This window comes from Gopherus flavomarginatus, chromosome 3, assembly GCF_025201925.1.
Source record: "Gopherus flavomarginatus isolate rGopFla2 chromosome 3, rGopFla2.mat.asm, whole genome shotgun sequence".
In the NCBI taxonomy this organism is placed as follows: Eukaryota; Metazoa; Chordata; order Testudines; family Testudinidae; genus Gopherus; species Gopherus flavomarginatus.
The window spans coordinates 121,677,477-121,908,662 of record NC_066619.1 but is presented as its reverse complement, the minus strand read 5'-3'; the positions used below and the strand labels follow the sequence as shown (position 1 = coordinate 121,908,662).

The 231,186-nt window shown below is 43.7% G+C and overlaps 1 protein-coding gene and 1 long non-coding RNA gene across 15 annotated transcripts; one reads left to right on the top strand and one right to left on the bottom strand.

The window, feature by feature from the left end:
* Nucleotides 1-8,792: 8,792 nt before the first annotated feature.
* SUSD1 (sushi domain containing 1) lies at nt 8,793-151,189 on the top strand. 13 transcript variants are annotated; one of them, XR_007772988.1, is made up of 24 exons: nt 8,793-8,931; nt 17,307-17,438; nt 19,094-19,249; nt 20,011-20,163; nt 22,476-22,649; nt 25,609-25,788; nt 31,963-32,142; nt 33,689-33,868; nt 38,381-38,560; nt 52,549-52,643; nt 54,157-54,343; nt 55,386-55,480; nt 55,693-55,879; nt 57,989-58,083; nt 59,943-60,132; nt 63,981-64,075; nt 66,792-66,978; nt 80,121-80,214; nt 81,402-81,657; nt 85,800-85,839; nt 90,397-90,490; nt 108,725-108,973; nt 111,533-111,714; nt 146,021-147,056. XR_007772988.1 is itself a non-coding variant. In XM_050943052.1 (22 exons), the coding sequence occupies exons 1-22, from the start codon at nt 8,829-8,831 to the stop codon at nt 151,173-151,175; spliced, it is 3,174 nt and encodes a 1,057-aa protein (XP_050799009.1). In that variant the 5' UTR covers nt 8,793-8,828; the 3' UTR covers nt 151,176-151,189. The 13 variants fall into 13 exon arrangements, 5 of the variants coding, with proteins under 5 accessions (XP_050799009.1, XP_050799010.1, XP_050799008.1 ...); XR_007772987.1 differs by having other exon boundaries at nt 110,788-111,714; XR_007772990.1 differs by lacking the exon at nt 146,021-147,056 and adding an exon at nt 126,074-126,789 and having other exon boundaries at nt 110,788-111,714.
* On the bottom strand, nt 81,693-89,695 carry LOC127046349 (uncharacterized). Of its 2 annotated transcripts, XR_007773000.1 has the most exons (3): nt 87,576-89,695; nt 83,277-83,419; nt 81,693-81,877 (listed from the first exon to the last, which is right to left on the bottom strand). It is a non-coding gene; the product is annotated as an uncharacterized LOC127046349 (long non-coding RNA). The 2 variants fall into 2 exon arrangements; XR_007773001.1 differs by lacking the exon at nt 83,277-83,419.
* Nucleotides 151,190-231,186: the final 79,997 nt, after the last annotated feature.

The following is a 231,186-nucleotide window of genomic DNA, read 5'->3' as shown; positions in this document are numbered from 1 at the left end:
AAGGGTGTCCCAGATCTACCATTGGTGAAAGTGGGAGCAGATCCATTGTCTCAGTGGAGTTGCAACCATTTACACGAGCAATGGCTCAGGCCTATACAAAGCTAATCTTATCTGAAAGGTGACAAAACGAGAAGGAAACCATGAAAGCATGAGTTGGCATAATGAAAGTGAGGACAGCTCTCCTTGTTTCAAGAAGATCACAAGGTTATCAAATAGTAGATGTCTGTTTGGCAGCAATGCAGAGTGATTGTGCACTGCTGAGATACAGGTCTTCTTAACGAGGTAGCTCAAGAATGTAAAGGCTTGGGTAGTAGATGACTATTGTTTGCTGCTGCGGCTCTGTCTAGTACTACTACTGCTTGCGTTGCTCAGTCTAGTTACATCTTTGCTTAATGACCGGTTAAAACATCTAGGCTTCACTCCGGGCTGGCTCCAGGCACCAGCGCAGCAAGCTGGTGCTTGAGGCGGCCCATGGAAGGGGGCGGCATGTCCGGGTCTTCGGTGGTGGGTCCCTCAGTCCCTCTCGGAGGGAAGTACCAGCCACCGAATTGCTGCCGAAGAATGAAGCGGCGCGGTAGAGCAGCCGCCGATCGCAGGGGAGGGGATTCTCTTTTTGCAGCTTGGGGTGGCAAAAAAGCTGGAGCAGGCCCTGGCTTCACTTGTCTATTATTTGATCCATTGACCTTCACAGGTTCAGCTATCTGGCTGGCCCTACCTCACCAAGATGGATCTCTACTTTTCTTAATTAGCCTGGTATTTTTTCTGGCCTAAAGTCAATTTTCTTGCGCAAGTTGCTTAATCTCTGTTTCCCTCTCTAATACCCTTCCAGGAGTTTTGAGGATTCGTTCATTGTTGTATAGTGATGTGAGGGTGATACTGTAAAGCAGTGTTAGTACAAATGAGAATTAGGTCCATGTAAGTAAAAGTAGGCCTGAGCTTCCAAGCCTGGAAGGGATTCTGGTCTATAGTTTTGGTTCAAGTCAATGCGTAATTTAAAGATCTTCAGAAAAAGCAAAGCTAATCTGTCCTATATTTTTCCATCTCTGAAAATGTATCTTTTTAAAGAATGGCATTCAACAAGTAGTTGCACAAGAAGGGTACGAATCAGTGCCTCAGCTCCATCTTATGCATCCAAGGACCCCTATAATTCTCCTTGGTCATATGATGAAGTTAATATTGCCTGGAAATCCTTCCACGCATCTAGTAGTTAGCCAACTCTAAACTCCCCTCCCCACCCCCAGAGTGTTTGTCTCTGAATGAGTTGTTTCACTATGGACTGTCAGTCACAGCAAAATCATTTTCACATCATTCTTTCTTCTTGCATCCAACCACATCACCCCTCCTCAGAGTGTCGTAGCACCTTTCACCAAAGGCAGGGCCTATTAGGAACGAGGAGTGCTATGAGACTGTCTTTAGCATATTTTCTAGCATGTTCATCCTGTTGAAAGGTGCCATAGAGTGGCAGTTTTCTAGGGTTTTTGCTGGTGGTTCTTCAGCTTTTTCAGAACCAAATAGAAATTTACCTTGACAAGTGAAATTCCACAATTTGAAGGAGAGTCCCACTTTTGTGGATGTGTCTATAACTGAACCTATGTATAGAACATGCCTAATAGAGAGACAAGGTGGGTAAGATGTTTTATTGGACCAACTTCTATTGGTAAGAGAGACACGCTTTCAAGCTTATATGGACTTAGGAAGGAAGAATCCCATGCACTGCTACAGGCTGGGGACCAACTGGCTAAGCAGCAGTTCTGCAGAAAAGGACCTGGGGATTACAGTGGATGAGAAGCTGGATGAGAGTCAATAGTGTGTCCTTGTTGCCAAGAAGACTAACAGCATATTGTGCTGCAGTAGTGGGAGCATTGCCAGCAGATTGAGGGAAGTGATTATTCCCCTTTATTCGGCACTGGTGAGGACACATATGGAGTATTGCATCCAGTTTTACCCCACCCCCACTACTACAGAAGGGATGTGGACAAACTGGAGAAAGTCGAGCAGAGGGCAATGAAAATGATTAGGAGGTTGAGGCACATGGCTTATGAGGAGAGGCTGAGGGAACAGGAGTTATTTAGTCTGCAGAAGAGAAGAGTGAGGGGGGATTTGATAGCAGCCTTCCGCTACCTGAGAAGGGGTTCCAAAGAGGATGGAGCTTGGCTGTTTTCAGTGGTGGCAAATGACAGAACAAGGAGCAATGATCTCAGTTTGCAATGGGGGAGGTCTTGGCTGGATATTAGGAAACACTATTTCACTAGGAGGGTGGTGAAGCACTGGAATGGGTTACCTAGGGAGGTGGTGAAATCTCCTTCCTTAGAGGTTTTTAAGGCCTGGCTTGACAAAGCCCTGGCTGGGATGATTTAGTTGGGGTTGATCCTGCATTGAGCAGGGGGCTGGCCTAGATGACCTCCCAAGGTCTCTTCCAACCCTAATCTTCTATGATTCCATGTATCCGCTCAGCGAGAAAGCAATTGTTCAATACTAGAAATACTTTTAAGTCTGAGTGTGGAACACTCTCTCATTGCCACTCTGCTTTTTCTCCCCCTGCCATTATAGATAGACCCACTGTTGATAGAAGCGAAGAGTCTTGTGGAATACTGTAAACTATTTGAAGATAAACACTGTTGTCAGCATTGCAAATAATATCAAAAGAAGACCGGGTGACCTTTTCTTTGGCTGGAAACATCAGTCTTGTGTCTTGTAGCTTATTACTGGGTATGAATGTCATCACCCACAATCTTCTTCTCCTGATTATCAGTAAATGTATAAATAATATAGTTATATGTAATTGAATTTGAAAAGACCAAAGCACTTTATTTGTAATCATCCAGCCAAATGAAGGCAGCTGTCTCTCTACAAAAAATGAACGCATAATCTTGGGAAGCTGAGCCCTCTGCTCAGCTTTCTGGCTAACACTGTGTGTAGAATCAGTCTAACAGAATAACAAATAAAGGGTGCTTTCTCTTTGAGAGGTAATAACTCTATCCTGGGCTGAATAAACTGAGGGTGAAGGCTGAGCTGGTTACGCAGCACACAAACTCTGCAGCCAAAGGTCAGTTTTATCATTTCAGGATATGAGTATTACAGAGTTAATGTAAAACACTTTCCCTCCCTCCCTTATCTAGCTTCCTTCTCTTCTCCCCCTTTCCCGGAAAGTCAGTAGGTGTTTCCTCCCCCTAATAACAATAATACCTATTGTCTGTATAGCGTTTTTCTTCAGTAGACCTCAAAGCAGTTCATAATCTTTTAATGTATTTATCTTCACAACATCCCTGTGAGGTGGGGAAATGAGGGACAGAGTAGCTAATGACTTGCTGAAGATCACATAGGAAGTTTGTGGCAGAGCAGGGAAATCAGCTGAGGAGTCTCAAGTCCTCTGTTGGTTCCCTCTTCCTCTCATAACTACAGTTACTTTTCTTGATGATGTGTTTCAGAACCGAATAGGAACTAGAGACTGGGATTCTACCACAGTTTTGTTATTTGCTTTACATTTAAAAAAGGAGTTGCCCCAGTGATGACAACCTTACTGTCCCATAGGGAAGGGAACAGGATGGGATAAAGGCTCCTTGTTAGCTGAACAGCCCAAGATACAGGTAAAAGCTGTTCAGTCTTGATATTGATGATTTTGCTTTTAATTGCTCATACTGCTTTGAATCTGCACAGGCAGCACAGTTGCGAAGCTCCAGTGACACAGGAATCACGTCTTCCTCTCTTTTTAATGATTTTATCACCTGCAAAGGGGTGCCTAGATGTGCCAGGGTTCTGCACTCATAGTTTAAGGGTATGGCTACACTCAAAACTTCAAAGCGCTGCCGCGGGAACGCTTTGAAGTGTGAGTATAGTCGCAGCGCCAGCGCTGGGAGAGAGCTCTCCCAGTGCTGCACATACTCCACCTCCTCATGGGGTTTAGCTTGCAGCGCTGGGAGCCGCGCTCCCAGCGCTGCGGCACTGTTTACACTGGCTCTTTACAGCGCTGTATCTTGCAGCGCTCGGAGTGTTTTTTTCACACCCCTGAGCGAGAAAGTTGCAGCGCTGTAAAGCACCAGTGTAGCCAAGGCCTAAGGCCCCACCCCAAAGAACTCCTAAAGAAAACAGAATACAAGTGTAGGAGAGGGATAAGAGATGCAATGGACATTCCCTCCAACTCCGTATGTATCCAGTTATCACCAGCTGGTTCTTGTCCTGGCTGCTATTAGTTGGCAGTTTTTTGTGGGCACCATGGTATAGCAAGGCTTGGGGAGAAGAGGTTAGTGGCCTTATGGACTGGCATGAAAGGACGGTGTTCAAGGAAGTGTGAATATGGTATTGCAGTCATGATCAGAGTTTGCAAACATCCAGCAATGCTCATTTTTGTCCTAGTTATAGAAGTGCAATGGCACCAACAGCAAAGTGTGATGAAACAGCAGTGTAGCATTAAGGATATTTACATAAATTGGGAATAACAAACAGTTGAAAGTGACAGTGTTGAAGCTGTTCTCTTAAACTATTCTAAGACCGGACAATTTCTGCGTGTTGCCCGCACAGAAACAATTGATGTCAAGACTTAGGCCCTTCACTTATATGGTTTAAAAAAAGGGACTTCGCTAAGTCACAGTTTACACTGACACTTGGACCTTATTTAAAATATTTTTTTTAATCATGCTGCATTATTCTGCAAACATTAGGCATGAAAACACCCATATGAGACCTAAATGATCCTCATTTCACAACTGGGTAAACCGAGGCACAGATTATTTTATCTGTCACAGTGGATCATTGGCAGAGCAGGCGTTCAGTCATCTCATCTTGTGCTACAACCAGTAGATAGCAGTTCTTTCTTGCTTTGTGGAACCATTTCCCCTGATTAACAGCAACCATTACCAAGCATCATCACCCAGAATGCTTTTGGAGTGGGATGTATGTTCCAGGCATATTCTAATATCCTCTTTATCTTTAGGAATATGTTGCAGAAGAATTGAGAAGCGAAGGGGGTTAATCAGATTTATAATTTTATAATTCACTCCTACTATCTCTGCAGAGGTGTTTCATTTTTTTCCATCATGAATTCATTTGTCAGTAGCTGACAGGCAGGGGGGATACAGATAACAACAGAAAATTGCATCTCAGAGTGCAGAATAGAAACACTGCAAAAGCAAATGTAAGTGGTGATATTTCCTCCATAGTGAAAGTTATGACAAGAAAACCACTTTCCACTTCACAATAATCATTGAAGCATTTTGATTAGAAGCTGAAGGGGGCCAGCCGTTTTTCAGTTGTTACTTCTGGTTCAACACGCATTATTGCTTACTCTGGTAACTAAAGGGGGAGCCAGAAGCCAATTCTTAATTAAGCTGATTTTTGAATAGACCAGAAGGGCACCATTTGGTCTCCATGTCAGATGTGCAGAGTGCCGGCCATTGGGTTACGGTTGTTCTCTTCTCAGCCAGTCAGAAAGCAGTGATTTGATAGCATCATGAATGGGTGAATGATCCATTCTTGGAGGTGACTTACACTTATTCAAATATTTGCCATGTATTACAAAAAATTTGCTGCAATAGTCATCAGAATCCATTTAATATTTCCGGTCCTCAAATGTCAAAATAGTATAATCTGTGCAAGGCATTCTTACAGAAAATGTGATTTATATATTATATGACCATTTCCCTCTGGGAAGGAAATGAAGAGTGAACATAAACTGCTTAGGATGTGTTACTCCTGCCTGCTTTTTTGAGTTTCAATTATCTCCATTTAGAAAGCTGCAAGGAAGCTGAACAGAGAAGTTCCAGGAGTGTCTCAGAATGAATTTAATTACTCTGACCATCTTAACTGTTTTCTGATCACACGGAAGAGAAATACAAGGCAAGCAGTGCAGATGCCTTCTGAGTAGTGAGATTTAATGCTATTAGGAGCAAAGGGAAATGTATTTACAAATTGGATCCTTTTAAATATGATAGTGAAAAGATAAAATCCTTATCCTGTTCAGATCAGAAAATCCATGCAGATGTTTTTCTGAACTTTTATTCGGTAGCTGTAGAGATGGATTTTAAACTATATAGGACTTGAATCGACCTGAATTTTGAGGTTCTCCCAGCTAGGAGTGGGAGCAAGGTAAGAGTCCTGAGACATAGAACACAGAAATGTAAGACTGGAAGGGACCTTGAGAAGCCATTTAGTCCAGTCATCTGCACTGAGTCAGAACCAAGTAAACGTAGTCTGTAGGAATTACCTGTGCACTCTGATGCCAAACTGGGCCCCAGTTGTGAAGTTTCTGGTTTCAGTTTGCCCATGGTTGGATCATGGATCTAATCTAAAGTAGGTTTCCCCCCCCCACCTGGTTTGATTATCCTCAAACAAATTATATCCTAAGGACCACTTACTCAATCCCCACTGATCCTTATTCCTGGCTTGGTTGTTTACTAAATGGTTTAATTGAATTTCTTTAGAGACTATTTGCAGAAAGTAAGGAGGAAAATGTGTGATGACAGCAAATAGGCTCATAGTTTTGCTGATTTTCTGGTGAACAATATTTTCCCATTTGCTAGACTGTTTCTAATTTCACTTTCATAATATAGCTATCATTTTTTTAAGAAGGAAAAGGTGGAGACTTATTGGTACAATAGATAGGCTTGCATCCTGCATAAATACAAAGAGTGGGGGGACAAAGTGCAAGTATCACTTTAATCTAATTAGGCAGAACAGTTCTGTTGAAAACATTATTAAAAGACTAGTATTTTATTGGTTTTCAGTATTTATTATGCTGATATATTGCTCAGCACTGTACAAAATGCAGAAAACAATGTCCCCTCTCATGCAGCTTATGTTAAAAACATAATGAAGGGCCTGATTGTCAGACCCACAATTTGAATAGCACCTTATTCTGCAAATAGTCCTGGTGAGGTAAGGTATTCAAGGTGAGTAAGGGCAGCAGAATGTGATCCTATGCAATGGAATAGTGACAGCTTCAATAATTAAGTCAACATGTTACACAATTTTGTATTACTGCTATATTTATGGACATTCAGCAGTAAATCAAACCAATAAACAGCCTCTTTGTTCTGGAAAACTGGATTTTCTTTGGACAATCTGGGTTCAATTGAAATGCAGGCTTCACTATTAGAAAAATGTCTGGGTTGTGAGGGCTGAGCAGAGCCTAGGGGCTAGGTTATATCATTTGAACTGAAAAGTGATGGTAGATTTGATGACATTGGCTTTATTTTCAGGTGATTAATATTAAAAGTATTTAGAACTTGAGCAATTCCTTTAAGAAAATTACTAGACAAAAATCAGAATTTCTGCAACATTTATATAACTTCCCAACTCGGGCTGCCTTTTCTTCAGCATTGCTGATAGTAGGTAGCATTGGAAAGCCTCTTGTAGAGATGCAAAACAAGTTTTAGGTATGTTTTAGTCAGTCAGTATTCAAGGGCAAATGACTTTAAAGCAGCTGCCTTGTAGCTTAAGCAGGGCCAATGCTAAATTCCAATATGAGAGGATACTAAAAAATTCCCACAATTTTATATTAGCACCAGTGGGAAATTTCTAGACAGTGTCCTTAAGACCTATGGATTCATGCTGAAGAAAAGGGGTGAAAGGCGCTGGAGCAGGTGGAGGTAGTGACTTCTGTCTCTGCCAATTCTACAAGTAAGTTAGCTGTACCCACAAAATTGACTAAACACAGAATGTCACTGAATCTGTATGCAGTTTTCAATCTCATTTATAAAAGGGGTTGTGAGAAGCCAAAGTCAGACCATCTAACTGGCATGATGACCTGCTGTCTACAATCGTACATAAAACAAGCATTATTCTCAACCACCCCTGCCTCTGCCAGTAACGAATAATCCCTTTGCAACTGCACCCATCAGGCCAAATATAGCCCTTATCAGCCAGGCCACTTGTGCGACAGTGGGACACAGGCCATGAAGTGGGAAGGCGGGAGCAGGGAGGAGAGAGGCCCATGGGGGGCTGGAGAGAGGTTCTAGGGGTGGGGATGTGAGGGCTGCGAGGTGGCACAGCAGCCTCAGGGCGGTGGGCATGTGAGGGCTGGGGGGTGGCACAGCAGCCTTAGGGCGGTGGGGGGGGTGTGAGGTGGCACAGCAGCCGCAGGGCAGTGGGGATGTGAGGGCTGGGGGGTGGCACAGCAGCCTCAGGGCAGTGGGGTATGAGAGGTAGCACAGCAGCCTTAGGGCGGTGGGGATGTGAGGGCTGGGGGTGGCACAGCAGCCTTAGAGTGGGGGGGATGTGAGGGCTGCGGGGTGGCACAGCAGCCTTAGGGCAGGGGGGGGTATGAGAGGTGGCACAGCAGCCTTAGGGCAGGGGGGGGTATGAGAGGTGGCACAGCAGCCTTAGGGCAGTGGGGTATGAGAGGTGGCACAGCAGCCTTAGGGCGGTGGGGATGTGAGGGCTGGGGGTGGCACAGCAGCCTTAGAGTGGGGGGGATGTGAGGGCTGCGGGGTGGCACAGCAGCCTTAGGGCAGGGGGGGGTGTGAGAGGTGGCACAGCAGCCTTAGGGCGGTGGGGATGTGAGGGCTGCGTGGTGGCACAGCAGCCTTAGGGCGTGGGGCTGTGTGAGAGGTGGCACAGCAGCCATAGGGCCGGGGGGGGGGACGGTGAGAGGCGGCACAGCAGCCCTGGCGGTGCAGAGGTCAGGGCTGAGCTGGAGCAGCCCTGGGCGGCGGGGGGAAGCGATATGAGAGCTGGGGGTCAGGCACAGACGCTGTGGGGGTGGCGCGGGGTGGGCGGGCCCCGGGCGGGGTCGCCTTATATGGGCCGGCGTGGCCGCCGCCCGGGAGAGCGGGGCCGGGCGCAGCAGAATTCCCGCCGCCCCGTGGGGCACGCGGGGAGCGGCCGGGAGGGACATGAGCCCGCCGGGCACCGCAGCGGGCGGCGGCAGCCTCGCAGCCCGGCGGCTGCTCCTGCTGCTCTTGCTCCAGGCCGTCCGCCCTGCGCAGGGACAGCGGGGTAAGTGGGGCGGGGAGGGGGCTCCAGGCTCCCCTGCGCACCCCCTTGTCTTGTACCACCCCCTGTGGGCTCCCATGTGCACCGCCACTGTCTTGTACCCATCCCCTGTGGGCTCCCCGGTATCTGCCCCCTGTGGGGCTCCCCTATGCACACCCACTGCTTTGTGCCTACCCCCATGGGCTCCTCTGTGCCAACTCCCTATGGGGTCCCCTGTGCGCACCCACTCTCTTGTACCCATCCCTATGGGCTTCCCGGTACCTACGCCCTATGGGGCTCCCCTACACACACCCACTGCCTCTGGGCTCCGCTATGCACACCCATTGTCTTGTGCCTACCCCTTTTGCACACCTACACCTCCTTATACCCATGTCCTCTTGGCTCCTCTAAACACACCCCCTCTGAACTCTCCAATGCACACCCACTTCTCTTATACCTACCCTTTCAGGATCCTCTGTACACACCCACTTCTCCTATACTCATCCCCTCTGGGGTCTCCTGAACATTCCTACCCCTTCAGATGTACCCTATAGATTCTTCCCTCAAAATACATACTCTTCCAGCCCCTCTTATATATACCTCCTACTCAACCATAGATACTTTCCCTTCCTAAAAATCCTTCCTCACACCCTATACATAGCGCCTACTCAACCCTATAGAAACTCAACCCTGATACACCACCTCCCTTGATATACAACCTCATACACACCTCTATTCAGTCATGTGTGTCCCCGTCCCTCTCCCCCACCAACCTCCTGACACACTGCATAGGTGGTTGTATACATGCTCCAAATATATATGCTCCACATAGATGGTTGTTCTTCATGCTCCTCGTAAACCAAACAACTGTACACTTGTATATACACTGCATGACTTGGTTTAATTTGCATAATACTGTATATGGTCATGATAACTTATACAAATGTTGGCAAAGTATAGAAGAGACTCTTCCTCCCGTATTTGTCAGGCATTCATTTCTGGTAGTGCCTCCTTTACACCAAGTTGTGGTCATAAGAAATGAAACTACTTCCAAACTTTTGATCACAACTCTTAACTATAATTACTCCTCTGCCCCCAGAGCATTTCTAATGTGCACATTGCTTGTTCAACTTGCTGTGGTTATCTGTGAGAATTTAAGTGGTGGAGAGGATGAGGTCTGATAATAGAACCCCCTCCAAGCTGGTGAAGATACAGGCTGGTGGTATTGTAGTAATAATAATACTCAGCTGTTGTCTTCAACCATAGATCTTAATGCACTTCAGTAATAAACAACAGTCATAATCAGGATAAGAGTAATTCTGTTTTTGTACCAAAATATTTTTGCAGTGTCAGGCAAAACTTCATTTCAGTTACTTATTTTTAAAAAAACATAATTCTCATTTAATTATTTTTTTGGGGAGAGGGAGTGGGATGAAGGAGTCTTCTGAAATAGTTTAGCAATATTTTTAAAAGACTGTATATTTATATGGATTATGAGAACCTCTGCCTATATATTACATAGGGTTGTCAAAATAAATAACCCCCAAAGTTTGGCAGGGATATAAACCTTCATGCTTCATGGCCTAAGACAGCTTCTAGCCAAGGAAGTTAGGAAGAAATTCCTCCCCTAACTCCCCCTCCCCCTGCCCAAAATAATTCTATAATTTTTCACTTCGGGGTTTCTTACATCTTTTTTTGAATCATCTGGTACTTGGCACTGCTGGAGACCGGATGCTAGATGAGATGGACCACTGCTTTGATTTAGTATGGCACTACCTATTAATATTATTTCCCCTCTTCCACAAAAAGCTGCATGCAACAGTTTTCAGGTGGTTTCCCTACAAGTAAAAGGATGTTGTTTTTTAAAACAAAGCTACAGATATTTATTTAGGGAAATTTTTCTCCTTCACTGTTTGTTTCCAAGTAATTTTCTTTCTGTTGGCTCCTTTATAGGACTTTAACTGTCAGCTGTGAAAGCATGTAGGTTACTTTCTGATTTGATGTTTATAATTTTGAATTGATTATGCCGCCACTACATAATTTTGATTCCATTGTCTTTTTCTTTGTTTTATAAGAAAAATAATAGCTGTGTGCTAACGTTTTTCTGTATTGATTTTTTTCCATTTGTTCCTTTTGGAACTTACTCCTGCATGAAGGACAGCTGAGGTTACTAGGATTTCTAAACAAAAATGTTATGTTATTTGTATGAGCAATTTCTCAGCATTGACTGTAATACTAATACCAAGTTTTTAATGGAATGATGGTTCTACCGAGGATAAAACAAAAAAAACCTGTGCTACACAGTTCACATGATACAGTTGAGAAATGTACAGTGGGGAGGCCAGATTTCCCCTTCCAGAAGAAAATGGTCTTAGTTAAATTAACCTAGAGATATTTAAATTGGAGGAGTTGTGACATTGACAATAAAGTAAAGGATTTATTTCAAGACAATGAAAATCTACATATTGGCCATCTGCTATGTGTAATCATGTATTACAGTATAGGACCAAAATCAGACCTGGTGTGAATATTCCTGATTCTATCAAGAGTATGTCCTTTCATCTGTCTATACTTGGCCCATTTTTACATTTTTCAGAGTGTAGTGGCTGTTCCAGGTTTTCAGTTTGCCTGATCTATGACTTTTGAACAGACTGAATTCTGGGGTTTCAGTACAGACTGTTGAAAAGCCTCGGTGGTTTTTAAAGTGTGAAGAGAGCTGTGTTACTGATTTCCATTACTTTTAAACCATCTTCCCAGTCCTTGTGAGGTTCTTCATGTCATATAGTGAAGTATGCCTCTTTTCAGAGGTGAGCAGTAAATGAACATCAGTAGATATGTGTTTGTTTCAGAGCAGTACTGCCTTGATATATATTTTTTTTAAATATATATAGTGAACTGTATATGTTTCACCTAAGGGACAGCTAATTATATACGTTCATGGGAGGTGGTCTCCTAATGATGTTCAAATGTATTTTATTGATCTCATTATGTTCCAGATCTTTATGGTCCTGATCTAGCTCCTGCTTAAGCCAATGGGAATCTTTTTATTGACTTCACTAGGGACTGGATTAAGTTCTGTATCTAGCTGCTTTCAGTGGAGGTCATTGACTAGATTGAAGTGGAAAGGTGTGGGTTTTTTTGTGTGTGTGTATATGGACATTGTAAGAGGTGAGCAAGTGATAAAACTTTATCGTCTGATACAGAGAATGAGAAAATAAGCAGTTTTATCTAATATGACAGAAAACTGATGAAAAAACTCCCTGTTTCTTATCAGCAGATTGAGATATTGTGGTTAGTTTTTGCTATCACTGTTTCTAACTTAATTTAGTTTTCTAATGCACATTGGTTGCAAATGCACATTGATATGTTTTTGCCTCCCATGCTTATTTGGTTTAAACAAAAACTAAATATTTTATAAAGGCAGCATCTTAGAAGTAGGAATTTTGTGGTATTTCAAAAGAATTTTAAATGTGTTTGAAATGCACTGAGTAAAGAATAAAACACTACTGCTGAACAGGTGCTTTTTGTATAGCATGATATGGCAGTGTAGAAAGCAGGTGAAAAACTGGTTACATTTTTCATTCTCCTTCCTCTTGAGGCTATCTTTATATGTTTAGAAACTATACTCGGAAATACACAGAAAACTTAATAAGAGATGTTTGAAAATTACTTAACTACACATTCAGTTCATCCTTTCATAAGAACTATACCACCCCTAACAGCAAAGTTAATCTCATTTATCTTAATAAGCAAATGCAATTAAGCTTTCAGTTTATTAACAGTATCTTGAGAAAATGTCAACTCTGCACTCCTCAGGCGTTGTTTTTAAAATGTTAAACATGTTTGTGTACATGAACTATATAAGTGCAACCTGTTTGTTATGATTTTAATCGACTAGAAAACCAATTTATATATATATATATATATATATATATATATATATATATAAAATATATAAAAAGTCATGCAAAAAAGAGAAACACATAAAGCAAAATTGTTATGAATAAAAGAAAAGGTACGGGAACGAATTACACAATTCTAGATTCTAACATATATAAAGTTCATACTGAATTATGATAAATGTCCTGTTCCTCTGAGCCGTCTAGATGATTCAGAAGTTATGACCACATTTTTAAATGGTTTTATTACAAGCCGTTTCCCTAAGGGCAGTATTCTTAGTTATTTTTATGAACAACATTTATAATAAATATTTACATAGTCAGTTTACAGAAATATGTAGTTTAACAAACATTCCAGCCAATCACATTCAAATGAAAATGTAAGAATATCAGAATGTATATGTTATGTTGTTAGAACACCCTTTTGAACGTATGTATGGGCATGCCTGAGAAATAAAAAATAAATAGGCAGAATGTAGAAAAGAAGATAAGAAAATAATCACAAGAAGGAAATACTATTAGATAGAGCTAATGTACTAGTCCATTCAGAGTTGATCAGCACCACAAAGTACTGCAGGTTTATATGCGAGCTGGTGAAGTACTAATGGCTGGTGATGGTTAGCCCTATGGAAGGTTTTCTGCTGTTGATCCGCGTATATGAGCTATTAGATCTACTCGTAGTTGTGCAGTTTACTGGCTCTCAAAAAGGTATTGTGACGTTGCACTCCATATGCTTATAAATGTGAATATGATGTAACTGGAGTATGCTTTATGCAAAAGGTCTCTTGTGTCATTACAAAACTTACAATCTGCTGAGTGTGTTCATCATGTTTCTTTGCATGTATTGTTTCTATATCTGGAGTCAGGAGAATAAGATATAAACTTGTATTGCTGATGTTAACATACTAAGTGGAAGCCATTAAGGGTGCTTCAGAATCAGTGAGCTGTAAATGGCTCTGTTTACTTGCAAACCTTCCTGGGTACATGTGGGCCAGCCCAGGAAGAAAGAAGGCTGTGGTCTCAAAGGACATGTGACTAAGTCACATGATGCTGGAATCCATTTTAAATCTGGTACTTTTCCATTTAGAAGGAGGGATGGAAACCTAGAGAGACAAAAGATTCCCACCTTATGCCAAAGCTATAAAAGGGGGTGGAGCAGGACAAAGGGGCTGCCAGTCATGAGAGAGCCCCTGCTTACCACCTGATATGTCGCCTGGAACTGACAAGGGCTGTACCAGGGGAAAGGATTTGGCCCAGATTAGGAAGGAGTCTAGTCTGTGAAAGAAGCTTATTGGAACATCTCTGAGGATGATATGTTACCTGTAATCAGCTTCTTAATGGTTCAGCTTAGACTTGCATGTTTTGTTTTATTTTGCTTTGTGACATACTTTATTCTGTCTGTTATTACTTGAAACCACTTAAATCCTACTTTTTATACTTAATAAAATCACTTCTCTTTATTAATAAACCCAGAGTAAGTGATTTATACCTGTGGGAGCAAACAGCATGTGTCTCTATCAGTATTACAGAGGATGGACAATTTATGGGTTTACCCTGTATAAGCTTTATACAGAGTAAAACAGTTTTATTTGGGGTTTGGATCCCATTGGGAACCAGGTATCTGGGTGCTGGAGAGGTAACCTGCTAAGCTACTTTTTGGTTAAAGTCTGTTGCTTTGGGGGCATGGCGCAGAACCTGAGTCTGTGTTGCAGCAGGCTAGCATGTCTGGCTCAATAAGGCTGGGTTCTGGATTCCCAGGCTGGCAGGGAAAATGGGCTCAGAGGTAATTTCAGTACATCAGGTGACAGTCCCGAGGGGGTCTCTGTGACCAAACCCATCACAGGTATATTTTGCAATTGTTGTTAACTCTGTAAGGCAGTCATTCTCAAACTTTTGTACTGGTGACCCCTTTCACATAGCAAGCCTCTGTGTGCAACCCCCCTTATATAAAAAAGTGTTTTTAATTTATATTTAACACCATTATAAATGCTGAAGGCAAAGCGAGGTTTAGGTTGGAGGCTGACAGCTTGCAACCCCATGTAATAACCTTGCGACCCCCTGAGGGGTCCCGACCCCCAGTTTGAGAACCTCTGCTGTAAGGGAATCAGTACTTGCTATGATCTGGGCCTTTCATGTAGTCCGTATAATCTGTTGCCTGTCAAAATGGCACTAAGTGACCATTGAAACGCAGTAATGGAAAGCACAGAAAGTTGGGAGGTATTGCCTAGATTAGAACACAAATAGAATTCAAAGGGGTTTGTCACAGTTGTGAGCAAAGATAATTCTTTTGAGTTCCCCAGCTAATCCTGGGGAGTAGGTTTTCATGACAGCATGTACAAGAGACTCAGTCAGATCCCAGTGTATATGGTGGATAATATTAAACTGAAGTGCCCTGGTATGATGGTTCATCAAGTTATCATAGAAAATGTATTTTTAAAATTACCTATCTGCATATGATATAGTCATACTGAATCATTGTCAGAAAGACCCTTCAGACTTGTGTTGGGTTCTAGGGAGTTGTGTGATGCCCTAGAGGTTTGCCTAATTGATTTAGTATAGTATAGAACAGACTGGATGGTTTTCGGGAGCTGTTTTACATTTTTGCTTTACTGTAGTAAAGAAGCTTATGTCAGTCTGATGTTCAGGCAAGTCAAACTCATGCTGAAGCTGTATAAAAGTCTTTGTTATGGTATTGTTCAGAACATCACGCAGAATAAAATGCCATGATTTAGCTTACCCTTGCAAAACTGAAATAGAAATTTACTAACCCTGGAAAAAATTACTCCTCTATTCTGTACCATGATGTTAGTGAGGAAAAAAATAGTTAAAAGAAAATTACTTGTCCTGGGCAAGTAGCCTAGTAGAATTTTCGAATACTAGCCACTTATACCAGATAGTATAAACAGTAATATTATGAGGTGCTTCTGTAATACACACAATACATAATAGATTAATAAAACACTCTGGATCTTCAGAAGAAGCTTAAGCCACCGTGCAGCTAGAGGGGTCTAAGAGAGACTATTTGGAATATTTTCCTGAGTTCATATTTTCTCTCTATTTATGGTCAAAGAAGTGTCTTTGTGTTCGGGCAAATGAACTCAGCTAGCTAGGAGGTAGTGGACATGAGAAGCTTGCTTTAGTGGCACTACAGGTTTAGTGAACATCCAGTGGCAGACATTTACAAAACTTTTCTTAAACATTACATTTATCTCCAGACTTCTTCTCCTTGTCCAGATCTATTCTGCCACCAACAATCTTCTATTCACTGAACTTTTTGAAACTTTGCACTTTTAGAGAGAATTAAGGGATTGACTCCGTGTACACAAATTTGCAGAGGGACAATAGGGTTGAGGTCTGTTATTTCTCACCTCTATTTATTTATTTATTTATTTAAAAACATTTTTGCTGTTAACAAGCATCTCTGGAGACACAAATCCACAGTTTGAAAACTGCAGAACTAAGCATCTCTGATGGTATCTTCTAGACTGAGCTCTGAGTCCCATTGGGTAGATAGAAAGATTAACCTAAATAATCTATACAGAAGCCCTTGGAGCCCCAAAGGATTGGGTCCCTAATCCATGAGCTATTGGAACTCATTTACAAAACTTTTCTTAAACATTATATGACTATATTGTCTCGTGATAGAATTAGAATTTATAATCCCTATTCCATGATGAGATATCTTTGAGTTATAATATGTCTTAATTAAAACTATCTTTAGATAGGATTTTTTCCTCAAAAAGAATTTTATCAAAAAAACTGATTTAAATAAAAAAATCAGATTTTGATATTTTTTTTTAAATCATTGATTTTTATTCACCCTGCTTCGGAGAGAAAGAGGCTCCTTTCCCCACAGTCTCTGGTGACACTGTCCATTCTGACAGCTCTCTTGAACATCTACCTTACCTATCAGTTCTCTAAGTTTGTTGAAGTTTTTTTGAAGTCCTTGTTCTTATTCTGCTGCTCTCACTCCTTTCTTTCCTTAATTCATGAAATCTATTGTTTTATGGCCTCTTTCACCCAGATTGCCGTCAATCTTCAGATTGGTAACCAATCCTTCCTTGTTAGTCAGAATTAAGTCTAAAATGTCTGTGCCCCTGGTTACCTCCTCCACCTTCTGAAACAAAAAGTAATACAACTCTGTGGATTAATTGTGTAACATGACTGGTTTGCACAATTTGATTTAAATGTGAAACTCATAAACATTATTAACTGGATTTGTGCCAACTACTCTCATTTAGCAATGTCTACATAATGCCACGTTCCTTGTGCTGTGATGTTCAGTTCATTCCCATTTCTCCCAGTTTTCTTAGGCTGGGCTGTTTATAATTGGCCGAAGTTTTGCTTCAAACCAGGGTATGATATGGGACTTGATTTCAATTCAAAGGAATCAATTTAAAGTTTCATCTATTTATTGAACTCTAAATGCTGCCTTCCCCGTGCACTGAGATGATCCACAAACTAAATTTTTGGCATTTTTTCGTATTTATTTTCTTTAAGCTGCAACAAATAGTTCAGTCCCAGATGTCTGTGCCACTTGCCATGCTAACGCCACGTGTCAGCAAAAAGAAGGCAAAAATGTCTGCATCTGTAACTATGGATTTGTGGGTAATGGGAGGACTCATTGTCAAGGTAGGCTATGATTTATGAATGTGTGCAGTTGCTAACAATCTACGATCTGTTACTGCGCAGCAAGGGTGTAAATCTGCAATGCTCTAGCTTGCCCCACACTAAGGCCTGGTCTACACTGTGGTGGGGGGGATCGATCTAAGTTACACAACTTCTGCTATATGAATAATGTAGCTGAAGTCGACATACTTAGATCTACTTACCGCAGTGTCTTCAATGTGGTAAGTTGATGGCTGATGCTCTCCCGTCGACTCCGCCTGCACCTCTCGCTCCGGTGGCGTACGGAGTCGACAGGAGAGCACTCAACAGTTATTTATTGTGTCTAGACTAGACGCAATAAATCAACCCCTGCTGGATCGATCACTGCTCATTGATCCAATGGGTAATGTAGATATGCCCTAAGTGGCCGAGTGGACTCTGCTACAAGGCACTAATGTTCTGCAGTGTACTTTGGCATACTGCTGTGCAGTCAGAGTGCACTGGGGAACTTTCTGTGTGTGGCAGCATGGTCTACAAGGCCAGTTAATGTGCAGCAGGCTAAAGTGCTATAGGTTTAAACTCTGGATTGCCAGACATGAACAGACAGTGTAGACAAGTCCTTACCGAAATATTTGGTCCTGGATGATGACACCAAGTTCTTAGAATAAGACTTATGTTCATACCAAACAGTCTCTCCAAAACCAAGAATGCCGACAGATTCTTTTTTCAAATCTGTTAACAATGGCAGGGGTAGGGAATGTTGAGTTGGATTTCATCAAATGCATTTAAAAGAAGTGATGATTTGTAGCCAGTAAACTATCAAAACAAATACTGGTGATAGTGCGTTTACCTTGTTTTTTAAATTCTAAGACGTTTGACTTGGAGACTGTCAACTTAAACTTGATCCAAAATCTGTTTTGGGAGGGAAAAAAATCACAAAATCTAATGACATTATAAATGTTTACATGATTGTTTTTAAAAAATATAATTTCAGTGGAAATTTAAAAACAAATACTCCCATTCATCATTAGCATCCCAATCATTACTTCACTGAGAACCAGAAAATGAAACTGACTATAAACAAAATTGAGATGGAGTTTACTGATTTTCCAGTTCTCTCATCTTGGATGATAATTTTTAAAATTCTTCCAGTTCTAATATTCATAGGTAGTGTTAATAAATTTTTTTATTTGTTTCCAATATATAATTATTAAGTTGGCACTGTCTCTTTAATATTTGCAGTGTTGTAGCTGTGTTGGTCCCAGAATGTTAGAGAGACAAGGTTGGTAGGATAATATATTTTATTGGATCAACTTCTGTTGGTGAAGGAGACAAGCTTTTGATTTGTACAGACCTGAAGAAGAGCTCTGTGCAACTTGAAAGCTTGTCTTTCTTCACAACAGAAGTTGGGCCAAAAAAAGATATTACCTTGCCCACCTTGGCTCCCCTTTCATATTGTGTATCACACACGGATGGAGCAGTAAGTGAACCGGTCACGTCCAGTGACAATGACGATAGCCAATATTAGAACGACAGATGTGAAGTACTGTAGCTGATGGGTGATTATTTACAGAGTTAACAAATTAGAAAAAAAACATGGTAAGGAGAAGTCTGACTGGTTGACAGTGACAGATTTAATCTGATTTTTAATCCCTGACATGTTTTGAATATATCAACAGATAAAGATGAATGCCAGATTGGAGCGAGCAAGATCTGTGGCGAGCATACATCATGTCACAATACGCATGGAAGTTTTTACTGCATTTGTCTTGAAGGATACCATCCCTCTAACAACAACAAGACATTTATTCCCAATGATGGCACGTATTGTACAGGTACATACAACAAGTAGGATCACATGCTAGGGATCTGGGACTTTATAATCTATTTTCTGTCACAAACATGGCTGTTTCTTTGCAATCACATTAAGATTTTATTTTTGAAAGTACAAAAAACAATTATTGGACACCTGCACCTAATGTACTTCCCAAACTTGCAAAAACTTGCAACCATATCTAGCCCTCATTACTGCAAGTTAGTCCTATTATGTTTTCTGCTGTCTTCCACTCATTCTTGTTCTGTTAATGTGAATTATTGATATAAAGCTCAGTTTGTACAACAGCTGTGCTAGCAAAATGACACCAGAAATTAAGATAAGAGGATGATATTCCTTCTTTCCACTTCCCTATTTTAACTTGCATGTCAGTTTATTATATTTTGTTTACTGTGGAATATTCTCCTTCAGCTGAAGGGTGGACTTCCATGGCACAATGACTGTTCAGGTTTAATTGATCAAAAATACGGATACTACTGGGTATTTCCTGGTCAATAGCATGAAGTAGACTGGAGATGATAATGTCTGTTTGCCATTTAGTAACTAAAAACTGATAGTAAAGTTATAGATTTTTGTGTGTAAGGACCCAATCTTCTATGGTGCTGAGCACCTCCTGGAAGTTAATAAGCCCCTGCATCTTCCCGTGATGCTAGCGGGAGTTCTGGGCGCGTTACACCTTCTAGGATATGCCTGGTACATTGCAAGACTGGGCCCTAAAAATCAAACCACTTAAAGATTGTAACATTTGATCTGGGTTTCTAGATATAGATGAGTGCCAGCTCTCAGGTCTGTGTGGTGTCGGGGGACGATGTGTGAACACTGTTGGAAGCTACAACTGCTACTGTATGGAAGGATATAGACCAGAAAATGGAACAGAATTTTTTCATCCAGCTGGGAACATTGTTTCATGCAAAGGTGAGAGCCTATGGATGTTATTCATGCTAACAGATACAATCAGATCCATCACAATATTACAGTTCCTGCACTAACCTACCGTTCTGAATTTCCTGGGTTGTAGTCCTCTATGTGTTACCTTTTTGTTTTTGCAAATTTAGCGTGTCTCATTGATGCTTGAATGATAAGGTTGACGATGGCTATAGATCGCAATAGGCTCTCAGCAGTGGTTTGAATGTGCAAGGTGGTGAAATGAAATATGCCAGGAAGGTGATATAATTAGTTTCTGAGTAAAGAAGAAATCTGCCCCGTCCTATTTGCATAATCAGATTGCCTCAAGGGGAAAGGGAGAGTGGGATAAATAGCTGGTGAATAAGATCAAGTGAATAAAATAAGCCTAGGAAAGAGGAATAAAATAATAAATTAGCCATTTGATAACATATTGTGCTGTATGCAAGGATAAACTACTCTGGGTTTATTTGGGTTTTTTTCGCCATAAAAAGAAATTAATCTGAACTTAAAATAAATGCTTCTTTGTCTTCCCTCTTCTTCTTTTCTCCAGTATCAATTAAAATTGCAGCTCCATAGCTGAGAGACGCACAACACTAGCAATCGTCAGTATAGCTGTCATGCACTCACGTTTCCAAGTGAAGTGAACAGTTAGTGATTATGGAACTAACTTGCCACTATCTAGTTCTCTCGTTTACATAGTATTGCAAAAATTTGGCAGTTGTACACAAGGGTACGCTTTAGTATATTGAGTTAGGCTGAAATTTCCTACTTGAGTGTTTCAAGGTAGGCACCTCAATAAGTCGTCTAATTTTCAGAAGTGCTGATCACCTGCATATCTCATTGACTTCACTGGCACCCTGTCTGAATAACTTTTATATAGTCAATTAATTTATTTGTTTTTTTTTAAAGCAGTACATATATTCCTCATATTCTAATAGTAGACTGTCTCACAGGAAAGCAGGGTCACTCAGAAGACTGTAACAAAGAAATATAGCCACTACAGGCAATGAGCTTTCATTGAAGGGCATGTCATTTAACTACAGCCATTGTACAATAAAGCTTCCACCCTTAGCAAATGCTGCTTCCTCTGTCACATCCCTGGGAAACCGCAGCCGCTCAGTTCTTCTATTTTTGTGGTTGATTATTCCTTGGTGGAGATTTAATACTTGCTGTGGCAAAATTAAAAACATGATCCAGCCAGGTATATTGTGGACCTGAAATTTCTACACCCGCCACGCAAGGATAGTTCTGTTATCTATACAATAAAACCAACCTCCAGACAAGATCCAATGATTGAAAGTTGAAGCTGGGCAAATTGAGACTAGAAACAAGGTGCAGTTTTTAACAGTGAGGGTAGCTAACTATTGAAACAATTTACCAAGGGTTGTGGTGGATTCTCCGTTGCTGTAAACTTATACATTGGGGTTGGATGTTTTATCTAAAAGCTATGCTGTAGCTCAAACAGGAATTATTTCAGGCAAGGTCTATGGCCACCGTTATACGGGAGGTCAGACTTTATGATCGCTGTGGTCCCATCTGACCTTAGAGTCTGTGTACCACTGAGTACCTCCAGTACCTCACCCGTGGTATTGTTGATGGCCCAAAACCTGCATTCATAAAGACACATCTCGATAACTGAATCAGAGCTTTCCCATTCTGTGGCCCAGCCATCCTGTTAGCCCCAGCTTCCTTTTCCTCCTCTACTGATACCTCAGGTTCCACACTATCCTCAAGATTCACTGATTCTGTGTTGGTAGTATCCGGTTCAGCTCCTCAGAAAAGGGACAGAGATGTTGATTGAGTTCTTCACTTCTTGTACGGCACCCATTAATTTGTACCTTGATTCTGAAGTTTGCAAGGCAATGAAGGGGCCTACTGGTAAACCTGATTACCTCTGGCCAAATTTATATCATTCTGAATGCTCTCCTCACTCCAGGTGCCCAAGAGGGTCTTGATTTCCTCTTGAGACTTTGCGCATCAGATTCCTTCCACCAACTTCTCCCCTGAAAAGTGATAACTAACTAGGGCTCATTTCAGGAAACGGAAGCATGACCATCAGAGGAAATTCAAGATTCATTGACCCTCTCTGTTTAGTTACTGTGGTAGTTGTAATTGTGTAATATAACATGCATTCCTTAGTATTCAGATACCACATTCTGATCTAACAAAATAGTAAGAGACTAAAGATTTCCGGCTTCATACGTGGAATAACTTGGAGAATAGAGTGAAACCAGCTTTAAATTACAATACATGGCCCCAGGCAGATTATGTTTTAAATCTGTGCTTTTGCAGCAATTGTATTCTCTTTTGTTTGCCTGCAGAAATTAGCTGTGGCCCTCTAGAGATCACGCATGGACACATCCTAGGGAACTACACCTCTGTGCTGGGGAGTGAAGTTCATTATGAGTGTGAAGAAGGGTTTTACAGCGAAGGGGGAAACGTATCTATTTGCACCAAAGATGAAATCTGGGAACCCTCTGTCATAAGCTGTAAAGGTGAGATGGACTCCACAGGTTTGCAATCCTTCCTTGACTAAAGAACAAGAAAAAAAAAATACTGTATGTGAATGACAACAGAGCAATATGCCACCTAGAATGACAAAATGTTTTCCGCCACAAGAGTTGGCTGATCTTGAAAAAGCATGATCAGTTATTCCTGATCTGAATGTGGCTATTTCTGAATTTGAAACTGTTGACAAGGCTAGCCTAAGAAGTTATGAAGTTAGCTCCCACCTGTAACATGTAATATGCAATGCAGCTGTGAATTATTGTCTCAATGTTTGAGGAGCAGCTCATGCTAGCGTACTCTTGTGGCTCACATTTGTGGGTCTGTATCAGGGGCATGTTTATTTAACTGCAGTTATGGAAATAAAAGGGCCATCACGGCTGTTAATGTACAGTGATTTTGAGCAATGAAGCTGGCCCTGCATTCACATTTTAACACATTGAGCACTGTGCTTCTGTGGTCTATAGCTCAGAAAGTATTCAAGATTTCGGTGGCATTTTGCATACATGCGTCACAAATAGTCTTTTCCAAAGACAAGAACATCAGTTGAGAAGGTGTCATTGGCGTAAGAAAAATCAATGGTTTCCCATTAAGTTATGTGACGGCTTCTTCTAAGCATCCCTGGAGCTGTTAATAGAGTGTCAGGCCATCTGTGATCTCCCGCTATAGCTCCACCGTCTCCAGAACGGAAAAAGGCTCTGAGCAACCTCCTACAAAAGATTTTTGTTGAGACTAGGCTGTCATCAGATCCTGTTAACAAATGACATCTCATGTAGCTCACTAACCTTTCCATTTGGCATTGGTGACAGAATAACCAGCTCCATCAGATTTCACACTAAAACATCATTACTTACTAATGCAGAATTCTGTATTTCCTGGGATAACTTGGGCATCCTTTCATTGGGTATGTGAAACTTGAAGTGCTCATTGGCAGCAGGTAGGAGGAAGCAGAAAGCTCAGTTACTAAAAAGTCAGTTAATGTAGGTGAGATTTTTACCTCAAAACAGCAGATTTCAATTTCTGATCTGTGTTTTGTTTTCTGGGACAACTTGTTGGTGTCTTATGAATAAAGATGCTAACAGTAATGAAGCTGGAAAAGGTTAGGTATAAACACTGAAGGTAATTTAAGGGACAGAAAAAGAGCTCCAGGAAACTGAAGATAAACTTGTTCTTAATTGTTACAAGTAACAAAATGTGAGGCAATGGTATCACATGGGAAATCTGTAATCACGGTCAGAGTTTTTTTTCAAAGAAAAGAAGAGCATGGCATACACTGGTCCTGTATTACGATCTACTCAAAGAAATCCCCATTTGTGGGAGGCAACTCTAGTGAAAAGCCAGTGCATTTGGCATTTTTAACACAGTTGAACTGTGTTTTGGACCCATTTGGTATCTTGCTTTCAGTCTCAAGTCTTTTTTTTTTTTTTTTTTTTTTTTTCCATTTGCTTGAGTCTAACAGAAGTCCAGCTCAGGGTTGGGGTTAACACCTAATAATCAATTGAAATAAGATTAGCGCTACAACAACTGAGAGCTAACCTCTGAGAACCTGAGTAAGAGATAAAGGTGAATATCTTCAGGATATATTTTAAGGCCCCGATCCTGCAATGAAGCTCTGCGCTGGTGCTCTCCTGCCACCCACAAAGTGCTCATTGCCGGGTTGGAGCCTAAAGCAATAAATAACATGTAACTCTTTGCAAAATGTACTTATTACTCCGATTAACATATCCCAGCTGAGCTCCTTCCCGCTTCCTCAGAATATGGTTTTATCCAGTACATTTCTGACATGTCTCCTGCCCTCCCCAAAATAAATTGTTTTCCATTTCGTCTAGCCATGGAATACAAACATGTGGTGTTCATTTTTTGATAAAAGCTAGTTTCACTAGCAAGAGCTGCCTTCTCCTGACATAACTGTTCACAATCTGAAAAGATGAACTATTTCCCCTTTTTATTGCAATTGTCCCTTCCTGAACTGCCAGTAAGAATTTTTTTCTTAGATAATTCAGCAAGTCTGTGAATAGCAGCCCTGGCTTCTTCCGTATTAGCAATGGAGCCATTTAAAACGTTTTTTAGGCCTTTAAAATTCCACTGGTGACTCTTTTACCATATCAAGTGTAAAATGTTTCCTCAACTGTTTGCAATCTGTTCCTGCTCCGGAATACCAACAATACACACATTTTATTCCAAAATTAGATTTCAAAGTATTTTCATATGATGACTTCACAGTGAGTGTAGGTTCAACGTTGCCAGATCTCACACCAGGCCATGATCTCATGCTGCTGCTGCTGCTATTATTTTATTATTAATTATTTGTATTACTGTAATGTCTGGGAGCCCTAGTAATGGATCGGTACTCCATTGTGCAAGGTGCTGTACAAATACAGAACCAAGTTTCACATCAGGATCTTTTAAATGGCACAGGTCCTTTTTTCTTTTCTGATTTAAACAGGTGGATGACAATGTAATTTGTCTTGGAAGCCTATGACTTCCTTTTGGAGTTAATGATCAGGATTGATTTGAAATTACAGCATAGTTCTGTGAGGTTAGGGGACATTTTTGTGCATGATGGTAGTGTCCAGGAAGAAATGAGGACAGTCTGTTACACTCTAACAGATGGAAACCTAAATATGGTAGCCCCCACCCTTTTTTTTTAAAGGCTTCCACTAAAAACGAATGAGTGCTGGGCATTAGATCAAAGAGATGGACTCTTTTGTGCCACCTTGTGCTGTATTTTATGCCTTTGTGTAATGCAGATTCAGTACAATGGAGTTGTTTTACACTTCAAACGATGTGTAGCAGAGCATGTTTTTATAAGTGTGAACTCATTTAGATTCTTGTTTTAAGTGGAAAGTCCTCATGCTGTAGCCATGAACCTCTTATGTTCTCACATTTCTAATGTCCTCATGTGTTTTTTCTCCCTTCCCGCCACCCCCTTGTCTATCTTGTTTGTAGCTGTGGATTGTGGAGTCCCACCTTCTGTCTTGAATGCATATTCAGATCCTGTAAGGAGGACCACCTATGGAAATGAAGTTGCTTATAATTGCCTGCATGGTTATGTTATTGAAAGTGGTAACCAGACTGCAGTTTGTAATGCCAAAGGACAATGGGAAGGTGCTGATCTGGTGTGCAAAGGTAAAGAAAATATACAGATTTCTGGATGATGAAAATTATTTCAGAAATAACCAACGGTAGCTGTCGCCACTTAGAGGCAATCAATGAGAATTCCCCATTGCCTGGTTCAGAATTTCACCTGCAGGCTCTAGCAGCATTTACAGGACACTCACAACATAAAAGTCATAAGTTAAGTAGTTTTCTTATGAGTATTGTTAATAAGACCTTAAAATATAAAAACCAAATGACTTTAAAAACTAAGTGTCACTTTCTCAACTGGTGTAAATCTCTGTAGCTCCAGAAATCTACACTGACTTACACCATTTTAGGATCTGGCACTGTGGCCCAGTTTTTTTAAAGGTATTTAGGTGTTGCTGCACTCAGTGTCACGACTGCTAATGGAATTAGGAGCCTACATCTCATTATCAAAAGGATTTAGCTACTTAAGGGTCTAAATCCTACTATCAATATAATTTAGACTCCTAAGTTTCTAGGTCCTTTTTGAAAATGAGATATAGGCTCCCAAATCAGTTAAATTTTTCAAAGCTGAGCACAGCAGTGCCAAAATACCATTAAAATCTGGGCCTAAATCTACTTTTGCTACTGTTTTTTGTTTCCTTTTTTTGTATTTTGTTCGCTAGGTAATGAAACTAGGTTAGTCTGTTTCACTTTTTGATTCTTTGGCACCTGAACATTGTTGTTTTTGTTTGGATTTGCTAAAGTTAAATATTTAAAATAAACCTTGTTTTAATGGAAGATGCAGGAAAATATTTTTTTGGCTTAGTACAGACTACGGATCTGATGTGGCTTATAGCCAGATCTTGCAACTGCTTATGTATGTGAGTAAAGTTACTCATGTGAGTAGTCCCATTGACTTATATAGGTCTGTTCATGTAAGTGAAGCTATGTTCATGTCTAAGAATTTGCAAGATCTTGTTGTAAACCAGGAATTACTTTGATATCCTATCACCACCACCCATCACTCTGTTAATGGGAAGCACCCTGCCTCCCTCTAGCCAATCCTGGCTCCCCTTATGCTATGTCTTCATTGTTAACGTCCGTCCTCCTCCCCTCCCGATAGCTATCTCAATGTCAAACCCTACTGGAGGTAGACAAGGCACGTAGTTTTACCTTGAGGTAGCTAGCTGAGGTCATGAACTTGAGTAGCTGCATCAAGATAAAACTGCTTTGTCACCACTAGAATTTTACATTGAGACGAGTCGTTCAATGTAAGAATACACCTCTTTGCCATTTGAGACGTAGCCTTAGGGTATATCTGCATTGGAATAAAAGGCTAAAAATTGCTATGTAGATGTTCAGCCTCGGACCAGAGTCCGGGTTCTGGGGCCTTCCTCTCATGTCTATGCAGCAGTTTTACAGCCCTGTCGCCAGGAAGCCCAAGTCAGCTGATCCTGGCCAGCTATGGATGTTTAATTGCTGTGTAGAGGTATCCTTAGAGGCTCTAAAATTGACCAATAGCGGCCCTCCTAAGTAGGCTGCCACGTGGAAGGTTTTGCACCTCCAACCTGGGGTTATTGCTCACTCTTCTGGGATGTGGCATGTCAAGTTCATATTAAGGTGAAAAACAAATGTAAACAAAAAAGAATTCCAGTTTAGAGCCACTCAGAGGGTCTTTATGAACTCTTATTATTAACTGATATTCTTTTATGCTTAATTATCATCTTTTCTCAGTCTTTAATTTTGCACAGTTGCACTCTGCTAATCACTACATGATTAATATCTCATGGAACTGATTCTGCATAGCTAATTCTTCTGTTATTTGGTATCACATTCAGTCTATGCATGAATGCACTTAGCCAATATTTCAGTCTGACTGTCTAAAAGTGCCTCTATTTTTGGAATCTGCCTCAATATCTTTGTTTTAATTCAGGGTTCAGATCCTTAAAAAGCATTTGATTGATTTCATAGACAGAAAACACCGCTTTCTCACATCTACATTTCAGTCTTGCTGGGGATGGCGGATAACTGGGTGGGGGGGGGGATGCATGGGCTTGAGGCAAGGCTTGCTTATAATTCCTCCTGTCCAAAACCTCAGGTGACACTGACTTTTTTTAGAAGACTGTCACTCTGCTTCAATAATGTCATCTCAGACTGAAGGCTCTGAGATTGAACATTTTGCTTATAATTCAGTAGTTCTGGAAGAGAAGCTTATTCTACTGTTTCACAGCATATACATGCTTACCAAGGTAGAGACAGAAAGATAACTATCATAGTGGGATTGTTTTCCATTGCTACATATTTTTTTTTTTTAAGTTTCACTTAAAGGTTTTATACTGTAAGTTGTTTTGGTCATGATTTCTGTAAACTTTATCTAATTTTTACTTTAAACCTATTTTTCAACGAATAATTTAAGTTTTTTCCTTGCCTCCATCTGTGAGCCTGAGGAAAAATATCGTTTAATTCTTAATATAGCATCCCATTGTTCATTTTTTAACGAAGTAAAGGATAATCCTGCATAGTAGTGTTGGATTCACTCTGGATTTCACATCGTACTTTAGCTTCAAATTATATTCTTCCATTCACTTGATCTTTTCTCTTTTATTATTTTAATTCCATAATTTTATTATGAAGCACCACAAAATTGCTGAGTAAGTGAAACAATTTCAAGTTATTACCACATTTATTTTCTAACGATCTCCACAGAGACTTGAATAACCCATGGGGGAAATTTTCTATGACTTTTTCTTGTCCTGGTCTAAAGCAATTCTTTCTTTTTAAAACTTGAATAAAATGTGCTTGCAGTGGAAAGCAAACCTCTCGATGCTTTTATAATTTTTCAGATGTTGGGATCATCAAAACAGCATGTCTACTGGGATGGAAAATCTCTCCTCAATCTGGAATAAAAGTAATTGTATATCCCAAGGACTAGATTCTCAGTCTTGTCCCCACTGCCTTTGTGCTGTTCAGGTGGTACAAAGGGAGCAGAAACTACCCACATCTCCTTAGCTAAAGGTTCGCCTAATGTGGAGCTGTCATAGCTGGCTCCTGCACCAATGGCAGTCTCTGGTGCAGGGGGCATGGAAGGAACAAACACTCTGAGCATCATTACTAGCTTTTGTAGATTAGCGCCTGGGTTTCTCTAATCCACACTGGGGCTGGGGCAGAGCCAGGCAGAGAATCTCTATGCTGTTGCTGACAATAGAAATATCTAAAGGAATGGATACTTTGTGGGACACCTGAGGCCATGGCTACACTTTACAGTGCTGCACTTTACAGCGCTGCAACTTTCGCGCTCAGGGGTGTGAAAAAACACCCCCCTGAGCTCTGCAAGATACAGCGCTGTAAAGCCTCAGTGTAATCAGCGCTGCAGCGCTGGGAGCGCGGCTCCCAGCGCTGCAAGCTACACCCGTAAGGGATGTGGTTTATGCGCAGTGCTGGGAGAGCTCTCTCCCAGAGCTGGCGCTCCGACTACACTCACACTTCAAAGCGCTGCTGCGGCAGCGCTTTGAAATTTCAAGTGTAGCCATACCCTGGGAATCTTATTGGAAGACATTAGTGATAGATCCAACTGTTAAATGTTATTTGGAGAGCCTTACTTGTTAATGGGTTATTCTGTGCTTCTTACCTTCCCCTGTTATTCCGTCATGGTATAGTGTTTTTTTGTTCTTTACTATCTATTTATTTAGGAGGTATCAACAGGTTTACAAATCTTTGGCCAGGTAGATATCAGAAACAAAACAGTAATCATTACAACAGTGAGCTTTTCTTTAGAGAAACATTATACAGGAATATAGTCATCAGCTCTCTCTCTCTTTAACAAGGTGTTGTTTTACTAAATGAGCATGATTACAACACTTATGTCCTGTCATTTCTAGTCCATTGTGGAATACTGTATTGCTACTTATTTTGTGTATTGCAATAGCACCTAGGAGCCCTAATTGACGAGTAGGGCCCAGTGTGCTCGGAACAATACAAACTAAATTCCTGCATCCCAAATGCTGATGCTGTTGTTTGTCCTTATCTGTACAACACCAAGCACAGAGAGGTCCTGGGGCTCTTAAGCGCTATGGTAATACAAATAAATAATGATAATTAGGGCTGTCAAGTTATTAAAAATATTAATCGCGATTGATTGTGCCGTTAAACAACAATATAATACTATTTATTTAATTTTTTTGGCTGTTTTCTGCATTTTCAAATATATTGATTTCAATTACAGCTCAGAATACAAAGTGTACAATGCTCATTTTATATTTTTATTACAAACATTTACACTGTAAAAAACAAAAGAAATAGTATTTTTCAGTTCACCTCATACAAGTACTGTAGTGCAGTATCTTTATCATGAAAGTTGAATTTATAAATGTAGAATTATGTACTAAAAATAACTGCATTCAAAATAAAACAATGTAAAACTTTAGAGCCTACACATCCACTCATTCCTACTTCTTGTTTAGCCAGTCACTCAGACAAAGAAGTTTGGTTACAATTTGAAGGAGATAATGCTGCCTGCTTCTTGCTTACAGTGTCACCTGTAACTGAGAACAAGTGTTCGCATTGCACTGTTGTAGCCACCGTCACAAGATAGTTACGTGTCAGATATGCTAAAGATTCGTATGTCCCTTCATGCTTCAACCACCATTCCAGAGGACGTGATCATGCCAATGACGGGTTCTGCTTGATAGCGATCCAAAGCAGCACAGACCGATGCATGTTCATTTTCATCATCTGAGTCAAAAGACACCAGCAGAAGGTTGATATTCTTTTTTTGTTGGTTTGAGTTCTGTAGTTTCTGCATCGGAGTGTTGCTCTTTTAAGACTTCTGAAAGCATGCTCCACACCTCGTCCCTGTCGGATTTTAGATGACACTTCAGATTCTTAAACCTTGGGTCAAGTGCTGTAGCTATTTTTAGAAATCTCACATTGGTACGTTCTTTGTGTTTTGTCAAATCTGCTGGGAACACAGGCGCTGACTTCCCCTCTTTCCAGTGGGTGCTCGACCCTCCCCCCCACCCCTGGTCCCGCCCCCACTCCACCTCTCCCACAAGGCCCTGTCCCTGTTCTGCCTCTTCCCACCACTTCCCCGCCCTCATTCCACCTCCTTCCCCAAATCTCCGCTTCGGCCCTGTGTCTTCCCCACCTCCTCCCCTGAGCGCGTAATGTTCCCGCTCCTCCCCCTTCCTCCTGGAGCATGCTAACACTGCCAAGCAGCTGTTTGGCGGGGGCTGGGCGGGAAATCCTGGGAGGTGTGGGGATGCGACATGCTCAGGGGAGGAGGAGGCGGAGGGGGGGTGAGGGGAGCTTGGCTGACGATGGGTGCAGAGCACCCACAAATTTTTCCCCGTGGGTGCTCCAGCCCCAGAGCACCCACAGAGTCGGCACCTATAGCTGTGAAAGTGTTCTTAAAACAAACATGTGCTGGGTTATCATCTGAGACAGCTATAACATGAAATGCAGGTAAAACAGAACAGGAGACGTACAATTCTTCCCCAAGGAGTTCAGTCACAAATTTAATTAACACATTCTTTTTTTAACGAGCGTCATCAGCATGGAAGCTTGTCATCTGGAATGGTCGCTGAAGCACGAAAGGGCATACGAATGTTTAGCATATCTGGTATGTAAATACCTTGCAACGCCAGCTACAAAAGTGCCATGCGAATGCCTGTTCTCACTTTCAGGTGACATTGTAAATAAGAAGCAGGCAGCAGTATCTCCCATAAATGTGAACAAACTTCTTTGTCTTAGCAACTGACTGAACAAGAAGTAGGACTGAGTGGACTTGTAGGCTCTAAAGTTTTACATTGCTTTGGTTTTGAGTGCAGTTATGTAACCAAAAAAATCTACATTTGTAAGTTGCACTTTCATGATAAAGAGATTGCACTACAGTACTTATATAAGGTGAATTGAAAAATACTATTTCTTTTATCATTTTTACAGTGCAAATATTTGTAATAAAAATAATATAAAGTGAGCACTGTACACTTTGTATTCTGTGTTATAAAAGAAATCAATACTTTTGAAAATGTAAAAAAAATCCAAAAATATTTAATAAGTTTCAACTGATATTTTGTTGTTTAACAGTGTGATTAATTGCGATACATTTTTTGACTTAATCACGTGAGTTAACTGATTAATTGATAGCCCTAATAGTAATGATAACATTTAGTATCAAACCCTGTGACGTGTCTTCGCTTGTTTCCATTGTCAATTTTACTTCTTTCTTTTTTCCCCCAGAAATAGACTGTGGCAGACCTTTGTGGATTCCACACGCAGAAATGATCTGGGACAACTCCACAACTCTAGGAAGCATGGTGTACTATAAATGTAATGAAGGGTTTCATTTAAGTGGAGAGAAGAATTTTTCACAATGCACAATAATTCAGAAATGGGAAAATATCACTGGTGTATGTGAAGGTAAATATGTTTCAGTGCAGGTTCATATTCTTTTCCCTCAGATTTAAAAACCCTTCATATGAAATTCAAACAAGAGTTTCTTAAAGTTTCATTTTATTCTGAAAAGTGACTAAAAATTAGGCTTGACAGACTTCAGTTAATATTGACAGATAATGTCAATGCTGATTTGTAAGTGTTTTGAGGGTTTTTTAGATTTTAATTGATTTAAATGTTCATGATTGTGGGAAATTATGGGAGGGCCAGACGATTATTTAATGACAGATGTTGAGATTCAAAAAGTTAAAGATTTGTTCACTGTTAAATTGTACATTATTAATATCATATGTCAAAATATGCAAAGTAAATATCCTTAAATCAACAAATCATACCTCTTCTTACTATTTGTTCTCCAGTCCAGTCAAGGCTACATGTACCCCTGGGGGTATGCAGAGTCTTCCAAGGGCATATCAACTCATCTAGATAATTGCCTAGTTTTACAACAGGCTACATAAAAAGCACTAGCAAAGTTAGTACAAACTAAAATTTCATATAGACAATGACTTGTTTATAATGATCTATATACTGTACACTGAAATGTAAGTACAATATTTACATTCCAGTTGATTTATTTTATAATTATATGATAAAAATGAGGTCAGCAATTTTTCAGTAATAGTGTGCTGTGAACACTTTTTTGTATTTCTATATCTGTTTTTGTAAGCAAGTAGTTTTTAAGTGAGGTGAAACTTGCTGTACACAAGACAACTCAGACTCCTGAAAAGGGTACAGTAATCTGGAAAGGCTGAGAGTCACTGCTCTAGTCTATTTGTAACAAATCTAATTCAAAAGTCTGAATGCCAGGATTTTAACTCTTAAGAAGTTCTCAAGTGGCATTTTTCTTTCTTTGTCTATATTTGAATTTCAGTTATTATTGATGGAAATATTTTTCTTTGGTTGTGTGTATACAGTGAAATTGATGTTTACTGACATTTACCAGTACAAATCTAATCCTTCCAACCCTACTAATAATTGAATTTTATTCCTAAACAGATATTTCTCCTGAATATCCCCAAGTCTGTATCTGCTGACATTAACAATAAAAATAAATTTTTGTTTTACTACTTTTTGCTCTGGGTATGACTCCAGAACCAGAACAGCTGTGGGACAAGGAACTGGGTTCTTTTTTGGCTCACATATCAACGGACTTGTTCATGAAGTTTCAGTTGCAGGGTTCTGTTGCAAAGGAAGAAGGCGACATGCAGAATTTGTACTGTTTGTGGTGATGAACCAGAAGCAAAGAACCCAGGTAGACTTTCAGTCCCAAGCTGAATGTGCAAGGCTGGCAGTTAGTTGCTTAGAAGTAAAAATATGTTTTTTGATTTAAAGGAGTCCTTGAGAAGAATCCCATAATGTCATTTTTACAGTTAGGTTTTGTCTTTCCTAGTGGATTTACATTTCACATGCTCCTAATGCTTCACTTTCAGTGACTATGTTAACTAATATGTTAACTAATTTCTTAACACTGACTAGTAAACATTTTTTCCTGAAAATTGTTTTTTTTTTTCAGTAACAGACTGTGGCAGACCTCCTTCAATCCCCAACACAGACATGATTTGGAACAACATTTCCCAGCTGGGGAGTGCAGTGCACTATCAATGTAAAAAGGGATTCCACAGCATAAATGGGAGGAATATGTCACGTTGTACTTATAATGGATCCTGGGAAATTCCAGATCTAATATGTAGAGGTAAGAGTGTAATGAAATCCTCTGCTTTTAATTGTAGATGTGTTTTAAATTCAACTTCAAACTTTACTCTTGGGGGAATTCTGCACCACTGCGCATGTGCAGAATTTATGTTCCCCACATATTTCTTTGCTTCCCTGCAGAAAAATGACTTTCTGACAGGGAAGCCACAAGAGGGGTCATGCGACTCTCCCCAGAAGTACGTTTCAGGTGCCCAGGGCAGCCAGCAGAGAAGTAAATCACTGTGGGGTGGGAGGCGGGACTGGGGAAGAACTAGTTTGTAGCTCCTACCTTGCGCTGGGCTCAGCTGGTAGTCCGGGCTGGTTTGAGGAGGACAGGACTTTCTCTTCCCCTTCACAACATCTGGGGCTGGGTCAGACCCACCCCCGGATTTCTCCTCCAGCTGCAGGAAGTTCTGTAAACTCCCTCTCTCCCCTCCCTCCTCACCCCCAATTCCTGCACCGATCGCTCCTCAGCTGCAGTGGGAAGGATCTCTGTACAGGGAGCTGCTCCCCTGTCCACCCAACCTTCATGCATCCAGACCCCTTCATACCCAGAATCTCCTGCTGAGCCTCACCTCCCCCACACACACACACTCAAACCCGCCCCCCTCCGATGAGCTGCACTGCCCATGCATCTGGGCCACCCCAACGAGCCACGTGGATCCCCACCCCACTGAGTCCCACTCTCCCAGCATCTGAACCCCCCGCCTGAGCCCTATCCCCCTCATACTCAGACCACCCTCCCTGCTGAACCCCAACCACCTTCACCTGGACCCTCTTGTAGAATCCCATTACCATTGCACCCAGTCCCACCCCCCAGCAAGTGCCTGTGCATCTGGATCCCCCACACATCCGGATCCCCCACACAGCTGCCCACACCTAGATTCCCCCACACAGAACCCTCTCAACCCACATCTGGATCCCCTCCACACCTGGATCCTTCCTTGCTGAGCCTGCCTGCTACCTGGTGCGCCCAGTATGGAGGGGCAGGGCTCTGGGGTGTTTTGGGGGCAGGCATGGTCATTGTGCTGTGTCAGGGTTGGGTGCAACCTCACTGCTGACTCTGTGCCCGGTGATCTCCCACCTCTGTGCAGCCAGTGGCCTGTGCTCCCCAGTGCCATGCTGGAGCCTCCACATTTATTTGACAAATAAAATGTGCAGAATTTTGAAGAATTTTCAAATATTGTGTGCAGAATTTTAATTTTTTTGGCACAGAATGCCCTCAGGAGTAAAAGTTGTGTCCTGAAACTAGGATAGGTGGAAAGCTAAAAAAACCCTGTTTTTGTTTACTTTGTAGGGATTAATCCACAACATGTTGAGGTGTCAGGCTTACATGATGCACACATGGCAGTTCTAAAAAATGTAAGCACCAGGCTAACTTGCAGCAAGATGTTATGGCCACATTCTTTCTTTACCTTCATCTTTGTTTCATTTTTCATTTTAAAAAGAAATTGGCATAACTACCAAGTCTGCATAGTGAACTTATGATCTGCAAAAATTTATTTTAAAAGCCAAAGTATTTTTTTTTAGCAGCATATAGAAGATCAGAAAGAAACCTTTTGTATGGGCCTGATCCTGCCACCTTTACCCCCAGAGGAGTAAGGGCAGTAGAATCACAACCTGTTTTGTACACTAGTAACTAAAAGCCACAACAGACTTCTAGACCCTTTGTGCCAAGTTTCAGCCTGAAGGGATTTTCTCTATCAAAGAATTAGCCTCAAAAAGAGATGCTTATAATCAATGTTGTCATCTAGATTTAGAGACTGCCTTTGTAGTAATATAGTGCAAGATTAACAGATGTTTTAGACTTCAGTTTTTTTATTGAACATTGCACTCGTTTGTGCCATCAGGGTAGAGGTGTCACAAATCCTCTCTCAGATTGTACATCATTATTTGCTGTCTGTTGCAGATGATGTTTGTCTACCTTATAATGTCAGCATGTTTTCCCTAAAGACTGGAAATGTGCCTGGGACTGCTACAGCTTCATAGGCCTCCATCCTGCAGAGATGTACATACATACTTAATTTTACACACTTTGGGTAGTTGCACTGAAGTCAATACTGTGATGCGTTGCATCACAAAGACCCCCTTGGGACTGTCACCTAATGGTGCTGAGACTATCTCTGAGCCAGTTTTCTCTTCCAGCTTGGGACTTGAGTACCCTGTCTTGTTGAGCCAGACACACTAGCCTGCTGCAAACACAGACCCAGCTATGAACCATGTCCCCCACAAGCTGCAGACTTAACACAAAACGGCTTAGAAAATGCTCCCGTCTCTCGCACCCAGACACCTAGTTCCCAATAGGGTCCAAATCCGTTTTACTCTGTATAAAGCTTATACAGGGTAAACTCATAAATGGCTCGACCTCTATAATACTGATAGAGAGAGATGCACAGCAGTTTGCTCCCCTGGGTATTCATTACTTGCTTTGGGTTAATTAATAAGTAAAAAGTGATTTTATTAAATATAAAAAGTAGGATTTGAGTGGTTCTAAGTAATAACACACAGAACAAAATAAATTACCATGCAAAATAAAACAAAAACATGCAAGTCTAAGCCTAATACTTTAAGAAACTGATTACAGGTAATATATCACCCTCAGAGGTGTTCCAATAAAGTTCTTTTACAGACTAGACTCCTTCCTAGTCTAGGCCCAATCCTTTCCCCTGGTACAGCCCTTGTTCCAGCTCAGGTGGTAGCTAGGGGATTTCTCATGGCTGCAGCCCCCTTTGTTCTGTTCCACCTCCTTTTATAGCTTTGGCACAAGGCGGGAATCTTCTCTCTCCCTGGGTCCCTACCCCTCCTCCTAAATGGAGAAGCACCAGGTTTAAGATGGATTCCAGTATCATGTGACATGGTCACATGTCCTGTGAGACCACAAGCCTTCATTCTTCCCGGCCTGACTCACAGGAAGGCTTGCAAGTAAACAGAGCCATCTACAGTCAATTGTTCTGGTTAATGGGAGCCAACAAGATTCCAAACACCATTAATGGCCCACACTTTGCATAATTACAATAGGCCCTCAGAGTTATATTTCATATTTCTAGTTCCAGATACAAGAAGGATACACTTGCTGGTGGATTCTCTGCAGCTTGAGGTCTTCAGACCACAATTTGAAGACTTCAGTAATTCAGGCATAGGTTAGGGGTTTGTTACAGAAGTGGATGGGTAGGGTTCTGTGGCCTGCTTTGTGCAGGGGGTCGGACTAGATGATCACATTGGTCCCTTCTGACCCTAGAATCTATGAATCTATACAAATAAGATGACGACACTCAGTAGTTTATAAGCTTTGTAATGATACCTTATAAAAGACCTTTTGCATGAAGCATATTCCAGTTACATTATATTCACGCTCATTAGCATATTTTCATAAAATCATGTGGAGTGCAACGTCACAAATACGACTACTCACAGTGTGTAAAGTTAACGAGGTGTATACATGTTTGCAGGATCAAGATCTTAACTATGTTCATCCACAACAAAGGGGCTTGAATCTGTAGTCCACTCTCAGGCAAGATGGGAGGCACAAGTGCAGAATTTAGCCCAAGTAGTTGTTCCAGAGAGTTTAAAATAAAAAAGCCTTTCTCTGGAATGCACAAGGATCATTTGAATAATGGAGAAATTTTAAAGGAACAGCTCTGATAGCTTTGGCTGAGCTAGGGGGAAAAAGGGCAATGCAAAGCTTAAAAATATTTCACTAACATATTTTAACATTCCTTTGAGGTTACTGATGACTTTCAGAGGAAATGAAATGTCTGCTTCAGTAATGATGCCTTTCAGATGAATATGATCTTAAGGTTCCATGTAATTAATAATTCCCATTAAAATGAGGAAAAATCCATGCACAGCTTCAAAATTTCTATTATTTCTTTCCATTTTCAACTGCCTTAAGGGGAAGTGGACTTCATGGAATGAATAACCTAATTAGAACTGAGAGGGTGGTTTAGAAATACCCTTTGAGACTATGCTTTTAGATAAATAACCATGTTTGCCCATTTTTCTTGTTGCAATTGCAGTGAAGCTCCCTTAATTTGCATTGTCAGTCTGTTGAAATCCCTGGTAGCAAAAATTTTAAATTGAATGAGAGATGTAATTAAATACAAAATCTCTGTTAGAATAATTGACATTATTCGGAGTCATTGGTGCTAAGCATCTCTCAGGATTAGGCCAGAGCAAGAAACTTCTGCCGATAGCTGGCTTTATATTGACTGTGAAGGTGTGATCCTTTTGGCCTGTCTCCTTTTTCACTGGGTATAGTCATTCCATTCTTGTACTTCTATATACATGCACAATTCCACTGGCAGAGGGCAGATGACAAATCAGTATGATGTCATGCTGCCTTTGCAAATGTAGGCACACAATTGCGCTTGGACCTTACGTCTCCTATTTTAAAAGAGCATCACCATTAATTAAATGTAAATTTGTCACAAGTTAGTATAGAGTAACTTATTTGAAAATGGCTTCTTTCCCAAGGAATATGAACATGTTAACTTCCTGTTGTTTTTCATTGCAGAAGTAGACTGTGGCATTCCTCCACCAATACAACATGCTGAGCTAGTATGGAATTCCAGTTCAAGTCTTGGAAGTGTGGTGCAGTATTCATGTCAGAAGGGATTTGAATATGCTGGTGGAAACAATATTTCAGTTTGCACAGAGGAAGGTGTTTGGGTAAAAAGCACTTTAACATGCACAGGTAGAGTGTGAGCTACTCTGAGAAACAAAACTTTATTTTTATTTAGTAGCAGAATAAGGAGAAGAAAGTATCAAACCTGAGCTTTATTCTTTGAAAATCTCTCTTCCGCCTTTCCTCAGATCTAAATTATGTTTGTGGGCCAAGAATATGACATACAGTAGTTTGGAAAGACTTAAAAAGGTTTATTTTTAACAAGGTGGAAAAGAGTGAAATAACACCCTCCCAAATCTGTTTCCTTCTGATTGAGAGGATTCCACAGATTCTTTTGTTGCACTCTTGCTGCTATAAGTTAGGGCAGAAAGTGTATTGAGCCAAACTTGCATACCTCAGATGCATTACTTTGAACCATACAAGACAATGGTATAGTATAATAATGCATATCAAGTAGTGTTAATGGCACTATAAAATGTATGAGCCCCTTCGTTTTCAGTTTCAACCTTTTTTTGCCAAAAAATTCCCAGGTTTTACAAAAATATTATTCTTTTTTTTCTGATTTTCACTCTTTTGATATCATTCAAATATATAAAAAATAACTTGTTTTATTAGGAAAATACAATACATGGCATAAGATACATGTTTGACAATAATACATTAGTCTGTGTGTATGCAAAGCTGCTTGTTGAAGTCAGGCTATGTATTGGTCTAGAAGATACACACAATAAACAAACAGGCCTGTACGAAAGCACTGAAGTGCGTGTGCATCTGAACGTACTGATGAATCTCACACCCACCACATACACATTTTAAGCTGTTAGCAGATAATGGTTTAAAGATTTGACACACTAAAATGGGAGGAAAATGAAAATCTTTATCAGAATACGTTTCAGAACACGAGGAAGTATTTGAAAGTTTTAAAAAAGCATAAACAGGAGAAAAGGATGAAGTTGAGTGTATGCGCTGCAAATGGTGTGGTCCAGTTTATTAAATGTAAATATTTAAAGGCTAATAGTTCTAAGTCTACAACAGTAAGCTATTTATTCAAATGAAAAGTTTTATTTGGGGATTAGAGCTCTATTGTTTTCTTAAACTCAGAGGTGGCATTGTGTTTTGAGTTCTGTCTTAGTTCTGCAGCAAACCACATTGATGAACGGAATTCAAAGCATTCATCTACTGAATACTTTTTTCTCCTGTCTTTCTGTTCACCATAATAAACCCTGATATTTAGCCAGAAAAATTAATAGTTTTTTGCACTAATTTTCACCTGTTTTTGTTGTTGTGGTAATAAACACTGATAAATTCCCAGGAAAAATTAAATAAAATAAAAACTGAAAACGAAGAGCCCTAAAAATGTATCTTGTGTGAAGGGTAGGGAAAGGGCCCATTGGATATTTCAAATGAAAACTTAAAATGCTTTGTTTTTCTCTTTTGTTGAATGATGTCAAATGTTACAAAGTAAAAGGGCAAGAAGGAATAATAGAGTAAAAAGCATTTTCATTCACAATGTGTATGTGTGTTAGAAATGTACCACCATGTTTAAGTCATACAGTATACTTTATTTCCAGTCTCCTTGAACATCTTCTCCTGTTACACATTCACCCTGCTCTTTGCATGGCTCTGACTTTCAGCTGGGTTTCACAGTTCTACTTTCACCTTTGCTTCCTGTCACTTGCTCACCCGAGACCTGGTATGATACCTTATCCTTTCTGCAAACCTGGTCACAGTACTAAGACACCCCCTACACACTCCCCCATAATGCCTTCTGGTCTGGCTGTCTCCCTTCACCCTAGTCCCAGAGAACTCCTGCATCTCTCTCCTAGACAGTTATCAGTATCCACAGACCATATTTGGTATCTGCTGGTACCAGTGTTCCCTCTAATTTTTTACATCCATTTGCAGAATGAATTTTGTTTGTGCACCAATATGGAGGTGATGAGGGGATTGGGGTGTGGGAGGGGGCTCAAGGCTGGGGCAGAGGGTTGAGGTACAGGGGGTGAGGGCTGTGGCTGGGGGTGAGGGCACTGGGGTGGGACCAGGGATGACGGGTTCGGGATGTGGGAGGGGGCTCAGGGCTGGGGAAGAAGGTTAGAGTATGGGGGGTTGAGGGCTCTGGGGTGGGGTTCGGGATGAGGGGTTCGGGTTGTAGGCTGCCCCGGGGCTGCAGTGGGGAGAGAGGATTCCCTCCAGCTCTCTCTCGCCGCAGAAGCTCGGAGAAGGGGTGCCTCTCGGCAGGGCTGGGTTGTGTCGGGCCAAGGGAGGAGTGCCTCTCCCCGGCTGTGGCAGCTTTGGCGGGGCTGGGCCAGGGGAGGGGCGCCTCTCCCTGTCTGCGCGGCTCTTGATAGCCTGCTGCATGGCCATGCAGCTTAGAGGGGACTTAGGCTGGTACTGATAATTACTATTTGATATTTGGATAAATCCAAAAATTATGGATTCCACCTATCTAATCAATTTACTTGTCTTTATCCAGAGAAAACAAAGTCTAAGTGACGTTTCCATTAAAAATAAGATCTTATCAGAATGTTAATAATAATAATAATAGTTAGCTTTTACATAGGCGCTTTTCATCAGTAGATCTCAAAATGCTAGACATTTCGTTTGACAACGATTAACGTTATATTGCTTAGAAATTAATAAATTAAACACATGTATATGAAATGAGAAGTAACTGCTTAGGAGTAAAGCAAGCAAACTCTGAGACAGAATCTATGAAAATCTATGAATCACTGGCTGCGTTGTTACATTCACTGTTACTGTACAGGGAAAAGAGTGTGTGTGTGTGTGTGGTGGGGGGAGGAGGGGGCTCCCAGAGCACTTCATAAAAAGGCTGAGGTCCTGCTACTAGGAAGTAAATCTGACTGATAACACAGAAGAGAAAATGGCCATATGCAAAGCACTGCAGAACACAGACAGTGAACTGAAACCTAGAGGAAATACAGTTTGTTCTTTGCTCTTGTGATTTTTAGAGCTCTAGGGTGTTAATGGTAATAATAGTGATGTGAGTTTTGAGCTGACTGTCTAACTGTCTCTCTTAAGGCGCATCTCAGATTGTTTCACTGCAACTTTGTGACAAAACTTTTCAAAATAGTGACACAGTCACATAGGACCATAAGCAGGTCACAGGCCTTTTGTGTCTGGAATGTTGAAAGAAAGGATGGCCCAGTGGTTAGGGTGCTAGCCTGGAACTTTAGAGACCTGTGATCAGTACCTTGCTCGGCCAGAGATTCCCTTTGTGATCTTGGACACATCACTTAGCCTCTCAGTGCCTCGGTTTCCAATCTGTAAAATGGGATCATAGCACCGCCCTACCTTGCAGGGAAGCAGTGATGATGAATACACTAAAGCTTATGAGGAGCTCATATATTACAGGAATGGGGGTTAAATAGATACATAAGAGATAAATAGATGTTGGTATTACACCCATAGACACCTGCCTCAGGATTATTGTCAGGGCACCGTACAAGCACAGAGATGGAATTGGGCCTTGCCACAGAGAACTTGCTAAATCAATATACAAAGGGAGGAGTGGAAGGGCATATTTCTCAGAATATAGAGATTATGATGAACAAATACATGTTTTCTTTTTTAAAGTGTTTTATTACATAAATAAATATGAGCAGCAACCAAATGCCACATAATAAGGCCATTTCTTGTAGGCATTGAAACAAAAATATGTTTTGAAGGATTTGGAGGAGAGAGGGTAGTTGTCTGATGGATCTGTTCAGGGAAGACACTTCATGCTATCTGCATTGTATATGCAGCAAAGTATCCTGTGGCACCTTATAGACTAACAGATGTTTTGGAGCATGAGCTTTCGTGGGTGAATACCCACTTCGTCAGATGCATGGAGTGGAAATTTCCAAGGGCAGGTATATATATGCAGGCAAGCTGGAGATAATGAGGTTAGTTCAATCAGGGAGGATGAGGCCCTGTTCTAGCAGTTGAGGTGTGAAAACCAAGGGAGGAGAAACTGGTTTTATAATTGGCAAGCCATTCACAGTCTTTGTTTAATCCTGAGCTGATGGTGTCAAATTTGCAGATGAACTGAAGCTCAGCAGTTTCTCTTTGAAGTCTGGTCCTGAAGTTTTTTTGCTGCAGGATGGCCACCTTAAGGTCTGCTATAGTGTGGCCAGGAAGGTAGAAGTGTTCTCCTACAGGTTTTTCTATATTGCCATTCCTAATATCTGATTTATGTCCATTTATCCTTTTCCGTATTGTCTGTCCACTTGGGCCGATGTACATAGCAGAGGGGCATTGCTGGCATATGATGGCGTATATTACATTGGTGGACGTGCAGGTGAATGAACCAGTGATGGTGTGGCTGATCTGGTTAGGTCCTGTGACAGTGTCGCTGGTGTAGATATGTGGACAGAGTTGGCATTGAGGTTTGTTGCATGGATTTGTTCCTGAGCTAGAGTTACTATGGTGCGGTGTGCAGTTACTGGTGAGAATATGTTTCAGGTTGGCAGGTTGCCTGTGGGCGAGGACTGGCCTGCCACCCAAAGCCTGTGAAAGTGTGGGATCATTGTCCAGGATGGGTTGTAGATCCCTGATGATGCGTTGGAGAGGTTTTAGCTGGGGACTGTACGTGATGGCCAGTGGAGTCCTGTTGGTTTCTTTCTTGGGTTTGTCTTGCAGTAGGAGGCTTCTGGGTACACGTCTGGCTCTGTTGATCTGTTTCCTTATTTCCTCATGCGGGTATTGTAGTTTTGAGAATGCTTGGTGGAGATTTTGTAGGTGTTGGTCTCTGTCTGTGGGGTTAGAGCACATGTGGTGTACCTCAGTGCTTGGCTGTAGACAATGGATCGTGTGATGTGCCCGGGATGGAAGCTGGAGGCATGAAGGTAGGCATAGCGGTCGGTAGGTTTTTGGTATAGGGTGGTGGTAATGTGACCATCACTTATTTGCACCGTGGTGTCTAGAAAGTGGACCTCCCATGTAGATTGGTCCAGGCTGAGGTTGATGGTGGGATGGAAGCTGTTGACAGATATCATCTTCCTTTCCAAATGCAAACGGATGGACATCATACCAAATGGACTAAAGGTAAAAAATCCACTGCTATCTACATACTACACAGACCACAGTGAGAGATTATGCCACACTCTATCAAAGAAATTGAGGAACCACCTGATCAGCATCCTATACAGCAAACAGGAAAACATCAAAAAAGAGCTCTCCAACCTGGAGACTCTTATTAATAACCAAACTTCCATACAAACGGACTTCACTAAAATAAGACAGGAGATCTACATTACTCACTTCACCTCTCTACAAAGGAAAAAGGACTGTAAGCTGTCTAAACTCCTACCTGCCTCATGGGGCCACAACCGTGGTACATCCAACCCACCCAGCAATATCGTCAATCTCTCCAACTACACACTCAGCCCAGAAGAAAAGTCTGTCCTATCTCGGGGACTCTCTTTCTGCCCTGCCACCCCCACCAACATGATACAGTTCTGCGGCGATCTGGAAGCCTACTTCCGCCATCTCCGACTCAAAGAATACTTTCAGGACAACACTGAACAGCGCACTGATACGCAGGTACCTTCCCACCAACAGCACAAGAAGAACAACTCCACATGGACTCCTCCTGAGGGTCGAAATGACAGTCTGGACCTCTGCATTGAATGCTTCCACCGACTTGCACAGGCAGAAATTGTGGAAAAACAACATCGCTTGCCTCATAACCTAAGTCGTGCAGAACGCAATGCCATCCACAGCCTCAGAAACCACCCAGACATTATCATCAAAGAGGCTGATAAAGGAGGTGCTGTTGTCATCATGAACAGGTCTGACTTACCAAAAGGAGGCTGCCAGACAACTCTCCAACATCAAATTCTACAGGCCACTTCCCTCAGATCCCACTGAGGAATACACTAAGAAACTGCACCATCTTCTCAGGATACTCCCTACACTAACACCGGAACAAATCAACATACCCTTAGAGCCCCGACCAGGGTTATTCTATCTACTACCCAAGATCCACAAACCTGGAAATCCTGGACGCCCCATCATCTCGGGCATTGGCACTCTCACTGAAGGACTGTCTGGATATGTGGACTCTCTACTCAGACCCTATGCCACCAGCACTGCCAGCTATCTCCGTGACACCACTGATTTCCTGAGGAAACTACAATGCATTGATGACCTTCCAGAAAACACCATCCTAGCCACTTATGGATGTAGAGGCTCTCTACACGAACATCTCACACACAGATGTAATACAAGCTGTCAGGAACAGTATCCCTGATGATGCTACAGCACAACTGACTGCTGAGCTCTGTGCCTTTATCCTCACACACAACTATTTCAAATTTGATGACAATGTATATCTCCAGATCAGTGGCTCCGCTATGGGCACCCACATGGCCCCACAATATGCCAATATTTTTATGGCCGACCTGGAACAATGCTTCCTCAGCTCTCGTCCACTCACGCCTCTTCTCTACCTACGCTACATTGATGACATCTTCATCATCTGGACCCATGGGAAGGAGTCTCTGGAAAAATTCCACCACGATTTCAACAGCTTCCACCCCACCATCAACCTCAGCCTGGACCAATCTACACGGGAGGTCCACTTCCTAGACACCACGGTGCAAATAAGTGATGGTCACATTACCACCACCCTATACCAAAAACCTACCGACTGCTATGCCTACCTTCATGCCTCCAGCTTCCATCCCGGGCACATCACACGATCCATTGTCTACAGCCAAGCACTGAGGTACAACCGCATGTGCTCTAACCCCTCAGACAGAGACCAACACCTACAAAATCTCCACCAAGCATTCTCAAAACTACAATACCCGCATGAGGAAATAAGGAAACAGATCAACAGAGCCAGACGTGTACCCAGAAGCCTCCTACTGCAAGACAAACCCAAGAAAGAAACCAACAGGACTCCACTGGCCATCACGTACAGTCCCCAGCTAAAACCCCTCCAACGCATCATCAGGGATCTACAACCCATCCTGGACAATGATCCCACACTTTCACAGGTTTTGGGTGGCAGGCCAGTCCTCGCCCACAGGCAACCTGCCAACCTGAAACATATTCTCACCAGTAACTGCACACGGCACCATAGTAACTCTAGCTCAGGAACAAATCCATGCAACAGACCTCAATGCCAACTCTGTCCACATATCTACACCAGCAACACCATCACAGGACCTAACCAGATCAGCCACACCATCACCGTTCATTCACCTGCACGTCCACCAATGTAATATATTCCATCATATGCCAGCAATGCCCCTCTGCTATATACATCGGCCAAACTGGACAGTCGCTATGGAAGAGGATAAACGGACACAAATCAGATATTAGGAATGGCAATATAGAAAAACCTGTAGGAGAACACTTCTCCCTTCCTGGCCACACAATAGCAGACCTTAAGGTGGCCATCCTGCAGCAAAAAAACTTCAGGACCAGACGTCAAAGAGAAACTGCTGAGCTTCAGTTCATCTGCAAATTTGACACCATCAGCTCAGGATTAAACAAAGACTGTGAATGGCTTGCCAATTACAAAACCAGTTTCTCCTCCCTTGGTTTTCACACCTCAACTGCTAGAACAGGGCCTCATCCTCCCTGATTGAACTACCTCATTATCTCTAGCTTGCCTGCATATATATACCTGCCCCTGGAAATTTCCACTCCATGCATCTGACGAAGTGGGTATTCACCCACGAAAGCTCATGCTCCAAAACATCTGTTAGTCTATAAGGTGCCACAGGATTCTTTGCTGCTTTTACAGATCCAGACTAACACGGCTAACCCTCTGTATTGTATATGTGATAAAACACTGTGCCAGAAGGGAACAAACACATTGCCATGGAAAAAGCCACTCATATCCACATAGAGGGCGGAAAGCATGGTCAGACTGGAGGAATTTTAGAAAAGTTACCAAATGAAAAAAGGATATAAAAAGAAAACTATAAAAATCAATCCTAGACATAATTCCTTCTAGTCTATTTAGTGGCAAAAAAGGGGGAGAAAATGGAAAAACAAAAATTTGAAATTTCAGAAATGTTTTAGTTTTTGAAAACTAAAACAAAAATCTCAAAGTGAACAAAAATTGGTGGTTTTTGTTATGAAATTTCACAAAGTGAAATTGAAACACTTTCACAAAAATGACGTTTCTGTGTGAACGTTTTTACTAAACCCTGTTTTTTTAATGGGAAAACTTTATATGGGAAAAACTTTAACCAGCGTTATCAATAGTGAGAATTCAAACTGCGACACACAGCATTTCGTACGTGCGGGTTGTTTCTTAGATTAAAGCCTTTGTCCCTGCCAGGACAAGGGGCTGCTATGATATGACCAGGGCACTTTGTCTTGTCCATGTGGCCATACCTGTGTATCACCTCTGAGTCATCCATTTTGGAATCTGTCAAACTTAATCAGCATTTTACCTTGGATTTTCCCTCCCAACAGAGAGAGCTTCACATTGCCATGTGTCACTACCTGCAATAGGATTCCATCAGAATCCTCTTTGATCCCTGACCCCAGGCTTTCCTTCCCTGATAGTTGTACCCACTTTTGCTGCCTCACATGCTCCCTGGTAGCCAGGCAAAGTCTTTGGTCCTAGCTTTAAGCCTACACCCTCTTAAACTGCAGATAGGTTCTTCCCACAGTACACTCTAGCAGTCCAGCTACTCTCCCCATTCACACCTGTGGGTTTGCCTGACAGCTGGAATCCTTAAACATCTGCAATGTCTATTCCAGGTCACAGGGCGAGTTACGTTTTAAAGACTGAGTAAAGTATCATTACTTGTATGTTTGCATCTATCATTATAGCAAAGGGCTGGTGTGTAAACGTGGTCTATTTTCATGACAATTTTGCAAGGCTGTTGACAGTGGTTTCTAACCCACAACGAAGGGGTTAGTTTTCCATATTCCTATTCAGATTCTTCCGTGAGCCTCTTGCTACACACCTAATTTTTATTCCCAGCTGTGTATAAATAATTCATCCTCATCAGTACGGAATCAAATTAAAAAAGGTGTCGCTTAGATCTGAGGGCACTGATTCCACAGCCCCAGCTTTCTCAGGAGTCAGATCCCATCAAACAATTAGAATAATAATAGTGAGATATTAAAAGGATCTGATTGGTCCAAGTTCTCATAAAGGGCTAATGTGAAACGTTAAATCCTGATAACTTTTTTAGTGGCCTGGAAAATCACAGGTGGAATCTGCGTTTATGGGAGCCATTGTTTCTTAGATCAAAGAGATAGGATCCAACTACAACAAAAAACAAAACCGTCTATATTTTTGTTCAGCAGGCTACCTTAGCTTTTTATATTTGAAGCCAAGTTAATTATTACAGAATTTCTGATTGCAGATATCAATTCTTAATGTCAGAAATCTCTTTCAGATGGGTGGAGGCCATGCATGGTAGGCCATGCAGTTCAAGCCAATCTAACCCAGTCCATTCTGACGCCATTATTTTTTGTATGATTAATATATCTTTCCATTGTGAACATTTGCTCCAACATATGAATTACTTTGCCCCTACTGTATCCTGGTAACATTTTTAGACCAAAGGAAGTAGTAAATCATTAGCTCTCCTTCTGTTCCTTCCTGCATGACTGTCTCTGCGTATAACTTTGCAATTTTTCTGTGAGCTGTCTGCACATTTAGTTTGTGGAGGGGGAAGTTCAGCTGAATTGTGGAAGTCCCCTTGCAGCTTCATAGTTAGGGTTCTGTTGAAACTTTATAATAATAATTAAACATGAGAGGTTCATAAGAACTTTTCATAATACACTATAAAAAGTTATGGACAATAGATATGATGTCTCCTTGTAAATAAATCCTGTCATAAACACCCCTAACTCCAAAAAAGTGAAGAGAAATATGGAGAAGAAAGTTTCTTGGTTCTATGGTAATAGGTGCGCTAGAAAAGTTTGGATAGACGTTATCATTGAACCACTGTTTTCTATAATTCTGATTATCTTCCTTGAAAGTGTGTGTACTACAAGGTAGTAGCAGATCGCATCTGTTGCGTATCATTTGCAGAAGAAAGTATTTGTTTTTCCTCTCTGTCCTAAATCCTGTGAATGTGTGGAAGTGGCTGAGGGAAAGCTGTTTTTATGCCTGAATTCAGTGTATGGATGTTCTTTTAGCTGCTTTTAGAAGGGAATGTAATGGAAGTGGAATTTGTTTTATGCAGGTGTTTCTGACTGGAATGGGCTTCAGAATCTTCTACTGATAAGCCACAGGTTCCGGTCTGGCTCCGGTCAGTCATGGCCCCAAGTTGCTACCATCTGGGGTCTGATTGGTGACACGTAAAAGAGCTGGTGGTCTTTAGGCATGTTCCTAGTAGACCGTTCTCTGCATCACAAAACCATCAGTTCCTTCGAATGGCACTAGTCGGCAGTGTCATTGATGGTCTCAGCAGGCAGAGAAATCAAGGATTGCATTGATCAGGGAAACTGAGCTACCCTGAGCTATAAAATCGGTCCCCTTAGAGCAGCAGTTATCAAACTTCATTGCAGTGTGACCCCCTTCTGACAACAAAAATTATTACACAACTCCAGGAGGGGGGACCAAAGACTGAGCTCACCCGAGCCCTCCACCCCAGGCGTGTGGGCCAAAGCCCTGGGCAGTGGGGCTTGGGCTTCAGACTTGCTGGGGTCCAGTAGCTAACACCAGCCTTGGTGACCCCATTAAAATGGGGTCACAACCCACTTTGCGGTCCCAAGTCACAGTCTGAGAACCCCTGCCTTAGAGCATGGCAGCCAAGGTGCGTACACTGGCACTATACTTGCCCTTTAGGTGGCGGCAGTGTTTGAATGGAAAGCAGGCGAGTGGAGAGAACATGGTGGACTGTTATCTGTCTGAAGACTCAGCCTTTCCACTGGATTCAGGGGAGCTGGAACAGTTCGTATAGTGAGGGTGCTGAGAGCCATTGAACCAAACTATAAACCCTGTATATGATGGAAACCACTTCAAGCCAGGGCGTGTGGCCATGGGTGGCAGGTATAATAGGCCAGAGGAGGCTCTGCCTCCCCTGGTGCTGCCGCAGCGACCAGACCCCTGGTTGCAGGGTTTGGCAGTGAAGTTTTTGCATTATTATGCCCCATACAAGTTCCAGGGCAGCTGAGTAGCACGTACCGCCTCTTCAGCCGCCCAGAACTTGCATGGGGCATATCAAAAACGGTCTTCTACAGATGCTTTTCCCCTGGGCAGTGGGTGGGTTGGGTCTGGGGAGGAGAGACAGGCATGGCTGCAGCCAGTCCCGGGTTCCTCCGGGCAGGGGAGGCTTGGGGCTTCGGTGGCAGAGGCAGGAGGCTTGGGGCTCTGATCGTGGGAGTGGAGTATGCAGGAGGTCTTATGGCTCCAGCCATGAGGAGGGCATGGGCAGAAGGGGCAGAGCTGGAGGCTCCATCCGTCGCCCATGGATGCAGCAGCACCCCTATTTCCAGCACCTATGCCTGAGTTGACAGTATTTGCCATGGAAGTTCCTTCCTGTACGGTGGTTTAAAGTGAGCTCTCTGCTTTCTGCCAGAGAATTTAGAAAGTGCTGGAAAATTAATAGATAAGATCCTAGTCTAAGAGTTATTTCCTTCTTTGTTTCTCTTGTTCTCACTCCATTTCTTTTCTTCCAGCTCCCAATTTCATCTTCAGGTCATTTTTCTCGTTCTTTTTGTTTTTCTCCCTCTTATCTCTTCCCACCAGATCCCTTCCCTGGCTTTTACCAACCTTTGTGACACTTCCTGTCTTTGCCCTCTTCCTGTATTCTCTCATGACCTCTGACTCCTCCAGTACTTCCCTGCATGCCCTGGCCCTGGTCCCCATCCCTTTACCTCCTGTTTTCCGAAATCGTCCACTTGAGGTGGATGTTGGGCTGGATGCAATGGATATGAAGAGGTTTACGGTACTAGCTTTGCTTCTGAACTTTAATTTTATGGAACAACAGTGTCATCCAGTGGCTTTCTACATTAAGGACAAGTTCAAGTTCCTTTTCTTAAACTAAGGGAAATAATTCCTTTCGTTTTTTCCTATTTCACGTGGGAGTCTGAATTGAAGTGGATATTAAGCATGTTCAGTCCTTACTTACATGCTATAGCCTGCTATGTTTATTAATCACAATACATACATATACTCTCTTGTCTAATGTATACTATGTCTTAGTATCACATGGTACTGGATAGCATATTTCTTACACTAATTAAACATCAATTCCTGTACAATTGCACAGAAACAAGGTGGCCATTAAGAGAACACCTGCAGTATACAAGAGAAAGAGATGAAAACTACTATCTTTTGAAAGCATATACAGTTTGGTTATTTGTTGCTGAATAAGAATAGGGCTTGGATTTTCTATGGATTGTTGTGATCTTTTGGATACAATTATACTTGAATACAGCTGCATAAAAAGGTTTTGTGCCTAATGTTTGGTTAGTTTTTCAGAGAATTTCAGTCATCTTATCTAAAAAAGACATCACAAATAGAAAACACTCAACAAAGAGAAATTACCATGGCTAGTGGGTTGAGTGTTTTTAGAGCAGACAAAAGCAGTAACTTCTATACAAGGAGAGATTTTAAAAGAAGGTATTATGCAGTCTGAAAAGGAGAAATGGATGAGGAACTTTAGTAGAGGAATATAAAAATAACAAATTGGGATAATGAAGGCTATTCAGACACTTGTGTTTATGCTCTTGCACAGGAGAGAAACAAGGGGACGTACTAAATTATAAAATATTGTATTGGGAGTATTGCACAGCTCAGGAAACTGCTTGGTTAAAACAAAAACCAGGTATGGAATTAGGATCTCAGTACCCATCTGTCTGAACCTCTAAATCTGAGGATAGGAGTTGGGCAAGGAATGTTCAAATAAGTGGGTCCAATTCTGGACCATCTGTAGTAATGGGATGCAGAATCTTTCAGTTCTAAGTCATGGGTTTGAGCCTGGCCGAGGATGGTAGTGACCAAGATTTGCTGCTTGGATAAGTATCCTTCTTGCAGTGCATGGAATGGCAAGTTTGTCTGCAATTTAGCAGAGAGGCCAAAGCTTGAATAGGCATGGAGACTAAGTCGCTGTTCCATCTTCGTCAGAGTTATTGGGGGGAAGAGTATACTGGTGGGGAAACTTGCATTATTGCTGCTCGTGCTTTCCTATGCTCAGGCCGGTCTGTGGCTTAAAGAGAGGACTACTGGTTCCTGGGCTGTCATCTTGGCATCTTTAAAATGTAGGTAATTTCAGTTTTCTAAATAGAATAATTAATTTTTGTGAAATGGCAGCAAACAATTAAAAGGAAACACTTTGATACACAGTGGATAACTAATCTGTGGAACTCAGTGCTGGATGATCTAAGCGAAGTGTGGTTCAATTATAGCATAATTTAAGAATAACCATACTGGGTCAGACCAGTGGTCTGTCTAGCCCAGTATGCTGCCTTCTGACAGTGGCTGATTCCAGATGTTTCAGAGGGAATGAACAGAAAGGAGCAATTTGAGTGAACCATTCCCTGTAATCCAGTCCTAGTATCTGGCAGTCAGAGGCTTAGGGACAGTCAGTGAATGGGATTGTTTCCCTGACCATCTTGACTAATAGCCATTGATGGACCTAGCCTCCATGAACTTTTTTTTTTTGACCTGGTTCTCCTTTTGGCCTTCACAGCATCTCCATGCAAAGGTCTAATCTTGAGTTTGGGATGGGTCCTTTTTCTCCCTCAACCTCTGTTTCAGGGCTATGCATCACTAGGGATGGGGGAAGAACATATTAGCCCTAAATACATGTCTTGTTTAATGTGAATTTTATTAATGGTTCTTTTTATCCCTCAGTTCTCTACGTAGATTATCATAGACTGATTCCACTTATCTTTCTCTTTTTCTAATCTGCTTTTTCCCCCAGTGCTTGCAGCTCTTGATAAGATTTTCTTTACCCAAATACTTATAATTCTGAGCTAGTTTCTCAGTCCTCAGTACACACCATTGGTAATTAATGTGGTGAGTTTCCAAATGTAGGTGTATGTTAACTTTGGTTATTTGTTATTTCTATATCTTTTCAGTTTATCTAGCGTGACTTTAATATTCCCTCCTCCCCCTACAGTGAAGGCAGCCATTGGAAACGTGTCTGTATTTAATCAAACCTGTGTGAAGTGGAGAAGGAGCACTAGAGAAACCAACTTGAAGGTGGTGTATTTGGTAAGCAAGACAGAGTGTTCGTGGTTTCTCCATTGCAGGACTGTCCCTTGGTACATTGGCACTTTGGCTGAAAATGGTATTTTCCACACTGCTTTCTGCTGACTTCCTCCCACTTAGTCCCCAGTCTGCATCATTTCCTCCTTCCAGAAAATGTCCTTTTTGTGCTCATTTGAATGCGGTGATGAAAGGAGATCAGATGGGCGGAAACTCCGCAGGCAGAGAACGAGTGGCTCCAGGGTTGGAGCCCAGGGGGAAGGCCCCTTGAAAATGTGGCCTTTAAAGTCCGTATTTATTTGATGGGAGTTATGGCAGTAATTATTTGGTGAAGTTACTGAAATGTTTGCAGCAGGAGGACTCCTGTGAAGCAGCAGCAAATCAATTAATATGGCAACAAACATACTGTGATGGACACCAACATAGGGAGTCATTCTCAGTGCTGTGACACACCAGTCCCTGAGGTGTTTGGTAGTGTTCTGGGTATACCACGCAAGAGCTGTAGGTGCGCCAAGCGCTTCAGGTATTAGCCTTTGGTGGGTTTCAGTAAACACTTGCAGACTGTGGTTTATCACAAAGGATCACTTTATTTTTTGCCTTATATGTGCTTTCCCCCCATCCCTCCCCCCTAAATAAACAGTGCAGTTACTCCTGGCTTTAAGATACAAATAAAAGATGACAAATGTAAGGCACAACAGATCCCAGTCAAGCCTCTAAGGGCAGTGCAGTGCAGGAGCATCAAGTTGGTGCTCCTCAAGCCTAGCCCAGGAAAATTCACTCCAGGTTGCCTCTCTGCCAGAGATAATCATGCACTGGCCTGCAGATCCCCCTGCCAGAGTTCAGTCCTTTTATCCAGCTCCTATAATCTTGCTCAGATCCATCCCCACAGGCCACTCCCGGTTATCCACATCCACTGCTACCACTGGTAGCCCCTTACCAATGACCGGTTGCTTCTGAGACTGGCTGTCAACCTGTCAGTCCCTAAACTGCTTGGCTTTCTCTCCACAGTCAGCTCCAGGCTGTTGCCTCTAGCTCCTGCTCCCAAATAGACTCTGGCTCCCTTTCTTCAGAGTCCTGATGGCTGAATGTTGCCCTGCATGTTAACACGGTATCCGGTAATAGGCCAGTATGTTCATTTCAGTATGAAAATGATAGAGAATATAGCAACGACTTAATTAAAAAGCAGTGAATCTGTTAACAGGGCAGCACAATGGTTAATGCAAAAGAAAATAAGGAGCAAATTGATTAGTATAGTAAAAAAGCAATCAATATGGCAAGATGAATATAGCTGCAAATACAGAATTGAATCCATGTGTAGAGATGGGGACTTGTTGTTAGAGTAGAGATTTGCATTGCATAGGGTAAGGTGATGGGATGGTGAGAGATGATAAAATGAGAGAATATGCTGGTGGTTGCATGAAGTTACTGAAAACCCACATGCTGACTGCAATACTCGCATTCATAAAATACACAGCAAGGGCTGTAGAACTCAAATTTTGACTTTCTTTTCCTTCAAAAGTTTCATGTACAAGGGCGAAGATGGCATCAAAAGGCATTTTTTCATGAAGCAACGTTTAACTTCACGGCAGAGAAAGAAACTCCAGAGCTGTGTCTAGACCTAAAAGCAGGCAGTAACTACACTGTGAACATCACTGTATTGTCTCCTGAGCCCTCGAGACCAGTCACTGTAACAATCAATACAGTTGGTAAGTGTCATACTATTTGAGTTACTTAGCTGTTAGCTTTAAGGGAAGGCAACTCCCAGTAAATATGCTCATGTGGCTGATTCATTCTGGCTCTAGTCAACTAGGTGAGGGATTGCCAATGTGAGGAGTAATGCATTTATTGGATTCAAAGCTCTAGGTGACGTGGTTGCTGGAGAGAAGCTGCATGAAGGACCATAAAGTATGGTCAGGCCAAGTAGGCCTTGAAATGAAAAATAATGAGATACGGTCAGGCTAATTAGTTGCTGGAGGGAAGCTGTGTGGAAGGGACCAGGGGATATATGGTCAGGACTTCAGTTTTCCACTGTTTGGCACTCTCTGAGGTGTACAGAAATACATTGTCTGTAGTGCGCTTTATTGCTTAAATGAAACTTGCCATATTTTTGTGTTGGCAACCATACATTGAATGTAAATACGTATGCAGAGGATGAAACTACTGGAAAATATTTTCTGGTATAAACATTTGGGGTTTTTTTTTAAATCTTTTTAAAAATATGATAAATGCAATTCATTTAAGGGAAAAAAATAACTTAGAATTGCAGGGTGTAGTTTGGGTCCAACATTGTTCTCTCTCTGTGTGCTTGGCTCTCCTATTGTTAATAGTGAGACATAAGTGCATAAAACCAGAGCAAAATATCAGAGTTTAAATCCACCATACAGGTCTGAGGGGAACATTTAGAGACTACTGAGGCAACGTGGCCCACTGGAGAGTTAGGTTCTGTTCCCAGCCCTGCCATTGACCTGCTGTGTGATCGTGTTACTTTGCTTCTTAGTGCCTCGATTTCGCCTTCAGCTCTCTGTCTTGTCTGTTTGGATTGTCATTTCTTCAGTGCCAGAGCGCGCTCGTATTCTGTGTTAGTACTGTGCAGAGCACAGCAGAGCTTCTAACCGTTACTGCAAATAATCAATTGTAAATGACAAGAACATCAGGTTAGCTTTTAAATGCAATAAGGAGGAAATTTATCTCTGTGCAGAACAATGTTTTTTGAGAGGCTATGACTTTTCCTTTTCTTCTGTTCTGTAGAAGAGGAAGGATTCCACAATGTTTCAGTATTTAATGATACCTGTTTGAAATGGAAGAGACATTCTGGAAGAATTGGGGTGAAGGAAACCTATCTGGTGAGTGAGACATGTAATTTTTATTAATAGCTGAAGAGAAAAGCAAGGATTTGGGATTAAAGATTTTAGTGGAAGTTTTAATAATCCTTAAAAAAAAAAAAAAAGCTATGAAAAAAGTTAGTAATTTGACCTGATTTTTAAACAGCTGTGTGAAGCTCCTGAGTTTTTCTGACGATCTTATAAAAAATTTGTTTGGTTTATTTCTGTGACAGTTTCACATACAGGAACAACAGGGATACTTGGTGAAATCCTCCCATGAAATGATGATTAACTTCACCACAGAGGAAGAGAACCCAGAGGTATGCCTGCCTCTACACCTGGGCGTAAACTACACTGTATCTATCACTGAGGCATCTACCAAGCTTGTTTTACAAATCCCCATAGTGCTCCCAGCAGCTGGTAAGTGCTGTTCTTCTGGACATTGTCTCATTGTTTCCTTGTACTCTTCCATCAGTTGGTGTCCATCTGGTGTTTCTTATACTTCAGTTGTAAACTCTTTGGGGGCAGAGACTGTCTTTTGTTCTGTTTGTACAGCATCTAGCACAGGGGTCCCCAACGTGGTGCCCATGGGCGCCATGGCACCCGCGGGGGCATCTTAATGCGCCCGTGTCCTGGTCCCCGGGAGAGCACCCGCCGAAATACCGCAGCGGCATTTTGGCGAGGACACCTCTTGATGTCGGCGCTTGTCACCGACAAGTGATGTGATCGAGAGGCGTCGCTCCCGAATTTCGGTGGGGATGCCTCTCGCTGACGCCGCTTGCCGTTGACAAGTGACATCATCAAGAGGCGTCGCTCCTGAATTTCGGCCGGGACGCCTCTCGCTGACACTGCTTGCCGTTGACAAGCGACATCATCGAGAGGCATCGCCGCCAAAATTCGGCGGCATTTCGGCGGGTGCTCCGCCACAGTGGTCCTTCGGCTGGTGCCTGCCAGTCAAAAAGGTTGGGGACCACTGATCTAGCACAATGGTGTCCTGATCCTGGAGCTCCTAGGTGCCATAGTCATACAAATAAATTATTATAATAAGAGTAGTAGGTTAAATTCCTAGTGCAGTGACTGTGCATAATAACAAGCTTACTATGTTTTGAATTCTGACTATTCCAATGAGAGACATTTGAGGTTCGAAATCTATGAAGCAATCAGTCTTACATTGTCACATTAAGGGGGTAAGTTCCTCTCTTGTTGCTCCTTCTCAAGACCCATCAGAGTTATCGGAAGATGTGCAGGAGCATTAAGAGGATATCTGATTGCCTTGTCTAAATTAGGGATAAATACTGTACGGTCTGTATTCAGGCAAAATGCCCATTGACTGCCATGAATGATTTGCTTGACAAAGTACTGGAACATTTGTTCTTTTTGATTTGCATTTTCTTTGGGCTCTAAAACATCTTTTTACGTGATATGCAAAATATCCTGTGAATTTACAGTGCTGTAGAAGCGTGACTGTTAATAACAACTCATCACTAAATAGATAGCCTTGTGGGAAGAAGGATGAAAAGGATGCTTTAAAAAACAAACAAGAATGAATGAATGAACCCAGATCGCAAGCACTGTTTTAAGTCTAGACATCGCCCCTTCCTAAAGTGATTTCATAAAGGTGGTTTTCTTTAAGGTTTCATAAGCCTCTTTTTCCTTTTTGCAAATGTTTCTGGGAATGCACCATTTCCTAATCCAGTCTTGCTTTTTTATTGCCATATAATTTGTGTTAGCCGATGTAGTCCTCATTGTAGAGCTGCTTCATACACCAGTTTAAAGATCTATAAACCAGTCACTCTTGTGAGATCCAAAAACAGTCACTCTGCTGCTTGAGATCAGGGAGCATCTCTCTAGTGGGTGTCAGTAGTTATAGATCAGACACGTTCTTGCTTTCCACCTTCTAGAGGACAATGTTGTTACATGTACATCCACATGAAAGTGAAGTGCATTACCCTGAATACAGAGCACAGTATGCAAATTGCATACATACTGCACTCGTAAGAATGCTCAAGGCAGAGTGAAACAGCTTCCCAATGCCTGTTCAGACTGGATTGGCCTCCAGTATAAGAAGGATCGAGTCTGTATGGAGAATCCTAAAACAAGATACACCATGCTTATCTAAATGGTAAATGCCTAGATAGCAGTAGTGTCGTCTTCTTATGAAATGAATCAACTGTAATGTCCTCTTTCAGGACTTTCTAGCCAATGGAAGTGAAACTGTCATACACTAAAAACCAAAACCTAACTGTTTGTTTTCGTTTTCATTATTCATGGCAGTCTGTGCCAGATTGGTACTCAGTGAAATAATCTCTAGCGCTGTACTTGCTCCTTCACTTTGATCTGATATTCATAACTTCAGGAGTCTACAGGGTGAAATTAAAACATCCCTTCTATTTTTTGTATGCCCTATTTTATCCTTTGTAAGAGACACATCACAAAGCACATTAGAGAGGGTGAGATGAATGGTACTTTTAGCTTATTGTAAAGATAACAGCAAAAGTTTCCCTTTGGTGTTTGTTTTTCTGTCTGCAGAAGAGGAATTGCTCAGCAATGTCTCTGTATTTAATGAAACCTGCGTGAAGTGGCAGAGAAAAGGTGCAAGAGCTGGGACAAAGGAAACATACACAGTAAGTGAGACAATTTCTGTGTGTGTCTGAGGGGGAATTTTGGAACTAATCTGGGCAGCTGAACAGCTTTGAAGATTTGTTTAGCTGGGTCTGCTACAGTGTTGAATGAAGGGTAAATTGTTTTCTCTTTCTTTCCAGTAAGAACCATATAGCACTTTCAGTGAGGCTGGGTGAATGATTGAGGGGAAAAAATACATCCCTGTCATCAGGTTGGGTAAAGAGTTCACCAAACTTTGACTGAGGCCTAATGCTTGAGCCCACCTCTGTTCAAATATGAAAAGTTACAGGGAAATTAACAGCAAATATAGTACCGTTAGATACTATAGCATTGGGAGAGAGTCATTTGTTATATATTTTGTGCTGCAGAAGTGCCTTGAGGACCCAGTCATGGACCAGGGCCTCATTCTGCTAGGAGCTGTATAAACATACGGCAATAATTTTAATCATTTTAGTAAGTGGGAAGAAATTAAGGCCCTGATTCAGGAAATTGTCCGTATTCAGCAGAGCACTTAGACGCATGTTTAAATCCCATTGAAGTCACCGAGAGGCAAAGCGGCTTGTCCAAAGTCATGCAACAAATCTGTGTCAGAGCCAGGAACAGAATCTATGTCTTCCAGCTCCCAGTCCCCGGCGCTAAGCACTAGATCACATTTCCTACCACACGTGGATGTTGGGAACATTTGTTTTGAGCAATGAAGGAATATACTGAAGCCTCACATCCAGTTCAGTAGATTAATCTGAAGAACGTGTTTTAGTGTGATGCATTTTATTTGTGTGACTTTTTGAAAGGGCCTGTCTTTGGCTCTAGGTACTTCTGTAATATTTGAATATGCAAAAATAACAATAGAATGGGAAATATAAAGGCATAGAAATGAATTGCCCAACCGGGATAAATTAAACTAATAATTTGATGATGTAAATCCTACATTCAGGCAATGGCAATATCCCAGTGAAAAGCCCAGATAAAAAGTTGATTTTTTACAGCATGTTCAGGTGGTTAAAAATTCCCATCTCTAACAGACCAGGGTGGGCATAAGTTCCAAAGTTGGGGACCATTCCTGGAAAATGACCTGCCACTATCCTTCTCTCTTATACACCACAAGGACCATTAGCTTGAGTGCATTCGTTGCTCACAACTGAGGTGGGGAAGAGGTAGTGTACAAAGTAGTCTTGCCTGAAACTATTAGGGTTTTATAGGTCAAAACCAATTCCTTAAACTGCATCGAACAGGTAATAGGCAGTGAGTACAAACTGAAGACCACTGGGATAATGTGCTTCCTGCACTTAGCTGAGCAGTTCCATTTTGCACTAAATTCAGCTTCCAAACAGGTTCATTTAGAGCACTTCTTAGCAGTTTAGTCTGGAGGTGATAAAGGCATAGTTAAGTGTAACAGTGTCTATGTTGAGTCTCCATCAGATCACCCTCATCCATGCCCGAATCTCAAACCAACCCTGGCCATTCATTTCACTGCCCCAGCCAGGTCAGATGAGATGGAAGCTTGGAGTTCCCTGTTCTTCACCAACTGCTGATGCTTCTGTGGACCAGGGAGAAAAATGTGCAAAAGTACAGGAAAATTAACAGCAGATATAGTAGCGTTAACGTTGGGGCAGAGTGGCTTATTCTGATTTGTATTGCGGTAGTGCCTAGGACAAGTGCCAATTATTTTAATAATCGTTTTAGTAGGTGGGAACAAATTAAGGCTCTGATTGAGCCGACCATCTCTGCTCAGCAAAGCTCATCAGCTCTTCAGTCCCTTTAAAGCAAGGATAAGTAGGCTGCTGTGACTTTAATGAACCAGCATTCTGAATTTTGGAGCTCCACTGCTAATATAATCATCTTTTTTTAAATCCCACAACAGTTTCATATATTGGGACGAAGACGGTACCAGAAGGAATTCTCTCGTGAAATGATATTTAACTTCACAACAGATGAAGAGACTCCAGAGGTGTGTTTAGAGCTGAACTCTGATGCTAACTACATGGTGAACATTACTACAGCATCCTCTAAGGGGACCTCGGCCCTAATTACTATAGCAATTAAGACAGAGGGTAGGTATGATGCTTTGGAACATTTATAACTCATAGAGATAAGTCAGTGTGCGAGTCTCATTTCATTTTTTGGAGCCCAGAAAGTGGATCAGAAAACATTTTCTCTTGCTGTCGCATACTTTGTACCTGTCAACCTTTTGAGGTCCAAATGTGAGATGCAAATGTTAGATGAAGACTAAAAATTAAAATGAAATGCAAATGATCCAGGAAGCTTAAAATTAAATGAGATTAAACCCATTAACAAAAATCACACTCTTTACAACCTTGTGCTTCTGATGTAAGTAATTACTATTGATCGTACGTGGCGCTTATAAAACACCCTGTAACCAGGGGCATCAAAACACTTAACAAATAATGAACAGATCTCCTATCTCCTTGCTTTGTGTTTTAATCACAGTATCATTCCTTTTCACCAAGAGACTGAGACAGGAAAATTTAGCCTGTTGCATTAACACACCTAACTCTTGGAGGAATGTTCGTGGGAAGGACAGTGCAAACCCAGAAGGCTTTAGTATTTGTAAGCTTCCAAGACATTCTGCAGATGTGGAGCTTGTCTGCGTGATACAATAGTCCATACCAGAGGAGAATAAATTATAGTACGCACTAGTGTTCTGCACACTAACTGGCCTATCGACCCTGTTGTTGAGCACTAAGAGTTCCCTATGAACTAGATCAGCGCACGCTCAGGAACTTTTTGGTGTGCGCAAACACACAGGCCAGTTAGTGAAGGACATGCTAGTACACATGAGAATTTATACCTCTCTGTTGTGGACTAATGCACAGCATAGACAAGCCCATAAAGAAACATACCTTGTGCCTCCACTTGATCTTTAGAAAAGAGAAAATAAGATGGAAAGATTTGAACCTGCCAACTGTGTTACAAAGGCCATGTCTACACATCAGTCAAACCCATGGCTGGCCTGGGTCAGCTAACTCAGGGTAGTGAGGGTGGAGGGTCCCAAAGCTTGAGTTCCATCCCAAGCCTGAATTTCCACAGAGCAATTTTTAGGCCCAGTGCCCGAGCCCGTGAGCCTGAGTCAGCTGACCTGGGCCATGCCACGAGTCTTTTATCCCTGTGTAGATGTACCAAAACTTTCTGGCCATGACCTTGTAGCTCAGCACTTGGAACTTGTTTGCCATGTCAGCCTCCATCATATGACTATACCAATCAGAGGGCAAAAAAAGAAGTCAGGGTAAAATGTTGAACATTTTTTGTTCTTTTTAGCTGAATTTCACATCTTTCTCTCCCCGTCAGCAGTCCTTTTGAAGCTGCTCTGGAGAGAACTGAAGCCTTTTAAAAATAGTTGTTTGAACATCATGTTTTGTCTTGCTGCTGGAAACAGATGTCAGTGAGGACAGACTTGAGTGTTAGTGTTTAAATTGGTGAAAAAGGCCTTAATTTCATTAATGAAATAAGATAAGCCCCAAAGGAAAGGAGTACAAGGCATCTATCTTGAAAGGGGAGCGTAGGGCTGGAAGAGACCTTGAGAGGCGATCAAATCCAGCCCCCTGCACTGAGGCAGGACCAAGTAAATGTAGACCATCCCTAACAGGTGTCTGTCCAACCTGTTCCTAAAAACCTCTGATGATGGGGATTCTACAGCCTCCCTCGGTAACCTATCCGGTGCTTAACTACCCTTATAGTTCAAAATCTTTTCCTAATATCTAACCTAAGTCTCCCTTGCTGACGAATAAGCCCATTACTTCTTGCCCTACATTCAGTGGACGTAGAGAACAATTGATCACAGTTCTCTTTAGCAGCGTGGTGGAGGGAGGGGCCTCATGTATTTTCCCTCCTGCACATTTTCTCAGGTCTGGGACAGGTGGTTATGCAATGGCTTCTCTCTATCAAGAGTTGGGGACACTGGAATAAGATTGTTCTTTGTCCCACTCAGCTAACCTGTGTGGTGAAAGATGTAACAGAAGCTTCTGAGGGTGTAGCAGGAATGGCATAAATGCCTTGTGTGGTACTTGAACATCAATAAATTTGTGTACACCCACACATTGTTGCCATATTTTTAAGCTGCCTGGCTTAAGTAATCAAAAAGGAGATACAGAAGGGCCTCAGAGTTATGAACACCAGAGTTACGAACTGACTAGTCAACTACAAACCTCATTTGCAACTGCAAGTTTGCAATCAGGCAGCAGCAGAAGGAAAATAAAGGAAATATAGTACGGTACTGTGTTAAGCGTAAACTACTAAAAAAATGAAGGGAAAGTTTAAAAAAAATTTGACAAGGTAAGGAAACTGTTTCTGTGCTTGTTTCATTTATATTAAAATGGTTAAAAGCAGCTATTTTCTTCTGCATAATAAAGTTTCAAAGCTGTATTACGTCAGTGTTCAGCTGTAAACTTTTGAAAGAACCACCATAGCATTTTGTTCAGAGTTAAGAACCACCTCTGTTTCCGAGGTGTTCATAACTCTGAGGTTCTACTGTAACTGACATTGTTCCCTTAACTCACATCTTTATGCTTAAGAATTGCAACAGCGCATCTTTTTTTTTTCATAGTGTATGTGCTGCAAAGGCTCAGCATAACTCTATACACTAAGGATACAGTATCAGAATTTCTTAGCCCTTGTTTGTCCAAATGGTACCCTCAAAAATCTAAGTTTTTTTTGAGTCTGACTGGGAAGTAATGAATATTATTTTAAAATAACCTTACAGATAAGCTGGTACTCCATGCGCTAAGTGTTATTGAGATACTGTTTTGAGGAATGTAACCTAAATGAATAGTACTGTTCTTTCAGTGGAAAAGTAGGTCTTAGTTTCTAAACAAAACTGTTGTGCATGTTGTGTTTTGATCATCAAAGCCTGAAACATTTGATGTTTAATATTTTGTTTATTCACTGGAGGAAGAGGCTTTTTTGGAATATAAGTAGTTCGAGGAATCCCTGCCCCCAACCCCAAATTTTAGGGAAAATGAGGGTACAGCCAGATTTTCAAAATTGCTTATCACCCATCAGGTCTCACTTAGGCACTTACACAAGTGGCCAGGTTTTCAAGATGTGGGAATACTTGGATATAGCCGGGTACTGAGCACTTTTGAAAATATGACCCCACTTGTGGTTGATGAGCAGTCTTGAAAATCTGGCTCATAATGTTTGTCATCTGCATTAGTGGTGCAAAGAGATGAGATGGGCTGAAAGCAAAATTCCCACTTTACTCCAGTACCTACCGAATTGCTCCTCTGGGAAGATATCTCCAGCAACCAATGCCCTTGTACCACAGCAACAGCCAATTGGCACTTTCAGCTCTGCAGTAACACACGTAGAATTTACCACTGTCAATAGCGATTCCTTTTGGAAATGCCACAAAAGCCCTGGTGTAATTTGACAAGAAGCCAGGTACCCATCATTCCCTCCTACTGGTTCAATGAGAACTGCTTCTATTGGCTGTGTCATTTTGGCCCATATGTAGCAGGGAGCAGGTTTTGAAACAGAAATATTTGACTTGTGGTAGATGCTGTTCCCCCAAAGCCGTTGCTTACCACTATTACTTTGATTGTAAAAGGAGAAAAACCAAGTCACCCTTATAAAACTACACCCTCCCCTAGACCTTAGGCAACTGATGTTTACCTTAATTTGTGGGGAGGCTTTAAAATTCCTTTAATACTACATTCAGGTTTTTTTAAAACCATAATTTCATTTTAAAATTTTATACCCGATTTACAATATTTGGGCACTCAGAAAGGAATGAGGTTCCACTCCCTCCAAACGACACTGGATCCTTTAAAGTAAAAACAGACTCAGACTGTGTCATTTTAAGCGTCGTGATCAATAATGTTACAGGAAAGTTTTAAAAATGTTTTTAGTTATGAGGCTTCCCCCTTTCTCACTCTCTCTGCAGTAAAGGAAGCCTTCAGTAATATGGTGATACTTAACGACACCTGCTTGAAATGGAGGCAAAGCCTAAGGAGAGCTGGTAGGAAGGAAATCTATTCAGTAAGTGATACATATTTTGAATGTTTTATTTTAAAAAAATCAAAATCAAGCAAATATTGGCAAACCAGAGTCATCTTATGTTGTTGTTTTTCGGGTCTCCACTCAGAGCCGGCTCCAGGCACCAGCTCTCCAAGCATGTGCCAGGGGCGGCAAGCCGCAGGGGACGGCCTGCCAGTCGCCGTGAGGGCAGCAGTTAGGCAGCCTTTGGCAGCATGCCTGCAGGAGGTCCACTGGTCCCACGGTTTCGGCAGCAATTTGGCGGTGGGTACGTCAAAGGCGCAGGACTGGCGGACCTCCTGCAGGCAAATCGCCAAATCCGCGTTACCAGCAGACCTCCCTCAGGCATGCTGCCAAAAGCCACCTGGCTGCCGTGCCTGGGGCAGCAAAATACATAGAGTCGCCCCTGTCTCCACTCTTCTTGCATGGCATTGAGTCACAGTGACCGGGGAACCTAGCATGCAGCATCGTAAGAAAACTGAACAGGCCAGTGGATCATCATTTGAAAAAGATTACACACAACCGTGCTTTTTGTTGTTTCTTGCTCACCTCTGTTTCGTGCTTGTTGTTCTTCCTTTCTGCAGCTATTCCTCGTTCTTTACACAAACTCAAACAGGGCAATGTGCCTTGCCATGTAGTCTCAATGATCCCCTCACCCTGCTGTGAACCCTCCACTGAGGCTGTCTGTGGTGGGCCCGAGACTGGCTGCTCTTATCTAAAGTTTCCACAGTTAGAGATTATCCAGAGTTTATTGCATCCCTCTAACTGAGGGACAGCCTGTAAGATTTAAACAGAGCGTGCAGTCTATTTTTTTTCTTACTCAAAAAACTGAGACTAGATAGAACTGTGAAATTGTTTGTTTTGAGTTACTAACATTGTGACTATTTGGCACCAGAGCAGTGGAAAATATGCATGACTACAAGCGTACATACAAGCCCAGCTGTCTATAACTTGGTCCTGAGAGAGACTGGGCATTCTCATTTCATGTGGATATAGCATACTGGAACTTTCAGAAAACCTTTGACGAGGTCCCTAACCAAAGGCTCTTAAGCAAGCTAGACAGGCATGAGATAAGAAGGAAGGTCTTCTCATGGATCAGTAACTGGTTAAAAGACAGGAAACAAAGGGTAGCAATAAATGGCCATTTTTCAGAAGAGAGAGAGGTAAATAGCGGTGTCCCCCAGGGGTCTGTACTGGGACCAGTGCTGTACAACATATTCATAAATGATCTGGAAAAAGAGTGAAGTGGCAAAATTTGCTGATGATACAAAATTACTCAAGATAGTTCAGTCCAAAGCAAACTGCGAAGAATTACAAAGGGATCTCGCAACACTGGGTGACTGGGCAACAAAATCGCAGATGAAATTTGATGTTGATAAATACAAAGTAATGCCAATTGGAAAACATAATCCCAACTACACATCCAATAAAAGTGTGTTCAGATTGGCTATTACCACTCAGGAAAGAGATCTTGGAATCATTGTGGATAGTTCTCTGAAAAAATCCATTCAATGTGCACCCGCAGTCAAAAAAGCTAACCATTTTAGGAACCATTAGGAAAGGGATAGATAATAAAACAAAATATCATAATGTTTCTATACAAATCCATGGTATGCCGACACCTTGAATACTGCATGCAGTTCTGATCGCCCCATCTAAAAAAGGGTGTATTAGAATTGGAAAAGGTACAGAGAAGGGCAACAAACATGATTAAGGGTATGGAACAGCTTCTGTATGAGGAGAGATTAAAAAGACTAAGACTTTTCCGCTTAGGATATGATAGAGGTCTATAAAATCTTGACTGGTGTGGAGAAAGTGAATAAGGAAGTGTTATTTACTCCTTCTCATAACACAAGAACCAGGCGTCGCCTAATGAAATGAACAGGCAACAGGTTTAAAACAAACAAAAGGAAGTACTTCTTCAGAGAATGCACAGTCAAGCTGTGGAACTTGTTGCCAGGGAATGTTGTGAAGGCAGAGAGTTCAAAAGAAAATTAGATTAGTTCCTCAAAGATAGGTCAGTCAATAGCTATTAGCCAAGGTCGTCAGGGGTGCAACCACGGGATCTGAGTGTCCCTAGCTTCTGATTGTCAAAAGCTGGAAGGGGACAATGGGATTGATCACTCAACAATTGCCTCTCCTGTTCATTCACTCTGAAGTACCTGGCATTGGCCACTGTCCGAAGACAGGATAGTGGGCTAAATGGGCCATTGGTCTGACCCAGTAAGGCTGTTCTTATGTTAACTTCAGTAGGATTTGATAGTAATTAACACCTTTCAGGATCAAATGATAACTGCACAGCATGCAAGTGGGTCCACTTTTGTAAATGTCCTGTTTCCGCAATGAAGATACATGAGTAGGCTGTTGGTTCCTGTTAGCTGGCAAACTAGCAGTTTTGGGGCTGGGGTTTGTTTACCAAAAAAAAAAGGGGGGGGAGAGGGAGAAATGAAGTGCAAGAATGAGCTTTAGCATAGTTCTGTTAAAGTTTATCCACAAGCATGCTATGTCTTCATAAAACCTGGAAATGTTTTGATTATAGTAACGCTCAACAAATTTAATACGATACATTTCTATGCTCATGTAGATTTTTAACAAGGATATGGTAAATTACTTTTTCATAAAGTTTATGATAAATGGTTTAGTTAGACTATCTCACAAATTGAACTCACGCGAAGTGTCAAAGCCTTCCATTTTCAGCACTGTAACTGTTTCATTACAGTTTCACATACAGGGTCGACGCTGGTATCAGAAGGAGTTCTTTCATGAAATGGCCTTTAACCTCACCGCTTATGGACAGACTCCAGAGGTGTGTCTTGATTTGCGCCCAGGCACCAATTACACTGTGAATATTTCCATGGCAGCTTTGGATCTTTCTGTGCTAGTTTCCATGACAACTCCAATTATTGGTACGTCCTACTTTTTTTTTTTTTTTTAACAAGATGACCGCTTGAGTGTGAGTGCGTAGCCTAAGTGGCAATATTGACGACTGACTTGAACTTAAAGTCTCAGCATGGATTGTTGAAAAACTCCTGCCCTGTGCTCAAACATTGTAATCCAATTGTTACAGATTTCATGCTGTTTCTTGTTGAGTCAACAAATCCCAAAGCACTGGGACAATGGCTGTCACGTGTTTTTAAATGTTACTTCAGCATCACAGGGTAACTGGAGAGAAAGGATGGGCCAGTGATTGGGATTCTAGCCTGGAACTCTGGAGACCTAGTTCAATCCCCTGCTGTGCCAAAGACTTCCTGTATGACCTTGGGAAAATCACTTAGTCTCTGTGTGCCTCACTTCACCATCTGTACAACGAGGATAATGGCACTGCCCTACCTCACAGGGGTTGAAAGATTGTGAGGTACTCAGATCCTGCAATAATGAGGGCCCTATGAGTACCATAGACTGATATCGCTACCGATGGTGATATTAAAAGGTATTCCAGCAAAAAGGCACTGCTGGCAGAGGAGGAGAAAGAGCATGTTATGCTTCGTGTTTTAATTGTAATTTGCTTCCAGAATTTTTTCCATAAAGAAAACTGCACTAATAAAATCTGCAGCCTTTGAGCTTATTTTGATTCCAGTTAAACTGGTTTAAATTAGGACATTTTTGTACCATTCCTATGCTGAAAAGCTTCTGGGTTAGATTAAAAAAAAACAACAACACAGTGAAACACTAGCTTTGGTGTTGGCAGCAGACGGGTGGGACAGGTGAAACCTAGCAAGTGCTTTGAATTCTGTAACTATATTCGGCCACTAGGTGCAGCTGTTTATCTGCTGGATACCCAGTGAAGAACTAGGGAGCTGTTTATCTGATATTCTCCAAATCATGAATACTTCAGTACTTTTTTAATAGTAAATCTTAGCTTTTAAGACGTCATAGAAGGGGGAAGAAATCTCTTCCTTCTGTGCAAAAGTTATTGTGTAGGGCACACAGTGTTCTGGATCACTTTAGTGATGAACAGCAATTATTGGATGATTTTTGCTTGAAAATTGCCGAGTTGTCATTCAAAAGTAGTGAATTGTTGTATCGGGTCATGTGTTTTGTTAGAACAAAGCATGTCCCGGAATTTGATTGATTGAGATGCTTTTGAATATCCACAGTTATAACCTGTAGGCATTACACTTTACATTGTCATCCTGTAAGAGTTCACAAGCTGTGCAAGAGAGTTCATTACTTGTTCAGATGACCTGTACAGAATACTTTCTAGCAGGTGCTGCATGAAACGGTGTTGATGATTTGGTATCTGACATGTTTCTCTTTGAGTTGAGTTAGTACTGAATAAACAGTTCTGGGTGAGGTATCTGTAGAGCGCTCCCTGAGTACAAATTTATATCCTTGGATGCAGATATATATTTATATCCACACAGAGCTGCAGGTATTTGGTGGAGAGGCATAAAAATTTGGTCATGTCTGCTTATCAAGTAAGATCTCATTAAAAGGCCCATTTTACTTTTTTATAAGAGTAATGGGGTTTGAGTCACTTTTTATTTAGCTCCCACATTTAAATTTTATAAAATTACACAATTTAGGATTAATAAAACAAGCCCTCAGATGGCTGTACTTTGGTGGTGATGGAGTTATCCTAATTTGTATGCCAGTTTAAGCTTGTTAAAGTGCTTTGTGGCCCTTTGGGATCAAAAGTCCTATGTAAATGTAAGATACCTCAGACGATCTAATGCTGTAAGATAGCTGAAAGACTGAAACAAATGTTTTACTGTGGATGTACTGTAACTGGCCTAACCTTTGTTGTCGGGTGATGTAGCTGCTGGAGGTTTCATGCTGATTTCTTTGGGGGAAGCATAAGGAAGTATGGCCCTCAAGTTACCCACAGTTAACAAATGTTCCTAGTGAGACATGGTTTTACGTTTTAGAACATAGGATCACATCTTCAGCTGGTGTAAATTTCCATACCTCATTAACTTCAATAGAAGTTTACTGCAGTTGAGAACCAGGCCCATAGATTCCGTAATGCTAGAGGCCCTCGTATAGAGACACATCATTGCATGGTGACCATATTCCTCTATGGAGGAAATTAATAAGGTTGGAGAGTGTATTTCTTGTGAACCTATGCCGTACAGTTACATGTTAGTGAAAGGTTGTTTTATGCTAAGACAAAAAAGAGAGAGAATCTACAGTGTTGATAAATGTCTGTTAGGAAACCTATGTTGGCTTCTGATATCCTGAATGAGATGATTCATTATGCCCATAATGGGATGTGTGGCTACACAAAACATGGAATTCAGCAGCTAGCTACTTTCCTTACTGTAGGCAGCCTGGCAAGCAGATTCCTTTTAAAATAAGTCTGTGATGAGCATGTTATTGTTCTCATCTCCTGGCCATAAAGATTCTCTATTGAGTGCTTCATAGAGCACTGAAATTCTGTTCCTTTCATATTCCTTACAGTATCCTTCTGAGGCTGCCTTTTCTGCCCTCCCGGCTTGCATAAGAGGTTTTTACTATGTGCTCACGTGAAATGGGAGGTCGAGTCACGAAAAATGGCTGGGCAATCATTGACCAATCGCTGTTAAAAGACTAGTGATGTGAGCGTTCTGTGTTCTGGCAGGAAGGACAGTTTGTGTCTGTTTCTCCTGCTCCCTTCCATCACATCCCCTCCTCCCCAAAAAAAGGCTGTTAAGGTTGTACTGACTCTGATTCATTATTTCTCTGTTGGAGTTACTGATTGTGTGTAGTCCCAAGTGTGCTTTTCCCTTTTATAGATCATTCGTGAAGAAGATATCCTAGGTAAAACATTGTTGCTGACTATTTCTGAATTTAAGAAATGTCTTTTTTTATAAACACTCACTGCCATTTGAAAAATGGCTAGGGAGAATTTAAGAAATACTGGTCTTAAATGAATAAGCCACAGAAAGGATATGTGTTACAGAATCATAGATGATTAGGGTTGGAAGAGACCTCAGGAGGTCATCTAGTCCCACCCCCTGCTCAAAGCAGAACTAACCCCAACTAAATCATTCCAGCCAGGGCTTTATCAAGCCGGGCCTTAAAAACCTCTAAGAATGGAGATTCCACCACCTCCCTAGGTAATCCATTCCAGTGCTTCATAGAATCATAGAATATCAGGGTTGGAAGGGACCTCAGCAGGTCATCTAGTCCAACCCCGTGCTCAAAGCAGGACCAATTCCCAACTAAATCATCCCAGCCAGGGCTTTGTCAAGCCTGACCTTAAAAACTCCTTAAAAATCGAGACCTCCCCCATTGCAACTTGAGACCACTGCTCCTTGTTCTGTCATCTGCCATCACTGAGAACAGCCTAGCTCCATCCTCTTTGGAACCCCCCTTCAGGTAGTTGAAGGCTGCTATCAAATCCCACCTCACTCTTCTCTTCTGCAGACTAAATAATCCGTTCCCTCAGCCTCTCCTCATAAATCATGTGCCTGGCCCACTAATCATTTTCATTGCCCTCCACTGGATTCCCTTCAGTTTGTTCACATCCTTCTGTAGAGGGGGGCCAAAAACTGGACACAATACTCCAGATGTGGCCTCACCAGTGGCAAATAGAAGGGAATAATCGCTTCCCTCGATCTGCTGGCAGTGCTCCTACTAATGCAGCCCAATATGTCATTAGCCTTCTTGGCACAAGGACACACTGTTGACTCATATCCAGCTTCTCGTCCACTAATCCCCAGTTCCTTTTCTGCAAAACTGCTGCTTAGAAAGCATGCTAGATTGTCTGGCACAAAGGGTAGTGATCAATGGCTCCATGACTAACTGGCAGCCGGTATCAAGTGGAGTGCCTCAGGGGTCGGTCCTGGGGTCAGTTTTGTTCAACATCTTCATTAATGATCTGGATGATGGGATGATTGCACCCTCAGCAAGTTCGCGGATGACACTAAGCTTAGTGCCCGACAATCTAGCATGCTTTCTGTTCACCTTATAGTCCATTCATCCAGTCCATACTTTTTTAACTTGCTGGCAAGAATACTGTGGGAGACCGTATCAAAAGCTGTGCTAACGTCAAGGTAAATCACATCCACCACATTCCCCATATCCACAGAGCCACTTATGTCATCAAAGAAGGCAATCAGGTTGGTCAGGCATGATTTGCACTTGGTGAATCCAAGCTGACTATTCCTGATCACCTTCCTCTCCTCCAAGTGCTTCAAAATGGATTCCTTGAGGACCCGCTCCGTGATTTTTCCAGGGACTGAGGTGAGGCTGACCAGTTTGTAGTTCCCCAGGTTCTCTTTCTTCCCTTTTTTAAAGAAGGGCACTATATTTGCCTTTTTCCAATCATCCGGCACCTCCCCCAATCACCATGAGTTTTCAAAGATAATGGCCAATGGCTCTGCAATCACATCAGCCAACTCAGCACCCTCAGATGCATTGCATCTGGCCCCATGGACTTGTGCATGTCCAGCTTTTCTAGATAGTCCTTAACGTATCCTTTCACCACTGGGAACTGCTTACCTCCTCTCCATACTGTGTTGCCCAGTGCAGCAGTTTGGGAGCTGACCTTCTCTGTGAAGACGGAAGCAAAAAAAAGCATTGAATACTTCAGCTTTTTCTGCATCATCTGTCACTAGGTTGCCTCCCCCATTCAGTAAGGGTCCCACACTTTCCCTGACCACCTTCTTGTTGCTCACATACCTGTAGAAACCCTTCTTGTTACCTTTCACATCCCTTGCTAGTTGCAACTCCAATTGTGCTGTGGCCTTCCTGATTATACCCCTGCATTCTCGAGCAATATTTTTATACTCCTCTCTAGTCATCTGTCCAAGTTTCCACCACTTCTTGTAAGCTTCCTTTTTGTGTTAAACTCACCAAAGATTTCTCTGTTAAGCCAAGCTGGTCACCTGCCATATTTACTATTGTTTCTGCACATCAGGATGGTTTATTCCTGCACCCTCAATAAGGCTTCCTTAAAATACAGCCACTTCTGCTGGACTGCTTTCCCTCTCTTATTAGCGTCCCAGGGGATCCTGCCCATCAATTCCCTGAGGGAGTCAAAGTCTGCTTTTCTGAAGTCCAGGGTCTGTATTCCGCTGCTCTCCTTCCTTGTGTCAGGATCCTGAACTCGACCATCTCATAGTCACTGCTGCCCAGGTTGCCACCCACTTCTACTCCTCACAATTCTTCCATATTTGTGAGCAGAAGGACAAGAGGAGCACAGCTCCTAGTAGGTTCCTCCAGCACTTGCCCCAGGAAATTGTCCCCAACAATCTCCAAAAACTTCCTGGATTGTCTGTGCGCAGTGTTGGTGGGAGTTTGTGCTGAGTGAATAGATGCCTCCTTCTGATAAAGAGGGTGCAGACTGCCCTGTAAAAACATTATTAATCTGAACATACAACAGTTTCCTGCCATCTAGAAAAGTACATTTTAAAATGCCGAGGCAATAAAACATCTGTGTCTGTGAGCCTCTTGAAAAAGCATAAGGAAAGGAGAGAAGATACTTGGAAATCAGTATAGTTTTTTAACATTCTCCATGCCAGACTGATTAAAAAATGTTCTTTATCTGCAGAATAGCTACACTTAAAAGTCATGGCCAGAATTTTCAAAAACACTTAAGTGTTTTGAGTGTGTCTGTTTTTGGGTGCTCAACTTGATACGCGTTAAAGAGACCTGATTTTCAGGTGCACTTCTTGAAAATCAACCCTCACTAGTCTCAAATTGGGTAACCAATATCACTAGTTACTTTTTGAAATCTCGGCACATGATCTCACTTAATGTTGTTTATTTTTTTAATGTGCCACAGCTGTACAGGTATGTAAAGAATTAACATGGTCCCTGTCCTACAGAGCCTACAGAGTAAATACTGTGCAAATAATAAAAAAAGAAGGCAAATGCACTTTGGAACAGAAGCTTAAGAGCTACAGTATGTTTCTTGCAACAACAATAGCACAAGGATGGTGAAATGAGGAGGAGGTTGCCCTTGGAAATATTAGCAGAATGCTATGCAAAACAAGTGTGTTTGAGAAGACATTTGAGAGGCAGAGGTGGGGAACATTTAGAGACACTAATTAAAAAGGCAGTCCCAACATACAGTAGGAGGAGTGTGAAAGAAGGTGTGAAAATGAATGTGTTCATGGTTTGTTCCTCCCTCATTGTGCTGCAGCCATCACATTATCTTCCAGGCTTTGTGCTGTATAACCTTGAGTTATAATTTGTTTTTTAAAATTGTTTTTCTCGGATAACATTTATTTTCTTGTAACATCCTGAGCACATCTTTATAAATACATCTTTCTTATAAAGATGGGGTAAACAGCAGGCATATCAACAGAGAGCAGCCAGTGTTAATTTTTAAGGAGCACCATCAAGGTTTTTAGACCTGAAAGCCAGACCTTCTGGCTGTATTTTGACTTGTAGGCTCCTTGTCTGCTCCAATGTTTTGGCTTCAGAGAGTAGGAATTTTTGCATAATTGAGTACTCTGTCTGTTCACTAAAGAGGAACAAGCAGGCAGAGTGCAGGGATAATATGACATGTATGTGTGCTTCTGTCAACATGAAGAAACCCAGCACCTCTGCCTGGTCACCCAGGAATAGTGGTGAGATGTTAGTCCACCGGCAGCCCTTGTTTAGGGGGAAAGAAATGAGAGATTCTTCAGAAAGAGACCAATTTAAGAGGAAATTTTAACCCTTAGGCCACTAGCTAACCACCAGTTGTTTAACACTTTGGAGACTGGCCAGTTTCCTAAGGTTTAGAATGAACCACTCTGTGTTGGAACACAATGCTTGTTAGGAAGATCCCTGGTCACAGGGAAGTGGAGTTACTGTGTCTGAGTTACTAAAGGGGAACATTTAACTTCCCCTCCAATGAAAACATGCATATTGGGTTCTGTAACTCTTCCAGTATTTTCTTCCCACACATAACCTCTTTTTAAAAAAAAGAAAAATAGAAAATTGCTGTGAGTCAGGGTATGTTCCTACTTTACACTCTGCTTCTTGTTACTTGCTACAGGTATTTGTATATACCAGTTACAGGGTTTGGATAAAGATATTGCAGGAGCTTTTGAGTCCTCAGACCTCTCAGATGCCCTTCTGGCACACAAATATAGTGACCCCTCACTCTTCTTATTAAAAATTATTTACATCAGAAATGAATAATCATGAAACTGAAGGTCTAGAAAAAGGTATTTGCCCTAAAGGAATGAATTCCACAGCATTATGTTTCCTCCATGAATAGTTTTGTGGTGCCCCTCTCATTTCTGGGTTTTTCTCACATATTGCATCCTGAAATGGAATTCTGTAACCTTAGGGGAAAAGAAAACAGCTTACCATTGTTCCACTCATGTGCAAGTAGGAATAGAGTCAGACTAACTCACCCAACTTCCCTCATGGTTGGGGGATCTTAAATTTGTTTTTCTTTTTTCAAATGTTAAAAATTTCTGCCTTCCACTGAGGGAGGAAGGGATGGTAGGAAACATGTGGATTTACTGTGGATATTCCCTGCTATTTGTGCTATCATGACAGACCCCCGGGGGTGATGAGTTACAGCGTATACCTTTTAGAAAACAAGAATGACAGAGAAATGATTTTCTGTTTCAGTGATGCAGGCAGGGGGATTGATGACAACCAGTAATATAAATGTATGTGTTTTTATGTGACAGGGATTTAGTCTCCAATCCTGCAAACCTGTGATATATTTAACTTTAAATAAGTGAGTAGTCCTATTGAAGCTCATGGGACTGCTTGAATGAAGAAAATGTAAGCACATGCATAAACTGTTGACAGGATCGGTGCCATAAACTAGCCCAATGCTGTTGTCTGAGAGGTTGTATGTGCAGTCCTTCCTCTATATATAAACTTAATCTCCTTTCAGTGTGTTGTGGGGTTTCTACAGGTCTCTGTTTTGGCCATTTCTCTTTCTGTGTCCTGTCATTGTTATGCTGATAACTTGCAGATTTACTTCTGCACACCTGACCTGTCTCCTCCTAGCCAAATCAAAATCTCAGTTTAGTTTTCTGACATCTCCCCATAGACCAACTTTCTTCTTAAACACAGCCTGGCCAAAACAGAACTCCTAATCATTCCCCCCAGTCCTCCAGGATACCACCACCATCCTTCCTTTTGCCGAGGCCCATAGCCTGGACATTTTCTTTGACTTGGCCCTCTCTAGGTCTCCACTTCCAGGCCACATCTAAATCTTTGCATTTCTTGCTGCATAACATCTCTTAAGATACTGCTTTTCCTCTCTGTCCGCACAACTAAAACTCTCATCCAGGCCCTTATTTTTCCTGTCTCTCCTGCTCCAGTGGTCTCCTCTCTGGCCTTGACAAATTCCATCTTGTTTCAAATTCTGCTGCCAGGAGCATTTTTCTGACTTGTGACATTGATCCCATCTCTTCCCTCTTTGTCCCTCTCCAGCTTCACCTTCTTGTCCACATCAGACATAAACTACTTGTCTTCACTTTTAAGGCCTCCACAGCCTAACCCTGCCTTACCCAGCATTTCACACATGGGACCCCTGCAGTTGTTCTGCAAATGATTTGCAGTCTTGATTGCAAATTTTAAAATAATTTGCAACAAACCTCTGTGTTTTTTCCCCCCTCACTCGTGGGAGAAGCTCTCCATAAACATTTGCAAAGCCACCTTGTTGTTCTCCTTCAAATCCCTATTTAAACTCTTCTCTGTCATGATGCCTATAAATAAATGATTAGGCAGCTAGTGCTCTGAGACCACTGCTTTTCATGCTGACCAGTAATGTCTCATTAGTTATTTGTGCTCCCTCATCTGTCTCTCTCTCTATCCACCTTTTCTCTCTTGTCTCACATGGATAGACTGTAAGCTCTTTGGGCCTGTGTGATAAGTATTGTATAAACATAACAATGGAGTCCTAGCCTCTGGTCTCTGCTACAATACAAATAAGTAATAACAATAAAGTGGAATCAGCCAGTTTAACTTTCACTGATGCAACTCAGTGAAATGAAAAAAGGAAACCAACAGAATATAGTTAATGACCCCACTTCCCTCACCCCCGGAAAAAAAAATTAACATTCCATAAGATGGTGTTAAAAACACAGATAAGGGTCCTCTCCCATTACACTGTTGTTAAAAATCAATATATTTGTCTTAAGTGACTTAGGGCTTGTCTACATCACAAAGTTGCAGCGCTGGTGAGGGGGTTACAGCCCTGCAACTTAGGAGGTGTACACATCTGCAGGGCATCACCAGCGCTGCAACTCCCTGTTTGCAGCGCTGGCCGTACTCCCGTTTTGTCTCGGGTGTAGAGGATCCAGCGCTGGTGATCCAGCGCTGGTAATCAAGTGTAGACACTTACCAGCGCTTTTCTTGACCTCCGTGGAATAAGCAGGTATCCCAGCATACCTGAGGAAGCCTCTCCTTCAAGCAGGTCTCTTTCCCTGCGGTTTGCAGGGGGGTCCGGGGAACGCGAGAGCAAACTGCGGGGAAGCTGGTCTCCTTCCCCGGTTTGCTCTCGCGTTCCCCGAACCCCCTGTGCAAGCAGGTCTCCTTCCCTGCGGTTTGCTCTCGCGTTCCCCGAACCCCCGAGCAAGCAGGTCTCCTTCCCTGCGGTTTGCTCTCGCGTTCCCCGAACCCCCGAGCAAGCAGGTCTCCTTCCCTGCGGTTTGCAGGGGGGTTCGGGGAACGCGAGAGCAAACCGCGGGGAAGCTGGTCTCCTTCCCCGGTTTGCTCTCGCGTTCCCCGAACCCCCCTTGAAGCCGCCCAACAGCGCTGCAGTGTGGCCACATCTAACACCACTTGCAGCGCTGGTTGCTGTAAGTGTGGCCACTCTGCAGCGCTGGCCCTATACAGCTGTACTAATACAGCTGTAACAACCAGCGCTGCAAAATTGTAGATGTAGACATACCCTTATTAAAGTTCATTTTTTCCTCTCTTCTAGTGGGCTTTTTTGGTCATCTCCTCAGAAGATTCTGTGATAGTGGTTTTCTTCAGGTTAAAAATTCTTTGCCCTTCAGCATAACATACATGTTGTTACATACGTTGTACTTATAGTCTCTCCTCATAACCAGTGCTATTTAATCAGTACTGCTACATAACCCGTTCTTGTACCATTAGTACTTACTCCATTTCTTTATTTTAAATGTGAAAATGTAATAAAAAGATTTTTATTTGAATCAAAATCCCCAAACAACCGTAAAATCCTTAAAACAATATGTTTGCAAGAAATGTCAGTTATGCAAATGGCATTATTTCAGCAGAGAATTATTTTCAGTTATAGCTGGGCCTGAACGAGAACCCTTGATTTGATTTCCGTGAACTTGAGGAAGGATACCATCTGGATGCAAACCTTGTGGCTCAGTTGCATCACTATTTTTAAAGCATTATCAGCAACAGAGAATGGCATCTAGAAAAGCAGAGAAAACCAAACAGGACTGCTCTAGTGCAAATGAAGAATTTCTAAAAGGGTGGTAAGCCAAATCATAGAATATCAAGGTTGGAAGGGACCTCAGGAGGTCATCTAGTCCAACCCCCTGCTTAAAGCAGGACCAATCCCCAGACATATTTTTGCCCCAGTTCCCTAAATGGCCCCCTCAAGGATTGAACTCACAATCCTGGGTTTAGCAGGCCAATGCTCAAACCACTGAGCTATCCCTCCCTCCTGCATATGTTCATTTTAAATAAAGGCGTATTTAAAATGAGGCACAAAGAAAATAATATCCTTTTAAATGGAGTCATTATGACTGTAGTATGTATAGTAAAGTGAATTTCAGTGCTGTCCTAGTCACATAATATTGGTGGAGTGCAGAAGATCAGCTAATCAGAAAGACCTTAAAGATTCCTACTATCAAGATTTGGTAGTATAATGAAACTGACATTGTTCATCACATGTGTAGTGATTAGTCTGTGCAGTCCTAAGGCTTCAGTTGTAAACCGCGTCTGTAAAAATGTCAGAGGCCTCTGAGATTTAAGACAGGAACAAATAAATTCGGAATCTTAATCTTTTTTAAAAATTGGGCCATTCCTGTGAGAAACATCTGCTTGATAATGAACAGGTGAGTCACATCAATATCATCCAAAAGCTACCAAGTTTGATCTGGGGTTGTGTGCTCAAATGGTATGGACGGCAACGCTGGCTTTAGTTTTTTCCATGGCCGAGTTCTACGCACCGGTTTGGGGAAGAAGCTCGCACACAGACCTGATCAACATCCAATTAAATGTGGCTCTGAGACATGTAAGTGGCACCCTGAAGACCATGCCACTGCCTTAGATTCCAGTCCTCCAAAGTCCTTTCTTCAACCATCTGGTGAGAGATGGCTATGTTACACGAGTACAAAAAAGTTCTTGCTCGTCCAAAGTTCTTTGTTCACCCACCTCACGCTTGCCGTAAGTCCTGCTGGCCATTCTGGGTGTTTGGAGAAGCTCTTCTGTCATTCAGCTTCAACTCAGAAAACTCCTGGTGGATGCAATGGGCAGGCTCTGACATAAACAACAAGCACCTTGTACATGATCGCACCGTCGAACGACCTGGTTTCTTGCTCTGCCAAAGATAGTAGATGACCATCAACCATATTAGGACATTACACGAAAGATGTGTGCACCTGATGCACAAATGGAGAATCAAGGATTTACCACAGTGTGAATGCGGAGTCTTCCAAACCATTGAACATGATGTGAACCAAACCAAAAATGTCTTGTCATTTCCAGGAGGTATAGCCTCAAGATCTGTGCTGTTTTCCTATTTCACTGGCAATGCTATTACATGTGCTTTCTGCTGTGTTTTGGCTTCCAGCTAACACTGTGACCCAGCTCAAATATTCTTGCCATAAAAATGAAACTCATGGTGAAGTTCCAAATTCCTGGCCTACCCAGCACTGATTCTGAGAGGGGTATTTGGAGCGGGGTTTGGTTGAAGATAGGGATGGAAACTGGCACTTTTAGGTTTGTGTCACTGCAAAGTTTGAAGAATGCTGCTTCAAGCTGGTGGCCTGTAATCCTGATAGAATGTTTTTATTGTAATTTACCTGAAGACCAAGACGGGTAAATGTTAATGGTAAGCCACTGAATTTGGGGCTGCAGCTTTTCACTCTTGATCAGGAATTTTCCCACACAATGGCTGCCTTGCATTAGGTGCTGCCATTGTGTCTGACTTCATGGAGGTGGTCTGAAGGCTTTATTTTTCCCATGGGGATTGTTAAATTTTGATGTTCTGCAGGCCTGATACTTGACTTATTTTTGCACGCATTAACGTTTTGGCAACATGTATTTTTCTTAATGTCCTGGTAATCAAATACTGCACATGGAAGAACTTCCTCATAAAGTCCTCCTGTTTTCTGGGGTGAGAATTTAAACCAATTTTTAAATTTTGGATTGTTGCTGCTTCACATCTTATAAGGGCAGTCTGGAGAGACTTAGATGTGCTTAAAGTTTTAACAACTTGTATTTCTGACCAGTTACCCAAAGTGGCAAAGACTCCAAACTTTAAAGGCACTTGTTGCTGGCAGATTTGCAACTCTTCAAGCCACATGCTAGGCCTGGTAGTTACTGGTTAGTGCCCTAAAGCTGTTTTCCGCTTTACACTGCCTGTCTGAAATTTAATACAAAGCTCAGATCGGCTCGACATTTTAGGCCTTGTGCACTTCGGCGAGGATTAAAAAAAAATTAAAATCCCTAATATTTTCTCCAGGCAGAAAATTGAATTAAAGCTTCTCTTGACTGTGCTGGATGTCAAAGGAAGGGAGGGTACAAAATAGGAATCAAAGAAAGCTACTGCAACAGAATTTTTTTTCCTACCTTTGAGTTTTCCAGAAGTTGAGGGGGCTTTTGACAGTTCAGGGAAGTACTTGGTGAAAGTCTCCTATGACAGCTTAAAATATTTGACTGAGGTGTTCAAGGTCTACAAGAAGTAAGGTTCAAATCTCACATATTTGTTTTCTCAGGTTGAGCCTGCTGATATGCAGTTCAATCAAAATTAAAATCATCTCCAATATTTGTTAACCAAAAACATTGTCTGTACATTTTAAAGTATTTTGTATTCAGATTTGAATCTAAAGCCCAGCTCTATCTTTTAGGGTTAGCATTTTAGTTACTGTGCTGTGTGAGAAAAAGCTTACTACCCTCACACTTGGATTATTCCTCAAACTTTTCTAACGTACTGATTCTGTTTGCTTTTTAGATCCTCTATTCCCAGAAATAGAGTTTGTTACAGTACAAGGGCCTGCACCAGCACTCAGCCTACGAAAAGCAGAAGATAGAAATGGACCTATCAGGTCTGTGGGGTTTTTTTTTACATGCTCCCGACTCTCTCAAAATATATTTTTAAAGTACTGATCATTTAGATGTTTGTGTATTTTAAACTGTCTTCAATTAGATTATTTTATTAGCGATGGGACCAAACCAGAAAGTTTGAATCCAGGTCCCATCTTCACTGTAATTTGTGATTGTTCAGATCTGGAGTTTTGCTTTGGGTTAATCTCTCCTTGGGACCACAATTCTGTCCTCAATTACTCTGAATTTATGTTGGTGTAACTCCATTGGCTCAGTGGAGCTACCCCAGATATTCATTGGTGTAACTAAGAGCAGTTTATACTTGTCATGTGCAAACCACATTGTACAGCTTGCAGGAAATTCTCTAGTAGCCAGGAGGAAGTTAAGAAAGGTGGTCTATTCTCCAAATCCTGATAAACAGAAACACCATATTCATTTACTGGTACCAAAATAATAAATACTCTTTGGAGTAGTGAGTGTTAACTCTGCTGACATATGTTGGTAAGTGCCTGGGAAATGAGAGAGACGAATTACTGTAACTTGTGTTATAGTAAGGCAGGAAATACTTGGAAATGAAAACATAGTGCAGGAGCCAAAGCACAGTGTAACAACAGTACAGTGCATGTACTCTGTGAGTTGCTCTTTTTTGTGGGAGGACATCACCCTCTGAACTTTTGGTGAACTCGAGGGACAAGTTTCTAATTAAAGTCATAGATGGGAGCTCTCGTCACCTTCTTGATACTGGAAACAGCACCTTTCTGGGAAATCAGGAACAAGTAGGTTTTAATAGGTTGATAAAGTCTTTCAGCTCTGCTTGGGCTGCAAGGAGAAAGTTGCGTGTTGGATGAATTGAGCAAACACGCAGTTTGTAGTGATTCATAGTTGGCAATTCTCATACGAAAATACTAAATTAGCATGCCCAGTCATGTTAAATCTGTGTGTGCAATTTGGAAAATTAGCCTTATAATAGGCATATATAGTCTGTTTTATACAGAGGGCAATAAATAGCACATATATAAAGGGAAATATTTCACCCACACATGGAAAGAGTTCACCCGGGATGTTAGTGATTTGAAAACTGTTAAACAAAGGGCCAAAATATTTGGAAGACTACATGCAAATATGATTTCTCACTGGTGCTTAGTGCATGGAAATGAATGCTGATGGTTGCTTTTCTGTTTCATTCTAGTTTTTATCAAGTGATTGTGCTTCCCTTGGCCTTGCAAAGCACATTTACTTGTGATTCCCTGGCTGCTGTGACTTTCTTTAACAATGCCACTGATGCTGAGGGGTATGTGGCAGCTGAATTCCTCGCCGAGGATGTTGCTGACAACATGCTGATCTCTCTTGGAGACAGACATTACTACGGGGCATTCTATAATGCTCCCTTAAAGCAGGGGAAAGATTACTGTGTGGTACTGAGAATTATAAGCCAATGGAATAAGGTAATGGGTATTTTAAATAAACTTTTCTCTGAGTCTTTGTTGAATGAAAGAAGTTTTAATTGGAAAACGAGGGAAAATGTTTAGCTTTTTGTTCTGTTTTGATGATATTGTCAGGGACAAGAAGTAGATGATATAAAACTTAAATTGAAATGTCCTGAAGTAGCCATTTTAATTGCCTGCAGATCTCTTCACCATTGTGATGCAGAAGCGATTCTGGATGCTGAAATATAAACAAAGGAAAGGATTAGGGATTTAGTGCCAACTTCTGCCTTCAGGGATGGGTGCACAAACACCACTGATTCATTGGTAATTACAGGTGCCTATAATTTACAAAGGCCATAATTTAGCCTTAGGGAGTGCTAGTATCTGAAAGTCACTCAACAGTAACATGATTCTTTCTTTTGAGTCAAGTGCTTTTACTGTGAGGTATTCTGTCCTTCCAAGTGACACTACAAGATGACCAGACTTTCTTTAATGGAGTTTTTTGTTTTACTTGCATTTTAGCCTTATAAATAACAGGGAATGTCAACTTTGGGCAACCCAGGTTTTGTGGGAAGACTTGTTGCGAGGGCATATATTGATACTAATTCCTTTATTGAAGGGGCAGGGTTGTTGAATTTTCAACATTTGAGGAGAAGGAAGCCTTTTTAGTCACTGAAGTTAAATAGGGCTGTGTAATGGCGTGAGAATCACCCCTGCGGCACCTCCTGCTGGCGTCCTGGGAATTAGCTCTTTTTTCCAGTCTTGGAGTGCCCTCTGCAGGCCGACATCTACTGCCACTGGGCCTCCCGTGTCCCTCCCGGACCCCGGTATCTGGGGTGCTGCCCCCTGGCAGTAATCCCTCACTCTCATGGTCTCCCTTCACCAGGGATCCCAACCCCCTAATCCCACCTTGCCTCAGCTGGTGGCTACTGCCAGTCAGCTATGAGTCCTTGGTCCCTGGGGCAAACTGCAGTCTAAGAGCCAGTCATCACAGGCAAGGGGGTAGGACCTTCTGTCTTCCTTTGCCACCCAGTACCTCAGGGGTGGGTCTAGGACCAGGCCGTGCAGCCTGGGGAGTCGCCAGGCTGGAGCTCCCCTGCTCCTCTGTCCTTTCCCCATCCCTGCTTCACTCCACGTACCTTTACTATCGACAGCCAGGCCCTGCTCCCTCCAAGACTGGAGAGACAGAGACTCTAGCTCCAAGCTAGCAGCGCTTTTGTAAGGACCTGCTGTGCTCTGTTTGGGGCGTGACCCCAGCAGTGTCTGCTTTCCTAAGCAGCCTGGGCTTTTCCTTGCAGCCCCAGCACTCTCCCAGGGCTGGCCTTAACCCTGTCAGGGCCAGAGCGGGTAACCACCCCTCTACAGGCTGTCAAGTGATTTAAAAAAATTAATCAGGAGATCTAAAAAATCAGTTGCAATTAATTGCAATTTTAAGCTCATTGTTAAACAATAATAAAATACCAATTGACATTTATTATAAATATCTTGGATGGTTTTTCTACATTTTCAAATATATTTATTTCAATTACAACACAGAATACAAAGAGTACAGGTCTCACTTTATTTTAAATAGTTATTACACCAGACCAAAGAATTTTAAATAATGTGACTAAATTCCTAAATTGCTTAACTTTCACATTATTGTTCTTGTGAAGTCACATTTCAGCATCATACACCTGGTCTACACTAGACAAATTACTCATTCCTGACAATGAATGTCAGCAGTGATTAATTTTTCTAGTGTAGACCAAGCCATAGAGTATTCCAGGTAATACAGGACCTGAAATTTCAAAAAACAGAGCTTTCATGTCTTTTTTTTTTAATACATCATAAAGTAACCAAAAAAGGCACAATCCCATTCTTTTCCTTTTGCAGGTCACCTTTAAATATTCTCCTACAGTTTTGAAACCCAAGCCCCATAGCATTGTACACGAGAACCAGAAAATGAAAAGGGCTTTTAATAAAATTGCAACCTATGCACCAGTCCAAGCTGAGTGAAATGTGAAAGACTGAGGGAAATGTGAGGGACATCCACTTATGCTAGCCAAATGTCATGCCACCTGATCCTCTCCAACAGGGAATGCTTGGAGAGCATCAGGGAAGAAGCTAGGAGAACTGAGATAATGGAGGAGTACCATTTTTCCTAATGATAAATTTGGCAGGTGAGAAGTGCGAATTCTGGAGAGAGATGGGGCTTGGGAGATAGCTACAGATTGCCTGACAGTATCATGAAAACCTCCCTTAAGTAGAACAAATTGTCCATCTCTGGATGTGTCCTTCTCAGTGAGAGAGTGGTATTCTTTAATTAGCTCCAACCCATCTGGTGCCTGTTTCAGGCTCCACTGATTACTTTATGGATTCCATACCTCTCAACCTGCCAAGGCCCAAAATGAAAGACACTGAGAAAATAATAGTGCTTGGAGCTTAAAATGATGTGGGATTCATTTCTTTAGCCTAAGTAAAACCTTCTACAACCCCCATTTCATCATTCAGCATTTGTGGAGTGAATATGTAATAAAAGCAACAGTAAGTCTGCAAGGGATGGAGGTAAATTTGATATTCCAGTTAGAGGATTTTGTAGTATTTAGTACAGGCATGGAAACGGCTAGGGGTAGAATGTTGAAATTTGAAACATAAGGAACCCTAATTGAGGGGAAAATGCCTTTAACTGTTCTGACAACTGGTCTTGAAAAATTCATGTTGCGCACACGTGTGCAGTAGATTGCTTGTGTTTTCTCTCCTAAACTTGGAAAGTGCACTGCTGTGGAAGGCTATACTGTCTATGGGTGCATGACTAACTTCTCTACATAGTGAAAATGGCAGTAGGTAGGCTGAAGCAAAGAGTCCATTAGGATCTCTTGGCTCAATCCTAGGGGACCTTGTTAGGTGTGTGATATTAGAGGAGGTTGCCCCATACAGAGTGAAGTCCTGCAGGTCTGTTCTTGTTCATTCTGTACCCTATCTTTTATGCTTTTAAACAACTAGAAAATCCCATAGCAAAAACTATATTAAATATCAGTGAGGTTGTATAGAAGCTCATAATAAAGCCCCAAACGAAGACTGTCCCTTTGTGCAGATGCATCATGATTTAGGGCATGTCTACACTTACCTCCAGAGCGATCGATCCAGTGGGGGTTGATTTATTGCGTCTAGTGAAGACGCGATAAATTGACTGCCGAGCACTCTCCCGTCGACTCCGGTACTCGACCAGAACAAGAAGCATAGGCGGAGTCGATGGGGGAGTGTCAGTACCTCTAAGTACATCGACTTCAGCTATGCTATTTTTGTAGCTGAAGTTGCATAACTTAGACCGACTTAGCTCGCGTTCCCCTCTCCTCCAGTGTAGACCAGGCCTTAATCTTTAATTACCTGATAATATACCATTTATCCACTGCAATAGTATACTTTTTTGTCTAAAACCTTCAATAAAATATATGTAAATACCAGAGTCCATGTAAGTCATTTATATGTAAAGTACATAACACACTTCATATTAAGTATACACCATGGAGTAGTACTGTACCTACCATTCATATGTATGTTTGAGGGTGTGAGATACAGAAGAAGAAAATAGGGAAGAGAACACATCAAAAAAGAGGGGAAAACTGATTAAACAAGAATTTATAGAAAGTCTGTCCCTAACGATATTTTGGATCATAATGAAAATTAAACTAGTGTAAGTACTGTATTAAAGTTTCTTTAAAAATTATAAGGTGCTAAATGTGTATTCAGAGTGGAGAAAAACGTTGTGTAATATATTATTTGCAAAACAGTGAGTGACCATGTAATTAACCACTGTAAAGGAATCTGTATATGCGAATAGGGGGCAGAGTTAAGACTGCATGTGCAGCCTTAACGTTGGTATTTCCTAACTTCTTGAATGCTTAACCATGCAACTTTATAGCCCCGTCACGTAGGGTTTTTAGATATCTGTTCTTTTCTATCCGAAAGATGAGAGCTAGACTTTCCTCAGAGTTTTCTCTTTAATCTGATCTTTATTCCCTGTAGCCTTCTCAGGAAAGCTTGGTGATCTAGGAATCCATTCCCACTGTAATACATTTTAATGTTTCTTGTCTGAATGCCTTTGCTGATGGTGTAGGCTTGTTGATTAAATACATATCCTGGGAAACCAGTGACATTGGTTATGTTTTACTTTCCAGGTGAGGACGCAATCTTGTGCAGTTTGGGCACAAATTGAAGGTAAGGCAGTTTTTCATCTTATGAGAAAACAAAAGTTGTCATTGCATTGCCTGGCTATATCTTGGCATAAAACTAACAATTTCTGTGGCTTTTGTTTAATTCCCTGCTAGCAGTGAAGTCTAGCGGAGCGTTACAAAGGTTAGATCAGGGTTTCTCCACTTCTGGATTGGGACCCAAAATTGGGTTGCCAGAATGTTTCAAAGGGTCACGTGGCAGCTCCGGTCCCACAGGACTGGCTTGGCTCACCTCTCTTCTCCAGGCCCTGCACATTCGAGGGTCCTAGCGCCACTCAGGTTTGACCCAGCCATCATGATGATGGGAGTCCAGGTAGGCCAAATTTGAGTGAGTGACCCTGCAACTCCATGAGCCAGGTCACAACTCCACTCACACAAATTTGGTCCAGCCAGGGGGGCGGGGCCAAACCTGAGTGGCGCTGCAACCCTGGAGCAGAGAGCCAACCCCAGCTAGCTTGGGGGAGGGAGGCAGGGCCCAACCAAAACCACCCCGGGGCCTTCACCCTCAGACTATTTACTGGGTTGCGACAGGCCATAAACATTTACAAATGGGCCTGCTCCAGCTGCTGTACTCCTCCAACCTACTGACATTCCACTGAGGCCAATAGATGGGGAGAACATTGCTGGAATTCTCAGCAGCTTTACAGGTGTGCTACGTTGGACAACATTAGTGCATTGAACAAACTGGTGAAAATGAAAACACCAAACAAGAAACATAAAAAGTGTATTTTCTGCTCTTCAAAATGTCTGAACCCTTCAATTACTGTTTCTCCAGTATAGTTACTGGAGAACTGGCCTGTTTCTCCAGTTTGCTTTAATGCATGAAACAAAGAAATTATCCTCATAGTGCTATCTCCCAGGAATGAAAGGGCAGGCTAGTAGTAAGTGCTGCAGAGAGGTGGTGACTGGCATCACCTGTTATTTGAGTGCCCGTACAAGCAGTCTCTGCCCTGAGGAGATTCAGGCTGCCTCCTCCAGCTAGTTGGTAATATAGCTGTTTCTTTTCTGTTGCATCTCAAGCAACCAGTGTTGATAGGAGAAAAACAAAGAAAATGAAAGGCTCTGGATTCTCCAAACAAGAAATCTCTTTGAGTAAAAGGAATTCAAAAAAGCAAAGCAAACTTGTTTCTTCCTTCTCTCGCTCTGAAATTGAGGGAGGAGAATTTGAGTTCCTCACTTGCCTTTTTGGTACAATTTTAATCAGGGAATTTTAATGCAGACAAATTATTTAACTAAATGAGTCGCTAAAGCTCTGGAACTTTCATTCTTCACTGGTGTAAGTTATCCGTGGGAAAACTATATTTTGTGAAGTATGAAAGCTTTTATGCCTGATGCAGAGTAGAATCTAAGAGTCAGAAATATCCCAAAAATTCTAACTGGTGGTTTTGATCTGTCAGTACCTAGTAAGACAGAATTATTGCTGGAGAATGCAGTGTTGTTGTAGCTATGTTGGTCCCCAGATATTAGAGAGACAAAGTGGGTGAGTTAATATCTTTTATTGGACCAACTTCTGCTGGTGAGAGAGAGAGAAGCTTTTGAGCTTACACAGAGCTCTTCTCTCATTGCTGGAGTGACATTGCTAAAATCCAGTTTTCAGACAGGATAAAATGTCCATTTTCTTCCTCTCTGTCAGGCCCCTTCCCAATGATTCTATTTCTAAAAATACTGTATTTTCAGGGGCATCACATCTGTTTGTTTGTTTTTTTCCTTGTACACACTTACCTTTTCTCCCATGAATTGAAGAAATTCTTTCTTGCCACACTTAAGATCCTCTGCAGGCCAGCAATAGCCTCTGCAGTACTGGCTCTCAGAAGCTTGGCCAGCTTCAGGGACTTGGCAGCTGTGGACGCTGCCTGTTTTTCTAAAGAGTATTTTTCCTGTTGGTAAGAGCTGCAAAATAACTAGAGCTAGTAGAAACTTTTGCACCAAAAAGGTTTTTTGATTAAAAATGCTGTGTTCATCAAAATGTGTAGAAAAACATGTCTGGTTTTGATAACATTTTGTTTAGGGGGAAAAAACCTGAAATGAAGTGTTTCAGCAACATTGAAACATCCTGTTTTTTGACATTTTTTGAATGGAATGTTTCTGGTTTTTTGTTTCTAAACCACTTTTTGAAACTAAATTAATTGATTTTTACATTAAAATGAATTTTTAAAAGGCTGAGATCAGACAAAAATGTTTTGGTTTGATCAAAACAAAATGTTGCTACCAAAACTAATTTTTTTTTTAAATTTTGTTTTATGGGAAATTTCAAAATGGCTCGTTTTTCTACTATTTCAGAAAGGGGACAGTGTTTTGAAATTGTGGAATTTCCCATGGCATGGAAATCTGGTTTCTGCTCGATACTAAAAATAACTATGCAGCCACAGAAAACTACCCCTTTCTCATATCTCTGTCTTCTGTCCACCCCTAGAATACCACTACAACCCTCTGGCGTGCAGCTGGATTTTTCTCTTTGGGTGGTGGCAAAGGAGAATTGGAAGATGGGTGAAGGAATGGGGCTTGTCTTTATACTCTGTCTCCACTTCCCCCTAGATAGGCCAGTCTTCCAGTCAACCAGTATCCATGGCCTTATGGGATTTGTACAACTTGAAAGGCTGTGTGAATTTTGAGAGGCTGAGTTCCTTAAGGCGTGCTTTTTCATTCCATTTTCAAAACAGAGGAAGATCTAGACATTCAATACAACCATGGACAGGGGCGGCTCTAGGTATTTTGCCGCCCCAAGCACAGTAGGCAGGCTGCCTTCAGCAGCTTGCCTGCGGGAGGTCCCCAGTTCCGCAGATTCGGCGGCACACCTGTGGAAGGTCTGCCAAAGTCGCGAGACTAGCGGACCCTCCGCAGGCATGCTGCCGAAGGCAACCTGTCTGCCATCCTCGCGGCAACCAGCAGAGTGCCCCCCATGGTTTGCCGCCCCAGGCACGCACTTGGCATGCTGGTGCCTGGAGCTGCCCCTAACCATGGCTGTTTAGACCAGATTTCTCTGTGACAGAGGCCTTCTAGTGAGGCTTTGATTATAATCTGTTAAATTGCTGTAATAAAGAGTGCTAGAGTAGTGATGGACATAGGCTTCCAGTGTTATAGTTAAGAGTGATCTGAATAAAATCAGAATGTAGTGATTTTAACTCAAATATAGTAATACAAAGGGGTGAAGTCTTTTTTTTTTTTTTGGTCATGTTAGTCTGTTCCATGGATATTTGATTTTTATATATGAAAACTGGTTTTGTGATGAAGTAAAGGTTTATGTATTTTTTTAAGTTCTGACCAAAATTGAACATGTGCAGAGGCTGATCAAATACTGCACATAAGATCTTAAAACCCCGATTCTGAAATTATCACTGGTAGTCATTTTCCGTGACTACAAGTAAGCACTATGGCTGCAGACCCTGATCTTGCAGTCTCACATGTGATTAAATGGAACTGCACATGTGCATAAAATTATTCATACACTTAAGTGTTTCCAGCATCAGGGCGATAATTCATGAGGCGCATGTGTTTCTTGTGCATGTGTAGAAAATAAGAAGTGGCTCATGCAGTCAGAGCAAAGAGTTATTTGCATCATTTTGATAGAGTTGACTCCTGAAAAGTTTGGTAACAAATGACAGCTCCTTCACACTTATTTCTTCTGAAATACCATGATGGGGAAATGGCTTGCTCTTATCCTGATTGAAAACTTCAGGGGCCAGTCAGTTAATGTATTTATGCAGATTATTCATTCCTCTTCTCCTCAGGCACATGTCAGTTTTAGTTTACCCACCCTCTCAGTTCTCATTAACACAAATATTTGAGGGATTTGTTCATGAGCTATAGCAGTCTGTTCTCCCCAGGTGTGATTCCGTGGTGTTTATATTGCTGTAGGTACCATCCTGAAAACAGAAATAGTACCCAGATTGCAAGAATTTGGAGGAGAGGAGTTCAGCCGTTTGATGACGGATTGGTTAGTAGCACCGGAGCAGAGGCGGCTCCAGGCACCAGCACACCAAGCACATGCCTGGGGTGGCAGGCCGCGGGGGGTGGCTTGCTGGTTGCCGTGAGGGCGGCAGTCAGGCAGCCTTCGGCGGCTTGCCTGCAGGAGGTCCACTGGTCCCGCAGTTTTGGCGGCGGGTACGCCGAAGGCACGGGACCGGCAGACCTCCTGCAGGCATGCTGCCGAAAGCCGCCTGACTGCGGTGCTTGGGGTGACAAAATACATAGAGCCGCCCCTGCACCGGAGACACCCTTGTCTTATGACTTTGACTGAAACAGATGATGGTGTTAGAGGAAAAGGATCTTGATTTACTTTGACTGTCAAAAGTAAAAAAAAAAATGGGGGAGAGCAGGAGAGTAATAGACAGGAAAATGTAATTCCTTTTGAGCAATACACCATTAATCTCATTTCTTCAGCTGGCTGCTGGCCATTGGATGTTCAGCTCAATTACTGCTTGATGGAGCAATAAATCCAGAATAAGAGTTTAACTTTGATTTAGGCAGTGAGTCACAAGACTGTGCTGCACCATGGCACCATTTTGGTTATTTGTTTTTGAACTATTGGATGTTTTCCTTTCAGATTTATCACCCACTCTGCAACATATGACTCTTGCTGGATTAGGGTCGGTCACTGCTGTCTGCCTTATACTGTTCTTGTCCTTCTTGGCAGCACGGTATGTTACGTTAACTATTAACTTCAATTTGTAGCTCTCTTTGTAGGGGAGGGGTTGCATGTTTTGTTTATCGACCAGCCTCCTTTGTTTAAGGCTTATCAGGTGGTTAGAAGCTACATGAGCCACTTTCCCTGAACTGTAAGAGATCCATGCATTGAACTGACTAGCTGATAAACTACAAGCCCTTTTCTCCTCAAAGTTTTATGGGGATCATCAGCAAAGATGGGGGTTCATCTAACTAGGAGAGAGAATGGGAAAGCAGGTCTCATCAAAGCTTCAGATCAGAGCAGTTTCAGTAGAATGGCAGATAGATAAATGAAGTTATACTGGTGCTGTTCTGAGAATAAAGTAGCCGTTCTTAATGGCAACACTGCTGTCATGTCCATACCCATGACCTGTTGGTTCGCCTACAGTCATCACCGTTAAAAACATCCTAATTTTGTTGTAAGGAGCCATCCAAAGGAATGGTAAAACTCAGTTGCTTAGTAGAAGTGGGCCTTTAATGAAATGTTGAACAAAAATTATGGTAAAATATTGGGGAGATTGTTAAAGTGGCTGCTTGGAACATGGGCTGGAGATAATCCTTCATTCAGGGACAGTAGCTTTAAGACTGCTCTTCTTCCAAGGTAAAACACATTATTTTGTTCCGTAATCCTGTGGGGCGGGGAGCAGGTTTATGGGTAAAACCCTCCTTAATAAAAATTTAATTGTACCTCTAAATATGTCTTTGCCCAAATCTTTTTCTCTCTGGAATTTGCCGTTCTTCTTTCTTACATATCACATGAGAGGCCAGTTGTTGGTGATTTCTGGGTGGTGAGATACAGCACTCTGATCAATTAAGCTGCTTATTTGGCATTCAGAAATAGAATGGCATGAGAGAGAGTTTCATTTCATAAAGAGATGGGGAGCAAAAGGGAGAGGGATTGGGGTTGGCTACGTTTTAATTAGATTCTTGTAATCTAAATTCCACAGCGAAGGTTCCAAAGCCTGGCTGTGGTCTTGGCAGTATTTCAGGAGGAAAGCGATAGCCATGTTCCCTTGGCAGCAAAGCATTACCATGAACTTCACAAAGCACTGCAGGTTTTTTAATGTTTTTGGAAAGGGGTGTTGGGCCTAAACCAACCTTCCAGGTAAACTGGGCTAGAATCATTTCCATCATGTGCTGCCTTCTGACAGAGGGGCCACTTGCAGCAGCAGAAAGTCAACCCAAGGGGTGTTGTGGCAGAACAAGGAGTTGGCAGTTGTCTCTTCACCAGGAGCAGTGGACCAGAGTAGATCAAAGGAGAAGGAGAATCACCTGACATTCCCTGAGCAGCCTGTTTTCATGGGGCCTCTGTTAGAGGTTGAGGCTGGCCCTTTCCCAAAGGAATGTCTGAGAAGGGGCAGAGATTGGAAACCCCATATCTCCTCTGTCCTGGTTACCCTCCCAAACTCTGGGTATAACAGTCACCATGTTCATGGGTAGCAAGTATCCTTACTTTTTGTAAGTATCCATCTACTGCATTGTCTATCTCCTGGGAGAAAGTGAAGCACTGGGAATGGGAACAGTAACAAAGTTTCTGCTCCAAGTGCTTGCTTCTGTCGATTCCATTCTAGGTGTGCGCATCCATGTGCATGACCATCGGAGATTTTTGCCTTAGCAGTACCCGTAGGCCTGGCTGTGGTGCCCTTCGGCGTGCCGCACTCACACCGCGGTGTATCAGGCGCCGCTGGCCCACGCCCTCTCAATCTCTTCTTACCACCCGTGGTGGTCAGTCAGAGCGCCTGTCTTGCTTGGCAAGAGCTAGCGGTTTCTTCCATTGGACTTCAGGCCTTAGTTTGATTGTTGTTAGTATTAAGTAGTTGTTAAATTGCAGTTGAATGCTCGGTCCTTCCTCTCTGCTAAGATGGAACAGGTCAGCTTGAGGCAGAGAAAGTTTGCCACAGCTGTAACCCTTGTATTTTGCTGTCAGTGCAGCAATAGAAGCAGCAAAAGCATAGCAGTGCTGACTAATTTCATACAGCAAATGAGCGTTTTGTGTGATTTTATCTCTTGCTAGCCTTCATTTGGTGTTGGTGTAAGCCTGCCTTGACATAAGTAATGTGCCTCATTTCTTAGTGGGTGTAATTGGGAAGGTGAATGGAAGGTTAAGTTGTAAAAAGGTGCTTGACAAATAGTATGCTGGAGTGTGGCTGTCTGTGCTAGCTAAGATAAGCTGCAACACCTCGATGCTAGGGACTGTGGGCAAGATAAACACAGAATGTAACGTGTGAGCATGCTGTACAGGGATTGGTTCCTGCAAGTAACCAAGCCAATCCAAAAATGTATGGTGTAAAGAATTGCAAGTGCAATTTGATGTGTAAATAGATATAAAGGAAGAGTTTGGTGTAACTCTGGATGTGTGATACCCCCCACCCCCTATGCTTGAGTCTGATCACCTCAGCGTACCTTTGCTGCATGCCAAATAAAGGAACCTGAAGTGTTCTCCCAGAACTGGATAAGGGGTTCTGGAAATGGTGTCAGAGGGAGTTGCGTTATTATTTCTGTGGCTTCTAACACCAGAGAGAGCTCCCTTTTAATGTAGGCCAGCATCATCATGTAAGTGCCAAGTGGCTTTGGTGTCCGAATGACAGCGGACCAGGTTTTGAATTCATTCTGAAAACTGTTTATGACTTCACTGGGGCTGTTCGTCTGAATAACTGCTCACCCATGGCAGTAAGTGCTTTCCGAATCTGGCTCAGAAAGAGAGCTTGCACTCTGAGGTGTTTACAGATGGTAGTCTCATAGGGAATAGAGAATATACCTTATTTTTTCAAAAATAACTTTAAAATATGCATTAGCCCAAATTTTCTTATTATTAGAATGTCCTGTCCTTCTCTCACCTCCATCTGTTACTTACTCCTGACATCGGGCTGTTTGCCAATGCCCCTACAGACACACAAGTTCAGTGGCAAGACTGCAGCACTCTTGTAAGCTGTTTGTATCTGAGCTCTGTTGGTGCCAATGTTAAACTAGGGCGGTGCTCTTCACAGGACATTTCCACTCTTCGAGTACTCCCCTTCTATTACTGGACAATAGTAGCAAAGTTTAGCATGTATATAGTGCCTTCCATCTTCAGAGCTCTATAGAAACCTTCTTGCCTCTTTATCTTATAAATAGAAACTAGCTCTCCTGTAAGTTCTGTGCTTGAATTCTTATTTGAATATTTGTTTACCTAGATTTTTTTTTCCTTTCTCCCTCACCAGTTCTTATCTCCACAGCACAGTCCATATACCTCCAGCTGCACTGGCCAAAGGAGTATCCTATGAGACTACCATGGATGCTGCAGGAGGGGGTATTGCATCATCTTTCCTAGAGATTGAAAGTGTCTCTCTTCTGTAATGCATTCATCCCCCATTTGCCTAGAAGATAGGAGAGAGACTCCAGAATCTTTGTTACATCAATACTGCACTGCCATTTACTGTATCTGCACACCTTACACCAACGACTACATGAACAGTTGGTGTTTGAAATGGATAGTGGGATACTCAGGCCTTCCTTGATTTCTTCATTACTTTTAGCGCAGTTTAGGACTTTCACCAAGGTGTGTATGTCAGAAGAAACATGCTTTTAACCTCCTAGAAATGTGGGTACCCTGTATAACAGCTGTCTTGGAGTATGTTGTTGCTGTTAGTAATATATAGTTCATATGAAAGAACAAAATTATTTTAAGGCCAGACAGTATTCTGATACCCTTACAATGAGTAAACTTTACTCCACAAATGGTCCCATTGATTTCAGTGGGATTACTCAAAGAGCAAATTGCTATTTGAAAATCAGTTAGGTCCATAATCTGTTTTAGAATGTCAGAGAACGCTAGCCCCTCTGCCCACAAGTTAAAACCAAAAAGCAGCTGCTGCATGACCAAATAGAAAGCTCAATCAATTAAAAGTAAGTGTAGCTTCAATAAAAAGTTTTAAAGTGTTATAGAGTTGAGTAATCACACTTAAATATGTGTTACTAAACAGACGTGTTCAGGAAATATTAAGGATTACTGCAAATAATCTACAAAATCCTACATGCACCTGTATAACATTGATTTAAGTGCAGTGTGCTAATCAACTATGCAGCACTAATGGTTTGTGATTTTTTTTTTTAATACGGCGTTACATGTCTTCAATTGCAATTTATTTCATCTCTATACTTCTGTCATAATTTACAGTTGTGGAGACTCAAGATCACATGTTTAATGTAACATCTGGTTAATATAACCTGATACAGATAAAATTCTGTGATGCATTCAGGAATAGTGAATTTTTCCGGTATAAGAAAGTTTCAAGTACTTTTGATTTTACTTCCGTTCCTGTTCAGAAGTCACTCCAGAATGATAGCAAAATCATGCTAACTAGTGAAATAAAAATATCTTAGTTTTTAGCCCTGTGTTGTCTTGTTTTTTTCAAGTTATGATTGTTTTTGATGGATGTTTGCTTTCGTACTCTGTATCAGGGTGTACAGTAATCTGTTTGTTTTCATGTTTCTGGCCACTCTTTGCAGGGTGTTTTAGGTTTAGTCACACTCTCTTTGTTTTTGGTTGTGCTGTTTTTTAGCACTAAAAGAGGTTAAAGTATTACAGACTTCAGGAGTCTGTTGCTACTGGCTGAGGCAAATTGCAGTTGAAAATGACATAGGAACCTTTTTATTCTCAGCTTGTGGATACTGGTGCGGGTGCAGATGTGGTGTGGATACTCCTGCGGGCATTCTGTGCGAAAAAATTTTTGCACACAATATTTTAAAATTCTGCTAATTCTATTTGTCAAATAAAAGTGGAGACTCCACCATGGCATTGGTGAGCACAGGCCAGTGGCTGCATAGAGATGGGAAATCATTGTGCAGCTCCCCCCAGGACACGGACTCAGCACCCAACCCTGACACAGCACAAGGACCAGGCATGCCCCGGAAACACCCCAGGGCCCTGAGACATGCACCAGCTGTGGGCAGGCAGGCTCCAACTGTGGACCGATTTACTGTGAGGGAATCCAGGTGTGGGGCAATCTGGGTGCGGGTAGCTCAGTGGGGGATCCAGGTGTGGGGGAGATCTGGATGTGCAGGGGCTTGTTGCGGGGTTCTGGGTGCAAAAGTAATGGGACTCTGTAGGGGGATCCACATGAAAGTGGTTGAGGCTCAGCGGGGGGATATCTGGGTATGGGGGGTTCATTGGGGGGGTCCAGGTGCAGAGGGAGTGGGGCTCATTGGGGAGGAGTCCTAAGTGCATGGGGGACAAGGCTCAGTGGGAGGATCTGTGTATGAGGGGGTCTAGATGCATTGGCGTTGGACAGATGGAGGAGTAATTCCCTGTACAGGGATCCCTCCCCTTGCAGCTAAGGAGCGATGGGTGCAGGGAGAGGGAGTTTGCAGAGCTTCCTGCAGCTGGGGGAGAAATCTAGGGGTAGGTCTGACCAGCCCCGGATGTTGTGCAGGAGAAGATAAAGTCCCATTCTCCCCAGTCCAGCCAGGACTAGCAGCTTAGCCCAGAGCAGGATAGGCGCCACAAGTCCTTCCCCAGTCCTGCCCCCCTGTCCCACAGTGATTTACCTCTCTGACAGCTGCCCTGGGCACCCAAAACATATTGCTGGGGAGGGTCACATGACAGTTCTTGTGGCTTCCCTTTGCTTCCCAGTCAGAGACATTTTTCTGTGCAGAAGCTAAGAAATCTACGGGGCATGTAAATTCTGCACATGCACAGTGGCACAGAATTCCCCCAGAAGTAGAAATTCTCAGAGCAGTTCACACCTATTTAATGCAATAGCCATACTTCGATAGCACCTTTTTAACTGAAAATCTCAAAACATTTCAGAATCTGCCCTTATAATAACAAGTCTCCAACCATCAGCAGCTCAGTAAGAACTCCCTTACTGTGCCACTGATTGGAAGCTGGTAATTTGTTCCTTCACTAATTAAGAACAGAAGAGCTTAATTATTCTTGTTGCATTATTGTTACTTCATTTTGTTTAAATTTAACTCAAACCCTAGAAATCTTTTCCATTACTGAAGATAATTAAGAACAAAATGAATGAAAACATAGGCTACATAAAGTATGTGCATAAAATCTGCTTTGTTTCACCTGGGTTCCAATCTTATGGGAGGTGCTGAGCAGCCTTAACTCATACTGAAATCAGTGGGAGTTCACGGCACAGCCTCTCACAGAATAGGACCCCAAAAGACGCACAGTGCACTGTGAAAGAAACTGTGTATACTTCTGTTGAAGTCAACAGATAAATTAACATTGGCATCAATGGTGCAGAATCAGGAACATAGAGGCAGTATGGTCCAGTGGATAGGGCACTGGACTAGGACTCAGGAGACCTGCCTCTAGCCTCCTGTGTGACTTTGGGCAAGTCACATCACCTCTCTGTGTCTGTTTAAAGTTTAAACACTTTAAGGCAGGGACTGCCTCTGTTTTTTAACAGTACATAGCACAATGGGGCCCTGATTTTGTTAGAGAGGCACTACTATCATGCAAATGATAAATATTTATAATAGAGGAATAAACCAGTTTCTATAGGCTTGTGCTGCACAGCCTGAAATTGTCATGACTTCTACTGGAGAAATAGGAACATACTCAGCAGCTCATAGGATTGGGGCCTATTACTGCTGTGATTAACCAGAACATAAAAAGGCTGGACACATGTTCCATCCATAGAATGTCTGTTGAAAGAAGAAAAATCACATGGTTTTTGCCCTTTTATACGTATGGCCATCCAACATCTTGACAGATGAAAGGAAACACGACAAAGTCAGTCAATCAATGGTGCTTGACCGTAGTGTGAGAGATGAGCCCAATGCGCGAGCGGCAGACCTTCCCACGGTGGCTACAAGTCCACTTGCCAGATGGAGGTTGGAGCGCACCCTGCTTCCTGGCTCGCCTGCGGGCCTCAGCCTGGGCTATCTGACGGCTCTCCATGATACCTGCACCAGCCTTCACCCAGCTTCTCCAGACTGACCAATTGTGGGCAGAATTCTCCCAGTTGTCAGTGGAGATGCTGAATTTCCTGAGACTTTGCTTGACCTTATATCGGAGTTTTGTCCTTCCCCTGCATTGCGGGCAGTTCTTGAGATGGCCATAAAACACAGCCTTTGTCAGAGGATCTTGAGGCATATGCTCCATGTGTCCTTGCCAGCAAAGCCTGGGAGCATCCAGTGTAGCCTGCAGGCCAGTTCTCTCAAGGATCATGTTGTTAGTGATCCATTGGTCCCAAGTGACTTCAAGGATTTTTCTGAGATAGCAAAGGTGGAAGCTGTTCAGTCTCCGCTCCTGCTTGGAGTCTCACAGCAGTAAAGGAGGGTACTTAGGAGACAAAATGATAAACAGACACTTTTGTGTCCAGGGTTAGCAGCTTATTGTTCCAGACACGTGAGGTAAGATGAAGAAGTTGGAAGGGAGCTTTTTAGCCACCTTTTCTATGGCCTTCCCTGAATTGGGGTAAGCAGGCCACCCCTAAATAGGGCTACCTGGACATCTGAGCCACTTCCGAACACCTGGGTCCTTCCCCACCAGGACGAGTGACCATCGAGCACAGACCTTCGACATGTACACCAAGGCAAAACAAAGAGGGAAGAAGTTGCCATAGGCCCTCCATGTTTTCTCTCAGCAGGGGCTATAGAACTCCCAACTGCAAGACAAAGGTCAACTCCAATTCTAGCCGGAGCTCCACTCTGAGTTGAACTGCGCCTTTTCAAGATGGATGTGATCCCAATAGTGTGGCTCATCCTCTTTTGTGGGGACATTTCCTTCACCTAATGGGTTCTGCTACCGTGCCCTTGAGCGGCATTGGGGTTTCCCAAGGGGAGAGAGGTTTACTGACTGGCACCTGTCCATGCATCCGGTGGCAAATCCCGAAGGGAATAGCCTCACATTACCCTTTTGTAGAAGTATGAGTACGAGGGGTAAAATCAACTAGACACGCTAAAATAATTTTCAGTCACTATAGCAAAGGTTAAAACATTCATCAGATGGAAACAATGTATTCTTTAATTCAGCTTTGCATAATTGGCATGAAAATTTCCTAGACCAAGTACAAAATCTACTCACCTGTCTTTTACCATGAGGATACATGTTGTTTTACTTGTATGCCAAAAAGAAATTACTGGGAGCCAGCAAGAATTTTATAAAGCTCCTTTAATGGATGTAGCAACAGTTCTCATTCCTGTAAATGCTCTCACCTCTGTTCTACTAAAGCTTCACCTTAACTTTGGTCATGTGCAGATAAATAACATCAAAATATAGCACTTGTCCTCTTCAGAGAATTTTCCATACATTCATTAAACCCTTCTGATTTTGGAGCCTTTCTTTTTCATGAACATTTTTCAATTGCTCTGAAGTTTTCTTAACCTTTTAAACCCAAAAAATTATATATTTTGGCTATGCAGCATTAAATTAAATAAATGATGATATATACTAAAAATAAGTTTGAAAAAGTTCCACCTAGAAGGACCATTGTTTGCCAATCACAATCATGTGAACCTGGACTCAACAAATTTACTTTTCTGTGTGTTATAAAAATAGCCATGTTGAGTGAAGCAAGTATGGTCTGGGTACAGTGCTAATGATAGCTGAAGGTCAGCTCAGTTAGGCTTCTGTTACGTGGGTTTGTGCTCTTACACTGACAAATATTTAATCAGAAATTTGATCTTTAACCTTCCAATTAATTAGTTTTAGCTGAAGATTTGGTATTTTAAAAAAAGGAAAAGATAGCCCCAAAGGACATATTTGAAGGAGTTGTGGACTTTTGTAGCGCAGCATTGTATGCATAGCATCATTACAATCTGTTTCCCACTCATCATAACATTGAAATAATCCCAGATGCCACAATGCCGTGGTTCCCATGGATTCTACATACATTTCCATCGGTTCTTCACTATCATTTTCCAATTATTAATACGTAATGGCTTTTTTGCCACAGTTTTTTTAATGAATTTCTTGATCTGATACCCAGCATATGAACTCCACCTTTATATACGTTAAGGCCATGTGTTATAATCTTGGATCCCAATTATATTAAAGCCCATTGAGATCACCCTGATTACAACACTTCTTTCTAAAACTCCATTACCATGTTTTAAGTAGATGCTTGGTGTAGATGCAGTGCATATGCTTGCATCACTACAAGAGTATTTTAAATTTGTTTTAAGCTGCAAACAACAAATTGTTTGTAGTTGGCTGTTAGCCTAGGATAAACAGTTCTGTGTAAGCATCAGTTACCTTGTTTCTATCATCTCTTTTATGCAAGAGGTATCTCATGTGGGCTGTTGTAAAACTTTAGCTTTTATGTGAGCTATTGTGACTAAATGTCAGATCATAACTTATTGATGCAAGTTTAATACTTTCTGCGATAGCTCACTGGCATGCCTGTGGGTTGGGTTTCTTTATTATAAGTGTAATGGAGCCAGCAATTCAGAGACAGAAAAGTCTGGAAGGTCTAAGTCAGTTGTACTTAGGGAGCAGCTATTAAACATAGTGTTGCTGGCTAAAGACGCTGCACTCTGAGTAAAAAGAGGTTTACGTCAGTAGAAAGTTTTGGAAGTAAGTACGCTCTATGACTTCTTGGGAAGTAGGAGTTTTCAGCTAAACTCTGCTTTATACAAGTGGAGAGCTGGAAGCATTTTCCAAGAGACACTGTTTGTCTCTGTACCAGAGCTTAAGATTTCCTGGCTTCCATTGTCACCTTATGCCATAATGTATAGAGTGGACTCTAGCTGAGCTCTGGCACAAGTCCCCGACCCACATGCCAGTAAATCCTCCACATAGCAATCAACAACTCTCCCCAGTTCCAGCAGTCAGACAGCCCCTCTATCCCAGAACCATTCATTCCCCATCTCCACGTCATCTAAGCAGCCAGCACCCTCTTTCAAACACCCCAGGCCAGGCTTACTCCCCCAACCATCCTCCATTGGCATCCACAAGCCCCACCACCCAAAACACACCTCTTGTTTCTTGCCATGATCAAAATCCCACAATCCTTTGCCCCAGCAAAGGACAGTGTGATACTATGGGTCATCTGATTTAAAAAAAAATTTTTATTACAAACCAAGGAAGTTTGAGAAGCCCTCGTGTGTGACAGCATGCCTTGGAGACTTCACCTGCAGGTATCCCACAAGCAGCTGCAGAGTTTTTGCATTACTTTGTTCCAGAGAGAGCCACCAAAATTCAAATCCAATTTCAGAGTTCAAACTCCCCTCAAATTTGTGCACTGGTGGATTAATTCAGCCCTGTCTCTAAATTCAAGTTAGACACAATCTCAGTGATTAGAATTAGTGGAGATAGTAAAAAATGGTTTAAAGTCTTATGAGTTACATCAACATCCCTCAAATCTAGACTACTGCAGTAACACCCAACACCCCACCATAACAGATGCCAGGGTAAGGTTTCCAGAAGGTTCAATGTAATTCGCTGCCTGTGACACTGAATGGATAGGGGTAAGCAACTAGCAGGCTCAATGACCCAAATTCAACTTTTAAAGACATTAGAAAAGTATATAAATGGTAATTAGGGCCATTCCTTATAAACAGCTAGCAAAGCCATGTTAGACAGACTTAGAGCTTTGAAATGCAAACGTGTATTGTTTGAGAAATAGAGGCAACTCCTAATTGCATTTGTATGTGTTTACTTATATCTTGTCAAGTATCAGAGGGTAGCCGTGTTAGGGTATGGCTACATCTGGAATTTCAAAGCGCTGCCCCGGCAGCGCTGCGGGAGCGCTGCCGTGGCAGCGCTTTGAAGTGTGAGTGTAGTCAGAGCAGCAGCGCTGGGAGAGAGCTCTCCCAGCGCTGCATGTAAACCACATCCCTTACGGGTGTAGCGTGCAGCGCTGGGAGCCGCACTCCCAGCGCTGCTGCCCTGATTACACTGACGCTTTACAGCGCTGTATCTTGCAGCGCCCAGGGGGGTGTTTTTTCACACCCCAGTTGCAGCGCTGTAAAGTGTGAGTGTAGCCAAGGCCTGTGTCTGGATCTGTAAAAGCAGCAAAGAATCCTGTGGCACCTTATAGACTAACAGACGTTTTGGAGCATGAGCTTTCATGGGTGAATACCCACTTCCTCAGATGCATGTAATGGAAATATCCAGGGGCAGGTATATATATGCTAGCAAGCAAGCTAGAGATAACGAGGTCAGTTCAATCAGGGAGGATGAGGCCCTGTTCTAGCAGTTGAGGTGTGAAAACCAAGAGAGGAGAAACTGGCTTGCCAATTACAGAACCAGTTTCTCCTCTCTTGGTTTTCACACCTCAACTGCTAGAACAGGGCCTCATCCTCCCTGATTGAACTGATCTCGTTATCTCTAGCTTGCTTGCTAGCACACATATATATACCTGCCCCTGGATATTTCCATTACATGCATCTGAGGAAGTGGGTATTCACCCACGAAAGCTCATGGTCCAAAACGTCTGTTAGTCTATAAGGTGCCACAGGATTCTTTGCTGCTTTTACTTATATCTTGTTAGATGTTAACCCATGCAACCACATTAGCTTGTGGATGCTAATTCACTTTCATGTCTTAATTACCTTATAGTATGCTTGTGGATGGTCAGTTAACCTTAAGGTCAAAGATGTAAGATATTGCAGAAAATAATATTACTTACATTATTTTAAGCTTAAGTTATCTGTGCCATATTGGAATGCCTTGATAGTTTAGTTTACCTGTGTATACATAGGAAATAGGGATTTTCACTCCAAAGCAACGATGTGCATTACCTCTTCTTCATTCAAGAAATGCCTGCTGTGTTGACTTCTGTCAAGAGGCTATAATAGCCTGCCAGGGATCTATAAAAGAACTCTAGGGCCCCAGTTCTACATCTCAGATCTGCTTAAGCATGGTCAGGGGAAGCTTGAGTTGCATATTGAGTTGAAGGCTCTATATCCAGGAAGTTTAGGATTTGCTTATCCATATGTCTAATGTCTATGATTTTAGAAAGTGGCGTGTGATTTTGGGTGCCTCCTTTTTGGGTGTCCAACCTGACACCTTAAAGTGGACTGATTTTCAGAAAGTGCCGAGCATCTGCACTATGCAAATCAGGCTCCTTTTTAAGTTGTCAGGCATCCAGAATAACTAATTGCTTTTGCAAATAGTGGCCTGTATCTTTGAAATTTCAAACAGTTGAAATAATCTCTCTCTAAAGTCCTGCAGACTCATCCTCGTGGAGGTGCTAACATTAAGCACAGGCATAAGGTTTTGCAAGAGCAAAGTCCCTTGAGCCCATTTGTATCAGATTGACTTGTGTAAATATTTCCCTCTGTGTTAGCACTTTCACACTGTTTTATATGAAACTCTTTCAGCGGTTTAGCAGTCCATCCTTTGTATTCAGATGCAAGCTATTTGAGAACAATTTTTCTCTTAATTTTCAGTTACATTTTATTGATTTATGAAAACGATCATAGATAAAGACGTGTAATGCACCGATGGCTTTCCAGAACCAGAAAACTGGTGAATCAAAGGAGAGTGATGTTCTGGAAATGAGAAGTGACATTTTATTAATCCACCTCTCAGAGATTAACAAGAAAACAAAATTCAAATTGCAGAGCTAAATTCAGGCCTTGAATAATTAGGTGCAGCTTGTTAATACAATTGTTCCCACTTACACCAGGTCTCAAATCTAACTCCATCAACATCTAAACAATTCTCAGAGGATTAAGAAAGGATTTAGTGCTGCACAGGGCAAGTAAAGGTGTTGGATGTAATCCATTAATCCTTCTGTGGCTGCAATAGCATTTGGTTCTCTCACGTACCCTGGCGATGGCTGAGAGGTGCATCTGTTGAGTCTGTAGATGGACACACTTGAGGGACAGATTCCCTGTGGAGGGTCTTTAGGACAGAGAAGCAGGAAGTCAGCTGAACTATTCAGCAATTTGCACCAGCTGAAGATTTGCTTTTGTAGCTCTTCCCCTCTGGTGGAATGTAATGGCAGAGTTCAGAGGCCAAGGCTGGTTCTCGCATTCAGCTGCAAGTCAGAAATCCAGACAGACCCCATGTTTCCCTAGAGGCACAAGTTTATCTATGGCCTTGCTGCCTCAGCCTGACAGAAGATGCAGCGGAAAAACCATTTCTATAGCATGCGCTGCTGCAAGGTGAACCCCAGTTCAGGAACCATAACGTGATGTTTTGCTCCAGCAGTTCCAAGCACACACAACCCAGATTTAAAAACTAAATCTCTCAGAACTCACATGGATAAACAAGAGGGTTCTGTCATTACAGTTGGATACAGATAAATGAGAATAGAGTGAAACTGTACTAAGGCTAGAGATGTTAAATTCAAAAGGAGATAGTGTTCAGACAAACCATCAGGACAGCAAAATGTGATCTTGTCAGAAATTGACTTTTATAGTGGACTCTTAAAAGACACCTGCAAAGGGGAAAAAAATGAATTTCTGCCTTTTTTCTTCTTTGTGGCATATACAGAAGATGTAATATGTTTTTTGTTTTGTTTTAAAGGGGTGGGGGAGGAGCTCAACTGTTTTTTTTTTTTAAATTAGGAATTCAGACTCTGTCCTACCCTGTTTTCTGATTTTCCTGGAAGACTCTATGGCCAATTGGAAAACTGGCAGGTTTATATCGCATCACACATCATGGACGTGAAACCTAATTAACTGAGGGAGGACATGATTTTTATTCAGCCTGTTTAAAGGCTTTCTTTTCGCTTGTTTTTTTAATCACAGCTGAACAAACAATTGGGGGGAAGAAAACTCATTGGTAAGAGATTCAAACACCCTGTCCCTTAAAAGGTCAGGGCTTGTTGACACACAAGTTGTGCCGCCTTCAATAATTATAGTTACAATGGTACAATCCCTGGAGTGTAGACTGGTATGCCTGTATAGAGGTGCTGACACAGATACAGTAAGATGTATATTATGAGCAGCTTTATACCAATAAAACTGCATCCACGCTGGTATAAATAGATCAGTTTAAAAATCACATCCCACCTGAAATGTTTATGCTGATGTAAAATCTGGGTGTAGACCAGGCTGGAGAGAGTACGTAGTGTGGGATTTTCGAAGACATTCTCATTGGCCCAGCTCTGCTCTCATTGATGTTAATGGTAAAACTTCCATTGACAGAAAAGGGAGCAGAGTTAGGCCAATGCTGAGAGTTTCTGAAAATTTCACACTGTCTCTGGAGCCTCTAAAAAAGACCTCCAGCAAACTTACTCGATGGTCTGAGTATTTCTAAGGTTAAAAAAACCAAGTGTGTGCGCGAATAACCTTTCAGGTCCTCTTTATACGTCATAAAGGCAAAGAAAGCCACAGGCCCCTTTTCTTTCCTCTCTTCGTGCCACTTTTGGAATGAGGCAGTCTGTGCCAACCATTCTATTTCAAATACTGAGTCCTCAGATACCAACTCTGAAACTTCATCAGATAACTGCAGCTTCTGTTGGATCTGGAAACACCAAGCTCCTGGCTGTCACTGTTAGTCATTAATTTTGTTGTGTATAATTTAAACCCTCAAGTCCTGCAATTATTGTCACCAGCAAAACTTTGATGCCTTTTCATGAGCACTGAGTAACCTGGGAAAAATCCCAGTTTCAGTGTTTGCCTTCCTCAAAGGTTGCAGCTGTTACAAATCTGGCTGTTGACCAGTAGGGAATCATACCTTATAAAGGGAGTCCTGGGAACTGTAGGATCGATTCTCCCCCTGCCTTGTCAAGCAGAAATCACTATAATTGGTTCAGACTTTCCGATTCTCACTTCTTTATCCAGCTTGTCCATTATATGCTGACTTTTTTTTCTTTCCCTTGTCCCCTTAACAGTGCAGTAAACATCCCTTCATAACTCCTTACTGTCTCTCTCCACTCTCCTATCCATTATAGTGACAGCAGGCTATGTGGGGAATCTAGCCTGTCATAGATTAAACCCATGCACTATAGTACATTTCATATTCAGAAGGTCTCCCAGTCAGAGAGGCATATAAGGTCCTTGGCAGCCCCTACTCTGGTCCTTGCGCTTTCCTATGCTCCTTTGGGATTTAAAATAAGACTCATTGAGTAGCAGAAGAGCGATATATTTACATGCACAGCTGCATGAGGACATGGGTATGCAAATACATGTGTATCCTCTCTCTCTCAAACCTAGGAATCTCCTGTCATTATCATGAAAACTTCAGCTCTAAGCAGCTTTTACATTGAAAAAAAACTCAGAAGACAGAAAGATGAGACACTTCCCACAGCCTGGCACTGAGTCTTTATCTTCTTTCCCCCCAGCATGCTTGGGATCTGTGTATACATTTGCCCCTGTACATACACATGACCTTGGAGATAAGGATGTCTCTTTTGTTAAGTCTAGCTGACAAATGGAAGTTACCTTTTACTTAATCCTGGCATTTCTTGATGGCGCTTTCTTGTCAGTTTACCTGTCGCCCATAAACCCCCTCCTGTGAGATGATGATCTCTGCAGTCCATTTATCCAGTTTAAGCCATTTTGGCAGCCAGCACTTCACCCACTACTGGATTTTGAGATAAGCTTTTCCAATAAGGCTTTAATCTAAGGATCAGCTCCTGGAACAAGCCAGAGTGCAGCTCACTGCTGTGGGCTGGAGGTAAAGGTGGAGGTAGGCTGAGTTCCATAGTTTGTAATGAATTGAATTTGGGAGAGGAGCCTGGGTAATGCACCATCAGCAAACAGAGACATACTTGTTTTTTCTAGTGGCGGTTGCAAGCATTTCTGTAGTTGGGGTTTGCTTTCACTGCGTGGCTTGGTTGGGTCACTAGCACCACCATAGGAGTCATCGTTTAAGGCAAAGAAAAGAAGCTACGCAGAAGAAAAAAAAATCCTCTCCTTCAGAGCCCCACAGCAAGTTCATTTAGTATGAGGCAGTTTCTCTGTACTGGCGAGAGAAAGCGACAACCACCATATGAACCATAGCAACAGGTGAAATGGTGCTGAGCAGCCAGAATGGTTAGGGCCTTCCTTTCCAGAGGCTTGTTAAAGGCCTTGGCTACACTGGCACTTTACAGCAATGCAACTTTCTCACTCAGGGGTGTGAAAAAACACCCCCCTGAGCACAGCAAGTTACAGCGCTGCAAAGCGCCAGTGTAAACACTGCCCCAGCACTGGGAGCGCGGCTCCCAGCGCAGCAAGCTAATCCCCACGGGGAGGTGGAGTGCCTGCAGTGCTGGGAGAGCACTCTCCCAGCGCTGGCGCTGCGACCACACTCGCACTTGAAAGCGCTGCTGCAGCAGCGCTTTGGAGTTTTGAGTGTAGCCAAGCCCTAAGTCCACTAACCCTACTCAGAGCAGCCCCTGTGGAAATGCAGGTTAAAATACCCTTAGCCCATCTATTAAAGCTCATAATGTTGCCAATGGTGAAACTAAACCGGTGTTAGCAGTGGTGGGAAAATCTTGCCAAATTTCTCTAGCATAGATAAGGGAGCCCTTTTGGCCAACATGTTTTGTTTAACAATGTTTTCCTCAGACTTGTTACCATGTCCTCTCTGGCCAGAAAGTGGAGAGGACAATTTTTTTTTTTTTTTTGGTCCTGTCCAGGCATTCAACTCTAGATTACACCCAGCTCAATATTAACCAGAGGGCAACTGACAAAACCCTGGGAAACATCATAGAGAGTGCTGGACAATGTTAAAAAGCTGTGGATCCTTGTATTGCAACAGCCCTGCCATGGTCTTGGCCCTTCGGTGGCCTCCGTGGAGATGTTATGAAGGTTATCACAAAGCTGCAGACCTACAGAACTATAAGTTATGCCAACTCTATTATACGGCAATGACACACAGGAGTTGAGGAAGGCCAAAGAGCACTGGATTATCATTTTCAATTCCTGTTGTCTTTGTCAGCTGCTCCATATTAAGTGGCAGGACAAGATTAGAAACAAGCCTATTTGTAGCCCAACCCAGCAATTGCCTCCGTCAGCACTGGTGTGGTTTCAATGGCTTTTTTGGTATAGTGTATTATTAGGACAAAGATTCTAATGTACTTTTACCTGCAAAAAATCCAGCAATCGTGTGGTCACCAAAAGCCAGTGACAGACATAGACTGAACAGCCAGCCAGACTGTCCTAATGACCTAGCTAGAGAACAAACCAGGTGGCCCTTGATCTGCAAGAAGGCTCTTGAATTTGCTGTGGTGAGGAGGAGGCATTGTATACAATGCTGCTGCTGTCTCCAGCAGATGTGGGACCTGCAATGTAAAGCACAGGTACTTTCCCATACAATTCCAGGAAAGAATAGCGTATTGCCAACCCCAGTTGTTTAAAAATCGCAAGACAGGTCCCAAAACATCACACGATTAGCTTAAAAACCATGAGATTAAAGGAAATTTGGGTGGTTGTTGGTTTTAAGTGTCACATTTTCAAACTTTTTCTGCAAGCCTGAGGGCTAGAAACTTACTACTTTTTTAAAAAATGAAAGCTGAGATTTTCAATTATCCTGTCTCCTGGAGCTGGGGCTTAAAAGTACATCAAAGACCACGAGACTAGTGATTAAATTGCAAGTTTTGGAAACACCGAGAGCCAGTGGCTCTGATTCAGCAAACACTTATGGACACACTTAACTTGAAGTATGTTAGTACTCGCACTGAATTCAGTAGAACGACTCCATGCACTTAAAGTTAAAGCTCTTTTCCCACCATGTCCCTTACACATACCAAATGCGTTAGGCTATTAGAAACCAAAATAATTGTAACAATCTAAGGGGGGGTTGTTTGCTTGCTTGCTATTTATGTGTGTTTATATTTTGCACTTGATTCAGCCTGGACAATGAAATTAGCCATTTTCAAGATTTCTTCTTCAGTCAGAGATCGGTTTCATCTCTGGGATCTCCTGCACTAGCAGAGTGCTGCAACATTTGGATTGCAGATTTGTTTGTGTCTTGAATGTTTCAATTGGTATTTATTTTAAAAATGAACTTGTCGAAACAACTCCATAGGGCAGATGTTTTTACAAACAGCAATGACTGATTGTACAACTCCTACATTTTGGACCAGATTAGACCTGACAGAATCCCCAGCTATTAAAGATGAAACTACAACCAGAAAAAGCAAAGAAAGTAAAGTTGATTCTTCAGTCAGCACTGTCAGGTTTCTTGTGCTCATTAATTATTCTACATTCACTGTTTTCCCCTGTAGTTAGCAAAAACTATGTCAGTATCAGATGTTCTTTCTCCACTATGTGCTACAAAACCTCCTTTTGTAATGTTTCGGTGGATGATTAACTGGGATTAGTTATCTCACACAGAGTCTTATTGTGATTATGAACTTTATCTCTTTTTGTCATTTCACAATCAGAATGACCACGTTCCGTGGAACGCATCAACATTCCAGACATATGCCAGTCTCTCCCAGTGTCCTCTGACTCATCCACACCCTGTCAATGCTAAGGGCAGGTCTACACTACCCGCCAGGTCAGCAGGTAGACACGATACATCGATCCCCAAATGCACTCCCCGTTGACTCCGGGACTCCGCCAGGGCGAGAGGTGGAAGCGGAGTCGACGGGGGAGCGGGGGCTGTCGATCCCGTGTCGCGAGGATGTGAAGTAAGTCAATCTAAGTTGATTTAAGATATGTTTACTTCAGCTACACTATTCTCGTAGCTGAAGTTGCGTATCTTAGATCGATTCTCCTCCCACCCCATGTAGACCAGGCCAAATACTTGACACTCGCGTTGTGCCCTTCAACTGCGGATCTCTAAACACTTTACTAAAGGGGAGTAAGTGTTGCTATATTGATTTAACAGGTGGTGAAACTGAGGCACAACTAGGTGAAGGGACTTGCCAGGGGTCACAGAGGGTATGTCTACACTGGGCCATCCTAGGCAGACAGACAAACTTGGACTTGCGAGGCTCACCCTAGCATGCTAAAAATAGCCGTGTGGATGCTGCGGCTTGGGCAGAGACTCAACATCCACAGAGCTATTTTTAGCATGCTAACTCAAGTCCTGCTAGCTTGTGTCTGTCTAGCTGGGCTGGGAAGCTCCCAGCTGCAGTCTCAACATACTCAGTGTGAAAGGGCTGAGACTAGAATGCCAATCATTTAACTCTCATTTCTCTGGTTTAAGCACTGATTATTACTGTCTCCTTCTGAGTGTCATATTAATTGTCTTTTGTTGCTTTAACTCAGAGGTGGGCAAACTATGGCCCATGGGCCACATCCAGCCTGTGGGACCGTCCTGCCCGACCCCTGAGCTCCTGGACAGGGAAAGTCATTCCCAGCTTCTGGCAAACAGAGACTAGGGCCACATATGGGCCAAAGTGGAAACCGCAGGCTTGGAGAAGACCCTCCCTTGCCCCTTATCCAAGCGCCCTCCCCCTTACCATGCTGCTCAGAGCAGCAGGAGCTCGCAGCCTCACTGCAAGCAGACACGCTGCCCGTGCTGCCCGGCAGGAGCGATGGACCAGAGCGCTGGCAGTGCAGTGAGGTGAGGCTGTGGGTTAGGGAGGACAGCGGGGGAGTGGCTGGGGCTAGCTTCCTCGGCTGGGAGCTCAGGAGCCAGGCAGGACGGTCATGCAGGCCGTAGTTTGCCCACCCCTGATATAAGCTATTTATTGTTTTAAGATATGTTTTATCTGAAATGCTTTTGTTCTGAATAAAGAATACTTTGCTTGATAGGGGTTGGCAGGTCACTGGTTAAACCTGTCGTTGCCCCTGGGAGAACAGGACTGATGCTAAACAGAAGAATGGCCATATTGAGTCAGAACAATAGTCCAGTAGCCTCTCTTCTGACAGTGGCCAATGCCAGATGCTTCAAAGGAAAGGAACAAAACAGGGCAATTATCAAGTGATTCATCCCCTGTCCCATTCCCAGCACCTGGCAGTCAGAGGCTAGGGCCTCTGTCCCTTTCCTAATGGGTCCTAACATTGTTGGCTTTTTTGACCAACGGTGCATATTCAATGGATGTTTCGGGGAACTACTCACAGTGACTCCAGAGTAATTGTGTATAATCTGAAAATTTTGCCACCTGTCTCCCCCTTTCTCCAGATTATTTATGAATATGCTGAACACCACAAGTCCCAGTACAGATCCCTGGGCAATACCCCTATTTACCGCTCTCCATTCTGAATGAGTTGCAGGAGTCTGCAACCTAACAGCCCAGAGCGGGGAGGCAAATCGCAGCATTGTGGCCCCAAAAAGATAATGATTGGAGCCCTGAGGCACAAGAGGGATGCTCTTGAGCTAGCCACAAACATTCCCCAATACAACTGATGTGAAATACTAACCTGACTAGGTCTGTGCTCTGCTGTTTTTCAAGTTATTATGAAGTGAGCCAATTGAATGTCTTTCCATCCCATGATTATATATCGTTCCTGCTGGGGAAAGTTCTTTAATATTCTTTTCATCTGCCCCCCTCAGGTTTGTCTCAAAGTTCCTGAAGGGATTCCTTAAGAAATAAAAGCCCTCGCTCTTGTTGTGTGTGTCACTTTTCAAGTGGCGCAATGTCTGTCAACTGTAATTCATTGCAGTGGATGATTTCTCCGACTGCCAATTCATACTGTGACCCGTTTCCTAGGCTTTAATGTTATAGAAGTTTACAAAGTCATGCTGATATTGAAGGGTAGTGTAACTTCACAGTGACTGATGAGTTTACCCCACTGACCTTGAAAACAAAAATTACCAGGGAAAAGAAAGCTTAGAAGAGAAAAACAGGAACAGACCAAAAAGCCATATTTTCAAAAATTAGTATCTCATTTTTGCCTACAAGATGTGTGGGGACAATTGTACATACAAAACATGTTTGCACACACAGCTGGTTATTTGCCCACAGAGATACCATTTTCCACCAGGTCTGGGCTCGTGGATGCACATGTGGCAAATATGACTATCTCAGGCCAGGATTTTTGAAAATTGGACCCAAAGCGTGTCAATTGAACAGAGCATATTAAAAAATCCTCCCTGTTCTTAGGAACTATAAATGTTATTTAACACACTCCAAAGAGAAGCAATTAGACAGCCTGTCAAGTCACATTTAGGCCTAAATTAATGTTCTGTTTATTAAAAAAAAAAAAAAAAAAAAGCTGATGCAAACCTACAACCACTGGAAGTGTTTCCATTAAATTTATTGTTCAATTTAACAAAGTTGTTTTTTTAATGCCTCTAGTGTTTATAACCCACAACTGCAGTGCTGTGCAGTGGACAAGTACACCGCTACCTTGATATAACGCCACCCGACATAACACAACTTTGGATATGACACGGCAAAGCAGTGCTCCGAGGGGGCGGGGCTGCACACTCCGGTGGATCAAAGCACGTTCAATATAACACGGTGTCACTGCTAACGCGGTAAGATTTTTTGGCTCCCAAGGACAGCGTTATTTTGAGGTAGAGGTGTATTCCCAGCTCTGCCATTGGCCTGCTGTGTGTCCTTGGGCAACTCAATTCACCTCTCTGTGCCTGTTTCCTTTGTCTGACCTGACTATTTCCTGTGGGGTTTTCAAAAGTGCCTGAACAATTTAGGAGCACAAGCAAATGGGATTATATGGGGCAGGGAGTGTCTCTCACTGTGTTTGCATAGCACAATGGTCCCAAGTCGCTACTGAGCCTTTGGATGATGATGTAATATCAATAAATATTAGCTCTGTACAGCCCCTGAATCAGGACGAACTTTTCGCAGGGCACCTTCCTAAGCAGGTGCCTGGCTCACTTCCCCTTCAAGCCCACTCTGGGGGAAGGTGGATCAAGGAGCTAGGGCACAGACCTTTTGTGTCTTTTGGTGCGTGGATTCTGACGCACAAATGATGAATTAGCTGTTAGGTAAGTGATGTCATCACTCCATCACAGCAGCAGCAACAGGAGGAGGGATAGCTCAGTGGTTTGAGCATTGGCCTGCTAAACCCAGGGTTGTGAGTTCAATCCTTGAGGGGGGCCATTCGGGGAACTGGGGCAAAAAATCTGAGGATTGGTCCTGCTTTGAGCAGGGGGTTGGACTAGATGACCTCCTGAGGTCCCTTCCAACACTAATATTCTATGATCTGCAGCCGTCAAGCATGCCTATCCACCACTGAGATGATAGGGCAATCAATAAATAGATGTTATGCTGTTTGTTCCTGAGTGCCACAGAAGCATCATGGGCAACTCAAGGAGGTCCCCATTAAAGATATGAATTAAAACACTTGTAACCACACTGCACCCTGTTGTAGCAAAGAAAGCTCTTTTGGTTCCTGAGGTGGTTCTGAATGGGCTGTGCTTGCAAAAGCTCATCTGGAGAAACCTGGGGACACAGACCTTAGTTGTCTGCCTGTCAAGAAGCGTGATCTCTACCCAAAATAGAATCACACACCACCAGTTGCCACTGCTCATTAGAAAAGTTGTGTCTGATCTATTTTCAGAGAGGTTTGACTATTTCAGAAAGGGGGCATCTTGTGAGACCTGGGACAAGTCTCTCAGTCCCTCGGTTATATTACCGTGAAATTGGGGATAATGGTACTTAGTCTGAGAAGGTGCTGTGCAGATAAATACATTTAAGATTGAGATGCTTAGACTGCTACAGGAATGTGGGTGGGGTGTCTCACTACCTTAGACAGAACCACTCAGCATGCTGTTCACTCACTCCAGTGCCCCCAAACATGCTTCCTCCCCCTGGCATTCAGCATCCTTCCTTCAGTGGGACCTCCACAAACCTGTCACTTCAAAGATCACACCCAAGCATGTCCTGGCCTGGAGGAGATGCTGTTGTCCAAGAGAAGGAGCTTTTTTAAAAAGTGATTTTCCTTTCAGCCTTGGGCCCAGGGTTGTTTTTCCTGTGGAGGGGAGTGATATCAGTATGAGGCATTATATTCTGGTGCAAGTGGAACTGGCCTTATCTTGAGGCATCATTCAGTGTAATGGTTCCCATTCTCTTCTGACCAGCGCTTTCATCACGAAACCATCCCCTTCAGGAGTGGTCAGGATTGTGTGACATTCATCCACCACAGAGAGGAACAAAGACTCCCTATTATCTGAAGAAATCACATGAGTGGGCTTTAAAAAAGATGGTAAAGCCCGGGTGTCAGATTCAACTGAATGCAACAGTGCCAAGAAATCCCCTTAGATATGATCAGTGTGACTGAAGAGGCCTGTCGCTGTCTCCAACAGTGTGTGTAATCTTTGGTGAATTGATAAGCAATCCAGCTGAAGAGATCCAATTCTAACCCAAGACAGAACGATCGTTAGCAGTTCCCAGAAGGAGTTTGCCAAAACTTTTCCCGAATATGCATTTTGCAATGTTTTTTTGAAGTAAGGGGAAAAAATGCATCAAGAGACTCAGGCTCAGGGTGGGGAGGAGGAGTTGCGGTGGGAAAAAGCTGATTAAAGGGGGGGTGAAGGGAGCCATGAGGGAGAAGGGCTGCAACCTTGTTTCTCCCAAGAGATGCATTTTGCAAATAAGCCAGTGCGGTTGGGAAGCCATGAAAGGTTTTACGCCCATATGCAAATTGCAGATCATTTCCTCTCATTCATAGAATATTAGGGTTAGAAGAGACTTCAGGAGCATAGGCAGCGAGTTATATTCCCACGTGGTGCCTGGTAGAAAGCCCTTGATTCTGACTGCACAGAATTCAGTGTACACACAGCACCCCAGGAGGATAAAGGGCTGAGTCAGTGTGTGCTTTCCAGAGGTCTGGGTATTTCAAACCAATTTTTGGGTGCCTGGCTCAAAACATCATTAAAAACACAGGATTTTCAGTGGGAGGGTGCTTAGCACTTTTTAAAAATGAGGCCACTTTAGGGTGTTTCAAGGTGGGCATCCAAAAACAGAGCCATCTAAAATCATTGGTTAGTTCTGAAAATCTTGCCCTTAACCTGTGCCTAAATTCCCTGTCTCTAAACTGGAGGTAATATGCACCATCCCTGCCTCACAGGGCGATTGTGGGGATAAATACATTGATGTTTGTGAGTTGCTCAGTGCAATGTAGATCCTACACAGACAGAGAGAGCATAGAGCCTGATTCTAATCTCACATCAGAGGTGAACCTGGAACGACTCCACTGATGTCAACTGAGTTACATGGGGGTAAAACTGGGCATGAGACCAGAATTCACCCCATTAGAATTTGGTACCAACTAATCCAGAAACTGTTGAAAGGGTAGAAGTTTCAACAATAATACAGAAACGGTAGACATGTTCAATAAATGTTCTGTATTTGCGAGGGGGAGAGGAACGGATAAGTTAATGTGATCCTGGAATGCATAAAAAAAATCAAGGGTGGCAGTAGAAAGGTTATTTTTCCTCTATATTTGGCACTGGTGCCACCGCTGCTGGAATACTGTGTTCAGCTCCAGTGTCTACAATTCAAGATATTGATAAGTTGGAGAGGATTCAGAGAAGAGCCCTGAGTATGATTAATGGATTAGAAAACCTGCCTTTAATGATGAGCTAAATATACTGGAAGCTCCTGGAGTCTAACAAAGACAAATATTTAACAGTGGGCTTCAGCAGAGATGCTACCTCTTCAATCTAGCAGAGAAAGTTGAAGCTAGACAAATTCAGAATGGAAATAACTAAGGCATAAATTTTTAATGGTAAGTGGAATTAATCATTGGAAAAATTCACTGAGGGGCATGGTAGATTGTCTACTGCTGAGAATTTTTAAATCAAGAATTTCTAAAAGATCTGCTCATGGAATCATGTTGAGGAAGTTCTATGGTGATCACAATGGGCCTTCCTGGCTTTGGCATCTAGGAAACTTGGTTAAAAAGCTCAAACACAAATGTACTATGCTACAGTCCTCATCAGCCAAGATGAAAATATAGCTGCTAAATCCGAAGAGATTTGTGGGAGAAAGAGCCCAGTCTGGGACAATACAGCTGTGATATAAATGGGATGAGGGTGACTTGGTCAGGAAGTAGAAGGCAGCTGTAATTTGGACTCTTGTGGCATTCAGTGACTGTGCAAAATAAATGAAATTTACATCAGTTTGTAGGGACCAAAACTGAGCCTGAGGCAGGAACAGCTCCTATTGAAGCCAATGCATAGACCCACTATATTTGGCACTGCTGCAACTGCTGCTGGAATACTGTGTCCAGTTCTGATTTCCACAATTTCAGGAAGGATGCATCTTATTGGAGAGGGTTTAGAGAAGAGTCACGAGACTGATTAGAGGATTACAGAATGTGCCAAAAAGACTCACTCAATCTATTTAGTCTGTAAGTACTGTTAGAAACTAACAGGTCCTACATGGGGAACAAAAAAATTTATAATACAAGGCTCGTCAATCTAGCAGAGAAAGGTCTAACACAATCCAGTGGCTGGAATTTGAAGCTAGACAAATTCGAACTGGGACTAAGGCACACAATTTTAACAGGGAGGGCAATTAGCTCCTGGAACCCGAATTTCCACCAAGGGCAGCAAAATGCTGCCCCGCAAATCCTGCCGCCCTAGGCGACTGCCTAGGGTTGCCTAGTGGAAGCACTGGCCCTGCACGTTACACTACTTTGCCTTTTATACCTGACAGGCCTAACTCTGCACTGAGTTATACCCAGTGTAAATTTAGAGCTGCTCCAATGAATTCAACAGGGTTGTTTTGGATTTACACCAGTGTAAGTCAGAGCAGGATTTGGGCCAATATTTGTTACAGTTGAATTTGGCTCAGGGACTTCCCTAGGATTTCCATGGCTTACCACAGGCTGCATTAAATTTGCCCCATTGGCCCTACTGAGTGGCTTCATTGAGTTTTGTTATTCTGGATCAGTGTGAAGGGTTTGGCTTTGCAAGGCACAGAACAACAGTGCCTTGGGGAATCATAGAAGATTAGGGTTGGAAGGGACCTCAGAAGGTCATCTAGTCCAACCCCCTGGCTCAAAGCAGGACCAATCCCCAGACAGATTTTTACCCCAGTTCCCTAAACAGCCCCCTCAAGGATTGAACTCACAACCCTGGGTTTAGCAGGCCAATGATCAAACCACTGAGCTATCCCTCCCTCCCCTGGCCATGCCATATGCTATGGCCATGACAAACCCAGGGGCAGTCTGTTTGGGTTGTTGAGGGGCCACAGTCCAGAAGGACAGTGGGTAAAACTGAGGGCTTGTCTATACCTAAAACGCTGCAGAGACATCGCTTTAGTGCTTCAGTAGAGATGCTACCTGCACCAACAGGAGCAATTCTCTCATTAGCATAGGTTATCCACCTCTCGAAAGGAGGTAGCCATGTCGATGGGAGAATTCTCCTATCAACCTAAGCTGTCTGCACCTGGGGTTAGGGTGGTTTAACTGGGTTGCTATGGGGTGTGGCTTTTTCATACCCCTCAGCGATAGTTATTATACCAGCCTAATTTCCTAACATAGACCAGGCCTGAGCTGTTGAAGGGAGTTCAGCCAGGAAGTAACCAAGAAAGGATATGGCTCAGTGGCACCTGTGTTCTGGCGTTTTGCCAGAAGCTGGGAATGGGCAACATCAATCTCTTGATGATTGCCTGTGCTGTTTATTCCCCATGGGGAACTTGGCATTGGCCACTGTTAGAAGACAGGATACTGGGCTAGATGGACCTTTGGTCTGGCCCAGTATGGCCACTCTTATGACCTAATCACTTTGTTTTTTTCTCTTCTGTTTTCTAAAGGTTTCTCAATTATCACTTTTGTCTGAAGTCACATCTACACTTCAGGTGATACAACAACACGGCTACGTGTGTCACAGTAACCCTATCTTCCAGACACACACTACAGTGCTGAAAAGGAGGTTTTCCATCACCACAGGAACACCACCTCCCAGAGCAATGGTAGCATTCTTCATTCCACCCGGCTGCATCTGTACTGGGGGTTACGTCAGCATAGATCCGACATTCAGAAGTGTGGATTTTTTACCCTCCAACTAATGTAGTTATGCTGACCTAAGCTTTAAGTGTAGACCAGGCCTTAGTCTGGTAGCCCAGGGAAAAAGGCTGCATTTCTGTGGCTTTCTGTTGAAGAAAGGTAACCTCCCCGGGCCCAGTTCTGTTCTCATTTATACCAGATTGATGGCAGAGCAGTTGCTCCGGATTTGTTCCAGTGCAGCAGAGGAGGATTTGGCCCCAGCAGGATTCCTGTCTTATATTCTGTGTAATATTATCAAAAACCCTTGTGCCTTATTTATAAGGCATTATTGATACCGAAATGGAGAGAGGTTGCTGGTCATCTGGTAAGGGCCCTCAAAGATAGCTTTAAACTGGATTATAAAAAGAAGGGGAGCAGCGGTAGGGACCTACAGTACCTGGTCGCTGTTGCTCCTGCAGCTGACGGTGGCAGACAGGTGTGCCAATATTAATGAGAATCACATCAGGACTTGGAGGCTGGCCTGGGTCATCACAGATCAGCACAGTAACAACACGCATAAAGCTTTACCATCCTTCTATCTGTCCATCTCACTGTCTCTCACACCTGTGTGCTTTGGGGCAAGTCACTAAGATCACTGCCTCAGTTTCCCCCTCTTAGGGAAGGCAAGAGGACTAACTAATGTTTGAAGCTTGGTTAATGTTCCATCAGGACTGTTATCATCATCATTATTACTACCACTCTGCTGGAAGTTTAATGACAGTGCAAACAGACTGATAGCTCACTGGCTGCAAATAATCAGTATCCGAGATAATAAGTGACTGACTGATACAAATTGCAATAGACTCTAAACATCTCAGACTAAATGGAGCATTGAGAAATCTGTTGGTTACTATCAGGAATGGTGCCTGGGTCAGGACATGTTGACCCAACATGCCCCTAAAGCAGCATCAGCAGGGTGTATGCCAGTGGTTCTCAACCTCTTTACCATTGTGGGCTGCATCCAGTACTACCTGTATGGCCCTGAGGATGTCACATGGGCTGCAGCTGTGTGCTGATTGGGCCACGGGTTGAGAACCACTTTTTTCCTTTCTTTTTTACATAAAGCTTTCTTTTAAGACCTGTTGGAGTTTTTCTTTACTTCAGGGAAATTGGGTCTGTACTCACCAGGGAATTGGTGGGAGGAAGAAATCAGGAGGAGATCTGTGTGTTGGATTTGCCAGCCTGATTTTGCATTCCCTCTGGGGGAATAGGAAAGTGCTTTTGGTTTCCAGGACTGGGAACGGAGAGGGGGAGTCACTCTGTTTGGATTCACAGAGCTTGTGTCTGTGTATCTCTCCAGAAGCACCTGGAGGGGGGAAGGGAAAAAGGATTATTTCCCTTGGTTGAGAGACTCAAGGGATTTGGGTCTTGGGGTCCCCAGGGAAGGTTTTTCAGGGGGACCAGAGTGCCCCAAAACACTCTAATTTTTTGGGTGGTGGCAGCAGGTACCAGGTCCAAGCTGGTAACTAAGCTTGGAGGTTTTCATGCTAACCCCCATATTTTGGACGCTAAGGTCCAAATCTGGGACTAAGGTTATGACATGGTGTAGCAGCGGTTGGGATATAGACAGAATCCAGAAGCCAGTAGGAATATTATATTTTTCTTTTCTCTGCTAAGGGCTTTTTAGCAGAGAGAAACAGTTTGGTTTTAAAAGGGAACCAGAGAGAATTTTTTTTTTCTGCTCTCTCTGGCAGTTTGTGGCTTGCATAATAAGCAAGAAGCCATTAAGAGACTGTTAAGGGTCTTTTGTCACACAATAGCACTCCCATTGAGAGTCATTACCAGCACTATATATATGCAAATAAAGTGGTTTTTCTGGTTTCCTTTCATTGAACATTAGCTAGAAAAAGAAAGGAAAAATACATACAAATGGTCTCTCTGTATTAAGGTGACAAAATACAGGGTCGATTGCTTAAAAGAATATTGAATAAACAGCCTTATTCAAAAAGAATACAAATCAAAGCACTCCAGCACTTATATTCATGCAAATACCAAAGAAAAGAAACCATATAACTTACTATCTGATCTCTTTGTCCTTACGCTGTACACATTTTGTAAACCAGAGAAGGTTGCAGACATGCCAAGTACTGCAGCTCCTGTTGATTTCAGTTTGAGCTGTGGGTGGTTGGCACCACGGAAAATTAGGTTCTAAAGAATTCGCACAGGAAATGTGTGGCTGACTCAGAAAGTGAGTGCTGAAACCTCATCCAGTCCCATAGCTACAAGACCATCTTTTCCCATGTCATTTTCACATAATTCTCAGAAATGCCTTATGAGAAGTGGCCTAGTACTATAGTTTCTCACAGAGGCAAAGGCAGATGATGCCTCAGTAATACACCACTTAGGATATGTCTATAATTGCATTTAGATACCTGGGATTGGCCCATGCTAGCTGATTTGGGCTTAGGCTAAGGGTCTGTTTAATTTAATTTAATTGCGGTCAGGCTGCAGTCTGAGCTCTGAGACCATCTCACCTGACAAGGTCCTAAACCTCAAGCTCTGACCCAAGCCCAAGCATCTACACCACAATTAAACAGCCCCTAGGCCTGACACCCAGAAGCCTGAGTCAGCTGGCACAGGCCAGCTGTGGGTTTTTAATTGCACTGTAGACATAGCCTGGGTGTTACCAAGTGCCAGGGCTTCAGATTTAACCATGTTTCAGTTTATTATTCACAGGCCAGCCGATGGGGGGAGGGGGCAAAAGGGGCAATTGTGAAGGGGCAGTGGAGCTGGGGCAGGGCTTCCTGACTGCTTTCACACCACGCCACTCCCAGAAGCAGTTGGAACACCATTATGGCCCTTGCTCTACAGGGAGGCAGGGGATCTCTGCATGCTGCCCCCATCCTGAGTGTGGACTCCTGCAGCTCCCATTGGCTGGGAACTGCAGCCAATGGGAGCTGTGGGGGAGGTTCCTGCAGGCAGTGGAGACCTCCTGGGCCTCTCACCTAGGAGCCACTGCCAGAGGGGTTTGCTGGTTACTTTCGGGAGCTGCCCGAGGTAGGTGCCGACCCCCTGACTCCCTCCTGCACCCCAACCCTCTGCCCCAGCCCAGAGCCTGCACCCCACATCCCCTCTGCACCCTAACTCCCTCCCAGAGCCTGCACCCCACATCCCCTCTGCACCCTAACTCCCTCCCAGAGAGTGGTGGATCTGGGAAGGGAGTTTGGGTGTTGGAGGGAGTTCCGAGCGGGGGCAGGCAGTTGGGGTGCAGGATGGTTTTGGGGTATGGGCTCCAGAAGGGAATTTGGGTGTGTGAGAGGACTCAGGGCTGGGGCAGAGGGTTGGAGTGTGGGAGAGGGTGAGGGGTGTGATCTCCTGCCGGGTGCTGCTTACCTCAAGTGGCTCCTAGGAAGTGGCGACATCTCTCTCTGGCTCCTAGGCAGAGGGGCGGCCAGAGGGCTCTGCCTGCTGCTGATGTCCACAGGCCAATGGGAGCTATGGAGCCAGCACTCGGGGAGGGGGGAGCGCACTGAGCCGCTTTGGCTACCCCTGCACCTTGAAGCTGGAGGGACATGTTACTGCTTCCTGGAAGCCAGACAGACCAGGCAGGGAGTCTGCCTTAGCCCTGCTGCATTCCTGACTGGACTTTTATCGGCTCAGTAAGCGGTGCTGACCAGAGCCACCAGCGTCCCTTTTCGACCGGGCATTCTGGATGAATACCAGATGCCTGGAGTGGCAGCCTTAGTAGATTTATTAACTGATGCCACGATCTGTGTCACATTAATACGCAGAAATCCCAGCTGCATTTAGCAAGTCCTCTAAAAATGAGCTGAATGATTGAGCTTGCCCTGGAGGACCAGGGTTCAGGCTTTCCTGCTACCCTAATGTAGGGAGAATACAATAGAGTAGTGGAGGGTTTTCCAGGCTACTGTCACCAAATGGTTAATTTAAATATGATTAAACATATCTTACTGAGACATGGTCAAGTTCGAGCAGGCCTTTGGTAAGTGCTAACTTTCCCAGGGCCTGTGTGACCAAGGATGTGGTTGTAAAATAACCAGTAAGTTAGATAAACAAAAGGTGGGAAGTACCTTGACATCTTTTTGAACTCACTGACTGCGTACATGATGGGTTGAGTCATGGCTTGCACTTAATTGCTATGACACCATGACCAAAGGAGATCTAATCTAAACAGCCCTCCTTGGAGACTGTTAGTGTTTCGAGGGGCTTCAGTGCCTCCACCCTTAAAGTAAATCTCTCCATGTGTCACTTTTTCTAAACAGCCTATTCATAGTCTGCAGAGTCATTTTTTCCTTTGGGGACGGGGTGGGATGCATGTACACAGGTTTATAGAGCAGAGTTCTGTATTGTTGGGAGTCAAACCCAATGGATTTAAGTAGATACAGAAGTGGTGCAAGATCAGAATCACCCCCAGTAGGATTATAAGTGTCATATTTCTAGGGCCAGGCTGAGACTTGGATTTTCAGTGGGGCCTAAGGGCATTAGGTGTCTAAATCCCAGTGACTTTTAGTGTGGCTGGGCATCACAGCTGAACTCCACAATGGGGTCTAATCTTATTGCTAGCAACCTGATACAAAGCCAGCATCAGGACGCCATGGCACACACTGATACCTGACTTTGTGCATGAGTGCTCCAGGACAGCAGGGGGCTTGTAAGCTAGTACTTGTGGGGGTTTCGGGTATGTCTACACTAGAAGCACGGTGTGCTGCTGCAGCATAGACATGAACTACAGCCAGAGGAAGGGTTCTTCTGTCACTGTGATACATCCACTTCTCCAAGACAGGTAGCTAGATTGATGGAAGAATTCTTCCATGGACCCAGTGGTGTCTGCACTGGGGCATAGGTCAGCTTAACTGCATCACTCAGGGCATGACATTTTTCACAGGCCCTAGTAATGTAGTTTGCTTGACATACCTTTATAATGCAGGCCAGACCTGCGAGCATAGCAGAATGTGAGGAAGGCGTGACTGCTGTGCTGACTGCTCTGTGATGTGACGATACAGCTTTATCTTGGCTGAAACCACCCACTGCACCCCTTGCAGAGCAGGCTGTGCAAGGTGAGTGGTGTGACGGGTGTTGGCAGAAAGGAACTGGCTCGGTGGGGGTGGGGAGAGGTAAGGCCATGCCTACAGTACAGTACAGTTTGCTGGCATATCTATGTGAGTCGGGGTGCGATCTCTGACTGACACAGCTGGGCCAGATATAGTCCCTCATGTAGATGCAGCTGTACTAGCAAACTGTGTGTTTACTGGTAAGGCTTGTTTCACGTGGGGAGGAGGACGGAACAAGCAATGCCTTTAAAAGATCAGCTGTGCTGGTACAGCTGTATCTACACTGGGTATACAGTGGTGTAGCTATGCCAGCAAAGTGCTCCTAGTCTAGATCTGGCCTAAGAGAGCAGGCAGCTTGGCTAGCAGGAGACCAGAATTAATTTGCATGCTGGGGAAGAGCAAAGGTTTGGGCAAGGACATTACCCTGCTCTCAGGTAAAGTGCCTGGGGATCTTGGATGAGGAACAGAGACTCCACTTTTAAGGCTTCCTATGAAACACACCCCTCACCCAATAAACTGCATGGAATTCAGCTCACCTACCTGGGAACAATGAATGGCTGAGTCAGCTGTGCTGGGGTCAGATAGAATCTACTGCTACAGCTGCCAGAACATCCTGGTGTCTCTACCACTGTTTCCTTCTCTCAATAAACTCTTATAAGAGTGCATTTGTTTTTTTAAATCACTACAAACCCAAACAAACAACAAACAATCCTGCAGCAAGTCATTGGTGAGGTGGCCACTAGTGCTCACAACAGAAAAGGCCTAAGATGCTGGTAGGTTGATCACCAGTCTGTTCAGATTACTGGAAAACAACAGATCTTTTAAAGACATTTTGAGTGATGTCTGATATACTGAAAGCCAATCCTCACAACCTCCTTCCAGACTAGGACCTGGCACCTCTGCTTCCTACCATGAAAACCTGAGGAAGCCAAAAGCCAGTGAATCCAGAACAAAAGGCAGGCTGAACATCCTGGGCTACCCGAGTGATGCTACAAAGGTTTCCTAATTGAAAACAAATAGCAAAGCTCTAACAATTTAGCACTGATTGCTGCAGCATGTAGATTAGAGATGAGTCAAAGTGACACTCTGCGTCTGACACTCCTGAACTTAGGGGAAAGTGAAATTTTGATCTGGATCCTAACTTCGCAGCTATCCAATGTGGCTGTACGGGGCTGTGCCCAAACCCTGGATCAGCACTCGGTGAGGTTTGGTGCTGAACCTGAACTTTACAATGACAAAATAAAACCATAGTCAAGAATCTTGACAGACCTGCCCGTAAAAAAGCAAAGGAACTGGACTGTGTGTTGCTGACAGAGTGCTAACCTCCGAGCATCCACCTCATTCTGAAGAAGTCCTGTAGAATTTACTAGGAATGAAAGCAGCAATATGTAATAGTTTTCTATAGAAATTCTCTACTAAACTGAAGGGTTAGAGTAATCAGTTTGACAGATATTTTTTAAATCATTGCATAGAATTCTACAGCAGGCATCTAATGCTTTATGTGAAGAGTGCTTCAAGCCTACAGAACAGGATTCTAAAGTCCTGCAGAATGCATATTATTTTCTGAGACTGGGGGAGGTAATATTTTATTGGACCAACTTTTGTGGGTGAAATGGACATGCTTTTGAGCTACGTGGAGCTCTTCTTCAGCTCTGCGTAGCTCAAAAGCATGTCCCTTTCACCAATAAAATATGTCTCTCACCCACCTTGTCTCTCTAATACCCTAGGATCAACCTGGCTATAAAAACACTGCAAGAATGTTCTAATACATTCTATAGGATTTTTTCATAAGGCTTACCTTCCAGGATTCCATTATGGGACACAACTGTTTCTCAGCCTCTCTGTTGGACTTTTATTTTACCCCCTGACATACTGGCCTAGCTCAACAGGATGTGAAGGCAAATATACATGTCCATGTTGCACAGCAGGCATGGATACACCGGACTGTGTCTGTAACTAATTATAGAGGCAGCAGGAACCTTGCAACAGAACAGGAGGAGCTTGGCCTGGTTATACATTGTCCTGGATCTTGTGTAGTTATTTATAACTGTGCACAGTGGGTGTAAAATACTATCATGGTGAGAATGCAGATTTATACACAGTATACTATGGTCTGGATTCTCTCCTGTTACATCAGTTTTACACTGGTGTAGCTCCATAGACTGCAGTGAAATGACTTCTGATTTACATGGTTCTGAGAGGAGAATCAGTCTCATGGCCCCAGTCCTCAGCTGATGTAAATTGCCATAGTGCCATTGACCTCAGTGTTTCTTAGACTGTAAACAGCTTGGCGTAAGGATTGTGTCTTATTTATTTACAGCACCCAACACTCTGTTGGCACTTAACGAGTATTATAGCATATGAAGCTATGTAACTCTTTTGTTCTCCATATACTGCCCCCTTGCATTTCCAGGAATCTGCTGCAGGCAGCTGCCATTTTGGGTGCAGTTCAGATGCAGCCAGTTACAGAGGCACACACTGCGTATTCTTTCCAGGAGACTGTGCTTGGAGTCTTTCCTGATAATTGCTTCACTTAATCTAAAACAAAAGCCCTTCTCACTGGAAATATATAGTCACTCATTGTGCATGTAAAAAACATAACCAGTAACCATAAGCTTTGGAAGGCATCACTGAGTATTTATAACAATATTTCTAACATGCATTAGGCAGCAGCATAAGGTAAAACTAGGAGTTCACCACTGAGATAAGGCTATTTGCCTAGGTCAAGGATAATTCAACTTGGATGGGTGGTTTTGTTTTCTTGCCTCTATTGTTTTCTGTGCTCTTCAGGATTTTGTATTTTTGCTTTCTGAGCAGAACTTTTCTGTTGTTGTTGTTCTTTCCTGCTGTGGACCACTGAAGGCAGACGTTCTTAGTTCCTGATATGCAGAAAGAAATTCCAATGTGCTAAAATGCGATAACCTGAGAACTCTGCTTCCCTCAGCATATCCTGTTGTTGTAGATAGCATGGGCCTGATTCTGGGTTACACTGGGGTGACTCCATTTCTTTCAGTGGGGTTATTCCCAAGGTATAATATACCAGAGGTCAGAACCAAGTCTGCTAGATGCTTGAACTTAACTCATTTCCCCTGATTTTTAGTTGTGGACTGTTTGTCTGGTTTGGAGTCTAGTTGGTGTAGATTTCTCCCCAGCCCCCAACTGACATAGACTCTGTACATCTATTTAGCTGGTCTATGAATGTTTTGCTATTTAGAGATTTACTGGAAATCTTAAGGCACATAAAGTCCCTCAGGAGAAAATTCCTTTAACTTTTAAAAATAGTAAGGGTTCATTATTGCTTTAAAGCAGAGCAACACTGTTAAATTAATGCGTCACTGAAAACTGTAAAGTACTGATGCCCTGGCCCCTGGCTAGAGAGAGGAGACACGCTTCAGCTGTTCTCATTGCTGGAACAGCCCATTGGCACCAGAGGAGAACTGATAATTTAGAGCAGCCTATGTCAGAGATCAAAGTAGCCTCCAGCCAGCCCTAGAATCTGTTGGCTGCAGAGATGGCAGGCACTACTGAATACAAACAAGCAAGCAAATAAATCATACGTAAACACAGCTACCTTTGTCCCCTCCCCCAACTCATGTTCTGAGCACAGGTTGGATGGGCCTGAAAATCAAGATCCAGGCACCTGGGTCATAGCTGAACATCAATGTTGGACTGGTATTTGGAAATCTCTAGGGTCAGTGTGGAACACAAAAGGAACTCTCCTGCTTAAATTCAAGGCTCCCTGGTCTGTTCCCTCCCCCTCAAGTTCCAAGGGGTCCACTGATCTGCAAAAAGCTCTGTGCATTGTCTTACACAATCTACTCCTTGGGACGTGAATTCCACCTGCAGATTTTTTTTTTGTCTCCACAGAGAATAGATTGTGCCGGCGAGGCGCTGCAATTGCACCTTTCACCCACTAGGGGCTGCTGTGGCACCAGAACAGAGGGCAGCTGGCTCAGGGCTGAAGCAGCCAGCCTCAGAGAGGGAGGGGCAGAGGCTGCCTTCCTCACAGTGCCCTGTCTGTAGGGCCCGGTGAGGAGACATGGGATATGGGGCGACACAGGAGCTAATGGGATGACAGCATTGAACCAGGGGCTGAATTGGAGTGGAGGTGCAGGGACACTTGGGGACAGGGGCAGATGTGCCTGACTGAATGGGAGAGGCTAGGGGTCAGTCAAGATCTGCATGGGGGAGGCTTCCAGCTCCCTAACACTCCCTCCCCCTCAACAAACAAAACAAAAAGCCCCAACCTGTTCCATACTGCTCCAACCCACACCCAAACAACCCTCCATGTTCACCCCCCAGGCTCCTTCCCACCAGTTCCTTCCCTCAGCTCCTATGTCACCTCTGATTCACCCCAGCTGTTGCATAGCTTCTTAAGGGTGCAGGAAATAGGTTTCTGTATTGTAGTTCAGATGAATTACTTAAAATTCTATATTAATATGCCTAGTAAGGAATCTATTTGTCAAAACACATTTTTTGTTGTCTATATTGTTACAGACATACTTGCTGACAGGTATTTTGAAATAAATTACCAACATAACTGAAACTGGAATGATCATATGTTATTTTGACAAATAAAAATATGTAGAATTTTAAAATATTGTGCGCAGAATTTTTTTATTTTTGGCACAGAATTCCCCCCACAGTAATGTTCATGCTGTTTTTTTAGATCAGAGGCTCTGCAGTGGGATTAACTCTTTGCTGGGATGCTCACTCTTGCCTTTCAAAACTTTGAAAAAACTCATCTTTTTGCTACATAGGCTATAATATTATGGACTATTACTCCAAAAAGCTGACTTGCAAATACTCACAATACTAGCTCTCGCAATGTAAAATCCTAGTGGAGACAAGGCCTGGATAGTTTTTACCATGATATAGTTACGCGACCTCAACTGTAGACCTCACACCCCATCTTGATATAAAAAGTGTGATTTAAAAAAGTTACAAAACCATAGAGGCCACTTTTAAAGGTGACTTGTAAAGGGGAGAAACTTGGTTTGTGCTCTCTCTCCTTATTTGTGGAAGAAGGCCAGGCTATTTAAAACTCCTTGGGCTTTTAGTTCACTGAGGGGTTCCCCCCCCCCCTTCAACGTTATTTAATACAAACATCTGACAAGCAATTTCTAGGAAAGATCTCTTTGTTAACATTTTGACACCCTTTCCCTTCAGTTAAGGGCTGAAAAATTTTCCACTCCAGTTCCTTGGCCCTCTGGGGAGTCCTCTAGCAAAAACAGGGATGGCCTGTCTTAATATTCATAAGGCAAAAAACCAACAGAAAAAAACACCTAAGCAAACCAACCTGTCAAGCATTCTTTATAAACAATATAGTAAAAAGGGGAACAAACCAAGTTCTTCTTCCATTACAGGTCACCTTTAACACTCATCTGGAGTATTTAACAGTAGCAGTAGAGCCACTGAACCTTGTTTTGGTTTTTTACAAAAGAAGCTATTCTGAACTGTGAGGTGCTATTACTAACTGTTACATATGTACAGAGGGCCAGATGGTTCTGCAGTGTAAAGAGGTGTAGCTCCATTGAAGACAATAGAAGTATACTGATTTATGCCAGCTGAGGATCTGGCCCCCAAAATGTTGTGGAATGTCAGGAGCCCTCTCATATTTTCTTGATAGTCTGTAAACTATCAGCAGCGAACTGACATTTCTGAAATAAAAATCACATCTCCTAGCAAGCTGGCTTCCTGAGCCTGGGCATCCCAAGTGATCTCCCACATGAGTCACTAAACATTTCAGAAAAATAATTTTAAAATGTAGATGCGGAAATAGCCAGCTGAGAATCCAGAGGAAGATTGTATGCCAGCTTGTAACAATGGTTCATATCTATAAACTCTGCAGCTATCATTCTCCCCCTTATGTTGTCCTTTGAGGGATACTAAAGAGAGGATCTAGCCCGCCAGAGCAGAGATTTTCATAATCAGTGGTAAAGTATACCCCTCCCCCACTGTCTGCCTCTCATAGGTTAACTGGGTCACACCTGGAGATGAAAGACTTATGTAATCGTTTGGAAAAGGAGAACTGAATGACTCCTGGGATTCAGAGCCTTTCACCTCCTGGCCACTGGTTTGAAGCCAGTCCAGAGTGGTAGAGAATGAAGCAGTTCAGTGGTTTTTAAAATGAATTCGTTGTTTTGGATTCAGTTCCTATTGAACACCTGTCCCCATTAAAAAGACCCACAAATGAAATTGGCACTCATTAGCACCAGTGTCAGGAGAGCCACTGGAGCAGTCAACGACTGACTGGGCATGGAGAATGAGCAAGTCTCACACTCCTTTCAATGATCATTCCAGGTCAGGGAGGAGGCACAAGGGTAGGGCAACGTAGGGTAGCTGCCATGCCCAGTGCTGTGGATAAATCGAAGACTTCAGCCTTCTGAGTTGCTAGGCCAGCGCACGCACGCGCACACACACTTCACTTAAGTAATTGTTCAGGTGCAGTGAATTAGTTTCTGCAATGGATGAGGGGAAAAAACCCACTGTCATTTCAATTGAGTGATAGCTTGTTCAGAAACAAGTGACAAATTACCCATGTTGCTTGTTGGACTGTCAGCCGTTTGGGGAATTTTCCTTGTGTCTGCCGGTACCCTCAAAGGCTCCATTGTTCACCAGTCTCTCCTGACTGCTCTGCTGCTAAGGTTTGAAAATATATTTTACTTGTAACACTTTACATGTCCGTCTCCTGTGCGTGGCTCATTTGCTCAATGATGTTCCTTCTGGAATGGACTCCTAAAGTCCTTTGTAGTTTAGATAACAAAATCTGGGCCCACTCCTGCGGTCATCCCTCTGGCTTCTGACTGTGGTAGGACTTTTGCTTGAGTAAGGAATGCAGGCCTGGCTGTTCTGTTAGCCTATGCATAGACTAGGAGCATGGAGAAGGGTACATGTGCACACGTTGTAAGGTAACATTCAGTAACTTAAGCATGGGCAGCATGTAATTGAGGCTGGGGGAGGCTAAGCCTCCCCAAACCTCTGCTAATGCTCCCCACACCGGGGCTGGGCTCAGAATATCTTGGATGGCTGGGACTTGGGCTCCTCTGGACACTGTGGGGGGCTCCTCTGGCCCCAGCCAGCAACAGCAGGAAAGCAGAGCCTGAGGCAGAAGGGGCCAGGCAGGGGGGTAGGCTCCCTGAGGGGGAGAGGAGGTTCATGTGCCTCCCATGAGCTCATGACTTCCACTTTTTCAATGAGATGTACAGAGATCCATGCATTTCCTTATGTTTTACATCAGTGGCTCTCAAGCTTTCCAGGCTACTGTACCCCTTTCAGGAGTCTGATTTGTCTTGAGTACCCCCACATTTCACTTAGCTTAAAAATGACTTGCTTACCAAAACAAATCAGGCAAAAAACACAAAAAAGCACCCTACTGAAAAATTGCTTATTTTCATTTTTACAATATAATTAGAAAATCAGTCAGAATATAAATATTGTACTTACCTTTCAGTGTATAGTATTTATAGCAGTATAAACAAGTCATTGTCTGTATGAAATGTTCATTTGTATGACTTCACTAGTGCTTTTTATGTAGCCTGATGTAAAACTAAGCAAATATCTAAATGGGTTGATGTAAGACCTTTGCATACCTCCAGAGTTACACATACCTCTGGTTGAGAACCATTGTTTCACATAACCTCGGACTCTTAATGCACAACAAAGATAGGGTATGTCTACACTGCCCTGCAATTCGGACTATGGGTATGCGAATAGTACCGTGCACCCATGTCCTGCGCTGCAACTATCCCGTGAGGACATTGCAGCTGTGAACTTAAAGGTCCCAAGTTTCAAATTACTGTGGTCCTCTCTTCAAAGACATGTTGGTGTGCACTGTTATTCATGCCCCCTTAATCTGAACTGCAAGGCAGTGCAGACATGCCCATATACTTGACATAAGAGACCAGTTCCTCACCCAGTGCAAATTGTCATAGATTGAGACAGTGTCACAACGACTATAATTACTGGACTGGTTGCTCAGGCTCAAGATGGGTGATGAGTTCACTACTCTGCCAGACAATGAAAACATTTGTTTGCCCTCAGAAGCCTTAGTGATTGCCTGGATTATTGGGCGGATGGAGCACTCACCCCATGGCCAGTATTTTACACACTGTTCTGGAGCCGCCTTAGGTTGGGATTGTCCAAATAATTTGTCAGTATTTTTGTACACTACTTGCATCTGTGTCCCTTATTATGCTTAGAGCTGTGTCTGTGAATCTCATTTTCATTTCTGCCACCTTGCCTGTTCCAACCAGAGACCCTCTAGCAATGAGAGTGCCTTAGGGGGTACTGATTTTGTAATGCAGACCCATGTCCCCTAGGGACTACCCAACTCACATTAAGGGTTAGTCTATGCTACAAGTCCTATATCCGTGCAACTGCACCGCATCTGTTGAAGATGCTCTATGCTAACAGGAGAGCACTCTCCTGTTGGCATAATAAATCCATCTCTGTGAGTGGAATAGGAACTCTCCCACCCAACATAGGTCTGTCCACATCAGCGCTTAGGTCGGTGTAACTTACGTTGCTCAGAATGGAGGGTGGCTTATTCACACCGTTGAGTGACAAGTTATACTGAAGTAAGTGGTAGCGTAAACTTGGCCTAAGTTGTGCAGCCTAACAAAGCTCTGGCAGCTGCGCTGGAAGACTAATGGCACCACAACACTAAGCAATCCATAGCCCTACGTGTAACACAAAGGGGACTGATCCCAGAGGGAGCTGAACGCCTCCTTCCAAATGCAGACCAGTCTTCAATCTCATTGACATCAATAGAGTGATTGTTTAACACCTTGTAGAATTGAACCCTTAAATTCTAAAGAGCCAGGGATTGATTTTCCACTTCATAGAGTCACAGGGCCAGAACCACCAAACCATCTAGTCTGGCCTCCTCACTAGCACAGGCCCCTGACACCACCCAACACCCACACACTAAACTCTACAACCAAAATGAGACCTGAGTCTCACAGGCCATAGGCCACTCAACTTCATTACATTGGTTCTTCCTTGGTGTGATGCCAGTTAAAGCTGTGCAGCTGTGCTAAGGTGAAACTGGTATAATGGAGTGGAGCACCAGGATCCTAAGTAGCATCATTACTATGGCACATTGGCTAGGACATGCTTTATAAGACATTTAATCTGCCATCATTAGCCAAGCATACCATAGATAATTTTTTATATTTTAATAGCGTTAACCTTCTGGCTACTCTCATTCATCGGCCTACACGATGGTTAAACAGGGGAATGTTCTGTTTCTAATGTTCAGCGAAAAGCATTTAGGGAGCTGAAGATCCAGTTCAAAATGTTTAGCTAGACTAACACCACTTCGTGCTTCTTTGGCCCCTTCTATCCAAAGACAGCTCACACACTGCCATCATTAAGGCCTGAGTTTGAAAGCTTGAATGGGACTTAAGTGGTGCTTGTGTCAGGCTTCTGCAGAGAAATGAATCCTCACCTTTGTGCACAACTCGAGGAGCAGAAGAGTTCTGCCTTCAGTTTTCCATGCTCGTGTTCCTCATTCAAACCTGTATCTGACTTTATTTTCTGAACGTTTCCTTGTACACTTTAATGCAGTGGTCCCCAACCTTTTTTGTCTGGTGGGCACCAGCCGACGAGCCATGAAGGACTGTGGTGGCGGACGAGCATCCGCCGAAATGCTGCCGACAAGTGGCAACGTCAATAGGCGTTGCCGCTGAAATACTACCAACAAGCAGCAGCATCTGGAGGCATCGCCTCCGAAAGTCAGTGGCATTTCGGCAGCGGCACCTCTGGATGCTGCTGCTTGTTGGTGGCATTTCAGCGGATGCTCGTACGCTGGCCAGTATGCGGGCGCACTTAGATGCCCCGGTGGGTGCCATGGCACCCGTTGGCACCACAATGGGGATCCCTGCTTTAATGCACCCACACTACTAGCTCCATTACCTAAAAGTGATCTTCCCTCTACTAGGCCAAAAGGCCCAGCATCATAAGCAGCTGGCTTGCACAATATGCCCCTTGCTACTATTGAAGATCTTGGTATGTGGAATTAATATTTATCTGTCATCATAACCTGCCTTTTTCTTGCTCCATAATCTTCCACTGCAGCTCCCACAGTTGTATGGGAGGCAACTGTGATCACAGAGATTACTTTACCTGTAGCTCGTTTAGGAGGGGGACAGTGTATAAGGGAGAAATCTCCTCTCCGAGCACAGACATTCTGGATACATAATGATTAATAGTTTATTTGTATTACAGTAGCACCTAGAATAGTGGTTCTCTCAGGATCTATTTGTAAACCTTGATGGCTGTTGAGACCCAGTAAATAGCTTTAGTGAAGAGGAAAAAAAAAGACTGAATATTTCTTTCCACCAATATATAATATACTATTACATTAATGTGTACTAAATACATATACTTGTGTACCATAGTGATGGGTCCTGATCTGGGGGCATGGGACACACTGGGCTCAATTCCCTTCCCTCCCACCCCGACAATGTTGCTACTCCAGCATTGTAATGCCTTTTAGGTTTGGACTAGCTAGGCCAGACTGGTGAGAGTAGCACGGCAGCGTGGAACATCGAGTCACAGATCCAATTCCTCAGATTTGGCTTGGCTGGCCCCCCACCATAATAGAGGAGCAGCTGGGCCAAACATGAGCAGCATTGTGACCCCATGCACCAGGTCGCAACGTCCTGAACCGAGCCCAGCCCACTCCAGACTACAGATGAAGGGCCTGCTGTTTCAGGGTGGGCTCTGCAACCCTCCTCCAGGGTCTCCTACCCACACCTCTGGGGGACAGAAACTGTCCCCGTCCCCCCACCCCATGAACCTTTAACACAATCTTGTGACCCAATTTTGGGTCACAACGCACAGGTTGAGAAATCCTGACCTAGAGAGACTAACCAAAATCAGGGCCACACTGGACTAGGCACTGTATAAATACATAGTAACCAACAGCCCCAGCCCAAAAGAGTCTATAGTCTAAATAGATTTCAGAGGCCTGGTCTACACTAGGGCGGGAGGGTCGATGTAAGATACACAACTTCAGCCACGGGAATAGCATAGTTGAAGTTGACATATCTTACATCGACTTACCTCTTGTCCTCATGGTGCGGGATCAACTGCCACGGCTCCCCCCATTGACTCCGCTACCGCCGCTCGCCCTGGTGGAGTTCCGGAGTCGACAGGATCGCTACCCGCTGATCCAGCGGGTAGTGTAGACATACCCAGAGTGGACAGACAAAGGAAGTAGTCATATCCTCATTTTACAGAGAGGGAACTGAGGCACAGAGAAGTGTAGCCTAATGGCTAGGACACTGGACTGGGACTCAGGGGGCCTGGGTTCTAGTTCTGGTTCACCTGCTGATTTCCCCAAGGATGATCTTGGGCAAGTCACTTCCTATTTACCTGCTTTGAGAGCCATTGATGAAATGTGCTATGTAACATCTAGGTGATACTACTACTACTTGCATGCTTGAGGGATTTGCTCAGTCAGGGATTAATCCAAAGCCCATTCAAACCTCTGGGTTTTGGATCACACGCCAAAATGACCTAGCCGAGGTCATACTGCAAGTCACCTGGATCTTCTGAATCTCAGGTCAGTGCCTTAACCACTAGCTCTTCCTCACTCTCAGGATAGGGTGAGAAAAATCAGCACAGGGGATGAGGGGTAGTAGGCACCTATATAAGACAAAGGAAATAGTTGGACTGGGTCTATAAAATCAGGACATCTGCTCTCCCTGTCTCAGAAAGGATTAAAAGAGGAAGTGCTAACCCATGTATTTATTTTCAGTCTGGTATTTTAAAGTTCTTTCCCTCTAAATATTGCTCTTTAAATCCTGCAGCCTTTATCCCTCAGCTCTTGGACTTATAGGATCCTTGTTAATGAATCTCCAAGGGCTTATAAACATTTCTGCACCTCATTATTTGTCTCTTTTGGACACAAGCCTGCTTGGGGCTTCATTAACAAAGATTATCTTTGTAACCATGACTAATTCCTCCCAAAACACTTCCTTTGCTCATGATTATTTTTAAGTTAAAAATAAATCCCAGCTGCCCATCTTTGCTGGAGCTGGTGCTAAGTACAATGGCAGCCTGATAAGATCATTGCTGTGCTGATCACATGTTGATTTGCATCATGGATTCCAAAAGGGTCTTATTTAGTTTTAAGAGCATAGAAGAATTTTCTTAGTTGGCAGAGCTGTATGGGAAATAAAGAGCCAATCTTATCTTGTGCTTACATGCTGGCTTGGATACATGAACAGACCACATAAACATGGGAAAGCAGAAGAGAGAAAAAAAGAATTTATTTCAGTTCAAGTATTTTTCCTTGCCATATAACTTAGAAATAGGTTGGTGTTTGCACAGCTCATTCTGAAGCTACTTCTTACAACTGCTTTTATCTAAACTAGCCTAAATTGAGACTGAACACAAAGCTACTCCCACTCTCCCTCTTTAGCGAAGGGCTTGTTGTAGCTGTTGTAAGTTTTGATTTGCTATTATTTTAAAGAGCGAGCTATTCTTGTATTTAGTAAAATGCAGGGATAGTTTGAGGAGGTAGAATGTAAATATTGAGCTGGAATTTGACCAGGACAACAATATTAACATCCCTTCACCTACCAAAAGCGTCATCAAGTCTATCTTGTTGCAAGATACTATTACAGGCCTCTGAGATCTTCTTCCCTCTGAAGCAAGGAGGCGCCAACTCCATGCAGCCGACTAGCTCTCAGTAGAACACCAGCAAGTACTCTGTAAACCAGTTTGGGAGTGACTGAACTAGACATTGTCAGGGAAGACACAATGCAAGTCCTCAGCATTTGTGCCAGTTTAGCTCCCTACACTTCTAGTTTGTCAAGCTTCCAAGCTTTTTTAGACAAGCTAAGTGGTGTAGCTTCCTCATTTAGAGCCAGTTCCTTCATGTTTTCTACCATCTGCTGCGCTGCTGGAGAATGCCAACAGCACACACTTAATGAGAGGAGCATGTAACAGCACATTTGAAATTAAAATCACGGGAATAGCCAAGCAATCCAGGGCAGGAGGCAGAGAAAGAACCTGTGATGTGTATCTTCAGTGAAGATACAATCTTGCTGAACAGTTGCCATTCTCTGTCTAAATCTCTCTCCATATAAAGACATTTGAATCACATCCAATGATGACAATCTGTCTCAACAGCTGCCTTTGGCAACAACATAGCTATTAGAGGACAGAGCCCTAGTTTTCTTGCCCCTGCCCTCCTCCATGCAGAGCTCAGAAGCAGGTCTTCAAAAGCTAAGTCGTAGCTCTGAGATGACCTCCCAACAGTTTGTTCGCACAACGCAGCGCACTTCCTATACCAGCTCCCTGTCCCTTAGCATAACCCCCTGCACATCCATGGGCAAGCTTTTTAAACTGTGGGATTCCTGGACAAATAAATGTTATTGTACCCCAGAAGCTGTGGGAGGCGGGGGTGTAGATATTTGATCACCGCTGGTAGCAGGTGCTCAGTGGTATTTCCAGTTTTTAAGAGGACCCTTTGTGAATTCCATGCCAGACCCTTGAATACAGCAAATAGGACATTGGAACAATGAATGTCTTGGTGTGCAGTTGTGCTATTTTACTAGGGCGATGTCCCATCAGTGTAGTCTAGAGATCAGAGCAGAGGACTGGGGGTCAGGTTCTCTTACCTGTCCCTTGCTTTGTGCCCTTTATGTGCAAAACCTTGCTGACTGAAGTCCACAGGATCTGAGATTGCTCAACATCTCTGAAAGTCATGTTCTACTGTAGGTGGCTAAGCTTGGGCACCCAAAGACAGAGGCCACATTCTTGAAAATTTCTCCCTATAAGACCCCAAGGTAACATAGCAAGTCAACAGCAAACCTGGGAAAACAACCCGACTCTCCTGACTTGCAGTCTGATGCCCCATCCGCTGGAGCAGGAGTCTGAATAGACAGGGAATAGGCAATGGGACAGAAATAGCACACATGGAACAGAGACAAAGGGCCAAGTTCTTTCCTGGTGTAAATGAAGCTGCAGCTATGTCCATTTGCACTGGCAGGGAATTTGGCCCAGCACACTCAGATCATTAACCTGCAGGCATGGGAATGGATGGGTAATAAGTTGTCATACATCAGCCACATCCCCATTGCATACATGGTCCCTTGCCTGCTGGTCGTGTAGCACACAACACCTACCTTGTGCCCTGTACTATACATACTAGTTCATTTGTGGGCAAGCATGTCATGACAGCCAGATTCCCAGTGCCACACGTTGTCTTGGTGGCCTCATGCTATTGCCCCAACAGGGCATACCAGTACAGTGCTTTCTGGGAGCAGGGGAGTGGCCTTTATCTGGTATGTTTGACAAGGCTTGCACCTTTCCCTGATACTGCAGGTCACACGAGGCATGGACTGTTAGGGAGTTCTATAGAGGCATTACTTCTGCTGCTCCTGAGCTTCAACTACCCCTGTGGTGAAATCCCAAACTGGCATTTGGCAGTGCACAGTTGTGTTGCCCAACCATTCAGGACAATAAGGGTGAAGAATCCCTTATCGGATGAAACTAAAGTGGGAATGTTAAACACTCCACATGTAAATGTCCAAAGTGGAATTGGGCAAGAATCCTGAATCAGGGGGTTCCCCCCAAGCTTTTCCCCTCCAACATAAGGAATCACAGCAGGATTTGTTTAGCTGTCTGTTTGAATTTGCCTCCAACAACTAAAAGCCCAAATCCAAAGGTGCCAATTTTGGATTAACCTCAGGGACTTCATTACATCCTTGCATTGCATTGCATCCCTTCAGGCATGAGGGGGAGACAGCTGGCTCTGAGCTTGCAGTATAGAGCTCAACAGAAATCTATGCACATCCAAGAAAACGTTCCAAGTTCCCTACTCAGAGGAACCCTAAACCTAGCAGCAGGGAGCCATAGCTATAGGAACCATAACCCTAGGGTGGGAAGTCCTACCCAGACAAACCCTAACCTTAGGTTAAAGTGCCCCAGCTATACAAACCCTAACCGTACTCCAAGTGCCCTACCCATGGGAACCCCATCCCTAGCTCCAAGTACCCTACCCATAGGTACTCTAACCCTAGGGTGGGGAGCTGTGTTCCCTCTAACCTGCATGGTCAGGTGGCTGCCCAAGAGTGATTCAAGTGCTGTGCACTTGATTAGCAGAGCCATGCATATCCTGCAGTGGGTGTTCAGGTGCCTCTCCTCCCAGCTGCTTTGCAGCCACGTTGCTCCGGCAGCTGCTTCTGTGGCTGTGCAGAGCGAGGGGCACTGATGTCAGGGTGTCCAGCTTCCCCTGCCCCTACACCGCATTTCCACAGAGCAGGGAGAGGGAACAGGGCTCAGGACTCGCAGCAGCTCTGAGGTCAGAATGAACTTTCCAGGCCATGAGTGCCTTAAAGAGACACCATGCAGTCTTTCCAAGACTTCCCCAGAAGCCAGCGCATGTGCTCTCGCACACATATACACACTATCTCTCCCCCTTCCCATGTACCTTATCTCTGCAGAGCAGGGGAGGAGGGACAGGGCTCAGGAGCAGGAGAGCTTTCAGTGAGTGCCTTAAAGAGACAGCGCATAGCACCTCACAAAATTCCCCAGCAGCCAGCACAGTCTCTGTGTGTGTCGTGTCTTTCATACACAGTCTTTCACACTCACCTCCCAACACATACTTGTATTATTATTGTTGTTTCTTCTTGGTACTTCCTGAAGTGCACATATAATCTGGGTAATTTTATTCTTTCAGAGTGTATTATTTTAGTTTTTTGACTGGTCTGTGCATTTCATAATTTTTATTTTTCTTACACTTAAATTTAATTCTTTGAATAGTGAATTCTAAAATGTCAAACCTGTCCTGGCTGGAGTAATTATCCCTATGGTAACTTAAATATACATTATATCTCGGTTTTTTGTTTCTACTGGTGGCACACATCTGCACATTACCTCAGTGCACATAAAATGTATTCCACACATGGATGGAAAAAATTAAAGGGAAAGTGGGTGGGGACACCCAGAGGAACCCCAACCCTAGGGCAGAGTCCCACTCATAGGAGATCCAACGCTAACCCTAGTTCCAGGTGCCCTACCCATCAGGGCCGCCCGGGGAGGGGGCAAGAGGGGCAATTTGCCCCAGGCCCCGGGCTCCGCAGGGGCCCCCACGAGAGTTTTTTGGGGCCCCTGGAGCGGGGTCCTTCACTCACTCGGGGGCCCCAGAAAACTCTTGCGGGGCCAGGCCCCAGAGCTTCTTCCGCTCCCGGTCTTCGCTGACAGGGGAGCCCTTCCGCTCCGGGGCGGAAGGACCCCCCACCATCGCATTACTGCCAAAGTGGGACCTACCGCCGAAGTGCAACCCGCTCTTCGGTGGTAATTCGGCGGCGGGGGGCCCTTCCGTTCAGGGACCTGCCGCCGAAGTGCCCCGAAGACCCGCGGGCGGGGGCCCCCCGCCACCGTATTAGCGCCGAAGAGCGGGCTGCACTTCAGCAGCAGGTCCCGCTTCAGCGGTAATTCGCCAGCGGGGGGCCCCCGCCACGGGTCTTCAGGGCACTTCAGTGGCAGGTCCCAGAACAGAAGGGCCCCCCGCCGCCGAGCAGGGCCGGCTCTAGACATTTCGCCGCGTGGGGGCCCCCTGCCGCTTGCCGGTCCCATGGCTCCAGTGGACCTCCCGTAGGCATGGCTGCGGAGGGTCCGCTGGTCCCGCGGCTCCGGTGGACCTCCTGCAGGCATGCCTGCGGATGCTCCACCGGAGCCGCGGGACCAGCGGACCCTCCGCAGGCACGCCTGCGGGAGGTCCACCGGAGCCGCCTGCCGCCAATGGCCCCAGGAATCCTCTGGGCGGCCCTGCTACCCATAGAAACCCTAACCCTAGGGCAGAAAGCGCTATCTGTGGGAACCCTAACCCTAACTCCAAGTGCCCTAGTCATAGGAACCCTAAACCTGGGCAGGAAACCCTACCTATAGAAACCCGAACCATAGCTCCATTTCTGATACCATAGGATCTCAAACCATAGCGTAGTGAGCCCCACCCATAGAAACCCTAACCCTATGGTGGCACATCCCACCCATAGGAGTCACAATTCTGTCTCCAAGTACCTACCCATAGGAACCATAACCCTACCTTCAAGTGCCCTACTGCTTCCATACAAACGGACTTCACTAAAATAAGACAGGAAATCTACATTAATCACTTCACCTCTCTACAAAGGAAAAAGGACTGTAAGCCGTCTAAACTCCTACCTACCTCATGGGGCCACAACCGTGGTACCCCCAACCCACCCAGCAATATCGTCAATCTATCCAACTACACACTCAGCCCAGAAGAAAAGTCTGTCCTATCTCGGGGACTCTCTTTCTGTCCTGCCACCCCCACCAACATGATACAGTTCTGCAGCGATCTGGAAGCCTACTTCCGCCGTCTCCGACTCAAAGAATACTTTCAGGACAACGCTGAACAGCGCACTGATACACAGGTACCCTCCCACCAACAGCACAAGAAGAAGAACTCCACATGGACTCCTCCTGAGGGTCGAAACAACAGTCTGGACCTCTACATTGAATGCTTCCGCCGATGTGCACAGGCAGAAATTGTGGAAAAACAACATCGCTTGCCTCATAATCTAAGTCGTGCAGAACGCAATGCCATTCACAGCCTCAGAAACCACCCAGACATCAAAGAGGCTGATAAAGGAGGTGCTGTTATCATCATGAACAGGTCTGACTACCAAAAGGAGGCCGCCAGACAACTCTCCAATACCAAATTCTACAGGCCACTTCCCTCAGATCCCACTGAGGAATACACTAAGAAACTGCAACATCTACTCAGGACACTCCCTACACTAACACCAGAACAAATCAACATACCCTTAGAGCCCCGACCAGGGTTATTCTATCTACTACCCAAGATCCACAAACCCGGAAATCCTGGATGCCCCATCATCTTAGGCATTGGCACTCTTACTGAAGGACTGTCTGGATATGTGGACTCTCTACTCAGACCCTATGGCACCAGCACTCCCAGCTATCTCCGTGACACCACTGATTTCCTGAGGAAGCTACAATGCATTGGTGACCTTCCAGAAAACACCATCCTAGCCACCATGGATGTAGAGGCTCTCTATACGAACATCCCACACACAGATGGAATACAAGCTGTCAGGGACAGTATCCCTGATGATGCTACAGCACAACTGGCTGCTGAGCTCTGTGCCTTTATCCTCACACACAACTATTTCAAATTTGATGACAATATATATCTCCAGATCAGTGACACAGCTATGGGCACCCGCATGGCCCCACAGTATGCCAATATTTTTATGGCCGACCTGGAACAACGCTTCCTCAGCTCTCGTCCACTCACGCCCCTTCTCTACCTACGCTACATTGATGACATCTTCATCATCTGGACCCATGGGAAGGAGTCTCTGGAAAAATTCCACCACGATTTCAACAGCTTCCACCCCACCATCAACCTCAGCCTGGACCAATCTACACGGGAGGTCCACTTCCTAGACACCACGGTGCAAATAAGTGATGGTCACATTACCACCACCCTATACCAAAAACCTACCGATCGCTATGCCTACCTTCATGCCTCCAGCTTCCATCCCGGGCACATCACACGATCCATTGTCTACAGTCAAGCACTGAGGTACAACCGCATCTGCTCTAACCCCTCAGACAGAGACCAACACCTACAAAATCTCCATCAAGCACTCTCAAAACTACAATACCCGCACGAGGAAATAAGGAAACAGATCAACAGAGCCAGACATGTACCCAGAAGCCTCCTACTGCAAGACAAACCCAAGAAAGAAACCAACAGGACTCCACTGGCCATCACTTACAGTCCGCAGCTAAAACCCCTCCAACGCATCATCAGGGACCTACAACCCATCCTGGACAATGATCCCAAACTTTCACAGGCCTTGCGTGGCAGGCCAGTCCTCGCCCACAGGCAACCTGCCAACCTGAAACACATTCTCACCAGTAACTGCACACCGCACCATAGCAACTCGAGCTCAGGAACCAATCCATGCAACAAACCTCGATGCCAACTCTGCCCACATATCTACACCAGCGACACCATCACAGGACCTAACCAGATCAGCCACACCATCACCGTTCATTCACCTGCACATCCACCAATGTAATATATGCCATCATATGCCAGCAATGCCCCTCTGCTATGTACATCGGCCAAACTGGACAGTCACTATGGAAAAGGATAAACAGACACAAATCAGATATTAGGAATGGCAATATACAAAAACCTGTAGGAGAACACTTCAACCTCCCTGGCCACACTATAGCAGACCTTAAGGTGGCCATCCTGAAGCAAAAAAATTTCAGGACCAGACTTTAAAGAGAAACTGCTGAGCTTCAGTTCATTTACAAATTTGACACCATCAGCTCAGGATTAAACAAAGACTGTGAATGGCTTGTCAATTACAAAACCAGTTTCTCCTCCCTTGGTTTCCACACCTCAACTGCTAGAACAGGGACTCATCCTCCCTGATTGAACTCCCTCATTATCTCTTGCTTGCCTGCATATATATACCTGCCCCTGGAAATTTCCACTCCATGCATCTGATGAAGTGGGTATTCACCCACGAAAGCTCATGCTCCAAAACGTCTGTTAGTCTATAAGGTGCCACAGGATTCTTTGCTGCTTTTACAGATCCAGACTAACACGGCTACTCCTCTGATGCTAGGGGCTTTGGAGATCAAATAGCGAGGAGACTCTCCCTGCTGCACACAGGAGAAAGGGAAACTTTGCTGATTCATTCAAAACCACAGCTCAGTAAACAAAGGGCTCTGCAGTAAATAAATATACACAAATGAATATGCCTTTACCTTTTCCTTTACAAGTTCTATGGTAGTCCAGGGAGGGCCAAGGGAAAGGTTGCGCTGAAAGCAGTCTGTGTTTTGATACAAAGATTAGAGCAATACTTCGCTTCTGTAGATCTCAGAAGTCTTTACAAGAGTGGGTGAATTTCAGATAGGGAAACAGAGGATAAAACATTTGTCTAAGCTCCCACATCTACTGAACAGCAGAACTGGGAACAGAACCTGTGTCATTGGCATTCCAGTAGCTGTATCCTATGTATGGCACCATACTACCTCCCTCACAAGTGTTGCTGTTCATCACATGACTACTATCACAGCAAGTGATGAGATCATGAAGGAGATGCATATTTATTACTAGGGCCTCCTTTTTCCAAAATTCTGCAGATTAGTAAAGTTCTTGAGAATGCACTAACCGTCACTGAATTTATGCTAGCATTTTCTTGTATTATAGTAGTATGTAGACACCCCAGTTGAGAACAGGGCCCGTTGTGATAGGGGCCATGTATATACATAGTGAGATCATTCCTGAAGAGCTCACAGTCTAAGTCAACCTTATTTACACAAGGCCATACATTTTAAGTGACTAGCCTCAAACCCCAGGGAATTTACAGCAGAAGTGAAAGTTGAACCCAAAATCCCAGTCTAGTGACCTAATCTCATTCACCTACAACACTGCAAAGCATGAACTGCCTCAGTCATCTCAATGACAGATCAACTCAAACCTATTAAGGTTTATGGTACCTATTAATAGCTTAAAATGTCAGCATTGTTAAAGTTATCAGCAGTGAAACAGTTAACACAAACATTCACTGAATGTGTGTGTGTATGAATTGCTACTGGAGACAGTGGCATATTGCGCTATTGCAGTCGGAAGGCTGGCAGGTCTCAGGGGATACTGAAGAGTGGAATTAGGAATTTAAGCTTCCCAAGACATTTCAAGTCACCTTTATCTTTGCCCACAAACAGCCTCTCCCCAGCACTAACAACCTTGAATTCCAAAATTCCAGTTGACCTTCTGTACCTACCCAGGGTACCAGATTCCCCAGATTTCCACTACCAAGGTCTGTCAACCTCCAGTTTCTCCCATGACAGCTTCCAGGATGCAGTTTTGTATTGGCAATGCAAAAATCTGTTGCAATTAATATGAATTCAATTTGGTATGAAAGTACATGAGGGACATGGTACGGTTTGCATTACTCATATCTTTGTCTAGCATACCTGAATCTGCCACATGATTCCCAGTTTGCCACAGAACTAATCAGCAGATTGTTGTCAAAACCAGGGGGTTGTGTCACAGATTTTAGGTCTAATTCACTTCAGAGTACAAGGGTCTTGGTCTACAACTCTGTCATGGTGTCTACATGGTGATTATAGCTAACATTTAGGATACCAGTTTGAACTGGGCCCCTGTCTGAGGGAAGTCAGAGGTGAGAAGTATAAGAGTGAAAAAAAATGTATGTCAGTGGAAACAAAGATTTTCCCTGGTATATTTCTCTTGTTGGAACTAAGCCTGCATGTTAGCCTCAAGGCAGAGGCTGGGTGTAAGAAACATTCTAGAAGAGAAAACATGTCCGTCACACTCCTCTAAAAAAGCCCTCAGCAGTCACTTTTATGCCACTGTATGGAAACCCACACTATAAAAAGACCCCCTCAAAACTCTTCTTTCCCCAATGTGAAAGAAATACTTATAAATAAGCCAGCCATTCCCAAATGCAACTTTCCTACTTATTTTCTTGTAAAAAGTCACTCATTAGGAGGGTTGGGTTTTTTTGTTTTGGTTATCTCCTCTTGTTTTCTTCATAATACCATATACCTTGGTATATCTCCTATGCAAAAGGAAACAGTGGACTATGGAACATTGGGCCAAATTCAACTCTAAACTCTCATTAGCATTACTGCCACCAGCGATGAATTTGGTCCCATGTGTTATTTGCAGGGTTCTGCAAGGATTCTTAAAGAAAACAAGACATTCCCTTAATGCAAACACTGACAGGGACACTGCAGTATGAAAAGAAGCTATTATTAACCCTAACCAGTCATTAACTGTATCACTGACGGGGGTCATGACTGCTTCCATGCAGAGTTAAGCATGGAAACACTGGACTTCAGAAAGCACACACCAGATATGCTGGGCAACAGCACAGGTGCATTTTGCTGGCATGTTACACCACAGTGAATCATTTAAAACCAGAGTCTATAAGACTGAATTTCGACTAGGCCACACTGATGCAGATTAGGAAGTGAATGTGGATTGTAGTAAGTATGTATCTGAAGACATATCAAAACATCTGTTTTCCACTGTGCTGCATTTCCCCAAGGGATGGTGACCAAGCTTCCTAAAAGCAACACACTTTATGCCTCATCCGAAACTACTTTCATATGTGTGCATTGGCACTAATACAGCCATGCTCCTCTAGAATCTGTCCAGCTAGCAAACCGGGCTCCAATTCTCCTTCACACATATTGACATTTACTGGAAAACAGAATCACAGGGGAGGTCTCACACAGCCTCTTTACCATTTGCTTTATCTGTCATCTCCACCTGTCACCATTTCCCTTCCCTTTAGAGAGTTTCCCCTGCTATTGTTCAGTTAAACAAAATTTCTCTTCCTCCCATCCCCCAATGTTTGGCCTCGATTATCCTCGCTCCTCTTTCACTCCAGGTTGGGTAGTCTATAGCAACCTGCAGAGATGCTATAGCCTTTCACAGACCTCTGCTAGGCCAGATGTCCTGTTGTTTCTAGTTACTGTCTCCCATTTTATTCCCTACCTGTTAGCTTTTGATACCTTAGTTGTCATGAGTTTAAAGGGGGAGGAGGAGGAGGAAGACATTTAAGGTCAAATTTATAAAAATGTGGGTCTAAGTTCAATGCAATCTGAGCACCACCAATGCGTATTGACTTCAGTTAGAGTTGGAAGCAGTGAGGGTGGGGTACGAGTAGGTAAACTAACCTAAACTCTATAATCTCCCAATGAGAAGTGAGTAAACTGTTTACCCTGGACTCCTGGGTGAATATGCTGATCACCTCCCAGGCTGGAGTCCGAAGTGCACGCACAAGTAATAGCATGCATCCTGGTGGAAGTTTCTTTTTAAATCCAAATTTTCAAAATTGCAAAAACAAAACATTTGATTAAATCTGTCAATATTTTCTCCATTTTTCCCAAGCATTACATTTTGAAATTGTTTTGTTACAAATGCCACCAAAATTTTTATAGTTTAATATCTTAGTAGTCCCTTCTTTCCCTCAGTCTTTCAACTAAGTCGAGACACTAATTTATTGCATAGAATCACGTCAACCTCTAATAGCTGAGGTCGGGATAACAGCCTGCTTACAAATATGGAATGGTGTTATGCCATTAGGTCACATGGGAAGGGGTTTTGGAGCTGAAAATCCTAGGTTCAGTCTCTGATGAACGAGGAGTCCTTGTGGCACCTTAGAGACTAACAAATTTATTGGAGCATAAGCTTTCGTGGGCTACAGCCCACTTCATCGGATGCATGCAGTGGAAAATAGAGTAGAAGATAAATATATACACAGAGAGAACATGAAACAATGGGTGTTACCATACACACTCTAACGAGCACTCTTGCCCGCTGGTAATAGCTCACCTTAACTGATCACTCTCCTTAGAGTGTGTATGGTAACACCCATTGTTTCATGTTCTCTCTCTGTCTATGTATGTATATATAGATATATATCTTCCACTGCATGCATCTGATGAAGTGGGCTGTAGCCCACAAAAGCTTATGCTCCAATAAATTTGTTCATCTCTAAGGTGTGACAAGTACCCCTGTTCTTATCATCAGCAGGATAATGATGAATGTGACCATTGTGACAGACCGATCATATCCTGAACAAACAAATTAAGATAGCTTTAATGAGTTAAGCTTAACCTTAACCTTACTAAATTAAGGTTAACACCTTTGGGGTACATTGTATTAAAAATGCAGTTGTGTATGTTGTGGCTTTGAAGGTAAGTGTGGGGGGGATGCTAATGAACTTTCTCTGTTATCAGCCTTTGAAGCCAGCTCCCTGAGGAGATGTGTATATACTAGTTCAAACTGAATTCTCCAGAGACCAACAAAGGCAATACATTTGGATACAAACCTGGGATTTAAGCGGACTCAGGGCCTTCTTCCTGACCCAGTAAACAGACAGGACCCTCCCTGGTCCACAGAGGGCCTCAGTCTTTAGGAGTGGATTGGTCTGAGACCCCCATGAGACTGGATGCTTGTTCTGAGCTGAAGCTCTGAGGAACTTGTGACCACTAGAAAGTCCCTAGTGTGGGGTCCTGAAAGGCCATCTATGGCTGAGGTCAGAACAGATCCTCAAGCTCACCACTTAAAATTTTCAGCACCCGTGGTAAATGGGAGTCTGACAGCTATCATGTTCCTAATTCTGTGCTGATCATGCTTTCTGAAGACAATATCCTATATAGCCCATCAAAAGCAACTATTCATTGTTGTGTTGGCACTGGGATAGCATCTCTTGTTCTATGGCTGAATGTTTTATTTCCAGTTATTCTATATATTTATCAGATTTGTCAGGTCATCATTTCATAATCACTGCTGGGTTTCTTTCAGAGCCAGTCAGAGAACAGAAAATTGCACCATGAACTTATCTGCCTTTTGAGTTTAGTAAAGCAACAAGGCATTTTGCTTTTTGCAAAGTCAGTTGGAAATGTGATTCTTCTCATTGCTCTGAGTAAGTTGGAGTTGTGGCGTGGAGGGGTCGTACGTGCACACATGTTCCACTCACAGTTCTAGCAATGAGCCCAACCAGCAGTGCTGGCTCGTAAGGAAGAATTCCCTTGAAATTGGAAATAAGAAAAAGCAGGAAACCCTCACTTTAAATTAAGGATGCTTTTGGTTTTGAAAGGCCTGAGCTAGCTTTCTTTAAACAGTTAGTGGCTCAGGGTCTGATCCAGCAAAGCTGGACTCAGCTCTACTCTGAAAAGTCTGCTCCTATTGAAACTAATGGGAATTTTGCTTTTGATTTCAATACGAGCAGGATTGCATCTTAACGCCAGCCAGGTAAGAATCAAAAGCAGATCTTATCAAGAGTGGGATAAAACCTAGTCCTATACCATTTAAAACCAGAATCAGCCTTTGACTCCATAATAAAAAGGCAGAATTTAAATTTTAGGAACTTTCTAATATCAATACCTTGCATTTATATAGAGTCTTTTAGAAAGTATTCTCCCTCCCAAGCACTAATTCTCACCAGTATCCTTTCTAGGTATATAAGGTTATTGTATCCATTCCACAGAGGACCATACTAATGCTCACAGTGAATTAACTGAATTGCAGAGGCAGGACTAAAACTTGCCCTCCTGCTTTAACTTAGCTGGCAGAAGAGTCAATTGATCTTTGATTTAAATACCAGACTGACATTTCTCAGAGAGGGAAGAGACCTTTGCATTTCCTATTTCACTGAACTAGCTACACATGAAGGGGGGTATTCAACACCACTACACCGTAGTACTTGTGAAAAACAGCAGCTGTTCGCCTACGTTTTCTTATGTGATAATAGCTTTGGGGGCTTTTTAGATCACAACAGGTTTATGCATAAGTAAATAAACTAGTCCGTCACTCTCCACAACCCAGAGACATCTTGTGCCCATTATAACAGGTCTGCAAGTGAACAGACTAGTTTAGAGGGAGTTCCCTAGCAACAGCAAACCTCAAGAGAAATCACGCACTGAGAAATCATGCTGGATTTCCATCTGCTGGAGCTCTGCTCACAATTGTCCATGCACAAGCTGCTCTAGGAGCAGCTGAGTTATTAAACATGTGCCCCTTAGATATCAAATAGAAGCCAAATAAAAGTAGTTATAAATTACCCTGGAGTCAATTAAAATGTCTACCATGTTGTCCTCCTTCATCCTCTTCTTTTTCTACATGCTTCCCCCACCTCATCCCCACCCCCTGCTCTAGCTGTTGGCTGCAATTTAAAGTTTTAAAAATCCTTTATCTTTGTTTGGACAGCAAGTCAGGGAATATAGACCTTGGCTTCTGGTGTTAATGCAGATCACTGCATCACATACTGGCCAGCAGCCCATTGTGCCCCAGCCACCAATTTCATCAGCTCCCTTTCCCTTCCCCCTCCCAGAAGATTGCCCTAACAGCATAAAAATCTTTTGAAGATTTTATTGACCTTGAGCACACTATTCAGCATCCTTGTGATTCAGTTTACCCATCTGTAAAATAGAGTTTTAAATACCTACCCCAGTATGAAGTGCAAGGAGATTAGATGAAAGGTGCTATATATGGTAAAGTGCAACCTATTACCATCACCATGTAAGAGGAAATGTTTATTGGTTACATTCTGCACTTGCTCAGCCTATAGTTAAACTGCATGCTTGCCATGGTATAGCGTCTGCACAGGTAAACCAGAAAAAAGGCACAAAACAATTGTCTGCCGTTGCTTTCACGGAGGAAGGGGCAACTGACAACATGTACCCAAAACCACCTCTAAATATTTGTGTCTCATCAGGAATTGGGAGCTTAACCCAGAATTCCAGTGGGTGGTGGAGACTGTGGTCTGCAGAAACTGTGGGATAGCTATCCACAGTGCACCACTCCATAAGTCAATGCTAGCCACGGTAGTGAGGACACACTCCGTCAACTTAATGCGTTTAGTGTGGAAATACGCAATCGACTGTATAAAATACGTTTCTAAAAATCGATTTTTATAAAATCGACTTAATTTTGTAGTGTAGACATACCTTCATCAAGGGAAGTTTGAATTGCAAGACTGAGGTCCCAGTTATGAGGGTTTGCCTTGAATAAGAGATCTGGACATTGGATTATGACCTATTAACTGAATTCTAAAGGCACTCTTTGCAACTACAAAGCTCACCATCTCTGCTGTGAATCTGAACCTCAATGGATTGAACTCATGTCTGTATGTATACTGATCTTTTAACCGACTCTCACTCATTTTTTAATAAATTTTAGTTTAGTTAATAAGAATTGGCTGTAGCGTGTATTTGGGTAAGATCTGAAACAGTCATTAACCTGGGAGGTAATGTGTCTGATCCTTTGAGATTGGTAGAACCTGTTCTTTTATATGATGAAATAAGAATTACAGAAATTTTCATCATATTTAATGTGAGTACCTGGATGGAGGCCTGAGGCTGGATCACTTTAAGCGAACTGTGTTGTTTGGACATCTGAGTAACAAGTAAGGTAATAAAGAAGCTGTTTTATGCTGGCTTGGTGAATCTAAGTACTGGAATATCCACCAGCTTCATGGGGATTGTCTGCCCCATTTTTTGCAGTTCACCCTAATTGAGTGACCCCCAACTGGCTTCCCACTGGGACCCTGGTCACATCACTCACAATGCAGCTTATGGTGAATGAGCCCCCAAGCAGGTTTCTCTGCAGGACAAGGAAAAATAATGAGATGCAGACAGAGTAGGGTGACCAGATGTGCCCATATTTGGGGATTTCTCTTATATAGGCACTTATTACCAAGTATGAAAAAAATCAGGACAGGGATGCCTGTGGGGGGTGGGGGCAGGGGAGAGAGGGGGCAGTAAATCTGGTCACTCTAAGAGAAAGTGATTGGGCCACCAAGAATTCATTAGGCATGATGCTAAAACTGAAGGTCACAATATAGCCTACATTTCTTAGTTGCTCACTATGCTTTAGAACTTAAATGCAAACAGGTTGCGGGGAGGAGACTCTCTTAGTTTTCAAGCTTCTGCCTCCATATTGTCTCTGGTACTTATTCATTCCCATAATATTTGAGTACCTCATGATCTTTAATACATTTATCTTCAACACCTCAGTGTGGTAGACAAGTACTTCTATCCCCATTTTACAGATAGGGAAACCGATTAAATGACTTGCCTAAATTCACACAGGAAAACACATGGTAGAGCACAGAATTTAACATGGTTCTTCTAAGTCCCAAATTAGCATCTTAGCTTCTGGAACATCTTTTTCTCTGTAGTCATCTTCAAAGCTGAATCTAAAACAATGTTACCCCACGTTTTTCCTGACCCTTCCCTTTTTGTTTTAGCATGTATCTTCATCTATCCCCATTTGCATTATGCAAGGTATTAGAGAGCCCCTATCATGGTTTGATAGTTATCTGCTCTTCTCTGAGGAGTTACCAGGGCACAGAATCCATTTGCTATGTGATGGAGGCACAGCTGGGAAGCTGCTGGATGCCCTCTGCTCTCACTGAATTCAGTGAGAGATGGGGATGCTCAGCAGCTCTCAGCAACTCATGGGATGAGGCCCACAGTGCATAATAGCCTCTCCCTTGGGACTGCAGTAGAGGAAACTCCATTATGGAAACTTCACAGGGTTTCCTATCCTTCAGGCCAGTGGCTCTCAACCTTTCCAGGCTACTGTACCCCTTTCAGGAGTCTGACTTGTCTTGCGGACCCCAAGCCTCACCTCACGTAAACTACTCGCTTACAAAAATCAGACACAAAAATACAAAAGTGTCACAGCACATTACTGAAAAATTCCTCAATTATAAAATAAAAGCATAAATATTGTACTTACATTTCAGTGTATAGTATATAGAGCAGAAACAAGTCATTGTCTGTATGAAATTTTGGTTTGTACTGACTCGCTTGTGCTTTTTACGTAGCCTGTTGTAAAACTAGGCAAATATCTAGATGAGTTGATGAACCCGATGGAAGACCTCTGCATATCCCCAGGGGTCTTTGTACCCCTGGTTAAGGCTTTAGGCTGCGTCCCTCTGCCCCGCAAACATAGCAGCTAATCGGCAACTATGTTGCTAATTCTGTAAAAAATTATTGATGGCTTCCAGGCAACAGATGCATTTTCTGAGTAAGAGGTAGAAAAAATGGCTATATTTATTATGAGTCTGTGTCTTCATACCTGTCTTTTCCCTCCTCATAAGTACATGCACTGTTTGCCCAGCTCCGCTTGATTTATAAGCTGGTAGCCAGGCAGGATTCCTAACTAAGGTATCAGGTTGCCATGCTTCTTGTGTTTGAACTTTGCAAATTGCAAGTATCAGTGCACAGACTGATATTGGACAGTTGTCCCTTTGTCTTTATCAGAGTTAAAGGACCCATTCTTAGTGTCATGGATTGTGGTATTGACAGCAGATGGCTTGGGCCTTCAAGGGCTGAGCTTCCCAGACAATCTGAACAGGGTGCTGTGCAGCTCTTATTGTTGTGAAAAGCCTGGTGGAATCAAAGAATGAATAAAGTAGATTTCATGCAAACATCTAGACTCCTTTTCTTTTGGTGCTTAAAGTTAGCAGCTAGTGTGTGTCTCTCACCATAGCTTCTCTCCCCCAAAAACCCTAAGCTGCACCCGAGGCGTTGCTTTAGTTGTAGAGATCGATGGAGTAGGAGTTTTTCATATTTTAAATTGTACCAAATCTATCCTCATCATCCCTAGATCTCAAAGTGCTTTACAAATCAGATCAGTATTAACCCCATTTTACAGGTACATGGCAGTGAAGTGCTGTGCCCAAGGTCAGCCAGCAGGCCATTGACTAAGTCAGGAATAGAACCTGGCTCTCCTGACTACCAGACACAGAGATAACTAAGCTTTTAAGATAATAGTCCTGTTTCTGCTCTGCCCCCCCGCCCCAGGAACACATTCCTGTTCTGCTGTGGTGACACTTTACGCGTGTATAAATGTGTTCCTATTCATATACATGCTATATAACCAGCCTCACACAGGCTGGGGCATTGAAGAGTCATGTCTAATATGTGTAGCTTTCTACTTTTGCTTGCAAATGAATGGAAGAATTTCCATGGGTGAGTATGCTAACAGAGGGGATTTAATACATTTGCATGCAAGATGCTAAGCAAGGTGTCCTGTCCTTGTTAGGTTGGTTCCTCCATTTTAGTAACTATCCATGTATGAGGCTCACCTGGCATCAGCAATGTTACCTGAAGAGTGTTTTAGTACCATGTACTAAATTCTCACATATTGGCTATAATTAATCCTTTGTAATATCAGTGCATTCAGTCACAGAGTTCATGTTGAATCCAAGCTTTCAGATGCTAATCAGCTCTTCCCCTCACAGCCCCCCACTGCAAGATTTCCCTATATTTTGAGATACATCCAAAGTCAGACTAGGATGGACTTTGGGTTTTAAGTCTCCACTGCAGAAAGTGGAAAGGAAGCACCCAGGTAATGAAATAAACTTCCTTAAAATAGTGAGTCAAGGGGATAGAAACATATCATTTTTCTGATGCGTACAAAGCAGTTCACTTCCCTATATCTGAAAAGGCCACCATCTAAAAACCTCTGGCATTTTCAAAGCTTCCATCAAAGGAACTAATCTTAAAGATCTTCTGTTCCCTGGTCTATCCCTGCAAGATACTACATGCCAACTCCTGGGAGACATTGAGCTTCCTCAACTCCCACCAAAGTCTGTTAATGAAAAATAGAGCAATGAAAGCAATCACCATCTCAATAGTGGACAGAGGTCAGACCATGCCTGGGGAACTACTGCTTGAAGTTAATGTCCTTCAGCTTAGCCTTGTGTCGTTGACCTTCTCTGCTTGTCAAAAATTCATCCAAGAAATTCCCTGTGCCTTCCTCATTGCTTTATTAAATGGCTATTAATAAAAGGAAAATGCATCTTCAAAGTAAAACCACTGACTTACTGCTGTACTAACCAGCCTTTTGAACCTTCAGAGAAGTCCCCACAAAAATTTCTCCTTGTTAGCTTGCAATAAACACCAGAGGCCCAGTTCTCAAAAGGTCCCTTTGCATTGCAACAATGATGGAAAAAGACCTTAGGGTAAATGTTTTCCCATCTGGACTTAGTCTCCTTAAATCACTTGGGCATTTCTGAAAAATTTATTTTTAATCTAAATGGGAATCAGGCCCCAAAACTGTTCCATAAGGGAGTCCAAATGCATTCCCAAGGCAAAAGATTTGCTTTTCAGAGATTTTGCAAGTCCCCACCAGAGATGTTACTTCTGGGATGAGTTAGCTGTAACCAGGGAAAGGAATGCATCATCTTTTCAGAGACAGGAAAGTCATCCCAACTTCTCTTTAATATAATGGTGACATTTTAACAAGGGATTCTTCTTCCTCTCTCACTATCTCAATACTCAAGTATCAGAGGGTAGCCGTGTTAGTCTGGATCTGTAAAAGCAGCAAAGAATCCTGTGGCACCTTATAGACTAACAGAGGTTTTGGAGCATGAGCTTTCGTGGGTGAATACCCACTTCCTCAGATGCATGTAATGGAAATATCCAGGGGCAGGTATATATATGTGTGCTAGCAAGCAAGCTAGAGATAACGAGGTCAGTTCAATCAGGGAGGATGAGGCCCTGTTCTAGCAGTTGAGGTGTGAAAACCAAGAGAGGAGAAACTGGTTCTGTAATTGGCAAGCCATTCACAGTCTTTGTTCAATCCTGAGCTGATGGTGTCAAATTTGCAGATGAACTGAAGCTCAGCAGTTTCTCTTTGAAGTCTGGTCCTGAAGTTTTTTTGCTGCAGGATGGCCACCTTAAGGTCTGCTATAGTGTGGCCAGGGAGGTTGAAGTGCTCTCCTACAGGTTTTTGTATATTGCCATTCCTAATGTCTGATTTGTGTCCATTTATCCTTTTCCGTAGAGACTGTCCAGTTTGGCCGATGTACATAGCAGAGGGGCATTGCTGGCATATGATGGCGTATATTACATTGGTGGATGTGCAGGTGAATGAACCAGTGATGGTGTGGCTGATCTGGTTAGGTCCTGTGATGGTGTCGCTGGTGTAGATATGTGGGCAGAGCTGGCATCGAGGTTTGTTGCATGGATTGGTTCCTGAGCTAGAGTTATTATGGTGTGGTGTGCAGTTACTGGTGAGAATATGTTTCAGGTTGGCAGGTTGTCTGTGGGCAAGGATTGGCCTGCCACCCAAGGCCTGTGAAAGTGTGGGATCATTGTCCAGGATGGGTTGTAGATCCTTGATGATGCGTTGGAGGGGTTTTAGCTGGGGGCTGTATGTGATGGCCAGTGGAGTCCTGTTGGTTTCTCTCTTGGGTTTGTCTTGCAGTAGGAGGCTTCTGGGTACACGTCTGGCTCTGTTGATCTGTGTCCTTATTTCCTCGTGTGGGTATTGTAGTTTTGAGAATGCTTGGTGGAGATTTTGTAGGTGTTGGTCTCTGTCTGAGGGGTCAGAGCAGATGCGGTTGTACCTCAGTGCTTGGCTGTAGACAATGGATCGTGTGATGTGCCCGGGATGGAAGCTGGAGGCATGAAGGTAGGCATAGCGGTCGGTGGGTTTTCGATATAGGGTGGTGTTAATGTGACCATCACTTATTTGCACCGTGGTGTCAAGAAAGTGGACCTCCGTGTAGATTGATCCAGGCTGAGGTTGATGGTGGGGTGGAAGCTGTTGAAATCATGGTGGAATTTTTCCAGAGTCTCCTTCCCATGGGTCCAGATGATGAAGATGTCATCAATGTAGCGTAGATAGAGAAGGGGTGTGAGTGGACGAGAGCTGAGGAAGCGTTGTTCCAGGTCGGCCATGAAGATATTGGCATATTGTGGGGCCATGCGGGTGCCCATAGAAGTGCCACTGATCTGGAGATATATATTGTCATCAAATTTGAAATAGTTGTGTGTAAGTATAAAGGCACAGAGCTCAGCAGCCAGTTGTGCTGTGGCATCATCAGGGATAGTGTTCCTGACAGCTTGTATTCCATCTGTGTGTGGGATGTTTGTGTAGAGAGCCTCTACATCCATGGTGGCTAGGATGGTGTTTTCTGGGAGGTCACCAATGCATTGTAGTTTCCTCAGGAAATCAGTGGTGTCGCGGAGATAGCTGGGAGTGCTGGTGGCATAGGGTCTGAGTAGAGAGTCCATATATCCAGACAGTCCTTCAGTGAGAGTGCCAATGCCCGAGATGATGGGGCGTCCAGGATTGCCGGGTTTGTGGATCTTGGGTAGTAGATAGAATAACCCTGGTCGGGGCTCTAGGGGTATGTTGATTTCTTCTGGTGTTAGTGTAGGGAGTGTCCTGAGTAGATGCTGTAGTTTCTTAGTGTATTCCTCAGTGGGATCTGAGGGAAGTGGCCTGTAGAATTTGGTATTGGAGAGTTGTCTGGCTGCCTCCTTTTGATAGTCAGACCTGTTCATGATGACAACGGCACCTCCTTTATCAGCCTCTTTGATGATAATGTCAGGGTGGTTTCTGAGGCTGTGGATGGCATTGCGTTCTGCACGACTTAGGTTGTGAGGCAAGCGATGTTGTTGTTCCACGATTTCTGCCTGTGCACGCCGGCGGAAGCATTCAATGTATAGGTCCAGGCTGTCATTTCGACCCTCAGGAGGAGTCCATGTGGAGTTCTTTTTCTTCTGCTGTTGGTGGGAGGGCACCCGTGTATCAGTGCACTGTTCAGTGTTGTCCTGGAAGTATTCTTTGAGTCGGAGACGGCGAAAGTAGGCTTCCAGATCGCCACAGAACTGTATCATGTTGGTGGGGGTGGCAGGGCAGAAGAGAGTCCCCGAGATAGGACAGACTTTTCTTCTGGGCTGAGTGTGTAGTTGGATAGATTGACGATATTGCTGGGTGGGTTAGGGGTACCACTGTTGTGGCCCCATGTGGCAGGTAGGAGTTTAGACAGCTTACAGTCCTTTTTCCTTTGAAGAGAGGTGAAGTGAGTAATGTAGATCTCCTGTCTTATTCTAGTGAAGTCCGTTTGTATAGAAGTTTGGTTATTAATGAGAGTCTCCAGGTTGGAGAGCTCTTTTTTGATGTTTTCCTGTTTGCTGTATAGGATGCTGATCAGGTGGTTCCTCAGTTTTTTTGATAGAGTATGACATATCTCTCACTGTGGTCTGTGTAGTATGTAGATAGCAGTGGATTTTTTACCTTTAGTCCATTTGGTATGATGTCCATCCGTTTGCATTTGGAAAGGAAGATGATATCTGTCTGTATTTGTGCAAGTTTCTTCATGAGGTTGATGGATTTCCATTCCATACGGCTAAATGCAGTGCCTTGCATGGTGTCAAGTATCAGAGGGTAGCCGTGTTAGTCTGGATCTGTAAAAGCAGCAAAGAATCCTGTGGCACCTTATAGACTAACAGAGGTTTTGGAGCATGAGCTTTCGTGGGTGAATACCCACTTCCTCAGATGCATGTAATGGAAATATCCAGGGGCAGGTATATATATGTGTGCTAGCAAGCAAGCTAGAGATAACGAGGTCAGTTCAATCAGGGAGGATGAGGCCCTGTTAGCTCATGCTCCAAAACCTCTGTTAGTCTATAAGGTGCCACAGGATTCTTTGCTGCTTTATCTCAATACTGTTCCCTTTTCTGTCCCCGCCCCCTCCGCAAAATTATATGTATAAAGTAAGCAGCCAGCGCTAAATGACCTAACCACTATTCCTGATTCTATCACCCAGCTAAGAGCATATTTAACAAGTTCAGAATAGCTTACCAGTGGATTTTGTTCCCCAAGGTACAGTATAATCTGCCTCTGGACTGACTAGACCTTCACTTACACAAACACATTGGCGAAGGACTAACAAGACCTGTGCTAGGGTCTCTCTGAAGTTGCCAGCAGCTATTTCCACAAGTGTTGGCAGCTTATTTGGAAACTGGCACAGTTGTTGTATTATGTTTTTAGAGTAACCATAAGACAAGGTAATTCCTGTTTCAGGATCACCTGTGGCTTTCTGACTGCTCCTGCTAGCAAACAAGGAGTGGGGAATTGAGCAGGAAGTTTATCAGCAACTCACTGGGTGTGTACAGATCCAGGTTCAAGCTCCAGCAGTCAACTGCTCCACTTGCCAAGATATTGATTAGATAAAGGGTCCTGACCCTTTTGTGCTGTTTTTAGACTCTGTTGCTTGAGTTCTTTCTAGCATATCTATCAACACGTGGCGCAGCCTACAACATCAGAGGGTTTGTATTTAATATCCATACTATACGTTAGACAGATCACGTTGCCAGTCTCCTGGCTGATGCATGTTGTATGGCAAAGGACAATCATTTACCTTTCCAGAAGAAGGCTGTTGTCACCCAGAGATCTCACACAAGCTATTAATGCTGTTAAATGCAAATGTGTCTGACATACTGATTGTTCATTGTTATTTGCATCACGCTAACACTCAGATGGCCCAATAATTACACATTGTGCAAATACAGAGAAAGACGATGGCTTCCTTAGAAAGCTTGCAATCTGAAGTGTGAAAGGAAAACAGGTGCACATGCAGATAAAGTGGTTTGCCTATGACCACACAACAGATCAGTGGAAGACCTAGAAACAGAGCCCAGGTTGCTATCTTAGCCACACGGTGCGGCTGAGCCCAAGAGACAATCAGGGGCTTGTTCACCTGCACCTCTGCCAATGTGATATATGCCATCATGTGCCAGTAATGCCCTTCTGCCGTGTGTATTGATCAGACCAGACTGTCTCTACACAAAAGAATAAATGGACAAAAATCAGACATCAAGAATTGTAACATTGAAAAACCAGTAGGAGAGCACTTCAATCTCCCTGGACACTCAATAACTAGGGTGATCAGATGTCCTGATTTTGTAGGGACAGTCCCTATTTTTGAATCTTTTTCTTATATAGGCTATTACCCCACACCCCCATCCTGATTTTTCACATATGCTGTCTAGTCTCCCTATCAATAACAGACTTAAAAGTGGCCAATCTTCAACAAAAAAAACTTCAAAAACAGACTGCAGAACTGGAATTAATTTGCAAACTTGACACCATCAAATTAGGCCTGAATAAAGACTGTCTGGATCACTACAAAAAATAATTTTCCCCTTGTTGATACTCACACCATATTGTCAACTGTTGGAATGGGCTACATGCACCCTAACTGAATTGGCCTTGTTAGCACTGACCCCCGCACTTGGTAAGGCAACTCCCATCTTTTCATGTGCTGTATATTATACCTGCTTATTGTATTTTCCACTCCATGCATCTGATGAAGTGGGTTATATCCCATGAAAGCTTATGTCCAAATAAATTTGTTAGTCTTCAAGGTGCCACAAGGACACCTCATTGTTTTTACTGTTACATACTAACACTGATACCCCTCTGAAAACTGTCTCTTGGGTTGTTTTTTTCCTTCACCAGACTCAGAAAGGTAAGTTACCAATTGCACGCAAAGGGATACTGGCACATAGATAAGGCCCAAGAGAATATTACAAAAGCCACAGTTAAACATGTTTCTTTGAACATTTTTTGCTTCTGTTTTGGTTTTAACATTTCCTTTCATTGCAATGTATGAACTAGTCCTCTCCCCTGCTACACAGCCCCCTCATGGCCAGACATGGTGTAGCAGCTCTCTCACTTCTCTAGGGCCTCCCTGCTGAAGGTCGACGCAGCATATGAACTTTCTAATTCCAGAAAACTGAACACCCTGCCCACTGCCCCACTCCTTCCCTGAGGCCCCACATCTGCTGCACTCCTATCCCCTCCTCCCTCCGTCGCTTGCTCTCCCCCACCCTCACTCACATGCTCATGTTCACTGCAAGGCCCAAACAGGCATATTTATTGTTCTGACAGATGTATTATGTTAAGTTCAGGTTTTATTTGTTACAGGATGCTAGAGCTAGCAACAAAATAGTCAAAGAGGGTAATTAAAAAAAATGAAATTTCACAGTGGTTTTCATGATGATTCTTTCCTTCCCCTCTTCTCATTTTTTGTAACCAACTCCATGCTTTTTTTCACTGAAGTTCGTGTAATGTGTGTGTGGAATTAGGACCACACATTATCACAGCTGCATTATCACACATTAAAGGCCCATTCCTGAAGCCCAAATAAAAATCCATAGAGCACAACCACACTTGTCCAGATACCTATATAATTAAATCCGTAGAAACTGACTCCCACACCTACCTGCAGATACACACGTGTATTCATGTGTACACCTCTAGCATGCACTAACACAGGTACTTCCACATTAGGAACTAAACAACAATTGTAATATTAAATAGAGACCCCAACTAATATCAAGCCAATCAGGGCTCCAGGGTGATAGGTGCTGGATAATACACATAAGAAGAGAGAACTTATAATGTAGCTAGACAAAGGTGGGGCAAAATGTATCATACATTGGCTCTTCTGCAATTACTAGTCATTTTCTGTGTGCACAAGCCAGCAAAAGGAATGAAAGTCAAAGAGTTAGGCTGCAAATTTTGTTAACACAGGTATACACACATGCTGCAATATAAACACCTCCCTACACAAAGAGACAGTCTCTTACACACACACAATGCATGCACACACTTGCCTACACAGAGACATCTTTTCATACACTTTTCCAGAGGCTGCCTAAATCACCCAGATAAGAAGGGAGGAAGGTGGGCTGGAGAGGAAAAGATGGGGCTAGAGGTGGGGTGGCAGAGAGAGGATGGAGGGGGGGGAGGGAAGAAGCCAAAGATGAGAGCAGGGTAGGGGTGACAGGAGACAGTGAAGGAGAAAGGAGAGGCTTGGGGTGGGGGGGCTATGTGAGGTGATGGGGATGCAGAAGGCTACAGGTGCATGAGGATGTGGGGGGTGTATAGGGACATAATGGGAATGCAGCAGTGTATGGAGGAGAATGGGGTGCAGGGATGGAGGCTCTGGGAGGTGGAGAGGACAGGTGGGAGAGCGCTGTAAGGGGTACAGGGCTCAGATGGGTAGGTGTGGGGGGGCAGGATGGGATTGGAAGTGATACAGTGAGGAGTGGGGGTGGGACAGGGAGGGATTCAGTGAGGGGAATGGGGTGCAAGGGGGTAGGATGGGGAGGGACGGATGGATGGGGGCACAGACCCATTCCCAGCACTCGGCGATGGGGATACACATACCTCCAACTTCTGGGTGCCAGTGATGGGGCAACAGACCGTGGATCGCCGCAGGGCACATGCCGCATCTTGAGCCCAGCCACACGAGGAGAAAAGGGTCAGGCAACAGTGGGAGAAGAGTGCACTAGCAACCCCTCAACAACCACCTGCTGAGTGCTCGAGCGGTGCTAGTCACTGGAGCTGCTCCTGCTCCTTTTTCTGACCCGGGAACCACGTGCTCTGCAATGCAGTGGCTAGCAGGGAGCCTGCCAGCCCTGCTGTGGCGCTGCATGAACGAGACATTTAACAGCCTGGTCAATATCCAAAACCAGACATCTGGTCATGCTAACACAGCACCGTGGTGGTTTCTCTTCCAATGACTCAGCCTTCTGGGAAGGCCTCTCCTTCTGGGGTCACAACTGTCTGAACTAGATACCTCAAAAAAGTGTCTTTAACACAAACAATATCCTTCTGCTCTCTCTGGGGGTAGGGTGACTGGAACACCAGGTCGAAAAGGGATCCTGGCAGGTCCGGGCAGCACCACTGACTAAGCCATTGACTGTTCAGTGGGTGGCGGTGCCAGACAAAGGGCCTGGCTAGCTGGCTCCCTTCTAGCCTCCACACTGTGCAGCTTCTGTAAGCAGCAGCATGTCCCCCCTCTGGGACATGTAGGGGCAGCCAGCACACTGCCCCCACCCCAAGTGCCACCCAATGTGGCCAATGGGAGCTGTGGAAGTGGTGCCTGCAGACAGGGCAGAGCCGCTTGGCCGGGCCTCCATGTAGGAGCCGGAGGGGGGACATGCCGCTGCTTCCAGGAGCCACCTAAGGTAAGTGCTGCCCAGAAGCTGCACCTTGACTCCCTCCTCAACCCCCTGCTGCCCTCCAAACCCCTCATCCCCAGCCTGGAGCACCTTCCTGCACCCCCAACTCCTCATCCCCAGCCCCACCTTAGAGCCTGTAACCCCAGCCAGAGCCCTCACTCCCCCCCACACACCCCTCCTGCCCTCTGAACCCCTCAGTCCCAGCCCAGAGCACCCTCCTACACCCCAAACCCCTCATCCCCACCCTAGAGCCCACACCCCCAGCCAGAGCCCTTACCCCACCACACCCCAACCCAGAGCCCCCTCCTGCACTCTAAACCTCTCAGTCCCAGTCCAGAACCTCCTCCCGCACCCCAAACCATTCATCCCTGACCCACCCCAGAGCCTGCACCCCCATCCGGAGCCATCACCCCTCCTGCACTCCAACCCAGAGCCTCCTCCTGCACTCCAAAACCTCAGTCCCAGTCCAGAGCCTCCTCCTGCACCTCAAACAGTTCATCCCTGACCCACCCCAGAGCCTGCACCCCCATCCAGAGCCATCACTCCCTCTCACATCCCAACCCACCAACTCAGCCCTGAGCCCCCCATTCACCCTGAACTCCTCATTTCTGGCCCCATCCCAGAGCCCTCACTCTCTTTCCACACCCCACCCCTGTCCAGTGAAAATGAGTGAGTGAGGGTGGGGAGATTGAGTGACAGAGGGATGGAGTGAGCAGGTGTGGAGACTTGGAGAAGGGGCAGGGCAAGGATGTTCAGTTTGTGTGAGTAGAAAGTTGGCAACCCTATCTGGGGCTCTTCCTCAGCCTATTTTCAGGGCTTAGCCTGCAGCCCCCCTGCTGGGCTCAGTAACCCTAGCAACCAGCATATAGGCCTCCTTCCTTGGGGGTGGTATGGGAAACCACTCCCCCCCTCAATGCTAGGTGCTAGCCCAGGGCCCTGAACTGAACAGCCGGGTCTGCTTCTTTACCTGGGTTGTAGTTTTCCCCTGGGCCACGTCCTATCCAGCCTCTAAAGTGCTTCTCTGGGTCACTCTGTCTCTTCCCTGCTTACTCAGGCCTCCTCCCTGCCTGGAGAGCTTTCCACACTCTCCGATCCTTTCCCCAGCTGGGTTTAATCACCATTTAAGCCAGCTGCTCATTCCCTTTTCTGTAGCCACCTTCTGCTCTTTATGGGGAACGTGCCTGATTCCCCTCAGATGAGGCTCATTCCACAATCAGGCTGGCTCAGCCCAGACTCCCTAGCCCACAAGGCAAGTCCTGCCACCCCCCTACACAATTGTGTTTGCTTATTTGAATTTAACTCTTTTCCTGCAAAGGAATGATTGCAGTGAGCTGGCCAGGATTTTCAAAACTGGGTACCTATATAAGGTGACCATGTTTCCCCAAAGGAAAATAGAACACTGTGTGGGGTTATCTCGATGCCCCCACACCCCCTGCACATTTCTCTCTGAACCCCACTTTTTTGAAATGATCAAGCTGGCAAGAGCAAACAGGACCAATGCCATTTTTTTCCAAAAAAGTCTGGACGGCAGGGACAGGGCTTAAAAAAGGGTCTGTCCTGGCCAAAACGGGACGTATGGTCACCCTATGCTTGCAGTTAGCACAGGGAATGTCTTTTTGGGGTGTGTTTGTACAACGTTTAGTACAACGGGGTCCTGGCCCATGACTGGGGCTCTGAGGTTGCACTACAGTACAAATAAATAACAACAACTAAAAGTGGCCTGATTTTAATAAAAATTACTGAACATTCGCAAGTCCTATTGAAGTCAGTGGGAGCTGCTGGATGCTCAACACTTTTGAAAATCTGGGCACTTTTAATTAGGTGCTAAACTATGGACATCGCTGCCTCACTTTGGGCCCCCAGTTTTGAAAACTTTGGCCAAAGAACAAGTCTTCCCCTGACAACCCTTTTCCAGTGGTGAAAAACACTGTCAATTTTCAAACTTTTGTTCTTTTCAGCAACACAACATGAGGTTGTAACCCAAGGACATTTATTTTTTCAAAAAAATGTGATTTTTAGCCTTTCTTCTTAACCTCTTCCCTCCCTTCCCTCATAATCACAAGTGCTATTTTGTGGTCAAAACCTCCGTGGGACGAGGAGAGGATCAGACTCTCCGTACTACTGTCTGATGCAATGGGAGTTTTTAACTGCTATGAAGATCCGAGGATGAAACTCAAGATTGAAGCTATATAACAACAGCTTGGATGTTGTCTACTGGTGTTTACACATGCTAGGGATTTGAAAATTATTGCTTCATCCTTTGTCTTCCCCAATCTCACTTCCTCCCCGTCGTCCTTCCCATCTCTTGTTCCTACTCGCTTCTCCTTGACCCAGTTTTGATTTTTAATGACTCTCAACCAGTTTGCATGCTTGCTGCTGGCCTGATGCTTTCTTTCAGGTCCTGAGGCAGCAGCAGTAGCGCCTCCTCCCAGTGATTGATGTAGGAACATTAGCTTCATGAAGCACTGATTCATTTTGGCACGTGGGAGGATGACAGAAGCAGCATCATACTGGTGGCACTAAGGCCAAGAGGACAGAGCTTGGCATTTCTATCTCATGTGCTAGGGTGCCATGAGGCTCAAAACAAAGCAAAAATGCTCCATCAATCACACATTTCCATGGCAGAGATTGGTTTCCCTAATATTAGTTATAAGATTCTCCCACTAAAAAAATTAAGGTTTGCCACAAATGTAATGACAAACATTTGCAGCCCTGATACTTGCATGCAGACACACCGCTATGTCCCAGAGACAAGGTTTATTGACTTAAATGGGGCCCAGGAAAAGTGTAGGGGTCTGCCTTTGTAGAGCATCTTGCAGAATCAGGGTCAATATGAAGACAAGGGCAGGGAATATCTCTTTCTAATTCAATCCATAATCTTAGACCTGTACAATTCTCCTCCTTGCACTAAAAGAGAGGAGCAGCTGATCATAAGACAGGACATTTGGGGGACTGGATGTCCCTATATGTCAGCCTTTATTTTTAATCAGTGCATCTGGTTTTCCCAAAAAGCCACAAAAACTACAGCCACCCCCGAAAGCTGCCCCACATTGGCTGCTGTGCTTTAATGGAGGTTGACTGGCAGGCCTCTTTGATTGTGTTGTACAATATAGAAAGGTGAATAAAGTCACCTTTCAGCTTCTCTCAGGCAAGGAATGAAAAATTCCCACTAAGCCAGAAATAGATCAAGAGCCAATTCTTTATTTGTGAAGCACACTTCACACATGCTGTGCAGCACCATCTGATGCTGGACCCACAGTGATGACAGGAACAGCACACAGCTTGGGTTTGTCTGAACGAATGTTGCAACCATTGGCTAATTTTTTCTTTGGGTGGTTTCCCCTTTTTCATTCTACTGGACGCTGAAATCACTGGGCTGTATTTCTGACACAAAATCTGCTGTCATTACTGAGACTCTGAGGCGGAGGCTGTTCTTCTCACTTGATAGGCTTGTTTAACCCATTGGCTCGTGCCTTACAGAGCGCATGCTGTGTCCCAGCCAGGGCCAATATGAGTAGTTAGGTCCCTCACCTGCAGAAGCTTGGCCCAGGTTGTGCTTGTAGCTCTAGAAGGCCCTGGTTCAATCCCTGGTGTGTTAACCAAGCTAGAGAACATCATGTTTGTACAGGGGATCTCTGATTGAGATCTCTAGCTGCTACTATAATACTATTCCTAAATCTCTTAGGGGACAGGTTGACTGAAGGGAAGGGCTCATCAATCTGAAGCTCACCCAAGAAAATCAGGACTAAAATCTGTTAACATTTGATGGTCTCATTTCAGGTCCTGATAGACAAGCTGCTGTTTTCTCTTTTCCCATGCTCAGGTTTGCACTGGCTGCTTATGGCTAGCACAGCCGCTTACTCCTTGTCCATTAAGTGCCCTCCTTCAAATCACTCCTTAAAATGCACTACCCTCAATAATCTTTCCCTCAATAATCTCACCCGTGTGGTTCCAGCACTGTGGGTTTTGGTTGTGTCTGTTAGTCTGTAAGCCCTTTGGACCAAGCAGATTTGCATTTGTTTGGTATGCTCATACCACTGACTACTAAATGCCACCACCCCAGCTGGCACCTTTGCAGACAGTGGTGATGCCAAGCAGGCATCAGAGGTGGGCCCTCTATGTCCTGGTGAGGCACACTGGAGGGGTTGTGGAGGCTTGCACTGCTGCTGCCATTGCTTAATTGGCCTGTGGGTTAATTATACTATTAAGACCATATTGTGACAGGTTTATATTTGGGTGCATAGGGTAGAGACTGTGCAAGGACCCTCCTTCCACCTAAAATGGCCTGTGCTCATTGGGAATGGGGATTCTCAGAACCTCACAGGGTCTGTCCCAGGGTCATGAATCAGGAGAGCTGGTTCCAGAATCTAGTAACTAGAGTTTCTGGTTTGCAGAAAATTCTGGTATTTCAATGTCCGTTTTTATCCTTATTTGGGACAAAATGTCAAAATATCAAAATAACTCACAGAATGCAATGTTCCCAAAACTTTTTATTCAGAAGCATTGAAATGTATGTGTCTTGACATTTTTGATCAAAATGAAACATTTCAGAAATTTCTAACTGAGATGGTTTATTTGGGTTTGTTGAACCAAATCAAACTGTTTAGTTTTGAATTAGTTCAACATTGAACGGTGTCCACCTGACCTCTCACAGTTCCTCACAGAAGTTGTAGTTCCAATTTCTCATGTCCCCATTCTCCTCTCTGGGCCAGGCGATTCAGTGGGCCACGATACATCAGGGTCATGGGACTCCCATGATGCACCACAGTGGCACAACCAGAAGGGAGGCCATCATGTATCCTGGGAGAAGTAGTCCTGTCATGAAGCCCATCCCAGAAGGAAGAATGGAGACATGAAGCACCCAAAACCAACTCCCATTAAGTACCGGGGCAGCTCAGGCAGGCACAGATTAACTTTGAACTGAGCTGAAATGAAATATTTGGATGTGGTTCTTCAAACTGATGTGTTTCTGTTCAGGTGAGCCCCACCTGAAACCAAATATTTCAATTAGATTTTCCCAAAGAAAATGGATTATTTATTTATTTATTTATTTGCAAAACTGAAATTTTCACACAGAAAACTTTGATTTTGCAAAAACTCCATTTTCTGATAAACCATTTGTGGTCAGAAAATTCTCAGCCTGCTTTACTAACCTGAAAGAAAATCTTACAGCCCTTCCTCCTCTCATTTCTATGTCTATTTCCTTTTGCTGGGTAATTGTGTGCTGCATTTTTCTCCTCTTGTTTTAACCTTCTGGTCTTGCAGTCTATGCTTTCCTATTACACCCATGAACATCTACAGCATCAGTAAGCTTCTATGGAATATCTCGCACCTGCAAAGTCAAGCTGTTAGAGCCATGCAAGCTGACTCTCCCATTGGAGCCTGAGAAACTCCATCCTAGGACACTCCCAGGCCTCGAGTTACTCATAAGCTCATATTACTAGCACGACTGCATAATGCACAGGAAGCTGAGAGACACATGGCTCACTCCATCCATCAACTTAAGGGGAATGTTTCTCATTGCTGAGAGAGGCTGGCTGGGCTCTCCCTGACTTTGACCTAAAATCACATAATAGGCTTTCTCACTAACTCATCTGAGGGTCTCTCACAGGCCCTGCACAGTTGAAACACTGTTCTGCTTGGCACCAGTCCTCCTAGTTTGTGGTAGCAGGATTTCCCTGTCTCCTCTTGGTGCTTTTAGACTCTGGCTGCCTTCCACCACAAGAGCAAATAAACAATTTTCTTTTCTTATCAGTGAGCCCCCGGAGCATTCTGGGAATGAATTTCTGAAGTCCGCCTTATAATACGTCAATGTGGCAAGAAGGATGGAGATTTATGAGGAAGGAGGTGTGAGCCTAGCCTCAGAGGCCCAACTGTGAAGAATCTTTGGGCTACTGTGTTACAGTGCCAATAACATTACCAGGGAAGACAGAGGAGGAGGCATATTCTCACATTGTTAATCCCCAAGGGCACCACACTAAAATAAGGGTCCTATAAGCCAGTTGAACAAATTGCTTCATTCTAAGACCTGTTACCCTGGGAGGCTCGGAGCAGAGCTGCAGAAATGTATTGGCCTCCTTAGTGATATCAGACAGAGGCGCCCCTCCAATCATTACACTTCATGAGGATTTTTTTAAAGGGATGATTAAACAAACAGCGGGACACAGTTGTCAACCTATAGTGAAAAACTATTGCTTCTCCCCACCCCCAAGGTTGAAAAAGAACATGTCCCTTGGCTAGGAGTGCTGAGAACAGCAAGAATACTGCAGGGCATTGTTTTTTAGCCCACATGGCCAGAATTTTCTATTCTAAAACCAGACTTCAATCAGCTCTGGTGTGAAAGCCTGCTTCTGATCTCTGTTGTAGTACTGTAAATCAAGACTGCCTCCACTGAAGCCACGGAAGTGACAGGTGTGTAAAACTGAAGTAAGTGACATCAGAATCAAGTCCTCTGGCACTGCTTGCAGTCAAATGTACTCTCACGCTTGCCCCAGTGTCTCTCTCTGCTAGATCAAACAGTGCACTTTTTCAGATGATCCCCTGTTGCAGACATAGATGATGTATTTTCAGACTCACGTGACAGTGTGTATTTTGAAGGGGTAATGCAGTTATGGAATACATTACTCTGAGCAAGACTTGATTTACCCTTTTTGAGCCTTCCATCCCTCTGAATATCTCTCCTAATTCAGAGATTCGAGGCAAGCAATGTGATTGTCTGACTGATGGGGAAGAAGGTGCCAAGGCAGATAAGGAAGGGCTGAGAGCCTGGAGTCAGAGGCTATGTGGAGCAGACTGGAGTGGAGCCGGAGAATGATAGGGTGGACCAGAATGCCTCAACAGAGTCAGGGGCGGCTCTATGTTTTTTGCCATCCCAAGCATGGCAGGCAGGTGACTTTCGGCGGCCCACCTGCTAGCGGTCTGCTGGTCATGTGGATTTGGCGACGTACCTGCGAGTGGTCTTCTGGTCATGCGGATTCGACAGTGTTCCTGCGGGAGGGCTGCCAGTGCCATGCCATCGGTGTCCCCACCACCAAATTGCTGCCAAAGCTGCGGGACCGACGGACCTCCCACAGGCGCGCCGCCGAAAGCCGCCTGCCTGCCACCCACAGTGACTGGCAGGCCGCCCCCCTGCTTGCCGCCCCAGGCACGCACTTGTCCTGAACAGAGCACTGATCTAGATGCCCTCTTAAGATCCCTTCTGGTCCTAAATTTCTATAATTCTATAAAGCTGACAACTACTCTAATCTTACAACTAATACAGTGGTCTCACTGTCCTCATTATTACGACTTTTTAAAATTTATTAGAAAAGGAGACTATGGAATAGTTTGTGACGTTGCACTCTATATGATTTTATGAAAATATGCTAATGAGTGTGAATATAATGTAACTGGAATAGCTTCATGCAAAAGGTCTCTTGTAAGGTACCATTACAAAGTTTATAATCTACTGAGTGTGGTCATCCTGTTTGTATGTATGTATCATTCTTGTATCTGAAACTAGAAATATGAAATATAACTCTGAGAGCCTATTGTAATTATGCAAAGTCTGGGCCATTAATGGTGGTTAGGAATCTTGATGGCTCCCATTAACCAGGACAATTGACTGTATGGCTCTGTTTACTTGTAAGTCTTCCTGTATACCTGTGGGCAAGTAGGTAATGAAGTCTTACAGTGACGTGATCATGTCACCTGAACTGGAATCCATCTTTAACTTGGTGCTTTTCCATTTGGAAGGAGGGATAGGAACCCAGAGAGGGACAAAATATTCCCACCTTGTACAAAAGATATATTATGGGGTGGAACAGAACAAAGGGGCTGCAGTCATGAGAAATCCCCTAGCTAGCACCTGAGCTGGAACAAGGGCTATACCAGGGGAAAGGATGCTGCCCAGACTAGGAGGGCGTCCAGTATGTGAAAGAAGCTTATTGAAACATCTCGGAGGGTGAGATTTTATCTGTATTCAGTTTTCTTGCTGTATTAGGCTTAGACTTGTATGTTTTATTTTATTTTGCTTGGTAATTCTGTTATTCCTTTGTATTAATAAAATCACTTTTTACTTATTAATTAACCCAGAGTATGTATTAATACCTTGGGAGTGGGGAGAGGGCAAACAGCTGTGCGTATCACTCTATTAGTGTTATAGAAGGCAAACAATTTATGAGTTTACCCCATATAAGCTTTATAGAGGGTAAAGCAGATTTATTTGGGGTTTGGACCCCATTAGGAACTGGACATCTGGGTGTTGGAGACAGGAGCACTTCTTAAGCTGTTTTCAGTTAAGCCTGCAGCTTTTGGGAGATGTGGTTCAGACCTGGTTCTGTGTTTGTAGCAGGCTAGCGTGTCTGGCATAACCAGGAAAGGCACTGAAGTCCCAAGCTGGCAGGGAAAACAGGCTCAGAGGTAGTCTCAGCACATCAGGTGACAGTCCCAAAGGTGGGGATTTGATTCTATGATTTCTATGATTCTACAAAGCTGATGACTACTCTAATCAGCCAGATTTCTGAATCACTCAGAAATGTCGCCTTCAAATCTAATTCTCAATCCTTATACCTTTCAGTAGGACTTCCTGACACCCAAATGCCCTCTGTTGTGCAGACATGCTGGAGAGAAGAGGACATAGAAATCCATTTCCCTCCCTTAGGGAACCACCTATCAGCAGAGCAGGAGTCCCACCTAGAACTTGAGAGTGCTAGGAGCATGGGCCCTGCTCTCACACCATACATCAGGGGAGGCTTGTTAAGCCTTCGGCTCCCCATTATATGTGGTGCAATGGGAGCTCACTTCTCCTTTTTGGAGCTGCAGTACAGTGCAACCTGTCACATATTAACCACTGCTACTGGCCTTGTACCAGCAGGATTTGATCACACTGGGATCATGCTTTTGGGTGGCACTGCTGTGTTGTGTGTCTTACCCACAGCCTGAGCCTCTCCCCCAAAAGATGAGTGTTACATATGCAAATTACTCTTACCTTCTCACTTTTAGGAATATATATTCCAGCCCTGGACCTTTAAAATTCCACCTGTGCTGCAAGGAATTCTCTGCCCTGCAGGTGAATTCCAATGAATAACTAGGAGCTCCTGGTAAAAAAGACACACCGGTTCCATACGGCAGAAGGAATTACAAGATTCAAGGACAGTGAGAATCTTTTCCAGTAACACAGAGCAGAGTATGTCCCAACTGACCCCAGTTAGCCTTTTATACACCGTACAATTTGTTTCCGAATCTCTCATATGATCAGACATACAACAGACAAGCATTAAAGTGTAAGGATTTCTATGTAGCATGAACATATTCCAAAATGGCCTCAGAATTTCCTACTGCAGAGCTCATGCTCAGATCATTCAGGTTTTCTTGTCTCACCTACCCTCTCATGACCTGAAGAATAAATAACAAAATGTACAACACATTGTCTGAACAGCTGCAAATGAGGACTAGCACAGGTCACTTGGAGTTAAGCCGTGACACACTAGGCCAGCCTGACCACAGGTGCTGGAACAATTTTTATAGTGGGGTGCTGAGAGCCATTGAACCAAACCGTAAACCCTGTATATAATGGAAACCACTTCAAGTCAGGGGATGCAGCAGCACCTGCAGCACGCCTCATTTTAGCATAGTTGAGCCTGGCTGACTGCAGCTCAAAACCACAGGTGGTCAGGTAGTGTGAGACTCAGCCATGTGCTCCCTCTGAATCAGGAGCATAACCACCACCATTTCTAATTCACATCACTGTAATGGAAATATAGACTGATCAACCTTTCTAGCTGTATTACAAAGGCAGAAAGGTCCGACCAAAGAGAGCAATGATTCTTGGAAAATTATTCTGTGGATTTTTAATCATGCTTCGAAATTTTGTTGCAGTTCAGCTCAAGAGCTGACTTTTTTCCACCTGTAAGTGGCCTGATAGAACTTAAATCCAGCAACTTTACAGTGTTCACCCTAACTAATTAATAACTAATGGAAATTAAACAATCTAATGAAAAAGCAATTAAAGAGTACCAAATAAAAGATAAAACATTGTAGAAGAACCATGTAACTTCTTGTTATGTTATTCCAGGTATAACAAGCAACCATACCTTGTCAGTCTGCTTGACTTTTATTTAAGATTAAGGAAAAACAACCAAAAAAGAAACAATAAAATCTTCATGAGGAAGCACAGTCTACCTCTCCTCTTTAACATGATGCATACACTCTGACTCCCAAAATGGCAGCTGTCTTCTACAAACAGCAAGTTCTTGGAAATGTAAAGATGCAGCACACACAGAAAAAAGCACAGCAGTTACATAGCAACATACGCTGCATGTATTTTGTACTTGTCCATGTGGGCACAAGTACGGTTGACATTACCAAGAGCAAATTAAGGTACACAGTTATTGGTATAAAAATGCCATTAGAGTGAGCAATGTCTAGATTGTAAGTTTTTTAGGGCACGGACTGTTTTTTGTTCTATGTTTGTGTAACCCATCTGCCAATCAGAGATGACAGCAACAAGGGCTGGGTTCAATATCTAGGGTTTCCTTTTCAACAATACAACACAAAACTGGCACGATTCCCCACCCGGTGACGTGGGACAATTACACACCAACCCCTGGGCACCTCTAAGAGGCAATACTTCCCCTCTCGCAAGGATAGAGTCTCAGTGTAGCAAAAAAATTTTAATAAAAAGAGGGAAATAATGCGGCATTAATTTGGGAAACCACCACAGCTAGGGCTAATAAACAGAATCCACTAGCAAAAGACTCACTCACAAGTAAATTGGGCAGTGTCCTTTTCCCCTCAAGTTCTTAAATCCAGCAACCCAAAAGAGTCCCTTAAACATGCTCGTCCCTTCTCTGCACCGCACTCACAGTTGCTGTCCTTGGTCAGTGCAGCCCCAGAGTTCAGAGGTTCATCTACAGAGTTCACCTCCCACCTTGAGTCAGGCTGGATCGGTAAGGAGGCACCTTACATGCTCTGCTGCTTGGGTACTCACTCGCCACCCCTCACTGCCAGCCGCCCTGCTGGCCAATCGCCACGCTTCTCTGCGGGGCTCTATTCTGGCCCTCTCCACCAGTCGCCCTGCTGGCTGTGCCTCTCTGCCAGCCACCCTGCTGGCCAGTCACCACGCCTCTCCACCAGTCGCCCTGCTGGCTGTGCCTCTCTGTCAGCCACCCTGCTGGCCATTCACCATGCCTCTCCACAAGCTGCCATGTTGGCTGTGCCTCTCTGCCAGCCACCCTGCTGGCCAGTCACCACGCCTCTCCATCAGTCACCCTGCTGGCTGTGCCTCTCTGCCAGCCACCCTGCTGGCCAGTCACCACGCCTCTCCATCAGTCACCCTGCTGGCTGTGCCTCTCTGCCAGTCACCCTGCTGGCCAGTCACCACGTCTCTCCACCAGCTGCCCTGCTGGCTGTGCCTCTCTTCCAGCCACCCTGCTGGCCAGACACCACGCCTCTCCAGCAGTCGCCCTTCTGGCTGTGCCTCTCTGCCAGTCACTCTGCTGGTCAATCACCACGCCTCTCCACCAGCTGCCCTGCTGGTTGTGCCTCTCTTCCAGCCACCCTGCTGGCCGCTCACCGTGGCTCTCCACCAGCTGCCCTGCTTGCCGTTCACCAAGAGGTCTTCAGGGCCCAACATTTAACACAGCTCAGTAATTTCAGCTGTTAGTGGGGGAGCCTCACTGCTGGTGCACACTGGGCAGTTTCTTGCATCAGAGACACTGTCCCAAAGCAGGTCTAATACTTAGACCTATGAAGCAGTGATTTCAGCTCTGCAGCATGTAACAAGACTCTCAATTGAATCTCAATTAGGTTTTTTTATTACACAATGGAGAGAGGAAGGACCAAATGATGTCTAGGACCCTTAAGCAGGGCCCACACCACCAGGCACAAATACTTGTCCCCATCCTCTCTCATCTCACTTGGCTTTGGAAACTATGTACTCTGCCTAGAGAGTGCTGTTTAATTGAGGGTGAGTCCCTCCATCAGGGCATGCCAGGTACAGTTCTGCTGCCCTCAGTTCACACAACCAGGGTAACAACTAGGGCTGTCGATTAATTGCAGTTAACTCATGTGATTAACTCAAAAATTAATTGTGATTAAAAAAATTAATTGTGATTAATCACACTGTTAAACACTAGAATACGAACTGAAGTTTATTAAATATTTTTGGATTTTTTTCTGCATTTTCAAATATATCTATTTCAACTACAACACAGAATACAAAGGGTACAATGCTCATTTTATATTATTTTTATTACAAATATTTGCACTGTAAAAATGATAAAAGAAATAGTATTTTTCAAATCACCTCATACAAGGACTGTAGTGCAATCTCTTTATCATGAAAGTGCAACTTACACGTGTAGTTTTTTTATTACATAACCGCACTCAAATACAAAACAATGGAAAACTTTAAAGCCTACAAGTCCACTTAGTCCTACTTTTTATTTAGACAATCATTAAGAGAAACAAGTTTGTTTACATTTACAAGAGATAATGATGCCCACTTTTTCATTACAATGTCACCTGAAAGTGAGAACAGGCATTCACATGGCACTGTTGTAGCTGGCGTTGCAAGATATTTACATGACAAATGCACTAAAGATTCATATGCCTCTTCGTGCTTTGGCCATCATTCCAGAGGACATGCTTCCATGCTGATGACACTCATTAAAAAAATAATATGTTAATTAAGTTTGTGACTGAACTCCTTGGGGGAGAATTGTATGTCTCCTGCTCTGTTTTACCCGCATTCTGCCATATTTTTCATGTTATAGCAGTCTCGGATGATGACCCAGCACATGTTCATTTTAAGACCACTTTCACTCCAAATTTGACAAAATGCAAAGAAGATACCAATGTGAAATTTCTAAAGATAGCTATAGCATCAACCCAAGATTTTAGAATCTGAAGTGTCTTCCAAAATCCGAGAGGGAGGAGGTGTGGAGCATGCTTTCAGGAATCTTAAAGAGTAACACTGATGTGGAAACTACAGAACCCAAACCACCAAAAAAGGAAATCAACCTTCTCTTTGTGACATCTGACTCAGGTGATGAAATGAACATGCATTGATCCACACTGCTTTGGATCATTATTGAGCAGAACTCGTCATCAGCATGGATGCATGTCTTCTGGAATGATGATTGAAGCATCAAGGGACATATGAATCTTTATCGCATCTGGCATGTGAATATCTTGCAACACCAGCTACCACACTGCCATGAAAATGCCTGTTCTCACTTTCAGGTGACATTGTAAATAAAATTGAGCAGCATTATCTCCTGCAAATGTAAACAAACTTGTTTTTCTGAGATTTGGGAAACCACCACAGCTAGGCTAATAAACAATCCACTAGCAAAGACTCACTCACAAGTAAATTGGGCAGTGTCCTTTTCCCCCTCAAGTTCTTAAATCCAGCAACCCAAAAGAGTCCCTTAAACATGCTCGTCCCTTCTCTGCACCGCACTCACAGTTGCTGTCCTTGGTCAGTGCAGCCCCAGAGTTCAGAGGTTCATCTACAGAGTTCACCTCCCACCTTGAGTCAGGCTGGATCGGTAAGGAGGCACCTTACATGCTCTGCTGCTTGGGTACTCACTCGCCACCCCTCACTGCCAGCCGCCCTGCTGGCCAATCGCCACGCTTCTCTGCGGGGCTCTATTCTGGCCCTCTCCACCAGTCGCCCTGCTGGCTGTGCCTCTCTGCCAGCCACCCTGCTGGCCAGTCACCACGCCTCTCCACCAGTCGCCCTGCTGGCTGTGCCTCTCTGTCAGCCACCCTGCTGGCCATTCACCATGCCTCTCCACAAGCTGCCATGTTGGCTGTGCCTCTCTGCCAGCCACCCTGCTGGCCAGTCACCACGCCTCTCCATCAGTCACCCTGCTGGCTGTGCCTCTCTGCCAGCCACCCTGCTGGCCAGTCACCACGCCTCTCCATCAGTCACCCTGCTGGCTGTGCCTCTCTGCCAGTCACCCTGCTGGCCAGTCACCACGTCTCTCCACCAGCTGCCCTGCTGGCTGTGCCTCTCTTCCAGCCACCCTGCTGGCCAGACACCACGCCTCTCCAGCAGTCGCCCTTCTGGCTGTGCCTCTCTGCCAGTCACTCTGCTGGTCAATCACCACGCCTCTCCACCAGCTGCCCTGCTGGTTGTGCCTCTCTTCCAGCCACCCTGCTGGCCGCTCACCGTGGCTCTCCACCAGCTGCCCTGCTTGCCGTTCACCAAGAGGTCTTCAGGGCCCACATTTAACACAGCTCAGTAATTTCAGCTGTTAGTGGGGGAGCCTCACTGCTGGTGCACACTGGGCAGTTTCTTGCATCAGAGACACTGTCCCAAAGCAGGTCTAATACTTAGACCTATGAAGCAGTGATTTCAGCTCTGCAGCATGTAACAAGACTCTCAATTGAATCTCAATTAGGTTTTTTTATTACACAATGGAGAGAGGAAGGACCAAATGATGTCTAGGACCCTTAAGCAGGGCCCACACCACCAGGCACAAATACTTGTCCCCATCCTCTCTCATCTCACTTGGCTTTGGAAACTATGTACTCTGCCTAGAGAGTGCTGTTTAATTGAGGGTGAGTCCCTCCATCAGGGCATGCCAGGTACAGTTCTGCTGCCCTCAGTTCACACAACCCAGGGTAACAACTAGGGCTGTCGATTAATTGCAGTTAACTCATGTGATTAACTCAAAAATTAATTGTGATTAAAAAAATTATTGTGATTAATCACACTGTTAAACACTAGAATACGAACTGAAGTTTATTAAATATTTTTGGATTTTTTTCTGCATTTTCAAATATATCTATTTCAACTACAACACAGAATACAAAGGGTACAATGCTCATTTTATTTATTTTTATTACAAATATTTGCACTGTAAAAATGATAAAAGAAATAGTATTTTCAAATCACCTCATACAAGGACTGTAGTGCAATCTCTTTATCATGAAAGTGCAACTTACACGTGTAGTTTTTTATTACATAACCGCACTCAAATACAAAACAATGGAAAACTTTAAAGCCTACAAGTCCACTTAGTCCTACTTTTTATTTAGACAATCATTAAGAGAAACAAGTTTGTTTACATTTACAAGAGATAATGATGCCACTTTTTCATTACAATGTCACCTGAAAGTGAGAACAGGCATTCACATGGCACTGTTGTAGCTGGCGTTGCAAGATATTTACATGACAAATGCACTAAAGATTCATATGCCTCTTCGTGCTTTGGCCATCATTCCAGAGGACATGCTTCCATGCTGATGACACTCATTAAAAAATAATATGTTATTAAGTTTTGTGACTGAACTCCTTGGGGAGAATTGTATGTCTCCTGCTCTGTTTTACCCGCATTCTGCCATATTTTTCATGTTATAGCAGTCTCGGATGATGACCCAGCACATGTTCATTTTAAGACCACTTTCACTCCAAATTTGACAAAATGCAAAGAAGATACCAATGTGAAATTTCTAAAGATAGCTATAGCATCAACCCAAGATTTTAGAATCTGAAGTGTCTTCCAAAATCCGAGAGGGAGGAGGTGTGGAGCATGCTTTCAGGAATCTTAAAGAGTAACACTGATGTGGAAACTACAGAACCCAAACCACCAAAAAAGGAAATCAACCTTCTCTTTGTGACATCTGACTCAGGTGATGAAAATGAACATGCATTGATCCACACTGCTTTGGATCATTATTGAGCAGAACTCGTCATCAGCATGGATGCATGTCTTCTGGAATGATGATTGAAGCATCAAGGGACATATGAATCTTTATCGCATCTGGCATGTGAATATCTTGCAACACCAGCTACCACACTGCCATGAAAATGCCTGTTCTCACTTTCAGGTGACATTGTAAATAAGAAGTGAGCAGCATTATCTCCTGCAAATGTAAACAAACTTGTTTTTCTGAGCGATTGGCTGAACAACAAGTAGGACTGAGTGGACTTGTAAGCGCTAAAGTTTTACATTGTTTTATTTTTGAATGCAGGCTTTTTTTTGTACATAATTCTACATTTTTAAGTTCAACTTTTATGATAAAGAGATTGCACTACAGTACTTGTATTAGGTGAATTGAAAAGTACTATTTCTTTTGTTTATTACAGTGCAAACATTTGTAATAAAAATAAATATAAAGTGAGCACTGTACACTTCATATTTGGTGTTGTAATTGAAATAGATATATTTCAAAATGTAGAAACACATCCAAAAATATTTAAATGAATGGTATTCTATTGTGCAATTAATTGTGCAATTATTTGAAATTAATTTTTTTTAATTGTGCGACTAATCAAGAGTAATTTTTTAAGTCACTTGACAGCCCTAGTTACAATCCTTTGTTACTCCTGCCCCAATTACAAGGAGACTGGGGATCCAACAGCAGCCAAAAGTGATCATGTGGGCAAGCAATCCCATCATGCTGAGCACCTAGGTAGGGTGGGTGTGTCCATGCAAATGAGATCAGCTCCTGAAGTCTTCTTGCACAGCTAATCATTAGATGTCAGGGGAGAGTTCATTCCTACTCTACTTACATCTGTACAGCACCTAGCACGAAGGGGTCCTGGTGCACAACTGGGACTTCTAGGTGCTACCTTAGTACCAACAATAAATAATATCCATTGCAAAACATTATGAAGAAAAGTGCGACAAAGCTTGTAAGCACATCTATGTGCATATTTGCATACATCCACCAGCTTAGTGACTGCTGTGCTTTCACTATCACAAAGATGAGTATTTATGCATCAGCACATTAAGCATACTCTGCTGTGTGAATTGTCACTCCTACAGCACCTGCAGTTCAATGCAATTTAACTGTGCATTGTACTGGACTTTTTTCCCCCACAGGAACCAGTTTTCTAATTGTATTAAAGAATCATTTAGATGATTCCAGAAATTGACTCTCTTTAATTCCTGATGTGAGTGTGATTTTTTTCCTGATGCTTGCTGTTTTCAATGTGTGTGTTAGAAGGACAAAAGGAACTTCATTGATGAAGCAACAATAAAACAAAAGGAATTTAAATATAGCTTGCATATCTATCTATCTATCTATCGATATAGATACCTAAAACTGATGTGCAATCCGAGTTGTAATGCTTCATCGGTGCCACTCCACTGATGGCTACAAAGGTGGATGCCGGAAAGTAGACTCGGCTCAGATGTTTGTACCACTGTTGTTACTCTTGGCAGCAATGCAGCAGCATATAGAAGCTCTAGTTGAAATCAAGGCCCACTGTGCTAGGCACTGTAAAAGCACATAGTAAAATAATTCCTGTCCAAAAGAGCTAACCATCTATGACAACATACATAATTATCACCCCCACTGTACAGAATAGGAAGTGAGACACAGGCATTAAATTACTTATTCAAGGCCACAGTTGAAGTCTTGGTGGACTTGAATTCAAGTCTTCTAGATTCTAGCCCAGGACCTTACCAACAAAGCTAATCACATTAGTTAGCCCTAATCAAAGCAAACAGCTAGGAAATAAAGCTATCCATCCTCCATCCCTATAGAATGTTTACTGATTTTTTGTGTATGTGTATATATATCTATATATATATATAAAGACAAAACTTCTCAGGGCATGTCTAAACTGCTCCGGACAACAGGGGTGAGTGTTATTGCAAACTAAGAATCTTTTTGTTCATTCCTGCAGGGTCAACACATTAGCAGCATACACCAAAGTACTGTGCTGTATTCATACCCCTGCAGTGCATACTGCAGGGCACCGTCAACATGTCCTCAGATGCAGCATCAGTATAATTTAAGGAGTTTAACTACAAAGGTGCATTGAGCAAAATATTAGCTTGGCATATATAAACTCATCTGGATACATGTACATTGATTTGAATATAAAATATTTTATATTTAGTTCTTTTTTGAAGTGTTAGCTCCTTACCCTTGGGCAATGTTTCATCTGGCTTGATTGCTTCGGTTCTTATGCATATTAGGTGTTGATGTTTCCTGTACTTGTTTTGCAGTTGAGAGCCAATAAATATGAGACAGCAAAAGAGTATGGGGATTACACAAATCATAGTCAACCTACATAAAAAGATACATTTTAAGAAACATCCTTCAGAAAGTTACATTGGGGCTTCACCTGTGAAATTACTTCTAACATCTACCAAACCAGCAATCTTTCTGTAGCAGTTAGTTCAATAGTTTTTTACACAACACACAGTTAGATTGTGGAACTCATTGCCACAATATACTACTGAGGCCAGGAGCTTAGCAGGAGTTAAAAAGAAAAGAAAGACAATTGGACATATCTATGCATAGAGAGAACATCCAGAGGTACAGTAGTAATCAGGATTAAAATTACAATAAAAACAAATAAAAACCCTAAAATTTTGGAAGAGATCAGTTTTCATGTTTCATGACATAAGCCAAGCTCCAGCTGATGTGTGTAAGTACTGGACTAGCTAGACCACTCATTCAGAATGGCAGTTCTTATGTTCCTGAGATTACTCAGGCCCCAGCCTTTTAGTCAAGTCTGCACAGGTGGACCCTTGCACTTGCATGTAGTTCCGCTGAAGCCAAATCAGCTCTGTCCTGGTGCAAGAGTCTGCCAGTGTAGATCTGATTACAGGTACAGGATCATTTGAGTAAGGAATGCAGAAGCAGGCCTGTATTTACCATTTACAGTCCATACATGCTATCATGTATAAAAAGTTACTCAAAACTTGCCTGATGTTTAAAGGAGACTGTTTCTCAGAATGTGTCTTTTTATGTAGGCTCATTATCCTTTAATTCCCATATTCTTCTGCCGTCTTATATTTGTATGCGCTCAACTGCATAATAAGTAAAGGAAACATTAACACCTAATATGCATAAGAACCAAAGAAATGTAGCAAAACACTGGAAGAAAAACAGCCAGACTAAAAATTGCCCTGGGGCAGGGGTTCTTAAACGGGGGGTCGGGATCCCTCAGGGGGGCATGATGTTATTACATGTGGAGTTGTGAGCTATCAGCATCCACCCCCAAATCACGCTTTGCCTCCAGTATTTATATTGCTGTTAAATGTATAAAAAAGTGATCTACAGTATGAAATGTCAAATATACTGTATGGTATCAGCACATTAATATAAACATCATTTGAACATTAGGTATAATACATGATATAGAAACAATTTGAAAAACTTGTCCACTCCTTTTAGCCCAAAGACTCAGCATAATCACCAGGCTGACAGACACCTTTGCCCCAAACCATGCCACCTCTCTGCAGCTTACAGATATATTAATGGTGCAAATATAAAATACTTTATTTTCTTACAGAGGAGGCATATGGATGTTTCCCATCACGGAGGCAAAATCCTAACCTGTCCATGTCTGGTCCTGAATATGCCCCACTGACCTGGTTTCCACCGCGCTGCCCATTCCCGATTTGGTTCCTGGTTAGACCAATCCGGTCAATTTGTTCTGGTGTGGCCAAGCTATGGATCCCCACTATGAATTCTGTCTTTGATCTCCCTTTGCTGGCTTGACCCCAAATGCCCTGACATGTGGTTCCCTTCCTGCTATATCTCCTACTGATTGGGTTTTCCTTGCTGCCAGGTCCTCGTCTCCCACTGGGCTAGCTGCTCTAGTGTCCAAGTTCCCTTTGTAGATGGATCTCTCCTTACAGTTAGGGCTGGATGGCTGTGACTTCTTGCTGACTGGTTGTTCTACTAGTGACTGGATCCTGTCAGAGGCTGCTCCCCAACCTGCAGCTTAGGCCTGATGATCTCAGCCTCCCAATGGCTGGCTGTCCCTCAGTGGACAGTCCTGGGCTCACCCTCTGTTCTGCTTCCCACTTTTGTGCTGAGAAAGGCTCTGTGCTGAGAAAGGCCCAAATATACAATCATCATCATGAACAGGTCTGACTACCAAAAGGAGGCCGCCAGACAACTCTCCAATACCAAATTCTACAGGCCACTTCCCTCAGATCCCACTGAGGAATACACTAAGAAACTACAGCATCTACTCAGGACACTACCCTACACTAACACCAGAAGAAATCAACATACCCCTAGAGCCCCGACCAGGGTTATTCTATCTACTACCCAAGATCCACAAACCCAGAAATCCTGGACGCCCCATCATCTCAGGCATTGGCACTCTCACTGAAGGACTGTCTGGATATATGGACTCTCTACTTAGACCCTATGCCACCAGCACTCCAGCTATCTCCGTGACACCACTGATTTCCTGAGGAAACTACAATGCATTGGTCACATCCCAGAAAACACCATCCTAGCCACCATGGATGTAGAGGCTCTCTACATAAACATCCCACACACAGATGGAATACAAGCTGTCAGGAACACTATCCCTGATGATGCCACAGCACAACTGGCTGCTGAGCTCTGTGCTTTTATACTTACACACAACTATTTCAAATTTGATGACAATATATATCTCCAGATCAGTGGCACTGCTATGGGCACCCACATGGCCCCACAATATGCCAATATCTTTATGGCCGACCTGGAACAATGCTTCCTCAGCTCTCGTCCACTCACAGCCCCTTCTCTACCTACGCTACATTGATGACAGTCTTCATCATCTAGACCCATGGGAAGGAGACTCTGGAAAAAATTCCACCATGATTTCAACAGCTTCCACCCCCACTATCAACCTCAGCCTGGACCAATCTACACGGGAGGTCCACTTTCTTGACACCACGGTGCAAATAAGTGATAGTCACATTAACACCACTCTATATCGAAACCTACCGACCGCTATGCCTACTTTCATGCCTCCAGCTTCCATCCCGAACACATCACACGATCCATTGTCTAACAGCCAAGCACTGAGGTACAACTGCATCTGCTCTAACCCCTCAGATAGAGACCAACACCTACAAAATCTCCACCAGCATTCTCAAAACTACAATACCCGCACGAGGAAATAAGGAAACAGATCAACAGAGCCAGACGTGTACCCAGAAGCCTCCTACTGCAAGACAAACCCAAGAAAGAAACCAACAGGACTCCACTGGCCATCACATACAGCCCCCAGCTGAAACCCCTCCAACGCATCATCAAGGATCTACAACCCATCCTGGACAATGATCCCACACTTTCACAGGCCTTGGGTGGCAGGCCAGTCCTTGCCCACAGACAACCTGACAACCTGAAACATATTCTCATCAGTAACTGCACACCGCACCATAATAACTCTAGCTCAGGAACCAATCCATGCAACAAACCTCGATGCCAACTCTGCCCACATATCTACACCAGCGACACCATCACAGGACCTAACCAGATCAGCCACACCATCACTGGTTCATTCACCTGCACATCCACAATGTAATATACGCCATCATATGCCAGCAATGCCCCTCTGCTATGTACATCGGCCAAACTGGACAGTCTCTACGGAAAAGGATAAATGGACACAAATCAGACATTAGGAATGGCAATATACAAAAACCTGTAGGAGAGCACTTCAACCTCCCTGGCCACACTATAGCAGACCTTAAGGCGGCCATCCTGCAGCAAAAAAAACTTCAGGACCAGACTTCAAAGAGAAACTGCTGAGCTTCAGTTCATCTGCAAATTTGACACCATCAGCTCAGGATTGAACAAAGACTGTGAATGGCTTGCCAACTACAGAACCAGTTTCTCCTCTCTTGGTTTTCACACCTCAACTACTAGAACAGGGCCTCATCCTCCCTGATTGAACTGACCTTCGTTATCTCTAGCTTGCTTGCTAGCATATATATACCTGCCCCTGGATATTTCCACCACATGCATCTGAAGAAGTGGGTATTAACCCACGAAAGCTCATGCTCCAAAACGTCTGTTAGTCTATAGGTGCCACAGGATTCTTTGCTGCTTTTACAAATATACCAAGTTCATTATTTAAAAAACAATGTACTTACCAGGTATACAGGCACCTAATATTGCCAACTTCAAATATTCAAAAATCTCCCGTCCCCAAAATCATGAGATTTTATATAATCATAATACTTTGGTTTTTATTTGCCTGATGGTTTTTGAGCCTTTTGAGACTTGAATCATATTTTCAAGTTTTTCTAAACAGCCATGAAGGCTAGAAACTCGCTTTTTATAAAAGTCCTGATGCTGACCAAAAAAATAAAGTTTTTCCATGCAAAAACACGATGATAAATATTGGGCTGTTTGGGTTAACTAGATACCAAGAGATTCAGCTTCATTTGGATTCCCTCAGAACCCAAATGAACAGCCCTACCCAGCAACCACAAGTCCTGTTCATTTTATACTGACAAGGCTTAGGTTTCAGAGTACCAGCCGTGCTAGTCTGTATCCGCAAAAGGAAAAGGAGTCCTTGTGGCACCTTGGAGACTAACAAATTTATTTGAGCATAAGCTTTCATGGGCTACAGCCTACTTCATCGGATGCATGTAGTGGAAAATACAGTAGGGAAATATATATACACACACAAAGAACATGAAACAATGGGTGTTACCATACACACTATACGGAGAGTGATCAGTTAAGGTGAGCTATTATCAGCAGGGAGAGAAAAAGAACTGTTTGTAGTGGTAATGAAAATGGCCCATTTCCAGCAATTGACAAACTTCTTTTTCTCTCCTGCTGATAATAGCTCACCTTAATAGCTCTTCCTACTGTATTTTCTACTACATGCATCGGATGAAGTGGGCTGTGCCACAAGTATTCCTGTTCTTTTTGACAAGGCTTAATTATCCTGGAGAGAAAAGCCTAGAGAATGGCAGGAAAAGACAGACACAATAATGATCTCTGTGTGTCAAGGTCCTTTCAAATGTGCTTGATTGCCTTTCAGCCCCTCTGATGTCAACCATCTAGTTCATGCTCTGGATGGATCAGCTCACATATGATTGGTGCTTTTTGGACTTTACAGTGTGCCAGCATCTAAATGTCTTTGGGTAGGTGGAGTAACACTCTTGTAAGGCGAAGATGAGACAGGGGTCTGTAGCAAATCCAGCAGTGATCTTTATTTAGCTGGCTGAGCTCAGATGGTTCCAGGAATTCTTGCAGGCTCTCTGACTTCCAGACGGGTTAACACAGCCTTTGGTAACTAGTGTCATAGCACACGGTCTCCAGGAGTCCTGGCCTGCACTTGGCAGTCATGGGATGGACTGTGGGATGCTTTACAGGCAGCAATCACCGACAGCTATTAGAGCGACTTCGAATGCTGACCCTTTCTCTCACTCCACACTGTAAGTTATAGGAGCAGATGGATACTCTGGACTGATTGCCAGAGCTGTCTGCACTCCAAGTCCTTCAGGCTGTCGCAAGTCGTACTGGAAGTTCAGTACGAAATATGAATCTTGAACACAGTGAATGGCTGGCATCTCTGGAAGAAAGTGCAGACTTCCCAAAGCTAGCTGATTCCTCATCTCCTGGTGTATTAAATGTCCGATTTTTGCATGTGTTCACCTTCTCTACTGACCAGATACAGCAGGGGTAGGCAACCTATGGCACAGATGCCGAAGGCCGCATACGAGTTGATTTTTAGGGGCACTCACACTGCCCAGGTCCTGGCCACCGGTCCGGGGGGCTCTGCATTTTAATTTAATTTTAAATGAAGCTTCTAAAACATTTTGAAACCCTATTAACTTTCCATACAATAATAATTTAGTTATATATTATAGACTTCTAGAAAGAGACCTTCTAAAAAGGTTAAAAAGTATGACTGGCACGCAAAACCTTAAATTAGAGTGAATAAATGAAGACTCGGCACAGCACTTCTGAAAGGTTGCCAACCCTTGAGATATAGTATTCTGCCAGGGCCAGAGGTGCACTGGAGGGCAGCTGATGACAAAATGCCCTTGCTGTGTATGTGTCCAATTAGATCTGTACATTTGTGTTTGGAGTTGCTTCTGTGGATGAGACACTGGCCCTTGAAAGTTTCCTTTGGCTCTCCAGGATGGTTTTCTATGAGTGCTGATCCATAAGCTGTATACATGCAGGCAGGTGGCACAGTACAGTGCTTGAGTGTCCTGTCTTAGCAGGCCAACTGTATTCCAGTATCCTGTCGCTGGCCTCGCTGCTGAAACCACCTACCCGGAAGGTATAGATTCCTGCGACCCAGACTCTAGGAACCACACTTACACTGTCAAACTAATTTCACATAGGCACCTGAAAGGCCATGAGAGAAGCAGTTTTCACTGACAACTAATCTAGGCTGGATTTGAAGCGCTGATCCAGAGAAGAAAGACTCAATAGCCCACTACCAATCCTCTGAGCCATTCTTTTCCCTCTAGAGTCATCTAATGGCAAGACAGCAACTTCCTTTTTTGCAGCACTGTCCTGTGGGATTTACAGAAACAGTCTGCATTCTCCTTACTTAGCTGCTATTTTCCAGCATAAACCATCTGCAGTCCCACTCAAAAAAAGGCAGAGATTTTTCCATGCCATTTGTAGATATTTTAGATCTATTTTTCACCAGTTCAAGGGTTGACATTTCAGTGGGGTCACTAAGTTAATGGTGCATTGATGGAATTCCAATTAAATCTGTTGAAATATACAAACTTTTAAAAAAACCCTTGCAGCATTATAAGCCAAGAAAACTTAACTGTAACTATAATATCTGATTGCAATCATATCTTCTAACTGGTCAGACTATGGAGTCTCCCAGCTGGTAAAACTGACAATCTATTAGTGCGGTGCCCAGCGCTGGCAAATAACACTCATTGTATTTAATTCACCACTGTCATAATTAAGTACAGCTCTACTGAAGCCAGTGGAGCTGCACCTAGTTATATTTGTGGTGAATTTGGCCCATTGTGTGTCCGCTCCAGGTTAAGGATATGGTGACTTTAAGCCCATGAGTAGTCCTGTCGACTTCAGTGGGGCAACTCAGAGGCTTAAAGTTGAGCACATACTTTAATACCTTGCCGAAAGGTGACCAAAACTACCTTCTCTCCTCTACAGTTTGTTCCTCATCATTCATGAGAGTAAATCCAAAACCCTGGAGGTGCATAAGCAGAAGCTTTTCAGCTGAATCTAGGAGGCAGCCTTAGCAACTGAGCAAACAGCAGCTGTACTTTGTCTCAGTTGGAGGCAGCTCCTTTGTATACCTTACACCCACCATCACCACCCAGAACGGTAATTAGATTCAAGCACAGATACAAGTATAAACTTTGCCCGCTTGGCAAGAACTCCTCCCCTGAGATCCCCTGCAAGGGAACTGGATTGGGGTGGCATAAAACAGAGCATTCAGCACGGACTTCCCTGTTGTGCCAGCAATGCTGAAAGTGTGAGCCTTCCAATCTGTCTGTGAAATAAGTAACATAGGGCGTGCAAAAACCAGCCAAGCAAGCAAGTAATTGAGGCAGAGGAGGGGAGAGGGCAAAGGGGCAGGGCGGTGCTCAGAAACTGTAGCATGGGCCTGTTAGTGTTTAGGATGTTACCAATATGTACATTCCTAATGGTTGCCTCAGTCCCAACAAAGAAGCCGAGGGTTGAATGCACCATGGAAACTAAGGCCCCAGTTCATCAAGGTAGAATCATAAAATCATAGAATATCAGGGTTGGAAGGGACCTCAGCAGGTCATCTAGTCCAACCCCCTGCTCAAACAGGACCAATTCCCAATTAAATCATCCCAGACAGGGCTTTGTCAAGCCTGACCTTAAAAACCTCTAAGGAAGGAGATTCCACCACCTCCCTAAGTAACCAATTCCAGTGCTTCACCACTCTCTGAGTGAAAAAGTTATTCCTAATATCCAATTTAAACATCCCCCACTGCAACTTGAGACCAATACTCCTTGTTCTGTCATCTGGTACCACTGAGAACAGTCTAGATCCATCCTCTTTGGAACTCCCTTTCAGGTAGTTGAAAGCAGCTATCAAATCCCCCCTCATTCTTCTCTTCTGCAGACTAAACAATCCCAGTTCCCTCAGCCTCTCCTCAGAAGTCATGTGCTCCAGCCCCTTAACCATTTTTATTGCCCTCTGCTGGACTCTTTCCAATTTCTCCACATCCTTCTTGTAGTGTGGGGCCCAAAACTGGACACAGTACTCCAGATGAGGCCTCACCAGTGTCGAACAGAGGGGAATGATCATGTCCCTCGATCTGCTGGCAATGCCCCTACTTATACAGCCCAAAATGTCATTAGCCTTCTTGGCAACAAGGGCACACTGTTGATTCATATCCAGTTTCTCGTCCACTGTAATCCCTAGGTCCTTTTCTGCAGAACTGCTGCCTAGCCATTTGGTCCCTAGTCTGTAACAGTGAATGGGATTCTTCCGTCCTAAGTGCAGGACTCTGCACTTGTCCTTGCTGAACCTCATTAGGTTTCTTTATGCCCAGTCCACTAATTTGTCCAGGTCACTCTGTATCCTATCACTACCCTCCAGCATATCTACCACTCCTCCCAGTTTAATGTCATCCGCAAACTTGCTGAGGTGCAATCCACGCCATCCTTCAGATCATTAATGAACATATTGAACAAAACTGGCCCTAGGACCAGCTCTTGGGTCACTCCGCTTGATACCGGCTGCCAACTACATGGAGCCATTGATCACTACCAGTTGAGCCCGATGATCTAGCCAGCTTTCTATCCACCTTATAATCCATTCATCCAGCCTATACTTCTTTAACTTGCTGGCAAGAATACTGTGGGAGACTGTATCAAAAGCTTTGCTAAAGTCAAGGAATAACACATCCACTGCTTTCCCCTCATCCACAGACTCAGTTATCTCCTTATAGAAGGCAATTAGGTTAGTCAGGCATGACTTGCCTTGGTGAATCCATGTCAACTGTTCCTGATCACTTTCCTCTCCTCTAAGTGCTTCAGAATTGATTCCTTGAGGACCTGCTCCATGATTTTTCCAGGGACTGAGGTGAGGTACTTAAGGATATGGTGACTTTAAGCCCATGAGTAGTCCTGTCGACTTCAGTGGGGCAACTCACAGGCTTAAAGTTGAGCACATACTTTAATACCTTGCCGAAAGGTGACCAAAACTACCTTCTCTCCTCTACAGTTTGTTCCTCATCAGTCTTGTCTTCACTGCTAAAAATAGTGATATTTTGACTTCAGCATAACTAATGTGCACAAGCTACCCTGAGGTAAATACACAGTGAAGACAAGGTAAACAGCTCTGTTCCTCCCAAATGGGACTGATATTGACAAGTTTATCTCACGGTTAAGCTGAAGTGCCTGGTCTTCATTGACCTCAAGAAGCAGCTCTGTGTAGCTTGAAAGCTTCTCTTTCGCACCAGTCCAATAAAAGATATTATTCTCACCCACTTTCTCTCTCAGATTGGTGTGGGCGTTTGGAGAAGCTTGGGCTGTCGCTACCCACGATGCATTTGTTTTGAGTCTAAACTGAGGATTTCCTTCTCCAGGACCATCCATTAGAGCCAGCAGCTGTAAAGAGTTGAAGCTTCAGTGAAAATAAATTAGCCTCAACAGCTACAGAGAATCAACAAACTTTAAATGTATCGTCACCTAAACGTATCTGATACAAAATATTTCCCACCCATACAACCTGATTACATGAAGTGTGAATCAGGGCCAAATGGAGTCATTCTGGATTTACACAAGTGTAACTGAAAGCAGAATTTGGCCCAGTTCTGTCTGTACTGGATACATGAGCCCAGGTTTCACTGAATTCAGGAGCTAAACTCCCAGTGATTAAAATGGGTTAAACAAATAAACAGAATTAACAATAAATAAATATAACCATTAACCATTGTTCACTGGCAATATCAAACACCAGTAGCTCGATCATTCAGAGGGAATGCTACTAATCATATTTGTCTGTAATAAAATAATTTAACATGTAATATAAATGCCTATGAAATATTTTAAAGCGGTGAAATCATAGCCCCAGTGAAGTCAATGGGTGTTTTCAATTAACTTCAATGGACCCAGTATTTCACCCCAGCTCATCAGTTGGTGTAAATCAGTGCAAGTCCTGGGACGGGTTCCCCCCCGGTGCCAACTGGAACTGGGGTACCAGCCTGGGCTCCCTTTCCCACTGTGCTGTTGTGACAAGCTGCAGACCTGCTCCTGGTGCTACACTTCTGCCAGCATTCACACAGGTAGGGATACACCCAGCTGCAGTTACATGCAGGCTCTCCGACTAGACATTGCATGAACCAAGAGTGGAAAGGTTAAAGCCAAGGTAACTCTCAGCTCCTCAGGCATGCATCCCCTCTGGAGAATAAACCCCAAATTATACTGTCTTGTGCTGCGCAGGGAACTGTACAGCATAAGCTCATAGAGTTTGCCCCCCCCAGCCCCCCCCCCACACAATATGGAGAGGAATATGCAACAGCCTTTGCCCCTTGAGCTATGATTTCCCACACACTTCACTCCAACTCACTGGTTTAGATAAAACAAAAATGAGTTTAACAACTACAAAAGATAGTTTTAAAGTGATTATAAGTGATACCAAACAGATCAAAGCAGATTACCTAGTAAATAAACCAAAACACCAACTAAGTCTAAGATACTAGTAAGACAGGATATGAATTAGCAAATTCTAACCCTGGTTGATGATACAAGCAGGCTGCAGATTCTCAAAGGGACAAGCAGCACTTGCTTTACAGCTTGGAACTCCCAGGTCTTTCAAATACAGCCTAGAAATCCCTTTAGCCTGGGTCCACCACTTTCCCCAATTCAGTCTTTGTTCCTCAGGTGTTTCCATGAGCCTTCTTGTGTGGGGAGCGAAGAGCACCAGATGATGTTACTCCCCCCACCCTTATATAGCTTTAGCATATGGTGGGACCCATTTGTTTCAAAATTCGGTTCCCAGAGTGTTTTGTAGAAAAATACTGACATCCCAAGATGGAGTCCAGAAACATGTGGTCTGGTCGCATGCCCTTGTAGTGTTATAGCAGCCATTGCTTACACGCTGGCCAAAATGCCCACAGGAAGCTTAAGCTATTATGCAGTCTGTCGTCTTTGCTGATGGGCCATCGGCACCATCTGGCTTCTTCATTGCTGTACATGAAAGGTTGGCTGTGGGTGTTTTCCAGCATAGAAATAGGGTAATCATATTCAGCAAATCATAACTTTTCCAATGACGCCTCACATGACTTATCTTGTACAAAATGCATCATAATTATTATAATAATATTCCTATTACAAATATGGAGTGAGTGTCACAAGCCCATTGACTCCACTGGGGCTACGGCTGTTTACACTGACTAAGAATCTGGCCCTTTATGTACATTGTTTGGTCCACGTTACCTGTCTTATCAGACTCATATGTTCCTTTAAGGATGTCGCAGTAGCTACTTTTTCACTGAGATCCCTACTGAGTTTTGTTTACAATGTAAGCAAACTGAGGACATCACTGATCTCTTCTAAGACCTTCCATAAAGAGGGAATGCTTATCACAGAGCACTAGCCGGAGGATCTGACTCACTGCCTCAGCTGAGCAAATAGAGTAAAGACAAAGGGAAGTGCTTTTAGGGGTATTGTTTCTGATTGGTTATTGCTGTGGCTTTAATCCATGTTTCACTTGCAAGAGACTTTCCTCTGGGAGCAAGCTTCCTAGCCTGAGTCCACTAGCCTGTGCTAGTGGGGCTTATGCTAGCGTGCTACAAATAGCTGTGTAGATGTTGCAGCTCCAGCTGGAGCTTGGGCTCTGAATTAAAATACTGTTAGCAGCATGCTAGAGCAAGCCCCGCAAGCACAAATCTGTGGAAGGCTCGTTCCCAGATGCAGGGTAGATCTATGCTCATAGGCTCTGAGCCTGCAGTCACTGGGGATGAGTAGGCAGAGTTCCCTTGCCTACATTGATTTGAAACCACTACCTTATTGACCTCTATGCACTGCTGTAAGCTGACTTTGCACATAACTTGATATGTCAGCGCCGCTTACTCATTTTCAGATATCTCCGACCTCCCCTGCCTGTGGTCCTTACTCAGCTGGATTTCAAGTAAAAAATTTAACCTTAAAGAGATAATGATGCTATAGCACATTCCCCATAGATCTCAAAGTGCTTCACAAAGCAGAGTATTATCCTCATAAGGAAACTGAGGCCTGGAGTCCCGTCTGAAGCCCTCGCCTCTGGATAATGCCACAGTGTGTAGGACTGTAGCTGGTTAAAGCCCCCTGCGAGCACTTCCTAGTACATGACATTTTCCTTATAATTGCCATTAACTTTGCCACATCGGCAGCACTCAATCCCAGGACAGGGCAGTAGAACGGCTGGAGTGTTGAGTCACTGGAGGTGAGGGTGGATTGCAGAGGATCTCACCCTATTTGGAAAACAATCCTGTGGCAGTATTTCCCTGTTTGCCCTGTGCCTACATGCTGACGGCCTTAGTTACAACAATATACAATCAAGAGAGCATCAGAGAGAGGGAGTCTTTATTGTATTAGCTTCTGTTGTCACAACCTACAGACCCATCTCTGCTGAAAGCAGCTCCAGCTAGCTGGGTAACCATGGAAGTGTCCGCATCACGTTTACTCAACCCAGCTCCTCACATATTCAGCCCGCTGCTAATTGCGCTACCATTTGCATTCCCCAAACAGTCCTGTTAAGTGACTCCTGATTGCATTTGTTAATCAATCAGCCCTTTCTTTTGGGATGAATGCCTCTTCGAGATGTGCTGTTTGGAAGAGCAGTGGCTGCTAGCAATCGCACTTGTTCTGAGCAGGACAGGCCACATGTGCACAGAGAAGGGATGGCTGAAGGCTTTGGAATGTGAAACCACAACACGCAGTCACTGTTTTCTTTCTCCCCTTTTTTGCTTTGTGTCCTAACGTCTCCATTGCCTATCTCCCTCCTCTTTCGCCTCCCTCTCTTTCTCTCTCCCCTCGATTTTTACTTCATCACCCCTTATTCCCCTTCCAACTAGTCTCCATTTTAGTCCTTTCCCACTGCCACTCATCCTTCCCAGTCAGATCCTCTCTTCTCTTCATTCCTTCTGGTCTTTGGTCCCCTCCCCATCTGTGTCATTTCCTTACCCTGGTTTTCAACAGAGAATGAGCAAGTGTCACCTCCAAATGAAATAATGTCCCCATGAAAATTAAAAGCTATGGACCATATCCTCAGCTGGGGTTGTTTTATCACTAGCTGAGGCTGTGGCCCATCATGGCATGGGCCTCACCACGCACAGGCTTCCTTACACCTTTAGATGAGCACCTCTCAGACGTAGGCACCAACTTCTCCTGGTGCCGATGGGTGCTCAACCCCCCAGCCTCGACTTTGCCCCTAGCCCGCCCCCATTCCAACCCCTTCCCCAAAGTCCCCGTCCCCTCCCTGCCCCTATTGGACCACTTCCCCAAATCCCCGCCCCAGCCTTTGGGAGCAGGAGCAGGTCTCAAAGAGGGTAGCCACTTCAACCCTTAAGGAGTTTTTCTGTCACACAATGGCATTGCAACCAGACATGAGAGTACCCTCATCAGCACGAGTTGACTGCACTGGTGCAGGGTGTTAACGAAGGTGATGAGCTTCATGGAGGTAACTGGGCTGGTCAGGCAGGAGACCTCTGCTGCGTGCAGCTCTGGCAGCTGCTTCCCTGAGCCAGGCCTTCCACCTGCAGCAAAATAAGGGTTGGTCTCTTTGAAACCCATCTTCTGCCACCTGGCCTGTCATGTTCCCCGGGCCCATCAGAAAACTTTCCTTGGTGCATGCAGAATGGTAAAATATACACTAAGCAACTCCAGCATGGACCAAAGTTTAGAGGAGAGAGCAACAAGGGTGATGTCATGGTGACCATCTTCTACAGACCACCAGACCAGGAGGATGAGGTGGACAAGGCTTTCTTCAGACAACTAACAGAAGTTTCCAGATCACAGTCCTGATTCTCATGGGAGCTCCAATCGCCCTGACATCTGCTGGGAGAGCAATACAGTGGTGCATAGACAATCCAGGAAGTTTTTGGAGAGGGTTGGGGACATCTTCCTGGTGCAAGTGCTGGAGGAACCAACCAGGGGCCGTTCTCCTCTTGATCTGCTGCTCACAAACAGGGAAGAATTGGTAGGGGAAGCAGAAGTGGGTGTCAACCTGGGCACAGGGCCAGCTCCAGGCCCCAGCACGCCAAGCGCGTGCTTGGGGCGGCATGCCGCACGGGGCGCTCTGCCGGTAGCTGGGAGGGTGGCAGGCAGGCTGCCTTCAGTGGTATGCCTGCGGGGGGTCCACTGGTCCCGCGGCTTTGGTGGGAGGTCCACTGAATCCGCTGGACCAGCGGACCCTCCGCAGGCATGCCTGTGGGAGGTCCACCGTAGCCACGGGACCAGCAGACCTTCCAGCAGAGCGCCCCCCACGGCATGCCGCCATGCTTGGGGCAGCAAAATGTCTAGAGCCACCCCTGCCTGGGCAGCAGTGATGATGAGATGGTCGAGTTCAGGATACTGACAAAAGGAAGAAAGGAAAGCAGCAGAATATGGACCCTGGACTTTAGAAAAGCAGATTTTGACTCCCTCAGGGAGCTGATGGGCAGGATCCCCTGGCAGGCTAATGGGGCAGGGTGGGGAGGAGTCCAGGAGAGCTGGCTGTATTTTAAAGAAGCCTTATTGAGAGTGCAGGAACAAACCATCCTGACGTGCAGAAAGAATAGTAAGTATGGCAGGCGACCAACTTGACTTAATAATGAGCTTAAACACAAAAATGAAGTTAACAAGAAGTGGAAACTTGGACAGATGACTAGGGAGACGTATAAAAATATTGCTGGGGCATGCAGGGGTATAATCAGGAAAGCCAAAGCACAACTGGAGTTGCAGCTAGCAAGGAATGTGAAGGGTAACAAGAAGGGTTTCTACAGGTATGTTAGCAACAAGAAGGTGGTCAGGAAAAGTGTGAGACCCTTACTGAATGGGGGAGGCAACAAGTGACAAATGATGTGGAAAAAGCTGAAGTACTCAATGCTTCGCAGACAAGGTCAGCTCCCAGACTGCTGCACTGGGGAGCACAGTACCAGGAGGAGGTGAACAGCCCTCAGTGGTGAAAGAACAGGTTAAGGACTATTTAGAAAAGCTGGACATGCACAGGTCCATGCATCCAGATCTAATGCATCCGAGGGTGCTGAGAGAGTTGGCTGATGTGATTGCAGAGCCATTGGCCATTATCTTTGAAAACTCATGGTGATCGGAGGAGGTCCCAGACAATTGGAAAAAGGCAAATATAGTGCCCATCTTTAAAAAAGGGAAGGAGGAGAATCTGGGAAACTACAGACCGGTCAGCCTCACCTCAGTCCCTGGAAAAATCATGGAGCGGGTCCTCAAGGAATCCATTTTGAAGCACTTGGAGGAGAGGAAGGTGATCAGGAACAGTCAACATGGATTCACCAAGGGCAAATCATGCCTGACCAACCTGATTGCCTTTTATGATTAAATAACTAGCTCTGCGGATATGGGGAAAGCAATCGATGTGATATACCTTGACTTTAGCAAAGCTTTTGATACTGTCTCCCACAGTATTCTTGCCAGCAAGTTAAAGAAAGGACTATATGGTGGATAGAAATCTGGCTAGATCATCGGGCTCAATGGGTAGTGATCAATGGCTTGATATCTAGTTGGCAGCAGAGTGCCCCAAGGGTCGGTCCTGAAGCTGGTTTTGTTCAACATCTTTATTAATGATCTGGATGATGGGATGGATTGCACCCTCAGCAAGTTCGCAGATGACACTAAGCTGGGGGTAGAGGTAGATATTCTGGAGGACAGGGATAGGGTCCAGAGTGACCAAGACTAATTGGAGGATTGGACCAAAAGAAATCTAATGAGGTTCAACAAGGACAAGTGCAGAGTCCTGAACTTAGGTCGGAAGAATCCCATGCACTGCTACAGGCTGGGGACTGACTGACTAGGCAGCAGTTCTGCAGAAAAGGACCTGGGGATTACAGTGGACGAGAAGCTGGATATGAGTCAGTAGTGTGCCCTCATTGCCAAGAAGGCTAATGGCATATTGTGCTGCATTAGTAGGAGAACTGCCATGAGATTGAGGGAAGTGATTATTCCCCTCTGTTCGGCATTGGTGAGGCCACACCTGGAGTAATGCGTCCAGTTTTTGGCCCCCACTACAGAAAGGATGTGGACAAACTGGAGAGAGTACAGCGGAGGGCAATGAAATTGATTAGGGGGGTGGAGCACATGACTTACGAAGGGAGTCTGAGGGAACTGGGCTTGTTAAGTCTTCAGAAGAGAAGAGCAAGTGGGGATTTGATAGCAGCTTTCAACTACCTGAAGGCGGGTTCCAAGAGAGTAGGGCTCGACTGTTCTCAGTGGTGGCAGATGACAGAACAAGGAACAATGGTCTCAAGTTGCAATGCAGGAGGTCTAGGTTGGATATTAGGAAACACTATTTCACTAGGAGGGTGGTGAAGCACTGGAATGGGTTACCTAGGGAGGTGGTGGAATCTCCATCCTTAGAGTTTTTTAAGGTCAGGCTTGACAAAGCTCTGGTTGGGATAATTTAGCTGGAGTTAGTCCTGCTTTGAGCAGGGGGTGAGACTAGATAACCTCCTGAGGTCTCTTCCAACTCTTATCTTCTATGATTCTATGACCAAAGTGTCAAACAAGGATGGACTCAACCTACCCAGAAAAGAGAGACCTTCAAAGCCTCTCAAACAGCCTCCCAAAGCCTTGAAGCATGCTTTGATTGTCAGCAAATGTGTGTTCTGTTCTAGGCACTCAGAGAACAGGGACACTGCTCAGTCACTGGGTTTCCCCCCTTATATAGCCTCTCTTGGGGACTGATTTTACTTAGTGGCACTCCAGCTATTACTCAGTAATTGTATAGTTTACAGATCCCTGTACTCTAAATGACTGACAGCTTTGTTAGTCAATCAGACAACAGAGAAATGCACATTCATTGTACAGTTATTTCCCAATAACCATGTTTTAAACAATGCAGATCTCTCTATTCTGGCTGGCTACCATCATCTCACATTGCTCTGATTGGCTCCTATACCCAGGACTTTCTAGCCCTCTGAAAACCTCCACTTCTCACGCCCTTCAGGGGAAGCAGAAAATCTCCCAAATGAACATGAAAGGGAAGGGAAAAACCCAGGAGATCAAAAAGAAAAGAAAATGGGGTTGTGAAATCACTAAAAAAAATTTACAAACCCTAATGATTTATGTCCCTTCTTCCTCTCATCACTCCCTGGAGGCCAGCCTGGGGTAACTGTTCTGGGAAAATCCAAGTCCCCTCCCTCCTGATTCCGTATTGAAATACAACATCATGACAAATATCTTGTAGTTATTCTGGGAGAGAAGATGAATGTATGTGGGCGGGATGGCAAAAGGTGGGAAAAGAAGCAAATAGGGAACGTAGAAGGAAAAACGAGAAGGCAGAGAAAGTAAGATGATGTGGGGGAAAAGGGACAAAAGGGGTTTTAAATCATTTTCCTTTTCACCTTCCCTCTTCTCTTTTTTCCCCTTTTACTTATGATTTGTAAATCTAAGCATAAGAATAGCTGAAGAGCCTTAGCTCAGGAACAAGAGCCTTGGAATAAAAACTAAAATAGATTAGTAAAATCAAGTTAAGGTCTTCCTGTTACCTTGGTATTAAGCATTTCATGAGCTAATAAACTCCTCAGCCTCTTTGCTATTAATAAGCCTCGGAGTATTTTCAGCCCAGTCTACCTTATTAACAGGAAAGTACTATCATGCCCATGACTGGAAAAGAGGCCCATAAAGTACTAAGAAATCTCTGTCAGGAAGAAAATCATAACTCTGTGTATTAATGGCAACAGGATCTGTTTTCTAATGTACTGTGTATGTGGAGACATATGTCTAAATATTTTATCGTCATTGGCCTGGCCAGAATGATGCAGATCAGATTTGTCCTCATGATGAATCTCTATCCTGTGATACATGATTGGCTGAATGGAGTAAGAAACATTCAAATCAGCTGACTCACCGCTGAAAGAATTGCAAGGAAAATGACCGCTGACAGCATTACAAAGATTGTTGGTCTTTCCCTCCCTCTATCAACATTTAGCTTTCTTTTGGGCCTGTTTCCACAGCTCCCCAGTTATTAATCTGAGCAGTGAAACAACATTATGAGCACTTGCAAGTTCAATACCTAGCCAAATGAGACAAAGAGGATGGTATGTTCTACCAAGGATAAACTAACACTGATTTTGAAAGACAAATACTAGCTCTACACAGAGGCATGACAGCCATTCTGCAATTACATAAGAAATTCCTCTGCAGATGAATTCAGAGCAGACTGTGCGAGCATTAGCTCTGAATAACTGTCGGTCCTTTTCCCTGATGACACTTGGGTGACAGGTGCTGGAGCAGTGTGAGGAGTTATTACAATAACTTGAAATACAGAAAGACCGCTGTATTAGTGGTTAGAGCACTAGACTTGAAGTCAAGAGTTTGGGATTCTTTTCTCAGGTCTGCTGCCTGTTTGCTCTGCTCTCATTGATTAACGTTGCCTCTCTGTCTCAGTTTCCCCTTTTCTAAAAAATGGGTAATAAAATTTGTGCGTCACAGAGGTACTGTGAAATATTCAGAAGAAAAGCATTATATCAGAGCAAAGTATTATGGCCAGTTCATGTTCCCACAGCAAGCAATGGAACGACTTGACAGAGCAGGATCAGGCCCATTAGTGTATGTACAACTAACCACACAAGGAAATGGAAGAACGCTGGAGTGCCACTCACGTAGTCTGTTACTGATCACTTCTTTAGTTCTGCTTGGTTACATGGATGTTTCCCAAAATTTGTCTATGGGAATTTTGACATGCAGAGGTCTTGGTACATGTCTGAAAGATTAAGTTCTCATATTACAGCAGTACCAAGATGTTCCCAACCTAGACTAGGGCCCAGATGTTCTAGGAACTGTACCAGCACAGATTAAAAGACAGTCCCTGAAAAGCGTACCTCAAAGGCTGCTGGGTGTGCTAATGCTGCCAACTGAAACCTTTGTCATTATCAGGACGATGGGCAGTACAAAACAAAAAATGTATGTGCTGGCACAATCATCCTTCCGAAAGAGACAGCCGGCCATAATCTCTCACCTTGGGTGTGCCTTTCTGCCCACAGAACCCGAGAAAACTGCCTCCATGGCACTCCTGGCCCCAGCAGACTTGGGGAGAAAGGGAACAGTAAATTAAGACCAAGAAGTTAAGCAGATATCCACATAGCAAAAGCTGTGCCTAGGTTAGCCCACCCAAGCCAGTTTGAACTGAGACAGCGCAGCGTGGACCCTGGTGTGTACTCTGCTAGCTAGCCCACGCTGAAGCCTGTCTCCATGCTGTACTGTCTTCACTGCTATTGTTTCCTGAGCTAGCCAATGCACAGCTTTTGTTGTGTAGACATGCCCTGAATTGCAACCTCCTCTGCTGCAGTGTTGTTGCTGGGCTGACCGAAAGCGTTTTGGCTGATAATGGCCAGAAACGTGCAGGGGGTATTGCATGCAGCAGGCACTGCTTGTGTGTCAGTATCCATTCTGATTTGTGTGAGAGGTGAAATTAATTAATTGATATGTAAATGAGACTCAACTCACCACCACACCTCTGTCATCATCAATGAATAATAATCACATATTGGTTTATTTGTTAGGTGGAAGCGAGAAAGGGCTCCTGTCAGGACTGGGGCCTCATTGTGTGAGTGTATTACAAATATATGTAGTAACATGATCCGGTCTCCTCCCCTAAGAATTGCCCATCAGTCATTACTTGGGCCACATGAGTTCCAGTCTGAGGCAGCCCCACGTAATTTCAAAAATATGATGGGCCCAGGCTATGGACATAAAGTGTGTGAGACTGTTATTATTTTGTGGTGCCACTCTGCAGCCATCTGGCTCTGGGCAAAAGCCCAGCTTTCTCTTGAGTTCCCCGTGCATGGGAACCAATTAATTTACTTGAGCTTCTGTGGGCATTATTTACATACCATGCCAGAGTGACTTAAACAATCCCTCATGTGTGTTTTAATGGTAAATATTTTCATTTCATAATACTTGTCATTTTATATAGATTCCAAATCTCCATGCTCCTCTGACACTTCTCAACAAAGAAGCAGCCAATCTGGTGCCCCAAGAAAGAGTAAACTACAGCGCTGCGTGGCCTAAGAAAGATTTTTACCAATGAATTGAAAGATTAGGACTTCACAAAACAGATGCCCCAGCAGAAGCTCCTGTGATATCAGTGAGCAAAGAAGTTGTTAACACCCTGTGCCAGCCACTACAACTAGAGATTTAGAGGGCCAGAGCTCCATCACCACAGTGTGAAACTCATGTCAAGGGCTTAGGCACTGCTGACAGGTGCTGGGTGGTTTCCAAATAAAGGGTTGTTCGTGGAGGGTATGCATGGATGCTGTGTGCAGATCTGGTTGTCTATGTGGCTGCTCGTTTCTGAGTGCTCTTGAGGGCAGCCTCATTTTCACATCTCTTTTATGTGAAAATGTGCTGATTTGTTTTGGGGGGAAAGGGGGTAGTTTATCTCAGTGGGATTCAGGGGCAAAGCATCTCCCCCCAGAAATGGTCCTGTTCCTTTGGAACACTCCATCCCAAAGATGCCCCATCCCTGTGGCCCCTCTGCAGTGCTGAGGAATCAGAGAGCACCTTCTGTGACAGACCTTTCCCAGAATGCTCTCTGCTGTTCCATAATTGTGCCCTTTGTCTCATCCCAGCTCAGATAGAGAATAGCACAGGAAAACTCTGCTGAGATCCGCTCTCTTTGCAAGAGGAGAAAGCGATGGGTCGTTGTCAGCCATCTGGTCCTTTACTAAGTCATTTAAAGTGTAGCTGAGTATGCTAAGTCAGGGAAGGCTGCAGGAATCCTGCCATGAAACAAGCAGCTGATTGTAAATCCTGGCAGTGGCAGAAAGCCCATTATGGTACACTGCTGCTGCTGCTGCTCTCCCCCCTTCTTCATAACTCAGAAGCATAAAATTACACCACCTCATGAAAGATGATCTGTCCATCCACATGGAGCATCATTTCCCACATTTGATTCCCTCATCGTAACATAACTCCACAGCCCCCACGTGACCAAAAGCCACAAGTCACTGATCCGGTAGAAAAGCAGCACCGTCATTACTTCTGGCGTGATTTCCCCCATGTCCTCCTGCCTGCATGTGCTCACTTGCACGCACATTCAGGTCTCTGGGTCAGATCCTCAGCTGGTGTCATTCAGTGCAGCTCCACTGAAATTAATAAGAGTTACACTGATTTGCACCCACTGAGAAGTTCCCCCCCTACACACACACACTTGCTGTCTTTCAGTTATTTACACGAGAGGAGAATTACTTGAAAAATGTAAAACAATCTTTGAATTTTTTTTTAAATGTGGAAGGGTTTTTTTAAGTATTTCACAAGGACCCACTTTAAATAGTTTTTTTAAGAATTCACAATCTTTTTCTATTTTTAAATACATTTTATTGAAAACATTAGTGAAATGGTTATTGAATTTTCCATTCTTTCCCCCTCGCCCCCCACCCAAAAAGGCCATTTTTCAATTACAAAAACCATTGCCTATGAAATGTTGCAACATGTGCTGCCCCCGGGATTCTCCATGTTTCCATTCTGCATACACAGACACTCTCTGTCCTAGATTCTCATGCTCTCACTTACACACAGTGTCTCACTCACTCACGGGGTGGCACATAGTGAATGGGCACAAAACACAGCACACAGACTAGGTCAGGTACCAGATACCCTGTGGGGCACTCCCCACCCAGGACTAAAGAACACAAGGGGATGAGATGGTCACTCTCACCATCAACACAGCCTCCCAGTACTGGGAGAGAAAACTGGAATTTGTCACATCATGTGATGAGCTACGTCAGCCAGCTCCCATTATCAGAAGAGGTACCATCCACTTCTTTGGATTCACTGATGACCTAACACTGCTCTCCTAAGTGCAGTATCTCAGTAGCTATAGTACCTGGTAGAGATGCACAAAACAAAAGTAACCAGCAAGGAACTGGCGATCTTCCATGAGAACAATATAAGTAATATGGAAACTGATCACTGAACTTTTCAGATCAACTAACAAGTCATTTTAATAGGTTACTTTAAAAAGTAAGTTTAAAATACCCTCACATTTGTCCATCCATCTTTCCAGAGCAACCATCACCCTAATATCCACATGCTGGCTAAAGCAGCCAAATGTTGGCTTTTGAAATATCACTCAAGGGTATCTCATACCTAACCCAGAGCAGGCACCAAACCATAAGACAATGACCTAATGGTTTTCCTGAATATATTTCACTGTAATTATTTTGATATCTAACATTTTATTTGATCTAGTATAAGTCTATTTTTAAAGAAGATCTGATTTAATAATGAAAAAACTATTTGAAAATATAAACACAAATAATATTTGTGGAGATTTGGGAAGTGAATCATTCAGCCAGCTTTCCTCAGTCTAAACCCCATCTAGATCTAACACTGCATCTGGGTCTCAGAGCAAGTTCTGCATTTGTGCTGGTTTTAGAAACAACTGACTGTGACCAAACAGAGGAAACAAGTCGATTCTGCTCTCTTTGGAAAGGCCAGAGGGGTGAAAGAGTTCAGAATCTAAAAGGCTGCTCACATAGGAACAAACACACACACATTTTTGCCATGTGTAGGAAATTCCCTAAGTGACTAACAGAAGGATCAGATTAAAAATGGCACACTGAAACAAATGGGCAGTTCAGAAGCTTTACGATTTGTACACGGAGCTCAGTTCCTTTATCCTACAAGCCTCTCCTATTAGCACAGAAGCCTGCCTATTTATTTTTTGCTGCCTTTTCAATAAAGCCAAGCTATGTGGGACTTTTACAAGGTCTCCATTGTCTCTCTTTTGTGTTTCAGGCTGCTGTGTCATATTCAAGGGTAGATGAAAGAAAGTCACTAGTGTTCTCAAAAGAGAATTCCGGAGTCTGTTATGTGTTGTTATAAATCATGGCGATAACTATGATTTATTTATTAAGTTCTGTGACTGTGCTTGGCCCCATATAATACATAAAGTTATGGGGTGAAATCCTGCACCCTTTTAAGTAAATGTCAAAACTCGCATCGAATTCAGTGGAGATAGGATTGCACTCATGGTCTCTTCCCTGAACAGCCTACATTTTAAATAAATGAACAATGCAGGAACACACTGGGAGACCAAGTGGATGATTCTAATGTAGGCTCCAAACCTACTAGTGGATCCCTGTGCTCGTGTGGAGACCCATGGATTTCAGTGGACTCTTTGTGGGAATAAGGGCTTCTGCACACACAGCCGATTGCAGTACCAGGGTCTGAGCACTAACTCTTTGTTACATGTGGCCAAGTTTTACTGGCATAGCCAGCTAGCGCTTGTGAACCACACAGATAAAGCAGCTTTCAAGAGGCATTTCAATGAAGAGAAGGGTAGACGTCAGTAAAGTAATGCACATTGGAAAAAATAACCCCAACTATACATACAATATGATGGGGGCTAATTTAGCTACAACGAGTCAGGAAAAAGATCTTGGTGTCATCGTGGATAGTTCTCTGAAGATGTCCACGCCGTGCGCAGAGGCGGTCAAAAAAGCAAACAGGATGTTAGGAATCATTAAAAAGGTGATAGAGAATAAGACTGAGAATATATTATTGCCCTTATATAAATCCATGGTATGCCCACATCTCGAATACTGTGTACAGATGTGGTCTCCTCATCTCAAAAAAGATAGGCCTCTTCAGCTTGGAAAAGAGGAGACTAAGGGGGGATATGATAGAGGTATATAAAATCATGAATGATGTGGAGAAAGTGAATAAGGAAAAGTTATTTACTTATTCCCATAATACAAGAAGTAGGGGTCATCAAATGAAATTAATAGGTAACAGGTTTAAAACAAATAAAAGGAAGTTCTTCACACAGTGCACAGTCAACTTGTGGAACTCCTTACCTGAGGAGGTTGTGAAGGCTGGGACTACAACAATGCTTAAAAGGGAACTGGATAAATTCATGGTGGCTAAGTCCATAAATGGTTATTAGCCAGGAAGGGTAAAGAATGGTGTCCCTAGCCTCTGTTCATCAGAGGATGGAGATGGATGGCAGGAGAGAGATCACTTGATCATTGCCTGTTAGGTTCACTCCCTCTGGGGCACCTGGCATTGGCCACTGTCAGTAGACAGATACTGGCCTAGATAGATCTTTGGTCTGACCCGGTACGGCCATCAGGGAGGGGACAGTATTGTATTGCAGGCCTTGGAAACGGCATGGAAGACAACACAGAGATAAGAGGCGGAGGGAAGCTGCATGTAGCCATAGTGTGTACTGTCCCCTATATCACACATGCAATGAGGCCAACCCACTTGTGCCCCATGCAAGAAGTTTACAGCATTCTAGTCCTCTCTTCTGGAAATTAACCAAGGGCAAGGAGGAAACTGGAGGATTCAGCTAAAATGAAGACCCAGAACTGAGCTATCTAAGATTTGCCTTTGCCAAACAAACCCACCTTTGATCAGCTTCGCTAACTGCCCAAAACAGAAAGAAGGGTTGTGGTAGATTCTCCATCACTGCCAGGTTTTAAATCACCACTGGATTTTTTTTAAGAAAAAAAAATCTGCTCGCTATTATTTTGGGGAAGTTTGATGGCCTGTGCTAACGAGGCAGTCAGATTAGATGATCATAGTGGTCTCTTAAAGCCTTGGAGTGCATGAACCCCCTGAAGTTTGGGGGTTAGACAAAATGAGAAGCAAACGTACATTAGCCCCCCTGCCAGTTTGGAGACTGCAACCCCCAAGTTCCAGCAAAGACACCTAACCCCCTTCCCCACAACACACACACTGAGTTCACCCATCTGTAATTAAATTCATACATTACTAAGGGAATGAGCACAGAGTGTTTGCTCCTTAAAGATAAATGTTTAAACCCAGTGATGTAACATCACCGTTTACTTGAACCTGCTCCAGCTTGTATATTTATTACACACCTCTGAAACGATGCTTTGTGCCTGTCTACATGCTTGTTTCATAACTTGAGATCGCTCAACAATACTAGTCTTTCCTGTGGCCTAGCATCGTCCTGGCCACCTGTTGGTGTCAAAGAAGCACTGCCAAGGGAGTTGCAGGCTCTCATGGCACGTAGGGTCTTCATGTCATGCCCATCCTGCAGCTGCTCACATGTGTCCAGCTCTTTTGTCTGCTGGGGAATACATGACGATGACACACAAGAAGCTGTTCCAGGCAGATTTTCCAGAGACAGAGACAAAGATCACCAGAGTGGAGGCAGGATTGTGAGAGAAGGGTACAGACAGCACCAGTGAAGAGGAGAAACTTCAGCCAGAGCAAAAGAGACAGACAGAATGGGATTGAGAGACAGTCGTGGCGAGAGCCGCTCCTGTAATTCCTTGGTTTAGCAGACAGTGTCGGTGTTCTTTGCATACTTTGCCAGATGCTATTATCTCCTTGTTTGACAAGATGCGTCATAGCAAGGCCTGGTCAGAGGCCTTATGTCTGCGCAGTGACTAAAGATCTATAACTGGCTCTAGTATGATGCCTCTGAGCAGGTTCAGCTGTGCTCAGCCCACCTGGCTGGAGAGAGTGAGGCACGTAGGTGGCTTTCCACTACCTTTCTGCTCCTCTATCTCAGGCGCCATTGGGATGCTAACAAGTCAGAGCAGCCTCATGGTTGCTCTATCTTGCGCCAACAGTGGTAATCCCCATAGGGCCATTCCACTGGCCCAAGATTGCTGGAGTTCAGTGCTCTTCAGCTATAGACACAGCCTGCCCTGGAATGCCTACTATGCTCAGAAGATCAGGAGCAGATGATGACATGGTATTACCAGCCTTATTTCTGTGCTTCAACAGCGCTGCCTTCACAGCTGCTCTTCCACCACTCAGCTTCAGGCAGCACAGAAGGGTGGCTATCCCGTGACCCCCCAATAGGCTTGCAATTCCTTTTTGGGTCTGAGCCCCTAGCTGGAGAAATCACACATTTTTCATGGGTTGGTCACAGCATAAATAGCAAAATTCACTGATGTGTAACATCCACAAAGATTGTGTGATTTCTCCATAATTTAAGTAGACCCCTACCCATTTTTTCCTCCAAATCTGTGCAAAGAGGAGAGGGAAGGGCCAATGCTCTGGCCTGAAACCTACAAAGAGAAAAGTCATTAAAATACCTTATAATAACCATAGGAGAAATCCCAAAATCAAAGGGGGGAAAGGGTTGCCTAAACAAAGGCTGAGTAAAAACAAAGCACAGACTTCAGGATTGATTTACTGTGTGTAAGAGATTAAATTCTCTCTGCAAAGTATCCCCCTTCTCATCCACTACAAACCCACAACTGATAAACCACAAACTGACCTCCATACCCCCTTCTGGGCCTTTACTAGGAACCATAATTGCAGACATCGGACTCTGCACTCTCATAAACATGAGGATTTACATTGGCATAAACACAGAATTTAGAGCTTAAATTCATGTCAATGTGGGAGCATTTATGTGAACTGGCCTGGGATGAACTGAAGGGGGACTTGTACAATTGAAACAGAGATATCTTGCAGGATGCTGGCTAGGATTAAAACTTCTGAGATCATATATTGTCAAATGTCATGATGGACTTTGACCCCTTTTACACAGGTGATGGCCTTGTTGCTGAATCATGTGGGAAAGGATGAACCACTTGTGTTTCTCTGAGATACCATGGTAATGGTGCTGACCTTGGTGATAGGAGAAACACCACTGATTCTGAGGCAGGGCCTATATGTTTATTAATGGAGAGTCAGATAACATGGGTTTGTTGTGTTGCTATTTGTGTTCTCCACACACAACACATGGGCTTGACTTTACACAGAGCGAGGTTTGTATAGAACTGTATGCAGCAGCAGGGAAGAATCTAATCATGCCCATCACTACCAAGACACATTGTAGTTAATTAAAAGGCCAATGTACTCACTTACCTGTAAAAAGGAAAATGCCCATTACAATAGCATAAAGCTGGGCAGGATGGAAACACTTCAGTGAACTGAATTTGGTGCATAAGAATGAAAGGGAGAGAAGCTATTTTCTAAGTAGAATTGAATATCTTTTTGTGGAAGCGGTTGGGATTTGAGTTCCCAAATCTTTCCCCAGCCCCAGTACAGTTCGAGTAGAGAGAGTTTTTGATGCTCAGAAGTTAGAGTAATCCAGAAACTTATAATTCTGGGTCAGGGCAGCGAGCACTGCTCCTTAGCAATGCCTAGCCCCTTTCACCTTTAAAAGCATTGTACAAACAGTACCTAATTGATCCTCCACCAAGCCCTGTTAAATATTATCCGCAAGGAATAATTCCATTAGATCAGGTAAGGTGCTCAGGGACTCAGAGTCAATTTACTTAACCTCGTGTCCTCCATTGCCCCTCCACTCCTGAGGTTAGTTATATGTCCATACTTCATCTCCAGTTCATACTTAGGACCTGATCCAATTCACATTAAGCCAATGGAAGGATTCAACGGGAGTTGGATCAGCCCTCTGATGGGGCCCACTTACCCTTGGAACATCATACATAACGTGGCCGGTATCCTCAGATCTGTGGCCTCCTGTTGGCCATCTACCCCTGATTCCAAATCTTCTGCAGCTGAGCTCTCCACCCAAGTCACATGCAGTTCAACCCCCCTCTGGGGTAACTGTCCAAAAGTCCAAAATCAAATACCCTAACTAATAATCCTTCTGCTCTTCTCAGGCTCCACCAAAGCCCTCCTGTTCCTTGGCCCATTCCCTTGGCCCCTGCAGAGCTTGTCGCATCTTGCTTCTTCTCCAGTAGGCTTCCCTTGCTGCTTCCCATTCCCCAGAAATTGCTGCTCCCTGAGAGTCGGAGTCGGAGTCGGAGTCTGCCTGCCTGCCTAGGGCCTGTGGCAGAAGACACTCCCCTTACTTCTCCTTCCAGGGTTTTCCTTTCTCTATAAGTTCCCCAGCTCTATTTCAGTGCTTCCTGCTTCACCACCACAGCTGGAGACAGTTTCTAATTAAGCTCTGTTACACCCAGTGGAGGTCACTAATTAGCCTATATGTTGCCAGCTGATCACTGAGCTGAGAGCTAGCTGTTTAGTCAGAGGCAAGGCTGAGTCCAGCTTGCCTCAAAGGGCCACCCAGCCCATGACAGGTCCTGTGATTGTAAACTCCTTGAGGGAGGGCCCCATCCTCTGTGCATTGTGCGTGTGGTGTCTAACATACTGTGAGCATTATAAAATAAAACTGTGTTGTCATTAAAAGTTTATGTACAATATGTGACCCACAAGCCTTCACTTTCAGAGGTTCTTCACTCAAAAATTCATGCACGGCTGCCATTGATTTTGGTGGGATCTGCATAGGCCTTTCTGAGGGTAGAACCAGTTAAGGCTAATTACATCAGCTCTCCCGTGTGCTGAAACTGGGCTCTTAATTGCCTAAATATACTGGAGCAACTGGCTTTCATCAGGTCTGCACAGTTTCAGCACTGACTGTAGTCATCATGATTTAGCATCTTAAAAGAACAGAGTGGCAATAGAATTGGAGATCAGGTTCTAACATGCAGAGATTAGTAAACCTGCTTTGTCTGCCTTGTCCGTGCCTACATATGGAATTCATGAGTCGCTCAAGCATACACCATCATCAGTAAAGGCTTATTAGGCTGCTGCAATCTCCCGCTTCAGCGGCTGCTGTGGCAAGTGTTTCATTGATGAAGTGCTGAGTCAAGTTAATTCCCCCGCTAAAAAAAGTTTGTCAGGAGTGCTCAAGCAGCCACCAACCTGTCAATATTCCAGCCAATCGCAGAAGAATTCAGACAAGTGGGGAGTGAGTCCATATTGGGAGACTGCAAATGGGATACAGACAGTGTCTGCTTTAGTAACTCATCCAGAGTTGATATTCTCCGTCATGACCAAGGAAGAGGAGAAGTTCTAGAAATAACACTAATTACTGGTGTGAGTGGTTACTGACCTCTGCCATGTGATGGGGCATTAATCTCTGTACGACTGACTCAGGTCAGTCAACTATGGCAAGAAAATAAAGCTATGTCTATCACTGCACTTCTGTATTACACTGGATATTTGGATACCTCTGATCTCAAGGTCCCATCGGGCAGGCTGAATATTTTGTTATTGGTTAACAGTGGTTAAAACAAATCTCCAGACAGTACAAATTCCACTTAAAAGTGGTGCCAAGAGGAGAAACGCTGAGCAAGTTTAAAACAATAATAGCTCTTTAGATGATATCGTGATACAGTTCCTGGTTGTGCCATATTTGGGCACTGGTAGTAACATTGTAACACATGAGGCAAGGAGTCAAGATAAGGGAGACCTGAAAACTTTGACAAGTAGTGGGTGTCTCTGTGGTAGTCAGTTTACCTAGTAACAGCCTGACTTCATTGTTAATTATCCTGGTGCAGAGAACATGATAATGACATATGTGGCACTAACCCAAAGATTCCCTAATGAAGTGGATAAAGTCTGAGTAGGCAAAGAGCCTCTTTACCTTTCCCCTGAAGCCATACGCTTCCCTTGCTAGTGGTTCTGATTATATGTGGAATCAGTGTCATCTTAAAAGACAGGCGTTTAGTAAAGAAAACTGCCACAAACAAATAAGCTTCCACTCAGCTTGAGTTCCAGCTTTGTCTCTGTTATTCACCAGACACACTACACATGGATCTCTGTGCATGACAAAGAGACATCTAGTCACTGAATCTCATATTGCAAGTAAATACATCATTACAGTTCTGACACTGGGGTACATGGGGCACAGCCCTCCTCACAGGTAAATCCAGTACAAGCACATTAAAATACAGCTGCATTCTAGTCAGATAAATGAAAAGTCCCATGCAGGAGGATAATGCTGCTTCTATTCTTTATTTGCTGTGATCCATTGCCATGAAAATAGAGTATGGACCTGTGTCCCAGGGTATAGTGTAGACATCACAGATGGGTCATCAGCATATTTATGCAGCTTTCATCCATGGGAAATGTTTCTGACTGCCACCCAGATGAGTTTGCTTGCATGGTCAGTGCCAGGAGATGTGACAGGGGTTAGGCAGCTGCAGGTACAGTACGGGGCACCCTGTCTGCCTAGGGTTATGAACAAGTCATAAAGGATAGCAACTCATGCATGCAAAGCAAACCAGTAAAGGAGGAGATTAAAAATCCTCATCCCAACTGCTTCTCTTTGGCTTTTTCTGTGCCAGGTTTTTCTCTCATATTTCCTACTGTTCATCTCCACCACTGGCAACAATGATCAGAACACTGGTATAGAGAAGGCCTCATACTTCAGGATCATTGGCCCCATGCCGTTCTGAGTGTCATCACAAAACTTGCTCTCCAGCCACAAGGAAGAAATGGATTTCTCTGACTTGCCCATTAAGGGGTTCTAAAGAGCAATGGGGTTAGCACCCTCCAGTGATCCCATGCTTACAGACCAATTTTTTGAAACTTGTCAGCCTAAGTCAGGGTCCCTAAACCAGCAGTTTGGTACCTGCAATGGGCACTGATTTGAGCTCTCACTGACACATACTGATGTTGGAGTCTGAAAACCAGTCAGTTCATCTTTAAAGGATGCACTGTGCTGGATCTCCACTGGTCCAGAGAGCTGCAAAATCAATCCTGATGCCTCTCAGTAGGGCTAGGCTATCCCTCCCAGTCAGGTATTTTGTGCTCCACTTTGTGAAAAGAGCAGGGCAGAGAATGGGAAGGAATGGGTGATGGAGGTGAACCACACTCCAGGTTGCTGCCTTTCATGCCTATGCATGCGCCTTTTAGGAAGCTTTAGATCCAGAGTGCCACACCATTTCTGACGCCACGTGTTTTATCTCTGACAGAAGAGACGAGCAAATGCTAAACTAGCCCAGGAGCTTTAGAAGACACTTTCCCTCTTGCTTAATGGCTGTTTCCCATAGGAATGTGTTGACTGAACACTGTGTGCTACTTTGGCAGTGTTGGAGGTAGGAGCTTCATAGGAAGGATTATACCGCCATTGAGCTGGCTCCCTAAACCAAGCTCTTCCATGAAAAGTTAATGCCAGAGGTAGAGCCCGTTCCAGCACACACTCTTGCAGAAAGGCAATGGGCATCTCTGTAGCAGCAGCCTGGGCAGAAAATGCCCTGTCCCCCGTGGAAGCAATGAGCTACTGATGGAAGAATGTTCCAGAAGTCACCTACCTTTCTGTCCCAATCATCCATCGTACAGGACCTCATCCAGTTACTGAGCAGGCCTATTACTGCTGAACTTTGAGTGATGACAGGATTGCAGTACATACAGACACGGATACATGCTTGCTGTTCTGTCAAAGCTCCATTCAGAGGGATAACACCTGTGATCAGTACGCACTTCAGAAATGTTTACAATAACCATTTCAGAAGACTTGACTGTGTGCTATGTATTTTTAGGAAGAATATAAAGTATTCTTCCCAGACTATTCATTTATCCAGCTCACCACCCAGAGAATCATAGAATATCAGGGTTGGAAGGGAGCTCAGGAGGTCATCTAGTCCAACCCCCTGCTCAAAGCAGGGCCAATCCCCAGGCAGATTTTTGCCCCAGCTCCCTAAATGGCCCCCTCAAGGATTGAACTCACAACTGTGAGTTTAGCAGACCCATGCTCAAGCCACTGAGCTGCCTGGGAACAGCCATATATATGAATTTTCCTCTTGTTTTAGAATAAATCCTGGCTATAAAGGAGCAATGGATTAAACTAAGGGCATTAGGTACCAGCAGAATGATAGTGAGGTTTTCTTTTTATGGTAAAGGTTAAGAGATTACTTCTGAAATTCAAGCTCTGGGTTTCAACCAGTTATTTGGATTCACTTTCTTTTTTCAACAGATTCCACACTGAAGATCACATTCAGTTACCCCCTCAGCGGATGCTAGGAGGATTAGCTAGAAGTAGAATTTGGCCCTAGATTTTCAGCGCTTGTATATATTTGACTCAAGCCCATCTCTATTTGTTCTCTATACTAGTGCTCTTTCAGGGACAAATCTTTGAGTGAGAATCCCTCTTGCAGAGGACACAGATGCTTATAATTGCAGGCATAATGGCCCCCGTCTGGAAAAGAGTAACGTGAAGGTATTCATCCTTAGGGGCCAAACTCTGTTTAAAAAAAAAAACAACTCCCCCCACAGCTCATGGTCTGGAATCTTTCCACTGCCTTCAGTAGGCTTTAGATCTGGGATTGCACATGAGTACAGGCTCTGAAACTGTGGTTGGTCAATGCAAGGTGTCTACATCCTCCATGCATCATTGTAATGGTCAATAAATGTATGTGAGTCTCTTTATATGGTATTTATTGCTTGATAAAATAGTGTGGCTGCATATGTTACTTTTAGCAGGGACTGCTCTAATAGCTTTGCTCATTAAATATAATTGGATGCTTCTGTGTCTCTGCATGTAGTTGACAGTGGGAAGGCAGTAACCAATGCCTCCTGAGAAAGGGTATACCAGCTGAGGCTGTTTGGGTTTGTGTCTGTAATCTGTGCTAAGATAGCTAGTGTGGATAAAAAATGAGAGTGCTCAGTTTTGCATATTCTTTGGATTGCTGTCATTCTTCACTTTTTGCTGTCTCTTAGTCAAACATTTATGGAAATAGTATCTCACATTTATACAGCCCCAAAGACCTTTCCAGAAATGAGTATCTGCTCACTCACAACTGAAATACAGTCGTGTATAGGACAGAAGGTGGCAGCTGTTCAACAGCACACAACATCTCTATGCAACAGTCAGGGGCAGGAAATGAAGAACACTCTATCTAACTGAAACTGCAGGGCAAATTTGAGGAGGGAGAATATAATTGCCCAAACTAGAATTTGGCTAACACCTCCATGCTTGCAAAAAGTGACATGGAATCTTTAATGGTCACAAGTGGGGAACAGGAGATTAGTTCTATGTCTTATCCAAAAGAGGACAACTCTAAACACACAACGGGCCAGATTTGCAAACTTGCCTGCGGGATTTACAAAAGTACCTCTCTGAGTTAAGCGCCTAAGTCCCATTGATTTAAAATGGGAACTTCACAGGGTGTGAGTCTCCTACAGCCTTGTTCACCACAGAAACTGCTGAGACTCTCTTCTTTTAGTGTTTACTTCACGTAATTTATTCAAGTTCCCTGCCCCAACACCTGTAGAGTGCACTGCAACAATTCTAGTACCTATGACCTTGTTACCTTCAGCCCCTATTTGTCAGGGCTCCTGAAGGAAAAGCACTACCTTCCTTGGGCTTGCAGACCCATCTGTTAGGCCTCAGCACTCTGTCACAGGGAGTTCTGCCCCTAACCTCCTAAAGGCCACACCCCTGACACTCATCTGAAGTATGGTTCTGTATTGACTCAATGGAGAGGATGGGCACATACTGAATTACCAGCACTGCTTTCTGAGAAGCCTGAGACCAGTTTGGAAGGCTCCCATCCAAGAACTGACCAGGGCAATCCTCATTATCTTATAGATTGAATCCCAAGTTTGTGGGGCTACCCCACATGACAAGGGACTACTAAAAGCAGCAGGGGAAAAGGCTGATCAACAAGAGACACCATCCCATCAAATTCAGTAACAAATCTTTGAGTAACACGGTGATTGTGACCAAAAACCTGTCCAAAGACTGTACAATTGTTAGTCTGCAAGTCTGTAGCCTATTATGCTCACTCATGCTGACAAATCTTCTGACACAGGAGGAATAAGAAACAGACTGTTGGGTTGCTGAGTGGGACTATGATGCTGAATGATTTGATGGTGGTCAGGGCTAGAAGCTGGGAATTTACTCGCAAGATTTTCCTCTACAAATCTAGGATTTGCAATGCCATTGTTTATAAACAGTTGCTTCAGTATCTCCAAGTTCCAAGACAAAAAGCAGAACACAAATGGCACAACCCCTGGGAACTGACCATAAGTTAGTGTGACATCATTCCTTGCATGGGGTTACACTTGGTGATCGCATTTGCCTCTATAGCAGAAAATCTACTACTGCACAGGACCCCTGCTCATTATTGTTGTTTGTATTGGGAGGCTCCCTCCAGGTGCTAGGGATGAGGATGCAGTCAGAGGTATGGTAACTTGTAGGGATACCTACAGCTGAAAGTCTGTTTGAATAGGATTTGGTTGAGAACATGTACATATAAAAAGAACAATCTACTGTAACTTTATAAGCATAGGTCTAGAGGCTTTGGGCTTCATGAAATGACTACATCTGCCCTGTTGAATTCAGTGATCCTTTGATGTTCCAGTTGGTGCCCTTAAATGTCCATCATCATTGCTGCTCTTCCATGGTTCATTTTCTCTTCTTTCACCCCCACTTGATCTCTGCAAAGTTCCTATACATGCAAGGTGAACAGCTTCCCATTTAATAACAATACAGCACTCCACGCTTCTATGCCACCTGCCAGCTGAGGATCCCAAAGCGCTTACCAACACTGACTAATTTAGCTGTGCAACACATCTATGCAGTAAAGTGTTATCTCCATTTTACTGATGGGGGAATTGACGGGGAGAGAGATTAAGAGACTTGCCTATGATTGCACAGTGAGGTGATGGCAATGCCAGGAGTAGAACCAAAAGACTCTGATTCCCAATTCTGCGCTTCAATTTTTAGTCGGTTGCTTAGTCATTTACTTGAAAAAAGCTCAGAGTGCAATCACGTCTAATTTGCATGCACAATTGCAATTGGGAGCATAACTATGTGTTTGCCTTTATTTCTGTAGGATGTATCTTTGGCTTGAATAACATGTCAAACGTTGCCATTTAACCATTTTATTTATTTTGTTACTTCTCATCTTGCTTCCTTTCCTGTTTGGGAGGTGTGCCTGTCTTCTCTAAGAGCTAGGCATTGCTTAAGTAGCCTCCATGCTGAGTCTCAGGATTTTAATTTCCGCAAAGGGCCTCTTCAGCATCCTCAGATTTCCCTTAATCAAGCTTGGTTTGTCAGTCCTGGCAGCAAAATCACTGAGGACTGTTGTTGGGGTTCAAAAGCCAGTGCTTTAGTGATATCTGTGTGTTGAGAGGCTGAGATTACAGAGTGGAAGTTTCTAATGAGTGTTAGAAAAATAGCAGTAGTGATTCTTCTCACAGAATTGTTCTTGCCTGAAGAGTTGTAGTAGCCATGCTGGCCCCAGGATATTCGAGAGACAGGGTGGGTGAGGTAATATCTTTTATTGGACCAACTTCTGTTGGTGACAGAGAAGATTTCAAGCTACACAGAGTTCTTCGGGTCTTTCCTTCTGTTCTTGTAATGCTGTGATACTGTAACAAGGTGCATGAATAACAGGAGGGCAGATAAAACAAAAACCTTGTACTTTGGTTTAACAACATGTAACTTTACCAATTGTACAGGCTCACTTTTCTGATAAATGAAAACACGGTTAGACCTTAAAGAACAATAATAGAGCTGGATGAAAAATTTTCAACTTGTTTTTTAAATGCCAAATGGCTTTTTGATTCATTCTGGGGGGGAGAGGTCACCAAAAACCTTATTTATTTTTTCTTCATTTTTTTTTGTTTATTTCAGTTTTCAACAACTGAAAAATGCTCAGTTTGGGGGATTTCTTGACAAAAATCTGAAACGCCCCATTAAAAAATCTTGAGAAAAACAAAAGAAAAGTTGTTTCAGTCCATTTTTTTCTTGGAAAATAAGAGACATTTTTCTGCCAGTTCCAGTAAGTAAACACAATAGTTGATCACATGGAATTGTCAGCAGTGGTGAGAAGAGCTAAATAAGGAGAAATTGAAGTAGGTGTAGGTACCATTTTCTCTGTGATGGATTGGATGCAGTTAGGATTGATAGAGAGCACAAAGTATACTTCATTTTTGAAGAAATCCTTCATTTAAGAAAGAATTAAGTAGCTGAAGAGAATTAAGTCCAAAGAAATAACTGCATATGAAAGATGTTGCATGAAATATGATTATTCATCATTTCTATAGCATCATAAATGTACGCATCCCTGTATAGTGATTAGTCAGTGCCAAACAAACACCAGGATCCTGACTCAGAAGACATATAGTCGAAGGGCAAGATTTTCAGACTTGGGAGAATTAAGATAGACTCCTAACCCCAAATATGAGCAATTTTGTAAGTGGCCTGATTTTCAAAAAGGCTTAGCATGAGGCAGCGTCCATGGAAGCTAACAGAGTTATTCTGGATTTATGCCCGTGCAACTGACCTCATAATTTGGCCCCTACCGAACAAACAAGACAGACCACCCCAAAGCGGGAGTGGGGCTGCCATAGCTCGAGCACATCCTGGAAGAGATGAATTTTCAGTAGTGCCCTGAAGGTGGGAATGGAAAGAGATCGGTGTGTACTAGTGGAGGGTGGGAAAAGGGCTGCTCCACTCATATGGGGTGGCATGTCAAAGGGGGCCAAATAGGAGGAAAATACATAATCCAGTTCCCTTTCAGTCAGTGAAGAGACTGTCATTGATTTCAGTGGGAGTTGGCTTGGGCCCTAAAGCAAGAAGCTTGGGCAGAGTGTGAGGAGCAGGAGGAGGTAACGGCACAGAAGTACATGGAGTCCCTGGCAGCTGTGGCAAAGCAGCACCTTTGAAAGCTGGCAGGGATAAAAGAGGAGCAGAGTTGCCTTCACAATATCACCAAGACTCATGACAACAGAGACCATGGGAGCACATACTGGTTTTAAGTACACACCTTCCCCTTGATTAGATCTGTATTTGGATACAATTGCCAGGGAAGAAACGCTCATGGAAGACCACAGAGCAAGGATTCTGTATGTAAGCCTGCATATTTTGCATTCATCCAGACTTGAAATCCGCAGGAAAAGAATCATGCTTTTTAAATGTTATTGTCCGAATTGTGCTGATTATTGTTGCCATTGCTGAGTTGTCACCATGTTAATGCCATTGCTAAACATTTCAATTGAATTGAAGAAAGAAACAAAACCCATGCAGAAAGAATGTGATGTCTCTTCTCATAATATCCTCACTTGTGGCCTGTTGGAAAATGAAATTGACTTGGAGTTTTGATCTCTGTTATGGCTAGAGTGCATTTCCATACAGCTGTGAAATACAACCAGGTGTTCTTTGCAGCACTCTCAGCTTCTTTGCAGGCCACTCTCATTGTAACACAGCAAGGGGAGGGAGTGATGATAACACATCACCATGCACTTTCCTTTGCCGGATTTCTCAATTGGGGTAAGGTTCTGGAGGAGTGACAGGAGAGCTCAGCTAAGCATGTGTGGGTGGTGACTTGGAGGGCTCCATGCCAATACCTAGCAAGAAAAAACAACGCACGGCAGAAATGTACCAACTAGAATACAGTAAAAACAAAAGCGGTTTCCAGCACAGAAATATTGTGTATGCAGACAATACAAATGCAAAGCCTGCAAAGATATCACCATCTGAAACATTGCAAAACAGAAATGTCGGGTGAGGAAAGCACTGGTTCAATGATTGTTTGGAACGCGACAAAGGTTAGGAAAGGCAATCAGGTTTATTAATTGCAGCCATTCATATCAGATGCTGTCATTGCCCAATCAAACAAATGTAAATAAACGATTTTCAAGATGGAGATAGGATTTAAATAAAATGCAAAGTGTATGCAGCTGAGGAGTGTTGGAATTCCACAAAGATAATAAAATGAGCCTCTGTTTGCATAATCATTCTATATGCATAAAATTCTTTCCCGTGGCATCTCTGTCATTTCCTCTCCTGCAATGAACAGTTTGACTTTACGTTCACTGAACAAAGACTTTGGCACAAAGTTATCCCTAGGATACCATCATTTCCCACCACACTGATGACGCACCTGGCTCTCCCGCTGCTTCTGCATCACATTCAAACTCCATCTTTAACATTCTAATATTATATAACTCCGCCTACTATATCTCAGCTTTTGTTAATTCCCAGTTGCTTTCTCGGGCCATATACTTGGCTTTCACAGTAATGTTTCCTTCATTTTTACTTTCTTTCACCCCAACCCCAGTGCCAAGAGATGCCTCCTTCTTCTTGGGTACCAACCACATTCTACCATCCGCTTCAAAACTTTCCTCTTTCAGCTTGCTGTCCACTGCTAATTCCAGTTTGGGCACTATCTGATCTCTCTGTCTCATTACTAATGGCAATTAAATAACAATAATAAAAAAAATTCAACATTTAAAAATATATACAACGTATAAAGGAAAAACCAGGTGAGCACAAAACAACACTCATCGATTCATAGATTCTAAGGCCAGATGAGACCATTGTGATCATCTAGTCCAGGGGCTCTCAAATTGGGGGTCAGGACCCCTTAGGGGGTCACAAGATTATTACATGGGTGGTTGTGAGCTGTTAGCCTCCACTCCAAACCCTGCTTTGCACCCAGCATTTATAATGGTGTTAAATATATAAAAAAGTGTTTTTAATGTATAAGGGGGGGGTCGCACTCAGGCTTACTATGTGAAAGGGGACACCAGTACAAAAGTCTGAGAACCCCTGATCTAGTCTGACCTCCTCTCTAACACAGGCCAGAGAACTTCCCCAACATAACTCCTAGAGCAGATCTTTTCAAAAAACATCCAATCTGAATTTAAAAATGGTCAGTGATGGAGAATTCACCACAACCCTTGCTAAATTGTTCCAATGGTTAAATACTCTCACTGTCAAAAATTTACACCTTATTTCCTGTCTGAATTTGTCTACCTTCAGCTTCCAGCCATTGGATTGTGTTATACCTGTCTCTGCTAGCCTGAAGAGCCTATTATTAAATATTTGTTCTTCATGTAGATATTTATAGAATGTAATCAAATCACCTCTTAACCCATGTTGATAGTTACATTTCCCTCCTTTCATTCTTGACTAATTGAGTCCTGTATTAGCCGCTCCACTATCTTGCCCAGGGTTGATGTCAGGCTGCCAGACCTATAACTACCTGGATCAATCACCCTGTTTATCTTTTCAAAAATTGGCACATTAGCTTTCTTCCAGTCTTCTGGAAAATCAACATTAATGGTCAAATGAGCACCTTGGCCAGCTCTTTTAAAACTCTTGCATGCAAGTTATCTAGACCTGCTGATTTTAAAATCTCTAATTTTAGTAGCTTTTCTGTTTCCCATCCCTCATAGATACTAGAGAAATGGAAAGGGTGTTATCACCATATGATGAAACTCTATCATCTGTTTTTCCTCAATACAGAACAGCAGTATTTATTGAACACTACATATTTTTCTGCATTATTATTTATAATTCTACCATTTCTATCTAGTAATAGATCAATACCATTGTCAGGATTCTTTTTTTTCCTAATATATTTTTAAAAACCCTTCTTCTTTTTGTCCTTAGCTCTTCTGGCCATAGATTTCTCCTTGTGTCCCTTGGCTTCCCATATCAGTTTTCTACAGTTCCTAACTTCTGATTTATATTCATTACTATCAACTTCCCCTTTCTTCCATTTGTTATATATGGGAGTAACAAATTGTTCAGAATACTGGTGGACCTAGTTCTGCTCTCACTTATGCTGGTATAAACTAGAACTAACTCCACTGACATAAATCTGGAGGAAATGAGAGAAGAATTGAACTACTCTTTTACACTTCCTAGAGCTATTTCTCATGTTCCCATTCCTTCTGTTTCCCTCCTTCCCACTAATGTGTTACTCTTCTCCTACTCCAATAGAAGGAAAACTTGGAGTGGTTTTCCCGCTTCTGATAGACTCTTATTTCTCCAAAAGCAGCAAAGAATCCTGTGGCACCTTATAGACTAACAGATGTTTTGAAGTATAAGCTTTTGTGGGTGAATACCCACTTGGTCAGATGCATGGAATGGAAATTTCCAGGGGCAGGTAAATATATGCAGGCAAGCTAGAGATAATGAGGTAGTTCAATCAGGGAGGATGAGGCCCTGTTCTAGCAGTTGAGGTGTGAAAACCAAGGGAGGAGAAACTGGTTTTGTAGTTGGCAAGCCATTCACAGTCTTTGTTTAATCCTGAGCTGATGGTGTCAAATTTGCAGATGAACTGAAGCTCAGCAGTTTCTCTTTGAAGTCTGGTCCTGAAGTTTTTTTGCTGCAGGATGGCCACCTTAAGGTCTGCTATAGTGTGGCCAGGGAGGTTGAACAGCACAAGAAGAAGAACTCCACATGGACTCCTCCTGAGGGTCGAAATGACAGTCTGGACCTATACATTGAATGCTTCCGCCGACGTGCACAGGCAGAAATTGTGGAAAAACAACATCGCTTGCCTCATAACCTAAGTCGTGCAGAACGCAATGCCATCCACAGCCTCAGAAACCACCCTGACATCATCATCAAAGAGGCTGACAAAGGAGGTGCTGTTGTCATCATGAACAGGTCTGACTACCAAAAGGAGGCTGCCAGACAACTCTCCAACACCAAATTCTACAGGCCACGTCCCTCAGATCCCACTGAGGAATACACTAAGAAACTGCAACATCTACTCAGGACACTCTCTATGCTAACACCAGAACTAATCAACACACCCTTAGAGCCCCGACCAGGGTTATTCTATCTACTACCCAAGATCCACAAACCTGGGAATCCTGGACACCCCATCATCTCGGGCATTGGCACTCTCACTAAAGGGCTGTCTGGATATGTGGACTCTCTACTCAGACCCTATGCCATTAGCACTCCCAGCTATCTCCATGACACCACTGATTTCCTGAGGAAACTACAATGCATTGGTGACCTTCCAGAAAACACCATCCTAGCCACTATGGACGTACAGGCTCTCTACACGAACATCTCACACACAGATGGAATACAAGCTGTCAGGAACACTATTCCTGATGATGCCACAGCACAACTGGCTGCAGAGCTCTGTGCCTTTATCCTCACACACAACTATTTCAAATTTGATGACACTATGTATCTCCAGATCAGTGGCACCGCTATGGACACCCGCATGGACCCACAATATGCCAATATTTTTATGGCTGACCTGGAACAATGCTTCCTCGGCTCTCGTCCACTCACGCCCCTTCTCTACCTACGCTACATTGATTACATCTTCATCATCTGGACCCCTTGGAAGGAGACTCTGGAAAAATTCCACCACAATTTCAACAGCTTCCACTCCACCATCAGCCTCAGCCTGGACCAATCTGCACGGGAGGTCCACTTCCTGGACACCACGGTGCAAATAAGGGATGGTCACATTAACACCACCCTATACCGAAAACCTACTGACTGCTATGCCTACCTTCATGCCTCCAGCTTCCATCCCAGGCACATCACACAATTCATTGTCTACAGCCAAGCACTGAGGTACAACTGCATGTGCTCTAACCCCTCAGACAGAGACCAACACCTACAAAATCTCCACCAAGCATTCTCAAAACTACAATACCCGCATGAGGAAATAAGGAAACAGATCAACAGAGCCAGACGTGTACCCAGAAGCCTCCTACTGCAAGACAAACCCAAGAAAGAAACCAACAGGACTCCACTGGCCATCACATACAGTCCCCAGCTAAAACCCCTCCAATGCATCATCAGAGATCTACAACCCATCCTGGACAATGATCCCACACTTTCACAGGCCTTGGGTGGCAGGCCAGTCCTCGCCCACAGACAACCTGACAACCTGAAACATATTCTCACCAGTAACTGCACACCGCACCATAGTAACTCTAGCTCAAGAACCAATCCATGCAACAAACCTCGATGCCAACTCTGCCCACATATCTACACAAGCGACACCATCACAGGACCTAACCAGATCAGCCATACCATCACCAGTTCATTCACCTGCACGTCCACCAATGTAATATACGCCATCATATGCCAGTAATGCCCCTCTGCTATGTATATCGGCCAAACTGGACAGTCTCTATGGAAAAGGATAAACAGACACAAATCAGACATTAGGAATGGCAATATACAAAAACCTGTAGGAGAGCACTTCAACCTCCCTGGCCACACTATAGCAGACCTTAAGGTGGCCATCCTGCAGCAAAAAAACTTCAGGACCAGACTTCAAAGAGAGACTGCTGAGCTTCAGTTCATCTGCAAATTTGACACCATCAGCTCAGGATTAAACAAAGATTGTGAATGGCTTGCCAATTACAAAACCAGTTTCTCCTCTCTTTGTTTTCACACCTCAGCTGCTAGAACAGGGCCTTATCCTCCCTGATTGAACTAACCTCATTATCTCTAGCTTGCCTGCATATATATACCTGCCCCTGGAAATTTCCACTCCATGCATCTGACGAAGTGGGTATTCACCCACGAAAGCTCATGCTCCAAAACGTCTGTTAGTCTATAAGAGGCCACAGGATTCTTTGCTGCTTTTACAGATCCAGACTAACACGGCTACCCCTCTGATACTTATTTCTCCAAGCTTCACTCCAATACTGCTAAGTCATCCCAGCCAGAAGCGATGCAAGCCCAGATCATGCAGTTGACAGCATGGTCTGCTGCATCCACTTAACTAATTATTGTTTTACTGTGAAAAGGCCTGGGCACTGTTGAAAGACTAGGGTATAAAAAATACTTTGAAGATCTTTAGAATGAACCATGTTGCACCAAATCTCTTCAAAACCATTTCCCAAGAGAGGCTCCCTCTTTGTCCCTTTACAAAGTATTCATCCTCCCTCTTCTCCTTCAACCAAATTACAAACCTGTGTTGGACTGCCACTATACTACTTTCAAGGTCAAAGTATTAACATCTCTAGCAAAGTGCAGCTTAATGTAAGTCTGTTGCCTTTATCCTTGGTGATAGCTGTGAGAGAGGTGTTTTAAATGAGAAAACAATGAAATCCAGTACAGCACTCACCTCCTCTTGGGATTTACCTGTACATAGAAGTTGCACCGGTTTAATTTTTAAGCCTTCTCTATATAGGAAAGTTGCATTGGTGTAACCAAAGGTGTGAATTTAAACCAATATAGTTAAACCAGTGCAAATCCCTGTGTGGATACTATTAAATGAGTTTAAGAATGGCTTATTTTGCTTTAGCTTAAATGAATGAGGAATAGGTTTAAGTTAAACCAAAATAAACCACTCTTACACCAAAATACTATGGGTATCCGCATGGCCCCACACTATCCAATATTTTTATGGCTGACTTAGAACAACGCTTCCTCAGCTCTCATCCCCTAACGCCCCTATTCTACTTGAGCTACATTGATGACATCTTCATCATCTGGACCCATGGGAAGGAGGCCCTTGAGGAATTCCACCATGATTTCAACAATTTCCATCCCACCATCAACCTCAGCCTGGACCATTCCACACAAGAGATCCACTTCCTGGAAACTACGGTGCTAATAAGCGATGGTCACATAAACACCACCTGATACCAGAAACCTACTCACTGCTATACTTACCTACATGCCTCCAGCTTCCATCCAGGACACACCACACGATCCATTGTCTACAGCCAAACTCTAAGATACAATGGCATTTGCTCCGACCCCTGAGAAAGAGGCAAACACCTACAACATCTTCATCAAGCATTCTTAAAACTACAATACCCACCTGCTGAAGTGAAGAAACAGATTTACAAAGCCAGAAGAATACCCAGAAGCCACATACTCCAGGACAGACCCAGTAAAGAAAGTAACAGAATGCCACTAGCCATCACCTTCAGCCTCCAACTAAAACCTCTCCAGTGCATCATCAAAGTTCTACAAACTATCCTGAAAGGATGATCTCTCACTCTCACAGATCTTGGGAGACAGGCCAGTCCTTGCTTACAGACAGCCCCCCAACCTGAAGCAAATATTCACCAGCAACCACACACCACACAAAAAAAACCACAAACCCAGGAACCTATCCTTGCAACAAAGCCCACTGCCAACTCTGTCCACATATCTATTCAAAAGACACCATCATAGGACCTAATCACATCAGCCACACCATCAGAGACTCGTTCACCTGCATATCTACCAATGTGATATATGCCATCATGTGCCAGCAATGCCCCTCTACCATGTACATTGGCCAAATAGGACAGTCTCTACTCAAAAGAATAAATGGACACAAATCAGATGTCAATAATTATAACATTCAAAAACCAGTTGGAGAACACTTCATCCTCCCCGGTCACTCAATTACACACCTAAAAGTTGCAATACTCCAACAAAAAAACTTCAAAAACAGACTCAAATGAGAATGCTGAATTGGAATTAATTTGCAAACTGGACACCATTAAATTAGGCTTGAATAAAGACTGGAAGTGGATGAGTCATTGCACAAAGTAAACTATTTCCCCATGCTAATTTTTTCCCCTACTATTACACACACCTTCTTGTCAACTGTTGGAAATGGGCCATCCTGATTATCACTACAAAAGGTTTTTTTCCTCCTGCTGATAATAGTCCACCTTAATGGATTAGTCTTGTTATAGTTGGTACGGCAACACCCATTTTTTCATGTTCTCTGTGTATGTATATCTTCCTACTCTATTTTCCACTTCATGCATCCGATGAAGTGGTTTTCAGCCCACGAAAGTTTATGCCCAAATAAATTTGTTAGTCTCTAAGGTGCCACAAGTACTCCTCATTCTTTTTGCTGATACAGACTAACACGACTACCACTCTGAAACCTGTCACCAAAATAAAAGTGTCTGTACAGATCATGACCCATCTGTCTCAGACCTGGGCCCACAAGGCTCATGGGAGCAGCCGTGCTCCAACCCTTCACCTAGTAGCCTGATGTCAACAGTTGATCTGAGATTGGAGACCCATGAAGTCCAGCCCCGGTGTAAGGCTCCGCCCCTGAGGTCTGATTGGCCCACTGACCCTACTTAAGCTCTGACTCTGGCTCTGAATACTAGGTCTGGCCGCTGCCTATCATCTGTCCATGACAATACAAGGGTTTGCATCAATTTAACTATATTGATTTAAAAAAAGTGATTGAAGTTAAACTGGTGCAACATGTGTAGACAAAGCCTTATATCTGTTTTTAAATTGATTTAAGTGGTGCAGAGCCCCCTATGTAGACACTCTTATTTAGACTCAAGAAATGCTTTTTTTTTTTTTAGTTTCATCCACTTTTTAAAAGCAAATTAAACTAAATTTAAATAAATCACTCTTAAACCAAAATAAGAGTATCTACATACAAACTCAAACCAGTTTAATTAAATAGGTTTAAAAACACCATTAGGTAGACCAGTGTAAGTGTGTATAAAGACAAGGCTTTCACTATAGGGTTTAATCACAAGATGTATAACTTTTGTTTAGATAAAACAGTCACCCTTGAATCAAAGACTAACTATTCTACTATCTGAAGCAGCCACTAACTAAAATGCCCCTGCGAATCCCCATCATTGTAAAAGCAAATGCAAATTGCACAGAGCGAGCAATTGCATATGATAAGCTAAGTGTGATTTGCAATTAGAGTCAGAGAAATATCCGCTGTTCTGCAGGCACCAAAGCAGCAGTTACTGTAACTAATGCACACTATTCCCACACGTATGACTGCAAATTATGATCATATTAACAGCTAAATGAGTGATCAGCTTTTAAGCAGATTTTTGTTATTTGCAATCACACACATTTCCGGCAGCAAATTTAATGTTAGCAATGATTGTGGCTGCAGCTGCCTGTGAGATGTTTTTGTTTGCGCTGTGACTCAGCAAATGCTCTGTCTAACATTTGAAGAGTGGGGGGCGAGGCCTGGGGGAGAGGGATGAAGTGGGGGCAGGGCTTAGGGCAGAGCTGGGGGTCAAACACCCCCCCGGGACTTTGTAAAGTCGGCACCTGTGCTTTTTGGAATCTGAATTTTCCAGTCCATTTCAAGCCTTTATATCCACACCCATCACTGAACTGCCTGAGCACCTTATACATTTAGTTAGACGGATCCTTATCTCTGCTCCCCTTCTCCCCATTCCCTTTTGGTTTGTTATTGTGGGAGAGCTAAGCCCTATCTCTATTCAAACTGCCACTGGATTAAATAAAGGTGTGATTTTTAAACCCATTTAAGATAAACCAGTGCAAAACCCAGTGTGGACACCCTGAGATCAGTTAAACATTGGCTAATATCCTCTGAACTTGAAACTGATATAAGCCGTGTTTTATAGCATGACATATTTTGCAGTCTATATTTTGTATGCTACAGACTAACTTCTGAATTACTTAACTAGGGTAATACCATCAGAGGGGGAAATGCTTAGTCACTCACTCCCTTTTCACTTAACCCTTCGATGGCAGTTTTGCCTGAGTAAAGACAGTGATACTGAAGCCCAAACCTCAGGCTCTGGTGGTAGGTTTTCACTTGCACTCTTTCTGAATACAAGGTCTGAAGTGTTCTGATCTTGGACTTTGGTTTACGCCCAGCCCCAGTTACAAACTAAAGGCAAGATTGGCTCTTTTCCCCAAGCAGAGGAGTAAGTGCTACATGTAAGCGATGCACCCAGAAGGTTTTCGCATGGAGGAAAGCAGCCTCAGCAGGGTCACTTCTCTTCCCATGCAGGTGAAAAGCAAGTGGGTGGGTAGGGAATGGGCAGAGCCTTCGTGCCACCTTGTGCAGCAAAGCCAGCGCAGAGAGGGAAGTAATCTGTGACCAGCCATAGATCACTTCTTCCCTGGAGCAAGGGTGAGCCAGGGAAAGACCAGTGACTTTCAGGGTCACATCAAAGCTCGAGTCAAACAAACTTACAATCGAGCCCTAATCTGCCTTTGTATTTCAGGCTAAGGAATGGTGTACAGCAGCGGTTCTCAACCCACGGCCCCCGGGCGGCATGTGACCCAATTAGCACATGGCTGCAGCCCAGCTCAGTCATGTGCTCAAGGCCGGCCTGCGTGCCGGGGTCTGCCAGGTTCCCAGCTGTCCAGCATGGAGGGGCCCGGGTCAGGGCTGCCGGCCCACCCCATGTGGTTGGGGGCCTGGGGCAGCCACCTGGCTAGAGTGACCAGACATCCTGATATTTAGGCATTTGTCCCAATATTTTGCGGCACTCCACTTTTTTTTTTAACAGCCGGTGAGCCTCCCCCTCCCCATGTGTCCCGATATTTTCTTCCTCTCATCTAGTCACCCTACAGCTGGCCTTGCAAGCTCTAGGGTCAAGGAAGCCAGCCCGCCCCACTTGGTGGAGGTCTGGGGTCAGGACAGCCAGCCTGCCCCATGGGGTCTGGGGCTGCTAGCCTGCCCTGCGAGTTATGGGGAAGCCACCTGGCCCCCACAAGCTCTGGGATCTGGGGCAGCCACGCGGCAGGAGTCTGGGGCGGGCAGCCGGTTGGCTCTGCACGGCAGGGGTCGGGGTCCACAGGTAACACATGTACCACTTTGACTGTCAGTTTAGAAAAATAACAGTCAAATCGGTACAACCCCTCCAGTGTAGAGGCAGTTGTACTGAAATAAAGATGCTTACACCTGGTATGACTGTATGACTGCTTCCGCACTAGGGGCTGTACCAGTTTAAATGTACTAGTAAATTAAAAAATCACAGCCCTAACACACACAGTTCAACTAGCAAAAGAACTGTGTGTAGCCCAGGCCTATGAACTACTGGGTCAGGTTGTGCATTGGACTGCAGGTCTCAGCAAGGCAATAAGAACTCCCTCCCACCAGCATGAGCAGGCTACTTTGCTTGGATTTAGGTGAGTCAGAGTACACAGGCGTTGCATGCCTGCTCACTCGCCCTGGAGTGGGTGGGCAGGGAATGGATGACCTAGGCTGCTCCCCTCACTCCCAACTCTCAGGCCAGCACAACTGAGCTGGTGCGTGCAGGGGGGTGTTGTAATTTGCTGCTGGTTTCGGTCAGCAGTTGGCTGCACATAATTACCCTGCCAAAGCAAGGAGGAAGCACGGATGGAATTGTTCCTCAATGGAGTGTCCCTGAGGCACAGCGATTCTCAGGGCTACTGGGGAGGGGGAGTGATGCTGCTTTCACACCCACCCTTGCTCAAGGCTGTGTCTAAAGGCACAATTAATGCATTTTTATTTTGCCTGCTCACTCCATCAGCTGGGAGCTGCTGAGGAGACCCTGTAAAATTTACAGTTAAGAAACAATCCCCATACACCTCAAGATAGTCCATCAGTGTAACAGACTACTCCCACCCATGAGACCTCCGAGCTTCAGCAGCATTTCCACACCGGTCATGCTATCATCCCCCTTCATCACTCCCACTGCAAACTCCAGGACATACATCAAGTGACAGTGTATCTTAGAGGCCCCTCAGGCACCAGCTGCTCTGCTTTCACTGGGCCAATGTAATTGGTATCCCCATTGAAATGATCTTTCAGAGATTTAATGTTACATCAGTGGTATTTTCTGAACCCCTTTGGAAAAGAATTACCTGTGTTCCATCCTGAGACAATTCTCCCTTGTGGTTTTCTTTTCAGTCCCAGACTGAATAAACACAAGGTCTTTTGTGGGTTTAGTTATCACACCCTGACCAGAACCTGCCCAGACCAGAGTGCTGACATATCAGGCTGGTTTGGGTTTATTTGGCTCTGTACTCATTGTCATGTTAAAGTAAACAGATGCTGAAGCAGATACAGAAAGGCATCTGAAAATCACTCCCTGAAATGCGCTGGCAAATGAGTCAGTCCAGGTGATAATAAACCTCCCAGAACAGATCAGGTGACATCAGTTCAGCTTCAGTCCCAAGCTGACTTGGGGTGGAGAGTCACATATAGGGGCCACGCCTGTAACCACTGAGCTCAATGCAAACCTTGCCCTAACTGTGGTGACAGCAAAATTGGCCTCTCCTTTTCCTGGCAAGAAAGACAAAAATTCCCATCACTGATTTCATATTATTTACTCTTGCAATAGCCTTCCATAGGCTTGTTTGAATTCTTCAGCATTCCCATAAGTGGGCTGCTGTTAAATGAATGTGCTCAATTGACAGGTTGGGGAGGACTTAGGAGACACGGCATTCTGAATCAGTCATTCACCCAGGCACTGAACAACTCTGAACGACTGCAAGGCTGCTTGATGTGTGGTCTCAGCCACCTCTTCTGTGCTGCCGGGGGCATTTAAACAGGACTGTTCTGCATCGTCAGCATGTCAGCCTGATTCCAGCCAACAGCTGCACTGGCAGCTGGATGAAAGGTGTTTTATTGACAAGTCATAATTTATTTCTGGCTCATTTGATGAGGCATTAGCATGATCCCATTTTGGATCTATCCTGCTCTTATAGAAGCCAATTGAAGGAAGCCTGTATTGAAGTCAGAAATTGAATCCAGAACACCTGAGTCAAGGTCCAGTGCCTTAACCCCAAGACTCTCCTTCTGCTTCCTATCATTAAGGCAACCATGTTGTAACCAGATGGCTGTAACCACTGGGTTTGTCTGCATGGGGACACTCAGGAAAATTAATTCAAATTAACTGAAGGATGGGAATTTAAAATGGATTCTTTAAACCCATGTGGACACTTATTCAGAATTAAAGTGGCCTAAATTCGGTTTAGCTTAATTCACAGGGCCAGTTTACGAATTTTGAATAAGAGTGTACACACATGAATCTGAAGAAGTGGGGGTTTTACCCATGAAAGCTTATGCCCAAATAAATCTGTTAGTCTTTAAGGTGCCACCGGACTCGTTGTTTTTGTGGATACAGACTAACATGGCTACCCCTCTGGTAATGGGCTTAATGCAGTTAAACTAATCCACTTGGAAAGCTAATTCAGATTAATTTTCCTGAATGTTCCCATGTAGCCAAGCCCTGTATTTGTAGCATGGATAGAGAGTTTGGAGAAGCAGGGAGGAGACTGTGGGTGCAATTATCCCTTGCATCAGTGCAAAGAGAATCTAAAATGCTATGCAGTCAGAATGACAATGTTTAACACACACTTTACATTGGAGTAAATGACAACACAAAGTGCAGGGCACCAAAGAATTAGGCTCTGTAGCTGTTTATTTAGATCAGCCAATGGATGCTTTAGTTTAGCCCACCAAAACCAACAGCTCTGGATGACACAGTCTGCATTCCCCAGAGATCAGATGTGCTTTGCTTCAGGGGAGGCCCCTATTTAAGTCAAACTAAAATCCTCTTTACTGCTGCTATAAATCATTTCAGCACCTGCAAGTAAGTTTTGCCTCTCCACTTTCAGGTGTCATCTTCCCTGCCACCGCTGCTTCTGACAATCAGCCAGTTCATGGTTTCTGGCTTGCTAGATCAAAATCCACCTCACCTTAAGTAGTCATTGTTCACACTTCCCATATTAACACATGTATGTGCACTGCAGTTACCATAAGCTAGTGGTATAAGAATACCAGATAGGATTTATATAACCATCGCAGGTGGGCTGGAATCTTGCTGCTTAAGGGCTTGCCTACATGAGGAGTTATTGCTGATTATCTCCATGTGTGGATGCTCTTTTCCAAGAGTAAGAGTGAGCATGCAGAGTTAATCAGGAATACTTAATCTGCTTTAAATTCATACCCTACTTAATTGTGGATTTGCTTTCAGTTGTACACAAACTCAAAATTCATTTCTGATATTATTTGTGTTATGGTAGCACCTAGAGATCCCTACCGAGACTGGGAGCCCACTGTGCCAGGCACTGTTCCTACACCTAGGAGAAGGCCGTCTCTACTAGTGTAACCTTTTTGCCAGGTCTTTAACGACAGCCAATGGTGACCCCGGGGGAGGGGGCAAAGCTGGCAGCCGGGGAGTTGAAGGAGCAGGGCCAGAGCTTCCTCTTCTGGCCACGCCGCCTGGTGCAGCACGCAGCAGCTGCGCTCTCCCAGGCAGCCTCCAGCCACACTGTTTGCCTGGGACAATCCGTAGAAAGCAGCCGCTGCGTGCCACACCAGGGGCAGCGTGGCCAGCGTGGCTGCAGGGTCCCTGGGAGAGAGAAGCCGCTGCGTGCCACACCACGGGCAGCGTGGCCAGCGTGGCTGCAGGGTCCCTGGGAGAGAGCAGCTGCTGCGTGCCACACCACGGGCAGCGTGGCCAGCGTGGCCGCAGGCTGTCTGGGAGAGAGCATTAGTGGCTCCACAAATGCCAAGGGGACTGGAGCAGAGTTCCCCCCCCACCCCCACACTAGGTAACGTGGGATGGGGAGGGGATGTGGAGAACACAGGGCCTCCAAGATGGGGACGGGGCAGGGACTAGTCACATGGGGAGAGCATATGCCCCCCTTCAGCTGTTGCCCCCTTTGTGTCCCTCCCACTAGTCACCTCAGCTGGGTTCAGTATATCTAGGTTACCACTTGACAAACAACAAAACCGGATCAAGCCCTGACCCAGAAACCTGGGAGAGCTAATGCACCCTCCCTCACTCACTCACTCATGCCTGTCACCCCAATCGGGATATGGGCCGCCAACAACAGATCTCCAGAGTCCTCTATCCTGGGCCATTTGTTCTAACTGGTTCCAGGTATAGCCCATTTTTTTGCTATCAGCCTGAAGGTCACGTCGCCAGGTGTTTCTTGGACGGCCTCTTTTCCGCTTGCCTTGAGGGTTCCACCGCAGTGCCTGTCTGGTGATGTTAGTTGGCTGCTTGCGTAGTATATGTCCTATCCAATCCCACCTTCTCCTTCTGATTTCTTCCTCTGCTGGGAGTTGACAGGTCCTCTCCAAGAGGTGGATGTTACTGATGGTGTCTGGCCAGCGGATCTGGAGAATCCTTCTGAGGCAGCTATTTATGAAGGTCTGGATCTTCCTGACGATTGTTTTGGTCCTCCAGGTTTCAGCTCCATACAGTAGGACTGGTTTCACATTGGAATTGAACAGTCGAATTTTTATTGCCAAACACAACTCTCTAGAGCTCCAGATGTTCTTGAGCTGTAAGAAGGCTGCTCTTGCCTTACCAATCCTTACTTTGATGTCTGCGTCTGTGCCACCCTGCTGGTCGATGATGCTACCTAGGTAGCTGAAGGACTGCACTTCTTCCAGGGGGCTTCCATTCAGTGTGACTGGGTCATTGCTGATGGAGTTAGTCCTAAGGATCTTGGTCTTGTCCTTGTGAACGTTGAGGCCAACCTGTGATGACGTGGCTGCCACTACGTTGATCTTCTCTTGCATCTGCTGTTTACTGTGCGAAAGGAGTGCAAGGTCGTCAGCAAAGTCCAGGTCATCAAGCTGGGTCCACAACGTCCACTGGATTCCGTTCCTACACTCGTAGGTGGATGTCTTCATAATCCAATCGATGACGAGAAGAAAGAGAAGTGGTGACAACAAGCATCCTTGCCTGACTCCAGTTTGCACCTGGAAGCTGTTAGTAAGCTGCCCTCCATGAATCACTCTACAGTGTATACCGTCATATCAGTTCTTGATCAGGTTGACTACCTTTGCTGGGATGCCGTAGTGCTGAAGGAGCTTCCAAAGGGTCTCTTGATCCACGCTATCGAACGCTTTCTCATAGTCAACAAAATTGATGTACAACGAGGAGTTCCACTCTATAGACTGCTCGACTATGATGCGAAGCGTTGCTATCTGGTCCGTGCATGATCTATTCTGCCTGAAACCTGCCTGTTCATCTCGTAGCTGTGGATCGACGGCATCCTTCATTCTCTCTAAGAGGACTTGGTTGAAGACCTTCCCTGGCACCGACAGGAGTGTGATTCCTCTATAATTGGCACAGTTGCTAAGGTCTCCTCTCTTGGGGATTTTGATGAGATATCCCTCTTTCCAGTCTACCGGAATCACTTCTTCTCCCCATATCTTCTCAAAGAGGGGGTACAGCATTTCCACTGAAGCATCCAGGTCTGCTTTCAGGGCCTCTGCTGGGATGTCATCAGGTCCAGCCGCCTTCCTATTCTTCATCACGGTGATGGCTTTTCTGATCTCGTCTCTGGTTGGTTTATCGAAATTAATTGGGAGATCCTCGTTAGCTGAGTTGATATCTGGTGGATTTGGTGGTGCTGGTCTGTTCAGGAGTTCCTCAAAGTGCTCTGCCCATCTGTTCATCTGTTGTTCTATTCCTATTATAGACTTTCCCTGCTTGTCTTTAACGGGACGTTCTGGCTTGCTGAACTTTCCAGACAGTCGCTTGGTAGTATCATACAGCTGTTTCATATTACTGCTGTATACTGCCTGCTCTGCTTCTGCTGC

Excerpts from the sequence above, each read along its gene's own strand:
- SUSD1 (XM_050943050.1), top strand. The coding sequence starts at position 8,829 with ATGAGCCCGCCGGGCACCGCAGCGGGCGGCGGCAGCCTCGCAGCCCGG. Across the intron at positions 55,880-57,988 it reads CATAGTGCTCCCAGCAGCTG|AAGAGGAATTGCTCAGCAAT; the intron begins GTAAGTGCTGTT and ends TTCTGTCTGCAG. Across the intron at positions 60,133-63,980 it reads TATAGCAATTAAGACAGAGG|TAAAGGAAGCCTTCAGTAAT; the intron begins GTAGGTATGATG and ends CTCTCTCTGCAG.